The following is a 288,358-nucleotide window of genomic DNA, read 5'->3' as shown; positions in this document are numbered from 1 at the left end:
CTGCCGGGTCCTTCTTCTTAGTCTGTCTTAGTCTGGAAGCTCAGCTGAAACCTGTCCACTGTGGGTGACCCTGCTGGTATTTGAATATCGGTGGCATAGTTGGGTACAAACCTGGCATGGACAGACATGAGGCTATTTATAGTCTTTGTTTTTTCACATTTAATATTCCTATATTTTGCAGCAGGATTATTAATGAATTTGATAATGGGGCACTGCCCCAGATTCCATTATGGGGTACCTCATATTGTAAGGTATATGTACCCACAAAGAATTGGTCCATGTTCAGTCATTTCAGGAGGTAGCATATGATCAAGAACCGATGGTACTGAAGGAAGAAGTCTGAGCTGCACTGAAGGCATTAGTGAAAAACAAGGATCCGGGAATTGATGGAATACCAATTGAGATGTTTCAACAGATGGATGCAGCACTGGAATTTTCACTTATCTGTGCCAAGACATTTGGAAGACAGTTACCTGGCCAACCAACTGGAAGAGTTCCGTATTTATGCCTATTCCAAAGAAAGGTGATCCAATTGAATGTGGAAATTATTAAACAATATCATTAATATCATATGCAAGTAAAATTTTGCTAAAGATCATTCAAAAGTGGTTGGAGCAGTACATCGACAGGGAACTGCCAGAAATTCAAGCCAGATTCATGCAACAAGGGGTATCATTGCTGATGTGAGATGTATCCTGGCTGAAAGCAGAGAATGCCAGAAAGATGTTTACCTGTGTTTTATTGCCTATGCAAAGGCATTTGATGCTATGGATCATAACGAATTATGGCTAACATTGTGAAGAATGGGAATTCCAGAACACTTAATTGTACTCATGAGGAAACTGTACATAGATCAAGAGGCAGTCGTTCAAACAGAACAAGGGATACTTGGTGGTTTAAAGCGGGAAAGATGTTTGTCAGGATTGTATCCCTTCACCATACTTGTTCAATCCATATGCTGAGCAAATAATCCGAGAAGCTGAACTATATGAAGAAGAACATGGCATCAGATTTGGAGGAAGACTCCTTAACAACCTGTGTTAGGCAGATGACACAATCTTGCTTTCTGAAAATGAAGAGGACTTGAAGCATTTACTGATGAAGATTGAAAACCATAGCCTTCAGTATGGATTACACCTCAACATGAAGAAAACAGAAATCTTCACAACTGGAACAATAAACAACAGCATGATAAACGAAGAAAAGATTGAAGGGTTGTTAAGGATTCATGTTACTTGGATCCACAATCAATGCTCATGGAAGCAGCAGTCAAGAAATCAAAAGGCACATTGCATTGGACAAATCTGCTGCAAAAGACCCCTTTAAAGCGTTAACAAGCAAAGATGTCACTTTAAAGACTAAGGTGTGCCTGATCCAAGCCACAGTGTTTTCAGTCACCTCATATGCACGTGAAAGCTGGACAATGAATATGGAAGACTGAAGAAGAATTAATGCCTTTCAGTTATGGTGCCGGCAAAGAATATTGCATCTACCATGGAGTGCCAAAAGAACAAAGAAATCTGTCATGGAAGAAGTACAGCCAAAGTTCTCCTTAGAAACAAGGATGACAAGACTTTGGCTTACATACTTTGGACATGTTGTCAGGAGGGACCAGATCCTGGAGAAGTAGAGGGTCAGTGAAAATGAGGAAGACCCTCAATGAGACGGATTGACACAGTGACTGCAACAATGGGCTTAAGCATATCAATTGTGGGGATGTTGCAGGACCAAGCAGGCTTCGTTCTGTTGTATGTAGGGTTGTTGTGAATTGTAACTGACTAGATGGCACCTAACAACAATTCTCTGAAGTCCAAAAAATTCTGAATTCGCAATTATCCCATGAATTGGGATTGGGAGGTATGGATAAATGGGAGAAGCTTTCCTAGAAGCCCATTAAATCATAGCCTAGAGGCCAGTGCTTGACTTGCCTGTGTTTGAGGAGAGCCCTGCTGGTAGGTACACCCCTTCTCTCTTATTAATTGGACAAGTGTTCTTTCTCTCCTTTCTTTCCTAGCTTTCATTTTGTCCCTTCTTCATTATTTGTTGTCTCCTTCCTTGATATCTGTAAGGTTGTATATAGCTCCTCACATAAAATTCTTGCATTATTGGGTAGTAGGGAGAAAGTCTTGAGTTAACGGCTGTTGTTAATAAGTTCAACTAAAATTTCTTAGAATAGAAGAGGTTTGACTCAGGTCAAGTACATTTGATAGAGTGTATTAGTTGAAGAAGTCAAAACATAGTATATGTGTGCTGAAAGCTAAGTATCAGCCACTATTTTATTTATAGTCTAGTGATTCTAATCTTATCAGAGGAGTAAGCTGTTTATGTAGTATGCTACTCAGGTGTACTATTTCTACATCTAGAGGATCTTTCATGCTGAAGCAGTTAATACCACTGTAAAACCCATTGCCGTTGAGTCAATTCTGACTCATAGCGACCCTACCAAAAACTCAAAACCCAACCCACTGCTGTCGAGTCGATTCTGACTCATAGTGACCCAATAGGACAGAGTAGAACTGCCTGATAGAGTTTCCAAGGAGTGCCTGGCGGACTCGAGCAGCCGACCTCTTGGTTAGCAGCAGTAGTACTTAACCACTATGCCACCAGGGTTTCCATAGCGACCCTATAAGGGGCTAATTTCCACTTAGAGAATAACTTACTTGGCCAGAAAGAAAAATGTATATATATATTTTTGTGTATTCAGAGGCATAAAAAATGGTCTGACATTTTGTGTCTCTCTTAATATAATGTCTGAAGCAAACATGAAAAATGAATGTCAATAACCATAGAAAGGATTTTTTTTTTCCCTCTCAAGTAGAGGGCTGCATGACCAAAGGTCATTGTTCCCTGTAAATCTCACCCACATATTTTTTCTGTTTATCTCACTGTGCCAAATATCTTTCAAGAATTATATCTCTGCTGTATGTGATATTCATTTGAAAATACTTCTCTTTCTATGGAGCTATGACAGAATAATGTGTTCCTTTGCTGAACAGAATGTAGAGTAATTTCTGATGCAATAAAAATGAAAAAATGAAGCTGTTCAAAAGAAAATTCCAAATTGCCCTGCAAAGGAAACTCTAGAGAGACACTCCAGCAAGCTTGGAGACCAAAGAGTGACATTCAAGACTCATCCACCGTGCATTTATCTTTCATTTGGGCAGTGGGCAACGTGCCAGGTGTTGGATTTTTGCTGTTTCTAAGATAGCAAACAAATACTACAATTACTGGAGAAAAGACGACCTGCAGCTTTGTAGTAGACAAAAGAAAACTCAAAAGTAAGTCTAAAGTTCACAGTCATCCATTGTGATTGGTTCTCAGTTGGGGGCCATATAGAACAGCCAGTATTCCCCTTGATTGACTCATGGATCAAGACTGAAGAGAAAGGACCCTTTTCCCATAAAGAAGCATGCCTGTACTACACTTTTATATAATTTAAGGAAGTGTATGGATTCTCTGTTCTCCAGCATAAGTCTAGAAAGAGAAAGGCATAGAAAGCAAGAGTAGATTTATTTTTATTTTTTGCTTAAAAAGCTGTTCTTGAAAATTATACTTTATTTTGTGTCTGTATTTTAAAGAAATTACTAAAGGTATAAGGGACAAAATAGTGTTCAATTATATAATTCTGGAATTTTCCATGGCTAAAATCATAAAATAGAATCATAGATAATAGGAATCACAACATGTTTTACTTCAAAATTCCAGTGAGAGAGGGTAGGCCAAAACAAACCATTGTGAGATTACTCTAAAGTCTAAAATATCAGTTTATCTGGAGACATTAAAAGTAGCAGAATTCTATCAAAAAATATCTGTGGGAATAGGGCTATCTTATTCATATTTGAAATAGCATTGCTTTTCCAAAGTGTGGAATTGTACCTTTAGCTATTTGCTGTCTCCTCTCAATGGACATCTTACAGATTGTAAATGCTTCAGAGAGAGGGACTGATGGGAATGGGAATGGGAATAGTTAACTAGAATGGAGCTTCTACTTACAAGACAATTTAAAATTACCAGTACCTAAAGAACATCATGACTTCCATTCCTTAGAGAGTCCATAGTATTATCTAAGCACTCATTAATCTAGTACTCTGGAGTTTATTTTACAGGTACTTTTCACAGACATTATTTAATTCTCTTTGCAAACATGTGTGGGAATTATTATTACCATTCTTATTTTCCAGGCAAGGAAATTAAGGTCAAATGACTTGCCCCCCAAATTCAAGTTGTGACTGATAAGGAGCTTAAATCCAAGTTTCTAATTTCCTTCCTTTTTACTCAAACCAAGAACAGTACATTCCATGTCAGTCACCTGATACTGCAGTCTTGGTCTAGTTACCATGATCTTAAAGAGAATTTGTGAAATTAGACTGATATCCTCTAGAGCAGGAAGGAATACAGCCACTGAGCGTCCTAGGCTCCTTGTCGGAGAGGAGCACTGAAAAGTGGAGTGGTAATGAGTAGTGGCTCTTGGGGGTTGGGAATATAGTAGCAAAGAACATAGAAAACAGATTTTCTTGCTTTTCGGTTGTGTTGGAATGTAGTCCAAAGTAGCACAGTTTGATGATAAGTTGAAAAGGCCTTCAGGAATGAGAACAAGAACCAGAGGCCCAATCACTTTTGTTCTTCATTCTTCACTAATGAAGATGCTAAGATTTTCCCTCCCAAATTCCAGCTCGAAGCTGAAAGGCCAGAGGTACTAGATCAAGTAGTGACAAAGGCACAGCATGTTCTAAACCTAATGACAAAATAAATGCCAATAAATAACTGGAACTGGAGGGCATTTTATCCAAGAGCTCTGAAGGAACTCAATAGTAAAATAGTCTGTAGGTCTAAGGCAATTTATAGTTGCTGATGAACCCTGGACTATTCCTAGAGTTTGAGGGCAGGTAACAAACCCGAACCCTCTTTTATAAAAATTCAAACCTTGTGATCAATGTATTTTTACTTCTATTAAAAAATTTTAATCTACAGATGTTCATTGAGCATCCTGGTATAAGACACTATGAGGTGCTTATGTTTTTGACCTTTAAAATTATGTTTCTACTAGATTTTCACAAAGCTCAACCAACACTGAGAACTTCTATAGGAACTTCATAGACTTAGCAGCCTACCTCTTCAGGACTTTGGTGTATTACAAATGAACACCATTAGTTTAAGGAAATAAAATCAACGGCCAATACCCAAGGCCCATAACACAGTTGATAAACAGCACCACTTAGGAAAATTTGTCTATACTTGTTAACAAAAATGCAGAAACATGCCCCAGGTTACTAGCACAATTGAACCTGCAACAAAGGGGGATCTATCCTAAGGTGGTGCTATCAGAGAGCAAAGTAGTAGTTTCTGCTGTTTATTGTCTAAATCAATCTAGTATCTTCCTTCAGGTAATTTAAGAGATGTTATTTTATTGACCATCATTCTAAACAGGAATCTGTTGTTAAATGAAGGTTTCGGGAAAGCATAAATTCAATTCTTTTCTGTTTTGCTAAAGTAAAAATACAAAAAACAAAACAAAAAAAAACCCAAACCAAACCCATTGCTGTCGAGTTGATTTTGCTAGCGACCCTGTAAAAACAGAGTAGAACTGCCCCCATAGGGTTTCCAAGGAGCGGCTGGTGAATTTGAACTGCCACCATTTTGGTTAGCAGCCAGTCTCTTAACCGCTACACCATGAGGGTTTCCAAAGTAGGAATAGTTTCCTAGGATCTCTATAAAAGGGTAGAATGCCTTGTTTTTTAAAAATAATGTTTTTTGAGTTTTTGGTGGAAGCTTACACAGCAAGTTAGATTTTCATTTGACAATTTCCACAACAACTGTTCAGTGACATTAGTTACATTCATCACAATATGTCAATATTCTCTTTGTGTTCTGTTTGTTTGCTTTCCAGTACTCTAGTTTCCCTGTTTCCTTATCTTCTCCTTTTGTTTTTGAGTAATTGTTGACCTTTTGAGCCTTGGTGGTGCAGTGGTTGTGTCTTAGATGGCTGTGACCTCGGATGATACTCACTTCACTAGGATGCAGGTCAAGATTTTTGTGAACTGTATTATGTCAGTTGAATAAGTTGTCCCATGAGACTATGGTCCTAAGCCTTCAAACCCAGAAAACCAATGTTGAAAGGTGTTTGGTTATGACTGAGCAGTATCTGTATTTGTATCTTCAGTGAATATATATGCCTGCAGCCACATATTTGTATTACACATACCTATAGATATCTATAAAAAAAAATTTTTTTCTAGATACTTTGGAATCCTGGTGGCGTAGTGGTTAAGAGCTACAGCTGCTAGCCAAAAGGTTGGCAGTTCAAATCTACCAGGTGATCCTTGGAAACTCTATGGGGCACTTCTGTCCTGTAGGGTGGCTATAGGGTTGCTATGAGTGGGCATCGACTCGACAGCAATGGGTTTGGTTTTACTTGGTGACATAGTGGTTAAGAGCTATGGCAGCTAACCAAAAGGTCAGCAGTTTGAATCTACCAGCTGCTCCTTGGAAACCTTTTGGGGACAGTTCTACTCTGTCCTTATAGGGCAACCTTTTTTTTTTTGGTTTATAGATATTTCTATTTGTTCTTGTTTATTTATTTATATACCTGTACCTACCCATATACCAATTTGCCTGTACCCATGCATATGTGTTCAAACAATTGTTTTTACTTTGGTTGTGTTGTGTTCACTATATCCACATTCGGTGCCACTTTTCCCATCACCTAAAATAACAAGTCTCCATGGTCTAAAGTGTATTTTCCCCTCCCCCTTTCTCCATGATAACCACCAAAGAACATTGGTCTCTTTATATTTTTCTATTCTTCTTATAAAAGAAAGATCATACAATATTTATCCTTATATTCTTGACTTATTTCACATAGCATGTGCCCTTCAGATCCATCCATATTACGTTTTGTGGACTCAACATTGTTCTTTACAGTTGCTTAGTATTCCATTATATGTATGTACCACAATTTATCAGTTCATCTGTTCATGGGCACTTGGATTGTTTCCATTTATTTGCTTTTGCGAATAAAGCAGCAGTGAACATAGGTGCGTATATGTCTGTTCGTGTCATTATTGTTAGGTCTTTAGGGTATTGTCTTAGGCTTCTCGTGCTGCTATAACAGAAATACCACAAGTGGATGCCTTTACCAAAGATAAATTTATTCCCTCACTGTCTAGTACGCTACAAGTCCAAATTCAGGGCGTCAGCTCCAGGGGAAGCCTTTCTCTCTCTGTTGGTTCCGGAGGGAGGTCCTTGTGATGCATCGGTTTTCCCTTGGTCTAGGAGCATCTCAGTGCAGGAACCTCAGGTCCAAAAGAACGTGCTCTGCTCTCGGTGCTGCCTTCTTGGTGGTATGAGGTCCCCAATCTCTGCTTGCTTCCTTTTCCTTTTATCTCTTGTAAGATAAAAGATGGTGCAGGCCACACCCCAGGGAAACTCCCTTTACACTGGATCAGGGATGTGACCTGGTAAGGGTGTTACATCCCACCCTAATCCTCTTTAACATAAAATTGCAATCATAAAATGGAGGACAACCACAGAATATTGGGAATTATGGCCTAACCAAGTTGATGCACACATTTTTGGGGGGACATAATTCAATCCATGTCAGGTATGTACCTAGGATTGCTGGATCTTAGGGTAGTTCTATTTCTAGTTTTTTTGAGAAGGTGCCATACTGTCTTCTATAGTGATTTTACCATTTTACAGTCCCACCAGCAATGGATAAAGGTTCCAGTCTTTCCACATCCTTGCCAACATTTGTTTTTATCTGTTTTGGTTTTTTTTCAGTGCCATTTTAGCCAGAGTAAGATGGTATCACATTGCAGTTTTGATTTGCATCTCTGTAATGGCTAATGATCAAGAACATCTTTTCCTATATTTGTAGGCTGCTTCAATGTCCTCTTTGGTGAAGGTTCTGTTCATGTCCTTTGCCTATTTTGTGATTTGGCTGTTTGTCTTTTTGTTGAGTTACTTATTACATATTTTAGAGATTAGACCCTTATTGGGTAAGTCATTTCCAAAGATTTTTTCCAGTTCATAGGTTGTACTTTTACTCTTTTAATAAAGTCTTTTGATAAACATAAGTTTTTTAATTTTATGAGGTCCCATTTATCTGTTTTGTCATCTTCTATTCATGCATTTGTTGTAATGTTTGTTATGTATTTTTACAAAAGAGTAGGTTCCATAGTTTTCTCCCTGTGTTTTCTAACCAGAATTTTATGGTTTTAGAATTAACGTTTAGGTCTTTGGTCCATTTTGAGTTGGTTTTTGTGTTTGGTGCGAGGTATGGGTCCTCTTTCATTCTTCTGCAAGTAGATATCCAGTTTTGCCAGAACCGTTGATTTATTAAAGAGACTGTTTCTGCCCCACTGAATGGACTTTGACACCTTGTTGAAAATTAGAACCAATACTGGGCTGTTTTGACTACAGTGCTATATAGTATATTTTGATACTGGGGAGTATCTAGGATTTTGTTACTTTATTCTTTGTATTCAATATTGCTTTCCTTTCCGTATGAAGTTGTTTATTAGTTTTTCCATTTCAGTAAAGAGTGTTGTTGGGATTTGTGTTGAGATTGCATTGTATGTGTAGATCACTTTAGGTAGAATTGACATTTTCAGTATATTAAGTCTTTCAATCCACGTGCACAGGATGTCTTTCTATTTTTGTAGGATCCCTAGTGGTGCAGTGGTTAAGAGCTCAGCTGCTAACCCAAAAGTTGGCAGTTTGAATCTACCAGCTGCTCCTTGGAAACCCTATGGGCCAGTTCTACTCTAACCTATAGGGTCACTATGAGTTGGAATTGACTTGATGGCAATGACTCTTTAGATGAAAAGTAGTGTTTTATAATTTTTATTGTATAAGTCTTTTATGTCCTGGTTAGGTTTATTCCTACCTATTTTATCTATTTGGGGCTATTGTAAGTGGCATTGTTTTCTTGATTTCTATTTTGGAGTAGTCCTTGTTATTGTAGAGGAATCCAACTGATTTTTAGTGTTGTTATTGTACCCTGCATTGCTAAATTCTTTTATTAGTTCCAGCAGTTTTCTTGTAGAATCGTGTGTGTGGGTGTGTTAGATGAAAGTTTACAGTGCAAATTAGAATCTCATTCAGAAATTTCTACACAAATTGTTTTGAGACATTGGTTGCAATCCCCACAATGTAGCAGGACTGTCTCCATTTCCCCTTCCACCCCAAGTTCTCTATGTCCATTTGTCCAGTTTTCATATCCCTTCCTGCCTCCTCATCTTTGCTTTTGGGCAGTTGTTGCTCATTTGGTTTCATATACTCGATTGAACTAAGAAGCATATTCCTCAAGTGTGTTATTGTTTGTTTTATAGGCCTATCTATCTAAAAGTGGACTTCGGGAGTGGCTTCAGTTCTGAGTTAGAGTGTCTGGAGGCCAGTCCCAGGGGTTCCTCTAGCCTATGTCAGACCAGTAAGTCTGGTCTTTTTTTGTAAATTTGAATTTCGTTCTGTACTTTTTCCTGCTCTGTCCGGTACCCTCTATTGTGATCCCTGTCAGAACAGTCAGTGGTGGTAACTGGGCACCGTTTAGTTCTTCTGGGCTCAGTGTGGTGGAGGCTGTGGTTCATGTCGTCCATTAGTCCTTTGGACAAATACTTTTCCTTGTGTCTTTGGTTTTCTTCATTCTCCATTGCTCAATAGCTGTATCTTACGTGGCTGCAGGAAAGCTTCTAAGACCCAGATGCTACTCACCAAAGTTGGATATAGAACATTTTCTTCATGAACTATGTTATGCCAATTGATCTAGATGTCCCCTGCCCTCAGCCCCAGTACTCGTTCCCTCAAGGTGTTTTCGATGTGTCTAGGAAGCTTCTATGATTTTGCTTTGGTCAAGTTGTGCTGACTTCCCCTATACTGTGTGTTGATTTTCCCTTCTCCAGAGTTAACTTGTCTACCATCTAGTTAGAGATTTCCCCTCCCTAGCCCTCCTCTCCCTCGTGTAACCATCAAGGATTTTTTTTTCTGTGTGTAAACCTTTTCTTAGGTTTTTATGATAGTCTCATACAATGTTTGTCCTTTTGTGATTGGTTTATTTCACTCAGCATAATGCCCTCCAGATTCATCCATGTAGTGTGATGTTTCATGGATTCATCATTGTTCTTTATCATTGTGTAGTATTCCATTGTGTGTATGTACCATAATTTGTTTATCCATTCATCTGTGAATGGGCACTTAGGTAGGTTGTTTCCATCTTTTTGCTAGTGTGAATAATGCTGCAGTGAACATGGGTGTCATATGTCAATTCATGGGATGGCTCTTATTTCTCTAGGATATATTTGCAGGAGTGGGATTGCTGGATTGTATCGTATTACTATTTCTAGCTTTTTAAGGAGGCGCCGTATCGTTTTCCATAGTGGCTGTACTATTTTACATTCCTACCAGCAGTGCATAAGAGTTCCAATCTCCCAGAACCCTCTCCAACATTTGTTATTTTCTGTTTTTTTTTTTTTTTTGCGCCAGTAATGTTGGGGTGAGATGCTATCTCATTGTGGTTTTGATATTTGCATCTCTCTGAAGGCTAATGATCAAGCATTTCCTCATGTGTCTGTTAGCCACCTGCATGTCTTCTTTGGTAAGTGTCTGTTCATATCCTTTGCCCATTTTTTAATTTGGATTATTTGTCTTTTTGTTGTTGAGGTGTTTAAGTATTGTGTAGATTTTAGAAATTAGACCCTTGTCAGATATGTTGTAGCCAAAATTTTTTTTCCCAGCCTGTAGGTTCTCTTTTTACTCTTTTGGTGAAGTGTTTCGATGAGCCTAAGTGTTTAATTTTTAGGAGGTTCAGTTTATCTAGTTCATCTTTTGCTGTGTGTGCATATTTAGTTATGTTTGGTACTCTATTTATGCCATATATTTGGGCTCTTAGCATTGTCCCTAATTTTTCTTCATGATCTTTGTTGTTTTAGGTTTTATATTTAGGTCTTTGATCCATTTTGAATTAGTTTTTGTGTATGGTGTGAGGTATGGGTCCTGTTTCATTTTTTTGCAGATGAACATCCAGTTTTGCCAGCACCATTTGTTAAAAAGACTGTCTTTTCTGCATTTAGTGGACTTTGGTCCTTTGTCAAAGATCGGTTGACCGTAGGTGTATGGATTTACATCTGGGTTCTCAATTCTGTTCCATTGGTCTTTGTGTCTGTCATTGTACCAGTACCAGGCTGTTTTTACTACCATGCTTGTATTGTAGGTTCTGAGATCAGGTAGTATGAGGTCTCCTACTTTCTTCTTTTTCTTCAATAATGCTTTGCTTATCTGGGGTCTCTTTCCTTTCCGCATAAAGTTGGTGATTAGTTTTTCCATCTCATTAAAGAATGCTGTTGGTATTTGGATCAGGTTTGCATTGTATCTGTAGATTACTTCGGGTGGAATTGACATTTTCACAATATTGAGTCTTCCTATCTACGAGCATGGTATGTTTTTCCATTTATATAGTTCTCTTGTAATAGTGTTTTGTAGTTTTCTTTGTATAGGTCTTTTATGGTCCTTGTTAGATTTATTCCTAAGTATTTTATCTTTTTAGGGACTATTATGAATGGTATTGTTTTCTTGATTTCCTTTTTGAAATTCTCTTTGTTGTTGTATAGGAATCCAACTGATTTTTGTATGTTGCTTTTGCATGCTACTACTCTGCTGAATCTTTCTGTTAGTTCCAGTAGTTTTCTTGTGGAATCTTTGGGATTCTCAGCGTATAGTATAGTATCATCTGCGAATAGGGATAGCTTTACTTCTTCCTTTCCAATTTGTATGTCCTTTATTTCTTTTTCTTACTTTATTGCTTTAGCTAGGACTTCCAGCACAGTATTAAGTGGAGTGGTGATAAAGAGCATCCTTGTCTTATTCCCCTTCTCAGGCAGATTGTTTTCAGCCTCTCTCCATTGAGAGTGATGTTGGCTGTTTGTTTTGTATAGATGCCCTTTATTATATTGAGGAATTTCCCTTCTATTCCAATTCTTTTGAGAGTTTTTATTAGGAATGGGTGTTGGACTTTATGAAATGCCTTTTCTGCATTGATCGAGATGAGCATGTGATTCTTTTTTTTTGTTCTTGTGGAATCTTTAGGGTCTTCTCTGTATAGGATAGGAGCCCTGGTGGTGTAGTAATTAAAAGCTATGGCTGCTAACCAAAAAGCTTGGCTGCTAAGGAAGGTCAGCAGTTCTAATCCACCAACGGCTCCTTGGAAACCCTGTGAGTTTTATATATAGGGTTATGCCATCCACAAATTGGGATGGTTTTACTTCATTTCCAATTTGGATACCTTTTATTTCTCTTTCTTGTCTTATTGCTCTGGCCAGGACTTCAGTAAAGTGTTGAATAAGAGAGCGGTGTTAATGAGCGTCCTTGTCTCATTCCCATTCTCAAAGGAAGGCTCTCAGTCTTTCTCCGTTGAGTATAATGTTGTCTGTCGGTTTTGCATACGTGCTTTAATTATGTGGAGAAATTTCCCTTCTATTCCTATTTTGCTGAGAGTTTTTATCAGGAAAGGGCATTGAATTTTATCAAATGCCTTTTCTGCATCAATTGACATGATCTTATGGTTCTTTGCCTTTGTTTTATTTATGTGATGGATTGCTAATATTGAACTACCCTTGTAATGCTGAAATGAATCCTACCTGATCACGGTGTGTGGTTTTTTTTGATATGTTGCTGAAGTCTTTTGGCGAGAATTTTGTTGAAAAAATTTGCATCTATATTCATAAGGGTATTGGTTTCTAATTTTCATTTTCTGTGATGTCCTTTCCTGGTTTAAGCCTGAAGGTTATGCTGCCTTCATATAAAAATTTGATAGTGTTCCTTCGTCTTTTGTGTTTTTGAGGAGATTGAGTAGGATTAGTGTCAACTCTTCTCTCAATGTTTGGTAGGATTCTCCAGTGTCACCATCTACTCCTGGGCTTTTTTATATTGGCAGTTTTTTGATGACATCTTCAGTCTCTTCGTTTGTAATGGGTCAGTTTAAACTTTCCACCTCAGTGTTAGTTTGGGTAGGTAGTGCGTTTCTAGGAATTTGTCCATATCATCTAGGTTTTCTAATTTGTTGGAGTACAATTTTTCATAGTAATCAGTTATGACCTTCTTTAACTCTGTTGGATTGGTTGTAATGTCACTTATTTTATTTCTTAATTTGGTTATTTGCCTCTTATGTATGTATTTTTTCTTTTTGTCAGTCTAGCCAGTGGTTTGTTCATTTTATTGATATTTTCAAAGAACTAACTTCTGGTTTTGCTGATTCTTTCTATTGTTTTTATATTTTCTATTTTGTTTATTTCTGCCCCAATCTTTATTATTTGCTTTTTTCCTGGTATTTTTTGGCTTCTTTTTCTGTCTGTTCAAGTTGTTGGTTTAGATTAATGATTTCTGATCTTTTTTAATATAGGCATTTATTGCTATAAATTTCCCTCTGAATACTGCTTTTGCTGTGTCCCAAAGGTTTTGATATGTTGTATTTTCATTTTTGTTTCAATCTAGAAATTTTTTAATTTCACTTTTGATTTCTTTTATGACTCAGTGCTTCATACTTTCCATGTTCCTATTATTAATGGATGTTTGCAGCTGTTTCTTCTGATTATGACTTGTGCCACATTAGCAAATGAAGGTCCTGAAAGCTTGACTCCATCCATGTCATTAAAGTCGACTCCACTTTGAGGAGGCAGCTCTTCCCCAGTTGCATTTTGAGTGCTTTTCAACCTGAAGGGCTCATCTTCCAGCACTATATCAGACAATGTTTCACTGCTATTCATAAGGTATTCTCTGGCTAAGTTTTTCAGAAGTGTACTGCCAGGTCCTTCTTCCTTGTATGTCTTAGTCTGGAAGCTCAGCTGAAACCTGTCCACCATGGATGACCCTGCTGTTGTTCGAAACACTGTTGGCATAGCTTCCAGCATCACAACATGCAAGCCGCCATAGTTCGACAAAGTGACAGACGTGTTTCATTCCGTTGTACATAGGGTCAGTATGAGTTGGAACTAACTTGATGGCACCTAACAACATGACCCAATAGTTTTTTTTTGTATTGTATTATTTAGTTTCCATGTATTTTTTTTTTTTCTGTTGTCAAGAGAAGATGCTTTGTATGATTTCAATCTTTTTAAATTTGTTGAGACTTGTTTTGTGTCCTAGCATATGTTCTATTCTGGAAAATGATCCATGTGTGCTGGGCAAGAATGTATACTGTTCTGATGCTGGAGTGTTCTATATATGTCCATTAAGTCAAGTTGGCTTTAGTTTTATGTAAGTTCTCAGCATCATTAGTGATCTTATTTTTAGATGTTTTGTCTATAATTGAAAGTGGTGAGTTGAAATCCGCTACTGTTACTGTGGTGATGTCTAGTTCTCCTTTTGTATTAGACAGTGTTTGTTTCATGTGTTTTGGTACATTGTTATTAGGTGGATATATAATTGTTATGTCTTCTCGCATAATTGACTCTTATATTATTATGTACTTGTCCTTTTTTATCTCTTGTAATAGGTTTTGATTTAAAGTCTATTTTGTCTGCTATCAGTATGGCCACCCATGCTCTTTTTTATTTACTGGTTGCATGGAATATCTTTTTCCATTCTTTTATTTTCAGTCTGTTTTGTCATTATGTCTAAGGTGTGTTTCTTGTAGACAGCAAAAGGATCAATCTTTTTTTTTTTTTAATCCATTCTGCCACTGTTTGCCTTTTGCATAGGGCGTTAAGAGCCTTTACATTTAAGGTTATTACAGAGAACAAAATGTCTACCTTACTCATTTTCTATGTTTTTTGAATGTTCTGTATCTTCTCTGCTTTTTTTATTCTGATTTTTCTGTTTTTGTCTGTATTTGGCTGCTATCTTGTGATGAGCCTTTTTGCTGTCGTCCGTCTTTTCTTTCAAATATTTCTTCTAGGTGATTTCTTAGTGGTTACCTCATAGGTTACATTACACAACTTACAACTGCAACAAAATTTAGCATATGAAGAACAGTTAACATACAACCTTAACATAATAAATCTATTTCTGATATGCTCCTCCTTCCCCCATTTCTGTTGATTTGTCTGCATTAACATCAATATGCAATGTATATTCAATAAGTATACTTTGTACTTATTTCTTACAAACTTGATGTTGTAGTGTTTGTGGGATTTAATTATTGAGTTTATTACCTGAAAATATCATATACTTGGTCCATATGATTGCTCATTTCATTACATTTTTTAGAGATCTCTCTCTCTCTCTCTCGTTTTGTCTAATTATTTATTTTTTCATGTATATAGACATGAAAGTTAATGCTCTTGCCTTTCCATTTGGAGTACTCCCTTGAGTAATACTTGCAAAGCTGGCCTGGTAGTGGCAAATTCTCAGACCTTCTGTTTGTTTGGGAGTGTCTTAATTTCTCTTTCATTTTTGGATGGCAACTTTGCTGGGTAAAGAATTCTTTGTTGGCAATTGTTTTCATTCAGTATTTTATATATTTGGCTCCACCGTCTTCTGCTTTCTCGAGTTTCTGGGGAGAAGTCTGCACTGATTGTTATGGAAGACCCTTGGTATGTTATGTCATGTTTTGCTCTTGCTGCTTTCAGAATTCTGTCCTTGTCTTTGGTTTTCAAGGATTTCATTAGGATATGGCATGGAGCTGATATTTTTGTGTCTCTTCTAATGGGGTTTTTGTAGCTTCCTGTATTTGCAGACTTAGTTCTTTATTCAGATCTGGAAAATTCTCTCTGATTATCACTTGGAAAATTATTTCTATGTCTTTACTGTTGTCATGGTGCTCCAGGATTTCAATAATTCTAATGTTAGATTGCTTAATTGAATCTCATTTTTCCTCTTCAGTTTTTTTTTTTTTGCTTTTCTTTGTTTCTTTCTCTTGAGACTTGATAAGGTCAGTTATTTTGTCTTCTAGTTCATTTATTCTGTCTTCTGACTGTTTCACTCTATTTTTGAATATTTCTCTTGCTTTTTCTAATTCAGTGCTTTATTCTTCAGCTGCAGTTCAATTCTCTTCAGTTTTTTCCTGATGTTTTCAATTTTCCTGTTGAATTTCTTACTTTATTCTGCCATTTGTGTTTTGATCTCTGTTAGTTTTCTGTGTGCTATTTGCTTTCTTTAAACATATTTAGCATCACAGTCTGAAAATTATCAATTCTTTGCATTACTCTGGCCTTGATGGCAGAAATGTCCTTTTCTTCATGTTTTACTTTTGACTGGTCCTTCTTCTCTTGTGACTTTATGTGTTTTATTGTTTTTTTGTTGACCTTGAGTCATTTTGTTACCTGTTTTTTACTTTAAATTTTGTATTTTGCTTTTTGTGGGAAAATTTTCTGATTGGGCTTGCTACTGGTGCAGCAGCCAAGCACCTGGCTACCAACCAAAAGGCAGGGGTCAGTACCTACCAGCCACTGCATGGGAGAAAGATGTGGGAGCCCACCTCTGCAAAGACTCATAGCCCTGGGAACCCCACAGGGCAGCTCCACTCTGCCTCACAGGTTTGCTTCAAGTCAGAATTGACCCAGGAGCAGTGGGCTTAATATTTTTTCCTGAGAACCGTTAGAGAGCATTCTTATCCTTAGGTTTTTTTCAGTGCTGATTCAGTCCTGGATGCTTGATCTCTGGAATTCAATATGCATGAGTTGCAAGGGGTGTTTAGGGGGCCACAGATTCTGATGTAAGTGGTGGGGCTCAACTTTAGTGAGGTGAGGTTAGGGGGCTGTCTATGTCTTTCCCTCATGGGCTCCCCTTCACAGGCTCTTCTACAATGTCTCATTGTGGGAGGGAGCTAGCCATTTCCCTCTGTGTCAGTGTTTGTTGAAAGTATTCATCTAGCCCTGCTGCCCTTGCAATTCCTCCTGATTCTATTGCCCCTCCATCCCAGGCCTCAAAGAAATTCAACAGCACTCTCTTGAAGCATCACAACCTCCCTTTACTCTCTCCCAGTTGAGTGACCTGTAAATTCCCATGGCCAATCTATTTAGCTTTAAAAAATTGGGTTATGGCTTCCTCAGATTAGCTCCCTTTCTGTGTTCTTGTTTGGCTGTGGTTAAGTGAGTGCTTGCGATGTTAGTGAGTAGGTTCTACCATCATCTGTGCCATTCCCACTTCTCCTTTCCCTGCTTCTGGACGCACCCTGACTCTCCAATACCTCAGCTGCTGTCTGGCATTCTGAGATCTAAGTCTGTGCTTGTTTTTATTCATTGCTCAGTGGGTTAGTTGCTTGGATGAGTAAATGGGAGCATCCAGTCACTTAGCCATTTTGTTCCACTTCCTAGAATGCCTTTGAGTAGAAACTTTCATGTCCTTAGATTTAAATTCTTTATTTCATACTTTTCTGTTAATCTATAAAATTATCAGAATTATGAAGGAATTTTGATTGAATATTTAATGATAGAGATATTCCCTAAAGGGAAGCAATATGTAAGTGAAAATCCATATTTGTTGATAGTTGTAAAAATGCCACAATTTTATCAATTTTTTTGGAACTATAGAAGTTTTAAATATTAAAAAAAATTTTTTTTTTCTCTTTGTATCACAGCAGTTTGTAGAGGGAGCTGGATTTCTGCTACCTGCTCTACCTTTCTGTGGCACTTAAACATCTGGGGAAGACTAAGAATCCATGGGGAAGAAGATGGGAGAAAAGACAAAATCACACCCAGGTATTTTTTTTTTTTAATAATTTTTATTGAGCTTTAAGTGAAGGTTTACAAATCAAGTCAGTCTGTCACATATAAGCTTGTATACACCTTACTCCATACTCCCACTTATTCTCCCCCTAATGAGTCAGCCCTTCCAGTCTCTCCTTTCGTGACAATTTTACCAGTTTCTAACCCTCTCCACCCTCCTATCTCCCCTCCAGACCGGAGATGCCAACACAGTCTCAAGTGTCCACCTGATACAAGTAGCTCACTCTTCATCAGCATCTCTCTCCAACCCATTGTCCAGTCCCTTCCATGTCTGATGAGTTGTCTTCGGGAATGGTTCCTGTCCTGGGCCAACAGAAGGTCTGGGGACCCTGACCGCCGGGATTCCTCTGGTCTCAGTCAGACCATTAAGTCTGGTCTTCTTATGAGAATTTGGGGTCTGCATCCCACTGATCTCCTGCTCCCTCAGGGGTTCTCTGTTGTGCTCCCTGTCAGGGCAGTCATCGGTTTTGGCCGGGCACCATCTAGTTCTTCTGGTCTCAGGATGATGTAAGTTTCTGGTTCATGTGGCCCTTTCTGTCTCTTGGGCTCATAGTTATCGTGTAACCTTGGTGTTCTTCATTCTCCTTTGATCCAGGTGGATTGAGACCAATTGATGCATCTTAGATGGCCGCTTGTTAGCATTTAAGACCCCAGACGCCACATTTCAAAGTGGGATGCAGGATGTTTTCATAATAGAGTTATTTTGCCAATTGACTTAGAAGTCCCCTTAAGCCATGGTCCCCAAACCCCTGCCCTTGCTCTGCTGACCTTTGAAGCATTCAGTTTATCCCGGAAACTTCTTTGCTTTTGGTCCAGTCCGGTTGAGCTGACCTTCCATGTATTGAGTATTGTCCTTTCCTTCACCTAAAGTAGTTCTTATCTACTAACTAATCCGTACATAACCCTCTCCCACCCTCCTTCCCTCCCCCTTCTCGTAACCACAAAAGTATGTGTTCTTCTCAGTTTATACTATTTCTCAAGATCTTATAATAGTGGTCTTATACAATATTTGTCCTTTTGCCTCTGACTAATTTACACCCAGATATTTTAATATTAGTCGAATTGGGGATCTTTTTACAAAACCTATTGGGTTAAGACAACAACAACCAGATAGATTAACAATGCCATAACAGGCTTTCAACATATTTAAATTTCTCCTAACTTTAGGACCACATGCTACAATTGTACATTCTGGACAACTCACCATAATGTTGGGCCATGCAGTAATAAACTCCCATCCTATTTTATCTTTTGAATTACAAATATTATCTTTCTCAAGTGAGTTTGCCAGTTTTTCTCTCAGTTCTTTTCCTCATTGGCATTCTTTCTTCCCAATTTTTATTGTAAGGAGGAGGAAATCAGAATTGAAGGAGTACAGGAAACCTTGCTTGATCTTCCTAGGAACAATTCAGTAGGAGTCTCAAAGACTTGCATTTTCTAGGTAGTAAATTAAGTAAAGTTTTTTTTTTTAAATATTACACGTTAATCAGTTTTGGCCTTTGAGTAAAAAATTAATATTTTCCTTAGCAACTGCGGCTATTTATCTGGCAATTTTCTTTATATGGAATAAAGAGTTGAGCATTATGTCCAAATATAGCATGAACACTGAGTTTATGAATGTTCTATTAATAAGAACTGCTGTCAAAATTGTGAAAGGTCAACAGTTATTTTTTTTCTATAGCTGTAATATTAATTGAGTTGCCCAGTATTCTAACTTTAGTCTTTGTTCATCTTTGTATCTCCAGAATCAACCTAGGAAATATTGAATAAATATTTTAAGCATCTACTAAGTTCCAGGATATTGTGATGTTTAAGAATGTAGGTTTTGTATATAGAACTGTGTTGTGACGTTGTGACTCCATAGCTGACTAGCTGGGCAAGTTCTTAACCTCTTTCAATCTCTTGATTTGTAAAACATAAGAGTGCATTTCTTATAGAGTTGTCAGAATTTGAAAACATAATATATTCAGCTGGTTTCAGGATTGTTTGTGTTTAGATCCATTCTTTGTCCTTCCTCAGCTCTACTTTGTATCACAGAGGGGCTTACCCCTTCAGGCTGCATTGCCCAGGTTCTGGTGTAATAAAACTTCTAGCCACTAGAAGATCGACGGGGTGGAAAGAAGGAAGAAGCCAGAGCGTATTTCTTCCTCCCTTTCTGCTTCAAGGATATTCTCAGGGAGTAGCTCCATGGTTCTAGCTCCTGCTGGACAGACACACCTTGCTTCTAGTTTCCATCAGGTGTCCCTAGCCCCTGGGCTCCTGTAGCATCATCTCCTGCTTTTGCCTGTCCATCCTAGAAGTGGTAGTGGCTTCATCCTATTGCTGATATCTGATGCACTTCACTCTTCCCTGTTGAGTCCTCATTCATTTGCATAACCAGTTTACTGAATTAATTTCTTGGTTACAGATTCAAGAAGTGGTTTCTGTTTTCCTGGTAGGTCCCTAATTGGTGCATGTATATAAAATATTTAGGGCAGTACTTGACCAACAATAAGTTCTCCTTATAAGATATGTATTAACAAATATAAACCAAGTAGCGGTTGGTAAATCTATAAGCCTTTTAAGTATCACAATACCTTATCCACAATTTCAATATTTATAAAATTTTGAAAACTCTGGTTTTTAATTTGTTAGTTTTTGGCAAATTCATTAAGCTACCCATTCTGACCTGGAGTGAAGTTGTTTATAGTATTTATTTATCCCACTTAGTGTGGTTTTGTTTGTAAGTTTTACTGCGGGAGAAATCATATATTTGATTTCAGGGGACTGACTAGACCCCACTGGGGATATTATATACTAAATGGAAAAGGCACAAATTATCTTTAAAAATCTAAAAGATTCTGAATTCAGCATGTCATTTGAACCCAAGGGAATGGGATAGGGGATTGTGTGACTGTATCAGGTTTCAGAGAAAAAAAGTTACCTTGGAAATGGCCCTTGAAAAATTGATAGTATGGCAGAGATAGGAGGTAAAAGCATTCTGAGTAGAAGAAAAGTATGGAGAAAGAGAAACTTACAGTGCATGAGAAAAATGCTAAGTAGGAGTAGGAGGAGATAAAGAAGGGAAAATAAGTAGGATACAAATCATAAAGAATCTTCAAGTTTTTATTTTATTGTTACTAAATGGAGAATCTTTAAAGGACTTTGTGCAGAAGAATAACTTAAAAAAACATTATGCTAAAAGAACATTAAATTAGACTGGCTTAAAGAGGAAAACTTTTGGAGATGGGAATCCTTTGAATGGGTTGCTTTAATTATATGGGTAAGAGTTAATAAAAGTTAATATGGGTCTGAACTACCGTGGTGATAGTGAAATTGAAACGAGGTGATGACATACCAAAGAAAACACAAAAAAGATTATAGGACTTCATAATGGGGAAAGAGAAGGCTATCTGGAATAAATATGTTCTAACCTAGGCAACTGAAAGAATAGTGGTACCATTATCAGAAATGTCCAAGGCTGGAGGCAAGCAGGTTTTGGGGAAAGAAAAGAATTGGTAGACGTTCAACCATTTCAGGAGGTAGCATATGATCCAGAACTGATGGTACTGAAAGAAGTCCAAGCTTGCACTGAAGGCATTGGTGAAAAACAAGTCTCCAGGAATTGACTGTAATACCAACTGAGATGTTTCAACAAATGGAGGCAGTGTTGGAAGTGCAAACTCTTCTATACCAACAAACTTGAAAGACAGCCAAGTGACTGGAACAAATCCATATTTGTACTCATTCCAAAGAAAGGTGATCCAACCGAATATGGAAGTTATTGAACAATATCATTAATAGCACACACAAGTAAAATTTTGTTGAAGATTTTTCAAAAGTGGTTGCAGGAACTGCCAGGAATTCAAGCCGAATTCAGAAGAGGACATGGAACAAGGGATATCATTGCTGATGTCAGATGGATCTTGGCTGAAAGCAGAGAATGCCAGAAAGATGTTTACCTGTGGTTTATTGACTATGCAAAGACATTCAATTGTGTGGATCATAGCAAATTATGGATAACATTGGGAAGAAAGGGAATTCCAAAACACTTAATATGCTTGTGAGGAATGTGTACTTAGACCAAGAAACAGTTGTTCGGACAGAACGAGGTTATACTGCATGGTTTAGAGTCAGGAAAGGTGTGCGTCAGGTTTGTATCCTTTCACTGTACTTATATTATCTGTATGCTGAACAAATAATCCCGAGAAGCTGGACTATATGAAGAAGAACAGGGCATCAGGATTGGAGGAAGACTCAATAACATCCTGCATTATGCAGATGACACAACCTTGTTTGCTGAAAGAGGACTTGAAGCACTTACTGATAAAGATCAAAGACCACAGCCTTCAGTAGGAATTACACCTCAACATAAAGAAAACAAAAATCCTCACAACTGGACCAATAAGCAACATCATGATAAATGGAGAAAAGATTGAAGTTGTCAAGGATTTCATTTTACTTGGATCCACAATCAACACCCGTGAAAGCAGCAGTCAAGAAATCAGATGAATGTATTGCGTTGGGCAACTCTGCTGCAAAAGACCTCTTTAAAGTGTTAAAAAGCAAAGATGTCACTTTAAAGACTAAAGTGTGCCTGACCTAAGCCATGGTGTTTTCATTTGCCTCATATGCATGTGAAAGCTGCACAGTGAAAAAGGAAGAGCGAGGAAGAATTGATGCCTTTGAATTATGGTGTTGGTGAAGAATATCGATTATACCATGGATTGCCAGAATAACAAACAAATCTGCTTTGGAAGAAGTACAGCCAGAATGCTCATTAAAAGTAAGGATGGCCAGACTTCGTCCCAAGTACTTTGGACATGTTATTAGGAGGGACCAGTCCCTGGAGAAAGACATCATGCTTGGTAAAGTAGAGGGTCAGTGAAAAAAAGGAAGACCCTCAACAAGATCGATTGACACAGCTGCTGCAACAGTGGGCTCAAGCATAATGATGATTATGAGGGTGGCGCAGGACCAGGCAGTATTTCATTCTGTTGTAGATAGTGTTGCTATGAGTCAGAAAGGACTTGATGGCACCCAACAATAACAAAAACAAAGTAGGCAATTGAAAAAATAGTGGTACCATTAGCAGTCAAGGCAGGAGGTAAGCAAGTTTTGGGGAAAGATGGTAAGTTTAAGTTAGGACATGCTGAATGACTCAAATATTGAAGCCATCTGGAAATGATGGAATGTTTATGAAAATGGCAAGTGAAAACCAGCTTTCCTACAGTCATTTAAAGATTCAAGAAATTGTGAGGAAAACATTTTCAAGTATATTCTTGACTTGAAATTAGCTTATGGAAATTAGACAGAACTGATGGATTTGCTTTGCTAAAGCTCTTCAAAACAAAAGCCTTGCCAATGCTAGAATTTAAGTAAATTCCTATAACTAAAACCAGAAATTCCTATATTCATATAAGCAGTTCACTTCCTTATCACATATGCCACAGTTCTAGAATTACAAGTTCAATGAATATAAAATTCTGGCGATTTTATGGCTTTGACTTTTTATGAGTCTGGAATTACCCTTCTTAGCTAACATGAAATTTCTATTCTTCAAAAGTAGTTTATTAAATCGACAGTTATTCCCTTCTTTCGTGAAATGTCAGTCACAAAACCACAGTCTTATTTTTATCATTGCTTAAGCGCCACTGAAACTGCAGTGTCACGGAAGCAGATGCACTCCTCTAATTATAGAGAAAATGCCTTGCTTAAAGGCAAACACAGCTTTCAAATTCACAACTAGCTCCTTTTTATTAAGCGGGTCTTCTTGTGGCTTGATTGGGATTAGCCATGGTAAGTATGTACAAGGACATACTCATCCTAAAATGTGTCCCTATGACTCATGCATCTACCACATGTGTCTCATGCATCCCCTACAACATGGAGAAGGCTATGAACTGTCTCTTGGGAAGTAAACAGAGAGCTAGGTGCAAAGCAGATCTAATGGACTCTGGCTGGTAGGGTGACATAGAAAGGTCTTTCAAGGAGGAAAAATGATAATCAATTAAAAGATGACTATTTGTTCACAGAGTCATCTTTACTATTAAAGATATTTACTCAAAAAAAAAAAAAAGAAGGGGGCCTGGAATACATCATAAATTTCTACCTGTGTGTAAAAGAAAAAATAACTTTGTTACGAAAAATCTTTCAATGACATCTCATGAGTTTACATTTTACATGTTTTTATTTTATTCAGGTATTTGTAACAATTAACTTTCATTTACTTAATTATAAGTTTCTGATGACAGAAATTTGTCCTAGTCATCTTTATAGCCAACATATAGTAAATATGTTAAATAAATGAATGAACTACTGAACAAAGAGTATAAGGTGTTCTGTCGTATACCATTGCATTATCATTTCGAGGAGAATAAGGAAGAGAAAATAGATAATGAAATGATAGAATACTCTCTAAATAAAATAAAAATAAAATCATATATAGAATGTTAGAACTTGGAGACTTTGGAGACCATTGTAGGAAAAGCTCCTCCTCTTACAATGGAGAATTGAGGTCCTAAGAGTAATATAGTATAGTACAACAGCAGGAATTTAAAATCAATTTTTGTTGTTGCTGTTTTTAAAACAGCTATCATTTATTGTCCAGATATGCAGGTTGGCTGATCTCAGCTGGGCTTGGTTGGATGACTCTACTGGGTTCACTCGTATGTCAGGGAGTCAGCTGATCTTGGCTGGGCTTGGTGGGGGTGATTTGTGTCTGTATCTTGTGTCCGCATCTCTTATTCTTCTCCTGGACCCATGGACCAATTAGGGCATGTTCTTCAGACAATGAGAGAAGAGCAGGAGAGCACACTAAGTTGTGCAAGTACTTTCCAAACTTTTGGTTATGCCGTGCTGCTAGTATTCCTTAGGTGAAGCCAAAGAACTAAGTCCAAGGTCAAGGGGCAGAGAGCTATACTCCCCACCCTCCCCTCCCACAATGAGAGGAAGTGCAAAGTCACGAATAAAGGACATGGATGGGCGGAAGGGGGTTATGAAGAATTGGGGCCATTAATTCAATCAAGCTACCACAAATGATGAATGATGGGAAGTGAGAAACAGAGAAAAGGTGGGAGTTTGTGAACTTTTTATTTTTGTTTTTTGCAATATAGTATATGAAACTTGGTTTTGAATCTTGGCCCACTATATAGTTCTGAGGAAATTAGCTGTGCTGACTTTCTTCATCTAGAATAGAGATTAACAATATGTATATTGGTGGATAATTGTGAAGAATAAAGAGAGGGCATATGTAAAGCAGTTGGCATGTAGTATATTTTAATTTTATGTTAGATCCCTTCCCTCTTCTCTTTCAGGGTACTATTTTAAGGTGTTTGTTGTTCTGACTCATCGCGACCCTGTGTACAACAGAATAAAACACTGCCTGGTCCTGCGCCATCCTCACAATTGTTGCTATGCTTGAGCCCATTGTTGCAGCCACTGTGTCAATCAGTCTCATTAAGGGTCTTTCTCTTTTTCCCTCTCCTTTACCAAGCGTGATGTCCTTCTCCAGGGAATTATTCCTCCTGATAACATGTCCAAATATGTGAGACGTAGTATCACCATCCTTGCTTCCAAGGAGCATTCTGGTTGTACTTCTTCCAAGACAGATTTGTTCCTTTTTTTGTCAGTCCATGGTATATCCAATATTCTTCTCCAGCACCACAATTCAAAGGCATCAATTCTTCTTTGTTCTTCCTTATGCATTGTCCCGCTTTCACATGCATATGAGGTGACTGAAAACACCATGGCTTGGGTCAGGTGCACCTTAGTCCTCAAGGTGCCATCTTTGCTTTTCAACACTTTAAAGATGTCTTTCGCAGCCGATTTGCCCAATGCAATGCGTCTTTTGATTTCTTGACTGCTGCTTCTATGGGTATTGATTGTGGATCCAGGTAAAATGAAATCCTTGACAACTTCAATCTTTTTTCCATTTATCGTGATATTGCTTACTGGTGCACACCTTTTCTGACTTTAAACCATGTGGTATACCCTCATTCTGTTTGAATGACTGCCTCTTGATCCATGTACAGATTTCTCATGAGCACAATTAAGTGTTCTGGAACTCCCATTCTCTGTAATGTTATCCAAAATTTTTTATGATCCAGACAGTCAAATACCTTTACATAGTTATTAAAACACTGGTAAACATCTTTCTGGTATCCTCTGCTTTCAGCCAGGATCCATCTGACATCAGCAATGTCAGGGTATACACACCTAAAAAGCAAGAAGTCCTTTACAGAGAAAAAGGTAAATACGTACATAACGATATTGTGTGTTAATGTAGAGAAGGAACAAAATAAGGGAAAAACAAGCACACTTCTTGGCATGCAGAGGATACTCAATGAAGACTGGTGGAGAGGAATGGAGAGGGTATTTCCAGGGAAGAAGGGAACTGGCATGAAATAAAATGTGGAGATGATTTTGAAGTGAGTACGTTTAGAAAACCATCTAAAAATGTGAAAAATATCTCTTCTCTCCCTTCCATCTGGTACCTTCTCTTCTCCTGTGATTCATTAGAGATTTGTAGAAGTGGAAAGAGGACCCAAGGAAGCTGAGCTTCGATGTGATTTGCTTTTCTTCTTTTGGTTCTTTCTTACTGCTTATTCTAATCCTTGCTAAGAACATCTGTACCATTGTTTTTTATTCATTAAGAATTTATTAAAGGCCATCTGTGTGCAAAGCATTCTATTTGAGTAGAGGCGATGAGGTAACAGTGGTGGAATGTGTGTACAGAGAGTTGTGAAAAAGACTTTCTGGTATCAGTGAGCTGAATATTCTCTATTTGCCATTTTGTATTAATCTCCACTTTTTCCACCCTGCTCTGTGTCTCAGGCTGGCCTATATGAAGTATCAACTGACTTCTGTTGCCTTCTTGCATCCTTTTGGATTGAGCCAATGGGATGCACCAGCATGAGGTCAGAGGCTGGGAAGAGAGAGTTTAGTTCCTGCCCTCCTGGCCTGAGGATAGGGAGTGGCTACATTCCTAAAAGTCACAGCTCCTGACAGACAGCCGTTGTCTAGAGTTAGAGCTAATGTGCCCCTGAGTTCTGCAACTGCCCCCCTGCATCCTTGCCCCATTATGCTTAGAGATGCCAGTAGCTTCCCACTGTTGCTTGTCCTGGGGTGCATCATCAGTATTTGCTGGTTTCCCTTTACCCCACTCATATCTTTGTAGCTAGTTCCTTCATTAATGCTTTCTACAACTTGGCATGTTATCATGACATATTACTTCTGATTATGCCACCTGTGCCTTGCCGGGACCATGACTGGTAACATTCCTATTATAATGCCAATATGTGTGGTAATAATGCACTTTCTTTCTAAATGTAAGCCTTGATGGATTCCGATATCCTATTTCTTTTCATATATTTTCATACATCTGAGTTTTTGTTTGGCAGATTATTTTAGCAGGGCTATTTGTCTTTTCTGAGATACTATTTCCCAAGCTAAAAACAGCATATACCGAGTAGTGTAGTGACTTTCATTTCTTTCCTCCCTTCCTTCCTTCTTTCCTGTCTGTCTGCCTACCTGCCTGCTTAATTGTTGATGTGCAGGAAGACAACATAAGAGATTTAAGCAATGTTGAGACAAAACTACGGAACTGATATTTTGAGAAAAGAGACTAGCACTGATGTCGGATACTTTGGTACCCATTTTACATTAGGCAAATTCTAAGTGCTAGTCTTTCTATTCATGCGTTGCTTTTCCTCGTGCCTTATACTTCCACCATAAATGCCTCACTTTCAATAATCTTCCTTGCCACTTTCAGCCTGTTGTTATATCTTATATATTCTACTTCCTTAATATCTCAAGAATTGCTTTCTTTCCTTCTATCTCCACTCTAACTTCCTTTTAAAATTCTATTCTATGGTGCATTTGACGTAGACAATATTTGAGAAGTTTTAAAGTAAAATGGCTTAATTTTTCTATTCTCTGTAGCAATACTCAAGGTAGCTCAAGAATCCCATTTAAAATTCTGTCAGAAAAACCATTCTTGCTAATTCAAGGTTAACTCAGTTATGCCATATATTTTTAGATGGAGTTTAAACTCCTTAGATGGAATATCAGTCAAGGCCTGGCTCTGTCTGCTTTGTTTCCTGCCTCATCCTCTGTTGCTCCATCACTGTTTATATGAAGCCATGCTGAATCACTTGCAGTTTCTCAATGTCCTTGTTGCTTTTTCTCTTTCTGTTTTCAATCATGCAGTTCCTTTTGTTGGATAAATCATATTCCCCTCTCTATCGCTCTAGCTTCTTCATTCCAAATGAATGAGTAAATGTCTATTCTCTTTATTTGCCCTCTCTTCCAAAAAATTTTAAGTGTCTAGCTTATAAAAGCCCTGTGGAAGTAAGGTTATCCTTATTCCAAAGTTAGGGAAACTGAGGTTCAGAGATTTACTCAATGCCATAAAGTTGATAAATATATGAGTTGTGGAGCTGGATTTTGAATTCCTGTTTTTCACTCCGAGATCTGTGTCTCCCTCTCTACTTATTTTAACCTATCTTTTTATTCACACAGCAGGTCTTTGTGGAGCTCCTAATATATGTTAATTACTGGGATGCAGAGATAGTTTAAAAGTTCTCACAGTTTGGTGGAGAAGGCTGTATGTGGAGAGATGAGTACAATGTGATTGGAGAAGAGTTAAGTGGTGTTAGAGTTAGAACACATACACAAATATTTATGTGAAATAGAACACATCAACATTGATATCCTGTGCATTAGTGAGCTGAAATGGACTGGTATTGGCCATTTTGAATCAGACAATCATGTGGTCTACCATGCCGGGAACAACAACCTGAAGAGGAATGGCATTGCATTCACTGTCAAAAAGAACATTTCAACATCTATCCTGAAGTATAATGCTGTCAGTAATAGGATAATACCCATATGCCTAAAAGAAAGACCAGTTAATGTGACTATTACTCAAATTTACATACCAACCACTAGGGCCAAAGATGGAGAAATTGAAGAGTTTTACCAACTTCTGCAGTCTGAAATTGATCGAACATGCAATCAGGATGCATTGATAATTACTGGAGATTGGAATGCAAAAGTTGGAAACAAAGAGGACTGGTAGTTGGAAAATACAGCCTTGAGGATAGAAATGACGCCAGAGATTGCATGATGGAATTTTGCAAGACCAGTGACTTCATTGCAAGTACCTTTTTTTCACCAACATAAATGACAGCTATACACATGGACCTTGCCAGATGGAATACACATGAATCAAATTGACTACTTCTGTGGAAAGAGATGATGGAAAAGCTCAATATCATCAGTAAGAACAAGGGCTGGTGCTGTCTGTGGATCAGACCATCAACTACTTATAGGCAAGTTCAATTGAAACCGAAGAAAATTAGAATAAGTCCATGAGAGCCAAAGTATGACCTGGAGTATATCCCAACCTGAATGTAGAGACAATATCAAGAAGAGATTTGACACACTGAAAACTAATGACCGAAGATCAGACGAGCTGTGGAATGACATCAAGGGCATCATACATGAAGAAAGTAAGAGATCATTAACAGGACAGGAAAGAAAGGAAAGACCAAAATGGATGTCAGAAGAGACTCTGAAACTTGCTGTTTATCGTCTAGTGGCTAAAACAAAATGAAGAAATGATGAAGTAAAAGAGTTGAACAGAAGGTTTCAAAGGGTGGCTTGAGAAGACAAAGGAAAGTATTATAATAACATGTGCAAAGAGCTGGAGATAGAAAACCAAAAGGGAAGAACATGCTCTGCATTTCTCAAGCTGAAAGAAATGAAGAAGAAATTCAGGCCTCGAGTTGCAATATTGAAGGATTTTATGGGGAAAATATTAAATGATGCAGGAAGCATCAAAAGAAGATGGAAGGAATACACAGAGTCACTATACCAAAAAGAATTGGTCGATGTTCAACCATATCAGAAGATAGCATATGATCAGGAACCAATGGTACTGAGGAAGAAGTCCAAGCTGCTCTGAAGGCATTGGTGAAGAACAAGGCTCCAGGAATTGACAGAATACCAATTGAGATGTTTCAACAAATGGATGCAACGTTGAAAGTACTCACTTGGCTATGTCAAGAAATTTGGAAGACAGCTATCTGGCCAACTAACTGGATGAGACTATATTTATGCCTATTCCCAAGAAAGGTGATCCAAAAAATGTGAAAATTATCGAACAATATCATTAATATCACATGCAATTAAAATTATGCTGAAGATCATTCAAAACCAGCTGCAGAAGCATATAGACAGGGAACCGCCAGAAATTCAAGCCAGATTCAGGAGAGGATGTGGAACCAGGGTTATCATTGGCGATGTCAGATGGATCCTGGCTGAAAGCAGAGAATTCCAGAAAGGTGTTTACCTGTGTTTTATTGACTATGCAAAGGCATTCACCTCTGTGGATCATAATAAATTATGGATAACGTGAAGAATGGTAATTCCAGAACACTTAATTGCGCTTATGTGGAACCTGTACATAGATTAAGAGGCAGTCATACAAACAGAACAAGGGTATACTGCTTGGCTTAAAGTCAGAAAATGTGTGCATCAGGGTTGTATGCTTTCACCATACTTATTCAGTCTGTATGCTGAGCAAATAATACGAGAAGCTGGACTATATGAAGAAGAATGGGGCATCAGGATTGGAGGAAGACTCATTAACAACCTGCATTATGCAGATGACACAACCTTGCTTGCTGAAAGTGAAGAGGACTTGAAGCGCTTACCAATGAAGATCAAAGACCACAGCCTTCGGTATGGATTACACCTCAACATAAAGAAAACAAAAATCCTCACAACTGGACCAATAAGCAACATCATGATAAATGAGGAAAAGATTAAAGTTATCAAAGATTCCATTTTACTTGGATCCACAGTCAACACCCTTGGAAGCAGCAGTCAAGAAATCAAAAGATGTGTTACATTAGGCAAATCTTCTGCAAAAAACCTCTTTAAAGTATTGAAAACCAAAGCTGTCACCTTGAAGACTAAGGTGTGCCTGACGCAAGCCATGGGTTTTCAGTCACCTCCTGTGCATGTGAAAGCTGGACGATGAATAAAGAAGACCATAGAAGAATTGACACCTTCAAATTGTGGCGTTGGAGAAGAATATTGAATAATACCACGGACTGCCGAAAGAAGGAACAAGTCTGTCTTGGAAGAAGTACAATTAGAATGCTCCTTAGAAGCAAGGATGGTGCGACTTTGTCGCACATACACTGGACATTTTGTCAGGAGGGATCAGTCCCTGGAGAAGGATATCATGCTTGGTGAAGTAGAGGGTCAGCGAAAAAGAGAAAGACCCTCAGTGTGATGGATCGACACAGTGGCTGCAACAGTGGGCTTAAGCATAATAACTATTTTGAGTATAGCACAGGACCAGGCAGTTTTTAGTTCTGTTGTACATAGGGTCGCTATGAGTTGGAACTGACTGGATGGCACCCAACAACAACAACAAAGTTAGAGGGCAGAGGAAGTGCCCTCCCTTCCCAAGAGGTAGGAGACTTCCCTCAGTGAGGTGACATTTAAGTTAGTCTTTAAATATGATAAGACTTTCCTAAGCAGAGAAATGGTAAGGCAGGTGTGTGTGCGTGGGATGGATTTTAGGCAGGGGTAACTGATACTGTCTTTATTTAAAATTTTGATACCTCATTCATCATGGATTTTTTACATTGACTTTGATTTTTTAAAATATTGTATCAAAATATTTATCTTGATTACTGAGTTTTTGGTGCCCCTTTAAACTTTGTGTCTGAAGCGAGTGCCTCACTCTTCTCACTTTATCCTTTGCCCTGGTAAAAATCATGGAGCTGGAAAAGGTATGACTTTTCCAGTCAATGGTAAGCAATTTAGTTTTGTTAGAGTGAAAGGTGTGAGTTTATGAGGCTAGCGGGGAGGGGGACACTGTGGAAAGATAGGAGTTCTGAGGTATACCGCAGTTGGATTGTGAACTGCCTTCCGTGCCAGGCTACAGATTTTGGTTTTGATTTTTTTCAAATTAATTGAAAGTTTTTGTTAAGTCAGAGAATGGCATCTGAGTTGATTTTTGAAAGATCCTATCAGTGGCATTTAGAGGACTGAATGGAGGGGACAAGTCTTGAATGAGGGTGATAAACAAGAGTCTGTTTTATCTAACAAGATAAGAAATGGTGAGAACCTAAACAAAAGCAGAAAAGATAGGTATTGTATTTGGAGTAATACAGTGTTATAATTAAATTTTAGATAAAATATTTTCTTGTTAATTAAGGAATTAATTTTTTTCTCAAGGAATGCTCATCTGGCCAGGAATGTTTTCGAAAATGTCATCATCTAATCTTCTAATTTTTAATACTTTACTTTTCTCTGGTTAAGCTGTAAAATGACTCTGAAGTGAGACTTCACACCTTTACCACATAATGCCTTATCTGTCAAACATTGCTTTCCTTCTTTTCAAAACATCAACATCAAGAAGGCTCCAAGTTGATGGGTTTTTTTTAGAATCTCACCACCTAGTGAAAAAAAACAAAAATAAGTGCAAAAAGTTGAGCAATTGAAAGTAGGCTCCGTCTCTGAAGTATTGCCTCTCATAATCCTTTACAAATGCTTTTCAACCCTAATAAGGTGAAAACTCCTCCACTACTTAAATGTTCAACTCATTATACTGTAGTTTCTTCCTTTGTTGACTTAGCAACAGCCTTTGACTCTAAGAGATTAAAAAAAATTATAGCCTATAAGCAGTAGAGTTTGATTTATATAATGACATAAGTATCCTTGGAAGACAATTTGTCCAACTATAGGTCAAGCACGGTCATGTCGTGTCTCTTATTTTAGATCATGCTAGTCTTTTTGAGGGGTTCTCAGTGTAACTATACTGGGGAGTTAAAATATGAAAATGATGAAGGTCAGCTGCTGATGGCATTTAATGTTTGCACTGTGTCATCAATAAGAGTCATAGCCATGAAAGTATGAAGCTAAAAAAAAAAAAAATGGAACAAAGGCTATACTAAGCTTGTGCTAGAAAAATATGAGTTACTTTGAGTGGTAATTAGTAATTTTATTTTGGCACTGACTCCTGGCTAGAGGAGGAGAGTATCGTTTACTAAATACGTCTGAGTGTGTTCCTAGTAGGGCATTTTCGTTATGAACCTCAGTGCCAAGTCCCTTCTCTTGGAAGTTATTAATGGTATCTTCTTTCAAAGAACAGAGAATGAAGAGTTGAGAAGCCCCTCTGTAGGTTGGTGAAAAAATAAATGTAATTGTCTGTATGAAATTAGGAAATGAATATGTATTTATACCCACTGCCACACCAAACCCATTGCCACCAAGTCGATTCTGACTCAGTGACCCTATAGGACAGGGTAGGACTGCCCTGTAGGGTTTCCAAGACTATAATCTTTACAGAAGCAGACTGCTACGTCTTTCTTCTGCAGCTGGTGGTTTCAAGCTGCCAACCTTTTGGTTAGCAGTGAGCACTTAACTATTGGACTACCAAAAAAAGCAAACAACTCATTGCTGTGGAGTCGATTCCGACTCACAGCAACCCTATAAGACAGAGTAGAACTACCCCATAGGGTTCCCAAGGAGTGGCTGGTGGATTTGAACTACTGACCTTTTGGTCAAGTCAGTTTCTCATACAAAAACTTATATACAAATTGTTATGTGACGCTAGTTGCTCTCCCTACAATGTGACAGCACACTCCTCTCCAACCTGCATTTCCCGTGTCCAGTCAACCAGCTTCTGTCTCTCTCTGCCTTCTAATCTCAGGAGCTGGCCACATAGTCTCATGTGTCCACTTGAGTTAAGAAGCACACTCCTCACCAGCATCATTTTATGTCTCATAGTCCAATCTAATCTTTGGAGAGTTGGCTTCGGGAATGGTTTTAGTTATGGGCTAACAGACAGTCCGGGGGCCAGTTCCTCTGGGGTCCACAAGTCTCAGTTAGACCATCAAGTCTGGTCTTTTTACTAGAATTTGAGGCCTGCATCCCACTTTTCTCCTGCTCCATCAGGGATTCTCTGTTGTGTTTCCTGTCCAGGCAGTCATTGGTGGAAGCTGGGCACCATCTAGTTCTTCTTAGGCTGATGGAGTCTCTGGTTTATATGGCCTGTTCTGTCTCTTGGGCTCATATTTTCCTTGTGTCTTTGGCGTTCTTCATTCTCCTTTGCTGCAGATGGGTTGAGACCAATTGATGCATCTTAGATGGCCACTTGCTAGCTTTTAAGACCCCAGATGTCACTCACCAAAGTGGGATGCAGAACGTTTTCTTAATACAGTTTGCTATGCCAGTTGACCTAGATGTCCCCTGAAACCATGGTTCCCAGATCCCCACCCCTGCTGCTCTGTCCCTTGAAGTGTTTGGTTGTATTCAGAAAACTTCTTAGATTTTGATTTAGTCCAATTGTGCCACTTCCTCTGTATTGTGCGTTGTCCTTCCCTTTACCTAAAATGATTTTTTTCTACTTTCTAGTTGGAAATGGGTGGCGTGGTGGTTAAGTGCTACGGCTGCTAACCAAGAGGTTGGCAGTTCGAATCCACTAGATGCTCCTTGGAAGCTCTGTCGGGCAGTTCTACTCTGTCCTATAGGGCACTGTGAGTTGGAATCGACTCAGCGGCAGCAGGTTTGGTTTGGGTTTGTACTATCTAGTTAGTGAATACCCCTCTCCCTCCCTCCCCACCCTTGTAACCATCAAAGAATGTTTTCTTCTGTGGTTAAACCTTTTCTTGAGTTCTTATAATAGTGGTCTCATACAATATTTGCCATTTTGTGACTGACTGATTTCACTCAGCATAATGCCTTCCACATTCCTCTATGTTATGAGATGTTTCACAGATGCATAGTTGTTCTTTATCACTGCATAGCATTCCATTGTGTGAAATTCCATAATTTGTTTATCCATTTGCCCGTTGATGGGCACCTTGGTTGTTTCCATCTTTTTCCTATTGTAACTGGTTCCGCAGCAAACATGGGTGTGCATATATCTATTCATGTGAAGGCTCTTGTTTCTCTAGGATATATTTCAAGGAGTGGGATTGCTAGATTGTATGGTAGTTTATTTCTAGCTGGCTAGGGAAGCACCAAATCAGTTTCCAAAGTGGTTGTACCATTTTACACTCCCACCAGCAGTGTATAAGTGTTCTGGTCTCTCCACAACCTCTCCAACATTTACTATTTTGTGTTTTTTGGATTAGTGCCAGCCTTTGTTGGGGTGAGAAGGTATCTCATTGTAGTTTTGATTTGCATTTCTCTAATAGCTAACGATCATAAGCATTTTCTCACGTATCTGTTAGCCACCTGAATGTCTTCTTTGGTGAGTTCCTGTTCATATCCTGTGCTCATTTTTTAATGGGGTTGTTTTTCGTTTGGATTTTGCAGTATGTTGTAGATTTTAGAGATTAGATGCTGATCAAATTTGTTGCAGCCAAAAGTTTTTTCCCAATCTGTAGGTTGCCTTTTTACTCTTTTGATGAAGTCTTTGGATGAGCATAAATGTTTGATTTTTTAGGAGCTCCCACTTAATCTCATTTCTCTTCTGGTGTTTGTGCATTGTTAGTAATGTTTTGTAGACTGTTTAAGCCATGTATTAGGGTTCCTAATGTTGTCCCTATTTTTTCTTTCATGATCTTTATCGTTTAGATTTTATACTTAGGTCTTTGATCCATTTTGAACTTGTTTTTGTTTGGTGTGAGGTACGATCTTGTTTCATTTTTTTGCAGGTGGATATATTCAGTTATGCCAGCACCATTTGTTAAAGAGACTGTCTTATCCCCATTTAAGAGACTTTGGGCCTTTGTCAAATATCATCTGCTCATAAGTGGATGAATTTACAACTGGATTCTCAATTCTGTTCCATTGGTGTATGTATCTGTTGTTGTACCAGTACCAGGTTGTTTTGACTACCATGGCAATATAATGGGTTCTAAAATCAGGTAGTGTGACGCCTCCTACTTTGTTCTTCTTTTTCAGTAATACTTTACTTATCTGGGGCCTCTTCCCTTTCCACATCAAGTTGGTGATTTGTTTCTCCATCTCATTAAAAAATGCTGTTGGAATTGTGATTGGGATTGCATTGTATGTATAGATCGCTTTGGGTAGAATAGACATTTTCACAATGTTGAGTCTTCCTATTCATGAGCAAGGTATGTTTTTCCACTTATGTAGGTCTCTTGGTTTCTTGCAGTAGTGTCTTGTAGTTTTCTTTGTATAGGTCTTTTATGTCTCTGGTTAGATTTATTCCTAAGTATTTTATTGTCTTGGGGGCTATTGTAAATGGTATTGATTTGGTGATTTCCTCTTTGACGTTCTCTTTGTTGCTGTAGAGGAATCCAACTGATTTTTGTATGTTTATCTTGTATCCTGATACTTTGTTGAATTCTTCTATTAGTTTCAGTAGTTTTCTTACGGATTCTTTAGGCTTTTCTGTGTATAAGATCATATCATCTGCAAATAGAAATACTTTTGCATCTTCCTTACCAATTTGTTGTTGTTGTTAGCTGTCATCTAGTCAGTTTCGACTCATAGCCACCCTATGCACAACAAAATGAAACTGCTGCCCAGTCCTGCACCATCCTTACAATCATTGTTATGCTTGAGCCCATTGTTGCAGCCACTGTGTCAGTCCGCCTCATTGGGGGTCTTCCTCTTTTCCGCTGACTCTGTACTTTACCAAGCACGATGTCCTTCTCCAGAGACTGATCCTTCTTGACAACATGTCCAAAGTATGTAAGACGCAGTCTCAGCATCCTTGCTTCTAAAGAGCATTCTGGCCATACTTCTTGCAAGACAGATTTGTTTGTTCCTTTGGCAGTCCATGGTATATATTCAGTATTCTTTGCCAATACTGCAATTCAGTGGCGTCAGTTCTTCGTAGGTCCTCCTTATTCATTGTCCAGCTTTCACATGCATATAATGTGATTGAAAACACCATGGCTTGGGTTAGGCACACCTAAGTCTTTGAGGTGACATCTTTGGCTTTCGACACTTTAAAGAGGTCCTTTGCAGCAGATTTGCCCAATGCAATGCGTCTTTTGATTTCTTGACTGATGCTTCCATGGGTGTTCATTGTGAATCCAAGTAAAATGAAATCTTCAACAACTTCTATCTCTTCCCCGTTTAACATGATGTTCCTTACTGGTCCAGTTGTGAGGATTTTTGTTTTCTTTATGTTCATGTGTAATCCATACTGAAGGCTGTGGTCTTTGATCTTCGTTAGTAAGTGTTTCAAGTCCTCTTCACTTTTAGCAAGCAAGATTGTGTCAATTTGCATGCCCTTTATTTCTTTTTCTAGCCTAATTGCTCTGGCTAGGACCTCCAGCAAAATGTTGAATAAGAGAGGTGATAAAGGGCATGCTTGTCTGGTTCCCGTTCTCAATGTTCTCAAGGGGAATGCTTTTAGACTTTTGACTAGAATTTTGTTGAGGATTTTTGCGTCTAAGTTCATGAGGGATATTCATCTGTAATTTTCTTTTTTTGTGGTGTCTTTGCCTGGTTTTGGTGTCAGGGTTATGCTGGCTTCATAGAATAAGTTTGGGAATATTCCACCCTTTTCTATGCTCTGAAATACCTTAAGTAGTAGTGGTGTTAACTCTTCTCCGAAAGTTTGGTAGAATTCTCCAGTGACGCCATCAGGGCCAGTACTTTTTTGGGGGGGGGGGAGTTTTTAAATTACCTGTCAATCTCTTCTTTCGTTATAGGTTTATTTAGTTGTTCTCCCTCTCTTTGTGTTAGTTTCAGTAGGTAGTGCATTTGTAGAAGTTTGTCCATTTCCTCTAGTTTTTCAAATTTGTTAAAAGTATAATTTTTCGTAGTATTCTGTTATGATTCTTTTTAATTTCATTTGGGTCTGTTGTGATATCACCCATCTAATTTTTTATTTGGGTTATTTGCTTCCTGTCCGGTTTTTCTTTTGTCAGTCTGGCCAATTGTTTATCGATTTTGTTAATCTTTTCAAAGAACCAACTTTTGGTCTTGTTAACTCTTTCGATTGTCTTTCTATTCTCTATTTCATTTACTTCTGCTCTAATTTTTATTATTTGTTTTCTTCTGGTGCCCGAGCGCTTCTTTTGCTGCTCACTTTCTATTCGAGTTGTAGGGATAATTCTTTGATTTTGGCCTCCTCTTCTTTTTGTGTGTGTGCTTTTTTTGCTCTAAATTGACCTGTGAGCACTGCTTTTGTTGTGTTCCAAAGGTTCTGTTAGGAAGTGTTTTCATTCTTATTGGAGTCTATGAATTTCTTTTTTCTGTCCTTAATTTCCTCTATAACCCAGTAGTTTTTGAGCAAGGTTTTGTTCAGTTTCCATGTGTTTGATTTTTTTTTCTTGCTCTTTCTGTTATTGATTTCTTTTATGGCTTTATGGGAAAAAAAATGCTTTGTAATATTTCAGTGATTTGGATTCTGTTAAGGCTTGCTTTATGGTCTAATATGTGGTCTATTCTGGAGAATGTTCCACGTGCGTTGGAAAAGAAAGTATATTTGGTTGCTTTGGGTGGAGTGTTCTTTATACGTCTATGAGGCCAAGTTGTTCGATTGTGGCATTTAGATCTTCCGTGTCTTTACTGAGCTTCTTTCCAGATGTTCTGTCCTTCACCGAAAGTGCCATGTTAAAGTCTCCTACTATTACTGTGGAGCTGTCTGTCTCTGTTTTCAATGCTGTTAGAGTTTGTTTTATGTATTTTGGGGCCCTGTCATTGGGAGCGTAAATATTTATGATGGCTGTATTCTCCTGTCATATTGACGCTTTAATTGTTTAAATGTCTTTCCTTATCCTTTGTGGTGGATTTTACTTTAAAGCCTATTTGGTCAGAAATTAATATTGCCACTCCTGCCCCTTTTTGGTTGTTGTTTGCTTGATACATTTTTAGCGTTCTTTGAGTTTTAGTTTGTGTCTTTAAATCTAAGGTGTTTGTCTTGTAGGCAGCATATAGATGGATTTTGTTTGTTTTTTTTTAATCCATTCTCTCACTCTCTGTCTCTTTATTGGTGGATTTAGTCCATTTACATTCAGTGTAATTATTGATAGTTATGAGTTTAGTGCTGTCATTTTGATGTCGTTTTTTGTGTGTGTGTTGTTGACCGTTCCTTTTTCACTTATTTTTTGTCCTGAGTCGTTTTCTTTACATATTTTCTTTTTCTCTTCTTTGTTGTTGGTGCTTTTGTATTTGCTGAGTCTTTATGTTTTTCTTGTTTTTATTTTGATGTGTAGGATTGTTAGTTTCTTTTGTGGTTACCTTTATATTTACCCTCATTTTTCTAGGTTTTAACCAGTCTTTTCTTTCTTTATATTACCTTTACTTCCTCTCCATGTGAAAGATCTATGACTACATTTTTTTTTTAATCCCTCTTTTTTGGTTTAATGTTGTCCTCTGTTACATAATGACATCCCTGTTTCCCTATTTTGAGCATTTAACTTTGATTTTTTTTTTTTTATTTCCCTATCTGGGTTGATACCTGGTTGCTGTGTCATGTGTTCTAGTCTTGGATTGTTATATGATGTTATGATTTTCTAACCAGGGGACTCCCTTTAGTATTTCTTGTAATTTTGGTTTGGTTTTTGAAAATTCACTAAACATCTGTTTTTCTGGAAATGTCTGAATTTCACCTTCATATTTGAGAGACAGTTTTGCTGGATATATGATTCTTGGCTGGCAGTTTTTTTCCTTCAAGTCTTTATATATGTCATCCCATTGTCTTCTTGCCTACATGGTTTCTGCTGAGTAGTCCAAACTTAGTCTTCTTGACTCTCCTTTATGGTGACTTTTTGTTTATCCCTAGCAGCTCTTAAAAGTCTCTCTTTATGTTTGGTTTTGGCAAGTTTGACTATAATATGTCCTGGTGACTTTCTTTTGGGGTCTACCTTGTATGAGATTCAATGAACATCTTGGATAGATATCTTCTCATCTTTCACGATGTCAGGGAAGTTTTCTGCCAACAGGTCTTCAACAGTTCTCTCTGTATTTTCTGTTCCCCCGCCCCCCTCATCCTGGCACTCCAATCACTCATAGGCTTTTCCTCTTGATAGAGTCCCAGATAATTCCTAGGGTTTCTTCAATATTTTAAAAATTCTTTTATCTGATTTTTTCTCAAATATGTTGGTGTCAAGCGCTTTATCTTCAATCTCACTAATTCTGACTTCCATTTCCTGAATTCTGCTCCTCTGACTTTCTATTGAGTTGTCTAATTCTGAAATTTTATTCTTGATCTTCTGGATTTCTGTCTGCTGTCTCTGTGGATTCTTGCAGCCTATTAAATTTGTCATTATCCTCTGCTCTAATCTTCTTAAGTTCCTCTGATGCTTTTTCTGTGTGTTCATTGGCTTGTTCTGTATTTTGCCTGATCTCCTTCTTGAGCTCTTGAAGAGTTCTGTATATTAATCCTTTGTATTCTACCTCTGGTAATTCCAAGAAGTTCTCTTCATCCAGAAGATTTCTTGATTCTTTGTTTTGGGAGCTGAAGTAATCAAGGTCTGTCTCTTTGTGTGATTTGATATTGACTCTTGTCTCTGAGCCATCAATAAGTTATTGTATTTATTTTATGTTTGCTTCCTGTTTCCTAGTTTCTTGCTTTGTTTTGATATTCCCAAAGAGGCTGCTCGAGTGAGCTAGTTTGATTATTGGTGCCTTTTTTTTGAAGCCCTAACATCCTGTCACCAGGTGGTGAGAGCTGTTACTGGGTATATGAGCCCAGGAGTTCATTAAATTTTCTTGTATGGATTCAGCTCAGGTGTCCAGGTAGTTGATTACCAAGTGTGTGGTATAGGCTCTCACCTACAGTCTTAGATGAGCAGGGGTGATTGGTGTAGGCACAGGTATCTGGCTGTAGTAGGGGGGTCACAAGCTGAGCAAGATAGGAGGCTGAAAACTGCCCCTGTCTCTGAGGAATGAGTGTCCCTGTTCCCTAGAGCACATAGGTAGGTAGGTTTTGCACCTGGCGCTGTTGGCTTTTAGGACTGCGAGGCCACACTTATACTTGGACCCCTGTTGCAGGTGGCTAGACGGCATGTGGAGCCACCAGTCCTCAATCCCCGGATGTGGGTAGGTGAGGACCCTGCTTAATAGGCACAGCATCACAAACCTTCCTCTCCAGCAAATAGTTGAAACAGTTGAAGTTATACTTTAGTTATATACCCTGTTATACTGTGCTAATGGAGTCCTATGCTGTTGAAATGGGCCCACATGTCTCTGCAAGGTGAAAGGCATTCAAAGTCCATGGACCTCTTATGCCTGTGCCTAAGCAAAGGAGCTGTTTCTGCCCTGAGTTCCTGGCTTAGGGGAACCGATATATTATTTGTTTTCCTGTTTGTTAATTTGTTCCCTCTCCATGGCTCGGAGAATGGCTAAGGGTACATGACAGGTCCTACTTCTGGCCCAGGGAAAGCAGCCATCACAGAAGCTGGCTTGTGATGCAGTGCCAAGCAGGGAGGGGTCAGGTAAATGGGAGAGAGTTTTTTCCCAAAAGGGTGTTTTTGGATCCATGTGGTAGATTAGACATACGTACTTATCTTTTCCCGATTGAGTACCGCCTTTCGCTGATCCTGGAGGTATGAGTGGGCTCTCTGCCGCTTGGTCTCTCCTGATGTGGAAAACACATCCCTAATGCCAGCGCTTACTTCACTGTGCTCGTGCCAGCGGATCCAGTCAGTGGTGCACTGGTCTCCATCAGATCAGGTCTGGCAACTCCTTGCTGCTTCTGAACCGTCTCTCTGACCTCCTGCCGCTCAGTCCAACTCCTCAGCTTCCCTTGATGTTCAGGGATCCCAGACTGTCATATATAATCAGTTCACTTGTTTTTCCAGGTCTTCATTGTAAGAGGGAATACAGGTAGCATCTGACTACACTGCCATCATGGCCCCACCTCTTGAGTGTCTTCCTCTTTTTTGCTGACCCTCTACTTTACTAAGCATGATGTCCTTTTCCAAGGACTGACCTCTCCTGATAAGATATCCAAAGTATGTGAGATGAAGTCTCACCATTCTTGCATCTAAGGAGCATTCTACTTGTACTTCTTCCAAGACAGAAATGTTCGTTCTTTTGGTAGTCCATGATATATTCAATATTCTTCACCAACACCACAGTTCAAAGGCATCAGTTCTTTGATCTTCCTTATTCGTTGCCCAGCTTTCGCATACATATGAGATGATTTAAAATCCCATGGCTTGGGTCAGGCGCACCTTAGTCCTCAAGGTGGCATCTTTGCTCCTCAGCATTTTGAAGAGGTCTTTTGCAGCAGATTTGCCCAACGCAATGCGTCTTTTCATTTCTTGATTCGTGCTTTCATGTCTACACTATTGTAGTAACCTTTCCAGTTTCTCTTCTGTTAGTTCTATATTCTCCTGCCTCTCTCTACTCCTCCATTATTTAATTTATCCTGTATTCGCCTTTCATGGGAACTTTCTTGAAATATAAAATTGGTTTTGTCATTCTCTTGCTCAGAAATCATTGTTTGCTCCCTCTTGTTTACTAAGCACAAGTATTCCATATCTTAGTCCTAACATATTTTTATTTTATTGGATTTAATTTTGTTTTATTTATAAATTTACATAGTATGAAATTTAGTTTCTTTTCCAATATGCAGTCCTATAAGTTGTGATAATTGCATAGTCAGGTAACCATCAGTATAGCCAGGATATATAGATTTCATCACCTCAAATCTATCCTTATAATGTCCCTTTGTATTTCAACTTTCCTTCCACCCCTAATCCTTGGCAAGGATCTTTTTTCTCCCTATAGTTTTGCCTTTTACAGAATTTGATGTCAATGGAATCATACATTATGAAATATTTTGAATCTGGATTCTTTCAGTCATCATAATCCATTTGGGATTCAGCCATGTTGTTGCATATAACAATAGTTCATTCATTTTTATTGCTGACTAGTATTCCATTGTATAGATACACTACAGTTTTCTGATCCATTTATTCATTGAGGGAGACTTGGGTACTTTACAGTTTTTGGCAATTATGAATAATGGTACTTGTTATGGATTGAAATATGTCCCCTAAAAATATGTGTTGTAAATCCTAACCTCTATGCCTGTGGTTATAATCCCATTTGGGAAAGAGTTGTCTTTGTTACATTAATGTGACGGGATTAGTGTAGGATGTATCTTAAATCAGTCTCTTTTGAGATATAAAAGAGATTATATAAGCAAGAGAAGCAGAGACAGGGGAATAGAGATGCCAAGCAACATGAAGATTGCCCAGGAGCAGAAGCTTAGAAGAGACAAGGACCTTCCTACAGAGGCCAAAACAGAGAGAAAGCCTTTTCTAGAGCCAGCACCCCTGAATTCAGACTTCTAGCCTCCTATACTTTGAGAAAATAAATTTCTGTTTGATAAAACCACCCACTTGTGGTATTTCTTTTATAGCAGCACCAGCTAACTAAGACAGAATTTGGTACTGGAAGAGTGCAGTGCCGGCTCTAACAGATACCTAAAATGTGGAAGCAGTTTTGGAATTTGGTAATGGGTAGAGGCTAGAAGAGTTTTAAAGTGCTTAATAGTAAAAGCCTAGATTTCCTTGGGGAGACTGTTGTTAGAATGATGGACATCAAAGATGATTTTGATGAGGTCTCAGAAGGAAGTGAAGAGAGCTATAAATAAAGTCTCTGTCATCTTTGAGGATACATATGGCACCAGCAACAGAATGTTGCTAGAAATGCGGACATTAAATGTGCTTCTGGTGAGGCTTTAAAAGAAAATAATGAACATATGATTGGACAATGGAGGAAGGGTGATACTTTTTATGCAGTGGCAAAGAACCTGTCTGAATTATTTCCAAATGTTATGTGGAAGGTAGAACTCGTAAATGATGAACTTGAATATGTGGCTGATGAGATCTCTAAGCAAGATCTTAAAGGAGCCATGTGATTTCTTCTTTCCGCTTATAGTAAAATATGAGAGGAAAGAGATGGACTTAAAAATGGATGGTACAAAATGGAAGCATAACTTAAATATATGGAAAATTTTGTTGTACGAACTAAAGACACGTGTCCTAGAATGTTCACCAAGGATGTGAATATACAATCTTTTGTTAAAGAGATCAAACCTGTGACTGATGGCTTTAAACAACCACCATGGCAGAAAACCCATTAGCTTAGAAGAAGGGGACAGAAAAAGAATGAAAGGAAAGAATACTTTCTGCCTCTTGGAATTCTATAGGTAGGAAACAGGCTGAAGGAGCTACATCTATTGTCCTTCAAAAAAAAATGTACAATATCATCCCTGGAGCAGCCTGAAGATCAGCAGAACTATTGAAGGAGTATGGAAAGCAGAGCCTTTTCAGTTTCAAATGATGGGGACAGGATCTCTTGTATCTCAAAGAATGGGGCCGAAGCCTCCTAGTTTTCAGTTGGATCTTTGCTAACTTGGTTTCGGAGTGTGGGGCTTCCATTAAGGTGTGCATTGGAGGTGGAGTTGTTGCCCAAAGCTGAGGGGGCTGGGCTTCCATGCTCAAGGGACAGAAGAATGTGGCATGCTGGGGCCAAGGGCTTGGGGTTGCCACTCTGACTAGGAGAATGGGGCTACCCAAAACCGAGGGAGCAGATTGCCATCCCAGTGAGGGTGGAGAGCAAAGCTGAAGTCCAGGGCCAAGGGGCCTCCACCCAGAGTTCAGAGGGCATGGCCAACACCTAGAATCTAAATAGTGAGGCCATTGCACAGATAGTTCCATAGAACAGAGGATTATTTTCAAGCTTTGAGAGCTAATGTAAATCGTTCTGCTGGGTTTTGGACATGTTTGGTGCCTGTTAGCCCTTCTTTCTCTCCCGTTTCTCCCATTTGTAATAGAAATGTCTACCTTGTGCCTGTTCTACTATTGTATTTTGGAAACAGATAACTTGTGTTCTAGATTTCACAGGTTCACAGATGAAGAGCGGTTTTGCCCCAGGATGGAATGCACCTAATGTCTCACCCATATTTGATTTAAATGATTCAGAAATGAGATTTTGGATTTGGAGTTGATTTAAGACTTTTGGGATGGTGCAATGGACTTTTGGGATGGTGAATATGTTTTGGCTGTGGCAAGGACATGAGTTTTGGGGAGCTGAAGGGTGGAATGTTTTGGATTGAATTATGTGCCCTCCCAAATAAGTGTTGTCAATCCTAACTTCTATGCCTATGGTTATAATCCCATTTGGGAATGGATTGTCTTTGTTATGTTAATGCAACAGGATTAGTGTAGGGTGTGTCTTAAGTCAATCTATTTTGAGATATAGAAGAGATTAAACAAGCAAGCAACAGAAGCAGAGATAGGGGATTAGAGATGCCAAGCCACAAAGATTGCCCAGGAGCAGAAGCTCAGAAGAGACAAGGACCTTCCTCCACAGCCAACAGAGAGAAAGCCTTTTCCTAGAGCCAGCACCTTGAATTCAGACTTGTGCCCTCCTGAACTGTGAGAAAATAAGTTTCTTTTTGTTAAAATTACCTGCTTGTAGTATTTCTGTTATAACAACACTAAATAACTAAGACAGTACTATAAACATTCATATATGAGTTTTTGTATGAACATAAGTTCTCACTTTTTGAGGGTAAATACCTAAATGTGGAATAGCTAGGTTAAATAAAAGTGTATGTTTAATTTTATAAGAAACTGCCAAACTGTTTTATAAAGTGGCTGTCCCATTTTATATTGCCAACATCAATGTATGAGAATTCCAGTTATTCTGCACACTTGTCAGCACTTGGCATTGTAAGCTTTTTTTTTTTCCAGGTATTTTAGTATGTATCTGATTATGATTTTAATTTACATTTCTCTGGTGATTAATGATGTTGATCATATTTCCATTTGATTATTTGTCATAAGTGTATCTGTTTTGATGAAGTATCTGTTCAAATCTTTTGCTCATGTTTTTATTGCCTCGTTTTCTTACTGTTGAGTTTTGAGAGTTTCTATATATTCTGTACACAAGTCTCTTGTCAGATGCATGCTTTTTCCCTCATTCTATAATTTGTCCTTTCATTCCGTGAACAGTGTCTTTCATAAAGCAAAAGTTTTTAATTTTGATGAAGTCTAATTTATCAGTGTTTTAAATAGATTTTTCATTTGGAGGCATATCTAAGGTTTCTTTGCCTAATCCAAGTGCAGGAAGAATGCCTCCTTTGTTTTCTTCTACAGCTTTTTTAGTTTTACGTTTTACATTTATGTCTATGATCTATTTTGAGTTATTTTTGTGTAAGGTGTGAGGAAAAGATCAAGTTTTTTGCATATGGACGTCCAATGGTTTCAGCACCATTTGCTGAGAAGGCTATATTTCCAGTGGTTTCAGCATCATTTGTTGAGACCATTGCTAAGTATCTATTGACTATATATTTTTGTGGATACTCCTCTGTATTTTCTATCCTTTTCCACTGATCTTTGTCTTTCATCAATATCATAAAAACCCAAAACCAAACCCACTGCTGTTGAGTCAATTCTGATTCATAGTGACCATACAGGACAGAGTAGAAGTGCCCCATTGGTTTTCCAAGGCTGAAAATCTTTACAGAAGGAGACTTCCACATCTTTCTCCTGTGGAGCGGCTGGTGGGTTCAAACCTCTGACCTTTTGGTAACAGCTGAGCACTTTAACCACTGCTCTGTCAGGGCTCCTGACCCATATCATACTATTTTTTTTTTTAAGTTGTGGTTAGTGTTTATGTAATAAAAATTTGCCATTTCAACATTCTTCATATGTGCAATTTAATGACACTAGTTGTATAAACAAGCTGATTCTTAAATTTATATGGAAAAGGAAAATAACCAAAATAGCCAAAATAATTTAAAGCCAAAAGAAGATCAGAACTGCAGGACTCACAGTACCTGATTTTTCAAGCTAGAGTGATCAAAACAGTATGGCATTATAATACAGCAATTATCATACAATACATACTGTTTTGACACTGTGTCTCTTTTATTCTTGGTCAGTTTGGCTAGTGGCTTATCAGTTATATCGATTTTTTTGAAAGGACCAGGTTTTTGTTCTGTGAATATTCTCTGTCGTTTTTCTCTTTTCAGTTTTATAGCTTTCTGTTCTTACCTTTTACTATTTCCTTCTTTTTGCTTTGAATTTAGTATACTCTTTTTCTAGTTCTTTTAAGGTGGAAATTAGATTATTACTCTGAGGCATTTAGTGCTATAGATTTCTCCTTTGGTTGCATTTCAAAAATTTTAGTATGTCTTATTTTCATTTTTATTCGATTCAAAATATTTTCTAATCTAACCTCCCTTTGCACAAAGCCTTATTTTCTGAGACTTCCTAGGTGTACCCAATATTCTAGTTATTCTTGTATGATTTCCTGCTTTTGCTCCTTTGCTTTTGCTTCCCTTTACTTGCAACGTCTTCTCTTCCTAGTCCAATCTGTCAGTCCTATCCTCCTCAATCGTTATGCTTTCTGTAAAGCATTCCCTGATCACCGTAAGTAGTGATAGCTCCTCCTTTGAGCCACCAAAATATGCTATGCTTCTCTAATGTCATGTAATAACTATTGCCTTACACTTATTTCCAAATACCAGGTTCTTTCTCTTTCACCCCAAAGGAACATTGGTAGCTTTACTCTGGGGAGGGAGAAAAAAACACCAATGGTCAAAGGAGACCACTTTCTTGGTTCTCTGATTATGGTGTTTCTCTGAATGGTTTCCCTCTTCACTCCTTTGCTCCTACAGTTGTCTGATATACCCAGGTCAGTGGTGGTGGCGGAGGAGCATCTATTAGCCATTTTCTTGCCAGGCAAACACACATAAAGAATCCTGAAGAATGTTCAAACAGTTCTTTGCTTAGTTCTTTCAGTGGTAAAACTCACAGTGTACATATTGAGCATGTTAATGAAAAGTTACGCATTGCATCCTCCAGTTTAACTTATCCCCATATTCAAAATAAGAATCCATTTCCTTTCTCAATTCTCCTTTTTTTTTCCACCTCAACCAATCCCCTTGTCTGTAGCACACAGTGGTTCTGTATTCTAAATTCCTTTTCTTCTCCCCTCTCCAAGTCTTTGCTTTCCCTCTTTCCCAGAGCCACAGGTCATTTCCCAGAAGCGATCAAAGCCTTTACCATATTTTATAACTTTGAAATCATGTGGGTGAAGTTTTGGCATGTATTGTGATTAATTGCTCTTTCTTATGGTCTGGCTCTTGACAAGTGGTTGCTGCAAGGGGAAGGAGGGGAGAAAGGACATTTGGATCAGCTCTTACGTTGACTTACTTTCCTTTTCCTATCTTGTTTTATCTGCCCTTCCCTGAGCATTTTTTTTTAAACCAATTTCCTTAAACTATCCAGGTTAAGCTCTTATCAATACCTACTTTATAAGATTCATATGCTCTCTTTTATGAATTTCCCAACTGTATTAATCTTGGAAGGTACCATGACTGATCATCTTTTCCAAATTTCTGTATTTCTTTCCTGCACCACATTAACTACAGTGAGCAGAAGGAAAGGCATCTCAGCAAAAATGATACTATTTGTATAAATCTACTATTCACTGAGGATTTGAATTAATCTTTTTGATCCATTTGTCACCATTTATCGTTACTCACCATGGTTCTGAACATTTAGTTTATCCTTAAAAAGGCCGAGAATGAACCAAATTAAGACATTGGGGAAAACAGTAAGTAGAATACCTGGAACATTTTCTAAATCAAGAAAATTTAATCAACATTTGCCAATCTGTTGATGCAAAGAATACAGAAGGACATCTTATTAAAAATAGAAATTTGGCTGAAAATGCATAGAACACAAATAAGAATGACAGTACAGTTTTCCATAAAGTTGGCTTATTTTCAATTCCAAAAAATTTAATCTCAATGGGAATAAAACCCAAAAAAGAATCTGAGTCACCCATATAAATCTTTGTGGCAGAATTAAGTGATGAAATGCTTATTTTAATATGTATTTATGAGAATTAAGAAATTTGAAAGGCACCTTTCATCAACAAGTGACATGCAAATTTCTGATTTCCTTAGATGAGAAGGTCTCAGATGAATACAAGTTGAAAATTGTATTGGCATATTAAAATGACTCAGAAAATTATAAATTATAAAGCAAAAGCTCCTCATTCAGGAAAATGTGCTGAGCTATGTTTCTAAGGGTGAATCAGTGTCAGTTCAGGAGGCCATATTGAAGTCATCTGTAGCATTGCCTTGTTCTATGGGAAGTTCCTGAGATTAAGACTCTTTAGAGAGACTACAAGGCTAAAAGAAACAAGCATGACTCATGTTTGTATGCAAGGGAACTCATGTGCCTTCATCTAGGAAAGCAAATTCTTCTTTCCATGTATTCTCAGGTTCTGCCTCCAAATATTTTTCAAAACTGAGGTCTCATTTTGTAAATTGTGTTCGACTCGGTGGCTTGGCAATCTCATATTAGGTATGGTCTTTGTCTAGGGGCAAGCGGTGGGACCAGTATCAGGATGATTGGCATCCAGGCATATTTAATCAGGAATAGCCCTTGTCTATACCAAAATGACCCCCAGGAGTCTGTCAGTTTGTTGTACTGTGGGGGCTTGCATGTTTCTGTGGTAATGGAAATTATGCCACCAGTATTCAAATACCAGCAGGGTCACCCAGACTAAGACACACAAGGAAGAAGGACCCGTCAGCCTACTTCTGAAAAGATTTAACCAGTGAAAACCTTATGAATAACAGCAGAACATTGTCTGATACAGTGCTAGAAGATGAGCCCCTCAAGTTGGAAGGCATTCAAAAGACGACTGGGGAAGAGTTGTCTCCTTTAAAATAGAGTCTACCTTAATGAAGTGTATGGAGTCAGGCTTTCTGGATCTTCGTTCCCTAATGTGGCATGACTCAAAATGAGAAGAAACAGCTTCAAACATTGATTAATAATTAGAACATGGAATGCACAAAGTATGAATCTAGGAAAATTGAAAGTCATCAAAAATGAAATGGAATGCATAAACATCGATACCCTAGGAATTAGTGAGCTGAAATGGGCTGGTATTGGCCATTTTGAACCTGACAATCATACAGCCTACTATGCTGGGATCGACAACTTGAAGAGGAATGGCATTGCATTCGTCATCAAAAAGAACATTTCAAGATCTATTCTGAAGTATAACACTGTCAGTGATAGGATAATGCGTACAAGTAAGACCAGTTAATACAACTATTATTCAAATATATGCACTGACCCCTAAGGCCTAAGATGAGGAAATAGACGATTTTTACCAGCTTCTGCAGTCTGATATTGATTGAACATGCAATCAGGGTGCATCGATAATTACTGGAGATAGTAGTGTAGAAGTTGGAAACAAAGAAGGATTGGTAGTTGGAAAATATGAACTTGGTGATAGAAACGATGCTGGAGATCACATGATAGAATTTTGCAAGACCAACAACTTCTTCATTGCAGATAGCTTTTTTGACCAACATAAATGGTGACTATTTTTTTTTTTATACACATGGAATTAGCCAGATGGAATACACAGGAATCAAATAGACTACATCTTTGGAAAGAGACTATGGAAAACTCAATGTTATCAGTCAGAACAAGACCAGAGGCCGACTGAAGATTGGACTATCAATTACTCATAGGCAAGTTCAAGTTGAAACTGAAGAAAATTAGAAAAAGTCAATGAGAGCCAAAGTACAACCTTGAGTGTATCCCACCTGAATTTAGAGACCATCTCAAGAATAGATTTGATGTGTTGAACACTAATGACCAGAGACCAGCTGAGTTGTGAAATGACACCAAGGACATCATACATGAAGAGAGCAAGAGATAATTAAAAAGACAGGAAAGAAAGAAGAGACCAAAATAGATGTCAGAAGAGACTCTGAAACTTGCTTTTGAATGTCAAGTAGCTAAAGTGAAAGGAAGAAATGATGAAATAAAAGATTCGAACAGAACATTTCAAAGGTCGGCTTGAGAAGACAGAGTAAAATATTATAATGACATGTGTACGGAGCTGAAAATAGAAAATCAAAAGAGAAGAACACACTTGGCATTTCCCAAGTTGAAGGAATTGAAGAAAAAATTCAAGCCTCGAGGTGCAATATTGAAGGATTCTACATTCCTTGGAAACTCTATGGGGCAGTTCTACTCTATCCTGTAGGGTCGCTATAAGTCAGAATCGACTTCATGGCACTGGGTTTTTTTTTTTTTTTAATGGGGAAAATGTTAAATGACACAGGAAGCATCAAAAGAAGATGGAAGGAATACGCACAGTCACTATACCAAAAAGAATTGGTTGATGTTCAGCCATTTCAGGAGGTAGCATATGATCAGGAACCAATGGTACTGAAGAAAGAAGTCCAAGCTGCACTGAAGGCATTGGTGAAAAACAAGACTCCGAGACTTGATGGAATATGAACTGAGATGTTTCCACAAATGGAGGCAGCACTGGAAGTATTTGTCTATGCCAAGAAATTTGGAAGACAGCTACCTGGCCAACTAACTGGATAAGATCTATATTTATGCCTATTTCCAAGAAAGATGATCCCACTGAATAAGGGAATTATCAAACAATATCATTAATATAACATGCAAGTAAAATTTTGGTGAAGATCATTCAAAAGTGACTGCAGCAGTATATAGACAGGGAACAGCCAGAAATTCAAGCCAGAATCAGAAGAGGACGTGGAACCAGGGATATCATTGCTGATATCTGACAGATCCTGGCTGAAAGCAGAGAATACCAGAAAGATTTTTACCTGTGTTTTATTGACTATGCTAAGGCATTCGATTGTGTGGATCATAACAAATTATAGATAACATTTCGAAGAATGGGAGTTCCAGAACATTTAATTGTGCTTGTGAGGAACCTGTACATAGATCAAGAGGCAGTGGTTTGAACAGAACAAGGGGACACTGTGTGGTTTAAAGTCAGGAAAGCTGTGCGTCAGGGTTGCATCCTTTCACCATACTTATTCAATCTGTATGTTGTGCAACTAATCTGAGAAGCTGAACTATATGAAGAAGAATGGGGCATCAGTGTTGGAGGAAGACTCGTTAACAACCTGCGTTATGCAGATGACACAGCCTTGCTTGCTGAAAGTGAAGAGGACTTGAAGCACTTACTGATGAATATTAAAGACCAGTATGGATTATACCTCAACATAAAACAAAAATCCTCACAACTGGACCAATAAGCAATATTGTGATAAATGAGGAAAAGATTGAAGTTGTTAAGGATTTTATTTTACTTGGATTCACACTCAACACCCAAGGATGCAGCAGTCAAGAGAGCAAAAGACGCATTGCATTGGGCAAATCTGCTGCAAAAGACCTCTTTAAAGTGTTGAAAAGCAAAGGTGTCGCCTTGAAGACTAAGGTGTGCCTGACCCAAGCCATGGTGTTTTCAATAGTCTCCAATGCATGTGAAAGCTGGGTAATGAATAAAGAAGACCATGGAAGAATTGACGCCTTTGAATTGTATTGGAGAAAAATACTGAATATACCATGGACTGCCAAAAGAATGAACAAATCTGTCTTGGAAGAAGTACAACCAGAATGCTCCTTAGAAGGAAGGATGGCCAGACTACGCCTAACATACTTTGTACATGTTGTCAGGAGGGATCAGTCTCTGGAGAAGGATATCATACTTGGTAAATTAGAGGGTCAGCAAAAAAGACGAAGATCCTTTATGAGATGGATTGACACAATGGCTACAACAATGGGCTTAAGCATAACAACGATTGTGAGGATAGTGCAGGACCGGACAATGTTTCGTTCTCTTGTAAACACGGTTGCTGTGAGTTGGAATCAGCTTGACGGCACCTAACAAGAACAGCATACCAAAATGAAGACTGAGGTTTCATTGCAGCTGCTTAGGTTAGGATTTCTATTTTAATGTTGGCTGAATGGAATTTTTTAAAATGAGACTTTGGAAGAATTGAGATTGATTTTGAAGACACAAAATAAAGCTAGCGATGATTTGTAGATAGGTTTTTAGACAGTAAGTGATGAATATAATATGTATAACAATTTTCTAATCTCTCTTTATTAAGCCGTGGACAGCAGTAAAAGAAGTAGCAGTTCCAATTTTCTACTCAGTTATGTCTTTTGCTTAAAGTTGAACAGCTAGTGTTCATCTCCTAATAGGAATATTCAGAGTTTTAATTGTAGAAGTTTTCAGACTTCACTACATTTGCTGAAGTCCAGTTTTACATATATGAGACTTTCTGTCAAACTTTGGTATTATTTTTTAATAGTTTTGTTGAGATATAAATGACATACAAGAAACTATGCATTTTCAAAGTGTTCAATTTGCTGTTGTTTTTAGGTGCTCTAGAGTCAATTCCAATTCATCATTGACCCTATGTACAATGTCTGAAGCACTACCTGGTGTTGCGCCATCCTCACAATCTCAATTTGATATATATATGTGTATGTGTATATATGTAATATATATACACATACATGTATATATATATATGTATAAAAAAACCCATATATATACCAAAACCCCATTGCCGTTGAGTCAATTCTGACTCATAGCAACCCTATAGGACAGAGTAGAACTGCCCCATGTGGTTTCCAGGGAGCATCTAGTGGATTCGAACTGCTGACCTTTGGGTTAGCAGCCATAGATAGCTCTTAACCGCTATGCCACCAGGGTTTCCATACATATATGTATGTATGTATGTATATATATATGTATATGTATATATATAAAGCCATCACCACAAACAAGATAATGAACATCTCCATCATAAACAAATATTTTATTGCACTTCTTTGTAACCTCTGCCTCCCTCCCCCTTTAAAGCTCCAATCCCTAGGCAACTACCTAGCCACATTCTGTCATTATAGTTTGCATTTTCTAGAAATTTATAAAAATGGAACCTCTCACGTCAAAGAGGAAATCAGATCATTGCTATTTGCAATAGCCCCTAAGAAGATAAAATACTTAGAAATAAATCTAACTAGAGACATAAGAGACCTATACAAAGAAAACTATAAGACACTACTGCAAGAAACCAAGAGACCTACATAAGTGGAAAAACATACCTTGCTCATGAATAGGAAGACTCAACATTGTGAAAATGTCTATTCTACCCAAAGCCATCTATACATACAATGCAATCCCAATCCCAATTCCAATGGCATTTTTTAATGAGATGGAGAAACAAATCACCAACTTGATATGGAAAGAGAAGAGGCCCTGGATAAGTAAAGTATTACTGAAAAAGAAGAACAAAGTAGGAGGCCTCACACTACCTGATTTTAGAATCCATTATACCACCATGGTAGTCAAAACAACCTGGTACTGGTACAACAACAGATACATAGACCAGTGGAACAGAAATGAGAATCCAAACATAAATCCATCCACATATGAGCAGTTGATACTTGACAAAGGCCCAAAGTCTCTTAAATGGGGATAAGACAGTCTCTTTAACAAATGGTGCTGGCATAACTGGATAGCCAACACAAAAAAATTAAACAAGACCCATATTTCACACTGTGCACAAAAACCAACTCAAAATGGATCAAAGATCTAAATATAAAATCTAAAACGATAAAGATCATGGAAAAAAAATAAGGAGAACATTAGGATCCCTAATATAAAACATAACTAACAATGTACAAACATCAGAAGAAATATTAGATAACTGGGAGGTCCTAAAAGTCAAACACCTATGCTCCTCAAAAGACTTCACCAAAAGAGTAAAAACATTACCTACAGATTAGGAAAAAGGTTTTAGCTATAATATTTCTGATCAGCAGCTGATCTCTGAAATCTGCTTGATACTGCAAAAACTCAACAACAAAAAGACAAATAACCCAGTTAAAAAATGGGCAAAGGATATGAACAGGCGTTTGACCAAAGACTTTCAGGCTGCTAACAGATAAATGAGGAAGTACTCATGATCATTAGCTGTTAGAGAAATGCAAACAAAACTAAAATGAGATTTCATCTCACCCCAACAAGGCTGGCATTAATCCAAAAAACACAAAATAATAAACGTTGGAGAGGTTGTGGAGAGACTGGAACACTTATATACTGCTGGTGGGAAACATTTGATGAATCCGGGAAACATTTCATAACACGGAGGAATCTGGAAGACATTATGCTGAGTGAAATTATTCAATTGCAAAAGGACAAATATTGTATAAGACCACTATTATAAGAACTCTAGGTAAAGTTTAAACACAGAAGAAAATATTCTTTGATGGTTACGAGGGTGGGGAGGGAGGGAGAGGGATCTTCACTAACTAGATAGTAGACAAAAATTTTATTAGGTGAAGGGAAGGGCAACACGTAATACAGGGATAGTCAGTACAATTGGACTAAACCAAAAGCAGTTTCCTGCATATAACAAAAATCTTTGAAGGCCAGGGTAGTAGGGACAGGAGTCTGGAGACCATGGTTTCAGGGGATATCTAGGTCAATTGGCGTAATATAATGTATTAAGAAAACGGTCTGCATTACACTTTGGTGAGAGGTGTCTGGGGTCTTAAACGCTAGCAAGCGGCCATCTAAGATGCATAAATTGGTCTCAACCTACCCGGAGCAAAGGAGAATGAAGAACACCAAAGATACAAGGTAAATATGAGCCCAAGAAACAGAAAGGGCCACATAAACCAGAAACTCCATCAGCCTGAGACCGGAAGAACTAAATCACTGCCCTGACATGGGACACAATACAGAGAATCCCTGATAGAGCAGGAGAACAGTGGGATGCAGATCTTAAATTTTTGTAAAAAGACCAGTCTTAATGCTCTGACTGAGACTGGAGGGACGCTGATGGTCACGGTCCCCGACCCTTCAGTAATCCAAGATTGGAACCATTCCTGAAACCAACTCTACAGACAGGGATTGGTCCGGACCGTAAGATAGACAATGATGCTGGTAAGGAGCAAACTTCATGGCTCAAGTAGACACGAGAGTATGTGGGTGACTCCTGTCAGGTGGTGAGATGAGAAGGAACAGGGGGACAGGAGCTAATTGAATGGACACGGGGAATACAGGGTGGAGAGGAGGAATGTGCTGTCTCATTAGGGGGAGAGCAGCTGGGAGTATACAGTGGGGTGTGTATGACTTTTTGTATGAGAGACTGACTTGATTTGTAAACTTTCACCTTAAAGCACAATAAATAAATTTTGAAAAAAAGACACCAAGGACACAAAGTGATTACGAGCCCAAGAAACAGAAAGGTCCACATGAACCAGAGACTACATCATCCTGAGACCAGAAGAACTAGATGGTGCCCGGCTACAACCGATGACTGCCCTGCAGGGAACACAACAGAGAACCTCTGAGGGAGCAGGAGAGCAGTGGGATGCAGACCCCAAATTCTCATAAGGCCAGACTTAATGGTCTGACTAAGACTAGAAGGACCCTGGTGGTCATGGCCCCCAGACCTTCTGTTGGCCCAGGATAGGAACCATTCCCGAAGCCAACTCTTCAGATGTGGATTGGACTGGATAATGGGTTGGAGAGGGATGCTAGTGAGGAGTGAGCTTCTTGGATCAGGTAGACACTTGAGACTATGTTGGCATCTCCTCCCTGGAGGGGAGATGAGAGGGTGGAGAGGGTTAGAAGCTGGTGAAATGGACATGAAAAGAGAGAGTGGAGGGAGAGAGTGTGCTGTCTCATTAGGGGGAGAGTAATTGGGAGTGCATAGCAAGGTGTAAGTGGGTTTATGTGTGAGAGACTTACTTGATTTGTAAACTTTCGCTTAAAGCACAATAAAAATTGTGAAAAAAAAGAAAGGAATCTGCCTCTCTCTAGCTATGTAGTATGTTTTCTTTTTTGTCTGACGTCTTTCAGCATAATTTATATGAGATCTATCTATGTTCTTTTTTTTTATTGTGCCTTAAGTGAAAGTTTTCAAGTCAGTTTCTCGTACAAAAACTTACATGCACACCCTTATACAACCCTAGTTCTCTCCCTACAATGTGACAGCACGCTGTTCCTCTCCACTCTATTTCACCTGTTCATTCAACCAGCTCCTGTCCCCTTCTGCCTTCTCATCTCACCTCCAGACAGGAACTGCCTACATAGTCTCATGTCTGCTTGAGCTAAGAAGTTTTCAGTAGTTTCCTTGTGGATTCTTTAGAATTTTCTGTGATCATGCCACCTGCAAATAGAGATACTTTTACTTCTTCCTTGCCCATTTGAATATCCCCTATTTATTTATCTAGCCTGAGCGCTCAGGTTAGGGCCTCTAGCACAACGTTGAGTAAGAGTGATGATAAAGGGCATTCTTGTCTGGTTCCTGTTCTCAGGGGGAATGCTTTCAGACTCTCTCCATTCAGGATGATGTTGGCTGTTGGCTTTGTATAAATGCCCTTTATTCTGTTGAGGAATTGCCCTTCTATTCCTATTTTGCTGAGAGTTTTTGTCATGAATGGGTGTTGGACTTTGTCAAATGCCTTTTCTGCATCAATTGATAAGATCATGTGGCTCTTGTCTTTTGTTTTATTTATATGATGGATTACATTGATTGTTTTTCTAATGTTAAACCATCCCTGCATACCTGCTATGAATCCCAGGTGATCAATGGTGAATTATTTTTTTAATACATTGGTGAATTTCATTGTCTAGAATTTTGTTGAGGATTTTTGTGTTTAAGTTCATGAGGGGTATGGGCCTGTAATTTTCTTTTTTTTGTGATGTCTTTACCTGGTTTTGGCATCAAGGTTATGCTGGCTTCATAAAATAAGTTTGGGAGTATCCCATCCTTTTCTATGCTCTGAAATACCTTTAGCAGTAGTAGTGTTAATTCTTCTCTGGAGGTTTGGTAGAATTCTCCAGTGAAGCCATCCATGCCAGGGCTTTTTTTTTTTTTTTTTTACTGGAAGTTTTTAGAATTACATTTTCAGTCTCTTCTTTTGTTACAGGTTTATTTTGCACTTCTCCCTCTGTTTATGTTAGCTTATGTAGGTAGTGTGTTTCTAGAAGTTTGTCTGTTTCATCTAGGTTTTCAAATTTGTTACAGTGCAGTTTTCCATAGTATTCTGTTATGATTCTTTTAAATTCAGTTGGGTCTGTTATGATATTGCCCATCTTATTTCTTTTTTTTTAAATTTATTGTGCTTTAAGTGAAAGTTTACAAATCAAGTCAGTCTCTCATGCAAAAACTTATATACACCTTGCTATGTACTCCTACCTGCTCTCCCTTTAATGAGACAGCACACTTCTTCACCCTGTGTTCCCTGGGTCCATCTCATTTCTTTTTGGGGGTTTTTGTTTCCTCTCCTGTTTCTCTCTTGTCAGTTGGTCAATTTTGTTGATTTTTTCAAAGAACCAGCTTTTGGTCTTGTAACGGTTTCAATTATCTATCTGTTCTCTATTTCATTTAATTCTGCTCTAATTTTTATTATTTGTTTTCTTCTGGTGCCCGAGGGCTTCTTTTGCTGCTCTACTTCTGTTTGTTGGAGTTGGATGTATGCATTTCTCCTTTTTGGATGTGTGCATTTATTGCTATAAATTGACCTGTGAGCACTGTGTTTGCTGTGTCCCAAAGCTTCTGGTAGGATGTGTTTTCATTCTTACTAGATTCTATGAATTTCTTTATTCTGTCCTTAATTTCTTCTATAACCTGGTAGTTTTTGAACAAGATGTTGTTCAGTTCCCATGTGTTTGATTTTTTTTTCCTTGTTCTTTCTGGTATTGATTCCTATTTGTTTGGCTTTATGGTCAGAAAAGATGCTTTGTAATATCTCAATGATTTGGATTCTGTTAAGTCTTGCTTTATGGCCTAATATGTGGTCTATTCTGTAGAATGTTCCATGTGCGCTGGAAAAGAAAGTATGCTTGGCTGCTGTTGGGTGGAGTGTTCTGTAAATGTCTATGAGGTCAAGTTGTTTGACTGTGGTGTTTAGCTCTTCTGTGTCTTTATTGAGCTTCTTTCTGGATGTTCTGTCCTTCACTGAAAGTGGCATGTTGAAGTCTCCTACTATTATTTTGGAGCTGTCTATCTCTCTTTTCAATGCTGTTAGAGTTTGTTTTATGTATTTTGGAGCCCTGTTGTTGGATGTGTAAATATCTATTATGTGTATATCCTTGCGGTATGTTGACCCTTTAATTTTTTATATAATGTCCTTCCTTATCCTTTGTGGTGGATTTTAAAGTCTATTTTGTCAGAGATTAATATTGCCACTCCTACTCTTTTTTGATTGTTGTTTGCTTGATATATGTCTCAGTCATCTAGTGCTGCTATAACAGAAATACCACAAGTGAATAGCTTTAACAAAGAGAAATTTATTTCCTCACAGTAAAGCAGGCTAAAGTTCCAAATTCAGGGTGTCAGCTCCAGGGACGGCTTTCTCTCTCTGTTGGCTCTGGAGGAAGAGTCCTTGTCATCAATCCTCCCCTGGTTGAGGAGCTTCTCAGGTTCAGGGACCCTAGGTCCAAAGGATGCACTCTGCTCCCGGTGCCCTTTTCTCGGTGATATGAGGTCCCCCTGTCTCTCTGCTTGCTTCTCTGTTTTATATCTCAAGAGATTGCCTCAAGACACAATTCACTCTTGTAGGTTGAGTCCTGCCTCACTAACATAACTACTCCCCATCCTCCCTCTTAACATCATGGAGGCAGGATTTACAACATATAGGAAAATCACGCAATACTGGGAATCATGGTCCAGCACAATTGATGCATTTCTGGGGGGACATAATTCAATCCATGACAATATATTTTTTCCCATCCTTTGAATTTTAGTTTGTGTCTTTAAGTCTACGGTGTGTCTCTTGTAGGCAGCATATAGAAGGATCATGTTTTTTTTTAATCCGTTCTGCCACTCCCTATGTCTTTATTGGTGCATTTAGTCCATTTACTTTCAGTGTAATTATTGATAGGTATGAGTTTAGTGCTGTAATTTAGATGTCTTTTTTTGGTGTGTGTGTTCTTGACAGTTTCTTTTTTCCACTTAATTTTCTGTGCTGACTTGTTTCTCTTTATATATTTTCTTTTCCTTTTTCGTTGTTAGTGCTTTTGTATCTGCTGAGTTTTTACATTTTTCTTTCTTTAGATGTGTAGGATTGTTAGTTTCCTTTATGGTTACCTTAATATTTACCCCTATTTTTCTAAGTTCAAACCAATCTGTTATTTCTTTATATCATCTTGACTTCCTCTCCATATGAAATATGATGAGTACATTTTTTTAGTTCTTTTTTTTTTTGGTTTAATGTTGTCATCTTTTACATAATGACATACGTGTTTCCCTGTTTTGAACATTTTAGCTTTGATTTATTTTTGTGATTTCCCTATCTGTGTCGATACCTGGTTGATCTGTCCTGTGTTCTAGTCTTGGGTTGTCATCTGACGTTACTGATTTTCTAACCAGAGGAGTCCCTTTAGTTTTCTTGTAATTTTGCTTTGGTAGTTGCAAATTCACCAAACTTCTGTTTATCTGGAAATGTCTTAATTTCACCTTCATATTTGAGAGACAGTTTTGCTGGGTAGATAATTCTTGGCTGGCGATTTTTTTCCTTCAAGTCTTTATATATATCATCCCATTGCCTTCTTGCCTGCATGGTTTCTGCTGAGTAGTCCAAGTATAGTCTTATTGTCTCTGCTTTGTAGGTGACTTTTCATTTATCCCTAGCAACTCTTTGAAATTCTCTCATGTTTGGTTTTAGCAAGTTTGATTATAATATGTCTTGGTGGCATTCTTTTGGGATCTACCTTGTGTGGGGTTCGATGAGTATCTTGGATAGATATCTTTTCATCTTTTGCAGTATCAGGGAAGTTTTTTGCCAACAAATCTTTAGCAATTCTCTCTGCATTTTTCTCTTATCCCCCACCCCCTCGTTCTGATACTCCTATCACTCATAGGCTTTCCTTCTTAGGGTTTCTTCATTTTTTAAAATTCTTTTACCTGATTTTTCTTCAAATATGTTTGTGTCAAGTGCCTTATCTTCATTCTCACTAATTCTGACTTCCATTTCCTGAATTCTGCTCCTCTGACTTTCTATTGAGTTGTCTTATTCTTAATCTTTTGGATTTCTGTCTGCTGTCTCTCTATGAGACAGTGTAGGCTATTGAATTTGCCTGTTAATAGGGTATTGCAGCCTATTAAATTTGTCATTATCCTCTGCTCTAATCTTCTTAAGTTCCTCTGATGCTTTTTCTGTGTGTTCATTGGCTTGTTCTGTATTTTGCCTGATCTCCTTCTTGAGCTCTTGAAGAGTTCTGTATATTAATCTTCTGTATTCTACCTCTGGTAATTCCAGGAAGTTCTGTTCATCCAGAAGATTTCTTGATTCTTTGTTTTGGGAACTTGCTGAAGCCATCATGGTCTGCCTCTTTGTGCAAATTGTTATTGACTGTTGTCTCTGAGCCATCAATAAGTTATTGTATTTATTTATTTATGTTTGCTTCCCATGTCCTAGCTTCTTATTTTGTTTTGTTTTGATATTCCTAATGAGGCTGCTCAAGTGAGCTAGTTTGATTATTGGTGCTTTTGAAGCTCTAACATCCTGTCACGAGGTGGTGAGAGCTGTTACTAGGTATGTGAGCCCGGGAGTCCATTAAATTTTCTTGTATGTGTTCAGCTCAGGTGTCCAGGTAGTTGATTACCAAGTGTGTGGTACAGACTTTAACCTACAGTCTTAAACGGGCAGGGGTGATTGGTGTAGGCACAGGTATCTGGCTCCAATAGGGGACATGCACTGAGCAAGTCAGGGGGCTGAAAACCGCTTCTGAGATTGTGTGAGGAATATGTGTCCCTGTTCCCTAGAGCATGTAGGTAGGTGGATTTTGCAGCCAGACTATGGCCATCCAAAGCTGTTGGCTGTAAGGACTGGGAGGCACCACTTATCCTTAGACCTCTGTCATGGGTGCGTTGGTGGCTTGGGTGGAGCCACCAGTCCTCAGGCCCCGGATGTGAGTAGGTGAGGACCCCTCTTAATAGGCAGAGCAGCATCAGATGTCACGAACCTGCCTCTCCACCACATAGCTGAAACAGTTGAAATTAGACTTCAGGTATACAGCCTGTTGTATTGTCCTAATGTTAGCCTATACTGTTGAAATGCCCCCACACAGGTCTATGCAAGGGTGAAGGCATTCAAGAGCCCCCTTATGCCTGTGCCTAGGCAAAGAAGCTGTTTCTGCCCTGGGTTCCTGGCTTAGGGGTGGTGGCAGGTTATTTTTTCCCTGTTTCTTATTTTTTCCTTCTCCAAGGCTGGGAGACTGCTTCGGTGCATTACAGGTCCTACTTCCAGCCCAGGGAAAATGGCTATCACTGAAGCCAACTCAGGATCTGGTGCAGAACGGGGAGGAGTCAGGTAAATGGGAGAGAATTTTTTCCCAGATGGGTATTTTTTGCTCCATGCAGTAGATTAGATGGAAGTACTTCTCTTCTGGCAATTGAGTGCCACCTTTTTGCTGATTCTGGAGGCACGTGTAGACTCTCCACTCCTCGGTCTCTCCTGATTTGGAAGACGTGTCCCAAACGCCTCTACTTGCCCTACTGCCCTCACACCAGTGGCTCCAGCCTGTGGGACACTGGTTCCTGCCAGGTCAGGTATGACAACTCCTTGCTGCTTCTGAACTGCCTCTCCCTCCCCCACCACTCAGTCTGACTTCTAAACTTTGCCTTTGATGTTCAGGGCACCTAGGCTGTCATGTATAATTGGTCGACTTATTTTTTCAGGCCTTATTGTAGGAGGGACCACAGTAAGCATCTGAGTACTTTGCCATCTTGGCCTCACCTTTATCTATGTTCTTAATGTATCAATTGCTTCTTTTATTGCCTAGTAGTAGTATTCCATTGTATGGGTATATCATAATTTGTTTATACATTCAGCAATTGATAGATGTTTGAGTGGCTACTAGTGTTTGTCTCTAACAAAAAAGAGTTGCAATAAATAGTTTGTGCAATTCTTTGTGTGGACATATGCTTTAATTTCTTTGGGTAAAAAAAAAAACCTGGGAATGGGATGGTTTATTCATATGATAAGTGTACATTTAATTTTTAAATAACTGTCAAACTGTTTTCCAAAATGGTGGTACTATTTTAGTATTTTCCCATCAGCAATGTATGAGAATTCTAGTTGCTCTCCATCATTTTCAACACTTAGCATGGTCAGTCATTTTGATTTTAATCTGCATTTCCCTAATGATTAGTGATGTTCAGTATCTTTTTTGCCATCCATAAATCTTCCTTGATGAAGTCTCTTTCAATTATCCTATTGGCTTTTCCCCTATTGGGTGTTTTTCTTTTTATTGAGTTACAAGAATTTTTTATATAATCTAGATCAAAGTCCTTTTTCAGAACTATGTCTTGCAATTATTTTCTCTCAGTTTTTTTCTCTTCTTTTCCCAGTATTTTTTTTCAAGAGCAGAAGTTTTAAATTTTGATTAAGTACAAATCAGTGATTTTATGGTACATGCCATTCGTGTTGTAGTTAAGAAATCTTTCCCAAACTGAAGCTCAGAAAGATTTTCTTCTAGAAATTCTTAGCTCTTAAAGTCTGTGGTCTATTTCAAGTTAATTTTGTATATGTTGTGAGGTAAGAGTTGAAGTGCATTTCTTAATCATACAGCTGTCCAGTTGTCCTGAAAACATTTGTTAAGAAGATTCTGGCAGAATTAGGAAAGTCCCAAAAACCATCCTCTCTTATGACACCAGTTGCAAGGTTAAGGTCCCCAAGACCACCCTCAGGTTTGATAATTCACTAGAGGGACTTACAGAACTCACTGAAAGCTCCTACATTCATGGTTATGGTTTATTACAGTGGAAGAATACAGATTAAAATCAGTCACGGGAAGAACTGCATAAGACAGAGTTCAGGAGAGTTATATGTGTGGAACTTCCAGTTGTCATCTCCTAGTGGAGTCATGGACTACACTAACTTCTTTCAAAATTGGTGTGACAATATGCACAGAGTATTGACAATCAGGGAAGCTCACCTGAACCTTGTTGTCCACAGTTTTTAATTGGGGGTTAGTCACGTGGATATGGTTCACCACATGCCTAGCTGACCTTTAGTCTCTAGCCCTTCTGGCAGGTGAGCCAATACTGTGTGGTCCAAAACCCTAATTATAAATCACATTGTTAGACTGTCTGGTATGGCCCAAGGTAAACAAAGATACTCTTATTAGGCAGTACATTCCAAGGACTTAGAGATATCTTTCCAGGAGTTGAAGGCAAAGGCCAGACTTCTTTTTGGGTAAGGTTAATTTTTTACTGAGGTGATGCAAATGATTAATGTGCTTGGCTGCTTATCAAAAGGTTGGAGGTTTGAGTCCACCCAGAGTTATCTTGGAAAAAAGTCCCGGGGATTGACTTCGAAAAAATCATCCATTGAAAACCCTGTAGAGCAGAGTTCTGCTCTGACACACATGAGGTTGCCATGAGTCAGAGGCAACAACTTTTTTTTTTTTAATTCTTTACTACAGAACTATCCTTTCCCTATTGAATTGCCTTGACATCATTGCTGAAAACCAACTGACAAGTCTAATTCTAGATTCTGTATTTCATTTCATTTATCTCATTGACTATCCTTACACCAGTACTACACCGTCTTAATTATTGTAAGTTTATAATAAGTGTTGAAATCGGAAGGGTAAATCCTCAAACTTTGTTCTTTTTTTCAAAGGTCATTTTAGTGATTCTATGTCATTTGAATTTTTGTGTCAGTTTGTTAAAAAAAAAAAAAAACCTATTGGGATTTTGTTTGTGATTGTATTTAATGTGTAGATTAACTTGGGGAAAAAAATGGCATCTTAATAATATTGAGCCTTCTGATTCATGAATTTTTTTCTTTAATTTCTCTCAGCAATGTACGGATCTTGCATATATTTTATTAAATTTATCCTTGTGAGGTCGCTTTTAAGCTTTGTTAGGATAGACCAGAACAACCTGCAGTCTAGGGCTAATTTTGCTCCACTACTGAGGCAATAAATACCCTTCTGAGTGCCCTACCCAAAGACTTGTGAAATAAAATTTTCCACTGTGTCTTATAGGAACATGGACTATTTCTGGCCCTCTGTAAGTTTTGGAGATTGCTCCTTCTGCTTCTTCCTGTAGTATTTTTGCAAGCTTCGGGTAGTTTACTCATACACGTGCACTGATCAGTACTGAACTAAATACTCAAGGGGGGCCCTCTGCAAATCCCTGAAGCTTTTTTTGTGCAGTTCTCCATTTTTTAGTATTCCCAAACAGGTTAAAAAATGGCTTGAGGGAACCTGGGAAAGTAGACTGACGAGGCTTTTGTTTTGATAAGGGGATGGGGCTGGGTTAAGGCATGGTTTGAACTTCCTGCCACTGCCAAAGGACGGAGAACCCTGGCTTTTTTATCAGCTTGCCTAGATGTGGGACAGAAGAAGGGGAGTAGTGAGGCTTGAAAGGTTTCAGCAGTCAAACATCAAAAATGGAGTCAGATTCTTTATTACAATTCACTGCTGATGTTTGACTGGTGACTGACATGGGCCATGTTTTATTTAACTGAATTTCAAATTGTTTAAGCCAATCATTATGGTGCTTGGTAAAGCCTGTATGTAGGCTGAGGCTGGACAGGACGTAAAAGCTCCATTAAATGTCCTTTTTAAAAGCCTACCATTGTTGATTTTGAGAAGTGAAATGACTGTCTTGGCTCATTATCCATACTGTTTGGAACTCCAAAGGGAATAAGGAGCATCTTGGTATTGTGACTTTAACTGTACAGAGGTATGTGAGTCCATGATGTATAGTTTGAGTATTGGTGAGGTAAGAGATTCCAAGAATTCTTATCCCAAAGAGGACAATGTTGAATCAGGAATTTTTGTTGCTGCCATTGACTGGATTAGATGGCTGAACCATTGCCAATGGCTCAAGAGTATTTAAAAATGTGTAGATGGGACTGACTGTTGGCCAGGGCATCCAGTGATAAGATGAAGTTTGGCCAGTTGTGTTGACCCTTAAGTTCCATCCTTGATCAGTGATATCCCAGTTAAGATTATGCAATGGTTGTGCTACCATCCATAAAGTATACAGACTCTCTTTGCTGTTCTTTCAGTTGATCCCAGGGGACTCCACAGGTAGGTAGGGAGTCTGTGAGAGGGGTGACCTCCTCAAGCACTGAGGCATCTGGCAAAGGAATGAGGGCAGGGGAGGCCACCTCTTTCTGCAGTTGGGATATGCCAGAGGGGCCAGATTTAGCTTTACTCTGTATTAGAGCAGAACATTTCTGTTTTAGTAAGGAGGACTTGGTGACTGTGCTGTCTTGCAGGTGCTGCTTTCATTACCCAAGACATAATAGATAGCTGGGCATGGAGGGTCACAGGGTCATGGCCTCTAAGAGCCCCTTTTTCCAGAGTAGCCTAGTATGCAACCAGCAATTGCCCCTCTAATGGTGTATAGTGTGGGGCTGATTGGGGCAGTTTCTTACATTGGGAGTCCACGGGCAACTTAGGGTCATTGTTGTGGATTGAATTGTGTCCCCCCAAAATATGTTTCAACTTGGCTGGGCCATGATTCTTGTATTGTGTGATTGTCCACCATTTTATCATCTGATATGTTTTCTTGTGTATTGTAAATCCTATTTCTATGATGTTGATGAGATGGAATCAGCAGCAGTTATGTTAATGAGGCAGGACTCAATCTACTAGATTGGGTTGTGTCTTAAGTCAGTCTCTTTTGAGATATAAAAGAGAGAAGGGAGCAGAGATACATGGGAACTCATACTACCAAGAAACAATAGTCAGGAGAATAGTGCGTCCTTTGGACCCAGGGTCCTTGTGCTGAGAATCTCCTCGACCAGAGGAAGATGATTACAAGGACCTTCCTCAAGAGTGACAGAGAGAGAAAGCTTTGCCCTGTAGCTGGCACCCTGAATTCAGACTTCTAGCCTACTAGACTGTGAGAGAATAAACTTCTGTTTGTCAAAGCCATCCACTTGTGGTATTTCTGTTACAGCAGCATTAGATAACTAAGACAGTTATCATGAGTGGTAAAGAGACTTCAGCAGGCATGAGAGGAAGAGGCTGCTAAAGCCTCTATGGTGAAGGAGTCTCTGGGAACACTAATGGGTGTGCCTGTAGTACTGCAATTTGGAAAGATTCTAGAGCCTTTTGTTATAGGGAGCATCATTCAAAATGGGCCAATTTGTAAGTGGCAAAATAATAAAGCATCTCAATATTTTTCTTTCGAGGTAATGTAATGCAGTTGAATGAATAAGGTTTTATGTCCCAGAGAACTAGGGTTCCCCCAGCCTCATTGACAATTTAATTGAAAATCTTAATTTGTTGTCTAAAGCCTGGGCTAGATTTTCTAAGAAAAGGGAAGTCCTCAAAGATAGGAGGAGGGAGAAATTGCCCTATTTAGGGGAGAGAGGAATGAGAGTTTCTGAAATGGAGATAATCTGAGTTGACCCTCCTGCTCATGGTGCCAGAGTGTATGATTGCCGTGTGCCCAGGAAGTCTGGGCACTAAGTACCATGGCTCTGAATCAGTATCTAGGACCTCATTAACTGATTTGATGATCAGAGGAAAGAATAACACTGAGGGATCTTTGTGAGCCTGCTCAGTTACAGCTGAATTGGATAGCTTAGGAGTCAATAGTAAATAGGGTTGCCAGACTTTTCCCTCCCATTTTTCTGGTACCGAGTAAGGCCAGGATTCTTATATGACCTCATGGAGAGAGAAACTGAGTCTCCCAAATGGCTGGCATTAGACTGTCACTCATCTACGTTGACATGTGGAAACTCAGAGACAGATTTAATTTGATTTTGGAAAAATGAAGTAAGTGCCATTTATTAAACCTGATTATCTTGGAGCTAATTCATACTCTTGATGTCATTTCACAACTTGTCTGGTCTTCATTTACTAGTGTTCAACATGTCAAATCTATTCTTGAGATGGTCTCTAAATTCAGGTAGGATATACTCAAGGTCATACTTCGGCTCTCGTGAATTTGTTCTAATTTTCTTCAATTTCAACTTGAACTTGCATGTGAGCAATTGACAGTCTGTTCTGCAGTCAGCCCCTGGCCTTGTTCTGACTGATGATATTAAGCTTTTCCATTGTCACTTTCCAAAGATGTAGTTGATCTGATTCCTGTGTTTTTCATCTGGTGAGGTCCATGTATATAGTCACCATTTATGTTGTTGAAAAGGTATTTGTAATGGAGAAGTTGTTGGTCTTGGAAAATTCTATCATGTGATCTCTGGCATCGTTTCTATCACTAAGGCTGTATTTTCCAACTACCTATTCTTTGTTTCCAACTTTCGCATTCCAGTCACCAGTAATTATCAGTGCATCCTAATTGCATGTTCAGTCAATTTTAGACTGCAGAAGTTAGTAAAAATCTTCAGTTGCTTCGTCTTTGGCATTAGTGGTTGGTGTGTAAATTTGAATAATAGTTGTATTAACTGATCTTCCTTGTAGGCATTGTCCTATCACTGACAGCACTGTACTTCAGAATTGCATTGCGCAAATCTGCCGTAAAAGACCTCTTTAGAGTGTTCAAAAGCAAAGATGTCACCTTGAAGACTAAGGTGCGCCTGACCCAAGCCATGGTGTTTTCAGTTGTCTCAATGAATAAGGAAGACCAAAGAAGAATTGATGCTTTTGAATTGTGATGTTGGTGAAGAATATTGAATATACCATGGACTGCCAAAAGAATGAACAAATCTGTCTTGGAAGAAGTACAACCAGAATGCTCCTTAGAAGCAAGGATGGGGAGATTGCATTTTACATACTTTGGACATGTTATCAGGAGGGTTCATCTCTGGGAAGGACATCATGCTTGGTAAAATAGAGGGTAGTGAAAAAGAGGAAGACCCTTAATGAGATGGATTGACACAGTGGCTGCAACAATGGGCTCAAGCATAACCTGATGATGGTGCAGGATCAGGCGGTGTTTCGTTCTGTTGTACGCAGGGTTGCTATGAGTCGGAACTGGCTCAAAGGCACCTAACAACAACAACAACAACAATACGTACTCATAGTGATGACAAAGCTTCGTGGCTTAAGAGACTGGCTATGGAGGACAATGTTCTTACAACATGAAATGTGGATCCTAAAATGAAACATGGGACATGTAGATAAGGACGAGCCTGGACAGAGGCAATAGGCATGGTGGTTTAGGGACATTGATTCTGGACATCAGGCTGCCTGTGTTGTAATGGAAATTCCTCTACTCGCTATGTTACAATTATGCCTCAGTTTCCTCATCTGTAAAATGGGATAATGGAATGACCTTATAAGGTTGTTTTATTAATCATAAAAAATATAAAATGATGTCTATAACACTTTTAGTTTAGTGCCTATCACATTGGTTTTCAGTAAATGTTAATGACGTACACTTTACCTGAGGAGCCTATGTGCTTGCTGCAAGTGGCTGTGTCTTTAAAGTCTGTGTGGAAAAATGCAATTATTGGGATTAATTGATGCTTATCCCAATTTATTTTCAAAGGGATTTGAAGTGGTTTACATTAATGCATGAAATACCATAGGATACATATATAGAGAAATTAGAATAAATGGACAAATAGGGAGAGTCAGATGAAGCCAAGAGGACATAAAAATACAGGCCATAAGGTCCAACACCATTATCAGGAAGTGGGCTATGTATTTAGCACTGGACTTCCAGGTGAACAAAGGAAAGAAGGCAGAGTATACATTGTTACTTCTTTCCAAGATTATCACTGGGATCATGCTCTTGCTCCATTTCCACCCTGTACCCTTTTCATCTGGGCAACAGAGTAATATTTAACTCTTCTTAAAGGGAAAATGTTTTCAAAACCAAAATTATTATCTTTTCTTCCCAGTCAGATCTTTCCCCCTGTTTTCTCAATTTCCATTAAAGATTCTACCATATTCTTAGTTCTCAGATATAAAACATAGGGTTTATTTTGACTCTTTGTCCCTTGCTCCCAATAGCTACTCCTATCAAGACATTTTTCTTACTTTACGTTGCCCTTCCCTTCATTCCTTGCCTTTCCATTCTCACCATGCTGTCCTTCTGGTTTAACTCTTCGTTACATCTTGATGTTCTTTGTTTTAATTAGTTTGCTCTCTTCTTTCTGTGCTTTGGTCTCATCCTATTTCCATTTCTCCAGTACATCCCTATCAGGTGTATCTTCCTCCAAAAGAGTTCTAATCATAGAACTCACTTGCTCAAATACTTTGAGTGACTCATCATTGCCTTCCAAATAAAATATTGTTGTCGTTAGGTATCCTTAATTCAGTTCCCATTCATAGCAACCCTATGGAGAACAGAATGAAACGCTGCCTGGTCCTGTACCTTCCTCACAATCATTGCTATGTTTGATCCCATTGTTGTACCCACTGTTTCAGTCCATTTCATTGAGGGTCTTTCTCTTTTCTGCTGACCTTGTACTTTACCAAGCATGATGTCCTTCTCCAGGGACTAGTCCATCCTGATAGAATGTCCGAAGTATGTGAGATGAAGTCTCGCCATTCTTGCTTTTAAGGAGTGTTTTGACTGTACTTCTTCCAAAACAGATTTCTTCCTTCCTCTGGCAGTCCATATTCTTGGCCAGCACCATAATTCAAAAGAATCAATTTTTCTTCGGTCTTCCTTATTCATTGTCCAGCTTTCAAGTGCATATGAGGTGATTGAAAATACCATGGCTCAGGTGCACCTTAGTCTTCAAGGTGACATCTTTGCTTTTTAACACTTCAAAGAGGTCTTTTGTAGCAGATTTGCCCAGTGCACTATGTCATTTGATTTCTTGACTGCTGCTCCGTGAGCATTGATTGTGGATCCAAGTAAAATGGAATGCTTGACAGCTTCAGTATTTTCTCCATTTATGATGTTGCTTACTGGTCCAATTGTGAGGATTTTTGTTTTCTGTATGTTGAGATGTAATCCATGCTGCAGGCTGTGATCTTTGATCTGCATCAATAAGTGCTTCAAGCCCTCTTCACTTTCAGCAAGCAAGGTTGTGTAATTTGCATGTTGCAGTTTGTTAATGAGTATTCCTTTTGCAGTTTGTTAATGAGTATTCCTTCGATCCTGATGCCATGTTCTTCTTCATATGGTCCAGCTTCTCGGATTATTTTCTCAGCATACAGATTGAATAAATACAGAGAAAGGATATAAGCTCGATACACATCTTTCCTGACTTTAAACGATGTCGTATCCCCTTGTTCTGTTGGAATGACTGCCTCGTCGTCTAAGTACAGGTTTTGCGTGGGCACAATTCAGTATTCTGGAATTCCCATTCTCTGCAATGTTATCCATAATTTGTTATGATCCACACAGTCAAATTACTTCACATAGTCAATAAAACATAAATGCCTGCTATTCACAATCTATCCCAGTCTTTATTTTTGGGTTTATTTTTCACCACTTCCCAACAGGCAGCTAGCTGTCTTCCAACACTCTTTTCTTTCCTGGTTCCTGAATTTTTAGGGTTGAGTTTTACTTATGTCTGCATCACGTGCAACCCAGACTGTAATGCCTTACTTACTGTAAGTGTTCATTTAAAAACTCCAGGGAGTTTTGCTTGCTCTGAATTCAAAATCCATGGAGTACTGCCCTCTTTTGGTTACAATAGCCCAGAGTCCATCCAAACTACTGAATAGGGAATGATGTTGAATGACTCATCTTTTCCTTTTGGTTAGAACCCACATGGAAACAAACAAGGCAGGGTGAAATAATTCCATCCTCTTATTTATCTAGCTCCAAAGATTGTTTGTTTAAGGAGATAGAAAGAAGATAAAATCCTGTATAGAAAACTTGGAACTTTATTGCTTCAAATCATGTATTATGTGTGTAAACTCAGAGTTGGGGTAAAGCCAATAACTACCCTAGTACATCCAGAACTCCAAGCATTTTCAGACCTCAACACAAACTTTTATGTAAAAGCTAGTGTGTGAGCAAAAGCCAAGTATTCCCTACAGGCCCCTTTAGGTTAAGAATAGCTTTCTGACTTGAGGGACTACTGAGGCAAGTGACAAGGTCATTTTTTTCATGCTAACACTTAGTGTTTGGTCAAGTAAGAAATAACAGTGTCAGGCCTAGGTGGTCAAGTGTTTGTCTGTAGACCTTGCTGAGTTCCCAGAGTTTGTGAGTCTGCCTGACTCAGCCTCAAAAATCCAGCAGAAGTAGAAAGGAAGGACGACTCAGGGCCCAACGAAAGTAATAGATTTTCAAGAAGGGATAACAGGATGAGAGATGCACAGGAAAAGTGTCCCAAAGAAATATCTCTCAACTGTGAGTGTTTAGGGTTGTTAATTTTAGTACTTCCTAACAATGACTTTGTTATAAATCACACTGAACCTCAGTAGATATAAGGACAACGAAAAGTAAATAGGTGTGCACTATAAATAACAGGAAAGCTCAATTAAGATAGGCCTTGAACTTCTCAAGTATCAATAAAACCAAACTTCCTTGCATCTAAAAGGAAAAGGTATTCCAAAACTGAAACTCAGTGGGTGACAGGATGCTGCACACCTCTTGGAGGAGGATGGAAAGGTTTGTGGGCTGGTGTCTAATGCAGTCTTGGCACCATCTCTGATTAGGAGCTAAGGTTAACCGGAAGATCATATGTCAGTTGTGGCCAGTGTTGTTCTCTACTATCGAGAAGGTTACCAGATTGCTGCTCCTTCTTTTGAAATCTGATCTCGGGATCACAAACAGCCACAATGAGTTGGATCACTGCCATGTGCTCTAAATTGGGCTGAGAAGGCTGACTCAGTGCCAGGAGTTTACACAGGATGCAGCTTGAAATATTCAGATGGGGAGAAGTTTGAAGTTTCTTTCTCATTTTCAATACTACTACTCGAGGAGATAGGCTTGTACGTGCATGTCAAAGAAAGATTGATCCTGCACTTGGGTAGGGGAGATCCATAAAAGTCTGAAATTTTCCTGTGTTAAATTTTAGGTTCTGGGGATTACTTTGCTCTAAAGGAAGGCTACTGTTCCTTTTAGAAATGGTGGGCCTCCTCTTTAACATTGTAAATATAAAATTTCTACAAAGATCCACAAGAAACAACAGAAAATCCCTCTTGTGAGCATGGATGTGTACACATCTGTAAATATAGTTTCTTTTATTTGCGTGTGAATTTGCAAGCAGCACCTCACTAAAGCTGAACTTTTGCTATGTAAATAAAACCATCTGGTGTATCCAAAGAAGTTCAGTCTCTGGAGAACAGGATCATAAACAATCGATCCTCCACAGACCTTTCAGTATTTTAGTTTGAGTAAAATTTTCTCACAGCACTCTTTTTAGTGTTTTTAATCTTCTAAGGATTTTATAATTTGGTCTCTAATGCAACGTCTTTATGTAAAACCCTAGGGGAAAATTCTACCCCACCACTTTTGACAGTCTGGAAAACAATGGACCGTTTAAGGTACTTTGATTAATGGATCGTAAATAGACCTTCAGACATATTAATAGAAAGTTGGAAGGAAAGAAGTATATCATTCCATTTTTGTGATGGGAATAATGAGACGTAGGGTGGTTAAGTTCAAGGTCCCACGTCCTATATTATTAACTGCTAAACCTGCTCCAGGTTTTGTGAATCCCAGTTGAATAATCTTTCTACTCAACACTGTCTTTTTTTCCTCTAAATTTTATTCATTTCTTTGTTGTTGTTGGGAATATACGCAGTAAAACATACACCAATTCAACAGTTTCTACATGTCCAATTTAATGACATTGATTACATTCTTTGAGATGTGCAAAGATTCTCAGCCTCCTTTTCTGAGTTGTTCCTCTCTCACTAACATAAATTAACTGCCCCCTAAAGTTCCTGTCTAATCTTTTGAGTTGCTGTTGTCAATTTGATCCCATATAGTTATTAAAAGAGCATAATGCTCAAGGCAGACCTTTTTTACTAGTTAAGCTAACCTATTGTTCAGTTTTAAGATGACTTCAGGGGACATTTTTGGTTCAAGGTTTAAAGATTATCTCAGGGCAATAGTTTCAGGGGTTCATCCACCCTCCATGGCTCGGGAAAGTCTAGAGTCTATGAGAATTTGAAATTCCTTTCTGAATTTTCCTTCTTCTGATCAAGATTCTGTGGAATCTTTGATCAAAATGTTCAGTAATGGTAGCCAGGCACCATCCAGTTCTTCTGGTCTTATGGCAAAGGAAGCAGTTGTTCATGGAAGCAACTAGCCACACATTCCATAACCTCCTCCAATTCCTCAGTCTCCTTCTTCCTCTGTTGCTCCAGGTAAATAGAGACCAATTGTTGTGTCTTGGATGGCTACTTGAAGCTTTTAAGACCCTAAACCCTATGCAATGAACTAGGAGGTAGAACAGAAGCACTAAACATGTTATTAGTCCAATTAATTGGGATGTCCCATGACACCATAACCCTAATCATTCAAACCAAGGAACCTAATACCATGAGATGTTTAGTTGTACATACGCAGCCTGAAAAGTTACTGTTTTTTTTTTTTTTGTCATCATTGTAAATATATCTATCACACAACTTTTGCCAATTAAACTTTTTACGGGTATATAACTGACTGACAACAATTGCAATAATCAGCTGTGCAAACATACCCTTAACCAGTGCAGTTTTTCTGGCACTGATAACCCCTCTTTTCCCCCTTCCTCCTGCCCCTGCTAACCACTAATAAAACTTTGGTCTCTATACATTTGCCTTTTCTTATATTTTTTATATACGTATGGTCATATAGTATTTGTCTTTTTGTGATTGGTTTATTTTGTTCAGCATGATGTTTTCAAGTTCCATCCATACTGTAGTATGTATCAAGACTTCAGTTTTCTTACTGTTTGAGTAGTATTCCATTGTATGTATGTACCCCATTTTGTTTATCCATTCATCTGTTGATGGGCATTTAGGTTGTGTCCACCTTTTGGCTATTGTGAATATAGCTGCAACGAACATTGATGTACGAGTCTCTTTTTAGGTCCCTTATTTCAGGTCTTTTTGGGTATATACCTAGGAGTGGAATTTCTGGGTCACAAGATAGTCTATTTCCAGTTTTTTGAGGAACCAACACAATGTTTTCCACAACGGCTCTACTGTTTTGCATTCCCACCAGCAATGGATAAGTTTTCCAGTTTCCCCACACCCTTGCCAACATTTCTTATTTTCTGTTTCTTTTTTTTAATCTTGGCCATCCTAGCGGGAGTGAATGGTATCTCATTTTGGTTTTGATTTGCGTCTCTCTGATGGCTAAAGATGCTAAGCATCTTTTCATGTGTTTGGTGGTCATTTGAATGTCTTCTTTGGTGAAATGTCTATTCCAGTCCTTTGTCTATTTTATGATTGTATAATTTTTTTTTTTTATTATATTGTCAATGTTTATATATATATTTTGGTCAGTAGATTCTTATCAGATATATGGTTTCCAAAGATATTCTCTCAGTTGGTAGCTTGTCTTTCCACTTTTTGGTAAAGTCTTTTGATGAACAAAAGTTTTTAATTTTTATGAGGTGCCATTTATTTATTTTGTATTTTGCTGTTGTGCTTTTCTTATTAGATAATCCATTATCGAAAACTAGGCCTGACACCGTTGCCCCTGCTTGTTCTTTTAAGAATTTTATGGTTTTAATTTGCACAATTAGGTTCAACACTGTCTTTAACTGACTGTTTATTTTCTTTTAAGTGTGGATAGTAAGTGTGCTGCTGAGCAAAACAAGGAGAATCCAGTCTTTGACCAATTGACCAAACAAGACCCAGCAGCTGGGAAGGTGATTAAGTCCCATAAGAATGAGATTGGCTTTCTCTGACTTTTCTTTTTTTCTTTAGCCTCTCTTGCCCCCTTCAGCAAAAATTGTTGTTGTTGTTGTTACGTGCTGTGGAATCAGTTCTGACTCATTGTAACCGTACATACAACAAAATGAAACACTGGTCCTACACCATTCTCACAATGAAAATTGTTTAGTGTCACTTAATTTCTTGGAAGAAGCTAATTTCTAGAAGGCTTCTAAAACTAGAGTATATTTGCCTGGAAGACCAAAAGGGATTGATTGCAAAAATCATATCACTGATTGTTAGCTAAAGAATGTCTCTACTTGCAAATCTGCATTGGAATCACCTGGGGAGCTTAAAAAAAAAAAAAAACAAAATATAATGCTTGGGTTCCACACCCAGATGTTAGGATTTTATAGGCTTGGATGAGTCTCTCCAAGATGCTTCTAAATAGGCAGGCTGGGTTTGAGAATCAGTACTTGCAGCACCTGGATCACATTTTTCTACAGGGGCAGCAGGACTACGAATTCCCATCCTTCTCCTAGGGTGGTCTACTTTGCTCAGGAATAATTTAATGTAAAATATTTTAATGACTTCTTGTTATTGTTAGGTGCTGTCAAGTAAATTCTAGCTCATAGCGACCATATGTATAACAGAACAAAACACTGCTCCATCCTTAAAATCATTGCTATGTTTAAGTCCATTGTTTCAGCCACTGTACCAATCCATCTTGTTGAGGATCTTCCTCTTTTTCACATATCCTCTGTTTTCCTAAGCATGATGTCCTTCTCCAGGAACTGATAACATGTCTAAAATACATGAGACAAGGACTTGCAATCCTTGCTTCTAAGGAGCATTCTGGCTATACCTCTTCAAAAACAGATTTGTTTGTTCTTTTTGCAGTTCATGATATATTCAGTATTCTTCACTGTCTTAGTTATCTAGTACTACTATAACAGGAATACCACAAGTGAATGGCTTTAACAAACAGAAGTTTATTCTCTCACAGTCTAAAAAAAAAAAAAAAATTTTTTTTTAGTAGGCTAGAAATCCAAATTGAGGGTGTCAGCTCCAAGGGAAGGCATTCTCTCTCTGTTGGCTCTGGAGGAAGGTCCTTGTCTTCAGTCTTCCCCTGGTTAAGGAGCTTCTCTGTGCAGGAAGCCCAGGTCCAAAAGATGAGCTCTGCTCTGGACACTGCTTTCTTGCTGGTATGATGTCCTCCTTGTCTCTCTGCTCACTTCTCTCTTTTATATCCCAAAAGAGATTGACATAAGACACAACCTAATCCTGTAGATTGAGTCCTGCCTCGTTAACATAACTGCCTCTAATTCTGCCTCATTAGCATCATAGAGGTAGGATTTATAACACATAGGAAAATCACATCAGATTGCAAAATGGCAGATAATCACAGAATACTGGGAATCATGGCCCAGTCAAGTTGATACACATTTTGGGGGGACACAACTCAATCCATAACATTCCACCCTTTGATCCCCCAAAATTCATGTCCTTGCCACACGTAAAACACATTCACCTCCATCGTATCATTAAAAAACGCCCAGTAAGTCTTAAATCAACACCAAGTCCAAAATCTTATCCTCTGCAAAATTCCTCTTCATCTGTGAAATCTAGAATACAAGTTATATGCTTCCAAAGTACAATGGTGGAACAGGCATGGAGTAGACATTTCTGTTACAAATGGGAGAAATTGGAGGGAAAGAAGGAATAATAGGCACCAAGCAAGTCAGCAGAACACATTACATTAGCTCTTGAGGCTTGAAAATAATCTCCTGTTCTCTGAGACCATTTAGGCAATGGCCCTGCTCTCCAGACTCTGGGTGTTGGCCACACTCTGATTCTGGGTGGAGGCCTCACAGCCCTGGGCTTCAGCTCTGCCTTCCAGGCCTACTGGGATAGCAACTCTGCTGCCTTGGCTTTAGGCTGTCCTGTTGTTCTTCTCCATCTGAGTGGTGACTCTACCCTTTGAGACCACAGAGGTCGTGGCCCTACCCTTTGAGACTGAAGAAGGTCTGCTTCCTCTGTTTCTTGTCTCTTCAGCTACTGCTTCCTGGTTTCTTGGACTCTTGGCCCCTTGGACCTTGCTGTCCCCGCCTGCCCTGCTGAGGCAGGTGTTCCAAAACTCTTTAGCTACACCAATCCGTGCCTGGGGGCACGCCGCTGCACCAGTAAACTTTGGCTAGAAGGTACTCAGCTCTCTTGCTCCATGGTCGGCAAGCCTAGTTCCACTGATTAGTGCTCAGAGGCACCCCACTCTGCTAGGAAGCCTCCTGCCAAAGGCACTCGGCTCTCTCAATCCATGGGTCGCACTGATTTCCTGGTTCTGCTACTGCCATTTCTGTGCCGCTGCTTCTTGTCATTTGCGCTGTCTTCCAGTGTAATAGCTCTCCTCATTTCCTTCTGAGTCCTCACCAGAATTGTCTTTGATGTGCATAATTCCACCAACAGTCTCTTCAAGGCAGTAGTTTAGGAGTCTAGAAGTCCAGATTCAGGGTGTTAGCTCCAGGAAAATGTTTTCTCTCTCTGTCAGCTCTGGAGGAAGGTCCTTGTCGTGAATCTTCCTGTGGTCTAGGAGTTTCTCTGCACAGGAACCAGATGGGTCCAAAGGGCTGAGCTCTGTTCCCAGTGATGATTTTTTTGTGATATGAGGTCCCTCTGACTCTCTGCTCGCTTCTCCCTTTTATATTTCGAAAGAGATTAATTTAAGACACAAACTAATCCTGTAGATTGAATCCTACCTCATTAACATAACTGCCTCTAATCTTGCCTCATTAACATCATAGAGGTAGGATTTACAACACATAGGAAAATCACATCAGATGACAAAATGGTGGACAGTCACACAATACCGGGAATCATGGCATAGCCAAGTTGACACACATTTTTAGGGGACACAATTCAATTTATAACATTCACCAACACCATAATTCAAAGGTATCAATTCTTCAGTGTTCCTTATTCATTGTCCAGCTTTTGCGTGCATATGAGGTGATCGAAAATACCATGGCTTGGGTCAGGCTTTTTAACACTTTAAAGAGGTCTTTTGAAGCAGATTTGCCCAATGCAATACATTGTTGATTGTGGAGTCAAGTAAAATGAAATCCTTGACAACTTCAATATTTTCTCTGTTTATCATGAATTTGCTTATTAGTCCAGTTGTGAGGATTTTTTTTATGTTGAGGTGTAATCCACACTGATGAGTGCAATCTTTGGTCTACATCAGTAGGTGTTTCAAGTCCTCTTTCAGCAAGGAAGATTGTGTCATCTGCATATCATTGATTGTTAATGAGTATAAATTTTTTTTTTTTTTTATACCTCCGTAGCTCCAATCCTGATGCCATGTTTTTCTTCATATAGTCCAGCTCCTTGGATTATTTGCTCAGAATACAGATTGAATAAATACGGTGAAAGGATGCAGACCTGATGCACATCTTTCCTAATTCTAAGCTATGTGCAGTGTTCCCTTGTTCTGTTCGAACGACTGCCTTTTGGTCTTTGTACAGGTTCCACATGAGCACAATTAAGGGTTCTGCAATTCCCATTCTTTGCCATGTTATCCATAATTTGTTATGATCCACACAGTCAAATGCCTTTGCATAGTCAATAAAACACAGGTAAACATCTTTTTGGTATTTTCTGCTTTCAGCCAAGATCTGTCTGACATCAGCAGTGATACTCTCTTCTGAATCCAGCTTGAATTTATAGCAGTTCCCTGTTGATGTATTGCTGCAGCCATTTAGTATTCTTAGTGGTTCTGTTTTTTAAAAATACCTCTTCCTTTACTTTGTAGTTCATGCTTTTCCCAGGCTAGTGCACAGGAGCCATGTTAAGGCTGCAGCTAATGGGGACAGGGTAACTTCCCCACTGCAGGCATGCCAGTTCTCACGAGATTGTTTAATCTACTGTCCTTAAGCTGCTATTTCCTTACCTTCTAGGATAAATCAATCCTGACCATAAGACATCCTTTAAGTTTGTTTTATATTTTGGCTTTAAAATGATTGCATATGCATCAGATACTGTTTTTGGAACAAGGTAGGGAAGAGCTAAGTGAATTTTTAAGAACATTCAATATGTTTCTTAATATATGAAAATTTTCTAAAAATAACCAAATATAGCTACAATTTCTAAAGTTTTCTTTTGTTTGTGATTTGTCCTTTAAAATAATAATGCAACATTCAAACAGTTGACCTCTTACTGAGACAGGATGTCAAGATTTTATTGACAGCTGGTTCTGTGAAGGCTTTGGTGTTAAACTAGTTTTATAAGGTTACGTTGTAATAGAAACGGTGACAGGTTGGGAATCAGCAAGTGTGAGTGAGCTTTGGTCCCAGCTTAGCTACTCACTGGCTCTGAGACCTTGGGCAAAGTATCCTGGTCTCTTCATATAGCAAGAGAGGACTTAGGGACTGTTGTACCAGCTTTAAATATTAGAAGGCAGTTAAACAAGACAAAGTAATGGAGAAATTCTAACTGAAACTTCATTCAGTTTTGTTTTCAACACACGCATATCCCTGTGCAAGTCATTGCATGCTAGCCATCCCTTAGGAAACCCACAGTTTCTTCGCAAGAGTATGTGGCAAATTGTAAAAGTGTGAAGATTGACCCATGGCTGCTTTCTTCCTCCTCTTGCTCTTTCATTTTATGGGAAAATCTTCTCTGGCCTATGCCTCTTGGAAGATTGCATACATTATTTTGTAACCACTGGATATTGTCAGGGCACGTGGTAAACTTTTTGATGTGACTAGTGTGACAAGCCAGACCCCAGAGCAAAAATTTCTGCTCAGCAATTGCTTCTGTTCTCATAGACCTTGATGTGGAGTTGGTTTTTCACCTCCAGCAAAGCCAGTGCAGAGGCCTTTAGCCTTCTTGTCCGGCCATGGTCTGCACCACTGCCCTGATTGAGACTGTCATAGGCCAAGATCAGCCAGTGAACCTCCACACAGTCTTCTGTCCCAGACCCTTATTCCACATCCTGCCTTCTCTGCTCACACCATATGACCCTACTTTCTCACAGAATTTTGTGGGAAAATACAGAGTACGTGTCCCATTTGATCAAAAGTGTATTTCCATGCTGGAAACTTTGCCTTCACTAAAATAAGGTCCTGGATTTTACATAAAAAGGAAGTTTTTCCAAGATGCTGCACAGCATTACCTAACCAAAACTCTGGTCACTAAAAATAAAAATAGCATGCTGTCTTACCAGGCAGGCCTTTTTGAAGGAAAATGCTGAGTAATTTTAAGTGAAAAAGAACATGTACACTTTTGTTCAGTGTTTATATTTCAAATTAGGGAAAATAAGATCTGTCAAAATAAAAATTGAAGCTTTGATAACTATAAAAATGATTAAAAACTAGAAAATAGTTGTTACAAATCATATATATATATATTTACCATGAAACCCTCACAAGTTAACACAGTGAACACATACTATGTCCCCAGACATTTCACAAATTAAAACAAAAAAAAATATTATTACTTAATCAGCATCTGAAATTGGGAAACAGGAAATATTCTCTTTACTCTTACATATTTTGAGCATCTTCAAAAGGTCTTTAGAGACATAGATCATTTGAGTTTTAGAAATTTTTGCGTAGAATTATTATAGCACAATTTGGAGGGTTGGAAAACTCTAATAGGGCTTAGAGCGCTATGCCTTGCCTCTCCAATTGGAAAACACAAAATGTCCTCTAGATGGAGCACCAGATCTTTCCTTTGTTAAGGTAAATAATTCTCATTTTTGTGAAAGGAACTTTAGAACTTCGTTTTAAATAGATAAGAATTTAAAGAAACTTATTCTTAACATTGGCATGCTATTACAGGAATCATCTCAACTTTGATGAAGGCAATATTATGTTTCAGTCAAGGTAACCTACCCTTATATATGCTACAGTAAAATGTGTTTGATTTTCAGATTCTTCAGGTGAGATCCACTGAGTTCTGGAAGCTTGTTGTGGCATGTGCAAAAGGCAGAAAAGCTCACAAATGTTTTCTAAAGATCAGAGTATAACTGAGAAGGAGGGATGGTGAGAACTTAGAAGGACAAGGGTTTAGGAAAGGTCAGTTTGTGTAGATGGAAGTCTTTTCCAAATGTAGCTTAAGTATCTGCCTAAGAACATTGAACATACCATGGACTGCCAAAAGAATGAACAAATCTGTCTTGGAAGAAGTACAGTCAGAATGCTCCTTAGAAACAAGGATGGTGAGACTGTGTCTCACATACTTTCGACATGTTATCAGGAGGGATCTGTCCCTGGAGAAGAACATCATGCTTGGTAGAGTAGAGCGTCAGTGAAAAAGAGGGAGACCCTCAACGAGACGGATTGACACAGTGGCTGCAACAATGAGCTCAAGCATAAAAATGATTGTGAGGATGGTGCAGGACCAGGCAATGTTTCATTCTGTTGTGTGTAGGGTTGCTATGAGTTGGAACCGACTTGATGGCAACTAACAACAAAAAACAAAGGCATAATTGCCAATGTGAAAGATGGAAAGGTACTTTGATGTCATCTAATCCAATTCCCTCATTTTACAGTGGAAGAAGTAATTGTCTTTCTTACGTTGACAGAGTTAGTGATGGTGCAGAACAAAATTAAATAAGCAATGTGGGGAACTTTGCTCTTTTTAGCTGTCTAGCATGCGTTCCTTCCTAGCAACATGGATTTTCTTTTGGGGATTATATTCCCTCAACTGTGTGGAGTCTTGGAAAGCTAGTAAGGGAAGCTGAGGGGTCCTTAGAAACTAATTCTGTACGGTTAAAGGTTAAGTGTGTGATCCCAGACCAGCCAGTCACTTGAGGGATGTGCAATCTTAAAGCAGAGATTTGTAAGGAAATATGAAACAGTTGAAATTAGTTTATCTTAGGTGATAACTTGATATTCATTTTACTAAAAATGATTCTTCAACTTTCCTATTAGTTCTGTGAGATCTCCAATAACCTTCTGATGACTCCTTGTTTGTTTAAGTTGGCCAGAGTTGGTTAGTGACTCTAGCAGCTACTTAAGTAATTCCAGCAACTACTGTTCACCCCAACAGTGAAACTAGATCTTCATATTGCAAATTTAAATTACCCAGCAGAGTTACCCTATGTCAGCAAGAGGTACTTGAGACTGATTCATATAGAAAAAAAAAAAACCACTTTTTTCTCATTGCCCTAACCATAATCAGAGTACTATGTTCTAGGTCTTTTGAGCTATGACAAACTTTAAATTCCAGTAAGAATAGCTGGATACCAGTGTTGTAATATTTTTGACTAAAGGCGAAAAGTTTTCCTTGTATAACATTTTACTAGAATACTCTAAAATTATATTGTAATATAGCATTTGTTTTTTTTTCTAATTACAAAAGTACCAACTTATTTTACTCAGTTTTTCCCTAAATATTAAAAATTATACAAAATGCATAAGCTTTTGCTTGGTTTCCTATTAGAAATGAAAAAACAAACTCCCAACTGGTAAAGTGATATCATCAATGAGCCATAGAAATAGATGATGTTTGAGTCATTCTAAAACAACAGTGAAATAATAAGGCCTTTAAAATATTTTTCCCCTTCAAATACCTTCTCAGAAACATGTGGCTTAACCCTGCTATTTAGAAAATGTGTTACAGAAACCTCATTTTTCTTTTTTAATGTAATTCCTTTAAGTGTACCCAGCAAGTAGACACACACTGCCCCCTTTTTTCATATCTCAGAATACAATTTTTGAAAAGGAGCTTGATGTTTATAGAAGTTTCTTTAGGCTATTATAACTAATCTTTGGAGTAATGCTGTATTACATGATTTATAAACTGACAAGTCTCATGTACTAACAATGAAATCTACTAGAAACAGTTAGGCCATTCTTATCTTAATGGCATTTTAAGGCAGCATTTGCAGTTCAGCTCAGTTTGGCAAGGCAGGGGAAGAAAATGCTCAAAAGCCTGAGAGTATGCTCATTGCCTTTCTAAAGCCAGCCAGCAGAGGGCTTTTCTGTACTCAGAACCCATGCCTTGTTAATGGCAAATTAATAGCCCAATTGCAGAAAAATTGCCTTATAAGATATAAACTCAAGTTAAAGGAAAATTTCTTAGACATCATCTAGCTTATTAAAAAACAAAACAAAACCGAAATTCAAAACCCAGAATAGTCGTATAGTAGAATGAAATTTATATGATTTAATTCAACCCAAGACTTGACTTATTGTTGAAGATCATGATTTGTACCTCACCAGTTTGGGGGTGGGATGATCCCCTCAAATTGGAATTTGATATAGACAGTGCCCTGCCATGGCTCTTTAACTGGGTCACAATAGTACACTGGAGTCAGCTGTCAATGACTCCTCAAAGCTGATTGTTAAATTTGGAGGAATTAAATCACATTGGTAGCTTGAGATTGGCCATGGTGGGAATATTTATATCCTGGAAATCTGCAAATGCTACAAATCATGTTCCCCCTTCAAGATGCCAGAACTGGTTGTTAAATATTTACCAGCACATGATGGGATATAACAAAAAAGGGGATTTCCTTGAGAATCATGTGGTCTCCCACCCTGGATACATTTTCATGTCTGTTCATGCCTGCTTTGTCTAGCCGAGCTGATTATATGAAAGGTCAACCCTGAAGGTTTGGTTACAGGCCCTCAAACATTGGGAATTCAGTCTGGGCCTTTCTCCACTAACAAGTGAGATGGAGTCTGGAGGTGGAATGGGTACTTGGTGCGAAGGTACTTGGTGCGAAGGGGGAGGAGTGGGTATGAGAAGGTAGAGCCCTTGGAGCATCTGTGAGCATTGAGCCACAGCCTCTTACTCCTTTCCCATTGCTTCCTTTCTCCCTTCTGGTCCTCCACAAGATGTTAGTAAATGCTCTTCTCCTGCAGATGGTTAACTCGTGTGTCAGTTTTGTTTTCTAAAATTCTAAAGCCTTTCAGCTGTACACCTCACATGGCATCCATACCTTTCAATGTAGTATCATTATTATTTATAAATGTAGTGGGGCCTCAGATTTACTACCACCACACTCAGATGTGCAATTAACAATTTAGGTTCTCTCTCTCTTTTTTTTTTTTTTTTGGTAGCTGTCCTTATGACCGCCTCCCATTGCTCTGTTAGGTGACTTAGGTAAATATGAATGCCTTTCAGAATTCTAGTTTTCCCCTGACTGCCACCTTTGTGGATTGGTGGCAGACAGAATGTTAAGTCTTGACAGTTTTCTCTATGTACACACACACACACACACACACACACATTCATACATATAGGTAGTCCCTGACTTATGACATATTCGAGTTACAATGAACCACACTTATAACCGTCTGTTTTTTTTTGGTACATCTTGTCATTAGTAATATCTACTATATACAATGTTGCAATGAGTAATTTGCTAATGTTGTCATTCTCAGATGTAATGTTTCCAACCTCAAAGACAAATAAAAATTGGATTTATAAAGATACTGATAATGACAGTCAATAATAATGAAAACTAAAAAAAGAATGAGGTATTCAACTTTCGACAGAACTGACTTAAGATGGAGTCATCAGAATGGAACCCCGTTTTAAGTCATGGACTGTATTGTGTATACATATACAGCCAGAATGCTCCTTAGAAACGAGGATGGAGAGACTTCGTGTCACATACTTTAGACATGTTTTCGGGAAAGAACAGTCCCTGGAGAAGGACATCATGCTTGATAAAGTAGAAGGTCAATGAAAAAGAGGAAGACCCTCAATGAGATAGACTGACACAGTGGCTGCAACAGTGGGCTCAAACATAGCAAGGATTATAAGGATGGCGCAGGGCCAGGCAGTTTTCCATTCTGGTGTACGTAGGGTTGCTCTGAGTTGGAACCAACTCCTCAATGGCCCCTAATAGCAACAACAACATATATATGTAACTACTCGTGTGCGTGTGTGCGTGCACTTTCACACACACACGCACACACACACAGAGTTTTTCTTGGGACAAAGCCCAAAATTCTTACTATGGCCCACAGTGACTGAATGACCTCACCTTACCTACACCTGCGTCCCAGCCTGCACTATTCTTTCCCTGGCTCCCTCTCCTGCAGTCGCAATGGGTCTTTTATTTCCTGAAACCTGCCAATCTCATTCCTCCTAAGGCCTTTGCATAAGTTTTTTACTGTCCTTGGTAAAGTCTTGGTTCCCTCTGGTTAGCTGCAGTTCTTAGTGTAAAAGTTACATTTTTCTAGAACCACTTCCTGACCCTCCTCTTCCATGCAAGACTCTCTCACGGCACCTTACACTTCCTTTAATAACATATACCATGATTGCAACTAATTATCTTTGTAATTATTCCTAGTGCTTATTTCCCTCACTGGATTGTGGTTTTTTTAAAAAAAAATTTTATTGTGCTTTAGGTGAAAGTTTATGGCACAAATTTATTTCTCATTCATAAATTTATACACAAATTATTTTGCAACTGTCATGGATTGAATTGTGTCCCCCTAAAATATGTGTCAACTTGGTTAGGCCATGATTCTCCATATCGTGCAGTTGTCCTCCATTTTGTGATTGTAATTTTATGTTAAAGAGGATAAGAGTGGGATTATAATACCCTTACCCAAGTCACATCCCTGATCCAATGTAAAGGGAGTTTCCGTGGGGTATGGCCTGCACTACCTTTTATTTCTCAAGATAAAAAGGAAAGAGAAGTGAGGGGGGACCTCATACCACCAAGAAAGCAGTGCTGGGAGCAGAGGTGTCCTTTGGACCCGGGGTCCCTCCGAGGAGAAGCCTGTAGTCCAGGGGAAGATTGATGAGAAGGCTGACAGTGAGAGAAAGCCTTCTCCTGGAACTGACACCCTCAATTCAGACTTCTAGCCTACTGGACTGTGAGAGAATAAACTTCTCTTTGTTAAAGCCATCCACTTGTGGTACTTCTGTTACAGCAGCACTAGATGACTAAGACCGCCATGTTGGTTGCAGTTCCTGCAGTGTGATAGCACTTCCCCCTTTTCCTTTATACCCAAGTTCCCCATGTCCATTCGTCCAGTTTTCTTGTCCCTTCCTGCCTTCTAAGTCTTTGCTTTTGAGCAAGTGTTGTCCATTTGATCTCATATGCTTGACTGAACTAAGAAGCATGTTTCTCTGTGTGTTATTGTTTGTTTTATAGGCCTGTCTAATCTTTGGCTGAAAGTTGGACTTCAGGAGTGGTTTCAGTTCTGAGTTAGCAAGGTGTCCGGGACCACGGTCTCAGGGGTTGGATTGTAATTTTTGAGGAGAAAAGCTGTCTTATTCGTTTCTCTATCTCCTTTGCCTAGAATTATCATGCCCATTAAATTAGTTTAATAGATGATTTGTATATGTTTCATTTTTATAAGCCTCATAGCACCTAACATGGATAAGTATCCTATAAATTATACTAATAAATATTTATAACTTTCATTATCTCTTGGCTTTTTACCCTCTGCCTGCTTCTCAGAGTTTATGTCCTCCCTTGGTTATGTGAAAAGAAGAATTCTTTGTGAGCTATCTGTATGAAGATGAAAGTAATCAAACTCAAATCAGGAAATAAGCCAGATGTTGGATTCTGAAATGTAAATCCAACTTCATGTAGCACATTGCTATGAGAGAGCTGTTTAAAAAATGAACACTGGAGCATCTAATGTTTCTCAACTGCCTACAGGATCAAGTCCATGCTATTTAGCATGGGACATAAGGCTTTTCATGATCTGAGCTTTGCCTTCCTTTCTAGACTCATCTCCCGTCACACTCTACCCCATCTTCTTATACTGTATCAGAAAAGGCAGATGATCATCAGCATAATTATTATTATCAGTATTAATTAAGCATTAGTCTATGTCAAACACAGTGTGAGGGCCTGTAGGGACATACAAAGATGTGTAAGTCGTAATTGCTGCTTTCAATCACCTATAAATCCAGAAGAGGCAGACATACATATAAAATATAAATATAAATTAGTTAAATAGTAAGTGCCAAATAGTAGTTGAGAGCAGAAAGTGCAATTTCCTGACATGTGAAATAGTGCTCTACTTTAGATTTATGTTTCTACAAATAAATGTGACTCTTGGGAAACAAGGAAAGGTAGAGAGGAGATATTAAATGTTCTGCCTTTCTCTTAGTAAACAAGTTCTGTGATTTATCCATTGTTTTGTGTAGTCTTCCACCTTCGTCATCTTTGAAAGTGTCGTATTTGTAGCCTGAATTCAGAAAGGAAATGAACAGATATTTGTCAATGACTTAGAGCCCTCGGGCAAGTCTCCTTGAGCCCTTGGCTCACTAACTTGAGGCATGATATTTTACAAACTCAAATATATATTAACTTGGCCTGTGGAGAGCAATGCTCACATTTGTTTGCATGGAGGAATCAGCCTGGCCTGTTGGATGGGGCCATGTACTAGAACACCAAATAAGAAGAGGCTTTCAAAATTCTACCTTTCCAAGGGCCTTATAGGGGAAAACCAAAAAACCAAACCCACCACCATCGAGTCGATTCCAACTCACAGCGACCCTATAGGACAGAGTAGAACTGCCCCGTAGAGTTTCCAAGGAGTGCCTGGTGGATTTGAATTGCCAACCTTTTGGTTAGCAGCCGTAGCTCTTAACCACTATGCCACCAGGGTTTCCTTATAGGGGAAGCATACATTTATTTACTCAATCAACATTAAAAAAATTATCGTGGTAGCAATCTCTTCCTACTTAAAGGAACCCTGGTGGCACAGTGGTTAAGTGCTTTGCTGCTAACCAAAAGATTGGCAGTTCAAACTCACCCAGTGGCTCTGCAGGAGAAAGACCTGGCTATCTGCTCCTGTAAAGATTACAGCCTAGAAAACCCTATGGGGCAGTTCTGGGGTCTCTATAAGTTGAAAATCAACTCAATAGCACCTAATAACAACAATAAGGGTGGTTCTGCCTACTCCTGTCCGCATACCACCACATGATTCTTAAATGAAAGCCCTCAATCCCAAGGCATTCAGTGCCAAAAAGAGTCTGCATCTCTCCAATCTTGTCATAACTGCCCTGTGTTGTTGCAATTGTACCTGATTTTCAAGGGAGCACTATAATATAGGTCTAATTACAGGGTTATCATGGTTGTAACTCTGTTATAGTAGAGGAGTGAGTTGGACTCAGCAGAATATTTGGTGGGCTGATGCTATTTCACAGTGCCTCAATTCACTTTCTCTTGGGGTTCTCACTCACTACTTCTATCTCTCCTATTATATAATACCTTTCAAGAATGTTTTTCAGGGAATGAAAAATACATACTGTTTTTCCAGTTTTGTCTATGTATTTACTAATAAATTGTGTCTCCCAAAAATATATGTGGAGGTCCTAAACCTTGATACCTGTGAACGTGGCTGTGTTTGGAAGTAGGATCTTTGAAGATCTATCTACAAGCCAAGGAATGCCAAGGATTGCTAGGAACCACCAGAAACAAGGAGAGAGGCATGGAATAGTTTCTCTTTCAGAGCCCTCAGAAAGAATCATCATGGCTGACACCTTGATTTGGACTTGTAGCCTCCAGAACAGTGAGGCACCCACTTTATGATATTCTTATAAGCCACCTACTTTGTAATATTTTGTTGTGATAGTCCTCAAAAACAAAAGCAACTCCTATCTAACTCATAAAAAAACCCGTTAATTAATAGAAGGATACTCTCCTCGGTTTCTTTGTCTCAGTCATGGATCATTGCATGGCAAGGAATAAAACCTTAATCAAGTTAACTCATGTAAAAAGAAAGTTACTGGATAGATACAGCCACGGGAACTGGAATATGGTGAAGCATCTACTCTGTTTGTTTTTGAACATCTGCTTCATTCTTCTACTTCTCTCTGCAGAGAAGCTTTCTTTGCTTATTTAATAGCATGTACATGACTGAAAATAGCTGCCAGCTCTGAATCTACCTAACCACGTAGCTCCAGGGCCCACAACCATATGGCCATGTGGTTGCTATGATTCATATTTCAATACCTGAAGAAGGTAATTAGATCAATTCTGGGACCATGAATATATTATTTTGCTTTGAGTTTCTATTCCTGGTGGCCAGAGGTGTGAATGTATTAGTTTCCTATTGTTGCTGTAATAAATTATCCCAATCTTAATGGCTTAAGACAACATAAATTTGTTTTCCTACAGTTCTGCAGCTCAGAAGTCTAACATGGGTTTCACTGGTCTAAAATTAAGGCATTGGCAGGGCTGCATGCCTTCTGGAAGCTCTAAGGGGGAATCCATTCGCTCGCTTTTCTAGTTTCTAGAGACCACCTGCATTCCTTGGTTCATGCCGCTTCTTTGATCTTCAAAGCCAACAGTGTATCTTCAAATCTCTCTCTGACTCTGAACTTCCTGTTTCCCTCATTCACTTATAAGGAACCCATGGTTACATTATGCCCACACAGGCAATCTAGGATAATCTCCCCATCTCAGGATCTTTTACTTAATCACATCTACAAAGTCCCTTTTCCAGATTCCAGAGCTTAGGACATGGACTACTTTGGGGATCCATTATTTTGCCTACCACAGCAAGGGTCATAAAATGTGTTGCCAATCCAGCAGAGCCTATGAGCAGGAGTTTCTCTGCAAAAGGATTGTGGAAAGAGTAGGCAAATTAAATAATATATCTACTTCATCTTCCCAAACAAGAAACTGCCCAGAAGCAGGGGATGAGGCTAGCCTTTAACCGCCACTTAATTTTTCCATTTCCTGTGTTTCTTACCTCCAGTGGGATTTGCCAGTGAACCCATGTTTTTAATTTTCCTCTGCTCCTTTTTTCTAATAGAAGGAACTAGCTTGGTATTTCATACCTCAAAACTATAAATCAGAAAATACTGGATGTGACAGAGGTAGGTTTGGGAATCTGCATTTTTAGTATGTGTCCTAGGTAATTCTTGTACACAACAAAGTTTGAGAACTACCACTGTATTCTAAGGTAAAGCTGATAAACTTATCTTGTTAGAAGAGAAGACTGAAGGAAAGTCTCCAAGGGAACAAGTGTGTTTTCACTGCAGCTTTTGGGAGATACTGATAACAATTTTGCATGTAACTCAGTGAAACTCTAATTCAGACTGGGAGCTGGAAAAGAGGTCATTGCAAGATAAGGTGGGGGAACATTTTTTGGGCTGATCCGAACTTTTTTTGACCCTCAGATCACAATGAAGCACTTAGTTCCTTCTAAGTTATGTTTTTATACTGATTTGTGCTCTGTCAAATGGCACAATGATGCCGTGTCTCCAGTGGCAGTTTTTCTATACCAGCCTTGCCAATTTATGGAAGCAGAAGGTGATAAGCTCATGTTTGATGCTCTGGAGTGGTTGTATTGGCTATTGTCATAGATCAGGTTGTTAGGGGTCTTAGTTGGAATCTTGATGTTATATGAAGCCATTCAATCACGATATTTGAGAATTTGACAGGCTTTTTATTTAATTTAAACAATTTGATCCGAGTATGAAATATTTTGATATTCTTTATACATTTTCAAGTGTTTGCTTTGAATAACTTGCATACAAGTAGTAGAATAGTTAGATAGGGTAATTACTTATCTAACTATTGATAACTATCATTTATTGAATGATAGATGGCCTCATATCACAAGTTTGTAATAAGCTGAGAAAACAGGTTGCAAAAACATAAAGGTAGTAATCTAGAAAACTGAAGGATATAATTTTGGATGGTTGGTGGTTCTGCTTTTGGCAGTATGGCAGGTTAGGTTATCTGAAAATTGACCAGCTGTAAAACACTTGGAACTGCCGAACAAAATAGCCATACATTGAAATGTTTGGGAGAGTTCACAAGTACCTAAGGGATATCACGGGAGGCTAAAAACAAAGTGGAAACTGAATGTGGACTGCCTTCACTCTGGGTTTGGGATGTGAATTTATACTTTGTGGTCTGGGAACCCTCAAACTGAGAAGTTAACATGAAATTCCCCGCAGCGATTGTCAGAAGGAGATGCGAATCTTCTTTTGAGAGACACATCCTAAACTCAAGTGGAAAAAGATTCTCATATAAAGTCCCACCAGACGTGGACCCAAAATTCACAATTTCAAATCCCATGCGGTAATCCATTCTAAATGCCAATAGCAAACATGACAAACAGCAGGGTTAGAATCACTTCTGCCTCCCTTCACCGCTGAAACTCAACTTTATCCCTCAGCAACTCTAAAATGGGTACATCAAAAAAACAGTTGAAACTATCTAAAAAATGGAATAGAAAACACAAACAACCATATCCATTTATTAAGAGATTTAACAAATTCGTGGTCCAATGGTTAAGCAAGCTTGGCTGCTAACTGAAAGGTTGGGGGTTTGAACCTACCCAGAAGATCCAAGGGAAAAAAGACCTGGTAACCTGCTCCCGTAAAGATTACAGCCTAGAAAACACTATGAGGCAGTTCTGCTCTGTCACACAGGGTCGCTATGAATTGGATTAACTCGACGACACCTAACAGCAACAATTTTATAAAGTGCAAATGCAAAGTGGTAGGTAGTTTGTAGAATGACGAGAACTGCAGAAAAAACTGGCATTTTTTCTTGAACTTGATGGTACAATGTTAACAAGAGGAAACTTTAGTTGGAGGGACATTACTTCTTTCAAGCTACCAGTTAATTATCGTAAATCAGTGGCACCACAGCAACTTGAAAAATGAATGTACCTATGAAATACAGCACGTTCACTTCTGGGGATGAGCTGCAAATTGAAAACATGAGCAACACAGACCTCAGTTGTGAAACATAAGTCTTTATCCAGAAAAGCTAAGATAGATGCCACTTCTAAATTAAATTACATGCAACCTCCCAGAAATTGCCAAGCAACACACCTCCTGAAAGCATGAATAGAATATTGCAAACTATTTTTTTTTTTTTGTCTTATAATAAGGCAGTTAAATTCAGCGTGGTTAAAATCATCTTAAGAAATAGGATTCCTCTTGCTTGTTGAATGACCACTTATAAATTTGGAATAAAACCAGTGGGCCTGAAATGTGTTTAGTAAAGCAAGTGAAGAATAGTTGCATTTCACCAGGAGAATGTGATATGATGGGAGTCAAATGTTATCTACTTTAGATTCAATCTCAGTTCATGAAAACTGAGTGTCCTGTAACTCACCAAAGAAACTAATTTTTTCTGAAGTTAATGAACTTGATTAAAATCTTTTCATTACCTTTCACATATAAACTATAAAGCCGAAAATTTCCAGTTCTTGCCACTTGTTTTCAGTGTGGTATGTTGGGGCCAACAGGCTGTCATGTTTCAGCTTTTTTTAAGATCATATTCCATGTGGGAAAATGTGCAGTGCTTTTAGAGCAGAAAGGGAATGGTTTATTCCTTGCATTATGTAGCTGCCTCAGACTTCTTATGAACTTAATGTCTCTTCACAAGCTGGTGGTGGACTCACTTTTTGCCAAAGTTCCCTTGTCAGGGTAGAATGAAATATAAAAGCTGTCAACTGAATTTTGACAGTAATAATTATACATAGCAACAGTCATAAATTCTTCTTGTGTGGCTGTGGGTCTTATCTTTCATGTAAACTCTCTGTTCTATTGTAGCTATTCAGGGAATTCTATTTTGCCTATTTTCATGCAGCCTACTATTTCATGACAAGAGTTCATAATGTAGTTTGTTGAAAAAAGAACTTGAGATTTTTCTTACTTTTTTTTTTTTTTGCCGTTATTCATTCTCCTCTTTTGACCTCTTACCCTACTATAAGCCTGGATAAAGGAGGAACAAAGAGAAGGCATATACCAGATCTTTTATGATTTCTACTATTTTCTTTACTCGATAAACTTTATAGTTTCTGAATGAATAATATTTGAAAACAGGAAAATAGTAATAAAAATATCAAGTGATATAGTCTTAAAATTTCCAATTTTATCAAGTGAAAATGACTGTCATGCTTTTTTTATACCTAGATTTTTTTTCTTTCTTTTTTTTTTTTTTATTGTGCTTTAAGTGAAAGTTTACAAATCAGCCTCTCGTACAAAAATTTTCTAAAGAGTACCTTGCAACGTACTTCTAGTTGCTCTCACCCTAATGAGACAGCACGCTCCTCCTCTCCGCTCGGTATTCCCCATGTCCATTCAGCCAGCTCCTGTCCCCCTCTGCCTTCTCATCTCCCCTCCAGGAAGGAACTGCCCACATAGTCTCATGTGTCTACTTGAGCCAAGAAGCTCACTCCTCACCAGTTATCACTTTCTATCTTGTAGTCCAGTCCAATCCCTGTCTGAAGAGTTGGCTTTGGGAATGGCTCCAGTCTTAGGACGGTCATGCCTTTGAATCAAAAATTTAAAGTTACTGTATGAAATTTGGGATGAAAAAGTTAAGAAGGTATGTTATGGGTTAAATTTTGTCCCCCCAAAATGTCTGTCAACTTGGCTAGGCCATGATTGCCAGTATTGTGTAACTGTCTACGGTTTTGTCATCTGATGTGATTTTCCTATGTGTTTTAAATCCAGCCGACTCCACAGCAACAGGTTTTCTTTTTGTTGTTGTTGTTATGCTGCTAATGAGGCAGGATTCGAGGCAGTTATGTTAATAAGGCAGGACTCAATGTACAGGATTAGGTTCAATCTCTTTTGAGACATAAAAGAGAGAAGTGAGCACAGAGACAGGGGACGTCATACCACCAAGAAAGGAGCACCAGGAGCATAGCATGTCCTTTGGCCCTGAGATCCCTGTGCTGAGAAGCTCCTAGACCATGGGAAAGTTGATAACAAGGATCTTCCCGCCAGAGCTGACAGAGGGAGAAAGCCTTCCGCTGGAGCTGGCACCCTGAATTTGGACTTCTAGCCTTCTAGACTGTGAGAGAATAAATTTCTCTTTGTTAAAGTCACCTGCTTGTGGTATTTCTGTTATAGCAGCATTTGATAACTAAGGCAAGGTTGTTACATTTTAATTAAGTACATAAAATGTCAAAGCTTATGTCAAAAAATAAGGACTTTTCACATGTCTTTATATTACTAAGTTTACTAACTTTTTCTCACTGAGTTCTAGGAGTATTTAGAAAAAAACTACGAGTACTTTCAAAACATTTATTTTATTGAACCAAGAAATTTAACTTTGAGTTCCCCTTGGGATTTTTTTTCTGATGTGTGTCATTTATAGGAATTTGGAAACTCAAAGAAAAATCCAAGCAGTTACTAGATTGGGAAAAAAATAATCCCTGAAGTGTGATTTATAAATTCTTCGTATTAGAGGCTGACTTATATGGGAAACTATGAAGCCAAGAGAAACTATTGTAAATTATTATTTATGTACATTTATACCCTTTTCGGAAAGAGTCAATAAACATTCTGAATAATCAAAATTACTGCCCTCAATTTTAAAATTTATCTGGAAGAAAACTCTTTTTTTTTTTAAGTATATTTTATCCTTAAATTTTTAAAATTCTGTATTCACATCTTCTTAATCTAGAATGTTTTATAGTTTTGATTGTGTTTGGGTATATACATAATGATGGATCACAGTGAGGCTGTAACTGTAAATACCTAAGCCAATTATCTGTTTAGAATGATATCTTGTCTAATTAGTTAAGTCCTCACAACTGGACCAATAAACAACATTATAATACATGGAGAAAAAATTCAAGTTGTTGACGATTTTGTCTACTTGGATCAACAGTCAATGTCTATGGAAGCAGTAGTCAAGAAATTAAACAATGTATTGCATTGAGCAAATCTGCTGCAAAAGATATTTTTAAAGTTTTTAAAAGGAAGTATGCCACTTCGATATTTAAGGTGCCTCTGACCCAAGCCATAGTCTTTCAATTGCCTCATACACATGTGAAAGCTGAATAATGAAAAAAGAAGGCAGAAAAAGAATTGATGCATTTGAATTGTGGTGTTCGAGAAGAATATTGAATATACCACGGACTGCCAGAAGAATGAACAAATCAATCTTAGAAGATATACAACCTGAATGCTCCATAGGAACAAAATGGCTAGACTTGGCTTACTTACTTTGGATTTGTCATCAGGAGAGATCAGTTGCTGGAGAAGGACATCATGTTTGGTAAAGTAGAGGGTCAGTGAAAATGAGGGGGAGCTCTCAGTGGGCTGGATTGACACAATAATCAGAGCAATGGACTCAAATACACCAAAAATCGTGAAGATGGCACAGGACGGGGCAGTGTTTTGTTCCGTAATACATAAGGTTGCCATGAGTTGGAGTTGATTTGAGGGCAGCTAACAACCTTGGTGGCGCAGTGCTTGAGAACTTGGCTGTTAACCAAAAGGTTGGAAGTTTGAATCCACCAGCCACTCCTTGGAAACCCTGTGGGGCAGTTCTGCTCTGTCCTATAGGGTGTCACTGGATTGGTATCAACTCGACAGCAACAGTTCAAGTAGGGTAACAACAACAATTAATTCAAGGGCAATAGACTAGTAACTTATCAACTGATATTTATTAAGCACATATTATGTTTAAATCAGTCAAAATTTTAAAATGAGCATGTGCTTGTGTGTGTCTGTATAGATATGGGCACATAGTTATTTTATATTTTTAGTGAAGTGTGTACATGGGTGTTTATGCTTAAGGGTTTATTTCCTTATAAGCAAACTCTTCTCTGGGCTCATGGTCCCATGTAGGCAATGGAAAGGAATTAAGATCATGTAGAGCAAGAGTAAATGATCATTGAATTTGGGAACTGTCAAGGAAGTGTTTATTTGTAGATAATGGATATTGAGGCTTGTAACATGTTAGGATGTCAAGGACACTTCCCAGAAAAGAAGCTGGAAGCTATTGCAGAAGAGGTGTCTGAATACAGCAGTATGTTAAGAACTGCTGTGCTTGTATTGTCTCTTGGTAGTTCCTGTGTAGTTAGACATTTCTTTCTACTGTGCTCCCACTTGTTAAACACGAAGCTGATAGTAGTGCAGGTAACTCATGTATCTGCTACAAAAAAATGTGCACTCATTATGTAAACATGGCTTTTACTCATTTGTGGGGCTTAGATCATCTCTTTGGAGTTCATTATGAAATATTAGAGCTATTTTCTGATGCCAATCTAGTCAGTCAGTCGTATTCAGAGAAGAATGGTCCTACTGCTGGGATAAGAAATTTTCATTTGTTGTCTAATAGAGGATGGAAAAATGGGGTGTGAAGGGAAGGCTTTCAGGGCTAGATGAGTTACTGCACTTTCTTTTTAAAGGCAAATATTAGAATCACATCTTATATGTGCTATTTTGTACTTTTGTTGCAGAATGTTTAACAGAAAGATCTGTGGGCAAGCAAACATGTCAGCTTAAACTACACTTTAATGAGACGAGTTGAAAATATATGTGCATCAATTTAGCTTGCTTTTTAATCTTCAAAGGAAAAATTTATTAGAACATCTAGGCATTCTAGGAAAGGTTGATAAAATTTTACTGTACCCCCTCTCCCACCCCCAAAGGACAGTGCTTATTTTATGAATAAAATTCTAAAGCACAGAGAATAGATCAGCAATTAGAAATAATGGTTATTTCTAATGGCATCAGAAGCTAGCACTGGGTTTTTTTTTGATAGTCCTGTCTTTAGAAGTCACAAAACGTTCATACAGACTGAAAAAGGCATATGATGTGCAGGTGCAGGGTAAGGTGTAACCAATACGGGCTCAGGTAAGAAGCCGCCATGCATTACTAACGAGAGACACACAGCCAGAGTTGCCTGCAAATTCTGAAGCTTCAGATGCTGTATGTAGTCAGAAAGCCAGGAATTCCTTTTTGAACTTCTTTATTACATAGCTGTATTTATAAGAATTTGAACACTCTACAAACCCACACACTTTTAAGATGCTATCATAGTAAAGACCAACAATTTGGTTACATTTCAGGGAGAAAGGCTACACTGAAATGAACATTGTGAGAAAACTCAATTCAATGATACCTTGGAGTATATTCTTGCTTCATATACTGCTGTTTTCGTTACAAGGTAAGAATTTCCATTAATTTTTTACTTTAATCTGTTTGCTTTAGTCTCTCTTACAATTGATATACACATTTTCCCCTTATAGTATAAAGCACTTTGAAGCCATTAGAATGGATATATATATATTAAATGACATCCAGATTGTCTTTTTGAAGATTCTCAATCGTGTAAATAATTTGTAACATCTAGTGTTTTTTTTTTGTTTGTTTTTTGCCTTTTTTAATGGCTAGCCAAAACCATTCTTTTATTATGGCACACAGCTGTACTGTTAGAAGCTCTGATTCTTTTTCTCTTCTAAAACCTGAGTTAAAAGAATTATCTTTCTATATGTAATTTAAACATTTGAAATTTTACAAAATAAATAAGGAGAAATTAAGTTTTCTTCATGTGATCAAATCAAGGAGTGATAAAAAGATATTTTAAGAATGACTCTAGCAGTTGAGGCTAAGAATTTACTTTCAGTTATTTTTTTATAGCTATTTTACTTAGAAATTAATTTTTATAAAATATTTTTTTGTGGGGGAAAGCATTTATTTACATTCATTTGTTTTTACTTTTACTCCCTGAAAATGGCTGTATATTTTGGATTCTACAGGGGAAATGGGAGAAATTACTAAGTGTAAAATACTGGACAGGTCAAAGAAGCTATCTTCCAATCCTAGGAATGACTAAAATTCTAAGGAGAAAGATGTCTTAGTGAACTGAGATCTAGGGGGGCTCTGGAGATGAACTTGTCCAATACCATCATTTTGTAGTGTGTTTGGTAACTTGCTTAAGCTTGGCATATCCTAAGTGGTAGGACTGGGACTAAATGTAGATCTCTGTCCCCAAGTCCAGTGCCTGTTCCATTGTATCATGTCTGCATGTACATTTGTGTACACTGCTTATTCTCCCTGAATTATTAGTCACTTAAATGTCTCACAGGGAATTTGCTGGTCAAAATCCTGGAGAAAACGCAAAACAACCAACAGAAAAATTCAAAGTTTAGAATTTAGGTTATAATGATCTGTTAAATAACCAGAGCATCTGATCAAAATATTTGGATAATTTTTTTTCATTCATATATGTATATATTTACTTTTTATACTCTAGCAGGATATAGTTGTGCATCATCCATCCCAAAGAGAACGTCAAAGTGAGTATTTTTTGTTCTATCTGTCCTCTAAAACAGAAAGTTAATGGAAATGAGCAAAGTTCAGCAGAAAACTATATTTAAGTTTATACTTTTGAAAAAATAAATAGAATATTTGACAAAAAGTGCCTGAATTGTTGTTCTTAAAAACATTTCCAAGAGTTAAAAATTATCGGGTATTCCTTTCCTTATTTATGAAACAAAAAATATTTCCTTTCATTTTAATTACAAGAGGAGTTCTTGGTGGTGTCCAATGACTGTAGATACTAAGAAGATACTACTTTTATTGCAAAGGTTTGTAATTTCCCCTTTCATATTGTTATTTTATCAGTATACATTTATTGACTACAAAGGTGCTGTATTGTTAGAGAAAAGCTTTTTTAATGATTAAAAAGAATAAATTGGTTCTAGCAGTAAATAATGAAAATCATATATGGACTAAACTGATCTGCTTAATGAAAAGCAGGATTCTATTCAACATTTGATTTTTTTTATTGTGATAAGATATATATATATAAAACAATACATTTGCTATTTCAACCATTTTTACTTTTATAATTCAGTGACAGTTATTATAATACCATTTGATTTTGATAAATCACAATTTGATTTCCTTACATTAATGTTAATCTGCTCTTGATGCCATGGGAAAGGAGAGAATTAAGATTATGTTTGATACAAGTGATTATGCTCTTGGGGAATACTTACCTCATCAGTTTTATGAAGTCAGGTGAAGAAAATACTATGCCTGTTGGTGCTACAGTGTTACACTATTTTGTTTATTTCTCTATCTCAAAGTTCCTTCCTAAAATTCAGTTTACATCAGAAATAGGAGAGATTTGGGGACACTCCTGAATTCTGTAAAACGAGACGGCCAGCGCCCAAATCTAACCCGTCCGAAAAGGGGAGGGGGAACTTTTAAAATGTTAAACCAAGAAAGACCTCTTTGATAAAGTGATGGAAATCAGGAGGAAAACACCAGCTCTCTCTTGGGAAAGCCTTGTTCAGGTTGCCTAGGGGCCTTTGACTATACAAGTTCTTTTTGTTTTCTTCCAGAAACGGCTTTAATGAAAATCAACAGAAAAGAGCTCTTTTAGCAGCACAGGTAGGTTATGCCTCAAACGGAGAGAGAGGCAGAGAAATAATTCATTCGGCTGTGGGACTTTGCTGTCACTTCAACAATGAGACCTTTGTGGAAGGGAATAAAATGCTAAAAACAAGACAGGAAGGAGGAAGAAGAAGCAAGTCACTTTGTTACTGCTTTTCTGCGACCCTCAAATTCATCCGCAGCTCCTGTTTACTTGTTTGCAATGAAACGCTTTTTGCTATTTATCTCAGTTATCTACTGATAGGCTGACACTGTTTATAGGGGATTTCATCTCATCTTCTTGTCAGAAAATTTGAATCAGTTTGAAAATTAAGGACAATATGAGTCAGGACAATGAAAACAGAACAAATACAAGTAAAAAAAGGCCGAAAACTCCTTGTTGTTGAATCGATTCCAACTTCTGGTGATCCCATTGAATCGATTCCAACTTCTGGTGATCCCATGTATTACAGAGTAGAACTTCTCTATAGGATTTCCTTGGCTGTAATCTTTATGGAAGCAGATCACCAGGCCTTTCTTCCATGGCATCACGGAGTAGGTTGGAACAACCAACCTTGAGGTTACGTCTTAGCCATCTAGTGCTGCCATAACAGAAATACCGCAAGTGAATGGCTTTAACAAAGAGAAATTTATTTCCTCATAGTAAAGTAGGCTAAAAGTCCAAATTCAAGGCGTCAGCTCCAGGGGAAGGCTCTTTCTGTCTGTTGGCCCCGGAGGAAGGTCCTTGTCCTCAATCTTCCCGTGGTAGAGGAGCTTCTCAGGCACAGGGATCCCGGGTCCAAAGGACACGCTCTGCTCCCTGTGCTGCCTTCTTGGTGGGATGAGGTCCCCAACTCTCTGCTTGCTTCTCTTTCCTTTTATCTCTTAGGAGATAAAAGGTGGTGCAGGCCACACCCTAGGGAAACTCCCTTTACATTGGATCAGGGACCTGACCTGGGTAAGGGTGGCGTTAGAATCCCACCCTAACAATCCTTTTAACGTAAAATTACAATCACAAAATGGAGGACAACCACACAATACTGGGAGTCACGACCTAACCAAGTTGACACATATTTTTGGGGGGACACAGTTCAATCCATGAAAGGTTAGTAGTTGAGTGTGAATGACAGAAAAGAGTGTAAATGACATGTGTTAAATACTGAAAGGAGTTTCTGGGTGATTCAAACAGTTAATGCTCTTGGCTGCTCTCTGAAAAGTTGGTGGTTGGGGTCCACCAAGAGGTGCCTCAGAAGAAAGGCCTGGTGATCTACTTTTGAAAATCCTATGGGGCACAGTTGTACTCTGGCACACATGGGTCACCACAAGTCAGAATCAACTTGATGGCAATTTTTTTTTTTTTTTTTAATACTGCAGAAGGGCATCAGAGGTGCCCTGGTATCCTGACAGAGAGCTTTCATATGTCCTGATAACTCTAAATTACGGAGATTTCTGAAGAAATAAGCTTTTTAAAAATTTTTTGGCAGAGAAGGAGGGCACTGAATTTGAGGAGAACTTTTTACCTGGGCCCCTTTCTATAAAGAATATTGGATAATATAATAATTATATTTTTAACTTTGGTTTAAATGTTCAAATGACTGTTTAAAATGTTTCAAACTATTTCTCTATAAAAGGTGGATTGTAAATAGAGAGTTTAACTTAGTAAAGGAATTTCTTTGCGAAGTAATATGATTTGAGCATTTATAGATTAAACAGATTAAATATTCAAATAGGTGTTTGCCAGATGCTGGAATGCAATCAGTTTCTACTGGCATTTTTTTGATGGTTGCCTGAATTTGTGTATTTTATGGTATTAATTGGAGACAATTAGTAGATGAATAGAAGATTAGATAAGCTATGTGAGAGTTTAGAAGACAGAAGTAATTTATTCTATCAAGAGTGGAGGCCTTTTTTGGGGGTACTAGAATGGCAAAGGATTGTCTATAGAGTGGGAACAACATTTTCCTTAAAAAGAGTGCCTTGTATACTCAACTACTTTTATATCACGGGAAATGGTTAAAATGATTTTTGTCTGGGAAATTTTAAGTACAGATTTGCCAATAGACCACATTAGCCACAAAAAAGAGCATCAGCATGATCAGCAGAAAATCTGATATTGAGGAAAACTGTGTTCTGGTGAACCCACTAGATCGAGGGACCTGTGCCATGTACTGCAAAGTTGTGACATAAAGTGACATATACTATTGCCTGTCTACATGGTTTTAGAATTTGCATAATGACTATCCCTTCTGTAAATAAATGACTAACACACTCCCTTTGTCTTGATGACCCTTTAGAGAGCATGAAGAGCAGGACACTTGTTTATTTCCTTTAATGAGAGAACGTGCATCAAAATCTGTTAATATTTACACAAGTTTTAGTGCAGAAGTGTTAAAAAGGGGAAGGAGGTCATAATCATGTGTTACACTGTTTAGGATTGGGATTTGGTCTGTTATAAGGCCATTCTTGCCCACAGATTCACTTCCCTGCTCTGGGAAAACACACTGCTGAATGGATATCTGTGCAAGTAAAGAATCAGAAATATGTCAGTAATGAAGTGAACAATGTGCAAGGAAAGAAGACGTAGACTTCTGTAAATGGTGTATTTGTGTGCTCTAGTGATTTTCTACCTAAAGAAAATATTTCTCTGTGATTCTCACCCTCCTGTGGAGATGTAGTTAGGATGGAGGAAGAATGGGCTCTCCTCTTTACCAGCTATGTGAATATATGCTCTTATTGCCTGGGCTGTTTCACATTTGTATTAAATTTATGCCAAATGTTCTTCTTCTGAAAGCAGGCCTGAGATGTAGACTTAGGTGCAGGATTTTTAATTGAGTGATTTCCCGAAAGCGCAAGTGGTGAAGGGAGAAAAGTGAGACAAGGAAGGGAGTTGTTGTTAGGTGTGCAGCCACTGTGTCAATACATCTCCTTGAGGGTCTTCCTCTTTTTCACTGACCCTCTACTTTCCTAAGCATGATGTCCTTCTCCAGGGACTGCTCCCTTCTGATAACGTGTCCAAAGTATGTGAGACATAGTCTCGCCATCCTTGCTTCTAAGGAGCATTCTGGTTGTATTTCTTCCTAGACAGATTTGTTTGTTCTTTTGGCAGTCCATGGTATATTTAATGTTCTTTGCCAATACCATAATTGAAAGGCACCAATTCTTTTTGAGTGGCCCTTATTCACTGCTCAGCTTTCCCATGTATACGAGGCAACTGAAAAAACCATGACTTGGGTCAGGCACACCTTAGTCTTCAAGGTGACATCTTTGGTTTTTAACACTTTAAAGGTCTTTTACAGCTGATTTGCCCAATGCAATGCATCTTTTGATTTTCTGACTGCTGCTTCCATGAGTGTTGATTGTGGATCCAAGTAAAATGGAATCCTTGACAACTTCAATCTTTTCTCCATTTATCATGATGTTGCTTATTGGTCCAGTTGTGAGAATTTTTGTTGTCTTTATGTTGATGTGTAATCCATACTGAAGGCTGTAGTCTTTGGTTTTCATCAGTAAGTACTTCAAGACCTCTTCACTTTCGGCAAGCAAGGCTGTGTCATCTGCATAATACAGGTTGTTAATGAGTCTTCCTCCAATCCTGGTGCTCTGTTCTTCTTCATATAGTCCAGCTTCTTAGATTTTTTGCTCAGCATACAGATCGAATAGGTATAGTGAAAGGATACAGGCAGGACACACAACTTTCCTGACTTTAAACCACACAGTATCCCTTTGTTCTGTTTGAATGACTGCCTCTTAATCTGTGTACGGGTTCCTCATGAGCACAATTAAGTGTTCTGGAATTCCTATTCTTTGCAAATGTAGGCTTTTTAATGGGTTGTTTTCCAAAAGCATAAGTGGGGAAGGGAGAAAGTGAGACAAGGAAGGGAGGAAAACTAATATAGGGTGTATTAATCAAAATAAGGTACTGTAGGTACTTGGGGCTTGGTCCTATTGGGAACCCTCTGAAGAACTGCATAGAATGTGTCTTTAGAATTGTTTCTCCAAGGGATGGGCAAGCTAGGGTATTTATCTATGAATTCCTGTCTCTTATTGGTTGAGGGTGACCTCTGGAGGGCTTAAATCTTCTGGAAGGTACTTCCTGTGATTTGAAATACTTGAGCTCTGCTCTCAGGCAGAGACAAAGAGGAGCTGGTTCTTGAAGTTGGAGGCTCTCAATGTGTACAGAAACCAAGATGCAGGTGAATTCCAAGGTGAGCTGAGGGAATGTGGGAAAGGGCATCAACAGCATCTACTATAGTCATAGTTCCAATTAGCCTTGGGAGATAGACAGTTCCATTTGAATGATGTCTTTTTTCAGTTCAGGCAGTATGTGTTGACAAAATAATAGGGGTTGTGCTAGAGATATAAGCATGAATTGTAATGCTTGTTATCTAGAAACTCAGTGTCGAGTGGTGGCAGGCATGTAGAGATTTAAATGCTGTGTAACTGGTTCGTTGAATCTCAGACACCATCAATTATTTGCTATTATTTATGTAACATAAAAAATAAAAGTACTCTCACAATTATAAATGTAAGATGCCATGCTGAGTTCAGAGATGTTAAAAAGTTAAAGCTGTGTGTTGTGTCTTAGCATTGGGGAAATGTTGTATTATAATACATGAGATGCTGTGATAATTAGGAAGAAGGACCCCTTATCTAGGCTGATGGCTAGGAAGTCATCAAAATTTCCATGGAAGGGATGTGGCCTAAATTGGGTGAGAGGATACTAAGAAAAAAAACACATTGTGTTTTTTTTTTTCTTTGTCTAGTGTTGTCCAATATATTGTTTTTTCCTAATAATAAAATATATAGCATATTTGTGTTTATATTTGTACCCTTTATTATGTTACAGACACTGTTCTTGTTTTTTCAATTACCACATTTCATTTAATCCTCACAACTGTGAGGTAGATACTATATCATTCCATGTTCTAGATTGAGAAATTGATGCTGAGCAGGTTAAATAATTATAAACAAACAATTGTAAACCTGTATGAAGCAGAGTTGATTTTGAGGTCACTATACATTATTGGGGAAACCCTCGTGGCTTAGTCGTTAAGTGCTATGGCTGCTACCCAAGAGGTTGGCAGTTTGAACGCCAGGCGCTCCTTGGAAACTCTTTGGGGCAGTTCTACTCTGTCCTGTAGGGTTGCTATGAGTTGGAATCGACTCGACGGCAATGGGTTTGGTTTTTGGTTTTTTAATACGTTTTTGTTGAGCATCGTGGATGGCTGATTTGTTTCCACTAGAGGGATTGGCATAAGCCATTTTGGAGCCAAAGTTGCAGGATTTTGGTGTTTAGTAATGTTTATAACCCTTAGTTGTCAAGCTGATTCTGACTTGTAGTGACTCTATAGGATAGAGTAGAACTGCCCCACATGGTTTCCGCGGAGTGGCTGGTGGATTTGAATTGCCGATCGTTTGGCTAGCAGCTGAACTCTTTAATCACTGCGCCACCAGGATGCCAGTAATACTAGCTGTGTTAAATATAGACAACTGGAAACGATATGGCTGAAGAGAGAATAAGAGTTGCTACCTTAAGGGAACAATGGCTGTTGAAAATCTAATCTACTTTGAAGAAAGACACAAGGGCAAAAAGGTGAGATTGAGCAGTGAAGATAAAACCTGGGAGGATTAAAAGCAGGAAACAATGAACTTGAAACTATGGTGTGAGGCAGGGAACTTAGAAATGAGTCTTCAGTTGATGAGAAAGTGTGGGAGTCTTTTTATCTAGTATGGGGCAGGTTTGCCTGTTAAAAGGAAAAAAAAACTTTGCATTTGGAGGGAGACCAGAATATGCTGAGAAAGAACTTTTGTACCTGAAGTCACATTCTCTATTCCCCTACCTTCTTATCCTTCATGGTTCTCCAGTTTTTCTAACCTCATTTTGTATCCAGTTTGACATTTATAGGGCAAATTTTGGGTGTATGTGTGTTTTCTCTGATCCACAACAGAAATGCTGTCAGAGAGGATATTGCCTCAGATCATTCACCAAGTTAGCATTGAGTTGGAATAATATTCATTTATTAATTTTAACAGTCTACAATTATTTGCTACTGAGGCATACCTGTTGCCTTTGAGTCTATTCAGACTCACAGCAACCCTAAAGGACAGGGTAGAACTGTCCTATAGGTTTTCCAAGGAGTGGCTGGTGGGTTCATACTGCCATCCTTTGGTTAGTAGCTGAGCTCTTAACCACTGTGCCACCGGGACTCCTACTAAGGCATACTGACCTTTAAAACTTTCAAGGTTTTATCTGCATTGCTTAGATTAGTATAAATCTCTTTATGATTTTCTGTGTGTGAAACACTGTGCTAAAAGCTTTATGTATGTTATTTTAATTCATTGTCATAACTACACATCGAAGTAGGCACCATTATCATCCCAATTTACAAATGAGTAAATGGAGGCCCTAAGAGGTTAGGGAATTTACCTAAGAGAAGTAAGGGCAGAAGCAAAACTTTAATCCAGGTCTGATTCTGTAATATATGCTCTTGATTCAGGGCCCTGAACTGCCTTAGAATCTTTAAGAAGATATATTTAAATGATGTATGAACTTTAAAGTGTCAGCTCTCTCGGGGACTGAGTGCCACACTGACCCTGTGGCAGCACATGCCTCTGTGGATGCTGTCTTCTTGGATGGGGCTGCAGGCAGGAGGGCCTCCACTGCCTGCTGGTCCACCGGCCCCTGCATTTTCTCAAGATCCATCTGCATTTGGAAATGTTAGAAAACTGCTATTTCTGCAGGCAAAGCAATTGGGTAATCCTAAGATTATATCCAGTCAGGCTCCTTGCACAAAGGTGGGATGAGGGAGAAGAACTGAGGTCAGAGAGGGTAAATGACTTGTCAAAGTCATGCAAGAGAGAAAATCAAGGCTTGAAATCTGATTTCCTGATCACAACCCTGAGGCCCTTTCTGCCTTACTGAGATTGCTTCAATAACCCAGGGAAATATAAAGTTAATACATTGGGCTATAATTTCGGTGTTTGTAGCTAATTTTCAGATTTTTAATTTGCATATTTGGCCTTGAATTAAATAAGTTAACCATTTTAAATTCTCATTTCTTTCTTTCAAAGTTTGAAGCAACTTCTCCAAGATATTTTTTCCACCAAGCTATTAATTGGGGTGAGAGCAAAATAAAAGGTCAGTGCTACACCTATGTTTTTGTATCTGCTTTCTCAAAAGACCCCTTTTGGGGATAATTGAATCAACTCTTTATTGTTTCCATATAATACGTGGGTGAAATTGAGCCAGGGTAGTAACAATACTCAGTAACAAAGTTCTGTTCAAATAGAAGTCCGTATTATTTTTTGAAATAACCAAGACTAAATGCTTAGATGAAGCTGATAACTCCACGACAAGGGAAAGCAGTACTGGGTATCAGAAATTTTTTTCTCAATCAATTACTTGATTCTTATTTCCTTGGCATCCCTATTTTTGCTTACCAATTTCCATTTCCATTAAGCAGAATACTGATGGCAATTTGAAATTTCATTTGAGTGGTAACTATGAAATGGAAATTCTTATCACTGCATTTAAAATAACGGTCCTTACCAGTTTTAGCTTATTTGTTTTCAGGAGAATAAACACAGTAGTAAATAATTTTTTGAAGGAGATATATTTGTTAATCTAAATGTTTAGACATTTATTCTTAGGGAGATGTAAGATTGTGATCTAAGATAAAATTTAAATATAGATGTATCCCTAAAGATAAAGACCCTGCATTTAAGTGTATAAAAACCCTGCATTTAAGTGTATAAAAACCCTGCATTTAAGTGTATGAAAATCATCATTTTTCGACCTAGATTTATGAGCAAAGTTAAAACAATTAATTTTTCCTCAATTAAGATACACTTAGAGATTTATATGTTTTTAAATGTAAAGAAACATTTGAGTTCAATGGATCTTAAGGTGGAAAGGAATTACATGGTTTTCTAATTCTTGTTTTTGGCAGGACTGTAGTTAAATTATCCCATTTAGATAACTGTCTTCCATGACCTTAACATATTCCCGAGAGGCCCAACTTCTTTAATAATCCTTGATGGTGACTCGAAGATGTTCTCTAATTCTCCTGATGTGTTGCTTGAATCCCTCTTGCTTGAGTTTTGCCAGTTGCCTCGCGTTCTGTCCTTAACAGAGGAAAAGTTTTCACTGATTCATTTGCATTTTTTAAGCTCACCCAGGAGAGGACAGCAAAATTAGGATTAGAGCTCATAGTTATTTACTTCCTTTTTTTAACATAATCCTTTAGAGTGATTTTTTTTACACATGGAAGAGAATACTTTTGGTGATAGCCAGCAGTGACTTTGGCTTCTGCCTCATCAAAATTAAACATGCATCATTGGTAATTGAGCCCGAGGATTAATACACAAACTTCAAATGAAATGCTTCATCCTTCTCAAAAGCTGACGTTCCTTTTGATTTTTCTGCTCTGCTTGACCCCTTGAGCTAATGATGGAAGCTGTTCTGTTAGTGCAGTGCTTGCTTCTGGAGAAGGAGGTGGACGGGTGTGCAGCCAGAGCCAGGCTCCTGCAGCAGAATCGTCCGCAGCTTGTGTATTTCTGGTTCTCATCATCTGGGACAGGGCTTCCTTACATGGGAACTTGACCTTTCAATTGCTTGAAAGAGGCTAACCTTTTCTCTCGTAGTATTTTGAGATGTGAAAGCCTATCTTTTTTGCTTCACAGCACACATAATGAAATGATCTAGAGACTTGACGGGTTTAATTCTTTTGCTTGTCAAGGCAAGCAGCCCAGGTTTCTGTTTGCGTTAACAGTGGTTACGGTTAGTCCAAGCTAAATCCTGATGTATTATGTTTATGAGAGCTGGTGCATGCCAGGAAATAACTTATTTTTTTTTTTTTTTTTGCCCCACAGGTTCTTGTCCTCATGAATGCCTTAACGGAGCTTTCTGTTCTAAGACTGGTACATGCGACTGTCAAATATTCCAGGCGCTTGGGACTAGGTGCCAGATTAGTAAGTTTCAGGGATATTCATAAGAAAATTATGTGATATGGAGAACATTATGGCATCATTTGCTTTGATAGTGCACATCCATTAAGAGTTGGGGCAATCATATAGCATATTAACTAGAATGTATACAATTCATTCTCAGTAGTTTAGAAACAATGTAAGAGAAAATAGATATGCCTATTTCCTTATCTCACAGGTCTCTAATTTTCTGTTGCCTCAATTACTTTTTCCACTTTAGTGTTTTTTTTTTTTTTTTAATGATTTTGACTTGTAGCAACCCAAGTATGTCAGAGCAGAACTGTGCTCCACAGGGTTTTCAATGGCTGATTTATCAAAAGGAGGTTGACAGGACTTTCTTTCGAGACACTGCTGGATGAACTTAAACCTCCAAAGTTTTGGTTAGCAACTGAGAACATTAACCGTTTGCACCATCCAGGAACTCCTAAAACCAGATTCTCATTCATCTCTCCTTTGCTTTATAAATTAGATTTGTTATTTGGAGCCATTCATTCTTTTTTAATTTGAATTAATTGGCATTCTGTCCATAAATGGAAATAGTATTGAGAGCTCCTCAAGGACATAGGATCTTTTTTTATCTTTAGATCTTTTTATTCCCAGTGTCTAGCATAGAATTCTACATCAATAAATGTTCATTTGTTTAATGAGTATTTATTGAGCACCTACTAGATCTCAGGCTAAGCACTGGGGAAACAATGGAACAAGAAAGACATGTTCTTGCCCTTGTGGAGCTTACAGTCTAGAGGGGGGACTTACCACGCAACAGATACACAAATAATTATACTAGTGAAGTGCACTATAAAGGAAAGTGCAAGATGCTGTGAAAATATGCAATAGAGGTGGGGTGCTGTCAGGCAAGACTGTCCTAGAGAATGAATCTCTCTGTGCTTTTTCCTGAAAAGGCCAAAGTTGGCCAAGGCCAACTAATTTAGGTAAAAGCTACAAAGAGAAAGATTGTATCTTAGTTATTATTATGCTCCTTCAGAGAGCATATCAGAAATATTTTGCACATATTGAGTGCTCAGTAAATGTTATTGATTTTCATATTATTCAAAAGGGAAGCGTTTAACAAATAAAAATAGAACAGAGGGCTGTTCACAAGGGTAAGAAGAGGCGTAGCATGATGGCAATAGGATATGAAGTTGTTTGATTTAAGGTGAACATTGCTTGAAATTTGGCCAAGGTTTGAAGGCATGAATTTTTAAATTTCTGCGTACTTTGGATGACTGATGCTCCCAATTCCCAGATCCCAGACTTACATACCTGAGTTTTTGTCAGTGACTATTTTTGTCTTTTCACTGCTATTCATAAGGTTTCCACTGGCTAATTGTTTTCAGAAGTAGTCCTAGTCTGTCTTAGTCTGGAAGCTCAGCTGAAACCTGCCTGCCATGGGTGACCCTGCTGGTACCTGAATACTGGGGACATAGCGTCCAGCATCACAGCAACATGCAAGCCCCCTCAGTACGACAAACTGACAGACACTGTGTCTTACAAACTTTGGACATGTTGTCAGGAAGGATCAGTTCCTGGAGAAGGACATCATGCTTGGTAAAGCAGAGGGTCAGAGAAAAGAGGAAGACCCTCAATGAGATGGATTGACACAGTGGCTGCAACAATGGGTTCAAGGATAAGGATTGTGAGTGTGGTGCAGGACCGGGTAGTGTTTTGTTCTGTTCTGTTGTACATAGGGTCACTATGAGTCAGAGCCGACTTGACGGCACCTAACAACAACAACAACAACAACAACGTTTTTCTCTATGAATACCATAAAATAATTTTGAAAAAATTGCGGAGGATGGAACACTCAAATGCTGTCTGTGCTAATTTTTAGGACATTTCTTTTTTTCTGACCCACTATATTTGTTTTATCTCTATCATCTTTTGTTGTATCATTTCCTCCATTCTTCCTTTCTTCCAGAGTCTTCTTTTTGGAAGCAAAAATTAAGGAGCTTGCTAACATAGTTCCTGTCTTCATAATGAGTTGAGACCCTGTTTTTCTTCAAGGAAATTTTGAGAGAAACTGGTCATTTTATCTGTTAGTTATTTCTTCCTTTATGTAGATCACCAAAGAATGACAATACTTACTTTAATGGGGATTGGAGTCACCTACCATGCCTGAAGCTTGCCAGAAACGTGTGTAATTGATTTTATTCTACTAAATATTATCCTGTTTCTTTTCAGTCCCAAATATGGGCAATGGCAGAGCTGGGATTTGCAAAACTTGGGGACAGTACCACTTTGAAACATTTGATGGAATCTACTATTACCTCCCAGGAAACTGTTCATACATTTTTGCAAAGGATTGTGATCATTTGGAGCCTCAGTATACTGTGTGGGTAGGTGATCCTAGGGCACAATTACTTCACTTTTTTCGGAAAAGTGTATGTTTTTAAATTATTGGACAAATGATGGAAAATATACAATCATCATGGTATGAATACTCAGGGCCCTGACAGGGGAGGGGAGGTGATTGGTACTTAGTGGGATGGAGCAACCTTTGTGGCTGAATTGAGTATAGTTCCATCAAGATGAGGTCTAGAGCTGGGAGAGGTAGGATTTGGAAATGGCAAGGACTTACGGGTAATGCAGAAATGTCTATATCACTGATGTCAAAAGAAGGCTGTCATTCGTGAAAATGGAGTATATGAATGACGTAAGTACAGGCTATAGGATATGGAGATAGGGAGCTAATTGCTAGATAGGTTGATATTATATGACTGAACTTGGACAATTAGTGTTCAGTTGCAGATGCCTTGATTCAAAACAACTCTTAGGAGATACCTCAAAATGCAAGCTGTGGAGCTGCTTTAGTTGAAGTAATGGAGTTAGGACATCTTTTCTTGATCACCATATTCCCTTGAATTTCTAGCTATCTCAACACACAAGCGGGAAACTGCTGTGCTGTCCTGTTCAAAAGCTAACACTCTCCATAGCTGTAATTTGTTTGACTCTCTTTTCTTTTCCGTTCTAATCTATGTTGGAGTTGCCTAGATTCTCCTCCTCTTCTGGGTGATGCAAATGTTAAAGCAGGCCCTGAAGTTCTTTAAGGGAAATAAATTGTTGTGCGACCCAGAAAAAACATGAAGTATATCAAAAGTTAATTTATGGAGCATAAGAATACAAAATGAGAGGCCCTTCTAGATAGGGAAGTTAAAAATTTTTTTTTTTTTTTTTTCGGTGCTTACAGGGATCCCATTCTCAGTTGCCTCATTGCTTTAACTCCCTTACCCTCTTGCTGGTTTTATCACTCCAGCACCCTCTGACTCCCTCATTGAAATGGTCCTGTCCAGTGTCTCTCCCTTTTGAGAAGTAAGGTGTCAACTAGATAATCCATCCTTTGATAGTCAGACAGTGTTGAGCTTTGCTTCCAGGATTATTAGACATTGTTTCTACTTGGTCTTGTTTGGTTTGGTGGAATTTGCTTCCAAATCAACAAATCAGCTTATTTCAAATGTCATCATTCCCTGATTATAAAAGTAAGTATACTTTTTTTTTTGTAGAAAATTTGGAAAACTTAGGGAAGTATAAAAATAATATCAGAATTATCAATCAGGTTACAGTTATTAATGGCTTCATGTATTTCCTTCTAGACTTTTTCGTCTGGATTTTATACTTACCTATGACATTGAAATCATACCATGTATAATTTTCTGTTCTGCATTTTCACTTAATATTATACAAAGAACATTCTTCTATGTCACATAATTTTGGTAAACACAGAAATCATACCACGTATAATTTTCTGTTTTGCTTTTTCACTTAATATTATACAAAGAACATTCTTCCATGTCACATAATTTTGGTAAACACAGATTTTATTAGCTGTATTTGTTCAAATTTATGCAATACTCAAAAAATTTTAACTATGTCCTCTTTTGGAAATTTATATTTTTACATATTTTCAATATTTGAAGAGATGTATTGATAAACATCACTATGCATATATCCTTTTTATACTCCTGATTATTTTCTTTTTCTTCTTCAAATTCAATTTTATTTTTTGGAGAATAGTACATCTACATAGTTTAAAAGATTTCAGCAAAGCATATGAAGAAAAAAACCTTTGTCTCCCTTCACTCGTCACTCCCAGATGGGCTCCCTGGGGTGATTCCTTCAACTTTTTAGCTATTTCTTCTGGCTTTGTCTTCATGTGTCAAAATAATATGGTATTATCACTTCACTTTTTCAAATTTAGGTATTATTCATTCATTCTTACCATGAGAAATGAGGAATCATGTCAATGACGTCAGTCTTCCTGCGCCTAACAGGCACAAAAACACAGACACACGCACACCCTCTGTACCTTCTCTTTCCATCTTCCCAGCAGAGTTATATCACCACTTTAGGTTAAATCAGTATGTCATTTTACATTATTAACACTAGGTAAATATTGTTTAGAGATGACCCTGATGGGTTGTTATGCTTTTATTTCTCTTGTAAATTTTTATTGAGTTAACAGTTTTTTTTTTTTTTTTTTTTGCTTGTTTACTTTATTTTCTATACTCTAATCACTAATTTTTTCTCCAAACTTTCTATCTCAATAAGACTCTTGACAATATGGTCAGAGGCATTTAACAATCTTATCTTTTCCCTTCCTGGAGACATCTCTTCCTCAGTCCTTTGTTCTTCTGCTCCAATGGGGACTGGTTGCTTTGGAGGACTTCTAGACAGCTAGCATTCGAGACTTCTTTTTACTGTCCTCCTGAAGAATTTTCATCATCTTTCTCCTGTATTGATTTCCTTGTTTCTTGAATCTCATCAAATGTCTAAGAATCCTGAAAGATTCATTCATATTTGGGAGGTAGGCTATAAAAAGCTGATTGGACACTCTGAATATATGGACAGGACTTGTTTATAGTGATGATTGAGCAGGAATCCATGTTTTCCTTCTTGGTTTAATTTTTTGTTTTCACTGACTGTGCTTTCAAGTTGCTTCTTGGAAGAGGAAGATAAATTCCTGGAAAGGGTCCAAATGAAAGAAGACTTTGAAACCTTGATTCTAATTTGAAAATCACGTTTTCTCAGAATTTTCCAGGCAAATCCATTTTGATTTCTGATCCTTTTGCATACAAGCATTTACCTCTCCCTGTCTCTGGAAGCTTTTAGATTTTTTCTTTGTTCTTAGAGCTCTGAGACTTCATGATTGTGTGAGTAGTTCCCACGCCCATTTAATGTGCTGGACACTTGATGAACCCATTCAAGATTTATAATTCTTTAATTTCTGTAATAATATATTATCTCTTTCTTAATTACCTCTCTCCTCTCTTTCAGAGATTCCATAATTCAGATATTAGAACCCCAGCATTGAATGACGTACCTTTTAATTTTCTGCTGATTCTTTGTTTTCCATTTTTTTCTTCTTGCCCTACATTTTGGGAGATTTCATTCCAATTCTCATATATTTATCTCTCAACCTTTCTGTTTCTCCTATCATATTGCCAGTGTTAAAGAATTTATTTTTATTCCTTGAATTCTGTTTTTAACAGCATTTTATTTTATTTTCAGAAATACCATATACTCACTTTTCTCTTTGAAGATATTATGGACTTTCAGAAGTTTCTTCAGCTTCCTATGTTTTTTCGACTCCTTTGATTTCCTTTCTTTTGTTAGTTTGCTTGGTGTTTGCCTTTTGTTACAGACTTTCCTCAAATGACTGATGATTCTTGAATGTTTGCTCACATTTGAGGTTTAGGCTCTAAAATCTGATTAAATTAAAAAAAAATCTGATTGGAAGCCCTAAATATATGATTGAGGCTTGTTAGTCTAATGGAAAATTAAGGAGGGAGCCACTGGCTTTATTAGTAAAGTCCCAAATATTTATATCTGTATTTTTTTTCTGTGGAGCCCTTTTGTTTCTCCAGAGAAGAATCTTTCGTTATCCTGTCTGTGGTCAGATGCTGCATACAGCAAACATTTTAGATATGCTCCTACCTCAAGATTTCAGACCTGCTATTCCCTTTATCTGGAAACTCTGGTGGTGTAGTGGTTAAGTGCTACGGTTGCTAACCAAAAGGCTGGCAGTTTGAATCCAGCAGGCGCTCCTTGGAAGCTCTATGAGGCAGTTCTACTCTGTCCTATAGGGTCTCTATGAGTAGGAATCAACTCGTTGGCTGTGGATTTGGTTTTTTTTTTTTTCTTTGGTTTATTCCATTTATCTGGAATGGTCTTCTCCCAGATATCTGTATGGCATGCTCTCTCATCTCCTTCATCTTTACTAAAATGTCATCTTCTGAGTGAGGTCTTTCTTAGCCATTCAGTCTAAAATTCTGTCCAACCTTTGACACATTCTGTATCCTTTTTACCTCCTAATGTTTCTTCATGGCTTTTATTATCATACAACATAGTGTATATTTTAGTTATATTAACTGTCTTTCTCTAATAGACTCTAAATTCAATAAGGGCAAGGATTTTTTGTTTCATTGATTTTAAATTTTTAGAATTTGGAGCAGTGTTTGATACATAAAAAGTGTCCAATAAATATTTGTTGATTAGACATTAAATGAATATACATTAAATTCTTGCAATATTAAAACTTGTTCTATAATTGGTGATTTTTCTTATCACTTTTATGCTTAGAAAATTCTTTCCCAGATAGTCATCTGTATCTTCTTTTAGTTATTTTATGGTTTCACAATTACATTTTACTTTTTGGTCCATCTGAAATTAAATTTGGTTTGTTATTGTTGTTGTTAGTTGCTGTCAAGTCAATCCCGACTCATGGCAACTCCCTGTGTACAGAGTAGAACAGCTCCGTAGGGTTTCCAAGGCTGTGTGACCTTTCTTCTGAGGTGCCTCTGGGTAGGTTCAAAATGCTAGCCTTTTGGCTAGTGGTCCAGCACTTAACCACCACCCAGGGACACCTAAATTTGGTTTAGGGTTTCAGAATCTAACATGCATTTTCTCTTTCTTTCTCTTCTCTCTTTCTGTTTTCTTTCTTTCTCTCTCTTTTTTAAAATTTTTTTTTTTTACCAGTAAACAAAGTTTTCCTTCAACTTTTTTTTTTTTTTAATTGAACTTTAGATGAAGGTTTACAGGACAAACTAATTTCTCATCAAACAGTACACACATTGTTGTATGACATTGGATAACAATCCCATGACATGTGAAGACTCTCCCTCCTCAACCCTGGGTTTTCTATTACCAGCTGTCCTGTTCCCTCCTAACTTCTAGTTCCTGCCCCAGGGCTGGTGTGCCCCTTTAGTCTTGTTCTATTCCATGGGACTGTTCAGTCTTTGGCTGAAGGGTGGACCTCAGGAGTGGCCTCATTACTGAGCTGAAAGCATGTCTGGGGGTCCATATTCTCAGGGTTTCTTCAGTCTCTGTCAGGCCAGCAAGTCTGGTTTTTCTTCTTGAGTTAGAATTTTGTTCTACATTTTCTCCAGCTTTGTCTGGGACCCTCTACTGTGATCCCTGTTAGAGCAGTCAGTGGTGGTAGCTGGGCACCATCTAATTTTACTGGGCTCAGTCTGGTGGAGGCCATGGTAGATGTGGACCATTAGTCCTTTGGACCAATCTTTCCCTTATGTCTTTAGTTTTATTCATTCTACCTCGCTCCCGAAGGGGTGAGACCAGTGAAGTATCCTAGATGGCCGCTCACAGGCTTTTAAGACCCCAAATGCCACTTACCAAAGTAGAATGTAGAACATATTGTTTATGAACACTGTTAAGCCAATTGAGCTATATGTTCCCTGAGACCGTGGTCCCCACAGCCCTCAGCCCAACAATTCGATCCCTCAGGGAGTTTGGATGTGTCTATGGAGCTACCATGGCCTTGCCTTGTACAGGTTGTGGTGGCTTCCCCAGTATTGTGTACTGTCTTACCCTTCACCGAAATTACCAATTATCTATTGTCTATTAAAGTGTTTTTCCATCCCCACCCCTCTCATCCCTCATAAACATCAAATATTGTTTCTTTTTGTGTGTAAACCTTTTCATGAGTTTTTACAGTAGTGGTCTCATACAATATTTGTCTTTTTGTGACTGACATATTTCATTCAGCATAATGTCCTTGAGATGCATCCATGTTATGAGATGCTTCATAGATTCATCGCTGTTCTTAGCATTGTGTAATACTCCATTGTGTGTATGTACCACAGTTTGTTTATCCATTCATCTGTTGATGGGCATCTAGGCTGTTTGCATCTTTTTGCTATTGTGAGCAATGCTGCACTGAACATGGTTGTACATGTATCTATTCGTGTGACTACTCTTATTTTTCTAGGATATATTCCTAGGAGTGGGATTGCTGGATCATATTGGTATTTCTATTTCTAGCTTTCTAAGGACGTGCCATATCGTTTTCAAAAAAAATTGTATCATTTTGCACTTCCACCAGCAGTGCATAAGAGTCCTGATCTCCCTGCAGCCTCTCCAACATTTGTTATTTTCTGTTTTATTGATTTGTGCCAGTAATGCTGGGGTGAGATGGTATCTCATTGTGATTTTGATTTGTATTTTTCTGATGACTAGAGATTATGAGCATTTCCTCATGTGTCTGTTGGCTGCTTGAATGTCTTCTTTGGTGAAGTGTCTGCTCATTTCTTGTGCTCATTTTTAATTGGATTATTTGTCTTTTTGTTGTAGAGGTGTTGGATTTTCTTGTAGATTTTAGAGGTTAGACATTTGTCTGATTTGTAATAGCCAATTTTTTTTTTTTTTTCCCCAGTCTGTGGGTTCTCTTTTTACTCTTTTGGTGAAGTCTTTTGATGAGCATAAGTGTTTAATTTGTAAAAGATCCCAGTTATCTAGCTTATCCTCTGGACCTTGTGTGTTGTTGGTTGTGATTTGTATCCCATTAGTGCTGTGTATTAGGGCCTCTAGTATTGATCCTATTTTTTCTTCTGTGAGCTTCATGGTTTTTGGCTTTATATTTAGGTCTTTGATTCACTTTGAGTTTGTTTTTGTATATCGTGTGAGGTGTGGGTCCTGTTTCATTTTTTTGCAGATGGACATCCAGTTTTGCCGGCACCATTTGTTAAAAAGATTGTTTTTCCCCATTTGATGGACTTTGGGCCCTTGTCAAAAATCAGGTGACCATAGGTGGATGGATTTCCATCTGGGTTCTCAATTCTGTTCTATTGGTCAATTTATCTGTCATTGTATCAGTACCAGGGTGTTTTTACTACTGTAGCTGTATAGTAGGTTCTGAGGTCAGATAGTGTGAGCATTCCTACTTTATTCTTCTTCTTCAATAGTGCTTTACTTATCCGGGGCTTCTTCCCTTTCCGTATAAAGTTAATGATTTTTTTTTTCCATCTATTTAAAGAATGTTGTTGGTATTTGGATCGGTATTGCATTGTATTTGTGAATCGGTTTGGGTAGAATTGTTATTTTCACAATGTGGAGTCTACCTATCCATAAGCATGGTATGTTTTTCTGTTTATGTAGAGCTCTTTTGGTTTCTTGCAGTAGTGTTTTATAGTTTTCTTTGTATCAGTCTTTTACATCCCTGGTTAGATTTATTCCCAAGTATTTTATTTTTTTAGGGGCTATTTTACATGGTATTGTTTTCTGGATTTCTTTTTTCATCATTCTCTTTATTGGTGTGTAGGAATCCAGCTTATTTTTGTATGTTTATCTTGTATCATGCAACTCTGCTGAATCTTATTAGTTCCAGTAGTTTTCTCATGGAAAACTACTGGATTTTCTAAGTATAGTATCATATCATTTACAAATAGGGAGAGTTTAACTTCTTTATTACCAATTTGGATGCCCTTTATTTCTGTTTCTTGCATTATTGCTCTAGCTAAGACTTCTAACACAAAGTTGAATAGGAGTGATGATAAAGGACATCCTTGTCTTGTTCCTGTTCTCAAGGGGAATATTTTCGGTGTCTCTCCGTGAGAATGATGTTGGCCATTGGTTTTGCATAGATGCCGTTTATTATCTTGAGAAATTTCCCTTCTATACCTATTTTATTGACGGTTTTTATGATGAATGGGTGTTGGACTTTGTCTTATGCCTTTCTACGTCGATTGAGATGATCGTTTGATTCTTTTCTTTCCTTTTATTTGTGCGGTGGATTACGTTGATTGGTTTTATAATGTAGAACCATCCTTGCATACTACTTGGTCATGGTGTATTATTTTTTTATATGATGCTGAAGTCTATTGGCTAGAATTTTGTTGAGAATTTTTGCATCTATATTCATAAGAGATATTGGTCTGTAATTTTCTTTTTTTGTGGTGTCTTTGCCTGGTTTTGGTATGAGGGTTATACTGGCTTCATAGAATGAATTCAGAAGTATCACTTCCTTTTCTGTGTTCTGAAATAGTTTGAGTAGTACTGGCATAAGCTCTTCTCTGAATGTTTGGTAGAATTTTCCAGTAAAGCCACCTGTGCCAGAGCTTTTTTTCATTGGGAGTTTTTTTTATTACGTTGTCAGTCTCTTCTCTTGTTATAGGTCTGTTCAGATTTTCAACATCATTTTGTATTAGTTTGGGTAGGTCATGTGTTTCTGGAAATTTGTCCATTTCCTCTAGGTTTTCAAATTTGTTGGAGTATAGTTTTTCATAATACTCTGTTATGATCCTTTTTATTTCAGTTGGGTCTGTTGTAATGTCGCCCATTTCATTCCTTATTTGGGTTATTTGGATTCTCTCCCATTTTTCTTTTGTCAATCTGGCCAGTGGTTTGTCGATTCTGTTGATCCTTTCAAAGAACCAACTTTTGGTTTTGTTGATTCTTTCTATGGTTTTTCTATTCTCTCTTTCATTTATTTCTGCTCTGATCCTTATTATTTCCTTTCTTCTGGTGACTGTGGGCTTCTTTTGCTGTTCTCTTTCTGTTTGTTCAAGTTGTGTAACTAATGTTTTGATTTTGTCCCTTTCTTTTTTTGCTGTGTGCATGTAGTGCTTTAAATTGACCTCTGAGGACTGCCTTTGCTGTGTCCCAAAGTGTTTTGGTGTGATGTGTTTTCATTCTCATTTGATTCTATGAACTTTTTGATTCCATCTTTGATTTCTTCTATTACTCAGTGGTTTTTAAGCAGGGTGTTATTCAGTTTCCATGTAACTGTTTTTTTTTTTTTTTTCCTTTTTCTTCCTGTTGTTAGTTTCCACTTTGATGGCATTGTGTTCAGAGAAGATAGTTTGTATTATCTCAGTGTTTTGGATTTTGTTGAGGGTTACTTTGCAGCCTAAGATGTGGTCTATTCTGGAGAACATGCCATGTTTGTTGTAAAAGAATGTATACTTTGTAGCTGTTGACTGGCGTGTTCTATATATGTCTATAAGATCAAGTTGGCTGATTGTGCTCCTTCGCTCTTCTGTATCTTTGTGGAGTTTCTTTCTAGATGTTCTGTCCTTTACTGAGAGTGGTGTGTTGAAGTCTTCTACTATTATTGTAGAACCGTCAGTTTCTGTTTTCAGTGCTATTAGAGTTTGTTTTATGTATTTTGGAACCCTATCATTGGGTGCGTCGATGTTTATCATGGTTAAGTCTTCATGGTGGATCACCTGTTTAATCATTATATAGTGCCCTTGTTTGTCTTTTATGGTGGATATTTTAAAAAAGTCTATCTTATCTGAGATTAGTATTGCCACTCCTGCCCTTTTTTGGTAGTGATTTGCTGGATATAGTTATTCTGCCCTTTGATTTTTAATATGTTTACATCTTTATTTCTAAGGTGTGTCTCTTGTAGACAGCATATTGATGGATCCTGTTTTTTAATCCATTCTGTCACTCTTTGTCTCTTTATGGGTGCATTTAGGCCATTTACATTGAGTGTAATTATTTATAGGTGTGTTTATTGCTGTCATTTCGTAGTGCTTTTTTCTGTGGTGCTAACATTTTCATTGTTTCTTTTACTCTCGTGTGCTGAGTTCCTTTTGTTTGTGGATTACTTTTTCATTTCTGTTGTTTTTATTGAGACTTTATGTTTTTCTTCTTTATTTCAATGAGTAGATTTGTTAACTTTCTTTGTGGTTACCTTGAAATTTACCCTTATCTTCCTAGGTTTGAACCAGTCTATTATTACTTGGTATCGCCTTGCCTTCCTCTCCATTAGAAAGTCCTATACCTATACTGTTTATTCCCTCTTTTATTGCTCTGACATTGTTGTCATTTACAGATTAACCTCTCTGATTCCCTGTTGCAGTCGTTTTGGTTTTGGATGTTCCTTGAGAGTTCATTTCCTAGGTTGGCATCTGGCTGGTACAGTCTTGCATCCTAGATTCAGGTTGTGGTCTGATGTTTGGTCTCACACTGAAGGACTTCCTTTAATAATTCTTATAAGTTTGGTTTGCTTTTTTCATATTCTCTTAATTTCTGTTTATCTGGAAATGTCCTAATTTCACTATCATATTTGAATGAAAGTTTTACAGGATATATTATTCTTGGTTGGCAATTTTTTTCTTTCAAGGTTTTATATATGTCATCCCATTGCCTTCTCGCCTGCATGGTTTCTGCCAGATAATCAGAGATTAGTTTTATTAACCCTTCTCTGTATGTGACTTTTTGTTTTTTTCGAGCTGTTCTCAGAATTTTTTCTTTGTCTTTGCTTTTAGTGAGTGTGATTATGCTATGCCTTGGTGTTTTTCTTTTGGGACCTATCCTACATGGAGTTCATTGAGCTCCTTGGCTGGTTAGCTTTTCATCATTCATGATATTAGGGAAGTTTTCTATCAGCAGTTCTTCAGTGATCATCTCTGTGTTTTTCGTTTTCTTTCTCTGTTCTGGAACTACAATCACTCACAAATTTTTGCTTTTGATTGTATCCCACATAATTCTCAGGGTTCTTTCATTTTTCCTCATTCTTTTTTTCTAATTTTTCCTTAAACAGAGTTGTATCCAAGTTTTTGTCTTCAATTTCACTGATTCTGTCTTCCAGTGTTTCAAACCTGCTCCTCAGCCCTTTTATGACACTGTTCATTTCTGCAATTTTCTTGGTTATCTTTTGTATTTCTAATTATCATTTTTGAATGATTTCTAGTTGTGAATTAATTTTGGCATTTTGTTCCTGTATTATTTTCCTGAATTGCTGGATTTTTTGTCTGTATTTTCCATGAATTTGTGTGCCTTTTCCATAAATCTGTCTATTGTCCCTCATTTTTGTCTGATTTTTGCTTCAACCTTTGGATTGCTCTGAAATTAGAGATTTGAATTCCCTATCAGGTAGTTCTAGTGCCTTTTCTTCTACTAGAAAGTCATCTGCTGTCTTATTTTGGATGCCTACTGGACCCATCCTGTCCTGTTTTTTAAATATGTTTTGATATTGTCTGCTGTCTTCGAGACATTCAGTAGTTATTTTCTTCATTTCTTGATTGTAGATTTGTTTGTTTTGTCCTGCTTTTTTGTTTTATTTAATTATGTCTGAGCAGGCAGGCTGTGCATTCTTTGTTGTTTGCTCATCTGTAGTCACAATACTTTTCACGTCCTTGTCCAATGGGCAAGGCCAGTCATTCAACTATGGTGCAGTAGGGAAGATCCAGCTGAAGGGAAGGAGCTGGAATGGGTTGTTTGTGGCACATACTAAGGCCAACAGGGAGGGCCAGGAATCAGTTCTGGGCAGGTGCCAGTAGGCTGTGCCTGTGCTGTTTGGGGTGTGATGCTCAGTGCATGGTGCAGGTAGGCAGGAAAGGGGGGAGGGAGTGTGATGTGTGGAGCTAATAGGGGTATGGGAAAGAAGAGAGAGAGGAGAGAGAAACAGAAGCCAAAAACATACAAGCAAATAAAGAAAACTAAAAGAGTGCTAAGGGAGCTTGCCATTGGAATGGATAGATGAGAAACTGAGAAATGGAGAAAAGCAAAAAGGAAAAAGAAAGAAAGAAGAAGAGAAAAGGAAAGAAAAAATAACTAGATAAAAAATTGGAAAAGAAAAGAAAAGCCCCCAGGAGTCCCAGAGTTCTACTGGTGGGGCTGCTAAGAGTGGGGAAGTGGGTCCCAGGCTGTGCAGTATAGCCTGGCCAGAGGGGGTATAGATGTCACACAGCACCAGGTATTCAGGAGAAAGGAAAAGAAGATAAGTGTAAAGAGGCAAGAACTGAGAAATGGTGAAAGACAAAAAGGGAAAAGAAGAAAAGAAAGAAAGGTGGGGGGAAAGAAATGCCCCCAGGGTTCCCACCTATGTGGCTGTGCAGATTGGGGGAGTGGCTCCTAAGCCGTGCAGTGCAGCCTGGCTAGAAGGGGCTCCTGAGCTGTGGAAAAAAAAAAGACAAATGAAGCAAAACAAGGGAAAAAGAGTCCCAGGGATCCCACCAGCATGGTGTCGTGGGCCAGGGTAATGGTTCTCCAGCTGAGTGTGGCTTCACAGCCTTTCAAGAAGAAGCAAAGATGGCACACGGAACCAGGTGTTCCAGAGAGAGGAGGAGGAGGTGGTAGGAGGCACAGAAGAAAACAAAAGAGACAGAAAGAACAAACAGCAGCTCAGGGGCCCGGTCAGTGTGGGCAGGGCAAATCCAAGCAGCTTGAGGCCAAAGAAGTTGCCTTCTAGCCAAGAGATTGCAGCTGGGGGATGGCAGAGGAGGCCGAAGAGGGAGAGGGAAGAAGGGGAGGAGATTAGGAAAGCACATATTGCTCATTACTGGGTGCTCTGTCCCCTGTTGGGAACTTTGTGAAGCTGCTTTCTCACACTCCTTGTCCGTGGATCTCAGACATGGATGGGGTAAATCCAAGTGTCACGGACAGTGTACTTCCAGGCCATCCAAGCCACTGCACCCAGCCAGGAAGCTCAGAGGTAGAGCAGCGGGGCAAGAATGCAGGGCGGGATAGCATGTATCGCTGGTTACTGGGTGCTCTGTCTCCTGCTGGCAGTTGCACGAAGCTGCTTTCCCGTACTCCCTGTCTGCCAATCCCTGACAGGAATCCAAAATGGCAGATCCGTGCTGTGTTAGCTGATGGGGCCTTCAGCATGTATCTCTCTCCTTGTTGTCTGTCCTCTGTCAGTTTCTTATTCCATTCGGTGCTTGGCCGAGTTCTTTATCTTTTCATTTGACACTTCAGGTTCCAGGAATGATGTTTGTCTCTGTTTTACTTAGTTTTTCGGGTCTTTGATGTGGAGGGATGGTGTGGTGCTTCTGTCTATGGTGCCATGTTGGCTGGAAGTCCCCCTTCAACTTTTAAGGAATAATCTCTCTTTCCCAACATGTCTGGACTATTTCATTGTTAGTAAGTTACAGTCACTTTTGCAACTTCCAAATATTGCTCTGTGCAGATCTCCATTTTAAGCTCTATTTCATGATTCTCTAACAGGTGAAAGATATGAATATTGAAATTACAAATATGTCTCTTTGTGGTCCTCCACAGTTTTATTATTAGATCTAATTATTTCAACTATATACCATATAGCTTTAATGTTAACATACAACATGTAGAGATATCAGTTAAAAAAAATGCTACATTAATTTGTGCTTTATGAAATCAATTCTGTTGTCCCATTTATGACCTAAGTATTTATTTTCTCTCAATCAGACTTACCATCTTTATCAGAGGATGTATTTATTCCTTTGGTTTTAAACGTTCCGTTGGTAATGTTAGTAAATCCTAAATGTAATTAGAGGTAATCTTGTAAAGCGTCATGGAACTAGTTACGTTATAGAACTGTGAGCATACATTGTAGTTTTATTAACTCAGATGAAGATATATATGCTTTTTTCCCCTCCCTTTAAGGTTCACAATAGCCCTAAATGCCTTGGTTCAGTGTATTCTTGTTATCGGTCAATCAGCTTATTCTTTTCAAACCAAGAGGAAATTCGAATTTATGGTCATGAAATAAAGAAGAATGGAATCAGGTAAGATCTGAAAATGATATAATGAAAAAAAAATTACAGGTTAATAGAATTTTCAAACATCTCACACTGGAAGTGAAATGTCAAGACTAGGAAGAAAGGATTTATTCTTCAACGTTAACCTTGAAGCTGTATCATATAGGGATCAGAATTTCAGTAGGCTCAGAGACCTACTAGGTGGCCAAATATCTAACCAGTTTAACCTCCCTAATGCTTATGTAGGATTAAATATGTTTACATAAGTAGAGATTGGCTTATCACATTTTTTTTCTAAGAGAAATTTGGGAGAAATTTTCATACTTAACCTCTTTGATTATTTTTGTTCTCTTCTCCCCTTCTCTTTCCTGTTCTCCCCTCCCTCCCACCTTTCCTCCCTCTGTTTCTTTTTCTTTCCTTAAACAGGAATGTAAAAGAAAACTAAATCTCTGGAAGTCCTTTCCAAATCTGTGCAAATGAGGTATGGGTGTCAGTTGAGATTTTTCATTATTGTTCTGAGAAGGACTCAAAGCCAATAAACATCTGGCCTTCTGAGCAGGATCAGAGAAAAGCCTGCTTTCCAGCTTCCTATCTCCCAAGAATATGACCTGAGAGTTTTGGGGTAGGGAATGCCTGCTTATTTGACAGAAGGCTTTGTATATGATAAACTAGGAATACTGTAGATCAGTTCACCTATCAGTCTAAGTATCTGTAGAGAGATACTCAATTTTAAATATTACCTGGCTGAGTTATGTTGGAAAAAGAAAATTCATTCAGAATTCACTTTCAAGTGTTTGAACCATAGGTATTCTTTCCAGTGAAAAGGGCTTAGCAAGATGGCCTTTTTTTTTTTTTTTATTAACTTTTATTGAGCTTCAAGTGAACGTTTACAAATCAAGTCAGACTGTCACATATAAGTTTATATACACTTTACTCCGTACTCCCACTTGCTGTCCCCCTAATGAGTCAGCCCTTCCAGTCTCTCCTTTCTTGACAATTTTGCCAGCTTCCAACTCTCTCTATCCTCCCATCTCCCCTCCAGACAGGAGATGCCAACACAGTCTCAAGTGTCCACCTGATATAAATAGCTCACTCTTCGTCAACATCTCTCCCCTACACACTGTCCAGTCCCTTTCATGTCTGATGAGTTGTCTCCTGGATGGTTCCTGTCCTGTGCCAACAGAAGGTTTGGGGACCATGACCGCCGGGATTCCTCTAGTCTCAGTCAGACCACTAAGTCTGGTCTTTTTACGCGAATTTGGGGTCTGCATCCCACTGATCTCCTGCTCCCTCAGGGGTTCTCTGTTGTGCTCCCTGTGAGGGCAGTCATCGGTTGTGGCCGGGCACCAACTAGTTCTTCTGGTCTCAGGATGATGTAGGTCTCTGGTTCATGTGGCCCTTTCTGTCTCTTGAAGATGGCCTTTTTTTTTTTTTTTCAACAAAGAGAAATTTATTTTCTTATAGTCTAGTAAGTTACAAGTCCAAACTCAGGGCGTCGGCTCCAGGGGAAGGCTTTCTCTCTCTGTCGGCTCTGGAGGAAGGTCCTTGTTCTCAATCTTCCCCTGGTCGAGGGGCTTCTCAGGCTCAGGGACCCCATGTCCAAAGGACATGCTCTGGTCCTGGTACTGCTTTCTTGGTGGTATGAGGTCCCCAACTCCGAAGATGGCCTTTTTTTTTTATCTCGGAGTGTATATTCCTCAGAGGCAGCAATTGGTAGTAGAAAGGGTTTTGGGTAAACACCAACAGAGCCAGGCACTTATCCAGGTTTTGTCATAGTCAGGAAACCAGAGCAATCCTTCTGCCTCTTGGGGACTTATTTTCTCAATCGACTGGACTCTACACTTACCATTTTCTTCTAAAAGAAAGCTTACCCATTTAAATAGGAAGATATGTATTTTAACATGTATTTCCTGGAGCTGAATTTAAATAGTAATTTAAGGGTCCTTAAAAAAAATTATTGTATTTTGTAAAACAGAAATGCCTTTCAAGTGTTTTTTTTTTTTTTTTTTTTAAGACTATTAACCCTTTGTAAAGTCAAGGCCATAATAATTTTTAACTCAGAGAAAGCATTTCTTTGAGGATTTCCAGATTTATGATGGAAAGAGGATGATTATTATTCAGCTGAGTTGCTTATACTAATTCTGTACCTGGCCTAGGGCCTAACTCATAGCAAGTGCTTAGAGAAATGTTTGCCAAAATGAAATCAAATGTGTGAGGCTCTGAACATCATGCTTTACCTCTCTGAACTTCAGTTCTTACCTGGTAAATGAGGGGTTTCTGGACATATAAACCCCCAGATACTTTTCAGCATTAATCTATGCTTTGATTTTTTCTTGTATTTTTAATATTTCATGCCTAGGTTACATGGAGTTTTTCTTAGACATATTAGAGATTACCCAGTTTTAAATATTATCATTCATCTCCACTAGCATCCTTCTATATCATAAACTTCAGGGTAATCACAGTTATTTACATTAAAAAAAATTATATGTTTAATCAAATTTACTGTGAAAGAGGCCAAATAACCAAACAAAAATCTACAACAGAAAAACTACACTTTTATACAATTAACATCCTATTACTATGAAATACCTTTATAAAACATGACTTCCTTTTTCTCTGCTAAAATCAAATATAGTTTTTATAAACTTTGAAACTCAAAACAAGTGATGTTTCTTTAATATTATTTCATATTGACTTTTACTATGAATTTCTCATATTTACGTTTTTTAATCACATTATGGCACTATTAAGCTAGAGTGTTCTTATTTATTCTCCAATTTAAACTTTTAACTTCTTTTCTATTTTTATAAATAATTTGCTACAAATAATTACCTATAAACATTTTTGTGCAGATACTTACAGGTATGTTGAGTTGTTTCTTTGGAGACTATCCCTCTATCTTAGTCATCTAGTGCTGCTATAGCAGAAACACTGCAAGTGGATGGTTTTAACAAAGAGAAGTTTATTCTCTCACCGTCCAGTAGGCTAGAAACCCAAATTCAGGGCGTCAGCTCCAGGGGAAGGCTTTCTCTGTTGGCTCTGAGGAAGGTCCTTGTGATGCATCAGTCTCCCCTTGGCCTGGGAGCATCTCAGTGCAGGAACCTCAGGTCTAAAGGATGCGCTGTGCTCCCGGCGCTGCTTTCTTTGTCGTATGAGGTTCCCTGCCTCTCTGCTTGCTTCTCTCTTTTATATCTCAAAAGAGATTGGCTTAAGACACTACCTAATCTTATAAACCTCATCAATATAGTTGCTGCTACTCCATCTTATTACATGATAGTGATAGGATTTACAACATATAGGAAAATCACATAAAATGGTGAATGATCACATAACACCGAGAATCATGGCCCAGCTAAGTTGACAGATATTTTGGGGGGACAGAATTTAATCCATGACAGCCTCTGTTGGAGAGTATGTTTAGTTTTATAGTTTTTGTTTCCTGTAGCTGTTTGCTTCCTGGAAAGGAATCTTCTGACTTGCAATTTTGAGAGCAGTGTATGAATATGCCTATTAACTTCCTAACTCACATTATAGTTTATAATTTTCATTTAGTGTGGCTGTTGTGTTAGGTGCCAAAGAGTCAGTTCTGACTCATAGTGACCCTATGTACAACAGAAGGAAACACTGCCCAGTCCTGCGCCATCATCACAATCTTTGCTGTGTTTGAGCCCGTTGTCGCAGCCACTGTGTCAGTTAAGGGCTAGCTTAAGAAAAATGAGTTTTTCACAGTTCGTGAATTATTATCACTTTCTCTCTCTCTCTCTCTCTTTTTGTTGTACTTTAGATGAAGGCTTACAGAGCAAATTAGTTTCTCGTTGAACAATTAATATACATATTGTTTTATGACATTCGTTGCCAACCCCACGAGATGTCAACACTGTCTGCTTCTTGACCTTGGGTTCCCCATTTCCAGCTTTCCTGTCCCCTCCTGCCTTCTCATCCTTGAGCCTGGGCTGGTGTGCCCATTTAGTCTCATTTTGTTTTATGGGCCTGTCTAATCATTGGCCAAAATTTTAACCTCAGGAGTGACTTCATTACTGAGCTAATAGGGTGTCTAGGGGCCATACTCTCACAGTTTCTCCAGTTTCTGTCAGTCCAGTAAGTCTGATCTTTTTTTTTTTTTTTTTTATAACTTTTATTAAGCTTCAAGTGAACGTTTACAAATCCAATCAGTCTGTCACATATAAGTTTACATACATCTCACTCCCTACTCCCACTTGCTCTCCTCCTCTTGAGTCAGCCCTTTCAGTCTCTCCTTTCTTGACAATTTTGCCGGCTTCCCTCTCTCTCTATCCTCCCATCCCCCCTCCAGACAAGAGTTGCCAACACAATCTCAAGTGTCCACCTGATATAATTAGCTCACTCTTCATCAGCGTCTCTCTCCCACCCGCTGACCAGTCCCTTTCATGTCTGATGAGTTGTCTTCAGGGATGGTTCCTGTCCTGTGCCAACAGAAGGTCTGGGGAGCATGGCCGCCGGGATTCCTCTAGTCTCAGTCAGACCATTAAGTTTGGTCTTTTTATGAGAATTTGGGGTCTGTATCCCACTGATCTCCTGCTCCCTCAGGGGTCCTCTGCTGTGCTCCCTGTCAGGGCAGTCATCGATTGTGGCCGGGCACCAACTAGTTCTTCTGGTCTCAGGATGATGTAGGTCTCTGGTTCATGTGGCCCTTTCTGTCTCTTGGGCTCTTAGTTGTCGTGTGGCCTTGGTGTTCTTCATTTTCCTTTGCTCCAGGTGGGTTGAGACCAATTGATGCATCTTAGATGGCCGCTTGTTAGCATTTAAGACCCCAGACGCCACATTTCAAAGTGGGATGCAGAATGATTTCATAATAGAATTATTTTGCCAATTAACTTAGAAGTCCCCACAAACCATGTTCCCCAGACCCCCGCGCTTGCTCCGCTGACCTTTGAAGCATTCATTTTATCCCGGAAACTTCTTTGCTTTTGGTCCAGTCCAATTGAGCTGACCTTCCATGTATTGAGTGTTGTCTTTCCCTTCACCTAAAGCAGTTCTTATCTACTGATTAATCAATAAAAAACCCTCTCCCACCCTCCCTCCCTCCCCGCCTGGTAACCACAAAAGTATGTGTTCTTCTCAGGTTTACTATTTCTCAAGATTTTATAAAAGTGGTCTTATACAATATTTGTCCTTTTGCCTCTGACTAATTTCGCTCAACATAATGCCTTCCAGGTTCCTCCATGTTATGAAATGTTTCAGAGATTCGTCACTGTTCTTTATCGATGCGTAGTATTCCATTGTGTGATATACCACAATTTATTTAACCATTCATCCGTTGATGGACACCTTGGTTGCTTCCAACTTTTTGCTATTGTAAACAGAGCTGCAATAAACATGGGTGTGCATATATCTGTTTGTATGAAGGCTCTTGTATCTCTAGGGTATATTCCCAGGAGTGGGATTTCTGGGTTGTATGGTAGTTCTATTTCTAACTGTTTAAGATAACGCCAGATAGATTTCCAAAGTGGTTGTACCATTTGACATTCCCACCAGCAGTGTATAAGAGTTCCAATCTCTCCGCAGCCTCTCCAACATTTATTATTTTGTGTTTTTTCGATTAATGCCAGCCTTGCTGGTGTGAGATGAAAGCTCATCGTAGTTTTAATTTGCATTTCTCTAATGGCTAATGATCGAGAGCATTTTCTCATGTATCTGTTAGCTGCCTGAATATCTTCTTTAGTGAAATGTGTGTTCATATCCTTTGCCCACTTCTTGATTGGGTTGTTTGTCTTTTTGTGGTTGAGTTTTGACAGAATCATGTAGATTTTTAGAGATCAGGCGCTGGTCTGAGATGTCATAGCTGAAAATTCTTTCCCAATCTGTAGGTGGTCTTTTTACTCTTTTGGTGAAGTCTTTAGATGAGCATAGGTGTTTGATTTTTAGGAGCTCCCAGTTATCGGGTTTCTCTTCATCATTTTTGGTAATGTTTTGTATTCTGTTTATACCTTGTATTAGGGCTCCTAGGGTTGTCCCAATTTTTTCTTCCATGATCTTTATCGTTTTAGTCTTTATGTTTAGGTCTTTGATCCACTTGGAGTTAGTTTTTGTGCATGGTGTGAGGTATGGGTCCTGTTTCATTTTTTTGCAAATGGATATCCAGTTATGCCAGCACCATTTGTTAAAAAGGCTATCTTTTCCCCAATTAATTGACACTGGTCCTTTGTCAAATATCAGCTGCTCATACGTGGATGGATCTATGTCTGGGTTCTCAATTCTGTTCCATTGGTCTATGTGCCTGTTGTTGTACCAGTAGCAGGCTGTTTTGACTACTGTGGCTGTATAATAGGTTCTGAAGTCAGGTAAAGTGAGGCCTCCCACTTTCTTCTTCTTTTTCAGTAGTGCTTTGCTTATCTGGGGCTTCTTTCCCTTCCATATGAAATTGGTGATTTGTTTCTCTATCCCCTTAAAATATGACATTGGAATTTGGATCGGAAGTGCGTTAAATGTATAGATGGCTTTTGGTAGAATAGACATTTTTACTATGTTAAGTCTTCCTATCCATGAGCAGGGTATGTTTTTCCACTTAAGTATGTCCTTTTGAATTTCTTGTAGTAGAGCTTTGTAGTTTTCTTTGTATAGGTCTTTTACATCCTTGGTAAGATTTATTCCTAAGTATCTTATCTTCTTGGGGGCTACTGTGAATGGTATTGATTTGGTTATTTCCTCTTCGGTGTTCTTTTTGTTGATGTAGAGGAATCCAAGTGATTTTTGTATGTTTATTTTAGAACCTTAGACTCTGCCAAACTCTTCTATTAGTTTCAGTAGTTTTCTGCAGGATTCCTTAGGGTTTTCTGTGTATATAATCATGTCATCTGCAAATAGTGATAACTTTACTTCTTCCTTGCCAATCCGGATACCTTTTATTTCTTTGTCTAGCCTAATTGCCCTGGCTAGGACTTCCAGCACGATGTTGAATAAGAGTGGTGATAAAGGGCATCCTTGTCTGGTTCCCGTTCTCAAGGGAAATGCTTTCAGGTTCTCTCCATTTAGAGTGATATTGGCTGTTGGCTTTGCATAGATGCCCTTTATTATGTTGAGGAATTTTCCTTCAATTCCTATTTTGGTAAGAGTTTTTATCATAAATGGGTGTTGGACTTTGTCAAATGCCTTTTCTGCATCAATTGATAAGATCATGTGGTTTTTGTCTTTTGTTTTATTTTTTTTTTCTTTTTGTGAGTTAGAATTTTGTTCTACGTCTTTTTCCAGCTCTGCCCGAGGCCCTCTATTGTGATCCCTGTCAGAGCAGTCAGTGGTGGTAACCAGGCACCATCTAGTTGTGCTGGACACAGCCTGGTGGAAGCTGTGGCCCATTAGTTGTGGCCCATTAGTCCTTTGGACTAATCTTTCTCTTGTGTCATTGGTTTTCTTCATTCTCCCTTGCTCCAGATGGGGTGAGACCAGTGGAGTATATTAGATGGCCACTCACATATTACTTTCTCTTTTCTATAATATTCATGAATGGAAGGAGAGCAGTATTGTTTCAAAAGTATTCTAGGTGATTTATTTGCTTTTAAAATGTCTAATTGTTTAGTTTTCTTCAGTATCCTTATGTCCCCCACTTCCTTTGTATATGCACATGCTTGGAAAGGATGGGAAGACTAGAGGCTGAATCAGGAGTTTGAATATTCTGTGACCCTTGTTTAAATAGGCCAACTGTATCCAATTTAAAAATTATGAATATAGCCGCTATTGGATATTGTATGACAAAGTACATTATATTCTTAATAATGTCCATTATACTTTACAACATTGAATAAATGTAAATTATAATGAATAATTCCTGAACATTTTCTTTTGGGAAACAATGATTTACAGTATACTAATTTAAAAAAAAAAAAAAAAAAGGTAACATTTTGGAGATACAGAAGTTGCTCTTTCCTTACAGCCAAGTTTAAAATAAGATTAAATAAAGTCAGATCTTGAGCAGTGTAGCAGTGTACTTACACATTCTGACCATTGTTTGTCCTTATTTGAAAATTGTTGAGCAGTGCTTTTGGATTTTAACTCTCTAGATAAAGAATTGCCACTCAGTATGAGTCAGAATCGACTCGATGGCAATGGATTTGGTTTTTGGTTTAGATATAGGGTAATACTTTTCAGTCCTCATTATTCTAAAAAAAAAAAAATTTTTTTTTTTTTTTTAGACAGGGTTATTTTCCAGGTTTCAACAATCACTGATATTTAGCTGCTGTGCATATTTGGTTAGTTGTAAGAAGCATCCAGTTTTAACTGTAAAACCTAAATCAGGCATCATATTTGTTGTCTTTTTTTTTTTTACTTCAGTGTTGAAGTTTTCAAAAGCATCGTCATTTCCTATAGATTTGTTGCTTAGGAAATCCATGAATTTGAGGAATAATTCTCCTTTATTCAATGATCTCAATTGTTTTTGAAAAAAATTGATCCTTCATCATAATTCTTAGATTTCCTTTGTTCCATTCTTCAAGGCTAACATTACCTCAGACAATTGGACAGGCGTTCATAGAGAAACTAGCAGACTACATTCTGGTGAAAACAACATTTGGTTTTTCCTTGGCTTGGGATGGAATATCTGGAATTTACCTCAAACTGTCTGAGGAGCATAAAGGGAAATCATGTGGCCTATGTGGAAACTACAATGGCATTCCATCTGACGATTTCATAATTCAGCAAGGTAAGTAAGTGGAGCAGAAGTGTGTTGGCACTTTTTAAGTCTTCTTTCATGGCTCAAGCTCTTTGCACCCAGAAGACTTGTCCTCAGTTGGGTAAACTTAGTGGCCATCACTTGCCTGCTTTAGTGATTTTAAGCCTAGTATAAACAGGAAAACATTTTTATGTCATTTTTGAGAACCACAAGTGTAAAAATGTCATGAGGGCAGTATCTGACCTCCTCTAACTTCACAAGGGGGAAGGAGAATCAAGATCAACAGCCCAAGGCTATGAGGCAGAGTCAGACGTGCCTCCTTTCTCTGCCGTATTTACCAAATTCTGACACCAACCATCTCTCCTGCCGCACTTTGTACTTCTCTGCTGGGTTCGATGATTCATTGCAACGGCTACACAGAACTCACAGACCATACTCACAATTATGAGGCTTATTAGGGAAGTAGCAGGTTACAATTCAGGCTCAGGAACACTCAAGTATGCAGTTCTTCCATTAGGACAGCCTCTTTCCAGCCATGCTTGCAGGAACACCTCTCTCTGGCCCTAGGCCGCTGCCCAAAGGCACTTAGCTGTCTCTCTCTGTGGGCCAGGAAACCCACTGCACCATCTCTTGTGGGTCTCTCCTGATGGTCTCTACTTCCCTGGTGGTTGTGGGCTCTTCTCTCTCCTACCTCTGGGATGGCTCACCTCAAGCCTATCAAGATGGCAAAAACTGACTAATCCCTTTGGTGGGCCACAATTATCCTGTTGCGTAACCACTGCTGTCAAGTCGGTTCCAACTCATAGCGACACTATACAACAGAGTAGAGCTACTCCCATAGAGTTTCTAAGGACTGCCTGGCAGATTCGAACTGCTAAATGTTAGCAGCCGTAGCATTTAACCACTACACTACCAGAGTTTCCACCCTGTTGCATAGCTTCGCCCAATCACTTGGGTGGGAGTGACAAGACTATGGCTAGGAAGGCTACACAAAAGTGATCTGTCACACCTCAACAAGCTAGTTTACATTTATTAAATTAAGATAGAGGATTCACTTAAAAACAAATATTAATTGAGCATTTACTACATGCCAGGCACTGTTGTAAGAACATGGGATACATCAGTATACAAAATAAAGACCCCTGCCCTCAAGGAGCTTACCTTCTAGTTATTCAAACCCATTTGGAGGCAAATGTGTCTCCTGTAGGATGAAAGTTGTTTTGCATCTAGTCTTAATAAGTATAAATTAAATGACTGGAAAAGAAAAGTTTTATAAATTAATGAAATGTGAGCAAGATTATACAAATAGAATATTAACTTGGGAATTTTTTTATGGTGTGTAACCTTGATAAAATACAGGGTCAGCTAAAAAGAAGTGGACCTCCGTGAGATGCATTGACACAGTGGCTGCAAGAACAGGCTCAAGCATAACAATGATCATGAGGATGGTGCAGGACCTGGTTGTGCTTCATTCTGTTGTACATGGGGTCACTATGAGTCAGAAGTGACTTGATGGTACCTAACAACATTGATGACTCTAGCTATTCGTTTTAAGTCATGAATAGTTAACGGATTATAAGTGGGGGACACTGGCAGGAGGCAAGTGAGTAAGGCAAGAAGTATGTGACAGGAGTCTAAAGAGAGATTTCAGCTTCTTCAAAATCTTATTGGGTACACAAGGCTAGATGGAATAGTAAATAATCCTAATTTACAACAACTTCTACAGATGTGACCAGAAACTGCCCTCGATGTTCTCCCATACTGCAGTCATGCAAGAAAACATCTACAGAAAAGCTGTATTACCTTTAAGACGCCTAGTATTTTCTTGAAACTTATCCTGTATTATGCAGATTAGATAGATCTTGGAGGCAGTTAGACAGTTTGATTGAATGCCATTGGATGCATCATTTCTTACTAGTGATTACAATTGCGTTTCTCTGTGCAACTTTCTCATTCTTTAGGGATGACTTCACAAAGAAATGAGGCTTTTCAGAATTTCTGTGAATATAGGAAGATTTTAATTTGTGTTCTGGTTGAGAATTCCAGTTCCATAATTCATATTGACACCTAGCTGCACACCAACGTACGAGTCCTGGTTTACTCTTGTTCTCCCAGCATAATTATTAGTACTACTTCCCTTTTACTCTGAAAAGTGTCCCAATATGGACAATGAATTACTGCACTTACAGCATGTTTTATAAAACAAAGCTGTTGTTATCAAGTCCATTCTGACTCATAGTGACCCTATATGATAGAGTAAAACTGCTCCATAGGGTTTCCAAGGAGTGGCTGGTGGACTCGAACGGCTCACTTCGTAGTTAGCAGCTGAGCTCTTACATTCTAATTTTAGTTTAGTAGAATCCAGATAGCTAATTGATATGGAGTTAAGTTCTTGTAATTAACAACTTTTGTCACTCTTATTCATACAACATAGTAAAAAATAGCTAAATATGTGGTTCAAAAGCTGCAGTTAATATGAACTCCAAGGGATTGCCACTGTTGTTTAGTAACACTAAAATTTGGGCAAAAATACTGAAATAAGTGGACCTTTAGGAAGTATTATTGGTTCTACAGGCATTTAAAAAATGACAATTTTTAAAATAGAATGCGATTAGTAAATTTACTCTAAAAGTACTTTTAAATAAGTATATTAGACCCAGGACTGGTTCACTGTGTAACATTTTCAGTCTTGTCTGAGATGATGAAATAAGTGGGCCAAACATGTTCGAAAGCTATAGGATGCTAATAGTCTGTTTGATGAATATTGTGAACTTTTCTGTACTTATTCATTCACTTATTTAACAAATGCATTTTGAGCACCAGCTAGATGCCAGGCTCTAAACTAGGGATCGAGCAATAGAAGAACTTAGACAAGCTCCCTCCTTCTATATAGTATATATTATAGTGAAGGACAAAATAAAGAGGCAAACAAACTGAAATAAAATTTTAGTGGGCAATAACAGCCATTAAAAAAGCAAAGTGCGGAAAGAGTGATAAAGCAGCGTGTGGTCAGTGGTAGTTTAGATTCTGCGGCAGAGAAGGCCCCTCTAAGGAGGTCACACTGAACAGAGGCCTAAATGGAATGAGGAAAGGAGCTGTGGGAAGATTTGAGGGGTGTTTTTGAAGTAGGAGGAGCAAGTGCAAATGCCCTGAGGTAGGAATGAGCTTGGAATCCTTGGGTGGTGCAAACCATGAACTCAGATGCAAAATGAAAGTTTGGAAGTTTGAGTCCACCCAGAGTTGCCTCAGAAGAAAGACCTGGCATTCTGTTTCCAAAAAATTGGCCATTGAAAACCCTATGGAGCACAATTCTATTCTGACACACGTGGACTGACCATGAATTGGGGATGAGTTGACAGCAGCTGATTTAAGAATGAACTTGGGTATTTGAAGAACAGCATAAAGCCAGGATGACTGGAGCAGACTGAACAAGAACAGGAGTAAAAGATGGTGGGGGTGTACAGGGGCCAGAATCTTTCCAACTATAGTAAGGTTTGGGATTTTACACTAAGAGAGAAAAGCACAATCTTCCCAGTGATTGGTGGTAGTATTCAGATGTTATCTTCCCATGTTAAAGACGCCGAGAGAGTATGGTGAAACCTTTGGCGTGAGAAGAGAGCCAGGCCATACATAGGTGGAGTGAAGACATTTGATTCTAGTGGTGCCATAGGTTATCATCACTGATAGACTTTATGGTTATGTAAATCTGGGTGGTGGAGAATCTGAAGCGCAAATCAGAAGACTAACTGACTTAGAATTTTGAGATGTCATCTTGTTTGGTTCCGCCAAGTCATTGAGATTTGAGATTCAGCCTTTGTTTTAATCTGGGGCAGGATTAATTTCCATGTCAGACCCTGAACTCGTTCTGAGAGGCCAGCTGCTAGACAATTTAAACTTGGTATGGGGCCAAGAGTCCAGAGAGCTCACTGCCAACTGCCTGTTGTTGCCCACACATTAGCACTGAATAATCCTGGGATAAGCTTCATGATTCTTAATACTGAGCTCTATCCTCAGCATATTTTGAAAAACCATTCATCATATTGTGATGAAATGGATTGACTTCTTAGTTTTCTCTTCTCTAGGTATCTTTTCCAGTTTTTAATCATCTGTGTGACTGTCCTTTGAAATCTCTTCAAGGGCTCAACAAAGATAGCTTTTATTGTGGAAAAAAACAAACCAAGCCCGTTGCCATCGAGTCGGTTCTGACTCATAATGACCTTATAGGACACAGTAGAACTGCCCCATAGGGTTTCCAAGGAGCAGCCGGTGGATTCGAACTGCCATCCTTTTAGTTAGCAGCTGAACGCTTAACCACTTTGCCACCAGGGCTCCTTTTATTATAGAAAAAAACATAAAATTTTTTTTTTATTGTTGTTACAGAGGACCCCAAAAATGGAGCTGGGATTTTAGTAAATTTCTGGCTAATGTCCAGTATAATGAGAGGGCTGCTTCAGAAATCTCACACCAAATTTTTACTTATGTCTCTTGGTTTTATGTTTATTTTTCCTCCTCTCTCCAACACAAGTTCTGTGTTGGCTAACTTGGACTTTACCTGCGTGTATGTTGTATCTCGACTCAACGGCAGTGGGTTTTTTGGGTATGTTGTATCTGCTCACTTTCAGTCCTTCCCCATCTTGTTTCATTGCAGTTTACTTTTTCTCTCCAATTGTGTGAATTTTATTTGGTACTTACACTTTGTTCAATTTATTTTTTTATATCGAAGGAATGTTATAGTCTATTTTTTTATTGGTTAATTATAAAGTTACTCAGGTTCTCTTACAGAAGGTTTATGCTAAAGACCTGTGTCTATGTTTGTAGAAATTATACTCTTACACTTATTATTATTTTTGTGTGTGTGTGTTTGTGTGAAATAGAGGACTATACAGAAGACGTTGCTATGTTTGCAAATAGTTGGATGGTGCAAACTCCAGAAGACGTCAAATGTGTACCCACACCTTCAGATTTTCCAAGTCCATGCTCAAGTGGAATGCCAGCATTTGAGGTAAATTTGGTGTAAAAAAAATTGGGCATATTGAGCATAACACAAACATATATACTATTTGTGTAGTTATCATTAAGCATTTTTAGTGCAAGCTCAACATAATTCCAAACTATTACATCAAAGAAATGTAATTGCAGCAGAGTCTAACCTTATGATTATTACAGAAATAGTAAATGTAATGAGTTCATAAATGTAGTACTCATTATGAAAATATATAGTTGGAAAGTGTTAGTTAAAATTTATAAGAGTAAATTGCCCTGTCTTTTGTGGTAAGAACTAAGTGGATTGCAAATAAACCAGTAAGGAAAATGAAAGTACACACATATCATTAAATATGCTCTGGTGACTGGCGTCTTTTTCTGCACAGGCCATCTTCTTCAAGTGTCAGATACTGTTGCAGTTTCCTTTTCTCAGCTGCCATGAATATATTGATCCCTATTTATATATTGCCAGCTGTGTTAATGACCTTTGCAAGTAAGTGAAATGATTAGCATTTGCAGTAAAGTTTTTTTTATCCAAAAAAAGAAGGACAAAAGACACTTCCATAACTTAGGCATGTTCTGACAGGTCACAGAATATAATGGGAAATGAAAACAGAAGATATAGTACCAGCTCTTGAAAGCTTACTTACTATATAAAAGGCACTGTGCTAGGTGTGTGGAAGAAGGATGCAGCAGTCTAATTCCGTAAATATTTCAATCTTGGAAAATCTTGGAAACCCTATGGGGCAGTTCTACTCTGTCCTGTATGGTCACTACGAGTGGACATTGACTCAATGGCTATGGGTTTTTGATTTGGGTACTAGGTGTTTTACATAAGTAGTATGGTGTTTACGTAAGTAGTATGAACAGAATCCCTCAGATCTTAACCATTTTTGTGCCTCTGACACCTCTGGGAGCCTAGAGATGTCTATAGACCCTTTTCTCAGAATAAGCCTTTGAAATGCACAAGAGGAAATGCATAAAATTACAAAAGAAACCAGCTATATTAAGAGATTTATAAAAATAGTAATAGAAACGAATTTTTGATATATGTACATTTTTATATGTATTTAAATTATAGTAACTACTGCAATTTGACATTGTTAAGCATAAACAATATTTTGGGATATTTGGAGGTATTTGCAACAATTGCAATGAGATACGAAAATTATGATTTCTCTTGATGACAAAGTCATAAATACTGCTAATAAAACTCATGTGTTCCTTATGGACATAACTGAAGGAAATGGTAAATTTCAGTTGGAGATTAGTGAAAATAAAGATGTAATATTTTGCTCATCCGATATCACAGATAGCTGTTTTCTATCAACAGCTCTCTTAGGCATCTGTGGACACCAGGTCAACAGTACCTAGAATAGGTGGTTGTCTAGGGAAAAAAAATTCAATGAGACTCTGCATAACCAAAGTGAAATTCATTTTAGTATTTTATTTTTATTTTAAATCTACCAAATCAATGTGATTAGCCATCTTAGATGTTCAAGAATACCTAAAGAATTTTAACATATCTGCATTTTTCAAGAATCCCGAGAAGTACTAATGATATATGGAAACTATTTTACGAAAGACCAGACTAGGTTTTGGTTGAGTAAAACCACTTAAATGGTGCCTCGGGTACCTGTTAAGAGGTTTAAGCTTATCAAATGTAGGCCCCTGGGTGGCACAAATGGTTTCCTTTCAACTACTAACCTAAAGGTTGGCAATTCAAACCCACTCAGTAGTCCAGTGGAAAAAAGTCCTGATGATCCGCTTCCATGAAGATTAGAGCCAAGAAAACCCTATGCAGCAGTTTTTTGTTTTTAATAACATTTGGGGTCACCATGAATCAGAATCTACTGGGTGGTGAAAGGTTTGGTTTGGTTTTAGTAGTAGGGTAGACCATGGTCCTTATTTAATAATGAATATGGAATTAAAAATTGTGCTTACTCCACAGTGGCTCCTAGTTGGACCATTTTCCAGTAGTTTTATTTCTTGTCTTATTATCAACTTTAGCACCTATTTCCCCCGTAGGCTGAGATGAAGTATCATTTGATATGCTCAGGCAAGTCATCCTCTGTTCATTAGAACATTGTTTGGCTGCTTTAACAGCCAAAGCAACAGTGGCTTAAATGAAACTGAACATTTATATTTCTCTCATGTAAAGTCCAAACTGGCAGGTGGTCTTGGGTTGGTACCCTGCCTCTGTTTCATAAATTTTGCAATGACTCATCTATCTTGTTGCTACACCATACCCAGGACCTATGATATTATTCTCAATTTCATAGTCAGAACAGGCTGTTCACTACCCTGTCCTCATTTCAGCCCTTATCAAGGGAAAAAAAGGAAGTTGTGGGCTGACACCTCTTTTTAAAGAAGTGACTTATAAGTTTCATGTACCGCAGTCACTTTTAACCTTTTGGCCAGAACTTAGAAATAGGGCTACACCTAGATACAAAGAAGGCTGGAAAACGTTGTCTTTGACTGGGCAGCTGTATGCCCAGTGAGAACTTGGGGATTCTAATACTGAAAAGAAGAAAGGAGATTGGATGGATATATTAGCGGACAAAAAGTAGTTTCTACCACACCCACTTATTTGAAATGTCATCGTTAGGGAATTAACATCTTTAAAAATTTTGATGTATTTAGCCTTTGGATTTTGAAACTAATGCTTTACCCAAAACAAAAATAGGGAAAGAGAAGCCACTTTTATTAGCTGAAGTCAGCTGACATAAGAGAAATGTGTGATGTGGAGAGGCAGGGTTCAGGGGGCAGAGCAGGCATGTATAAGTAGACATTGATAAAAGGGAAGCGAGAAGCTGCCTCAGGACCTCACCTAGGACTAGACCCACCTACATTCGTTCTCCTCTGGAGGAGATGCTCTTCATTTCTTGAATTCGGGGACTGCATCACAAGGATACTGTAGCGTGAGAATGAAAAGGTGATTCAGTTGAATGTGTATTAATTTCCTGCTTGGCTTCAATAATATCTTGAATGAAATTGGACACACATGGAGTCTTTGGGTGGTAAAAGCAGTTAATGTGCTCGGTGGCTATCCGGAAGGTTGGAGGTCGAGTCCGCCCAAAGGCGGCTCAGAAAAAAGGCCTGATGATCTGCTTCCGAAAACTCACCCTTTGAACATCGTAGGGGGCACAGTTCTACTCTGACACATAGGGGCCTGTCGTGAGTTAGAATCACTCCACAGCGCCTATTCACTTTATTTATTTATTTTTCCTTTTTTAAATTTTTATTATGCTTTAAGTGAAAGTTTATAGATCAAGTCAGTCTCTCACACAAAAACTTATATATACCTTGCTACATACTCCCAATTGCTCTCCCCCTAATGAGACAGCCCACTCCCTCCCTCCACTCTCTTTTTGTCCTTTTCACCAGCTTCTAACCCCCTCTACCCTCTCATCTCCCCTCCAGGCAGGAGATGCCAACATAGTCTCAAGTGTCCACCTGATCCAAGAAGCCCACTCCTCACCAGCATCCCTCTCCATCCCCTTGTCCAGTCCAATCCCTGTCTGAAGAGCTGGCTTTGGGAATGGTTCCTGTCCTGGGCCAACAGAAGGTCTGGGGGCCATGACCACCGGGGTCCTTCTAGTCTCGGTCAGACCGTTAAGTCTGGTCTTTTTACAAGAATTTGGGGTCTGCATCCCACTGCTCTCCTGCTCCCTCAGGGGTTCTCTGTTCTGTTCCCTGTCAGGGCAGTCATCGGTTGTAGCCAGACACCATCTAGTTCTTCTGGTCTCAGGCTGATGTAGCCTTTGGTTTATGTGGCCCTTTCTGTCTCTTGGGCTTGTAATTACCTTGTGTCCTTGGTGTTCTTTATTCTCCTTTGATCCAGGTGGGTTGAGACCAACTGATGCATCTTAGATGGCCGCTTGGTAGCGTTTAAGACCCCAGACACCATTCTCCAAAGTGGGATGCAGAATGTTTTCTTAATAGATTGCATTATGCCGATTGACTTAGATGTCCCCTGAGACGATGGTGCCCAAACCCCCACCCTGCTACTATAAAAAAAAGCACCTGTTTATTATTTTTTTCCTGAAGCTTTATTTTGAACTGGGTATTGGAAAAACGGAAACAATTAAGACATGTCCCTGTCCCAAGAACTTGTATTCTAATGGAGGAGAGAAACTTTACCAGGAAGTGCCTACGAAGTCTCCACAGAGGAGATTGCATTTAAGTTGGAACTTGAAGGATAATACAGTACCAGGCCTGAAATTAAGCCCTCCTGTTTCTGCTTCTAAGAATGCTAAGCCTAATTTTGCCATGCTGAAGTTCATTGATTTAAAAACAACTATTTGTCAGTGCTCATTTTCTCTATTAAATATAACATCCAAAATAGAAAAATAAGTTCACTTTCCTCCCAGTAAATTGGGATAATAATGTTTTTCTTGCCCAATTGTTGTGAATATTTATGAGATCCTCCCTGTAATGTGCCTAGCACAGTACCTAGAGTAACACAGACAATGTTGTGTTGTTGTTAGGTGCTGTTGAGTCGGTTCTGCCTCATAGCAACCCTATGTACAACAGAATGAAATACTGCCTGGAAAAGAGAGCTATAATATTAATAATTGCATTGGGTTGGAAAACCAATATTCACTTACTTTGCTAACTTTCTGAGCTGTTGAAGCTTATATGCTCAGTCCTTTTTTACTCCTAAAGCTCAGTTAATTAGATTCGATAATCTGTATGACTAATAATGCTGAGTGTGGCGAATACACCAAAATTAACTGATGTCCTTATGTACGTCTCTCATATCCTACTAAGCACAGTAATGTAGAAAACACATGAAGAACACCAAGGACACATTATTAGCGACCAGGAGTTAGAGGCATACTTTCTATCAATATTTCCTGTGTGATTCTGGCTCTATTTTTTTTTACTTTCCAGAACTGATGATGAAGATACCTATTGTCGAGCAGCCACAGAGTATGCAAGAGCCTGTTCTCATGCTGGCTACCCTATTCAAGACTGGAGAGATGACTTTCCAGCTTGCAGTATGTCTCCTTATTTTCCAAGCCCTGTGTCGTGGTGTTATGTGCCATCAAGTTGGTCCTGAGTCATAGTGACCCTATATACATCAGAACAAAACACTGCCCAGCCCTGTGCCATCCTCACAGCTGTTGCTATGTTTGAACCCATCGTTGCAGACACTGTGTCAATCCATCTCGTTGAGGGTCTTCCTATTTTTTGCTGATCCTGTACTTTACCAAGCATGATGTCCTTCTCCAGGGATGGGTCCCTCCTGATAACATGTTCAAAGTACAGGAGACAAAGCCTTGCCATCTTTGTTTCTAAGTCACATTCTGGCTGTACTTCTTCCAAGACAGATTTGTTCATTCTTCTAGCAGTCCATGGTATACTCAGTATTCTTCACTAACTCCATAATTCAAATGCATCAGTTCTTCGAGTTCTTCTTTATTCATTGTCCAGCTTTTGTGTGTATATGAGGGGATTGAAAATACCATGGCTTGGGTCAAGCACCATAATCCTCAAAGTGACATTGAGAATTGATGGTATTGAAGGAAGAAGTCCAAGCTGCACTGAAGGGATTGGTGAAAAAACAAGGCTCCAGGTATTGATGGAACACTAGTTGAGATGTTTCAACAAACGGATGCAATGCTGGAAGCACTCGCTGGTCTATGCCAAGAAATTTGGAAGGCAGCTACCTGACAAACCAACTGGAAGAGATCCATGTTTGTGCCCATTCCAAAGAAAGGTGATCAAACAGAATGAGGAAATTATCATTAATATCACATGCGAGTAATATTTTGCTGAAGATAGTTAAAAAACGGTTGAAGCAGTACATCAACAGGGAACTGCCAAAAATTCAAGCTGAATTCAGAAGAGGATGTGGAATAGGGGATATCATTGCTGATGTCAGATGGACCTTGGCTGAAAGCAGAAAATATCTCTGTTTTTATTGACTGTGGAAAGCCATTTGACTGTGTAAATCAAACAAATTGTGGATAACACTGTGCTCATGCAGAACCTATACATAGAGTAAGAGGCAGTGATTCAAACAGAACAAGAGGATACTGCATGGTTTAAAGTCAGGAAAACTGTGAGTCAGGGTTGTATCCTTTCACCATACTTATTCAATCTGTATGCTGAGCAGATAATCTGAGAAGCTTGACTATATGAAGAAGGGGGTATCAGGATTGGAGGAAGACTCATTAACAACCTGTGTTATACAGATGACACAACCTTGCTTGCTGAAAGTGAAGAGGACTTGAAGCACTTACTGATGAAGATCAAAGACAACAGCCTTCAGTATGGATTACACCTCAACATAAAGAAAATAAAAATTCTCACAACTGGACCAATCAACAACATCATGATAAACAGTGAAAATATTGAAGTTGTCAAGGATTTCATTTTACTTGGATCCACAATCGATGCCCATGAAAACACCAGTCAGGAACTCAAACGACATCTTGCATTGGGCAAATCTGCTGCAATAGACCTCTTTTTTTTTTAATTGTGCTTTAAGCAAAAGTTTACAAATCAATTCAATCTCTCATACAAAAATTCATATGCACCTTGCTCTGTGCTCCTAGTTGCTCTCCCTCTAATGAGGGAGCACATTCCTCCTCTCCACCCTGTATTTCCTGTGTCCATTCAGCCAGCTCTTGTCCCCCTATCCCCTCTTATTTCCCCTCCAGACAGGGGCTGCCCACATAGTCTCACATGTCTACTTGAGCCAAGAAGCTCACTCCTCACCAGTATCATTTTCTGTCATATGGGGCTGCCCACATAGTCTCACATGTCTACTTGAGCCAAGAAGCTCACTCCTCACCAGTATCATTTTCTGTCATATAGTCCAGCCTAATTCCTGTCTGAAGAGTTGTGTTTGGGAAAGGTTCCAGTCTTGGGGTAACAGAAGGTCCAGGGTCCTTCTAGTATCAGTCAGACCATTAAGTCTGGTCTTTTTACAAGAATTTGAGGTGTGCATCCCACTGCTCTCCTGCTCCCTCAGGGATTCTCTGTTGTATTCCCTGTCAGGGCAGTCATTGGTGGTAGCCTGGCACCATCTAGTTCTTCTGGTCTCAGGCTGAGGTAATCTCTCATTTATTTGGCCCTTTCTGTCTCTTGGGCTCATAATTATGTTGTGTCTTTGGTGTTCTTCATTCTCCTTTGCTGTAGGTGGGTTGAGACCAATTGGTGCATCTTGGATGGCCACTTGTTAGCATTTAAGACCCCAGGCACCACTCTCCAGAGTGGGATACAGAATGTTTTCTGAATACATTCTGTTATGCCAATTGACCTAGATGTCGCCTGAAACCATGGTCCCCAGACCCCTGCCCCTGCTACTCTGGCCTTCAAAGCATTCAGTTGTATTCAGGAAACTTCTTTGCTGTTGGTTTAGTCCAGTTGTGCTGACCTCTTCTGTACTGTGTGTTGTCTTTCCCTTCCCCACCCTGTAACCCTCAAAGAATATTTTCTTCGGTGTTTAAACTATTTCTTGAGTTCTTATAATAGTGGTCTTATATAATATTTGTGCTTTTGCAACTGGCTTATTTCACTCAGCATAATGCCTTCCAGATTCCTCCATGTTATGAAATGTTTCACAGATTCATCATTGTTCTTTATTGTGCATACTATTCCATTGTGTGAATATACCATAATTTATCCATTCATCTGTTGATGGGCACCTTGGTTGCTTCCATTTTTTTGCTATTTTTAATAGTGCTGCAGCGAACATGGGTGTGCATATATCTGTTCATGTGAAGGCTCTTATTTCTCTAGGATATATTCTGAGAAGTGGAATTGCTGGATCTTATGGTAGTTCCGTATCTAGCTTTTTAAGGAAGCATCAAATTGATTTCCAAAGTGGTTGTACCATTTTACATTCCCACCAGCAGTGTATATGTGTTCCAGCCTCTCCACAACCTCTCCAACATTTGTTATTTTGTGTTTTTGGATTAATGCCAGCCTTGTTGGAGTGAGATGGAATCTCATTGTAGTTTAGATTTGCATTTCTCTAATGGCTAATGACTATGAGCATTTCCTCATGTACCTGTTAGCTGCCTGAATGTCTTCTTTGGTCAAGCGCCTGTTCATATCCTTTGCCCGTTTTTTAATACAGTTATTTGCCTTTTTGTTGTCGGGTTTTTGCGGTATCATGTAGATTTTAGAGATCAGGCACTGATCAGAAATGTCACATAGCTGAAACTTTTTCCCAGTCTGTAGATAATCTTTTTACTCTTTTGGTAAAGTCTTTGGATGAGCATAGGTTTTTGATTTTTAGGAGCTCCCAGTTATGTAGTTATCTGGTGTTCGTGCATTGTTTGTAATGTTTTGTGTACTGTTTATGCCATGTATTAGGGCTCTTAGCATTGTCCCTATTTCTTCTTCCATGATCTTTATCATTTTAGATTCTATATTTAGGTCTTTGACCCATTTTGAGTTCGTATTTGTGCATAGTGTGAGGTACAGGTCGTGTTTCATTCTTTTGCAGATGGATATCCAGTTATGCCAGCACAGTTTGTTAAAGAGGCTGTCTTTCTCCCATTTAGCAGACTTTGGGCCTTTGTCAAATATCGAGCACTGCTTTCTGGGTTCATATGTGGATGGATTTATGTCTGGATTCTCAATCTGTTTAATTGGTCTATGTATCTGTTGTTATACCAGTGGCAGGCTGTTTTGTCTACCCTGGCAGTATAGCACATGGTGTGAGGTATGGGTCTTGTTTCATTGTTTTGCAGGTGGATATCCAGTTATGCCAGCACCATTCGTTAAAGATACTGTCTTTCCCTCATTGAGCAGACTTTGGGCCTTTGTCAAATACCGGCTGCTCATATGTGGATGGATTTATGTCTGTATTCTCAATTCTGTTCAGTTGGTCTATGTATCTGTTGTTATACCAGTACCAGCCTGTTTTGTCTACCCTGGCAGTATAATAGGTTCTAAATACAGGTAGTGTGAGGCATCCCACTTTGTTCTTCTTTTTCAGGAATGTTTTACTTATCTGGGGCCTCTTTCTCTTCCATATGAAGTCAGTGATTTGTTTCTCCATCTCATTAAAAAATGTCTTCGGAATTTGGATCAGAATTGCATTGTATCTATAGATCACTTTGGGTAGAATAGAGATTTTCACAATGTTGAGTCTTCCTACCCATGAGCAAGGTGTGTTTTTCCACTTATGCAGGTCTCTTTTGGTTTCTTGCAGTAGTATCTTGTAGTTTTCTTTGTATAGGCCCTTTATGTCTCTGGTTAGATTTATTCCTAAGTATTTTATCTTCTTGGGGTATAGTAAATGGTATTGATTTGGTGATTTCCTCTTCAACCTTCTCTTTGATGGTGTAGAGGAATCCAACTGATTTTTGTATGTTTATCTTGTATCCTGATACTCTGTTGAAATCTTCTCTTAGTTTCAGTAGTTTTCTGGAGGATTCCTTAGGGTTTTCTGTGTATAAGATCATGTCATCTGCAAATACAGATACTTTTACTTCTTCCTTACCAATCTGGATGCTATTTATTTCTTTATCTAGCCTAATTGCTCTGGCTAGGACCTCCAGCACAATGTTGAATAAGAGTGGTGATAAAAGGCATCCTTGTCTGGTTCCTATTCTGAAGGGGAATGCTTTCAGACTCTCTATTTAGGGTATTGTTTGCTGTTGGCTTCATATAAATGCCCTTTATTCTGTTGAGGAATTTTTCTTCTATTCCTATTTTGCTGAGAGTTTTTATCATGAATGGGTGTTGGACTTTGTCAAATGCCTTGTTTGTATCAATTGATAAGACCATGTGGTTTTTGTCTTTTGTTTTATTTATATGATTGATTACATTGATTGTTTTTCTAATGTTGAGCCATCCCTACATACCTGATATGAATTCTACTTGGTCATAGTGAATTATTTTTTTGATATGTTGTTGAATTCTGTAGGGCTGAGGCTTTTTTGTTGTTGTTGGGAGTTTTTTAATAACCTTTTGAATTTCTTCTTTTGTTGTGGGTTTATTTAGTTGCTCTACCTCTGTTTGTGTTGGTTTAGGTAGGTAGTGTGTTTCTAGAAATTCATCCATTTCTTCTAGGTTTTCAATTTTTCATGGTAATCTGATATGATTCTTTTAATTTCAGTTGGGTCTGTGGTGATCTTAACCATCTCATTTCTTATTTGGGTTATTTGCTTCCTCTCCTGTTTTTGTTTTTTCAGTTTGGCCAATGGTTTATTATTTTTTTAAAATTTTTTCGGAGAACCAGCCTTTGGTCTTGTTAACTCTTTCAGTTGTTTTTCTGTTCTCTGTTTCATTTAATTCTGCTCTAATTTTTATTGTTTGTTTTCTTCTGGTGCTGGAGGGCTTCTTTTGTTGCGCTCTGTTTTTTCAAGTTGTAGGGATAATTCTTTATTTTGACCTCTTCTTCTTTTTGGATGTGTGCATTTATTGCTATAAATTGACCTCTGAGCACTGCTTTAGCTGTGTCCCAAAGGTCCTTATAGGAAGTGATTTCATTCTCATTGGATTCTATGAATTTCTTTATTCCGTCCTTAATTTCTCCTATAACCCAGTCATTTTTGAGCAAGGTGTTGTTTGGTTTCCAAGTGTTTGATTTCTTTTCCCTGCTGTATCTGTTATTGATCTCTACTTTTATGGCTTTATGGCCAGAGAAGATGCTTTGTAATATTTCGATGTTTTGGATTCTGTTAAGGCTTGTTTTGTGACCTAATGTGTGGTCTATTCTAGAGAATGTTCCATGTGCACTGGAAAAGAAATTATACTTGGGTCCTGTTGGGCGGACTGTTGTGTATATGTCTATGAGGTCAAGTTGGTTGATTGTGGAATTTAGATCTTCCGTGCCTTCATTGAGCTTCTTTCTGGATGTTCTGTCCTTCACTGAAAGTGGTGTGTTGAAGTCTCCTACTATTATTGTGGAGCTGTCTGTCTCACTTTTCAATGCAGTTGGAGTTTGTTTTATGTGCCTTGAAGTCCTGTCCTTGGGTGCGTAAATATTTAATATGGTTTTACCCTCCAGGCATACTGTCCCTTTAATGTTTATATAGCGTCCTTCCTTATCATTTGTGTTGGATTTTACTTTAAAGTCTATTTTGTCAGAGATTAATATTGCCATTCCTGCTCTTTTTTGTTTGTTGTTTGCTTGATATATATTTTTCCATCCTTTGAGTTTGCATTTTTTTTTTTTGTCTCTAAGTCTAAGGTGCGTTTCTTGTAGGCATCATATAGATGGATCGTGTTTTTTTATACATTCTGCCACTCTATGCTGTTTGTTGGTGCATTTAGTCCATTTACATTCAGTGTAATTCTGGATAGGTATGAGTTTAGTGCTGTCACTACAATGTCTTTTTTTGTGTGTGTGTGTTGTCGACAGTTTCTTTTTTCCGCTCAATTTTTGGTGCTGAGTAGTTTTTCTTTATATATTATCTTTTCCTCTGTTATGTTGTCATTCATTTTGTTTTTGCTGAGTCTGTGTTTATCTTGTACTTTATTCTGATGTGTAGGATTGTTAGTCTCCTTTGTGGTTGCCTTAATATTTACCCCTATTTTTCTAAGTTTAAACCAAACTTTTATTTCTTTATGTCGCCTTGACTTCTTCTCCATATGAAAGATCTATGACTACATTTTTTAGTCCATCTTTATTGATTTAATAAAACAACATCACTGTTTCCCTGTCTTGAGCTTTTTTAATCTTGATTTATTTTTGTGATTTACCTATCTGGGTTGATATCTGGTTGCCCTGTCCTGTGTTCTAGTCCTGGGTTGATATCTGATGTTACTGATTTTCTAAACAGAGGACTCCCTTTAGTATTTCTGGTAGTTTTGGTTTGCATTTTGCAAATTCCCTAAACTTCTGTTTATCTGGAAATGTCCTAATTTCACCTTCATATTTGAAAGACAGTTTTGTTGGCTATATGATTCTTGGCTGACAATTTTTTTTTTCCTTCAATGCTTTATATATTTCATCTCATTGCCCTCTTGCCTGCGTGGTTTCATGGTTTTTGTTAATCCCTAGCCATTTTTTTTTAATTGTACTTTAAGTGAAAGTTTACAAATAAGTCAGTCTCTCGTATAAAACCTTATATACACCTTGCTATATACTCCTAGTTTTACTGTCCTTAATGAGACAGCACATTCCTTCTCTCCACCCTGTGTTTTCGTGTCCATTCAGCCAGCATCTGTCCCCCTTGGCCTTCACATTTCCTCTCCAGATAGGAGCTGCTCACATAGTTTCATGTGTCTACTTGATCCAAGAAGCCCACTCCTCACCAGTATCATTTTTTGTCTTATAAAAAAATTCATTTTTTGTCTTATAGTCCAGTCCAATTCCTGTCTGAAGAGTAGGCTTCGAGAATGGCTCCTGTCTTGGACTAATAGAATCTCTAGCCATTCTTAAAATTCTCTTTTTATCTTCGGTTTTGGCAAGTTTGATTATAATATGTCTTGGTGACTTTCTTTTGGGATCTACCTTATGTGGGGTTTGATGAGCATCTTGGATAGATATCTTCTCATCTTTCAAGATACCAGAGAAGTTTTCTGCCAGCAAATCTTCAGCAATTCTCTCTGTATTTTCTGTTCTTCCTTCCTGTTTTGGCACTCCAATCACTCATAGGTTATTTCTCTTCATAAATTTTTTCTTCAAATATATTGGTGCCATGAGTTTTATCTTCAGTCTCACTAATTCTGACTTCCATTTCCTCAACTCTGCTCCTTTGATGTTGTATTCAGTTGTCTAATTCTGAAATTTTATTGTTAATCCTCTGAATTTCTGATTGCTGTCTTTCCGTGGATTTTTGCAGCCTATTAAATTTTTCATTATGTTCTTGATAACCTTCTTAACTTCCTCCACTGCTTTATCTATGTGTTCCTTGGCGTTTTCTGCGTTTTGCCTGATTTCCTTACTGATCTCTTGAAGAGTTCTTTAAATTAATCTTTTGTATTCTGCCTCTGGTAATTCTAGCAATACCTCTTTATCTGAAAGAGTCCTTGATTCTTTGTTTTGAGAGCTGGTTGAAGTGATCTTGGCCTGCTTCTTTATGTGATTTGATATTGACTGTTGTCTCTGAGCCATCTATAAGTTATTGTGTTAATTTATGTTTGCTTACCGTATCCTAGCTTCTTGCTTTGTTCTGTTTTGATATGCCCAAATAGCCTGCTTGAGTGAGCTAACTTGATTATTTGTGCTTTTGAACCTCTAACATCGTCTCACCAGATGGGTAGAGTCATTATGTGTATGAGCCTAGGACTCAATTCACTTTTCTTGTATGGATTCAGCTCAGGTGTTCAGGTAGTCAGTCACTAAGTGTGTGGGGCAGGCTTTGTCCTACAGTGTTAGAGGGGCAGGGGTGATTGGTGTAGGCACAGGTATCTGGTGGCAGCAGGGGGTCACAGTCGGAGCACAGCAGAGGCTGACAGCCGTTCCCCAAGTTTCTATGAGGAAAGCATGTCCCTGTTCCCAGAGGACACAGGTGGGTGGGTTATGCAGTGGACCATGGGCACCCAGTGCTTTTGGTTGTAAGGACCAGGAAGCACTGCTTATCCTTGGACCCCTGTTGTGGATGGCTGGGAGGCGTGGGTGTAGCCCCCAGTCCTTAGGCCCCTGGTATGGGGACCCTTAGGACCCTGTTTAATAGGCAGAGCGGTGTCAAATATCAAAAATCCACCTCTCACCAAACAGATGAAACAAAGCCAGGTCTCAAGCATATATACCATTGCAGTCTGCCTACAAGGGTCTAATCTCCTGAAATGGGCCCACACAGGTCCATGCAGGGGTGAAAGGCATTCAGAGCCCATGGACCATCTGTGCCTTGACAGAAGCCGCTTCTGCCCTGAGTTCCTAGCTTAGAGTAGCCGGCAGATTATCTTTTCCCTCAATTGTTAATTTATTCCTTCTCCAAGGGTGGGAGAATGGCTCACGGCATGCAGCAGGACCTATCTCAGGGCCAGGGAAATTGACCACCACTGAAGCTGGCTTGGAGGCTGGGGCGTGATAAAATAGATGCAAGTACTTAACTTTTGCTGAGAGTGCTGTTCACTGATTCTGAAGGTGTGAGTAGACTGTGTGGCTCAGTGTCTTTCCCTGAGGAAACTGCATCCCGAATGCTGCTAGCCCCGCTGCGGTTGCACTGAGGGATTGTGCCTGAGGGGCTGTGGTTCCCACTAAGTCAGGTCTGGCAACTCCTTGCTGCTTCCGAACTGTCCGTCCCTCCCCCTGTTGCTCAGTCCAATTTCCTAACTTTGCCTTTGATACTCAGGGCTCCTAACCTGTCATATGTATAATTGCTTCACTTGTTTTTTCGGGTCTTTGTTGTAAGAGGGATCACCGGAATTGTCTGACTACTCCACCATCTCCCTGAAGACCTCTTTAAAGTGTTAAAGAGCAAGGATGTCACTTTATGAACTAGTGCCACTAAGTCCTGTGTACTTTTGTTAATTTTAGGCTTGTCCTGGTCTCGAAATTAATGATTTGTGAATATTTGTTATTGATGCCATTATAAGTAATTTGTAAACTTGCATACTTTTTGAAACATAGTAATTGTTTTTGAAAGAGAAGTAAGTAAAATTGCCTTACAGTTCCTTTGTTTGCTCATTTTAGCTGATAAATGTGATGATAGCTTTGTCCATCGGGATTGTATTAGTTGTTGCCCACCAACCTGCACATTTGAGAAGGAATGTCTTGGGAGCAATCTCCATTGTCTTGATGGATGTTACTGTCCAGATGGTAAGTGCCTTGTTTTTGCCTCATGGCAGCTGGTACTCATGGCGAATTAGCATTGCTGTAATTTTCTGCTTTTGTTGAATTCGGTCCTTGAAATGAATAGGAGCAATGGTAGCTTGTCTGTAATGTAAGGATCATTTCTTTGTAAATTTGCCCAGGACATTTGGAATCTAGAGCCCTGAAAGTACATATGGCAAATATTTGCTTCCCTTAAATATTTAAAGATATTTCATAATTTCTTTTTTTTTTTTTAAGATGAAAGCAAGTTCGGAGAAAAAGCCTTCATATTTTGGCAGCACAAGATTTTTAGTTTTGAATATAGTTTTGATATGTAAAAATCTTGCATGTATTTTTTTTTCCTTTTTCAATTATTTCATGCACTGATTGCCAAACCCCTCAGACTGTTTTATCTCCTCTCTGCTCTTACCCAAAATCTATCCATCCTCCAAGACTCAAATAAAGTTCTTCTTCTATGCTAAGACTTTACCTAGGTACTCTGATTCTCTGAATTTCTCTGCTATACATTTTCTGTACCATATCAATTAACTCCCATTAAATGTTATTTAAAATTTATCTTTAATTTTTCATATTAACATAACAAATGTTTATTGACCAACTTTTAAGGGCTACTTTTTATGCTAGATCTAGGATACGCAAAGATGAACAATCTCTGTATTCTGTGAGTGAAGGGCACCTTTCTTTTTATTGTGCTTTATGTGAAAGTTTACAGTTCAAATTAATTTCTCATACAAAAATTTATACACATATTGTTATGTGACCCTAGTTGCTCTCCCTGTAATATGTCAGCACATTCCTTTCCACCCAAGATTTCCCATGTCCATTCAACCAGCTCCCATCCCTTTTTGCCTTCTCATCTTGCCTCTGGACAGGAGCTGCCCATTTGGTCTCATGTATCTACTTGAGCTAAGAAGCACTGTCTTCACGAGTATCATTTTATGTCTTATAGTACAGTCTACTCTTTGTCTGAAGAGTTGACTTTGGGAATGGTTTCAGTTCTGGCCTAAGAGAGTCCAGGGGCCATGTCTTCCAGGGTCCCTCCAGTCTCAATCAGACCATTAAGTCAGGTCTTTTTACTAGAATTTGAATTTTGCACCTCACTTTTCTCCTGCTTCCTCAGGGACTCTCTGTTGTGCTCCCTATCAGGGCAGTCATTGGTGGTAGCTGGGCACCATCTAGTTGTTCTGGTGAGGGCATATTTCTTGAGTTCAAGTGATAATATTATGCATTGGATCTAAAGTCATGCTGAACATTTAAGTCATTGTTTACTAAGGCCAAAGTCTGAGAGGCAGAGTCCTGGAATCATGAAATTTGTGTTCCATATCTCTATAATTTCTATTTATTTTCTGTATGATTATGAATCATATGATATTCTATGCCTTACATTTTTCTCCATAAGGTTAAAAGTACATTATTGTAATCATTTATGATTTATGAAATACTTGATTTTTCTCTAGAAAAATAATATTTAAAATAAAATATTCAAGTGGATGATAACACTGTTTTAGCATATCTATTTTTATATTGGTATTTATAGCAGCTTCAGATTAGCATCACTGAAGAATAAAACCAAGAACTGGTGCCAGTTGTGTTTCAGGCACTCAGTGCTCCCCAAAGTTATCTAATCTTCCACTTACTATAAAACTGAGACTCAAATAGATTAAAAGTACCACAGTAAGTGATAGTGGTGGGATTTAAATTTTGGACTGACTCTGCCACAGCGATGGGCATTTATATAGCTCACTGAGGATTTACTCCAGTGCTTTTATTTTTACAGACTGAAAAAGTAAAATACCAGATATGTTAGGTGATTTTTTTCCAAAGTCATGTAGTTGGAACTAGTTGGAACCCAGATCTATTGACCTCAGTCCATTGTTCTGTCAGTACTACTTGAAGTATGGTCTGTGGACCAGTGCCAGTTTTTAACTTTCCATTACCAGTTAACAAGGAGATAAGAAGTTTGCACCAGAATATAAATCCATATTCCAAAATATAAACCAATGCTTCCTTCCTTTGGAGCCCTGGTGGCATAGTAGTTAAGAGCTTGGCTGCTAACCAAAAGGCTGGCAGTTCGAATCCCAAGCCGCTCCTTGGAAACCCTATGGGGGCACTTCTACTCTACTATACGGTCGCTATGAGCTGGAATAGGCTCTCTGGCAACGGCTTTTTTTTTTTTTTTTGCCTAGGTCTTTATTATGTCTCTGACCATAGTATAAGCCTGTCTCATTCTAGGATAAACAGAGACTAAAACAATAAAATACCCTCTCCTTTTCCTTCCTTTCCCTCAAAAGCAAGAAAACACTGAATGGTCAACTTTTAGTTTTCGATGGCATGTTGTGGAATAAGAAAGTTGAAATAGAGCATTATAAGGTGCCTACTGATTGAGATGGAGCCAGATCCTGAGAGTAAAGAGTTTGTATCCCTATCACCTAGTGTAAGCATGTGTTCAACGAAAGCTGAGTGAATTACTAAATTCAAAGAATTTAGTCTTTATTATTTCTTTTGAGAATGATTTATACTTTTCTTAAATAGGCCTCATAATGGACAATGGAACTTGCATCTCCTTGGAAAATTGCCCGTGTATTTTTCATGGATTAGCTTATTCAGTTGGTTCAAAAATTGAACAAGAATGTACTGAATGGTATGTGATCAATGTACAGCCAATTATTTCTGGGTACCTGACTAGCTGACAACTTTAATATGACAGATGCTCAAAGGAATATACTCGTTACTGTTTTTCTTCCAAAAATTTCAAGACACAATTGACATTTAAACTCCATGGAGGAGGGGAATCTGTATTTTCTTTGATGATGTAAGTCTCATTACTTCCTTTGGTATTTCCATAAAATCTTATACCCATGTGATGTGTCTGCCACATTTTCTTATTATTTGTAATCACTAATTTGCAGATACTTTTACTGTTAGAATTTGCTGGTGCTCCTAGGCTTCTCTATTGAATACTTTAAAAAGTGACTTTCCATATTCCCAGTTTTTGGCCATGATTAGAAACACTTAGAATTTCGTATTAAATTAGCTAAATTAAGACTATAGGCAAATCTGATATCCCTCTAGAACAGTCGTAAAAAAGAAGCCAAGGTCTAAATGCCATCAGGCCCTTTTCCCATTAGTGTTTTTATAACTCAGAGTCAGAGTATATAACTGAAGTGCAATTGGATAACTAAATGTGTTCTTGATCCTGATTTGAGTTCCTGTCTTGCAGGCACTCTGCTCCTGTCTTCCAGATCTCATATCTAATTTGTAAGAGTGGAAGGTAGAATGTATCTTACATGAGAGGTTATATATCTCTTCTCTCTCTTTATGTCTGATGAGCCTCAAAATAATTTTCTTCATTTTGACTTTAGTACGAGTGCTAACTTATTAATCTTGACTCTTTATGTGTATTCCTCTAATGATATAGGTAAACAGTTTTTGTGTATGTGTGACATTTTTAATAGTTTATTTTTGTTGTTGAGAATATACACAGCAGAACAGACACCAGTTCAACAATGCCTACATGTACAATTCAGTGACGTTGATTACATTGAGTTGTGCAACCATTCTTACCTTCTTTTTCCAAGTTGTTTCTCCCTCATTAACATAAACTCACTAAGCTTCCTATCTAATCTTTTGAGTTGTTGTCATTTTAATCCCATATAAATCTATCTTAAAAGAGCACAATCAAGGCAGACATTCTTTACTGGTTAAGCTAAACTATTGTTTGGTTTTAAGAAAACTTCAGGGGATATTTTTGATTTAAGGTTTAAATGTTATCTCAGGGCAATAGTTTGAGGGGTTCATCCAGCCTCCATGGCTTCAGAATGTCTGGATTCCATTAGAATTTGAAAATCTGTTCTACGTTTTCCCACTTTTGAACAGGATTGTGTGTGACTTTTTTTAGTCTAATCACTGAAAGGACATAAAACAGAAGTTCTCTGCTTACCAGTAATTTTTTCTTGACTATTTTGTTTTTCCCCTTGTATCGCCTTCAGTGATTTTTAAATATGATTTGCAATAAATAATAATTTAGGTGATAGCCAACCAAAGTTATCAGTCAACCGAGCTTTTGCAGAGGTATTTTTCAGGTCAAGACAAATCCTTACCAGCCCTAACCAACTAACCTGTGAGGATGATATATTTTGATACATTAATCAATACATTGATGTAAATGTTGACACAGTTTCTCTATACCAACAGATTAATATTTTTAAAAATTTCATTTAGTGTCTGTGTTGGCGGAATTTGGAACTGTACTGAACATGACTGTCCAGGTAATCTTTAAAAAAATTTTTTTGAGGTGTATTCTTTAAGTGGAAGAGAAGATAGCACTAATTTTAATGAAGATATATGTATACCAAGAGATGTAGTGATGTATCAATGCAGGTATTTAGAGAATAAATGGAAAATTAAACAAACGATAACTTTGAGCAGGCAACTTTGGTAAAAACTTATTTAAAAACTTCAAATACTACCTAACTTAAAAAGTACTGTAGAAGAGCTATCATTTAACAAATTATAAATTAATTTGAATAATATAATTTAATCTAGTAATTTTTCCAAAAAAATTTTCAGATCAGTAAGCCTTATAATTTTTTTCTGATGTATGATTATTCTAAGTTGACGTCCCACTTTTTAAGGAAGTAGGAGTATAATTTCCTCTTCGTTCTCCTTCTCTATCGCCTCTCTATCTTCTCCTGATTTTTTTCCTTTTTTTTTTTTTGTAGTTCAGTGCTCTGTTGTGGGTGATTCTCATTTTACAACTTTTGATGGTCGACATTATTCTTTCATTGGCATGTGCCAGTACATCCTTCTGAAAGGCACTGGAAAAGACAGATTCACAATTACTTTACAGAAAGCTCCCTGTGAGCAGGTAAGAATAACGTCTTTCTTTAATCTCAAAGTGATCAGAGGCATCCACATTTTTTCAGGGGGGCGGTGGCTTAAACTTCATATCTGGATTGATAATAACATAAATGGATGTAGTTATTTTCTTCATAACTAAGACACCATTGGTTGTTAAGATGTACCATTATTTTATGTACTACAAAGAAAAAAAATGATGATTAATCTATGACATATTGTTGACTATATGGTGCATCCTGATTTCTGAGATGTTAAAATGTGAGAACAAATATGTGTTATAGACTAGGTGAACTACTGTATGTTTAATTGAAGGTTTCTTTTTTAAATAGTGATTTTTTTATGTATAGTTTATAGATATTTTTGCATGATTACATAGTGGATCTAAAATTTAAAGAGATGATTTTTGACAGAATTGAACAGATTTCATATCATTCCAAACACATATGTTGGATTTCTTATCACACTGGAAAACTTATTTTAGTTCTTTTTCTTGAAATAGTAAACATATTGACAGTTTGTAAATAAGAAACTAAGATCTTTCTTTCAATCATTTCTCAAAAATTTGCCTAAATCTTTAATTTTTTCGTTTTATTCTAAGATGGTTTATTTCCACTAAAAGTTCTGAAATATTTTCTTTTTCTTTTTTTTTTCTGTTTGATATTTTCTTCTTTGCAATATATCAGAGTCTAAATTTGCTTTCTACATAGAATCCTAATTCTCTTAGTTATCTTTATTTATTTTTGGATGTTTAATATACCAATTGAATATACCAATGAAATGAATTTTGAAAGGTACTTTGCGTGCTGTGGGAAACATAATTATTGGCATTTTATTGAAAAATTTTATTTATTGATTATTTGATTTTTATGCAGAACCTTGGCTTAGTATGCCTTCATTCAATAACTCTAGTCCTGGAGGATGATTTTAGCAAACAAGTGACCCTTAGTAGGGGAGGACAAATCCTGACTAGTCCTAATCACGGCTTCAATTTAAATGGTAAGAAACAATGCTAATGGTATACTTTCTTAAACAAACAAACAAAAAATGAGTAGAGTCTTTTCCCATTGGCTGACTAACCTAACCTTTATTGAGTTCCTTTTGGTCATCAGATCCTCAGTTAGAGATAGTGGAGACACCATATTTATGGGACCTAATATTTACCATAAATGGCCAGAGTTTGGAAGAGAAGAAAGAAAAGCATATAGCCACTTTCAATAACATGTGATGTACTCAAAGCTATTCATAGGGACTTTGGGGAGTCTAAATGGGGAGCAGCTCACCCAGCCCAGGGGAGGGGTGTGCATCAGGAGTTTTCTGAAGGAGGTGATCTCTCACTGGGCATTTAAAACTGAGGAATTACTGAGTTGAAGAAGGTGGGGAAAGTGTTCCCTGTAGAGCAAGGAAGTATGAAAATGTGCAGTATGTTTAGGGGGAAACTATAACTTGTTTGGCACTATTTAGCTTTAAGGTGATAAGTGGAGAATGTCAGGAGATGAGATGAAAGAAGAAGGCGGTGATGAGACCCTAGTCTTTATGCATAGACCATCATACATCTTGATTTTCCCAGAACAGGCCTGTTTATGCCTGTGTTCCAGAATAATTATAATCATCCTCTTACTCTCAGAAAGATCCCAGTTTATATTACAAATTACATGGTCACACTACTCTGGTGTCATGCTAAGGTATTTGAACTTGATCATATATTGGGTTGAACTGTATGAAATTGCCATTATTTGGCTATTTTGACTTATAAGTATGGAGTTTGAAGAAGAGTGATAACGTATTTTTTTTAATACCACTATGACAACAGTGTAACAGTGTGGAAGTAGATTTGCAAGATGATAGGAGATGTGGAGAACAGTTAGGATATTATTAAATGGACATGCAAGGAATGACGCGGAACTGACCTAGGCCAGTGACAGTAGAGATGGACAAAAGAAGACAGTTTGAAAAAATGTTTAGGAAAAAAAAGTCACCTGAACTTGGTGATTGTTTGGATTCGGGTTGCTTGCAGTGGTGGTAGCAAGGGCGATGGAGTGATCAAAGAATGATTCTTAGGTTACTGGCTTTGGTGACCAGGTTGATGGCAGAGATTGTGACAAAGACACAGGAGAGATGAAGAGCAACACTTCTGATGGCAAAAGTCAGCAGTTCAGTTTTGAACACAAGCTTCTTGTTCCTCAAGGTGTCTCATAAAATGGTGCTTATCAAGTGCTGCAGCCTCCCTTTTGGCTGACAGTCTCAAGGGAATGAGGGATTATCAGGGAAAGTGCCACTTCGTTTGGGAATTAAGACTAGTTTTGGGGAAAATTGCGCACACACACACACACACACACACACACGGGTTTAAAAAAAAGATCAGATTTTAAATTGTCTGCGGACTGCCCACCTCATGAGATACTTGTCAGCTGAAATTGTATGTTGACCTGATAATCTATTAAAAATACCTGTTGAAGACCAGAAATGGAGGGAAAGAAGAAGGGAAATGGATAAAAGAAAGCAGGTGCAACGTGGCAAAAATGGGTCCTGGAGCCCAGAGACAGGAACAATGGATGGCAAGCCTGGCTCCCCCACTTGTTGGGAGAAGAGTCTTGAGGTCGTATATACTATAGCGTTTTGGGACACCACTTATGAATCTCAAAACTGATTTATGTATGTTCTTTTCCTGCAGGGATTGTTGAAATTCAGACTCTGTCATCCTTATTTATTCTCCTAAAAACCACATTTGGTTTAAAGATCCTGTTTGCTATAGATGGGGAAAGAATTTATATTCAGCTCACTAGTTCATGGAAGAGAAGAACATTAGGTCTGTGTGGCACTTTCAATGGGAACATAAGGGATGATTTTCTGTAAGTATTGATTTCTATATTAAAAAAACAAAACAACACAAAAACACCAAACCGGTTGCCGTCGAGTCGATTCGACTCAGCACTCTATAGGACAGAGTAGAAGTACCCCATAGGGTTTCCAAAGAGACTGGTGGATTCGGACTGCCGAACTTTTGGTTAGTAGCCAAATGCTTAGCCACTGCACCACCAAGCCTCCTTAGCTAACGTAGCTTAAAAAAAAAACCCAGTGTCCTCAAACGTAACTTAAAGAGTAGTAATTCAGGGGATATAATTTTTTTTTTCATTTAAAAATGTTTAATAATAGCTTAGCAGTCACTGTTCCAAAAACTTTACATGACTCGCCATGTTTAAACTTTCTAACAATCACCTGACTAGTATCTCTGCTTTACAGATAAGGAAACTAAGGTCTCAAAGTGACAAATAAATCACCCAAGGTCATGTAGCTAACAGATTGTGGAGCCTGGTATTCAGTCTAGGCAGTGTGACTTGGGGCTTGTGGGCTAACCATGACCCCACATTTACTCCCTTGACACCATCAAGCTTAATGTCATTTTATTTTTGGAAAGCCACTGCTTTAAAAAAACTGGATATTATTTGGTATTAATGGTAGTAAATTATATTTTTAAAAATATTGATATCATTTGGTATTAATGATACCTCTAAAGCAACATTTTGGCCTCTAAGTTAATTGGGGTATGTGATCATTTGTATGTCATTGAAAGAAATGCAATAATGCAAGAATCATATTCTTGTACTGCTTGTATTAACAAAGCACTTTTCACATACACGTAAAAAAGAAGCAGTGTATATTTAATGTAAATACTTTGAGCACCTGTTATCGTGCTAAGCACTGTCAGGCACTTTAAGGAGGAACAGACATGGTTCACATCCTCAACAAGCTTAAATTGCAGATCAATTGATCAGGAGGGGGTAACAGCCTTTAAAAAGAATTAGTGCTAAGCAAAGTATTAATCAATGATATATGTAAAAATACTGAGGTAATTAAAAATGAAGCATTGATCTGTGAGTGTAAATACAGCAGGAATTTAGAGCTGGGGTAGACAGGGTACATACATGGAGAAGCCATTCTCCAAATACCATGCTTTCTTAAAAAATTTATTTATTTTTATTTTTTATCACATCAGCATGTTTTCTTCTTTCAGCCTGGGATTCTTTCCCCCTTCTAAACTTTCTTGTGAACTCCCATTTATTGTTAAATCCAACTCAGACATTGTTTGCTTTACAAAACTTGTTCATATCCCATCAAAGTTAATTCTGACTCTCCATTACCAATGGAAATTTGATTTTTAATTAGTCTAGTTTCTACACATAACTATGAGAGTGTTGCAGATAAGAATCATGTCTTTTTGGTCCTTGTATTCCTTTTTTTTGTTTCGTTTTTTTTATTCCTAGGGACTAGACTGGAACCTAGCAGGTAGTCTAACTGAACTATGGTAGAACATGTAACGGAGTATAGAGAAGAGAATTTGGATGAGCAAGAAGAACTGACATTTACAATTAAAAATGTCAAAAGAGAATTTTATTTGATTTTGTCTCCCATGTGATCAATTTGATTTTAGATTATTTCACCTTTTTATTTATTTATTATTCTTTTTTAGGTGAAAGCTTACAGAGCAAATTGATTTCTCATTAAGCAGTTAATACATAAATTGTTTGGTGACATTGATTGCCAACCCCACGATGTGTCAACATTCTCCCTTTCCCTGCCCTGGGTTCCCTGTTTCCATTTGTCTAGTTTTCCTGTTCCTTCCTGCTTTTTTGTCTTTGCTTTTGGCTGGTGTGCCCATTAGTCTCATATACATGATTGAACTACGAAGCGCATTCCTCTTGTGTGTTATTGTTTGCCCTATAGGCCTGTCTAATCTTTGATTAGAGGGTGAATCTCAGGAGTGACTTCAGTACTGAGTTAAAACGATGTCTGGGGGGGCCATACTCTTGGAGTTTCTCCAGTCTCTGTCAGACCAACAAGCCTGGTCTTTTTTTTTTTTTAGTGAATTTCAGTTTTGTTCTACATTTTTCTTTCACTCTGTCTGGGACCCTCTATTGTGATCTGTGCCGTCTTTGTATTTTATTTGTGGGTCAGAATATTGCTATCTTTATAACATTTGTGAAATTGAAAAACTATGGTAAGTGGCTTAGCTAAGATGTCCAGAAAAGACATTAAGCCTTCTTTCTCATCCTTGTTTGTCAGAATGGGTTAGCAGTCAGTATTTAACAGGTGGCAGATTGGTTTGCCTCTTTCTAAAGCACCAGTCTCCTCAGTGTGTAAACACTCAGGTGTGGTAACAGTGCTGGATAATATTCCAGAGTCAGAGATAACTTTCCAACATTGTTTAGCTTTCCAGCATAATTAGCTAAAATTCTTTACTTCACAAAGTTTACTTGGAATCTGCAAATATAGTGGGATGGAAAATATGAATTACTTGACAATTTATTTTATATGCCTTGCCATATGTCAACTATGGCGAACAGAAAGGTTGTTTTACAAAATGAAATGCGATAAATAAATTGGCCTAAAATTATGGTGTTTTTGAAAAGATGAACTACATAGGAGAAGCAAGCTCTAAGTCAGCCGCACCTGTGAACCCTGACAACACTCATTGTACTATTAATCTATTTTATTGATTTTCAGAGGGGTAGGACAGAAGGAGAGGGAAAGTGTAAGAGAAGAAATTGCAAGTGCCAGTGATGCAGTTCTCTGAGGTTCAGTGGTCTCATTTGTGAAATGAGGTTTTGGATTAGGTCTTCGTTATGATACATTATAGTTCTGGAAATTTTAGTGTTGGGAAAGAGGAAAAGGAAGGGAAGGGGAAAGGGGTGGGATTGAGAGAGGGACGTTGTGGGATGGTTTGTGTGGCTGTCAATGCTTCCTTTTTTGTCTTCTCTCATTCACTGTGGTGAGAAGCTCCATATGGTTTTTGGTCACTTAGTCAAATGGTAACAAAAATAGTTAATCTATTAGGACATTATAGAGAGCTGAGATAAAGCTTATTCTACTTACTTAGCTATGTTGTGGCAATTAATGTAATCAGGGATTGAGGTATGATCAAAAGCTTCCTATAGGAGACCTAATCCAATTTGATTCTCTAAGTAGTTTTGACAGTATATGGTATAATGTCCAGGAGGGATTGTCACTTAATAACTGTTGGCCGATGAATTAATAGAACTCGATGGCTGCTGGAGATGGAATTTCAGTGTTTTGGTTCCTAAACATTGTTGTGGTGGATAAACTTGACTTCCAAAGGGTAGATATTTCCCTTCCATTTTGGTTTGTGAGGAAACTCAGACAAAGGGTGCCTTTTATAACATTTTCTTCCATTTTTATTTCCTTGTTTGTTGACCTTCACCATGGAAGCTTGGCATTTCAGGCCTGGTAATGGAAATTGCAATATTGAACCAGAAATACAGACTATTTATTCTTTGGGCCATTTGTCTTTATCCTGAAAAGAATCATGTAAACTACCTAGCCCTGTCCTTCCTCTTGGCCCGAAACCACACACACACATTAAGATTTTGGTTGCTTGCGTGATTTTTTATTTAGTGAGTGCAAACTGGATTTGAATTCTGGCTCTGAAATTTACTGCATGAACTTTAATTTTTCTGCAAGCTTCTGTTTTCTCTGTAAAATGGGATAATGATGCCTTCCTTACAGGTCTGAAATTAGGATTAAATAAGGCATGTATGTCCACAGCTTAGCAGAGTATAAAGTCTCAATAACAGGAAGTTAATACCATTTGTATTTTCTGCATTAGTGGAAAATGTCAAGCTCTAAGATTTCTTTACAAATTAAAAAAATAGTACTCTTTTAATTTTTGGAGAAGAATACAAAAATTAGAGGAATGAGAGAGACTAAGATAAACATTATTTTTGCTTTCTAGTTCTCCATCAGGCATGATAGAAGGTACCCCACAACTTCATGCAAATGCGTGGAGAGTCTCCTCCACTTGTTTTGCACCTGTTCATGTCCCTGTGGTGGACCCCTGTAACATTAATCAACAAAACAGTAAGTCTTCTTTTCTACATGTAAAACTTAGGGAAAAGTTCCATTTGTTATTATACACACCCACTTTGTTATTATACTTCTGTTAAATAGTGAATTTAAATTCTGGGTTTCCATTTTATGAGAACATCAATGCCATTCCTTCTGTAATTTTGTTTAATATTACTCCTTTATGTATGCCTTTTTATGTAATCTAGGTTCTTTTAGGAGCCCTGGTGGCACAGTGGTTAAGAGCTTGGCTGCTAACCAAAAGGTTGGCAGTTCAGATCCACCAGCTGCTCCTTGGAAACCCTATGGAATAGTTCTACTCTATTCTGTAGGGTTGCTATGTAAAGAAAGTGACTATTTTATTTATCATTTTGCATTTGTAAATTTACTTTAGATATTCAGAAGTCTCATCATCCCAGATGTGGGCTACATTGTTTTAATCCTTTCAGATTATTTAAATGCTAAAGAAAAATCTCTGGAAATACTCTACTAATGTTATAGTTACGGGATGTTCAATTTCAGTTCTATAGTGTGACAGCCCATGTGAATTCTCATATTTATTACCTTCACATTATGAGCTCCTGGCCAAAGCACGCATTAGGGCTTCATAAAAGCAAGAAGCCAGTGATCCAAAGAAACTTTATAACCTCAAATGGGCAACAATTTGAGATGATCATGCTCCTGAGATCCAATTTGCAAGGACAGTGCAACTCACATGCCAGGGATTTTGCGGTGTTTTTTAACAAAAGTCTCAGCAAACTGACTGCTCAATAAAAGAAGACGTTGGTGTTTTTTATTCCCTTTTCTTTTTTAGAATCACTTTGTGAAAGAAAATTAAAGTGAATGTTTAAATGTATTTTATCATAATTTTGATGTGTTAAAAGATACGCTGCTTTAATTTAATAATGCTCTTTTCCTATTTTTATGTAGTTTTTTCCTACAGTACTAATATTGAATGAGAAGCCATTAGATGTCAGTACAAATTTTGGATTTAAAAGTGATTTGAGGGAGGCTTATGTTGATTGTCATATAATCTTTATTATTCACTTATATTTTTGATGTACTGGAAAGAACACACAATTGTTAACCTTCTTGGCCATTTTCCCTATCTACAATAAAAGGGCTAGACTAAATTTCTTCCTATGATTTATTAATACTTTTAATCTTACTAAGTCTACTCCTTCTCCATCAACTAGTCTTGTTCAGTTTGCTTCTAACTTTATCCTCCTTGATATTACAACAACTCTATTTTTTTTTAAATAACATACAGAAGTTGGAGTAGACTCCAGTTGATGAATTCATTTCCCCCCAATCTCTACCTTTATTATGTGCCCTTTTGCTGTATTTCTATCACTTTTCTTTCCATAACTCATAAAAAAAAAAACATATCTCCTGTGATATGTATTTCAGAATATTACATTCTTCACCAGTGCTATGAACTTTTTTTTTTTAATTTCAAGTGGGTAAATTCAGGAAGATCCACAAAGAATGGAAAGTAGATAAAAGTTAATAATGCTGACGTGGGTTTTGAGCAATACTTTTTCCACAGAGCTCTTCTTGAATTACTCTTTTGTTTAATGCTAGTAGGAATATTTTTTGGTCTACGAATTCCACAGTCTAAGTCATTTAGATTGGGATCCAGATTATTTTGTCAAACTTGGTTACTACCATAAAGGATCAGTGATTCTCAGGGGTAAAAACCAACAAATTTTAAGAGGTGATTATCCAAGCCCTACAAAATGGTTTGATAGTTATATCCCCTGGATTTTAATGTATGTTCCAGTCCCTAGATTCTATTCATTATTCATTCATGCATTTATAGGTTCATTTATCAAACATTTTTGAGCTCCCAGCATGTGCTAGACATTGTGCTATGGTTCAGTCACTACTTGGTAGCTGCCATATTATCTATATTCACCTCAGAGATTCTGTTGAAATGGAATTATCCCCACTCCTTCCTGAGTAATTTTGAATTCTAAGGAGTTGCTATAAGATCCATCATCTGGCACCACTTTTACTGATGTTCTGATGCCTGGGTATAGGCTTTCTAATACTCTTCAAGTCTTTACAGCAGGTTTCCTAAGATGATCCTCAGACAATGTAGTATTTGAGGTCACTGCTGCTCTCAGCCCTCTGCTACTCATATTACTCAGGTATAACACAATACACATTTTTTTTTCTTGCCACCAAACTCACCACTGTCAAGTTGATTCAAACTCATAATGGCCCCAGAGAGTTTCCAAGGCTATAAATCTTAATGGAAGCAGACTGCCACATTTTTCTCACGTGGAGTGGCTGGTGGGTTGAACTGGTGACCTTTTGGTTAGCAGCTGAGCACTTTAACCACTGCACCACCAGTGCTCCCTTTTTTTTGCTAAAGGACTGTCAAATATAGATGAAGTGCTGTTACCAATATGACAAAAACAAACAAACATGCAAACAAACAAGAAACCAAAACCCTGTATAACCTGAAAATAATTGGTCTCTAATTTTTTAATTTTAGGTAATGCATTACAGTGGAAATCAGGAGGCTCACATAGCTCCAGAACTTGATAAGAGGGGTGAGATCTGGACTAGAGCATGAGGTGCTAATGCGTTTCTTTGTCTATTAGTTGGGTATGCAGCACACTGTGATGTCATCCACCAGGAGCTCTTTGCTTCTTGCCACGTCTACATTAGCCCTGGGCTGTATTATCAGCTGTGCCGACACGATGCGTGCAAATGTGGAAGCGCCTGCCTATGCAATGCTCTTGCCCACTATGCCTACCTCTGTAGCCAGCGTGGTGTTACCATCGATTTTAGAACTCAAGTTTCATTCTGTGGTGAGTACCATGGCACAGATAAAGACTCTCAGGTAATACTTTAGAGAGCTTTGCTTTTGTAATTGTTGCCTTCCTTTTTTTAAATGAAAGGTCAATATTGCATGTAAGTTATTCTAAGTCTTCCCATAATGTATGAACATGCAAAGAAAATGAAATACTTAGTTTCTTGAAATTGGAGATATGTTGAATAAGACCAATACCTTGACAATTTTTGTTAATAGCAGAATTGGAGTGTAACTCTTATGTCTTGAAATATGCAACAGAGACAACTTGGAGTAAAAAATTCTTGTCATGAAAATGACATATTTAAATATTGAAAGTATAGAAAAATATTGTTCGATAGAATTTCACAGTCGATTTGTAGTTATACAAGTAAGTTATGCAAAGGACAGTTATTATCTCAAGTTCTTGGGGTGCTATTTTCATGGTTAGTAGTATGTCTGCTGAATCATTCATGGTGAATTATTTCCTCATGTGTTCTATAACTTCTTTTTTATGAAGTAATCTTTAGTAGGTCTTTTTATTTTTTGATGAGAAGAATCTTTTGTGGCCCTGATTTTGGGAGCATTCCTTTACATACCTTTTACCGGTCAGTGGTATAACGAAGCTTTTTCCAGGGATATCATTTGCCAGTTTTGCTATTAGTTTCTCGGCTTAAGTTTTTTAAGACAAGAATAACATAAATATAAAATATAAATTCAGATACCAAAACTGCAAGATGTAAGCCTGGGATTTTTATTTCTGAAAGGATACTTTATCTCACCACAGACCAGGCCGGGTTAGATAAGCTTTCCTGGAATCTTCCTGTACTATGAGCAGATTTCCTCTAGCCCAGGGGTTGGAAAACTACAACTCTTGGGCCACCGGTGTTTTTATGTATGTATTTATTTTTTTATTGTACTTCAGATGAAGGTTTACAGAACAGACTAGTTTCTCACCGAACAGCTAGTACACATATTTTTTTTATGACATGGGTTAACAACTCCCTCGACACGTCAACACTCTCCCTTCTCGACCTTGGGTTCCCTCTTATCAGCTTTCCTGTCCCCTCCTGTCTTCTAGTCCTTGCCCCTGGGCTGGTGTGCCCATTTACCCTCGTTTTGTTTTATGGGCCTGACTAATCTTAGGCTGAAGGGTGAGCCTCAAGAGTGACTTCATTACGGAGCTAAAAGGGTTATCTGGAGGCCATACTCTTGGGGTTTCTCCAGTCTCTGTTGGACCAGTAAGTCTGGTCTTTTTTTTGTGAGTTAGAATTTTGTTCTACATTTTTCTCCAGCTCTGTCCAGGACCCTCTATTGTGATCCCTGTCAGAGCAGTCAGGGCCACCTGTGTTTTTGTAAATAAACTTTTATTGGAACCCAGGCACCTCCATTTGTTTATGTATTGTCTGTGGCTGCTTTTGTGCTACAATGGCAGACTTGAGTGGTTGTGACAGGGACTGTGTGGCCTGCAAAGCCAAAATATTTACGTTTTGGCCCTTTACAGAAAAAGTTTACTGATCTCTGCTTTAGTTCATTCTTTCAATTGAGGCTGAAGCTCTTTGAGGATCCAAGCTAGGGCTTTCCCAGTTCCTTGTATTGTAAAGGACCAACTTTCATCTTCCATTTCTACATGAATTAAGTCCAAGATCTTACATTGCTGGGATCAATCCTTTCTTCCCCCACTCAAAGTTCTGGATTTTATTTCTGTCTTCACTTAGGCACCTGAGGATTCTCCCTCCACTCCCCTTTGTTTTTCTGACAAGGTCATTTGTACATTTAAAATATTTGTACTTTTTTTTTTATCCAGCATTTTCTAGGTGTCCATAGCAGTGTGCTTTTATATTATTTTAGTTTGCCTACTCTAATCAGTTGAGTTTTGTCTAAAAAGAAACTATGAGGCTTTAGAAAAAAAGTAGAAATATGATAGAGAAAGCAGAAAATAAGAGCTACGAGTATAGATAATAAAGTCAGGTTTTGTCTTATTTGGAGAAGATTAAAAGTTTCCTTAGTTTTAAATAATGCTATAAAGAAGATGATGATATTCTAGTAGTAAATAGACTTAAACTGTGAGGATAAGAAGTTTATTTAGACCAATACTTGCGTATCACAAAAAAAAAAATTATGGTACGAGCTATTAAAGGGTGTTACGGAATGTCACAGTTAATGTATTTTAACACATAGTTTTTATTTTTCTGCTGTAGTAGCTTGGTGGGACATTGTCTTTTTTCATATTTCCATTTTAGGATTCTGTAATGTTGTATGTTTACTGATGTAGGGTATCATTTTCTTCATGATTTGTGTCCATCATAGGCCTATGACCAAAGAAAAATGGTTTCTGCCCTCTGTGGGAGTCACTCACAAGTGTGCGCCTTTGTTTCTTAGCTGTAGTGTGCCAGAAAGGCATGCTGTACCATCACTGTTCCTCCTTTTGCCGCCGCTCCTGCGCTTCCCTGTCTTCTCCGGAGCAGTGTAATGACGATTGTGCCGAAGGCTGTAACTGTCCCGAAGGCAAATACTATGAAGACACACTTAGTTTTTGTGTGCCCATGTAAGTCACAGATGGGTTGACAACATTGAGTCTTTAATCTCTGTTTTCCTCCTATGAGTTAAATTGCTTTTCATACTTGTTTCTTTAATATTCCTTAATATCTTGTCTTTTTTAAAAAAGTTGTCCATGTTTACTAATAGCTACAGAAAGAACTAAGGCATCTGTTGGTTAATCCTGAAGTGTATCCCTACATGGTTTTGCCAAATCAGGATTAATAACAAGTTTTATGTTTCACTGTCATGTGGAAAATTTTAATAGCAGGATATAATATTTGTCTGCACTCAGAAATGTGTCAATTCTCATTTGAGAGAAAGATGTTTGCCTTATACATATAGTCATGTTTCTCTGGAGCGCACTCAGAAACTTTTCTTGTGACTCAAACAGCATGGTTTTCGAGTTGCATTTTAGAAAACAAAATCTGAAGCCACACAAGACTTCACATCTAAACACTTTCTGCTATCTGTGTACTATGATTACACTTGTTCCCCTAGAATACTGCCAAATTTAACATGCAGCTTAAAACAACCAATACAGAGCTCAGGATATGATGAATTTTTATGCTTTTTTTAAGTTTATACATTATTTTATTAATTTTACCTTTTCTTTTTTTTTCCCTTATAGATCTCACTGCCGCTGTCATTATAGGGGCAGTGTTTATCAACCTGGAGAGCTCATTCCAACACCCTCAGGCTTATGGTAGGTTTCAATGATAGTGATTATACTTGACAAATGACACATAATTTCTTAAGCAAAACTGTAAATTGAAATATGACTTCTGTAATTTAAAACTAAACATTACCCTAACATTATCTTTAAAGTCATATAAATATTATATTTCAACACGGAACACCCAAGTCTTATGCTCGTAACTGCACAAAAGAATTGTGAATTTAAGTGTCCCACGAGATGAAAAGGAAGCTCTTTGATCAGTCTTAGTTCTTATAAAAGTTAGGATGAGGCGGGTATTCAAACACTGTACATTTCTGAGGCAGCTTTAGTTTTGTGGTTCATCTGCTGGCTCAAAAAGCAACTCCAAAATTTACTTGAACAATATCATACACTGATGTGAGTGCACCTCCTCCCCAGGGACATCAGTACGTGGGTCCGGGTGAAACAACACTCATTCGTGAGATAACATTCACTTGAGTTGTAAGGTGTCTGTTAAAATTCAGGCTTATCCGTGTGGCAGTCCACACCTATCTATATCCATTTCCTAACTTCTCTCTTTCAATTGCTTCAGAGGTGCCCACAGATAATAATAGACAATGTATAATAGTAATAATAATAACAGTGTAATGATAATAATGGTATCTGACCTTACTGCATACCTGCTGTGATCCTGATGCCATTCCAAGTGCTCCGTATCTATTAAAATACTTACTCGTCACAATGACCCTAAGAGATAGGAACTATAGCTGCATACCCAGTGTATAGATGATGAGAGTGAGGCACAGAGCAGATAAGCAACTTGTTTAAGAACAGATCACATGGCTGGTTGGAAATAAAATTGGGATTCAATTCCAGGCAACCTGGCTCTGCAGTGCTTTGCTCTGCTGCTGATTTTGCTCTACAGCTTATTTTGTGTTCACAGCAGATTATTATTGATACTCAGTTTATATTTATCTTTATCTCCGTCTCACTCCCACCACCAGATCAAGGCAAAAAGGCAATCAGCTCTTGGCTGTTTCTCTAGTAAATTATAATAATCACAGTTTCCTAAGCTGGAAATCAAGGAGTGATTTTTGACTGCCTTTTATCCTATTCAACACCCCTAGCCAATAAATCCGTAAAGACTGTGAGTTTTATTTTCTGCATATAGTTCAAATCCATTCCCTCCTTTCCATAGCACTGCCTTAGCAATCCCGCTTACCTTCTGTCTCCTGGACTTTCCTAATTGGCCTTCTTGCCTTGAGTCTTGCTCCCTTCCATTCTACCAAGGTGTCACATCTCTCTTGAATGTAAATTAGTTGAATCTATTTATGTAAACTCGGCCAAAACAAAGTAAGCATTTAATGCTATGAGAAAAAGAAAAAATATTAGTAGGGGTGACCTCATCTGCCATTACACTCAGAAAGCCCATGTCTCAAAAATGAATATGATATGGGAGATCTGGATCTATCCCTTTTCCTCTCTGCCTCAGTTCTTCTGTGACACTTGCTGTATGCATGAGTGAATCGTATCTCCGAGTGTCATTCTAGTGTTAAATGCACACGCGTATTTTTTGCCTGACATGCCTCTTATATGTGAGTTACTTCTTCAAGAGGGCTCAAATATAGAACACATGATCTGGTCCAAAGCTGAAGGAAAACTGTCTATGTTGGTGCTATTGAGAGTTGGTGTGTTGCACCCTATGGTGATATCTTTCAAAGGCATATTCAAAATTAATTTTGGTTCTCTTTGGTTTTTGCCTTATGCTCAGCTTTAGAAATTAAATCATAAGGAAAATGGGACTCCACCCTACCTTCCATGCTGCTGACAGAAGAATTTTTCTCAAATTCAAATCCAACTATATCACTTCTTTGTTGAACGTCTTTAACGGCTCACCTAAGGGATAACGTCTTAGCTCCCTAATAGGAGCTGGCCATCTGCCTATTTTGCCATCTGCATCTCCTGTCACTTCTCTCATTGTACTTTATGTTACATGGAACAGTGTTTCCCCCTTCGTGGTTTGTATATGTCTCTACTGAATGGTATAACCTCTCTACCTTATTTGTGTCATAAGCTCCATGAATTCTTCAGACCTTTTCAGACTTCACTTCCTTTGACTGCGCTGATATGAGCTATCAACAGACTTTGAAATATCTTTCTTTGTTTTACTTTTGTATCTTAAACCTAGTTCTGTGTTGTATGTGTCAGACTGTACACTATGTATTTTTTCTCCTATTAGAATATAATCACTTCGACAAAGACTGTGAATTTTGGCTTTTGTATCTCCCACAACTATCACAGATAAAAGTGTCCACACAACTAGGTTTTGAATAAATATTTGTTTGACTGAAATAGACCTAAGCCCTTAACTTAGGTCTAAGTTAAAAATGAAACCTAAGCAAATAACTTATTTGTAAAATGTTCTGCGGGGAAAAAAATAACATGTGCATATGTACTCAATCAGTTATTGCATATTAGATTGTTTTTGATATACAGAAAAACAGGTTTGGGTTCATAAATTAACTGTGTTTACTTCTACTAGCCAGTGTTCAAATGGAACTGTGCAATGTGATGAAGCAGCAACGCCCTCTACTGGTAAGATGGGTTGACTCTAATACTGCCCAACTCTACTGGCAGACATCACTCATCCATTACAGTCTTCCTTGCCACTGTACATGAATATAGCCTTGGAAGTGCTTCTCAATATGGTCCAGTGCTTCCTAACTTGCCACACTGAGAATTATAGTATTTGTAGAACAACCTGGAGTCAATAGAGAAGTTGCTTAGCAGCAGAGCTGATCTGTCCAGGGGTGCTGCCTGTATGCTGCCCACCCCATGACCAATCCAGCTGCCCCAAGAGCTATAGGGTCTGTGTCCAGGTGCCAGTAGTAACCTACTTGTAGCACAGAAGTTGGGAAACCCTACTTTAGACCAGTACCACATAGAATTTAATGAGAATCACCTGGGATCTTGTTGAAATGCAGGTTATGATTCAGTAGGCAGGGGTGATACCTCAGATCCTGCATTTTTATCAATGGAAGAAAAAAAAGACCCCTTTGCATCATGTCAAATCCTATTCATGGCGACCCTATAGGTCAGAGTAGAACTGCCCCATAGGATTTCCAAGGAACAGGTGGTAGATTTGAACTGCTGACCTTTCGGTTAACAGCCTAGCTCTTAACTACTTTGCTACCAGGTGATGCAAATGCTGATGGTTTCTGGGCTACATGATTTGGAGCAAAGCTCTAGGGGCTGCTAGCAATTAATCAAAATGATGTGTGGAATGAATTACTGCCATCTTTCTTTAGACCATCATATTTCACTTAAACATCTTTCCTGAAGGTCCTGTGTATCAGGAGACTCTTCCTTGTTGTTGTTACTGTATGCTGTTGAGTCAATACCGATTCAGCAATCTTATAGTAGGAAACTCTATGTATTATTTATTTTCACCATATAAAAAGGCTCAAGTTCTGAGTGCTTGTTGAGAAATTCTAGGCAAATAACAAACAACAATGCTTCTATTGATTTTACTGGACAGGAATAGTATATACTGATAAAAGGAATTGTAAACTATTGCTTTGCTATTTATTTGAATGATCTTGTATATATTATTATAAACTAGCTTTGAATTTACACCCCTGGATTTACTTTATGAGGATTCAGGCCATCTTAGTGCTTCTTTCCAGGGCAATCTTACACGTTCAGGTTTTACAGACATATTCAGTAGCCCATAGGACCTTTCCTGCTTTGCCACGTTTGCTTCAAGGTAACTCAGAGTTAATAAAAGGGGAAGCCCAGGTGATCTGTTTCTCATGGAAGAATCCAAGAGGGTCTGCGCTAGCCTGATGTGATCCCTGAGAGCTGGAAAGCTTCCCAGAGGAGTAGGATAGCCCCTCTTCTGGCTATAATTATGTCTGCTTCTCAAAGGTGAAACAAGATCTAGCAGTATCATGGGCTCATTGTGGTTTTGTAAAAGTTTAAATTCTTAGTCTTCAAAAATTGATAATATATGTTTGGACGAATCAAAATACCCTGTTTCTTGACCTCAGAAAATTATATGCTAGTTGTTTAGTTACTGTCTTATGAATGACAGCTAAGGATTTTAGACTCAAAATAGGTTTTGGAGACTTAGGAGACTAAAGGAAATCCATCTAGGAAATGGGCGTAAGCTCACAGAGTCAGAGTTTCATCTAATAACAACTGATAAAAATACACTATTATGACTTTTGTTTTGATGACGAATGCATGTCAGTAAGAACGTTTGCCTATTGGGTGAATGAGAAGTTAAGAACATTTCATCTGTGTTTTTATCTCTGAAGTTCGAGCCTGCCCCGAAGGAAAACTGTTCTTTGACTGCAGATTTCCTGACCCTGAACTACCAGCTGGTGGTATAAATTGTGAGACTACATGTGCAAACCTGGCCATGAACTTCACTTGTGCCCCATCCTCACCCTGTATAAGTGGTTGTGTTTGTGCTCCAGGGTAAGCCTACTTTTCTTGATAATTCAGAACATTTAGGATTTGACAGAAAGGCACACAACCTCTTAAAAGCATCACTTATAGAAATAGCCAAAATTGCTGTTCTGACTGGTGGTTAAATTTGTGTTGGTAGTTAAAAGACTATTATAATTATTAAGCCTCAGTTAGGAATTGTGAGAAGTTTGTGTGTATGTATGCGCACAAACACATACACACACATAAAAAAAATACACATATATATTCATTAAATAAGTTGCTCTTATATAACAGAGTAATCTACTTTTATCTTCGTAAAGTTCCTTTAATAGCATAAATGCCTAATTCACGTGAAATACAGAATCTGGCGTCTGTTAGCTTCCTTGCAGGCATACATATAATTGGGCCTCACTGACCTTCCTTCATCTAGTAATGAATAGAGGCAGTGCACAGAGGGCGGGTCACCTAAGGCAATCAGGTCACCCATTCTTCCTCGATGAACATGTTCCCACAAAGGGATTCTTGGGGCCAGCTCTATAAACCCTGAGCAAAGAAGAGAGAGGTCTTGTGGGTCCCCCACCCCCAACCCTGAAGAGAGTCGCATTTGTCTCAATGGCCCCCATTTGGAATAGGTCAAAAAGCCAAGTAACTTGGGACAGTCTCTTCAGAAAGTAAAGACATAGAAGGCAGAGAAAGAGGGTCATGAAAGAACAAGTGCCTACACATGGGAAAATAAAGGCAGGTAGAAATCAGGCTGTAGAACAGAGGAGCATTTTACGTTTTAGTAAAAAGGACATAAAAGAGAAATAAAATCTTTATAAAATAATTGAACCTACAACATTGCTTGATTTGATTATGACTCTTAGGGATGCATTGCTCTTAGGGATACTGATTAAATAAAGCCATATCCTAATTTTGTTTCATATGCTTGTGCTTAATGTTATTATTTAAAAAATATATATGTATTTACTATCATCTTTGACTTTGACTTCAACAATGATTTTTTTATTTACAGGTCTAAGGAATTCTGTCCCACCTTCTTTTATTGCATTAAAAAAATATAGTTGGAGTTGACTAAAAGGCCATTGAGTGACCTGGAAATAATTTTGTTCCATAGGGCTTTTTTTAATAAAGTTATTTATGGTAATATGTTTACCATATTGCATGTGATTACCCTGGCTCCTTTTGGAACGATAAGCCTAGTATCACTTGTTTTCATAGGGCTTCTGATACTGCCAGCAGTTTATTGTCTATAAAAGAACACATACCCTAATTTAGAAATCACTTGGGATTGAACAAACTGAAAGTAGATAGTGGAAAGAGCCAGATAAAAATGGGTTCAAATACTGGCCCTTTTCCTTACTAGCTGAAGGACTTCAGGGCACGTTACTTAACCACTTGGAGTTTCAACTTCCTCTTTTTAAATGGGTATAATAATAGTATCTGCTTCATGGGATAATTGATTGTATGTCATACTCTAGGCAGATGGTAGGTGGTCATTAAATGTTTATTTTATTACTTACTCCATTGCCTAAATATGCTTAAAGCAGTTAACTTACAGTGATTTTTCGCTCATGTCTCTCTTTTTCCTTCTTCCAGTTTTGATTAGTCATGAAATACTCAGCAGCCATCAGCACAACAGTTTAAAACCACTACTTAGGCTGGCATATGGGGTTCATTTAGGTGAGGGGCGATCCTCACCTAATGTGTATAGAGCAGCTAATTTTGGGGGCATTGTGTTAAGTTGTGGGTGGAGGGTTGGATGCTAAAATACACATAGGAGATAACAGTAGAATCTACCTTATGGAATTGTCATTAGGATTAAATGAGTAACTGATATATTTAAAGTGATTAGAGCAGTGCCTGGGCCACAGTAAGCGTCTTATATTATCATTATAAGACATTTAACAAAGTACTTACAGTTTAGTATGATGTATCCCTCAGTAGAGGTTTGTATAAAGTGCTATGCATACGGATCCTGTGGGAGAGTTGGGAACATAAAGAATTGCTCTAAACTGAGTCTTAAATGATGAGAATGTTTTCCAGGCAGAGCAGGGAAGGAGAAGGGCACAAGGAGACTGGCTAGAAGTTTGGGAGGATTGAGGTGAGAGGTTATGGAATATAGGGCACTGCTGGTCTGAAAGAAGAAACTTGAATGAGATAACATGTCCTCTATATAGATAGGGAAGGAACCCTGGTGGTACAATGGTTAAGCACGTAGCTGCTAAGCAAAAGTTTTGTGGTTTGAACCTACCCAGTGGCTGCGTGAGAGAAAGACCTGGTGATCTGCTTTCATAAAGATTATAGCCTAGGAAACTGTATGGGGAGGCTCTACTCTGCCACATTGGGTTGCTATGAATCAAAAATCAACTTGATGGCACCCAACAACATATAGATAGCTGATGTCTTCACCTCTACCCAATAATTGAGCATTCACTATGTGCTAGGCACTGGGACACAACCATCAACAAGATATTCATGGTCCTCCCAAATGGAACTTAAAATCTATTTGACCACATACACATTAAATAAGGAATTTCAGCTCTGGGTTAGAAGAGCTGTAATAGGGAAAACAGAGCACTAAAAATATATGTGGTTATTTCTATTTGAGAAAAGAGGAAAGGCTTCTGTTTTGATTTTCATTGCATTGAATTACAATATTTTAAAGCAAGTTCAGGAAAAAAAAACTTTGTATATTTTATCTATGTTTTAGTACCTGTGAAAGCTATTTTGGAAAAGGATTTCAAGAATGTTGAAATATAAATATATATATTTATTTGTATTAATGGTATTGAAATATACATTATACATACGACCGTTTAACCTATAAATCAAAGTATTTTGATGACATGCAAAAATTAATTCTTCCTTGAGGTTATGAGTGATGATTTTGTTTTAATTTTATACTCATAGGTATTTTACGATTTTTTTTCCCCATGGAATTATCTTTCAAAAAGGAAATGGCACTTCAAGGGAAATGAACTCAAAACTTCAAATATTAATAATGAAGAATGCAAAGCATTGATATACTGACTTTTGATTCAAAATGTACCTAAACACTCTTGATTTTAACTTTTAGCATTTACAAAGGAGTTTCTGATTATTCCCTCTGTCCTACAACAGAAAATGTTATCTATTTCATAATTTACTACTATTTTGCCAAAAAATTGTCAGCTCCAGTACACTCTTTTCCTTTAGGTAGCACTTCCTCTCTAAAATTTTCTTTTTCAGAATAGCCCACTCTATGTGGAGACTTAGGCTTCCGTCTACATTTTATTGTACTAAGTAAAAAAAAAAAAAAAAAAAGATTAAAATTTCATTGCCAATCATTCCTTTGGTGATAGGCAGGGTAATTGTAACTGTGTGGATAGAAGGGTGAGAGTGACTGAATTCGACCCTTTTCAGTCAGCTAAAACACTCATATGATACCTATAATAAATATAGATGGTGTCGAATAAAACAAGATTACTAATATGTTTTTTAAAACCTGAAATTAGTAGTTTACACTAAATGGCATTTCCTCCTTCATTTGTAAGAATGGCAGAGCACAAGGGAAAGTGCTATGTTCCTGACAGCTGTCCCTGTATTTGGAAAGACTGGGAGTACCTCTCAGGAGAGGTGATTGCAACACCATGTTATACCTGGTAAGGAGATCTATTTATTTCACAAAATTTTTCTAAGCAATTGTAGTAGGTTCAGTCATCTTGTAGTACTAGTTTCAATCATCTTGAAGTCACTGACTTCCAAAAGGAATAAATCAAGGCTGAGTAAATCAGGTTGTAAAGACATCCAGAAGTGGGTGGAGAGCTTCTGTCCACAGGAAACCAAAACATGATTTTTATGCATATTTGTTCAGCCCAGAAGAAAAGGGTGAAGGACGACAATTTGAAAACTTAATTGGAAATAATATCTCAAGTTTGTAAGAAGCTGTAATAAATGTTTCCAAGATAAGATCACATTGAATGGAAGGCTTTCTGTCTGGAAATAAGGCAAAATAATACTGTGAAAAAAATTGAGTTAATGTTTCTTTCAAATATGTACAAAGATTGGAAACTCATGAGCAACATCATGCCTAATGTGTTTAAGTTGACTCAAATATAGGAGATGGCGTTGTGGTGTTTTGGCTACCAGCAGACCTGTGTTCAAGTTTTCATCTCATCACCTCTGCTGTCTGTGGGGCCGAGGCACAATTTCTTGCCTTGGTGTGTTAACTGATTGTTTAAGCAAAGTGGTAAATATCTGTCTAGTTTGTCAGTGTAGTAGATGTTATATAAATGAATCGGTGATTGTTTATAAAAGCTACTGACGCAGTGAGTACTCTTGAATACAAACCTTCCAATGTTTATACTGCTTGAAAAACAATAATTAGAGCAAAGTTTCTTAGAAATGAAACTGGTGTTATTTTCTGACAGTGTTTGCCGAAGAGGAATGTTCAATTGTACATATTATCCATGCCCAGCAGTGTGCACCATTTATGGGGACCGGCATTATCATTCTTTTGATGGGCTGGAATATGACTATGCCAGTGATTGCCAGGTTTTTTTGATAAAGGTAGGTCACAGTCTTAATTGCTCATGTTTATTTACGTTTGTTCAAAGGCTTAATTTTAAAAAGTATGCTCATCAATGGTATCTGAAGTTCACATGTTATAACCTACGAGACTTATAGTAATTTTAAACTAATTCATTTGACTGATTCTATTTCTTATTGTAGTAAATACATACACATGCATTGAAACATTTGCCAAGTCAACACTTTTTACACGTACAATTCAGTGACATTGATTACATTCATCATGTTGTATACCATCACTACTCTCCGTTTCCAAATTATTCTACCACCTTTAACGGAGCCCTTTTGGTACTGTTCTTATCCTCCTTTTTGAATGATTTCAAGTTTCTTAAAGAATTGAACCTTGGGGATATGAACTTGGCAGTCATATAATTATAGAAGATGGCAAGCTGGCTATAGGGTTTTTTTGTTTGGATTATTTTTGGAGCATAAGGAAGGCTCAGTGATGAATACGCCTTCTATGAGTATTTGTCCTCTCAGTACAAGCAATTTTATGTTAGCATTGTCTTGTCCTCAGAGGTTTAGGAAGTAAATTGAGAAGCTGGAAAAAAGTAAGTAACAATTTAGAGATTTGCACATATAAACAGATAATGTCTTTCTCAAAATGTATCAGACTAATTTTGTACTAAATCCTCATTTCCCTTGATATTTAGGTGCCTCTGTCATCTTAAATTCTCCCCTTTGCCTTTCTGGATATTATACTTTTTTTTAAAGTTCTCCCCTTTGATTTCTTGGATAGTATGCTCTTTGAGTCTTCCAGTGTCTCTTCTGGTTTCTCCTTTGTCTTTTTGTTGCCTTTTCTTCTTGCATAAACCCCTGACTGTAGATGACTGAGTTGGCTGCTTCAGGGCAGGGACTCAATCTTAGTCATCATTGTTCGGTCACTGACAAGCAGGAATATATCATGTAAGTGAGACTGTACAATATTTGTCCTTTTGTAATTGACATGTCATTGAAAGGACTTTGTTCATTAAATGTTCCTTGAACCAAATGTCTGTCCTTGGCTCTGTGCCCTTTTTCTCCTAATTTTTGGTGTGTTCATTCGCTCCTACCATCTTCAGCACATCTACAGGCTGATAAGCTTCAGATCGACATGTACAGCTCTGACCCTCAACTTCTAGACTGTCTTTCTGACTCATCTTCCCCTCTACAATAGTAAAATTTTTCATTCTAGATAATCTAAGATTCACACTGTCATTATGTCATTGCTTTCTAAAAACTACAGTGACTCTGAATTACCAGCCTCATAAAGCCACAATTCCTAGGCCAGTCTTTCAAGGGTCTCTCCATCAATTCTCTGTGTCTTTTCTCAGAATTTTTTTTTTCCTGTGTCTCATTTCCCCCTGCTCCTTCAAAGTGATTGATGTTTCCAGCTCACATTGATCTGTCCTCTTACATCCTATTGTATTTGTAGTCATCATGACAAAGTTAAGCAGCTCATAATATATTGTGATGACCTTATATGTGATCAACTCGATTGCATATCATTTTATGTCAGAACTACATGTTCTACTTGTTTTTTGTTCTTCGTAGGAGTGAGCACAATTATGCCTGCATTATAAGAGCTCAAAAATTACTTATTGATTGATTTTTTAGAATAGTCTGCTAGAGATTAGAAATCACGAGCATGAACTTAAATTTTTAGTTGTGGTAATCTAATAGCTGTGATAAATGCATATAAATGAATTCAACATGATGTTCGTAGAGCAGCACTTCTGAAACTTTAACGTACAAGATCACCTTGTCAAGGTGAGATCCAGATTAAGATCGCCTGGAGATCTTACTAAAATATGGATTCTGTTTCCATAGGCCTGGAGCAGGGTCTTAGATTTTGCATTTCTAATCAGCTACCCAGTGATGCTGGTAACTCCTTGTTCACTGACCACACTTTGAGTAGAGAGGATATACAGCCTTTTTCTTTCTGAAAAGAACTGATTTTTAATTATTTTTATAATTCTCTTATTCTTCCGAATAGCCAACTGTATGTCACATACAGAAAAAAGAAAGTATCTTTGGCAATATCATGCCAAACATGATAAATTTCATCTCTAACTGGATGTATCATTGTTAAAAATGCTTCTTTTTATGATATCCTTTTAAGTACTAAAATAAAAATTATGGAAAATTTTATTCTCATTGTTTTCTAAGGAAAAAAGTATGTAAAAGTGTCTACTAAAAGCATTTGCATCTTCCATATATTACTCTCTCTGCAAACATTTTCCAATGTCTGACAAAAATCCTTGCTTGTGAATTATTAGTCCATTCATTTAACAAATAAGTTTAGGGTCTGTTAAAGGTAAATTGTACTAATAAAAGTATATGTACTATATATTCTCTATATGAGGACAGATTTGAAAAAATAAAATAAAATTCTGAAGTTTTGAGGGTAGGGATCATACCTTACTCTCCCGCCCCCACCACCCTGCCCCACTTCCCCAAGTCATTTTGCAAAATGTTGGGTATTTGGTGAACTTTTAATTACTACTTGTTTGATTAGTGCTCTATGCCTGGCTTTTTCTTAACTCCTTACTTTTCTTTGAAGCAGAGAAAGGAAGCATAGTATTTATCATTGTGATAAATACATAAAGCATAGTATTTATCAAATAATGATTGTGCAGAGATTATTTCAGGTAGAGGGTTTGTCCCAAATCTAATTGCCAGCAAAATGAAAGCAAATTCTTGCATTTGTTGATGAATGGATTGTAGCAAGCTCTTTATTGATGCTGCAATGTAACAGTGCCAGTCCATTTAGCAGGCAACAGCCATTAAGGTTTGGCATTTAGCCTTTATAAACCTGATTTCCAATCTTCCCTTTAATTTGCCACTATATCCTTCTATTAAAATAAATGCATTATGTTTAGTTTCAGATCTTAATGAGATATATCTGCTTGTATAACAGAAACCATGTCACAGGAAACATTCTTTCAGTCTTCCAGTAAGCAATGAAATTTGGATCCCTAATTCAATATCTGGATTAAACTCTATCATCAGAGTTCACTTAGTAAGAAAAAAGACATGAGGATATTAAAAGACTAAAATTTCAAGTTGTAGGAATATATATAACTTTTTTTTCCCTGCCAAAGCGAAATGTTCTTTTATAACATTCTCTTAAAAGTTTGTTTACAACTAATAGAATCCAGAACTTATCTTTTACTATATTTAATTTGGTAACTTAAAAAAAGAAACCTACTATTAACAATTAATTAGAATTATGTTAATGAATTACTTATTGTATTGTAATGGGCATTTTTACTAAAAATAACACCGGAATGAAATTTTTTCAGGAAAAATTGACCAAGATGTTTTCAATAAGCGAATAAATAAATAAATTCTATTTGTCCATGAAGCAGATTTTTATTTCTTGTTAGTTGCCATTGAGTCGATTCTGACTCATGGCTACCCCATGTGTGTAGAGTAGAACTGTTCCATAGAGTTTTCAGTGCTCTGACCTTTTGGAAGCAGATTGCCAGGCACCTCTGGCTGGGTCTGAACCACCAACCTTTTGGCTGGTAGTCAAGTGCTTAAGCCTTTGTGTCACTCAGAGACTCTAGTGATTAACAAATGATATCTGATTTCATGGTTTTGAAATGTGATTATGCTGGATAGTAAATTTCTCCATCCTTGTATTTTTTTCCACTTTAACCCTTCTTCAGGAGTGCTTTCTTTCTTTTTTTTTTTTTTTGCTCCGTCTGCCCTGCTTTCCCATAACAGAGCCTTCCATTTTTCTGAAAGAATTCATATTTCCTTTGAGAAGGAGGAGGATAGCTGCCAACACCATTCATTTACTTGATGATTATTTAGTGATAAAAATCATTTCCGTGAATAACAGATTTAATTCTTTCTTGTCAACCAGCTCTCTTTCCTATGTCTTGGTAAGTTCCAGGTTTTCCCTTTGTTATTTCTAACATCATTTTATCTGGCAAAACTTTCTTTGATTTCTTTGGGCCGTGTTGAGGATCTAGTAATCTAATTCATAAAAATTTCCCTATTTCCTAGCTGAGATTTAAAAAAATTAATACCAAGCTTTATTTTTAAAAGATAATGTCACTTGACCCTACTTTTGAGGAGAAATTGAAGTTCATTTTTTCTCATCTCTGGATTGTTTAGTTTTAGATGTAACTCAGCTCTAGGTACATAGTAAATACTTAGTATATCTTTGTTGAATAAATGCTTGTTAAACTTTAAAGCTTTAAAGGTTCTATGGCATTTTATTCATTGCAGAGGCTCTTTACTTTTCCATAAATAGCACATGGCATATAGCACATTATTTTTCAAGTGTGTTGAAGTAAATTTAAGACAAAGCTCATAATTGTTACTTCCTGAGGTAAGACACCTGTTTTAAGAGAAAAAGAATTGAGAAACCAACCAGAAGCTTGACCTGTACTATAAACTCAAAGAAAAAGTGAGTACTGTATGTTGTTAACAAAAAAATGGGAAATATAATATTGAAACTCCCAGATTTCAGAGCCAAGTACCACTTCTATTAATCTATTATGAGCCACAATCACTACTAGGTCTTATAATTTACTCTTAAGTTTTTCAGTATTCTCTCCAGGCAATAGTTCAAATAATCACCGTTCTCCTTAAGCCTCTGAAAACGTTTCTAATTTCAATGGTCTTGAACTGCTATACCTGACATCATTTTTTCATGTCAATATTTCTTATGTGCTTTCTATGTGCCAGGCCATATGCTGAGAAATGGAGATACAATGATGAGCAAAGATAGGTTTAGACCTTATCTCCTTTGAACCTTGAGCAGGTAGGGGGAGAATTTTTAATCACCTAATCTAAAAATACATGTAAAATTAAAATTGCAAAGGTTTTTTATCTTCCTTTAACTTAAAGTCTCTTAACCCTTTTCCGATGTAATGTACTGGCTCTTGTCCTTTGTCTCTGATCTCTCCACAGTCTCCTTCGATGGCTCCTTTCTTCAAAAGGTTCTTAAAATATTGGGACTCACAAGGTTCTGTCTTTGCATGTCTGTCTCCTCCACAAAACTCTTAGTTGTTTGCGATCTCATAATACCTTGAAGTGCGGACTCTTTTATTTACTTTCTTATCCATAGGGAGGAGCCCTGGTGGCACAGTGGTTAAAAGCTGGAGGTGAGCTATGGCTGTCAACCAAAAGATCGGCAGTTCAAATCCGTCGGCCAGTCCTTGGAAACCCTATGGGGCAGTTCTACTCTGTCCTACAGGATCTCTGTGAGTTGGAATGAACTCTACTGCAACAGTTTATCCATAGGGAATGAAAACAGATATAGACAGAAGGAAGTCAAGGAAAATCCATTACATTCTATCTAGGCAAAGATAAAGATCTAGACAGAACTAGATAGAGGAATCTCCACAAGTGTAAAATGCAAATTAATGGCATGGTCATTTTACCACCCCCTTGTCAGTTTGTTATACTATGGTGACTTGGGTGTTGTTATGATGCTGGAAGCAATGCCACCGATATTTCAAATAGCAGCAGCAGCATGCCTGGTGGACAGGTTTCAGCAGACCTGATCACAACAGAACACAATCTGATTTGCTTTCTTTGGACATGTCATCAGAAGGGATCAATTGCTGGAGTAGGACATCATGTTTCGTGAAGTAGAGGGCCAGAGAGGTAAAGGAGACCCTTGATGAGATGGATTGGCACAATAGCTGCAATATTGGACTGAAACATGCCAATGAGGATGACACAGGAATGGACAGTGCTTTGTTCTGTTGTAAATAAGGTTGCTGTGAATTGAGGCCAACTCAATGGCAGCTATTTTTATTAATTTATGAAATATATAAGTCTACTGTCTATGCTTCTATGCTAAGAGCTGTTAAGAATGCAGTAATTGAGACACTAACTTTTACTTTCAATTATTTTACAATTTGAGGGAGACATTAATGAATAAGAAGCTATGAGACCAGGCAGAGTATAACTGATTTTGACGAGAGAAAAAGAGAAAGTTTCAAGGAAGGGGGGAGTCATTGGTGCTGGGTCCCTAAAGATGGACTATTTTACTCCATTATGATTTATTTCTCCTTTATCAGTGTATTTTCAGATAAACTTCCTTCATAGAGAAGCACTTCAGGTCCTTCTCAGTGACATTCTGGTTAAGCTCTTGCTATTTCAGGAAACAAACAGTAAGGGTATGTTGTGGTAAACTGCATGTAAAACCCCAAGGGAAATGACAAGAACAAACCAGTTGCGATTGAGTTGGTTCCAACTCATGGCGACCCCACGTGTGTCAGAGTAGAACTGTGCTTTGTAAGGTTTTTGATGACTGATTTTTCAGAAGTAGATCACCAGGCCTTTCTTCCAAGTTGTCTCTGTATGAACTCGAACCTCCAACCTTTCGGTTAGCAGGTGAGTGCATTAACCGTCTACACCACCCAGTGACATGAACAAGAACCAAGAAAATCTTAGAACAAGAACCATAGTTCACCTCACTGAAGGTGGGAACTGAAAGGTGGTTTTGCCAGGCAGTGAGATCTCATGGGTACTCTGGTGAAAGCCAGCAGATTGATCAATCTCTGAATGACTGCTGTGTTTTTCTGAGTCTGCTTGTGAAACTTGTGGTATCTTTACTTTTGCTTCTGTTCAGTCATTGTTTCTGCTTCCTTATAGGTTCATCTTGCCTTCATCTCTTTAGCCCCTACTTTACCATATAGCCTTTCTCTACTTACATTGTTTATTTACTTACTGAAAAAGAACTCCTTTTTTTCTTTTAACCCAGTATTTTCTGGTTCAAATATGAGAGAGAATCTAATTGGCTAGAGTTATCTTTTTCTGCCAGCATCTTGGCCCATCTGTGAATGTACTGCTCATGAGGCCAATCAGCTACAGGACATAAAACATGGCTTCTTGAGACAGCTACATCAGCAGGGGCTTGCATGGGATTTGTTTTTGTTTGGTGCCATCGAGTCAGTTCCAACTCATAACGACACTATGTACAACAGAACGAAACACTACCTGGTCCTGTGCCATCCTCACAAGGGGCTGGGGCTATGATAGGTGCTGAGGCTCACATGCCTAGTACATCGTTGACATACTATTGAGGGTTTTTGACAGTTTATGTTTTTTGGATCATTCTGGAAAATATTCTGTATAAGATTTTCAGTACCTAAGGACAGAGGGTTTTGAAAATACATGTGGCGCATTGATGCTGACCTTTTACCTCTGGTTTTGTAATGATTATTTACTATGTTGTTGTTTTTTTTTTTTTTAGCAAGTTCGTAGTATTATCTCCAAACCTAATATTAACTTGAAATACATTAGAAATAGAAATTTGTGTACTCCTTGGGGATTGCTATTGTTTCAATTTATTATCGGGGTAACATGATATTATAAGACAGACCATACAATATAGAATATTTCTTGGAATTTATGACTTAATATAAAGTATAAGGCTAACACTGAGGCACTTTAATTAATAGTAATAGAAATGTAATGGTAATAGAAAGGCTTTCAGCCAGCTTTTCAAATCCTTTAATCCAAATAACTCTCCCTGAGAGGAAGAGCTAAACAAAACCCTGAATTATTTTTTTCATTTTCTTCTTTGAAGATCTTTCATAAAGGCAGAAAAATGTGGCATTATTATTTTTTTCTGTTTTAAGCAGTACAATGCAACAATCATTTTAATGACTCTTAATATTTTCCCTTTCAAAATGTAGGCAATGCTTTGCAAAAGGTTTGTTTAAGAAGTGAAAGTTTCTATGGGGGAAAAATGAGTCACAGAGGAACACATTAATTATTCTGTCAACACTATTCATTGAAAACTTCCTCTAGGTACTATGCTAATAGTAATTGATAATGAGACAGGAAGGATTTGGCCAAACCCAGGAATATATTCAACCAGTGTTCGTATTGCTGCTGTTGTGAAAAACTAAAATGTGAATTTGCAACAAGACCTATATGATTTCCAAACATTCAATGACTTTTCTCACTATGAAAATAAACACCGACCCATATAGTTAAAAATGAAAAGGATTCAGGAAATGTATGTGGGCCTTTAAAAACTGGACAGTGAGTTCAAAGAGAAATGTCACATTTCTTCCTTTTCTGTTGATATAATCCCAACATCCTCTGTTAGTGGGAGGACTCATAGTGAAGTGGCTTCTATTTTCTGGGGTGATAAGAACTATTTTGAGAATTTGATGAAAGCCATGCACTCGCTCCCTAAAAAAAATATGCATACTCATGAACGATACTTAGCAATTAATTTTTGAGGTCTGCAGAGCTACAGAAGAGTATTCACGAATCCAGGATACCAAGTTAGAAACCCCCATTCTAAGAGAGAATAAAATCTAAGAACGTGCTTTTAACAGATGGAGTTGGCTGTGGCCAAGAATGGGGAGATAATTAGAGGTGAGGGTGTTAGGTTTAGAGTGTATGAGGTTAAATAATATTCTCAGAAACTAAAGATTCACCAGAACCTAAATCGGACTTTTCTACTCAAACATCTTTTATACTCTTACTGATTTCTTTACAAGGGGCATAAAAAGCAAGTAGGGTTTGAACTCTGTCTCTGCCCTTATTTAGCTAAATGGCTTTGGCAGTCAGTTAATTCTTCTTAACTTCAGTTTCCTGATCTGTAAAATGGAGATAATACCTAATTTAAAAAATAATCATAAGATTCAGTACGATCACATATATAAAGCCCCTCGTTCAAAGCAAGCACTCGAATGATATGTATTATTTTATTTACTAACAGATACCAATTTTTTGTATCTATTTGGATTTTAACTTTGTAAACAAATAATTATTTATCCAGAAAACTCCTTAAAATAAAATAAAGGACCTGATGTCTAAAATGGAAATATTATTTTAAAATTTCTGTAAGAGACTCACTGTCTTGTTAGGTATTTATTGAAAGAAGAAAATGTTAATGGTTGATAAATTTGAGCTGTATTAATACAATGGAAAAATGCTTTGTTGGAACAAAATTTTAATAGAACATAGTAGAGCTAAGTGTTTAAAGACTGAGCTATCTTGGTGTATTTATTTCTATAAAACTCTTCACATTATTAGATACAAAAATTTTTAATTTTGAAGGTAAGTTATATCTCAATATTAATGCAATTCATTATAAATCATGCTGTTTAAGATTTTTAAAAATAGAAATAAGTAAAATTGTATATATATTGTATATATTTGTAGTAATAAAATGTTTTTGATATTGCAGAGTACAGATGATTCAGATATATCTGTCATTGCCCAGAATAAGAAATGCTTTGACAATGATATTGTTTGTTCTAAAAGTGTTTTGATTTCTGTTGGGGACACTGAAATTTACATGAATGATACTCCCTACAAACAGGTTAGTAAAGTATTTCCTTTAGAATCATTTTAACTTGTCCTGATGATATTTAAAATAGGAACAATTTGTAGTACTTTTCTCTGTATGTGATTACAAGATCTATATTTTTTCTTATCCATTTTTTGCAGCTTTAGTAAATTATGCTTGACTTTTTTCTTTTGCTGCATACCAGTTCTCCATTTTCTCAATTCTTTCCTCTTTCCTGCATTGCCATGATCATGATCCTAGCCATAGCACCTGTCACCTCTCACCAGCATTTTTTTTAATAACCTTCAAATTGAGCTCCTGGCTTCTAGTCTTGGTTTCTCCCTTCTAATCCATCTTGCCACTCTGCAGCCAGGATGATTCTCTAAAACGGAAATACTAATCTCCTATAGCTTTGGTGCTTCAAAACTTTCAAATTGCTTCCCATTGCCCTTTCAAGTCCTTGCCAATCTGGCGATTATCCATTTCTCCTGCCTCACCACTCATCACTTTCTACTTTGAGTCCATGTCCCAGAAATTGGAGTTTTATCAGTTTCTAACTGCTCCTTCACTTCTGGTCCTTCATGAATGTCATTGCTTCTATCTTTTTACCTTCCCATTTAGCTTGTACTTAAATGATAGGCATCATCTTACTTCCTCTAGGGCGCTCCTCAGGCTCTCTAGCACTGTGTTGTAAGATGGGTCACACTTTAATGCAATCACTTGTGCAGTTGTCTGTCTTCCTCATTACTATTTGAGTTCCATGAAAATTGGGACCAAAGTGTCCTTTGTTCATTCTGTATCCTTTGAGCCTCCCCAATTTTAAAGGATGAAAAAAATTCATTTATCCATAATGCCTGTTGTGTTTGTGTGCCATTGAGTGAATTCTAGCTCATAGAGACCCTATAGGACAGATTAGAACTCTCCTATAGGGTTTCCTAGGCTGTAACCTTTAAGGATCCCATGTGTCTGTCAGTTTGTTTACTGTGGTGGCTTGCATGTTGCTGTGATGCTGGCAGCTATGCCACTGGTATTTCAAATACCAACAGGGTCACCCATAGTGGAAAGGTTTCAGTGGTGCTTCCAGACTAAGACAGACTGGGAAGAAGGACCTGGCAATCTACTTCTGAGAAAATTGGCCATTGAAAACCTTATGAATAGCAGCAGCACATTGTCGAATATTGTGCTGGGAGATGAACCCCTCAGGTTGGAAGGCACCCTAAAGATGACTGGGGAAGAGCTGCTTTCTCAAAGTAGAGCTGACCATAATGACATGGATGGAGTAAAACTTTTGGGACCTTCATTTGCTGAGGTAGCATGACTAAAAATGAGAAGAAACAGCTGCAAACATTCATGAATAATCAGAATGTGGAGTGTATCAAGTATGAATCTCGGAAAATTGAAAGTCATCAAAAATGAAATGGAATACATAATCATCGATACCCTAGGCATTAGTGAGCTGAAATGGACTGGTATTGGCCATTTTGAAATGGACAATCATATGATCTACCATGTTGGAAATGACAAATTAAAGAGGAATGGCATCACATTCATCATCAAAAGGAATATTTCAAGGCCTATCCTGAATTACAATGCTGTCAGTGATAGAAAAATATCCTTATGCCTACAAGGAAGATCCAGTTAATATGACTATTTTTCAAATTTATATACCAACCATTAATGCCAAAGATGAGGAAATTGAAAATTTTTACCAACTTTGCAGTCTGAAATTGATCAAACATGCAATCAAGATGCATTGAAAATTACTGGTGATTGGAAAGCGAAAGTTGGAAACAAAGAAGAAGGATTGGTTGTTGGAAAATATGGCCTTGATGATAGAAATGATGCTAGAGATAGCATGTCAGAATTTTGCAAGACCAACGACTTCTTCATTGAAAATACATTTTTTCAACAACACTAACAGTGACTATAGACGTGGACTTCGCCAGATGGAATACACAGGAATCAAATCAACTACATCTGTGGAGAGAGACGATGGAAAAGCTCAATATCATCAGTCAAAACAAGGCCAGGGACTGGCTAGAGAACAGACCATCAATTGTTCATATGCAAGTTCAAGATGAAGTTGCAGAAAATTAGAGCAAGTCCAACCAAAAAAACCAAACCTGCTGCCATCAAGTCGATTCCGACTCATAGCAAACCTATACGGCAGAGTAGAACTGCCCCATAGAGTTTCCAAGGAGCGCCTGGCAGATTCGAACTGCTGACCTTTTGATTAGCAGCTGTCTCACTTAACCACTATGCCACCAGGGTTTCCAGAGCAAGTCCACGAGAGCCAAAATACAACTTGAGTATATCCCACTTGAATTTAGAGACCATGTCAAGAATAGATTTGACACATTGAACACTAATGACCAAGGACCAGATGAGTTGTGGAATGACGTCAAGGACATCATACATGAAGAAGGCAAAATGTCATTAAAAAGACAGGAAAGAAAGAAAAGACCAAAATGGATGTCAGAAGAGACTCTGAAACTTGCTTTTGAATTTAGTATAGCTAAGGTGAACAGAAGAAATGATCAATTGAAAGAGCTGAACTGAAGATTTCAAAGGGCGGTTTGAGAAGGCAGAGTGAAATATTTAATAAAATGTGGGAAAGCCTATAGATAGAAAACAAAAAGGGAGGAACATGCTTGGCATTTCTCAAACTGAAAGAACTAGAGAAAAAATTCAAGCCTTGAGTTGCAATATTGAGGGATTCTATGGAGAAAATATTGACAGATGCAGGAAGCAACAATAAAAGAAGAAAGGAATACACAGAATCACTTATACCAAAAAGAATTGGCCAACATTCAGTCATTTCAGAAGATAGCATATGATCAAGAACCAATGGTACTGAAGGAAGAAGTCCAAGCTGCACTGAAAGGAATGGCAAAAAACAAGGCTTCAGGAATTGATGGAATACCGATTGAGATGTTTCAACAAACAGATACTGCATTGAAGGTACTCACTTGTCTATGTCAAGAATTTGGAAAACAGTTGACTGGCCAGCTAACTGGAAGAGATCCATATTTGTGACCATTCCAAAGAAAGGTGATCCAAGAGAATGTGGAAATTATTGAGCAATATCATTAATATCATACACTAGTAAAACTTTGCTGATCATTCATAAGTGATTGCAGCAGTACATCAGCAGGGAACTGCCAGAAATTCAAGCCAGATTCAGAAAAGGACATGGAATGAGGGTTATCGTTGCTGATGTCAGATGAATCTTGGCTGATAGCAGAGGGTACCAGCAAGATGTTTGCCTGTATTTTATTGACCATGCCAAGGCATTCAACTGTGTGGATCATAACAAATTATAGATAACATTGCAAAGAATGGGAATTCCAGAACACTTAATTTTGCTTATGAGGAACTTGGACATAGACCAAGAGACAGTCATTTGAACAGAACAAGAGGATACTGCATCGTTTAAAGTCAGAAAAGGTTTGCATCAGGGTTGTATCTTTTCACCGTACTTATTCAATCTGTATGCTGAGCAAATAATCTGAAAAGTTGGACTGTATGAACAAGAATGTGGCATCAGGATTGGAGGAAGGCTCATTAACAATCTGAAATATGCAGATGATACAACCTTGCTTGCTAAAAATGAAGAGATCTTGAAGCATTTATTATTGATGAAGATCCAAGACTTCAGCCTTCAGTATGGACTACACCTCAACATAAAGAAAACAAAAATCCTCACACCTGGACCAATAAGCAACATTGTGATAAATAGAGAAAAGATTGAAGTTGTCAAGGATTTCATTTTACTTGGATCCACGATCAATGCCCGTGGAAGCAGCAGCCAAGAAACCAGATGGACATGTTGTATTGGGCAACTCTGCTGCGAAAGACCTCTTTAAAGTATTAAAAAGCAAAGATGTCACTTTGGGGACTAAGGTGTGCTTGACCCAAGCCATGGTATTTCAAATAGCCTCCAATGCATGCAAAAGCTGGTCAATGAATAAAGAAGACCGAAGAAGAATTATGGCTTTGATTTATGGCATTGGTGAAGAATATTGAATATACATCAACTGCCAGAAGAATGAGCAAATTTGTCTTGGAAGAAGTACAGCCAGAATGCTTCTTAGAAGCAAGGAAGGCAAGACTTCATCTTACGCACTTTGGACATGTTATCAGGAAGGACCAGCCCCTGGAGAAGGACATCGTGCTTGGTAAAGTAGAGGGTCAGTGAAAAAGAAGAAGACCCTCAATGAGTGGGATTGACACAATGGCTGCAACAATGGGCTCAAACATAACAAAGATTGTGAGGATGGCACAGGACCACAGCACTTTTTCGTTCTGTTGTGCGTAGGGTTGCTACGCGTCGGAACTGACTTGATGGCACCTAATAACATCAACAATAACGATGTTTACAGGGGAAGATTGCTAACTGTTTTCTCCCCTGGGGTAGCTGTTGGGTTCAAACTGCCAGTGTTTGACTTAGCAGCCGAGCTCTTTAACCCTTGTGCCACCAGGGCTCCTTCCATAATGCCTACTATGAACCAAAAACTGTGCTAAGTATTGACTATAATGATGAAAAAAACACTGTGCTTACCTTTAAGGAACTTACACTTGGGTGAGCAACATATTCAAGTAAATAAGGATGTACAGTATAACATGCTGTGGCAGGGGTGAATATAGGGTAATATGAAAGACCCCTGGGAGGAATATCTAAAGCAGCCTTGTATGTTTAGGGTACTGGCTAAAAGCACAGACTTTTGGTCAGTACCAGCTTAGAACCCCTGGTAGCTGTGTTATCTGGGAAGTTGACTTTACCTCTCCAAACTGCAGATTTCCCACCTGTAAATTTGGGCTTATATGAGTATTAAATAAAATAATGAATTTCAAGCAATGACTCTTCTCTCCTTCTTGATCCTCATTTTTGAAAGCTCTGGTGATATGCTCTGGATTAAGTGATGTTCTGAGACTTAAGGTGTGAGTAGGTGTTAGTAATGTGAAGAGAGGAAGTAGGATGACAGTCAATACAGAGGAATGAACACATTCAAGGTGTATAACTCAAAGAGAAAAATGGCATGGTGAGAGAACTACAAGTGGTTTAGTTTCATTGAAACACAGTTTATGGGGATGACGGATGGAGGGTGTGGCAGAGAGGCTCAGAGGAGGAGTAACTGTAACATGGAGGCACAAGAGCAAGGGCAATAGGCAAGGGGACTGGGTCCTACCTGGAGGGCCTTGAATGGCGTGATAAGATATTTGAACTTTAGTTTACAGATAAGAAGTTTTGGGTTTGGGAGTGAGATGATCTGACAAATAACCTTTAAAAAATGGCCTGTTCTGTGAGATTTTAGAACAGTGTTTCTTAAAACTTGGTCTGGAAATCTTTTCCATGAAAATCATCTGGAGTATTTGCTATAAGTGCTGGTTTCTGGCAGGGCTTTGAACTGATTCATTCCAGTAGGAACCCCTGCTGAGAATTTGTATTTCTAACAAGTCCCCAGGTAATGTTAATGCAGCTGGTTAGGGACCAATTCTGAGAGCCACTAGCAGAGCAGTGGTTCTCAAAATGTATTATACGTAAGAATTACCTGGGAATCTTGTTAAAATGTTGATTCTGATTCAGTATACCTGGGGTGGAAATGTAAATTCTCAGCAGAGGTTTGAACTGGAATGAACTGTTTTGAAGTCCTGCTTTCTGGGATTTCACTGGAATCTCTTGGGTTGAAATGGAAATTGACAATTTTAATGAGACCTCAATTTTTCTGCACACAAAAGCGAAAGTTTCAGAACCACTGCCCTAGAACATTGACGCCCTGGTGACACAGCAGTTAAGTGGTCAGCTGCTAACCGAAAGTCAGCAGTTCGAATCCACCAGCCACTCCTTGGAAACCCTATGGGGCAGTTCTACTGTGTCCTATAGGGTCGCTATGAGTTGGAATCAACTGGACTGCAATGAGTGGTGGTGGTGCCCTAGAACATAGCTTATATATTAGCCAGAAACCTTGAGACAAACCAGGCAGCAATCAAGCTTTGGGCAAAACAGAGTTTCTGTAGGCTTTTTGACATGTTTTAGAAGTACTTACAGCTGTTTGGCATAGCCATCAGCTGGGAATTCATTTGTAAGTGAAGGTCTTCTCTAAGAACAAGGGTGTGTTAGAAAGAACTTACGAGAAAAAAAAAATAACAAATGGTCTTATAAAGACAGTTTGACACATTTTTGAAGTGGTAATTACAGTTCTGTGTAACATTCAACTTCCAATTTTCACCTGTTTGCAGGTGTTGATGAATCTTTCCTTTATATAGATTGCAAACTATGAAGTAAAATTCAGAAAAGTCCTAAGAATAGTTTGACCCAACAAATCCCCTGCTAATATTTCTTCTCGAACATCAAAAGTGTAAATAACTACTTATCCAGGAGAAGAAAAAAAAAAAAAAAACTCTTATTTTTTTTCCTATAAATGCACAATTCTAATTTTACCAAATATTTAAGATATGAACACTATTCATTTCTTAAACTTCAAAAGTTTCGTTCTCAAAAATTATAACTTAGAGAAACATAACTAGATTTTGTTTGAAGCGTTTTAGTCTGAAGTGGACGTCTCTCTTTTGAGCAATTCATGATGCCTCACTCTTCTAAGGAGAAGCATTCTTTCTTCCTAATCTGAAGAGTAAGGAGTATGGCATCTCCGTTTGACCAAAAACAGTTGTCTTTCTTGTAGTAAACAGACCTGTCTAAAGAAAAGGATAATATTACCTCTAAAGGCAAATAGAAAAGATGTGCTTTTACATCAGGATAACTGATGTAAACCAACTCCGGGCGGGGTGTGAGGGGGGGAACCAAGCTATCCCATATAGACATTTTCACTTAATTGTGAATTCCTGGAAGTCACTGTCTCCCACAGAACTTAGTTATAGCTTTCAATAAATATTTGAAAAAGTCAGGAGACTCCTTTTATGTTATCACTTATTACTCAAAAATATATATAAAAAAAAAAATAAACAGGGCCAAATTTTTCTCTTTTGCAGGGGAGGTCACCATCTTTAGTCTCCACTATTACTTATTTATCATGAATGTATAATCTCTGCGTAGGCAGGATTAGCCACTTGATGTCCTCTATATCCACAGTGTTGTTTATGCCTTTCTCCCTAACTGAAATGCCTTCTTTTCCTTTGTCCGTTCATCCACATTGAGCCCATCTACCAGGTTGTGATTGGTTCTCTAATTTTATGTAAAACCAAAAAACCAAACCCATTGCCGTGCAGTTGAGTCTGACTCACAGCAGCCCTATAGGATGGAATAGAACATGGGGTTTCCAAGACTGTAAATCTCTGCAGAAGCAGACTGTCACATCTTTCTCTTGCAGAGCAGCTGGTGGGTTCAAGCTGCCGACCTCTTGGTTAGCAGGCGAGTGCTTAACTACAGTGCCACCAGGGCTCCTCTAAGTTTATGTATTTCCTATTTTATATATTTGTTTTGTCTTATTCTACAAAATTCAGAAAAGACAATGCCTACCAAAATACTAGCACATAGATACCTCTTGATGGATAGCAACTTATTAATTTTATACATTTCGTTTCTAGAGAATGTGGAATTCATTTTCTCCTTTATTATGTTCTTTTAAAGAAGCGATCAGGATTTTTTCTGGAAAATAATCCTACATACCAACTTTGGAAGGCTGGCTACTACATAGTAGTATACTTTCCAGAGGAAGATATCACTATTCTTTGGGATAAAAAGACAACCATTCATATCAAAGTTGGACCACAGTGGAAGGTGGGTCAGCCTAAGCTCTACACGAGATGCAATAAATGAATTACATTTTGCCTTTTACATTGATATACTTAACGAAAGTCAGTTTTTCTGAAATTGATATTGAGACTCATGGATATAATCTGTGGCTAATTAGAGAAAAAACAACATAATAGCAACACATTTCATAAAACTATTGAAAAGATACTTCTATTTTTTGAAAAGATAAATCTTAAAAGCTGGTGCAAATGGTTAAGCACTTGTTACTAGGTTTGAGCCCATTGTTGCAGCCACTATGTCAGTCCATCTCATTGAAGATTTTCCTCTTTATCACTGACCCTCTACTTCACCAAGCATATAGATATAAAACACCACTGTCTCCATTTATTTTTTTAAATGGTCACTGTAGAAATTCTTAAAAAGCATATTTTATATCTTTGAGAAGTTCTAGTAAATATGACCCCTTAAATGTTAAAATAAATATAGACTATTCCATGGTAATTTTCTTTTACTTTAGAACAAACTATCAGGATTGTGTGGAAACTTTGACAGATGTACTTCAAATGACATGACCACGTCTAATAACTTGGAAGTGAGAAATGCCCAGGTATTTGGAGATAGCTGGGCATTAGGTCAGGTAAGTTAAATATAGTGTATATATTTTAGAAGTAAACAAATATTATTTAGCATATTTGTTCACTAGAACATTTTATTCTTACAGGATAGTTTATTAGGTAATAATTTTAAACTGATATTTGTACAGTAATTCAGTTGATAAACTACTTTCACATTTATCTTCTCATGTAATTCTTATGACAGTAATGACTATTATCTCTAGATTATAGATGAAGAAATTGAGACTCAGGGAGGTTAAGTGGCTTGTCTAATATTGTATAGCCAGGAAGTAGCAGAGGTACAGTCAAGCTTACATTCTCTTCCAATCTCATGCTTTCTTCAACATGACAAAATGCTTTATCAATGTATCTGTATTTCTAGGGATGATGTAACTTTTGCCATCTCAAAGCAATGAATAAATGAAGGCAGGATTTCCCAAAGTTTGTTCTTCAGAACTTTGCTATTTCATGCTATGTTATTAGCATTCATTACATGAAAATAAAGGTGTACGTGTGTGTACGTGTGTGTGTGTGTGTGTGTGTTGGGGAGAGGATTTATGATCAAGAACTTTTGGGAGAGATTTGAATAACCTAAGTTAGACAGAGATCTTTTCTGAGGATTTCTTGAGCCATTATAAGCCTCCAATGGAGGGATGTGTTTGAGGTATTTCTCAAACTTGCTGTCACAGAACCTATGTGTTTATTTATTATTTCTTAAGGAAGTAGTGTTCTCTGAAATACACTGAGAGATGGTAAACTAACTCAGAAAGAGAGTCAAACTGGTAATTGTTTCTACGCTTTTCTTCTACGGTTTTTAGCCTGTTTTGTTCTTTTTAGCTGAAAAGAGAGTCTGCAACCACAGTTTCTTGTTAGGCCATTGTATCAGTCAGGTTCTCCAGAGAAATATCAACAATCAGAGATTGTGTGTGTATGTGTGTATGTGTGTGTGTGTAAGGAGACTTATTTTAAGGAATTGGCTCACACGATAGTAGGGCCCGGAAAATCTGAGGGCAGGAGAAAGTCAAAAACCCATTGCTGTCTAGTCGATTCAGACTCATAGCAGCCCTATAGGACAGAGCAGAACTCCCCCATGGGGTTTCCAAGGAGCAGCTGGTAGACTTGAACTGCCAGTCTTTTGGTTAGCAGCCAACCTCTTAACCACTGTGCCACCAGGGCTCCTAAGGCAGGCTGGTAGGCTGGAAACTCAGCAAGAGTCGAAGCTGCAGTCTTGAGACAAAATTTCTTTTTTTCTCTGGGAAACCGGTTTTTGCTCTCAAGACCTTCCAGCTGAGTGAAGGGGCCCCACCCACCTTATTGAAGGTAATCTTTATTTTGAAGTAAACTGATTAGAAATGTTAACCATATCTATAAAATACCTTCACTGCAACACCTAGATTACCTGTAGCCATTGCTATTGAGTTGATTTCGACTCATAGTGACCCTTTAGGACAGAGTAGAACTGCCCCATAGAATTTCCAAGGAGTGCCTGGTGGATTTGAACTGCTGGACCTTTTTTGGTTAACAGCTGTAGCACTTAACCACTGCACCACCAGGATTTCCAACACCTAGATTAGTATTTATTAAATAACTGGCTAGCCAAATTGGCACACAAAACTAACAAACGCAGTTACCATTTGGTTAGTTACTTTATCACTTTACCAAATTTGCCTAATATGTCTAAGTCTTTTAAAAAATAAATAAATAAAGGAGCTGGAGTAAAATATTTGCCCCATTCAGTAAAATCTGGACAGTATATTTCAGTGTGGTCTAAGATTAAGAGTATAAAGATTTTATTCTTTTACTATATAAAGTATTTAGTATGTTGAAAGAGACAAAATTCTTTTAATTATGGCTTTCATATGGCTTGTTGACTTTAGAAGTTTTATTTTATATTTATCCTATTTGTAAATAAAGAGATAACTAATTTCTAGTAATACTCAGTATTAACTATCAAATAATTTTAAACCTCCCAAATTCAAGTCTTTTTCTTTTTAATTCACTACATTTTATTTAGCTCTTTATGTTTTCCTGGCTATATGAACACATAATGTAAATAAAACACAGCCTCTGCCCTTAAGGAATTAGGGTCTAGGTTAGTAGGTGAGGTAGAAAAATTAACAATGAAAATATAGTCAGGTAAATACTTTGTTAGAAAACCAAAAAGCCAAACCTGTTGCATCAATTTTGACTCATAGTGACCCTATAGGAAAGAGTAGAACTGCTTCAGGGTTTCAAAGGAGTGGCTGGTGGATTTGAACTGCCAAGCTTTTGATTAGCAGCCAAAGGTCTTAACCACTGTGCCAGCAGGGCTCAAAGTGCATACCAAATGGCAGTTGTGATTGTAAAGGGAGTTTCCTGGAGAAGGTGCCTCTGAGCTGAATCCTATAAAATTCATAGGAGCTGGGCAAGTGAAGATTATGAGAAAGATTATAACAGGGAAACGAGGGAGCAGCTATCTAAAGGTACCAGGAAGCTGGAGAGAATATGGTGCCTGAAAGGAAATTGAAGAAGTTCAGTATGATTGAAGTTAGGAATGGCTGGAATGCAAAGTATAGAGATGCAAGATACAAGGGCCAGGTTCTAGACTAAAAATCCAAAGACTAGTTGGGAGGCTCTACCTAGAAATGTTGAGTCAGCAAAGATTTCGGAAACTCTAAATTTGAGGGGCCTTAAAGATGAAAATCATCACTATCTGTTGAAAGGTTGTATTTGGAAGAATGAATATGGAGGATTCCAAGAAGTCTCCTACCTTCCTGGCTCACTAGGTAGATGCTGGTGCTCTTTCTTAAGGCAAGGCAAAGAGAAGAATAGGTTTGTGGGTGGTGGAAGGGAATGGGGACAAAAATCTTGGCTGGAGATACAGATTTGGCAGTTATTTCTATATTCAGGTTGTTGAAGCCCAGACAAGAATAAAGAATGAGAAAAGGAGAGGTTTGATAATAAGCACTGCAGAGGAGGAAGGTGGAAAGAGATTGGAGAGCAATAGCCAATGAGGTAGGAGAAAACCCAGCAGAAAATGGTGTCTCCAAAACCAAAAGAGGGCAAAGTATTAAACAGAGTTGAGGTGGGGAAAGGACAAGTGAGATGAAGACTGAAAAGTCACTTTATGTTTAGTAATTAAGAGGTCATTGGTGAACTTTTCCAGGGAAGTTTCAAGGAAGTGGAATAGAGGAGGTAGAGGCCAAACTGTTGACTGTATGGAAGGTGAGGCTGTAGGGACTCGAAGATGGGTTGTGACAAAAATGAGAAAAGTGAAAAATGAAAGAGCTTCATTTGCTTATGTAATTTTTTGTCAAGTAAATACCATATTTTAAGACAATTACAATTACCTATACACTATCTCCACTATCACCATGATTTTAGTATTATATTTTGTCGCCTTCGGAAACAATATATGCCATTAATATCGAGTTAGCTGGAGCAGATGCTTTAGATAAAGCCTTTCTAAATGGATGAGAATGTATAAAATGCAAATTGTAGCAGAGTCAGGTAAGTTTTTCTGGTTTCAGTTTCAGAAATCACCCTTTTAAGAGTTTCATTTTTTTCTCCCTTAATTTTTTCAACAGTGTGAAACCCCAAGTGAAACAATTAAACCCTGCGAGGCACAGCAAAACAAATTTCCATATGCCAAGAGAGAATGCTCCATTTTGTACAGTGATGTTTTTGCTCCATGTCGCAACGTGGTAAATGAATGCTTTACTAAACTCTCAAATTTAAAGAAGTACTGCTTCTATAATGTTGAGGTGAACTGGACAAATAATTGAGCTACCCCACTGGCTTTCAAGTATACTGCTTAACCATTTTTAGGAGGACAATTTTTTTAGTTTGCTTTTCTGTAGAAATAGTGCCTTAATTGATTTACTCATTCTGTTTGCTTCATCTCATTTAACACCATGTCTTTGTACATTGTATTTGTAGTAATTTGTTTTCGTTTATAAAGTATTTTTATAGACATCATTTATGATCAAGGCATAAATGTATAGTGGTTATTTGGAAATAATTGTGTAGTCTGTAGTTAGAGTTGAGGGGCAGAGCCTGCATTGGTGGACATAGAGAAATTGAAATTTGAGGTTATTAAACTTATTCACCCAGAACATTATTTAAATACAGTTTATTGGATAGTAATATTTGGTGCATTGCTTCACTTAGCATTCCTGAATTCTAACTTATGCCATGCTAGCTCATCATTACTATTCCCAAACTCGTTTCTTAACTCTTCATGAGTTACCTCCGAGAAAAATTAGCTATTCTATGCAAAATGAGCAGATTTCTGTAGATGAGTCTCTCAGTGATCATGTTTATTTGCGTTCAGAGAGCATTGCCAACTGGGCATTCTTCTCCTCATCTCAAGGTATAGTTTAAAAGTATCACTAGTGACGCTTTTCAAATGGGTTTAGAAGCATATCCCAAGATAGAACGTAGTTTATTTAGAAGCTTAACTTCCTAAATTCCTTTCCAGTATAATAATTCTAGGTCCCAGTAGTAATGTCAAAAAGCTTAAGATATTTGAAAAATCAAGAGAAAGCACAGTTGGAAGCAGAATATGCTCTTCTTTTAATGTCATGTGAATATGCCAATAATTAAACAGTGAATAATCTGCTATATTGCAGATATTGAAATGATATTTAGTCATTAACTTTATTTCTTTGATCTTTGATATTATATTTGCGTTATAAATTTGTTTCTCCTTTGGGCAATACAGAGATGTAAAGATATTGAGAACCCTCCAAATGGCATTGTTAAGCCAACAAATTTTGAAAATATACCAGTTAATTTTCTTTTAGAAGGTTAAGTTTAATGAATTATGGTCGGTAGTTATTGAAATGAAATCATCTTTCACTTCGTTTTTAGATCGATGTTACTTCTTTTGCCAAAAATTGCCATGAAGATACATGTAACTGTAATCTTGGCGGAGATTGCGAATGCTTATGTACAAGTATTGCAGCGTATGCATACAAATGTTGTCAGGAAGGGGTATCAGTTCACTGGAGATCGTCTACTACTTGTTGTGAGTACTGTCCTTAGAACATCACTAAATGGGAACCTTATAAGGAGATTCATATTAATTTTTCCTTTATCATAGAACTAATTCCATGAAAGACATGGAAATAGAATTTACTATTTAAGACAACTGATTTTTATATTCCTTTGACAAAGTAGACAAATGGTATTATAGCAAAAGGATTTATGAAAAGAAAAATTTAAGGTAATTTTTGCATTCTGTGTTTCACTGCTGTCATTGTAACATTTGAACTGTAAATTATTTATAAACCATTCTCAAAGAAATCATTTATAACTCTAATCCTCTTATGCCTGTGCAATTTCACTCTGTTCTGGTTTTAAGAAACCTCTATTTTTTACAAAATAAATAAATAACCTAATATTGGGTTTGCTTATAGATTGGACTCTTTAAACTTTTTAGTTTATCTGTGTAGGTAGGTAGTAAGTCACCTGAATAACACTTAATGATTTTAACACTTTAAGTTGACATTTCTAAATTGACAGATACATTTGCTGACCTCTAAAATAATCTTATTAAATTTAGTTGATGAAAACACATCATTCATAAAGAATACCCTTTGAACAGAGGAAGTTTCCAAATAATTATGTTACTCTATGTACTTTCACCTGGTCATTGCTGAATATATGGCCATATCTTGTGGTCAATTTCTTACATCGATTCATTTTTTTTTTCTTCCTTTTTAGCCCTTGATTGTGAATATTACAATGAAGGTACGTGACTTTTTAATAAAGAATATAACTATAGTATTCTGTTAAGTGTATTTTCATGTTAAAGTTTGTGAAAAACTTATGTTGGGGAAAAAAGTATAAATAGTTCAGAATTGGTTATATACTCTATGAAAGCCTCTACTTATTAAATTTATTAAAATTTCTTAAGTACGCTAGTTAAAATTTATACCTTGAATAATAAAAGGGTGTGTAACTCAGTTCCCAGCCCTTAGGAGGCAATTAACACATAGTTTTTGAATGATATGAATGAATGGATGAGTAACATCAGTTAATTTTTTAAAAGGATAAAATACATATACAAAGGGTATACATTTTACCACTATGGAAAAATATAGACATTGCCCAAATTTTATTATGCTGTGAAAATCAAAGAAACAAATTGTAAATGTGTTAAAAATAACAAAGAATATGTTTAGCCATAACTGTAGGCAAAAATCATTATTTACATATTAACAGAACGAGAACTTATTGATAAGGTAAAAATGAAAGTCTCTCAGACCTACCAAAGAAGAAAAGAAGACTTAATAATCATGTAAATGAGATTTTAAAGTATATCTGTGACTAATCTGAGGAGCTCTGGTGGTGCAGTGGTTAAGTGCTTGGCTGCTAACTGAAAGGTCAGCGGACCCTACCAGCCACCCTGTGGAAGGATGTGGCAATCTGCCTCCATAAAGATTGCAGCCTTGGAAACCATAGGGGGCACTTCTACTCTGTCCTGTAGGGTCCCTATGGGTCAGAATTGACTCGATGACAATGGAATTGGCTTTTTGTTTTAGTGACTAATATGAATCATTATAGGTAATCTTAAAAAGCATGTTTTTTCGTTATATTGGATCAGTAGTTCCAAGTTTTACCTGCCAACTCAGTGATATTCACTTAGTAACTTTTAGTGATTAAATCTATCTATCAGATTTCAGATGAATTTCTCTGTAATAACAAACAGGTTAGCAATATTTGAATGTTTCCAAGTGGTTTTTCTTCCCAGTCTCCTGTGTAGACAGCATCCCAACCAGCAGATCAGCAGCATGTGGATGTTTGCTCGGTTGTCTCATAACAGTCTAATAGTCGACTGCAGTGATGTCAATGCCTATGTTTTCTGTCTGTGTTGTCCTCAACCCTAATTTTGTATGGTGTCTCAGCCATTAGAAAGGACTTTGTCTTTCAGTACTATCTCATTATATGGAGTAGCTTGGGACGACTTGTACCCTACATCAAATGCTGGAGTGAATAACAGAGAAGGGGGAAATCTGGGGAATTAGTAGTAGTTTGGCAGGTGTGTAGTTTGAGAACGAGGAAGGATGTGGCTCATACCCTTCCCAGCGCCCAGAGCCATCATTAGTGCAGCATATTCAGACATGCGGGAGCTGGCAGAAAATGACAAACAGATCAGTAGTTTCAGGGAACAAAACACTAAATTGGATGAGAAAGTTATGCTTGTGCTTGATAACTAGCAGATCAAATTCATCCAATTAATAATACTACAGTTTATTAATTGCTTATTATGTTCAAAACACTGTAGTAAGCACATCACTCCTTTACTCTTATTTACTCTATCTCTGAGTTTAGAGGTGATTAATCTTATTTTATAGATGAGGAAGTTAACCCTGATCAAAGTTAAATAACTTACTCAAGGTAGTTAAGTGGTAGAACCAGGATCCAATTCCACTTCTAACAGACTTCAAAACCCAAACTGTTAATTTCTACTTTAGAGTACCTCAATAAACAAACACTTCTTGAAAATCTATCATACACCTGATACTGCTCATCTTTTTTGTGCATAGACAATAAGATATGGTTGGTAGATGAATGTGTGGGCTTAGAGAGTTTGGGATCATATATACCTGGGTTCTGGTCCCAGCATCTACAGTAGGGTGACTTCTGGGAGATGACATTTGAGTTGACTTGAATGGTGAGAAGGAAACTGCCATTTCATGATCCTGGAAGATAGTGTACAAAGAAGAAGGAACAGAAAATAATAAATTTCTGAAATGAGAAAAAAAATTGACAATTGTTTGGGACAAAAGAGAAGCCAGGAAGACTGTACCATGGTCAACAAGTGTGAAGTGAGATGAGGTCAGAGGGAGCAAGCACCAGATCATGTAGGGCCTTGCTCGAGGTAAGGGATTTTATTTTATTTTTGTTGCAATGAGAAGTCTTTGGGGGGAGCACTAAGGAGGCGAGAAGCATGATGTGATTTTAACTTTATAAAGATCACTCTGCTGCTGTGTGAAGGATGTACTGTAGGAGAGGAGAGTGGAGAGAATGAAAACTGGAGACTGTTGTAAGAGCTAAAGTGAGATATGATGGTGGCTTTGACAAGAGTGATAGCAGCAAAGATGACAAAAGAAGTTGATTTGGATATGAGCGGGGCAAGTGTTGTATGGTCTATAGGACTCAGTGGATTGGCTCATGGAGTGTGAGATAACACAAGGAGTCAAGGGTGACTCAAAGATTTTTCTCCTCAACAACTGATGAAAGAAGTTGCCATCTACTGAAATGAGCTAATCTGGGCCTGGGTTAGAGTTCACCTTTTGAGGTGGTAATTTTAATAGTTCTTTAGATATTCCAGTTGAATGAGCAGATGGATGTTTAAGTCAAGAGCTCATGGAAAAGACCCAGTTATCAGTTTGAAGATGATATTTGAAACCACAGAACTGGATGACATCGTTTAGGGAGAATTTCAAACAACGAAGAGATGAGGGCCAAAGTCAGAGACCTAAGACACAGTCACCTGGAAGATGAGGAGGAAATAAGACTGAGAAAGAGTGCTAATGCAGGGGCAGAAAAGCAAGAGAATGTGACAGAAGTCAAGAAATAAAGTGAAAGAGGAAAGTGGTCAACAATGCAAAATTATGCTAAGAGGGCTGTTGAGATGAAGACAAAAATGTAGGTAACTGATGACTTTAATAGCTGCCTAACTGGAGTAGTTGGGAGGTAGGTCAGCCTGGAGAGGGTTAAGGAGAGAATAGGAAGTAATAAAGTGAAAATACCCAAAGGTAGAGAAAAAGGGGAAAAGAGTAGAGAAATAAATTGATGAAGCGATAGAGGAAGGGAATAATTGCAGGGTCAGCATCTTTATGAAGTTGAGAGTGGATGTGATTCAGAGCTCAAGTGGAGGGGCTAACCTTAGTTAGGTGTGACTTTTTTTCTTTCCAACAGAACAGAAAGCAGGGTGTGTGGGTGCAAAAGCATTTAAATTGGTGAATATTGATGATGGAAAGATGATAGTTCTTAGGGCTTCTGTTTTCACTATAAGGTTAAGAGAATAGGTGATCAGCTGAAAGTGTGGTGTGGAGGGGTGATATTGAAGACTTGGGGAGAAAGAAGAAGCTCTGAAATCATCTTCTGGTGAGTGAAGAAATGAAATTACTAGGAAATTTCTAGCAAGGTTGAGTATCTATTTTATTTTTTGTTGTAATAATTTTGGACTTCTCCTAGTTGGCTCAGGCCTAGGTGACTGCCTGATTTTTCTGCAGTTAACTTCTGATACTCAGGTGCAAGTCTTAGATTTGTTGTGATTTTTCCATATGGGTATATGCATGCAGAAGCTGGATAGTGAAAAATGATGCATTTGAATTGCAGTGTTGGCAAAGAATGTTGAACATATTGCAGACTATAAAAAGAATGAACAAATCAGTATTTGAAGAAATAGAACTAGGATACTCCTTAGAAGGGAGGGTGGCAAGACTTCGGCTCGCTTACTTTGATATGTCCTCAGAAAAGGACATCATATTTGGTTAAGTAGAGGATCAGCAAAAATGAGGAAAACCCTCAATGAGATGGATTGACACAATAACTGTAACAACGGACTCAAACACATCAATGATTGTAAACATGGCACAGGACTGGGCAACATTTCATTCTGTTACATATGAGGTCGCTCTGAGTGGGAGCCAAATCGATGTCAACTAACAACAGAAACAATGCAACAAGGAGAGAGTAGGGCCAGCAAGGTAAGAATGTAAGTGTGTGATTATGGTGCCAGAACAAGAATTCTAATTTGGATAAGGAGGGAGATGAAGACATAAAGAGTGATAAAAAGTGAAAAATGATAGGGTTTTGCTGAGATTGAAGGATTACAGGAGTGAGTACCAGAGGAGTGAGGCAGAAGGACTGGCAGTGATGGTTAGTTAGACAGTGAGTGTTTGACAGAAGAATTTTGAGGATTCAGTTGTTGAAGATGACAAGGTCTAGTTTTTGACTGTGTGAGTCAGTGGTTCATGGGGCATGAAACTTAAGAAATCAAGGGGGAGTTAATGAGCCTCCAATTTATTGTCTCTGAAATTTCATCTGATCATAAATTTGATATTTTTGTTACTATAACAATCACAGCGTCACTCTTTTATGAGAAGCAAAGCTGAGTTCCAATATGAGACTTTTAGGAAATGAGATCAGCAATGAGAATTCTGAGGACACTGCTGCCTAAAACTAAGGCATGAATATAAGAAGAGACAGAAAATTACATCCTCAGGGAAAATGCCAGAAGATAACAGGAGTCTGCTTACTCTGAAATCTATTTGATGAGGAAGGTATAGCAGCTTAAACCAATTCAAACAATTAAGAGGTTTTAAGAAAGTGTCGGAAACCCTGGTGGTGTAGTGATTAAGTGCTACGGCTGCTAACCAAAGGGTCGGCAGTTTGAATCCGCCAGATGCTCCCTGGAAACTCTATGGGGCAGTTCTACTCTGTCCTATAGAGTTGCTATGAGTCGGACTCGACTAGATGGCACTGGGTTGGGTTTGGTTTTTTTAAGAAAGTGTCAGCTCTCTCAGTGACTGGACAAATACTGGATCCATGAAAGACAAGTTACAGTAATAGTTACAGAAAAGCTGGGCCATTAAAGAACTCTAATCAATCTATGCAAGGCAGTTTAGGTGCCTTACTGAGCCAAGGAAAATCTGACAGTTTAAGCTGTAAATGTCCAAACATGGCCGGATAGGTTTGGAGAACAGGAGAGATGTATTAAAAAGCAAATGTGTGCAATCTAGCTTTGGTTATTTACGTTAATATTTCCTCAACTTTTAGGAAACAATCTTTGTAAATTTGATGGAGGAAAAAAAAAAAACATTAAAAAAGCACTCTGGTTAATTATATAAAAATCTAGATCACAAATATTTCCCGTTCTTTGAAAATCTCCATCTGCATCTCTGTACTCTTTAGCATTCCTTCTGCAGTCCCTTGGGCCTAGAAGCAGAATTGCCTATGAATACTGAATATCTGCCTTTTGCTATAGATTAATTTATTGGTACATTTTGCTTTCTGTCAACAAGTCTGCTGCATTCTAGTGATTGTTCTTTTTTCTAATGCATTACAGGATTCTTTAAACCAGCTCTTTAAACCAGTTCTTCTAGTTTCATTTATAATATTGTGTTGGATTGCCAGAAGAATGAACACATCTGTCTTGGAAGAAGTAGAGCCAGAATGCTCCTTAGAAGGGAGGATGGTGAGACTTCATCTTATGTACTTTGGACATGTTATCAGGAGGAACCAGTCCCTGGGGAAGGATGTCATGTTTGGTAAAGTAGAGGGTCAGCGAAAAAGAGGAAGACCCTCAATGAGATGGATTGACACGACTCCAACAATGGGCTCGAACTCAGCAATGATCGTGAGGATGGCACAGGACTGGGCAATGTTTCATTCTGTTGTGCATGGGGTTGGAACCAATTTGACGGCACCTAACAACAACAACAATATTCATAGGGTGAATACAGGACATTCAACCTTCGTGATACACTGATACATTACATGGTGTGACGAAGGAATCTATTTCCTATGATTGTGGTAATAGGGAAAGTATCAACCTGGCAAAGGGAGTAAGAGTTTGATAAAGTACTGCAATAGAGATAGAAAATTGAAAACAAACAAAAAAAGGGGTTATGTAATTACAGAGATTTCTGATACTATTAATGAAAAGTAAATGATTTGAAATGATTATTCTTAATTTGTTTCATCCTAAATAAATTCACAGCTATTTGTTGAGTTCATTGCATACCACATGCTGGTTACTATGTTATTAAGATATACATGTTATTTAAAGCTAATACAGAAATGAACATTTGTGATTATGTAGGGGGGAAAGAAAAATTTCAATAACCCTCACTATAAAGTCTGTATATGATAACTTCATGCTCATTTTTATGGCATTTACTAAAAATGTAGAGGTATTGTTATTGCTGTAGGTGAGCAAGGAGTTCAATATTCTGCTAAAACTTGTGTAAGTTTTAAGTTCAGAGTGATTTTATTAGATCCCAAAACCAAACCCACCGTAGTAAGTCAGTTTGGACTCATAGCAACCCAAAAGGACAGAGTAGAGCTGCCTCACAGGATTTCCAAAGCCGTAAATCTTCTCCCAGGGAGTGGCTGGTAGATTCAAACTCCTGATCTTTCAGTTGGCAGCCAAGAGCTTTAACCACTGTTCCACCAGGGCTCCTTAGTTTTATTAGATACAGGTGCTGTTGAGTTGGTTCTGATTCATACTAAACCTATGTACCACAGAATGAAACACTGTCTGGTCCTGTGCTGTCATCACAATCACTGCTGTGTTTGAGGCTATTGTCAATCCATCTCATTGAGGGTCTTCCTCTTTTTCAATGACCCTCTACTTTACCAAGCATGATGTCCTTCTCCAGGGACTGGTCCTTCCTGCTAACATTTCCAAGGTATGTAAGATGAAGTCTCACCATCTTCCCTTCTAAGGAGCATTCTGGCTGTACTTCTTCCAAGACATTTGTTTGTTCTTCCAGCAGGCCATGGTATATTCAATATTCTTCATCAACACCGTAGTTCAAAGACATCAATTCTTCTTTGATCTTTTTATTCATTGTCCAGCTTTCACATGCATATGAAGCAATTGAAAATACCGTGGCTTGGGTCAGGTGCACCTTAGTCCTCAAAGTGACATCTTTGCTTTTTACAACTTTAAAGAGATATTTTATAGCAGAGTTACCCAATGTAATACATCATTTGATTTCTTGACTGTTGCTTCCATGGGTGTTGTTTGTGGATCCAAATAAAATTAAATCTTTGACAACTTCAGTACTTTCTCCATTTATCATAATGTTGCTTATGGTCCTGTTTTGAGGATTTTTATTTTCTTTATGCGAAAATTAATCCATACTGAAGGCTGTAGTCTTTGATCTTCATCAGTAAGCGCTTCAAGTCATATTCACTTTCAGCAAGCAAGGCTGTGTCATCTGCATAACCCAGGTTGTTTATGAGTCTTCCTCCATTTCTGATGCCCCGTTCTTCCTCATATAGTCCAGATTCTCAGATTATTTGCTTAGCATACAGATTGAATAAGTATGATAAAAGGATACAGCCCTGATACACACCTTTCCTGACATTAAACCATGCAGTATCCCCTTGTGCCTCTTGATCTATATACAGGTTCCATGTGAGCACAATGAACTGTTCTGGAATTCCCATTCTTCGGAATATTATCCATAATTTGTTTTGATCCACACAGTCGAATGCCTTTGCATAGTCAATAAAACACAGGTAAACATTTTTCTGGTATTCTCTGTTTTCAGCCAAGATCCATCTGACATCAGCAATGATATCCCTGGTTCCACGTCCACTTCTGAATCTGGCTTGAATTTCTGGCAGTTCCCTGTCAATATACTAGACAGAATGTGCTTGTTACTGTGTTTAAAGTATTACTGCAGGAAATGATTGCTTTTAGTAGACATTGAAATTATACTTCTCATTGCAAAAAATTATGGTAAGGTCAATGACTTGTCTCTCAACTGTTGGTGAAAATACATGAAAACAATTCAAAAGCAAGATATCAGTTAACTGAGAGTCATTTCAGAAGCTTTAGATTTTTGTACAAATGAATTTCTCAGATAAAAATTATCTCTTCAGGTTGCTGTACTAAAGGACATGTGCAGTAGGGGAGAGAAGCTTTTGTTTAATTGTCTATCTCCTTTCTTCTAACCTTATGTTGAATATCCATAAGGGTGTTTCAAGCTGTGAAGTTGTAGTTGTATATAAGTCTTACTCATTTTGAAATATATCTCCTTATAATCTACATTTTTATCAATAATTTGAAGTGTATCTGTAACTGTATCTGTGGCGTTCATGTTGCTCTTGTTCCTAGGAAATGAGCCATTGGTGGTAAAGTCTTTTGAAATAATTTTCTTTGATTGTTGTATAATTTTGGTTCATGGAGAAGCACAATGTGTAACATACATTTGTAACATTGGTGGGGGCCCACTACTGTACTGCCAGGCTCAGAAAAATTCTCCGTTGTTCCTGTTAGCTCCATCTTGGTGTGGGAGAAAATTCTGCTTTCACGTCTCCATTTCCATTCCAAATGCCGAAGTCCCTAATAAAGCTCTTTTCATTATGACTTACAAGTGTCCCCAGCTGCTCAGTGATGAGTTGTCCCACATGATGAGTCAGTAGTAAGGACTACACTTGAATATAATTTAATCATTTGAGTTTCTCCTCTCTTCACCTGGTCCTCAGGATGGAAAGTTTGGTTCTTGTTCTCTTTTCTACTTGGAAGACTTCTCATACCTCCAATCCAGTCATCCTCTCCCCTTCCCTTAGTGGTCTTCATTTCTGAAAGGGGAAAAACCTGGACCTCACATTTCTTTAGATCTTTTTCCTCCTTTTCAGGGTGGGCTGGGAAAGGAAAATTGCCTGTGAGATAAAAAGGAGAAAAAGAGGGCAAGCGAAATACACTGAGAACAACCAGATTAATCTTTTGTGATCTGACCTACAACACATGTTAACATTTTACTTAAACTACACTGCAAAATATGCATATACCTGTAAAAAGTATACAGCTGATAATTATGTAACTTAATTTCTGATGATTTGGGAGGAAATTGAAAGTGTTGTAATATCTCAGGTATTAAAAAATTAAGCGACACAGAGATTAGGTTGAAGGTAAATACAACTTTTGTCATAAAATCGAACTTCTAAAAAAATTTTTTTTGGACTATCAGCATACTTAATTATCATTTAGTTACTTCTCTTTATATGATGGAGTGGGCAGAAAAATTATTTTGGTCGAGTTGAGTTTCAGGTTTGGTTCTACTAGTTTTTTACAATAGGTACTTTTTTCTGTATAGAACCCATTAAGTCACTGAAATTGTAGTATAAGTAAAAAGGTCTTTGACTTCTCTCTTAAGATTCATCTTATTTATTTATTTTTGTATAGACATACCTCACTGATGAAATTCAATAATTTACAGAAAAAGGAAATATTGTGTATCATGTCTGTGAATTCTGTTTTTATGCTATGCAATCTACTAAGGGGAAATGATTCTTAGAAAACTATCAAAATGTGTTTCCATTGATAGAGTTAAATTTATTATGTTTATTGAATCTTGGAATATTAGAATATCAGAATCTTGGAATATTAGAGCTGGAAAGTAATCTAGGCAAACTTCTTCATATAGGTAAGAAACTTTGAGGTCCAGAAAGCTTAACTCAACCTTCCATGCAGTATATATATATATAAAACATATACATACATAATTGGAAATACGTATTCTGAATTATTAGTTTTTAAAAGAGTTCAGTTATGTTATTAGTGATACATTTTTAAAGGCTTTTTTTGGAGTATTTTTTAGTTATTAAAATCTGTTTTATTTAAGTGACAGATTGAAATTTAAAAATTCTATGCTAACTTTTAATCTTCTGATTTGCTTTTAACTAGGACTTGGAGAAGGACCATATATGCTGGCAAGTTATGGGCACAGTGGCCTTATTCTGGGGGCCAATATGAGCAGTAGAAGCATTTTCTCTTTTCCAAGAAATGGTATTCATGACAGTTTATTTTTTAATTTTATGATCACTCCAGGCCTTTTCAAAGAGAAAGCATCATGTAAGTATAATTTCCAATTGAAAATAAGAATTTAATTTTCCATTTACACTTCTCATATATTCAGTAAAAATTGATCTAATATGTTTTTGATATTTTCTAGGCCTTAAATTATATAAAACCAAATATACATTGACACATGAATTAGCTATCTCTTTTATGTATACAATCTTTTCTTTGTTTATCTGTTGGCATGTGTGTGCTAATTAGAGCTCCAATTGATTGAGTTCTTGGTCCTAAATAAAGCACAGCTTAAATTTTCATAGTATTAATAATCACAGAATTTAATTTGAAATTTTTGGAAAATTACCCACCGATCACTAAGATTTGAAAGATTTTAATGCCAGATTAAAGTAAAAGGAAATAGATTATACTTGAGTGTCAAAGAAGTTAGCAATTAAAAGCATAAATCAGAATCTAGGCAGTCATTGAGACTTCCCGGTATGCTTACCTGGCCTTGTCTGTCCTACTTCACTGACATGTCTTAAGTGACAAGAACCTGGGCCTGCATTTAGCTGGTTTGCACAGGCAGGTCTACACTGCTTGTATCCACTTGGCACCTGTTCTGTTGGTTAGTGCCCCCTTCTGATCCATTTATGCCCAGACTGCATTGTTGATATACCACACCTACCTAGAATAGTGCGCAGTATGTTTATATGCTTAATAAATATTTATTGAGTGGATGAATCTAACTTAGATTTCAGATTATAAGAAATACTCTGATTCTCTAGTTAAATTGTTTCTTTTCTGTGCTCTCTTAGGTCTTTTTTAACCTATGAAAACTTTTATAATCTGAAGTTTTAATTTATGTGTTGGTTACATTTTTTTTTTTTTTCTTCTTGTAAAAATTTCTTTTATTCTTTGGATCTCTCAGTGTTCAGCAGAGGAATTTTCAGGACACAGTAAATTTCGGGACACAGTAAATGTCTTTGGAATGAGACATTGGATTTTAGAGAACCCTTCGTTTTATGACTTTCAATAATAAATGCTTTTAGTAGAAAAGAATTAACGGTATTTATTAAAAAAAAAACTTAATCTTCAATTTCAAAACTTTTCTCTTATGAGTTTTACTGATCTAAGGAAAACTTTCAAAGCACATATCAAAGAAGGATGACCCTTCTCAAAATATTTGCAAAATGTAATTATTAGTTAGCCATTTGATTATCTTTTGGGAAGTGGACAATAATGTTGAGCAAATAGTTCTTAATGCAGTAAAGTCACTTGTAAGAACATTTGCTCATTTAGATCTCTGTGATACTGAAATGTAGTTGCACCCCTAAATTGGCCTTTTTTCTACCTTCTCTCGGTCTTTTATCATCCAGTTTAACTGTTTGTAGATTTTATGTATTTGAAGATATTAAAGTTTACAAACACAAATGCATAGTATTCAATTGATCATTCAGTTTCTTCTGCCTTGTACATTCTGGGGTCATAAGTTGATATATATATATATTTTTTTTTTTCCCCAAAACATGGGAAATTATTTAAAAAATAGAACTCTCTAAAGACTGATTTTTTGAGGGAGGAGGGAGCTGTTACTGTTATTCATTACATTTAAAATGCTCCTTTCACAATTCATTACTGAAATCTTTCTTGTTGGCATTAACTATGTATGATGATTATAAAGTACAGTTTTTTGACTTTATAAATACATTGTTTAATGCCAGCGTCCATGATCTACCTTCTCCTGAGAGCCCGGGGAGTGTCAAACACACTGCTTTATGTTTTACAGCATTGGCAGTTGTGTCCTTGGAATCTGCTGAAAGGCCAAACTACTTTCTCTATGTCCATGACAATGACACTCTTAGTCTGAAACTGTGGGAGGCGAATTCAGCCTTTCATCGGAGAGCCACATTTTTCCACCATCAGGGCCTCTGGATTCCTGGTTACAGCACATTTGAATTATACAGCAAGAAAGGCTTTTTCATCGTATTCACAGATTCTGGTGTCAAAGCATCTAAGTATGATGAGTCTGAAGAATTTAAACATTCAAGTAGCTTCAGCGTAGAAGGTACGTTTTCCAAGATCTCCAAAAAAAGAAAAAACAGAACAAATAAATACTTTACATAATGGCAGAAAATTTAGCAGGTTTTTGTATTTAAATCCATTCTTCTAAAAATTAATTTTTTACTTTGAAGTGGAAAAAAATTTCCTGTGGTGCTGTTGGAAAGACACATTAATAATTCCATTTTAACTGTAGTAACAATTATTTACTGAGCACTTCCAAAGTCCTTTTCAGACATATTTTATCATCCTCAAATTTGGTATATATAAAGATAACCTGGGGTCTTGTTTGTACGCATACTCCCAACCCTTTCCTCTATAATTTTCATTTAATCTGCCTGGCATGGGGCCAGACTGTGTTTTATCTCCATGAGCTCTAATCCTCTAAAATACTGTATGAAGTAGATGGTGTAGGTTCCCCATTTTATGGATCAGGAAACGGGCTCTGACTGGTTAAGGAGCTTGCCCAAGTACATAGCCAGGATGCAAACCTAGCAGGTCTGATTTGAAAACCATTGTTCCTTCTGTTACATTATGCTGCTTTTCACTGATTTGTTTATCATTGAAAATAAGTATGTGTATATGTAGATCCTTTATTGGAATTGGGATATAAAATAGTTCAATTGTATAGCATATACATTATGCTTTTGAATAGTATCAACATGGTTGTACACTGCGAAAGAAGTTTAATTTGCATGTAAGCCCTCCCAAAAAACCCCAACCTGTTGCCACTGAGTCGATTCTGACACATAGCAGAGTAGAACTGCCCCATAAGATTTCCGAGGAGTGGCTGGTGGATTTAAACGGCCAACCTTTTAATTAGCAATGAGGCTCTTAACCACTGCATCACCAGGGCTCCAATTTGTATGTAGTGTGTATTGTGTATTATATGTGTATGTCTGTGTATGTGTGTATGGTGTATATGTATGTATGTGTGTGTGCGTTTTATGTATTCAGGTTCTTTTCTATTAATTTTCAAATTTTAAACTTTGAAAACTTTGGCATATTTAAGGTTACTTAAATTGACATATATCATAGGAAACTCCTAAAGTTTAAATTTTATTTATTAAATTATTAAAATGCTTTATTAGCAGCAGCTGATCTTTGCTTAAATCATTGCAGCCTTTTTATATGCTTTTAAAATTATAATTTATATTTATATGTATCTTTTTTTTTTTTATCAGAGCCCTGGTGGCACAGTGGTTAAGCATTTGGCTGCTAACTAAAAGGTCAGAATTGACTCGATAGCGATGGATTCTCTTTTTTTTTTGTATAAATAAATAAACATATATGTGTGTGTATATATATATATATAGGGTCGCTATGAGTGAGAATCGACTCGACGGCAGTGGGTTGTTTTGGGGTGTATATATATATATATATATATATATATATATATATATATATATATATATATATATATATAATAACCAAACCCATTTCCACTGAGTTGATTCCTACTTGTAGTTAACCTACAGGACTGAGTGGAACTGCCCCATAGGGTTTCCAAGGAGTGGCTGGTAAATTGAAACTGCTGACCTTTTGGTTAGCAGCTGAGCTCTTAACCACTGCACTCTCTATATAAATTCAGTGCCCCATTTCATTAATTCCATCCTTTGGCCTAATATATGCAACTGGCAGGATCTGTTGGTCACGTAGTGATTTGAGTTCTATGGTCTCTCCAGGTCTGCCTGGTTTTGATTTGTGGGGTTGCCTTGAGTTTGGTTCCTTCTCAAGCAAGCTGCCTCAAACTAAATTCTCCCTAATGTTGATGTCCCTTATCTGTTGTACATGTAACTTAATAATTTTCTGTCCCTTTGTTGTATTAACTGCTACAACCTTGGTCTGTTCACAAGTCAATTTCTTTTACTTTTACTGTAAAAGTCCTTTTACAGGATTATCTAGTTCCGTACTATTTGTCTATTCAGTCTTTGATCTTTGGTTTAACCCATATGAATTTAGTTCTGTTTATCTTTGTCATTAGGCATATTACTAGGATGTTCCTAATAGAGACCCCTTCTAACTCTAGACCTTTGTTTCTACTTAGCTCCTGAGCTTTCAGGAATAATTTGGTTAACTCTCTTGCTGACACCCTTTCCTGTACTCCTGTCCCTTTCATTGTGTTCCTCATGCAACTCTTAACTCCATATTCAGACTCAACTTCCAGCTATGCTCCTGAAAGTATAGACTGATTAGGAAATATCATGCGTCCCATAGCAAATGGAATCACATCTTCTCACACTTTCAATTCCCCAGGAAAGCGGTAACTGGCCTGAAACCTATGTGGAACAAGGAATTGTCTGCCTCTCTGGTTAGCTCCCATCTTTTCTGGAAGTTTCTCTCTCTGAATTCATAAGCTGAACCTTGCTTGCATTACTAAAGCTTTGGAGTTCAGTTATTTTTAGGTCACCTAGCCTTTGGAGGATTACTGAAGCTGGAGAGATTAAATAATTTGGGCAATGTCATCAGCTAAGACGTGGCAGAGACAGGATTAAACCTGGTTTTGTCTAACTTTTAGAGCCCATATGATTTCAGGATATAAAACCGACTTCTTGAGCTTAGATTCCAGTTCTTTTATATAGTTGTGTATAAGTAGATAGAGTTGTATGATCTTGAATAAGTTTCTTAACATCTCTGTTCTTCAGTTTGCTCACTGGTAACATGAGAGAATGAATAGTACCTACTTCATAGGAATTAGTTATTATTATCCCAGTGGGATCTCTATCAATACTGTCTGGACTTTGGAAACAGAGTCTACCCATGTCTCCTGGTTTTCTAGTGCTTGTATCTATTTTTTCATTCCTAGAAAACAACTTCTGAATAATCTAATTCTTAGTGAAAAGGACAATGTATTTGTCTCTCTCCTTTGAATACTAAGAGTGTCTAGTTCCACTGATTTCTGGAAGATTTTCCTGATTCAGCAGAAATCTGCTCTTATTTCTAGAGAGTCTAGGAGGTCAATAACTATTGAATTTTCTGAATTTCAGAAAGCAACCTCCACTGCTTTATCCAATGTTTAAAAGCCATGCTTTATTTTCAAAACTCAAGAGTTTGATATCTGCCTTGGTTCTCACAAACAAAGCCTTCCATCCTAACCAAACCTCTTAAAGCAGTCTAAGAGAGCTAATCATTAGCCCTTTCCATTGAGAATAAATTTCTCTAAACCTTGCAAGTCTCTGGATTTTGGAAAATTCAAATTGAGCTTCAAATTTCTGCCCATTGAAAGGGATTCTTGTGATCTTAAGAAAGAGTCACTGACATGGCCTATAAAATATTCCATAAAAAAAAAAAGTGGTTGTAATATTTTTACTTGTATTTACTTATAGTTGAACTTCACATGACTCTGTTTCCCCCTCTACTCTAGAAATTAACTCCATTAGAACTAGACCTAACTACCCCATCGGAACTTTGGAGAACTGGCACCAATGACATCATCAAAATCTCAGAACTGATATTTGTGGGCTTCCTGAACCTAGAAAACTCTAGTAGTCCATCCTGAGTGTTAACCCATGAGCTCAGTAACCCAGGTCTAGCAGTTACGTTAATCTTTAGATGCATAGATGCCTTCTAAAAAGTCTTACATTCCTCCCCCACACTTTGGAGTTGGATTCACTATCTCGAGTCCAAGAAACATAACCTATTTCCTGAACTTCCTTCTTTGTGGAGCTTTCTTGTTCAGAGATACTTTTGGGCAGCTCTAGAAGACTGCTATGTGATGTGGTAGGGGGAGTATTAGCAGAGTTTGCATGAGGAAACACTTCATCAAGATAGGCTTTATAATTGTAAATATGTATTGTTCAAATTCCTTCATTTATTTTTTGGTCATCAAGTAATACCAAGTTCAAGTCAGCGTGCTGACTTCTGTGAGAAGAACAAACATGGAATGTTCTCTGGAGATTTGAAGTCAGGAAACAAGATTTGGTCCCACTATATTTCTAATTGTTTGAACTTGGCAAGTCACTTAGCTGCTCTGAGCCTCAATTTCTTCATTCATAAAATGGAAATAATACCTGCTTAATAGGATTATTATGAGGATAAAATAGAATAATGATGAAATATTACTTTGTACAATACAAAATTCCAAACAAGTATATGGTATTATTATTACATGCAGATCCATGAAACCCCACTAAACCTAGTGAAGAAGATTTTGAATTTTCTTTAGCCTCCCTCAGCCTCTTGCTTTTTTGGGATAGTCAAACTAGTATGAAATGCTTTCATCAACAATTAAGACACTTTTTTTTCCCTGTAGTCATAGTCGAAGAGGGGTCAAGCCATAGGAAGCTTCATATCATCGTTTTTCAATCTGTGCATTAACACTGTACGCAATCTAAACTGAATTTTTTTCCCCAGAAATTCAAGCAGCAGTTCCTTACAGAAGGATGTGTGAATGGAGATATGAACCTTGTGCCACTCCCTGTTTTAAAACATGTAGTGATCCTGAAGCACTAGCATGTAAATTTCTTCCACCGTAAGTAATGTTTACCATTAAATGAGTAAACCCAGTATTAGCAGATATTTTCCATGATTTTTTTTTTTTTTAGATTTAAAGCAACTACTCTCAATAGAAAATTGTACATGCTATATACTCATTGGTGGATTTATTTCATTCAAGAAATATTTATTGAGGGTTACTGTGTGCCAGGACTCTTTCTTTTTACCAGTTGCCATTGAGCCAGTTCCAACTCATGGCAACCCCATGAAGTATCAGATTGGAACTGGGCTCCATAGGATTTTCAATGGCCGATTTTTCAGAAGTAGGTCATTGTAGTTGCTAGAGGTACAGTCGTGAGCAAACAGACAAAATACCTGCCCTCATGTAGTTTCCATTTTGTTGGGTTGAGACTGAGAATAAGCAAACAAAGGAGCAAATATACAGTACATTGATATAATAAGCATTATGGAGAAAAAAAAGCGACAGGAAGTATGAAGCATGTGTGTATGTTTGTTACCTAATATATGGTGTTAGGGAAAGGCTGGCTGATAAGAGTTCTGAAGGAAGTGAGGGAACTGGCCATGAGGATATCTGAGACAAGAGCCATCCAATTTGAAACATTGCAAAGGTTGAGGATAAGTTTGGTGCGTTTGTTGATCAGCAAGGAGGACAGTTAGTTGGAGCACTGTGAACAAGACTGAGACAGGTAGAAAATGAGATCAAAGAACCATAGTAGTGGGCAAATCATGTAGGGCCATTAGCCTGTTGTAAAGACTTAGTTTTTTTTCTCTGAATAAGATAGGGAGCCGCTGGTGTATTTTGGGCAGAGGAGCAGTATGGTCTGATTTATGTTTTAAAAGGTTCATTCTGTCATATTGAGAATATATACTCTTGGGGAGGGGAAGGGCAAGGACAGAACTGGTCAGTAATATGCACAAAAGATAAAGATGAAGGTAATTTGACTAAGTTTGTATCAGTGAGAAGTGAACAGATTCTGAATATATTTCAAACTAAGGGCCTTAGGATATGGAATTAATATTACGAGAGAAAGAGGAGTTAAAAACTCAACTTTTTGGCCTCAGCAATTATTAGGTGGACGCTCGTGAAACTGATGTTTTTGTAACTGAAACTGGTTGAATATCGGCAATTTCAAATGATTCAATTTAATAGAAGAACTGGGTTGTTTTCCTGGGATAAGGAAGATGTTAGGAGGAGCAGCTTGGAGGCGAAACGAGGGACTTGGTTTTGAACATTTTAAATTTGAGACTGAGAATTGAACATAGGATTTAGCAACTAGAGATGACCAGTGACCTTAACGAGGGTGTTTTTGCAAAATTATGGGAGTGAAAGCCAATTGCAGTGGGTTTAAGAGAGAATTGGAAGGGCCAAAATGTAGACAGAGAGTATAAACAACTTTTTCCTTCTTTCTTTTTTTTAAGGAGCTTTATTGTGAATTAGAACAGAGAAATGGCTCAATAGTATTCTTTTACATTAAGCATTTAATGAACATCTATTCTGTAATGGGCACTGGTGCTATAAAAGGCTCTGGGCATGTGAATAAATCAGGCACAGCCCCAATCTTAAGGAGCTCAGAGCCTTTAGGAAGAAGCCAGAAACAAAAGCAGATAATGACAATACAGTAGAATGAGAGCTGGAAGAATAACAGCAAAAGCTAGCACATTTAAGTATTTACAGCAGGGCTCGCTCTGTAAAATGGGTAATCTCATTATTCTCATCTTCAGAAGAGAAAATGGGGGCACAGAGAAGTTAGACATTTTGTCCTTGTTCACACAATTTGTAAGCAGTGGAACCAGGATTTAAATGACTACACCTTGTTGTGTCTCAAGTGCTATGATATATGAGAGAAGGCAGTTTTATCTGTGCTTATTTTCTTAAAAATAAAAGCACCCTATTCTTTCTGAAAAGGAGAAATCTTCGCCATTCATTCAAACCCCTTACATTCACAAATTGCTGGCCATCAAGAGAAAGAGGAGCGACAGCGGGAGGCTAAGCAGTGGGGCATGCACTTGGGGAAAGAGGAATGAGAGAATGAGAACTGAGGTGATAGTCAGCTCAGGCTCTGTGGAGGAAGTAGAGCTATATTTTAAAGTGTCATTTGGCTAGTTTATTACTTCTTAAGGCATACGCAATCTCTGAGGTGGTTGAACCCAAATCCCCAACGGTTTCGATTTACTGGCCAGTCTTCTTCTTGTGTGCCATCGAGTCAATTCTGACTCATAACGACCCTATAGGACAGAATAGAACTGCCCCCATAGGGTTTCCAAGGAGTGGCTGGTGGATTTGAATTGACAACCTTTTGGTTGGCAGCTGAGTTCTTAACCACAGAGTCACCAGGGCTCCCATGGCACATAAAAACAAAACAAAACAAAAAAAACCAAACCCATTGCTGTCCAGTCGATTCCGACTCATAGCGACCCTACAGGACGGAGTAGAACTGCCCCATAGAGTTTGCAAGGAGCACCTGGTGGATTCAAACTGCCATCCTTTTGGTTAGCAGCCATAGATAGCTCTTAACCACTATGCTACCAGGGCTTCCGATGGCATAAAGCCATTGTTAAAAATATGAACATCTAGTGTTAAAAACAGAATCCCTGGTGGCAAAACAGTTAAGTGCTCCACTAGTAGCTGAAAGTTTGGTGGTTGAAATCCACCCAGAGGCACCTTGGAAAATAAACCTGGTGATTTGCTTCTGAAAGGTCACGGCCTTGAAAACCCCATGGAGCAATTCTGCTATGTACATACGGGTCCTTATGAGTTGGAATTGACTCAAGAACAACTAGCAACAACAACAATAAGTGTTAAAATTATAAACATCTAGTAGAAAATGAAAGTTTTTATGAGAAAAGGTATCAACTAGCATGCTGTAGAACATGTAAGTAAATAAAATTTTTCCTGTTATATAATGCACCTTTTGTAAGAACTGCTCTGCCTCTGAGACATTAAATTTGTCAGTTAGAAGTTGTATAGATTAGCAGTCATATGGCAAAATAAGAAGGAAGCCGCTATGGGCTACTATGAGAGAAGGCATTTAAGTCAGTGGTCTTTGGAAAATAATGTAGGAGGGATGGGTCTGGTTTTGACTTGAATAAAAAAGTGGCAAAATAATTGAGTTGCATAAAAATTAGTGTTAATTTCATGATAACTGACTTCCCCTAGTGTTTTCAGCAACCTAGAAACTAATTTTTCTTCTGTCCTCTGCTTGATAAAGTTTAGAGTAGAATAGTAATATCATCAAAAAGCAAACCAAACCCAGTGCCGTCGAGTCGATTCCGACTCATAGCGACCCTATAGGACAGAGTAGAACTGCCCCATAGAGTTTCCAAGGAGCACCTGGTGGATTCAAACTGCCGACCCTTTGGTTAGCAGCCATAGCGCTTAACCACTACACCACCAGGGTTTCTAGTAATACATAGATAGGTTAAACTTCTGTTATACAAATTCATCTCATGCAACAAACAACGGACCATGTAAGTTACACTGTTCATGTTAAAAAAAAAAAAAAATCATTGGTGAAGGAGACAAACAAGATATGGCTGTGTCTCATGTTAAGAGCAATTTAAGCCTTTCTTGGTTTTTAGTGTTGCCTGTATTTCCTATTGGGTTGTATTTCCTTCCGTGATTCGCGCGCCCTCTGGTGGCAGCACTTACACCTAGTGTCAAGGTCATTTCCATCCCCAATGAAAAAGGCCTTGGACAGTTTTGGTTCAAATTCTTTACTTTACTAATGAGACAATTGGAAATGTTTTAAATATATTAAATATATCATTACAACCTGCTAGGGTATCTGAGAGGCCGACAAGCAATCCTTTTCATGACAATATTTGCATTAATTCTCTGTAGAACGTATGAATCTAATAATTAGAGTTGGTTGTACATCAAGGAAGGAGACCTGGTGGTGCAGTAGTTAAGCATTTGGCTGCTGACTGAAAGGCCGGAGGTTTGAACCCACCAGCCGCTGCATGGGGAAAAGATGTGGCAATCTGCTTCTGTAAAGATTACAACCTTGGAAACCCTATGGGGCAGTTCTACTCTGTCCTACAGGATCACTATGAGTTGGAATCAATTCGATGGCAATGGGTTTGGTTTGGTATATAAAGGATTGCATTTATTTCCTTCAAACCAGACAAAATTGAACTCTGAGCCCCATTTGCACTTGAAAAAAAATTTAATCTCAGTCATTTTCCTGACTTCATTCTCTTAGAGGAAATGCATTCACAATGGTTCCTCCTATCTTTGGCCCACAATGCCCAAGCTCCTGTCATCTTGAAATTTGGCACTCTTGCTTAGCTTCTGTGTCACATACAAGGGCTGTACATCCTTACCAGGATCGGACTCCCTGGATCTTAACACCTGGTCTCCTCAGACTCATATGCAACCTTCTTCTCCCAGGTACTGCCAGAAATCTGGGCACAGTCTTTGCTGCTCTTGGGAGCTGTGTCCTCTGCCCCTCTTCTCTGTTTTCAAAGACCTGTAACCATCCCTCACTCCCATTTCTTCCACCCGGAGCCTCTAATATCTTTTCAATAACTTTAGAATTTTATAATAGCCATGGAGAGCCACCGAAGATGCTGTTTTTGTCCTATAAACGTCCTTTAATCAAGAATATTTAAAAAAACCTGCCTATCTGCTTGGAAGTGGGGGAGTGTAAGAGTGGACAGAAACAGTAGACCAAATATAGGCTAAAATCCCAATAAATTATTTTTTAGTATCTTCACTAATTTATATAAAATGGTGTTAGTGGACCCCAAGCATATCTTTTGAATATTCTGTGTTCAAATCTGCCTTAATCATTGATAATATGCTTTTATCATCAGTTATCTTGTGATTTCATAAGATAGTATGATGAAGTGGTAACAAATAGAGCAGTTGGTGCTCGAGAAGGGGGATACAAGAATTTCATAATATCTTAGTTGCGTAAGTTAAATGAAGGTTTTTTTTTTAATTTCAAACTTTTTTTGATTTTGTTTTCCTTCTTGTTTCATATAAAGGGTTGAAGGATGCTTGCCCTACTGCCCTAAGAATATGATCCTTGATGAGATCACTCTCAAATGTGTTTATCCAGGAGACTGTAAGTGTGAACTGTCTTCATTTGTTCTGAGAAGTGAAACACTTGAATATTATTTCTCTATGATGGCAAGAGATAGAGAACAGAATTTTTAGACAGACAATAAACTTATAAGATTCTTCTTCAATATTCCTTCCATAGTTATTTATTCCTAATTACTCTCCAAATCATTTTAATCTTGCCTCTAACATCCCTCCTGCTTTCTCTGTCCCAAAGCATTATTTCCCTTTAACCTAAAGATTCCTATATCAACTATGTGGGCTTTACTTTAAACAAATACAGTTTAAGGAAAAGAATCTTTGTTTCTTTGTAGGCATACCTCCCACAGAACCAGCATTAATGACACCTACTAGTCCACCACCAGGTAAGCCGTCTGTACAACCCATGTTTATAGGTATTGTTACAATTTTAAAGTTAGTATTATGTAGTTTAAGTCTTGGAACACTTGTAACAGCTACTGTTACTAGTATTATCTCATCGACTAGAAAATCCAGCACTTACTTTTTCTTCATTAAGGAGCTGTTCACTGGTTCAGCATGCCTCATTTTTTGAAAGGTTTCTGCATGTGGCCCACCCCTTTCTCTATTTGATGTAGTATGCATAAATAGGATTTCCCTCACATTTTTGCCTAGAATTTCGGGCAGTCACTGCCTGTCTGTCTATGTGTGTTGCTATGATGCCGAACGGATTTCAGTGGAGTTTTCAGACTAATACTGACTAGGAAGAAAGTACTAGCAATCTACTTCTTTGAAAATCAGACAAAGAAACCCTATGGATCACAACAGAACATTGTCAGATCAGCAGCCTATTGTATCAAGCAGTGTTTTGTTCCATTGTTCATGGAGTCACCATGTGTCAGGGTCCATTCAATGACAGCTAACAACAACAAAGTCTTCTTAAATTTTTGCAGCAGTTGAGTTGGCTGTAAATGAGATGTTGATGCAAATGAACTTTTTCTTTAGTGTCTCCATTCCCATTCCTGTGTTCTTTTCTGTCCCATGGTTGCGAGGAGACATTCTGGGCTCACATCCTCCCTTTTCTATCTCACTATAAAACTTGCTTTTAGGAAAGAATCTAATAAATCCATCCACAGTGACTGGACTTAATGCATTACTTTTCCATAGATTCAATTTAGATAAATTCTTTTGATTTATTTGACAAGCTAATTTATTTGTGTGCCAAATCTGCAAGGCACTGTCCTGGCACTAGGAGGGGGAGGAAGGAAGGAGTTTAAGGTAAATAATTCACAGCCTCTACCCTAAAACAGCTAGTAGTCCATAGGCTATTGTGATATTATAATAATAGTAAATATAAGCAGCACTCAGGAGGGGCATTATACTTATTTTAGAAGTAGGGTCTCAGAAGGGTCACAGAAGATAGGAGTTGGGTAGGGTAAGAAAGGGAGGAAGTATGATCCAGCTAAAAGGGATAGCATGCGTAAAGGCCTAGAAGTAAGGCAGTACATGTCACACGTTGGGACTTCGAGCAGGTTAGTATGTCTTGCGCATGCAATGGGAGGGAAATTGTGCCAAGAGATGAGATGGAGGAGATTATGGGGGCCAGATCACAGAAGGTCCATGGCAAGAAATTTGGATTTTTTTTCTGAAGACAATGGAGTACTCATCGAAAGGTTTTAATGAGTCCTTTGACATCTTCAGAAATAACAACCTCACTACAACCATCACTATTACCACTATTCTTATCGCTGTTATTGTTAGGTGTTGAGTCAGTTCCGACTCATAGTGACCCTGTGTACAACAGAATGAAACACTGCCCTCCTCACAGTCCTTGCTGTGTTTGAGCCAATTGTTGTAGCTGCTGTGTCAATCCATCTTGTTGCGGGTCTTCCTCTTTTTTGCTGACCTTCTACTAAGCGTGATGTCCCTCTTCAGGGACAGGTCCCTCCTGACAACATGTACAAAGTACGTGAGACAAAGTCTAGCCATCCTTGCTTCTAAGGAGCATTTTGGCAGTACTTCTTCCAAGGCAGATTTGCTTGTTCTTCTGGCAGTCCATGGTATATTCAATATTCTTCGCCAACAGGGTAGTTTTCATGCATCAGTTCTTCTTCTTTGGTGTTTCTTATTCATTGTCCAACTTTCTCATGCATATGAGATGATTAAAAATACCATGGCTTGGATCAAGTACACCTTAGTCCTCAAAGTGACATCTTTGCTTTTTAACACTTTAAAAAGGCCTTTTGCATCAGATTTGTCCAATACAATATATTGTTTGATACCTTGACCGCTGCTTCCGTGGGTGTTGATTGTGGATCCAAGTAAAATGAAATCCTTGACAACTTCAGTCTTTTCTTTTTTTTAATCATGATACTGCTTATTGGTCCAGTCGTGAGGATTTTTGCTTTTTTTATGTTGCAGTGTAATCTATACTGAAGGCTATAGTCTTTGATCTTCATCAGCAAGTGCTTCAAGTCTTTTTTACTTTCAGCAAGCAAAGTTGTGTCATGTGCATATTGCAGGTTGTTAATGAGTCTTCCTCCAATCTTGATGCTACGTTCTTCTATTGTTGAGTCCATTCTGACTTATAGCAACCCTAAAGGACAAAGTAGAACTGCCACATGGGGTTTCCAAGGAGTGGCTGGTGGACTCAAACTGCTGACCTTTTTGTTAGCTGCCAAGCTCTTAACCACTATTTATTGTTTTTTTTTTTTTTTTTTTGTATCTGCCAGGCATTGAACTAAGAACTTTCTATACTTTGTATCCTTCGGTACTCACAAGAATCCTATGAGAGAAGTATTATCATTATCCTTCTTATAGACTAAGTAATGTTTTTTGTCTTGTGGAATTTTAATCATCAGTGAGTTTACAATGGTTTAAGACATATTTTGGGGGAGGAGGGCTAAGGTACTTTTCCTACATCTTTTAATCTATGGAGGGAATAAGTCTGTGAACAGGACTGCACATCCTAACCCCCAGGGCATAGACTATTAATTTTTCTAAGTACTGCTATCTGTTTTCAGTTCCCTAACATCCCACAAATCAATATTCAACATATACCTTGACATCTAAAATTATTTGAACCACCACTTTACATAGGTAGAATACATGGACTATACTCTGTGACTCTTAGTGGTAAGAAAACTATTCTGAAAGTAAAACTATTTCTATTTTCAGATGACATGATCTTGTATATATAATATCCTAAGAAAGCTGGTAAAACCTATTATAACTAATAAATGAATTCAGCAAGGCAACAGAATACAAGATAAATATACAAAAATTAATTGTATTTCAATATTGAACAGTCCACAAAATGAAATTAAGAGAATGATTCTATTTACAGCAGCATAGAAAAGAATAAAATACTTAGGAATAAATTTATCAAAAGAAGAGTAAGACTTCTATGAAAACTGCAAGACATTATTGAAAGAATTAAGAAAATCAAAATAAATGGGAAAACATCACTTGCTAATGAACTGGAAGACTTAGTACTATTAAAATGGAAGTACTCCCAAAATTGATCGACTGATTCAATGCAATCTCTATCAAAATCCCAGCCAACTTCTTTGTAGAAATTGACAAGATGACCCTAAAATTCATATGAAAATGCAAGGGGCCCAGAATAGCCAAAACAATTTGAAAAACAAAACAAAAACAAACAAAAAACCCCCAAAACAAAGGTGAAGGACTCACACTTTCTAATCTCAAAACTTACAACAAATCTAAGGTAATCAAGACAGTGTGACAAAGACATAAGGATAAACATTAGATCAATGGGATAGTATTGAGAGTCCATAAATAAACCCATACATTTTGAATTGATTTTTGAAAAGAATGCCATGACAACTCAATGGTGAAAGAATAGTCTTTTCAACAAATGATATTGGGACAATTGGATATCTACATGCAAAAGAATGAAGCTGGACCCCTGTCTCAAACCATGTACAAAATTTATCTAAAAATGGATCAAAGACTGAAATTGAAGAGCTAAAGCTATAAAACTCTTTGTGGTGCTGAATTAGGCAATGGTTCTTAAATATAACACCTAAAGTACAAGAAACAACAACAAAAAAAATTGGACTTCACCAAAATTAAAAAAATTTGTGCTACAAAGGAGAACAATAAGCAAGTAAAAAGACAACCCACTGAATTGGGGGAAAAAAAATTGAAGTCACATACCTGATAAGAGACACATCCAGCATATATTAAGAACACTTACAATGCAATAGTCAAAAGATAAGTAACACAATTAAAAAATGGGTGAAGGATCTGAACAGATATTTCTCCAAGCAAGACATACAAAGCAAAAGAAAAATGCTGGACATCATTAATCATTAGAAAAATGCAAATTAAAACTACAATAAGATACCATTTCACACTCATTAGGATGGCACTAATAATGAAAATGAAACCTGGTGGTGTAGTGGTTAATAGCTACGGCTGCTAACCAAAAGGTTGACAGTTTGAATTCACCAGGTGCTCCTTGGAAGCTCTATGGGTAGTTCTTCTGTGTCCTATAGGGGAGATATGAGTCAGAATCCACTCTATGGCAACGGGTCAGTAATGAAAGACAGATAATAACAAGTGTTGGTGAGGATGTGGAGAAACTCGACTCCCTATTCATTGCTGGTGGGAATTTAAAATAGTGCAAACACTTTGGAAACAATTTGGCAGTTCCTCAAAATGTTTAACATAGCATAGAATTACCATATGGCTCATCAATTCCACTCATGGGTATATCGAAGAAAAATGAAAACATACATAAACACAAAATTCTGTACATGGATGCTCAAAGCATCATTATTCATTTTAGCCAAAAGTGAAAACAACCCAAATGCCCATCACCTGATGAATGAATAGAGAAAATATTGTATGGACATACAGTGGAACGTTATTTGGCCATGAAATGACATAGTGATACATGCTACAACATGGATGACCCTTGAAAATGTTATGTTAAAGGAAAGAAGTAAGTCACAAAAGAACTCATATTGTATGATTCCATTATATGAAATATCCAGAACAGTCAAATCATGGAGACAGAAAGTAGATTAGTGGTTTCCTAGCTTAGAGTTGTGGAATGACATCAAGGACATCATACATGAAGAAAGCAAGAAGTCATTAAAAAGACAGGAGAGAAAGAAAAGACCTAAGTGGATGTCAAAAGAGGCTCTGAAACTTGCTCTTGAATGTCCAGTAGCTAAAGCAAATGGAAAAAATGATGAAGTAAAAGAGCTAAACAGAAGATTTCAAAGGATGGCTCTCGAAGACAAAGTAAAGTATTATGATGACATGTGCAAAGACCTTGAGATAAAAAACCAAAAGCGAAGAACATGCTCAGAATTTCTTAAGCTGAAAGAACTGAAGAAAAAAGTCAAGCCTTGAGTTGCAATACTGAAGGATTCTACAGGGAAAATTTTAAACGACGCAGGAAACATCAAAACAAGATGTAAAGAATACATAGAGCCACTATACCAAAAAGAATTGGTCTATGTTCAACCATTTCAGGAGGTAACATATGATCAAGAACCAACGGCACTGAAGGAAGAAGTCCAAGCTTCACTTGAAGGCATTGGCAAAAAACAAGACTCTGGGAATTGACGGAGTACCAATTGAGATGTTTCAACAAATGGATGCAGGACTGGAAGTGCTCACTTATTTATGCCAGGAAATTTAGAAGACAGCTACCTGGCCAACTGACTAGAAGAGATCCATATTTATGCCTAATCCCAAGGAACGTGATCTAACCAAATGCAAAAATTATAGAACAATATCAGTAGTATCACATGCCAACAAAATTCTGATGATCATTCAAAAGTGGCTGCAGCAGTATATCGACAGGGAACTGCCAGAAATTCAAGCCAGGTTTTTTTTTTTAGAAGAGGATGTGGAGCCAGGGATGTCATTGCTGATGTCAGATGGATCCTGGCTGAAAGCAGAAAATACCAGAAAGATGTTTGCCTGTGTTTTATTGACTGTGCTAATGCTAAGGCATTTGACTGTGTGGATCATAACAAATTACAGATAACGTTGTGAAGAATGGGAATTCCAGAACACTTAATAATTGTGCTCGTGAGGAACCAGACACAGATCAAGAGGCAGTTGTTCGAACAGAACAAGGGGATACTGCGTGGTTTAAAGTCAGGAAAGGTGTGCGTCAGGGCTGTATCCTTTTACTGTACCTATTCAATCTGTACAATAATCTGAGAAGCTGGACTATGTGAAGAAGAATGGGGCATCAGGTTTGGAGGAAGATTCATTAACAACCTGCGATATGCAGATGACACAACTTTGCTTTTTGAAAGTGAAGAGGACTTGAAGCACTTACTGATGAAGATCAAAGACCACAGCCTTCAGTCTGGATTACACTTCAACATAAAGAAAACAAAAGTCCTCACAACTGGACCAATAAGCAACATCATGAGAAATGGAGAAAAGACTGAGGTTGTCAAGGATTTCATTTTGCTTGGATTCACAATCAACACCCACGGAAGTAGCAGTCAAGAAATCAAAAGACGCATTGCATTGGGCAAATTGGCTGCAAAAAACCTCTTTAAAGTGTTTTGTCACCTTGAGGACTAAGGTGCACCCGACCCAAGCCATGCTGTTTTCAATTGCCTCATATGCATGTGAAAGCTGGACAATGAATAAGGAAGTGTGAAGAAGAATTGATGCCTTTGAATTGTGGTGTTGGCAAAGAATATTGACCATATCATGGACTGCCAAAAGAAGGTACGAATCTGTCTTGGAAGAAGTACAACCAGAATGCTCCTTAGAAGCAAGGATGGTGAGACTATGTCTGACATACTTTGGACATGCCCTCAGGAGGGATCAGCCCCTGGAGAAGGACATCATGCTTGGTAAAGTCAGCGAAAAAGAGGAAGACCCTCAATGAGATGGACTGATACAGTGGTTGCAACAATGGGCTCAAGCATAGTAACAATTGTGAGGATGGCACAGGACTGGGCAGTGTTTCATTCTTTTGTACATAGAGTCGCTATGAGTCGGAATCCACTCGACGATACCTAACAACAACAACGACTAACAAGGTTAGATAGAAGTCAGGGGGAATGTGGAATGTGTGGTGACTGCTAACAGGTATAGGGTTGGGGGCGGGGAGGGTAATGAAAATGACCTACACTTAGGTTGTGGTGATGGTTACACAACCCTGTGAATGTACTAAAACTATTGAATTTTACAATTGAAATGGATGAATTTTATGGCATGTGACTTATATCTCAATAAAGATGTTAAAGAAAAGGAATTGCACTGAGCTCTCACCTACCGAGGTTTCAGCTTAGTAACTACAATTGGGCCAGGTAGCTGCTGGTCTTCTATAAAAAAGATGTTTCAGTTTCATTCCAGAAATAATATACTTATTTTCTAAACCCAAACTGCCCATGGTTTTTGTATTGACTTCCTGTTTCACATCTTCTCCTTACTTTACCATACAGCCAATCCTATCTGAGCCTCATTAAAAAAAAAAAAAAAAAAAAAAGGAAAGGGGGGGAAAAAAAAAAAAAAACCCAGGGATGAGATGGGGTTGCTGTCGTTGAATGACCATCAACTTTTCTGCAACAAAAATACCATTTATAAAAACCAGAGCCCAGGGATTATAACCATTCTCCTGAAATTAAATAAATCTATAGCACCAAGAACAAAACACAAATCAATGTATTAATGCACCATCCTTCCTCATAGACATACTACTGTGATATATTCTAATCAATCTACTTTCCTTAGAGAAAAGTAACACTTTTTCTTTTCCATTTAGCTCTGATTTTCCCAGTCAAGTTGTTGCAGAATGAATTCCTAAATATTGAGTTGGATTCTCCTATTGACTTATGAATGTTAGAGGAAAATAAATTGAACACTTTGGTGAGGAATACATAGGAGTAAAATTCTATACCAGATGTTGAGATAATTCTTGAGTATTATAATTCTACACCCAGACAGTGCTAATACATTTTGATGGTTTTGGAAAACAACGAGCTCCTTCACTGTTGAGACTACCCAGCCTCCCACCCTTTAGAATTTTCCATGACTCTGTATTTGTATTGGGTTAGTTCTTTGCCTCCTTTTCTTTTGCTTAAAAATTCATGGTGATGGAAATGAAACACTTAAGTCTGTGTTAAACATTAGATTCTCTAGAAGACGCAACATTTAATACATCAAGAACACTGTTCATATGATCATGGAATGGTTGTTTTTGTTCTTTATCTGTTCAGAAAGCTTGAATTTATAAAATAAGTAAAAAATCAATGTTATTTGTAGATTTGTTTAACTAAAAAAGTAAATATTCTTTTATGTCATTGTAGTAGGCTGAATAATGGTCCTGCAAAGATGTCCTCATCCTAATCCCTAGAACCTGCAAATATGTTACCTGACATGGCAAAAGGGATTTGGCAGATGTAATTAAGGATTTTTTTTTTAATATTTTTTTTTCTTCGTATTGATTGATTTGTAAACTTTAAGTGAAAGTTTACAAATCAAGTCAGTCTCTCACACAAAAACTTACATACACCTTGCTACATACTCCCAATTGCTCTCCCCCTAATGAGACAGCACGCTTCCTCCCTCCACTCTCTCTTTTTGTGTCCATTTCGCCAGCTTCTAACCCCCTCTACCCTCTCATCTCCCCTCCAGGGAGGAGATGCCAACATATTCTGAAGTGTCCACCTGATCCAAGCTCACTCCTCACCAGCATCCTTCTCCAACCCATTGTCCAGTCCAATCTGTGTCTGAAGAGTTGGCTTTGGGAATGGTTCCTGTCCTGGGCCAACAGAAGGTCTGGGGGCCATGACCACCGGGGTCCTTCTAGCCTCAGTCGACCATTAAGTCTGGTCTTTTTACGGGAATTTGGGGTCTGCATCCCACTGCTCTCCTGCTGCGTCAGAGGTTCTCTGTTTTGTTCCTTGTCAGGGCAGTCATTGGTTGTAGCCAGGTACCATCTAGCTCTTCTGGTCTCAGGCTGATGTAGTCTCTTGTTTATGTGGCCCTTTCTGTCTCTTGGGTTCGTAATTACCTTGTGTCCTTGGTGTTCTTCATTCTCCTTTGATCCAGGTGGGTTGAGACCAATTGATGCATCTTAGATGGCTACTTGCTAGCGTTAAAGACCCCAGACGCCACTCTCTAAAGTGGGATGCAGAATGTTTTCTGAATAGTTTTTATTATGCCAGTTGACTTAGATGTCCCCTGAAACCATGGTCCCCAAACCCCTGTCTCTGCTACGCTGGCCTCGAAGCATTCAGTTTATTCAGGAAACTTCATTGCTTTTGGTTTAGTCCAGTTGTGATGACCTCACCTGTATTGTGTGTTGTCTTTCCTGTCACCTAAAGTAGTTCTTATCTACTGTCTAACTAGTGAATACCTGTCTCCCACCCTCCCTCCCTCCCCCTTCTCATAACCATCAAAGAATATTTTCTTCTCTGTTTAACCTATTTCTTGAGTTCTTATAATAGTGGTCTTATACAGTATTTGTCCTTTTGCAACTGACTAATATCATTCAGCATAATGCCTTCCAGATTCCTCCATGTTATGAAATGTTTCACAGATTCATCACAAATTAAGGATTTTGATATGGGTCGATAATCTCGGATTATCCAAGTGGATCCAGTGTAATCTCAAGGGTCTATAATGACAGTAGGGTCAGAGTCACAGAAGGCAAAGTGATGATGGAAGCAGAGATGGGAGGGAGAAACGAAGAGAGCAAGAGAGAGGGAAGGAGGAAGATGCTATGCTCATATTTGAAGATGGCACCATGTGCCAAAGAATTCAGGTGGTCTCTAGATGCTAGAAAAGGCAAGGAAATGTATTCTGCCCGAGAGCCCCAAGAAGAAATGCCCTGCTTACTTCTTGACTTTTAGGACTTCTGACTTCCATAACTGCAAGATAATATATTAATATTGCCTTTAAGCCACTAAGTTTATAGTAATTTGGTACAGTAGCTATAGGAAACTAATACAGTAATTTTAAAACAGTATTAATTATGACACTGCATTACAGCTAGTGAAAATTTCAACCTAAAAGCTTTGGAAGTTGCCTTACAAATGTTTATCAAGCACATCTTTCCTTTCACATGGGATCCCCCCTTCACTACACCCACCAACTGGGGTCTCCATGTGGTCCGTGGCACCATCTAGTCTGCTTCTAAAGAACACATTCTAGAGATTCACTGAGGGAAAGAAAGCAGCCTCACTTCTTTTAAAAATGCAACAAAGCTAGCATTTTTAACTCCGGAGGAATTTGTAGTGATATCATTGATATTTTTACCAGTTCAGGCAATTGTATTGATACCAGAATAATGAAGGTGTTCATAGAATGGCGATTCAAAGCCAGGCCTGTGGGATCAGAATTTCTGAGTTCAAATTCTGCCTCTGCCACTTACCCACCTTACTTCTCAACACCTTAGTTTCCTTATCTATAAAATGACAATAGTGTAAGTATCTGCTTCATAAGATCCTTGTGAGCAACAATTGAAGTAATCTGTGTACAATTTCTTGGCACCGTTTCCATCACGTATGAATTCCATATATGATTGTTATCATATCACTAATGGAGATGACATCTTCATTTCTGACAGGTCCACCAGACTTTACTCCGTTGGATATGCTAACACCAACAACAGGTTTGGATTGTGAGGTATGACTGGGTAACTTCTTCCAGCTATTTGTCATTTCCTTTAGCTTCTGTATCACTATCCAAGCTTTACTGAGCTTCTTTTGGCGTGCTTGCTCGTCTATCTTTGCTGTGAGAAAAGTAATGTGCATTACGTTTTAGCAGTTATATTTTCTTAACTGATTCAGATGTTTCTTATAATTATATTCTTGCCACACTAAAAAAATAAATAAAATTCAAATGTGGTCTTAAGTGTGATTCTTTAATAAAGAGATATGTATTGTGGATTTGTCTGTAAGTCAAGCATTCAAAATAAAATTCATTAAACAGCTACTATATGCTGTGCAAGATGATAAAGATATATTGGAAAGCAAAAAAGGTAAGGTCTTTAGGCCTTTGAGCTAGTAATTGTCTTTCTTGGCTGACACTTGAGAATATATTTCCTTACTCCAAAGATGCTATTCTTTCTGATAAACCAAGTATTTATTCAACCAATATTCGTTTAGCATCTTTTCTGGCCAGGTACTATTCAGGCACCAGCAATAAAACAATGGAAAAAACAGGCAAAAAATCATGCTTTTGTGGCGTTTACATTCTGTTGGAAAATCTAGTGAGCAAAATAAATTATTACATTATATAAAATGTTAGATAGAAGGTGTTGTTATGAAAAACAAAACAAAACCATTTTCAATAAGATGGTTAGAAAGTCCTCAGTGATAAAGTGACTTTAGAGCAAAGACTTGAAAGAGTTTAGAGTGAACCATGGCAAGAGCTGGGGTAATAGTGTTGCAGGCAGAGGGAACAGCAAATGCAAAGGCCTTGAGGCAAGAATATACCAGACGTTGTTGTTATTAGGTGCCGTTGAGTCAGTTCCAACTCACAGAGACTCTATAGGACGGAGTAGAACTGTCCCATAGAGTTTCCAAGGAGTGGCTGGTGGATTTGAACTGCGAACCTTAGGGTTAGCAGCTGAGCTCTTAACTACTATGCCACCAGGGCTCCATATACCTGACATTGTAAAGGAATAATAAAGAGGCCAGTAAGTAAGTAAGAAGGAGCTGTGGTGGCACAGTGGTTAAGTGCTAGACTGCTAACCGAAAGGTTGGTTGCTTGAACCTACCAGCTGCTTTGTTGGGAGAAAGATGTGGCAGTCCGCTTCCATAAAGATTTACAGCCGTGGAAACCCTATGAAGCAGCTCTATTCTGTCCTATAGGGTCGCTATGAGTCAGAATTCGGCTCGACTACAATGGGTTAAGTAAGTGAGAAATAAAATAGTAGGAAATAAAGTACAGTATAAGGCCTTGTTGACCATTATAGATATGTGGCTTTGTTTTCCAAATGATACCAGAAGACACTTGATATTTTTGAGCAGGGGGGTTGCATGATCTGATTTATGTTTCAGAATCATTTCAACTGCTATATTGAGAATAGGATGTAAAGAGATAATAGAAACAGAAGGCTGTTGTTGGAAGCCAGGTATGCATATGTCTGTTCGTGACACTTCTATTAGACCCCTAGGGTACATACTGAGGAGTGGAATTGCTGGGTCATGTAGCAGCTCTAGTTTTTATGAGGAGCCACCAGACTGTTTTCCACAACTGCTGTACCATTTTGCATTCCCACCAACAATGGATAAGTGTTCCATTTTCTCTTTATCCCTTCCAATACTACTTATTTTCTGTTGTTGTTGTTATTTTTTTTTAATGTTTTATCTTAGCCATCCTAGTGGAAGTGAAATGGTATCTCGTTGTGGTTTTGATTTGCATTTCTCTGATGGCTAATGATGTTGAGCATATTTTCATGTATCTTTTGGCCATTTGAATATCCTCTTTCGTGAAGTGTCTGTTCATGTCATTTGTCCAGTTTTTGATTTGGTTATTTGTCTTGTTGTTAAGTTTTAGAAATTTTGTGTATATTTTAGATATTAGACCCTTATCAGGTGTATCATTCCCCAGTTTTTTTCACAGTCTTGTTAGTTGTCTCTTTACTCTTTTGATAAAGTCTTTTGATGAACATAAGTATTTAACTTTTATGAGGTTCTAGTTATCTATTTTGTTTTCTATTGCTCGTGCATTCATGGCCGTGCTTGATAATCTATCATTGAAAGAAGTTAGGTGCCAAAAATTTGCTCCTATATTTTATTCCAAGAACTTTATGGCTTTAGATTTAACATTTAGGTCCTTGATTCATTTTGAATTAGTTTTGGTATATGGCATGAGGTATGTGTCTTGTTTTATTTTTCTGCAAGTAATAATCCAGTTTTGCCAGCACCATTTGTTGAAGAGACTGCTCCTTTCCCATTGAATGTATTCGGCTCCGTTGTCAAAAATCAATTGACCATTGATGTTTGGATTTATTTCTGGATTTTCAATCAAAAGTCTTTTTGACCTTTCTATATAATTTTTTTTATATAATTAATTTGTAATGATGCTATCCAGATGCTATCAAACAGTAATTTCTCATATACATTTTTAATTAAATGTTTGGGTAGTATTATTTTACAGTTTTTTAAACTGGCATTAACAGAAGTTGTATTCATATACTAGCTGTATACAGCATAATATGAAATATTGGCTGCCACTATATAAGTTGGCTTGCAAAATGCAAATCTAGAGAATTTAGGACAAGACTTCATTTTGTTGACATGTTTACGTATATGGGAAATTCTGATATGAAATCACTGTTAAGGTAAAGCTTAAATTATGTCCATACTGAGTATTTTAGGGAGGTTACATCAACACAAAGTTGAAATGAGATTTTAATTCTTTATTTTAGAAAGGCTTTTGTAGTTAGGAAATGAACTATATGTAGTATGATTGTGAAGTTAAGAAATTAATTGAAAAATTAGTTGAAAATTGAAAATAAACTAATTTTTTTTTTTTTTTATTAACAGCCTCAACAATTTGATCCTGTTTATAATTGTAGCCAATATATTTGCCTTGATATGGAATGGAAATTGTACAACTGGTCACTTAATTGTCCAAAGGACATAGCAATGCCTGATTGTGGGTTCCGGGGAAGGCCTGTTCAAGTGAACAGTGATATCTGCTGTCCTGAGTGGGAATGTCCTTGTAAGTTTGTATTTCTTACTTTCATGGCAATGAGTTATTAATCAGCTATTTTTTTTTGGGGGGGGGACCTATCAGTTCATTAAGTTGCAATTCGTTGTTGAGCTTTCTTCTTTTGATTTATGATTTTGGCTCCAGTATGTATCTTTTAGAACTGCTTCTCTGTCAGACATAATGAGGCTAATTTAAAAGATTTTGTAAGAGAACAATTATTAAGAAAAAGACAAATAGTTAATAGACTAAATCTACTTTTTTTTTCTAGGTCGGTGTTCCATGTTGTCAGAACTGAGCATTATTACATTTGATGGAAACAATGCAGCATTATATAGTATGGCTTCTTATATCTTAGTAAGAATTCCTGGTGAAATTATAGTTGCTCATATTGAAAGATGTTCCATGAATCAGGTAGGTCATAATCCATTCCTTTTTTTTTTTTTTTTTATTGTTGTGATCCATAAGGTTTATTTATCTAATATTTCATTGTGTTTTAGGTGAAGCTTTACGTAGCAAATTAGGTTCCCATTTAACAATTTTTATACAAATTGTTCCATGACATTGGCTACATTTTTCACAATGTGTCAGCATTCTTATTATTTCCATTCTGCTTGTTTTGTTTCACTTAATTTAGTATTCTTAGCTTCTCGTCTTTGTTTTAGGGTAAATGTTGACCGTTTGACCTTATGTAGGTGATTATTTAAGGGAGCACAGTATTCACTGGTGATGCTGTTTATTTTATAAGCCAGTCTATTACTTGGCTGAAAGGTGACCATTGGGAATGGCTTCAGTTCCAAGTTCAAAGGGTATCTTAGAGTGGTAGTTTCAGAGGTTGCTTTAGTCTCTATCAGTTCAGTAAATCTGGCCTTCCTTAGGAATTTGAGTTTTATTTTACATTTTTGTCCCTTTCTGTCCGGGACCTTCTGTTGTGTCCCTGGTCAGAACAGTCGGTAGTGGTAACCCAGGCACCATTTAGTTCTTCTAGTCTCAGGTTAGATGAGGCTGTGGTTCATTTGGGCTATTAGTCCTGTAGACTAGTTTCTCCTTTTGAGTCTTTGGTCCTGTAGACTAGTTTCTTCTTTTGAGTCTTTGGTTTCCTTCATTATCTTTTGTTCCAGATAGGTAGATACCAATAATCTTATCTTAGATGGCCACTCACAAGCTTTTAAAACCTCAGACATTACTCACCAAACTAGGATGTAGAACATCATCATTATGAACTATATTATGCCAATTGACTGAGTTGTCCCATGAGACTATGGTCCCATGCCTTCAGACCCGGTAAACCAGTCCCTCAAGCTGTTTGATTATGTCTGGGAAGTATCTGTAACTCTGACCCCATGCAGTTTATTAAATATATGAATATATTTGCAGCACACATAAACATGTGCCTACACACATAAGTATGCCCACAGATACACCTGTATTTGCACACACTGGGTTTTTTGGGATACTCATATGTGCCTTCCTATACACATACATGCATACATACTTATCTATATAACCATACACATATTTTTTTGGTTGTTATTACCATTGTTGCAAAATTGTGTGTTATAGCATTTACCAACATTGTCTCTTATTTTTGGGTACTTCTTAGTGTCTTCATTTACCTTGGACAGGTTGTACAGACTTCACCCATATCGGGTATTGCCTTTCCCAGTATCAAAGATAACAAATGTCTACTATCTAGAAAGTGATTCCCCTCCCTTACCCTCCCATTCTTGGTAACCATCAAAGAATACTGCTTTCTGTGTGTATATGTATTTACTTTTTATAAAAGTGAGACCATACCATATTTGTCCTTTTGTGGTTGACTTATTTCACTCAGCATAATGTCCTCCAGATTCATCCATGTTATGTTTTGCAGACTCTTCATTGTTCTTTATAGTCGCTTAGTATTTCATTGTATGTATACACAATTTGCTTACCCATTCATCTGTTGACGGGCACTTAGGTTGTCTATCATCTTTTTGCAATTGTGAATAATGCTGTAATGAACATAGGTGTGCATGTGTCTATTTGTGTCACTGCTCTTATATCTCTAGAATATATACCTAAGAGTGGAATTGCTGGATCATAAGGTATTTATATTTCTAGCTTTTTGAGGAAGTGCCATACTGTTTTCCAAAGTGTTTGTACCATTTTACAATCCCACCAGCAATGTATAAGAGTTTGAATCCCTCCACAGCCTTGCCAGCATTTGTTGTTTTCTGGTTTTTTTGGTCAGTATCATTTTTGCAGGGATGAGATGGTATCTCATTGTGGTTTTAGTTTGATCTTTCTAATGGCTGTGAGTTAGAATTGACTAGATGGCAACAGAGTTTTTTTGGGGGGCAGAGGTTTAATGGCTGATGATTGCAAGCATCTTTTCATGTATTTGTTGGCTGCCTGAATGTCCTCTTTGGTGAAGTGTGTTTTTGTGTCTTTTGCTCATTTTTTGATTGGCTTGTTTGTCTTTTTGTTGTTGAAGTTTTCTGTATATTTCAGAGATGAGACCCTTGTCAGATACGTTGTTGCCAAAGATTTCTTCCTAGACTACAGACTCTCTTTTTACTCTCTTGGTAAAATGTCTTTTAATTTTTAGGAGGTCCCAGTTATCTAATCTATCTTCTTTCAGTCATGCATTTTTGGTTTTGTTTGGTAGACTATGTTTGCCAAAAAGTTAGGTCCCCTGGTTTAGATACTATGTTATCTTTCAGGAACTTTAAAGTTGTAGCTTTAACATTTAGGTCTTTGATCTATTTTGAGTTAATTTTTGCACATGGGATGAGAAATGGATCCAGCTTCATTTTTCTGCATATGGATATCCAGTCTTGCCAGTACCATTTGTTAAAGAGACTGTTTCTTCCCCATTGAATGGACTTTGACCCTTTGTCGAAGATCAGCTGCCCATAGATGGATGGATTTACTTATGGGTTCTCATTTCTATTCCATTGGTCTATATGTCTGTCATTGAATCAGTACCAGGCTGCTTTGATTGCTGTGGCTATACAGTCATGCATGGCATAATGTCTGTTTGGGCAACGTCCGATGGCATATATGTCCATAGTCCCATAAGGTAATAATAGAATCAAGAAATCCCAGTTGAGGAAGGAGATGCAGCAGACAGACTTTGTGAAGTATGGAGATCGGATCTGTCTCTCAGTAGCTCTCCAGGTCCTATGTCTGCCCCAGCCCTGGGGCAGCAGGAGGAGGGGCCCCCGCAATCATCTGCAGCTGTTTGTCCCACCACGCTTGCCTCAGGCAGGGACCACACAGATGCTGCTGGAGCTGCTGAGGGTGAAGTGTGTTTTCATGTTTTTTGCTCATTTTTCGATTGGATTGTTTGGGCATCCTGCATGTGGTGCCCAGGCCCAAGGTTGTGACTCCTCCTGTAGGGGTGGCCACCGAGTGGTCTGGGCTGTGGAGGTGGTGGGAAGAGGAACAGGAAAGGCATCCAGGGGAGGAGGTGGAGGAAGAAGCAGAGGAAGGGTGGATGAGGCTGGAAGAGCTTAAAGCCCATTGGAAGAGACAGGGAAAGCAGGCAGGGAGGAAGGAAAGGAAGGGAGCCAGTGGTGTGATGGGCTGGGAGGTGGCAAGCTGGATGGTAAGTATGAGGCAGCGGTAGGTAGGGGGCTGGGTGTGGCTCTCCAAGACTGAGTGGCAACCATGCAGGACTAGCAGCAACGGAGCCAAAGTTTTCACGCAGTTCCTTGTCATGGCGGCGGCGGTGCAGGTCCTGGGCCGCCTGGTGACCATCTTGCACACCTTTCTCCTGTATATAATATGGTGATCACGTAACATCCAAATCACATAATGTCCTATTTCACAGAATGTATCCTGGACATTAAGTGTATACCTGTATAGTATGTTTTGAGATCAGGAAATCTGCTACTTTGTTGTTCTTCAGTATTGCTTTAGCCATGTGATGCCTCTTTCCTTTCCATATATAGTTGGAGATTGGTTTCTCCATTTCATTGAAGAACGTTGTTTGGATTTGATCAGGATTGCATTATATCTATAGATTTCTTTAGATATTATTGACATTTTCAGTGTTAAGTCTTCCAATCCATGAACATGGAATGTTTTTCCACTTATGTAGATCTCTTTTAGTTTCTTACAGTAGTGTTTTATATTTTTCCATGTATAAGTCTCTTACATCCCTACCCAGAAACCCAGTGCCGTCATTCCTAGTTAGGTTTATTCCTAGGTATTTTATTCTTTTGTGGGCTATTGTAAATGTTCTTGATTTCATGATTTCCTTTTCAGAGTCCCCCTTGTTAGTTTAGGCGAACTCAACTGATTTTTGTGTATTGATCTCATACCCTGACACTTTGCTGAATCCTTCTATTAGTTCCAATAGCTTTCTGGTGGGTGCTCTGGAATTTTATATATATAGGATCATTTCATCAATAAGGATAGTTTTACTTCTTCCTTTCCAATTTGGGCACCATTTATTACCCATTCTTGCCTTTTTGCTTTAGCTAGAACTTCCAGTACAATATTGAATAAGAGTAGTAATAAAGGACATCCTTGTCTCATTCCTATCCTCAAGAGGAATGCTCTTAATCTTTCTCCATTGAGCCTAATGTTGGCTGTTGGTTTTGTGTATATGCCCTTAATTATACTGAGAAATTTCCCTTCTATTCCTGTTCACTGAGAGTTTTTATCAGGACAAGGTGTTGGATTTTGTCAAATGCCTTTTCTGTATCAATTGTGATGATCATGTGATTCTTTTCCTTTGTTTTATTTATGTGGTAAATATGTTGATTAATTTTCTAATGTTGAACCATCCTTGCATCCCTGGTGTGAATCTCACTTGATCATGATTTATTATTTTTTTGATATGCTGTTAAATTCTGTCGGCTAGAATTTTGTTGAGAATTTTTGCATCTGTATTCATGAGGGATATTTGTCTGTAATTTTCTTTGTTAGTGGTGTCTTTGACGGCACTGGGTTTTTTTGGGGTTGACTGGCTTTAGTATCAGAGTTATCCTAACTTCATACAATGAATTAGGGAGTATTCCTTCCTTTTAAATGTTCTGGAATAGTTTAAGTGAATTGCTGTCAGCTTTTCTCTGAATGTTTAGTAGAATTCCCCAGTAAAGCCATGTGGCTGGGCCTTTTTTATGTTGGGAGCTTTTTTTATGACATCTTTAATTTCTTCTTTTGTTATATGTCCATTCAAATTTTCTGCCTCTATTTGTGTTAGTTTAGGTAGGTGATATGTTTCTAGAAATTTGTCCATTTCTTCTAGGTTTTCAAATTTGTTGGAGTAAAAATTTTTTAATAATATTCTATTACGATTTTTTAAAATCTCAGTTGGTATCTTAGTCATCTAGTGCTGGTATAACAGATATACCACAAGTGGACAGCTTTAACAAAGAGAAGTTTATTCTCTCACAGTCCAATAGGCTAGAAGTCCGAATTCAGTGTGCCAACTCCAGGGGAAGGCTTTCTCTCTCTGTCAGCTGTGGAGGAAGGTCCTTGTCATCAGTCTTCCCTTGGTCTGGGAGCATCTCAGAGCAGGAGCCTCAGATCTAAAAGACACGCTTTGCTTCCAGTGCAGCTTTCTTGGTGGTATGGGGTTCCCACTCTCTGCTAGCTTCCCTTTCCTTTTATCTCTTAAGAGATAAAAGGTGGAGCAGGCCACACCCCAGGGAAACTCCCTTTATATTGAATCAGGGATATGACCTGGTAAGGGTGTTACAATCCCACCCTAATCCTCTTTAACATAAAATTATAATCACAAAATGGAGGACAACCACAGAATGTTAGGAATCATGGCCTAACCAAGTTGATACACACAGTTTTTGGGGGACAGAATTCAATCCATGACAGTTGGTTCTGTTATAATGTCACCCATTCCATTTCTTATTTTGGTTATTTGCATCCTCCTATTTTTTTCTTTGTCAATATATCAGGTGGTTTATCAATTTTATTGATCTTCTCAAAGAACCTATCTAGTCTTGCTGATTCTTTCTATTGTTTTTCTGTTTTCTATTTCATTTATTTCTGCTCTGGTCTTTATTAGGAAACCCTGGTGGTGTTGTGATTATGTGCTATGGCTGCTAACCAAAAGGTCTGCAGTTTGAATCTACCAGGTGCTCCTTGGAAACTCTATAGGGCAGTTCTACTCTGTCCTATAGGGTCGCTATGAGTCGGAATTGACTCAGTGGCAAAGGGTTTTGGATTTGGATCTTTATTATTTCCTTTTTTCTGGTGACTACAGACTTCTTTTGCTGCTTTTCCTACTTGTTCTGGTTAGAAGGTTAAGTTGTTTATTTTGGCCCTGCTTTTTTGATGTGTGCATGTATTGCTATAAATTCTCCACTGCTTTTGCTGTGTCCCAAAGGTTTTGGTATGTTGAGTTTTCATTCCCATTTGATTCTAAGATTTTTTTTTTTATTTCATTTTTAATTTCTTCTGTTACCCGATAGTTTTTAAGTAAGGTGTTATTCAGTTTCCGTGTGTTTACCTTTTTCCTTGTTCTTGATTTCTAGTTTTATAATGTTATGATCAGAGAAGATGTTTTGTATTATTTCAATGTTTTTGAATTTATTTAGGCTTGCTCTGTGACGTAATATACAGTCCATTCTGGAGAATGATCCATGTGCATTGGAGAAGAACGTGTACTAGTCTGTTGTTGGGTGCTGTGTTCTGTATATGTCTATGAGGTTGAATTGGTTAATTGTGCTATTTAGATCTTCTGTATCTTTGCTGAGTTTCTTTCTAGTTGTTCTGTCCATCATTGAAAGTAGTGTGTTAAAGTCTCCTGCTATTATTTTAGAACTGTGTATTTCTCTTTTCAATTGTGTTGGAGTTTGTTTTATGTATTTTGGAACTCTGTCATTGGGTATGTTAGTATTTATTATGATTATGTCCTCTTGGTGGATCAACCCTTTAATCATTATATAATGCCCTTCTTTGTCTCTTACGGTGGAGTTTGACTTAAAGTCTATTGTATTAGAGTCATGATCCATTCTTGTAGTCATTTCTTCATAAATCTTTACCTCAAGTATGTTGTAGCACCAGGAGTTCTTAGAATAGAAAAGGGCTCAGGAACTCACTGATATTGATCTGGTACTTAACCAAAAAATGTTTCATGTGAATGTACTTAGAGGTATATATTAACCAAAATAATGCTTTATAAAAGTCAAGTAATACATTTCTTTAATTTCTTTTTCCGTTTATATTGTTTTTCAGAATGGAAACTCATTGAAAAAGCTAGTGAATATTTGCAAAGTACTTATTAAACCCATTTTGTTTATTACTGAAATTATTTTTAAGTCCACAAAGTTTTAATTTTTATTTTTTTTAAACAAGGTCTCCTCTGGAAGGATCTCTGGACTTTGTTTTAAGAAGTTAAATCTGACAACATCTATATACAAAATACTTGTCAATCGTTTAGAAAGAAAGGTAAGAACACAAAGTTAAAAAAAAAGTTCAAGTCCTTGCATTAGATGAAAATAGTAAATTAAATTAACAATTATTTTCAATAAGAGGGAAAATTGGATATATCAATGGAATTCCACTGAGTCAGAATCGACTCAACGGCAATGGGTTTGGGTTTTGGACATCTAAGCATTGTTTTCATGGGCAGTCTAAAAATGTTTCTGAATATTGTATTTCTCCCTCTATAATGAGCCAATTGTTGCAAATGCTTCTTTGTGAGGTTAACTGTTATGTTAAGGCTATTTTGTTAGAGATGTTAAAGCCCTCTTGGATAATGTAAGTAGCCAAACTTCTTAGCCCCAGAGTTACCATTTGTGTTACAAATTAGGAAAAGTAGATATGATGTGAAAAAAGGGATCATAAAGCTGAAACAGGTAGTAGCTATGACTTTCAGGATAAAGGTCACTGAGAGAAGAACAGATTAAAGAAATAGTTTTAAAGTGTTAAAATACCATTAGTTTTTTGGTAAATAGTGGTAGCTAAAATAAGAAAAGAGGAAGAATATTTAACTTTATTGAGATAAATTGAAGAGGAGCAATGCATTATAAAAAATTTGAAAAGCAGCTATTTGGTTTTATAGGAAAAACTTGTATCCCCAGGAATATGTGCTTAATGAATAACAGTGAGTTAAGACCTGGATCCTTTACTCAGGTCTAAATGGTTCTTTCTAAAAGATAAGAAAAAAAAAAGGATAAATATTTTGCTCAAAATACGTGAGATATTATGTGATTTCTGAAAAGAATTCTGTTCGTTAGTACAGGTCCATGGATTTTAGACTGGAAGCAGTTTCACAGTGAGCCTAAAATATAATAAGGTATATAAGTAAAATTTGAAATATGTGAATAAGATACTTTTTTTGGATGATAGCATTAATATATACCCGTGATTCTAATGAGGTTGATACATTAGCAGGAAATAATATAGGTGGAAAATAAAAGGTTCAAACCTGATCAGTGCAATATTTTGAATGTTTGGGCTGCAGGGCTTATTGTATTCAGTTAATAACTAATTATTTAAATAATCATTTTTTTGATAGTTTACATGATAAAATGACACAGTTCCTGATCTCAGGTAACTTGTGGTTGTGTGAGAGGTTGCATAAATGTAAAGGAGGTGGAGTGATAGAGTTATGACCAAGATATCATGGAACCAGAGAGAAAGACCACTGGATGCACCTTATAGGAGGGTAGATAGGGCTTGTTGGAGGAGGTTGCACCTAAGATAAAGCTAAAAGAATGAGTAGAAATTAACCAGGCAGAGGAGAAGATAAAGGAGGCTTCAGGCTGAAGGCAGCAGTATAAGTGATATAAAGATAAGAAACTCAATGATTGGTAAAGAGTAACCTCGAAAAATTTACTGTTAGCTATAGCACATGGCTCCAATTCTTTGCCAGTATTTGAAGCATGGTTTTACCATGTATAGTCCTCAGACTTTCTATATTCGTATTACCAAGAGTACATGCTAAAACTGTAGAGCCCTAGACCCCAACCCAAACCTAGGAATCATAATTGCTGGGAATCTTAATCTTTAATAAGCTTGGCAGGTATTTATTATGAATATTATATTTAAACAAACACTGATTTAGAAGGTCAAAGAAAGAGAGAACCCAGATTAAAGAAAACATCCTGAAAAGAACTTTATTAAGTTCTTTTAGAGTAATGGTGTAACCAACCATATATGGAGGGAAACAGACATAAAAGCATACATAATATAAAACAAAGTTAAGTTTAGAAGAGAACAAAAGGCAAGTGGGTTAGAACAAATATGAAATATAGGAAGGAATAGCAATGGAATAATGAAAAGAGCTTAGAAGTAAAGAGAAGTTTTGGCAACAGCAAAGATATAAATTAAAATATCAAAATAGTTTCTATGAATTCAGAAAGAAATGGAAAAAATCTGGATTTTTAATTTTATGAGCATATACTTAAAAACAAATTTTTTCTAAAAGGTGTATTTGTGCTATTTTAGATAGAAGTGGATTCTGTTGTTGTGCCTCTGCCCTTTGCAAGTCATGAACTGTTCATAGAGGATTCTGGTACAATGTATGTGATTACTACTCCAGCTGGACTCATCATAAAGTGGGCTCATCTGACAGGAATCATAGACATTCATTTTGGCTCCCGGTTTAACTTGTCATCACACACAGAAGGGCTTTGCGGTGAGCACTGCTCTACAAATCTCAATTTCTTCTAACATTTCTTTCCCCTCTTGTATTACACCCTTTTGACTCCTGCGGTCCCACTTTTCAGATTTAAGATGTGATAGTAACTTTCAGTCCCTTATGTGAACATTGAGGAAAGGAGTAACTTTCAATAAACAGGTTTAAGAAGCAAACAATAGCATTTCAAATTGAATATTTTATGGCAATATACGCTTATATCTATTAATATGGAGATTGTTTGTATTCCCACTAGCTCATCTCCCCCCACTCCCCGTCAATTATTTATTTATTTTTTAAATTGTGCTTGAAATGCTGGTTTACAGATCAAATTAGTTTCTCATTATCCTACTAGTTCATCTTTATTAAGCATTAACAAAGTATCAGGCCATTATCTTTCATATTCTACCTCATTAATTTTAACAATAAGTCTAGTAAGTAGGTACTCATGTTATCTCAATTTACATGTGATAAAAATAAGATATAGAAAGGTTAAGGGCTTACAAAACTGTTTCTTCCTTTTTTTTTTAAGTTTGAAATCAGGGAAAATGTGTTTAAGTTTCCTTGAAGGTTAGATGCAGAAAGCACAATATTCTGAATCTATTTTCCCTTTTTATTGTGAACTGTAAAGCCTAGATGTACCTCTATATCTAGTTTCATATATTAATATTTTACATAGATATATAAAGATTTATAAGCCAAAAGTAACAAATTAGCAATATCTCTAGGTATATAACAAGACAAAAATACTGGCTCTAGTGTCTGCTAGAAAGCTGAACATGAGCTGTCCAATTTTACAGCTCTGTGCTCTTAAGTGAACATCATTTTCCTCATCTTAAAATGGGGACAGTTGTATCTACATTAAAATGGTTATTAGGATTAAATGAGAAAGTAAAACACTTAACATGTTGCTTAATATACAGAGTCAGGGTTAGTTCAGTACAATGTATCTATTTTAGCTCACTAAATATTAATTGGACATAAACCCATTGCTGTCAAGTCGATTCCAACTCATAGCAACCCAATAGGACAGAGTAGAGCTGCCCCATGGAGTGTTCAAGGAGCAGCAGGTAGATTCAAACTGCTGACCTTTTGGTTAGCAGCCAAGCTCTTAACCGCTGTGTTTCAACAAATGAAATTTGGAAGACAGCCACCTGGCTAACAGACTGGAAAGGATCCCTATTTGTGCCTATTTCAAAGAAAGGTGATCCAACTGAATGTGGAAATTATTGAACAATATCATTAATATCACACACAAGTAAAATCTTGCTGAAGATCATTCAAAATTGGTTGCAGCAGTAAATCGACAGGGAATTTTCAGAAATTCAAGCTGAATTCAGAAGAGGACGTGCAATGAGGGATATCATTGCTGATGTCAGATGGATCCTGGCCGAAAGCAGAGAATACCAGAAAGATGTTCACCTGTGTTTTATTGACTATGCAAAGACATTGCACTGTGTGGATCATAACATATCATGGACAACATTGTGTAGAATGGGAATTCCAGGACACTTAACTGTGCTCATGAGGAGCCTATACATAGATCAGGAGGCAGTCATTCAAAAAGAAAAAGGGGATACTGTGTGATTTAGAGTCAGGAAAGGTGTGAATCAGGGTTGTATCCTTTCACCATACATATTCAATCTGTATGCTAAGCAAATAATCTGAGAAGCTAGACTATCTGAAGAAGAATAGGGCATCGGGATTGGAGGAAGACTCGTTAACAACCTGCGTTATACAGATGACACGACATTACTTGCTGAAGTGATGAAGACTTGAAGCACTTACTGATGAAGATCAAAGACAACAGCCTTCGGTATGGATCATATCTCAACATAAAGAAAACCTAAATCCTCACAACTGGACCAATAAACAACATCATGTTAAATGGAGAAAAGATTAAAGTTGTCAAAGATTTCATTTTACATGCATCCACAATCGACACCCATGGAAGCAGCACCCATCAAGAAATCAAATGATGTATTGCACTGAGCAAATCTGCTGCAAAAGACCTCTTTAAAGTGTTGAAAAGCAAAGATGTCACTTTAAGGACTAAGGTGTGTGTCTTAGTTATCTAGTGCTGCTATAACAGAAATACCACAAGTGGTGGCTTTAACAAAGAGAAATTTATTTTCTCACAGCCTGGTAGGCTAGAAGTCCAAATTCAGGGCATTAGCTCCAGGGTAAGGCTTTCTCTGTTGGCTCTGGAGGAAAGTCCTTCTCATCAGTCTTCCCCTGGACTAGGAGGTTTTCCGCGCAGAAACCGCGGGCCTAAAGGACACGCTGTGCTCCCGCTGCTTCTTTCTTGGTGGTATGAGGTCCCTGCTCTCTGCTTGCTTCCCTTTCCTTTTATCTCTTATAAGATAAAAGGTAGTACAGGTCACACTCCAGGGAAACTCCTTTTACATTGGCTCAGGATGTGACCTTAGTAAGGGTATATTACAATCCCACCCTAATCCTCTTAACATAAAATTACAATCACAAAATGGAGGTCAACTGCACAGTATTGGGAATCATGGCCTAACTAAGTTTACACATATTTTTAGGGGGGACAATTCAATACATGACAGTGTGCCTGACTCAAGCCATGGCGTTTTCAAGTGCCTCATATACATGCAAAAGCTGGGCAATGAATAAGGAAGACCGAAGAATTGACACCTTTGAATTATGGTGTTGGCAAAGAATATTGAATATACCATGAACTGCCAAAAGAATGAGCAAACTGTCTTGGAAGAAGTACCTTCAGAATGCTCTTTAGAAGCGAGGATGGCGAGACTTCATCTCACATACTTTGGATAGGTAATCAGGAGGGGTCAGTCCCTGGAATAGGACATCGTGCTTGGAAAAGTAGAGGGTCATTGAAAAAGAGGAAGACACTCAATGAGATGGATTGACACAGTAGCTGCAACTATGGGCTCAGGCGTTGCAACAATCGCGAGGATGGGGCAGGACCAGGCAGTGTTTGGTTCTGTAGGGTCCTTTTGAGCTGGAACCAACTCAACGGTACCTAACAAAAACAACAAAAAAATATTGATTGAGTAAAAGTTTATGGATCACCTTCTGAGTGTTTGACACTGCACTAGGTGCTGACAGCTCTTAAAAGAATAAGGTCAAGTCCTTGCCCTCGGCAAATTACATGAAATACCCCAGTTTATTCTTTTAGGATGTAATTTATTCTTTAAGGAAAGTTTTGCTAAAATGGTTTACATATTTACTTGCTTATTTAGACTATGATAAACATAGCTCAGACATCTATGATGACATAAGGCTATTATTGTAGAAATAGTTATTATTAAGTATGTATATATTTGAATAATGTAATGACTTCATGGTAGTTGAGTAGTAACTCAGAGACTTTTGAAATGCATATTTTCTATGATTTATCGCTCCTGAGTGTTATGATTTCTGTCAGAGTTTCATGTTTTTTTTTCTTCCTCTTTTCTTGTAAGCTCTTGCTTTTATAAAGACAGATACTATGCTTACTGGATTTTTAACTAATCACTGTAGAAAGGGCCTAGTATTATTTTTTTTGCTAGCTGGGGGTTACTTTCTAAATTCCATGACCGACACGGCGTGGCAGGGGTAGCTGCTTAAAGGGAAATCCAGGCAATGCCAGGACTGCTTTGTTAACATGACACAAACTGAGCCTGGTCACCGGAATGGGGGCTGATATTACCACTCCATTCTTCCTAGCGGTGTGCAGTCTGTAGGGGTGGTGGCTGCAGTTGCAGTGCAAGTGTATTTTTCACTAGCCCTTATCTTTTCCAGAAAAGCTTAGCTTTAAAAAACTAGTAGTTGCTTTACAGTATAGTTCACTTAACTTGAATCCTTTTTATGTATACATACACACACACACATATAGGGTTGAGGCAACTACAGCAGCAGCAACTATTATTTATCTTGATACGATTCCTGGAGGATTAAAAAATTTAATATTTGCAAAAAAAGTTTGATTTATATCTTTTATAGCTTAGTACTGTAGAACTTTTTTTTAATTAAGTTTTTAGATAGGTAGGTTTGGGGTAAGGTGTTACTAAGGTTCTGGTCCCATTTCTCTGTACTTCCTTTGGCTCTGCACACCACTGGGTAAAGAGGAAGCTCCATCTTCAGTCTAGCTTTCCTCAAGGAAACTAAGGGCAGCATAGCCAGGCCATTAACAGGCCATGTCATCCAAGGAAAGGAGATTACCTGTGTCCTAGAATTTCCAGTTCAAGTTCTGAACTTGGTAATGGTTGCCCTAATGCTGAAAGAATCTAAGTGATTGCCACGACCTGATTGGTTTATGCCCGGATTACCTGTAACAGTTGCCAAAACAAGGGAGTAAGGATTACCTTTATGTCAGCTGGGGCCCTCCTGGGGCATATTGTCATGTGCTGTGTACATGATAGGACAGGGATAGTTCCCAAATGGGAAAAAAAAAGTGTTTTCAGGAAGGGTTTCCCAGGCAGTGGATACCTGGGAGGCAATCACCAAATGTCCATGACACTGGACAATATCTCTTTAGGCTTAAGAACTAGTTCTCAGTTGGAGATGATAGTAATAGAGAAGAAGTGTGAGAGTTGAATCAAAGTCCTCCTTCATCTTCGTGGTCTTTTCAAATGTTTTGACTTTTAGGATCATGAATTCTTTCTTATATGGTTCAGATAGTTCTATATTATTTTATCAAAAAATCAGACCCATAATAATAAAAAAAAAACTATCAATGTTAAAGCCAAAAGATAAATAAATTCAGTAAATAACTCATTATATTAAAATCGGTTATTAAGCTGCCCACTTCTGCTGCCCACATTTTGTTTAAGTCAGATATTTTTCCCATCTAAATGTCACATATTCTTTCTAGGAATTTGCAATGATGATCCAGATGATGATCTAAGGATGCAAAATGGCACAGTTATTACCAATATGGAAGACATAGAATTATTTATTGAGAGCTGGGAATTTGAGAAATCATTTAAAGTAACAACAAGGAGACCTGCTAGAAATTGTACTGAGCACGACTGCGGTCATTGCATTGAGTTGTTAAACAGAAGAGTTTTCACTCCATGCCATGCTAAAGTAAGTTGAAAGCAACCATAAATAAGAGCTGTCATGTTAGACATATTGAAAGTAAAAGCCAATATATTCCTGTTTTGGTGTTCTATTCTATAATATATTCCTGTTTTGGTGTTCTATTCTATAATATATTCCTGTTTTGGTGTTCTATTCCATAATATATTCCTGTTTTGGTGTTCTATAGAGGATAGTTTATCAACAAACCTCTGTCAGTATGCCTTGGAAGTCAGAACCATTTACTGCTTATAGGCTTACAGAGATCGGAAGAACGATTTTCTTTTTTCTCCCTCTGTTTTGTCAGAACTATATCTACAGCTTTCAAGAAAAATGAAATTCTGTCCTATGAAAAATTGCCTCTAGGAAAGGGAAATCAATGCCACTTGCTAACTAAGAATAGACAGCTGATGAATGTTTAATCAATTCCTTATGACCCTGACCACTTAGGTGTATAGAACAATCACATATTCAGTTTAATCAAGTCTTTATTAGTCTTTTACTTTCTGAGTTTGTGACTAGCACTTGTTTTAAATGATCTATATCCTTAGAAAAGAACTGGTTGTTGTAGACAAAGAATGAGTTAACATGGTATTTCATGAATTATTTAGCAAAATGTTATTGATCATCTACCACATGCTAGGCCCTGTGTTAGACTCCTGTGATCCAAAGGTGAAGAAGACTCCCTCTCTGCACTCAAAGGAGTTCACGGTTTAGTGGGAAGGCAAGCATGTGAATAGAAACGTTAAAATATACAGTATGGGGTGCATAGGAGCCGAGGTTTGGAGAAGATTTCATGGAGTTTTCAATGTTTGAGCTGTTTAGAAGGATGAGTTTATCAAGAGAGAAGTGGGAGAAAGGGAGACCTAGGCAGAGGAAACAATGTGTGCAGGAGGGGGTTCGGTCATGTTAGGAAAACATTGAAACAGTTGAGTACAAGGTATACAGAAGAGAAAAATTTTCTGGGGAGGAGAGTGAGGGAATTTTCAAAGCAAGAAGGAGCTCATGATGAAGGACCTTTTATGCTAGACCCAGACGGAGAAGTGTGGACTCCAAAGTTCTCAACCTGAGCTATGTGTAAAAGCCGTAAAAAGTTGAAGGATACGAAATTACAGGATTGAAAATGACATATATTCCTGGAGCTTCAGTTTTACATGAAGAGTTTCATGAAAATAAATTTCAAATGTTTACACTTTTAAAATGCATGTGTGTATAAAATGAAAAAAATAGCAAACCTTTTTCTTTTTTAACCTCATTTCAACGTCACTTTAATCTGTTTAAAACACAATGATTGTTTAAAATTGTATTTTCAACTGGGAACTTGGATGGTTGATTAAATCAGAAAAATTTTCAACTTGAATATTCAGGGCATAGTGATTTAACACAGGATACCATTTGATTTTGTGATAGACTCAGCATTTTCCTTAAGATCTTCACAGTGAATTCGAGGGCAAAAGAAAGGAAAGTTGAAGTCCAAATATAGAAGAGGAATTGGAAGATAGCCCAAATGGCTAATCTAACAAGTATAATGGGTACCTTAATGCTTACTTAAAACATGGACTTTATTTATTGTGGAAATGCAAATGAGCAATGAATCTTACTACATCTTATGTTGGAAAATCGAAATCAATGACTGCATAAAACTACCATTGAGGTAACATTTAAAAACTAGTCATGCAGAGTTTAAGAATAATTACAAACATTTTGTTTGTTTTATTTTTGTAAATAACAAAAGAGTGAATATGGATCAAGAGCTTTCTTTAAGACTGATTTTAGAATCTTTTGGAATATGAAGGTCATAAAATAATAGCACATTTATTAAATTCTATGTTGTAGATGCTTGGTAAACTACAGGGTCAACAAAAAAGAGGAAGACTCTCAATGAGATAGAGTGACACAGTGGCTGCATCAAAGGGCTCAAGCATAACAACGATTGTGGACATGGCACAGGAGCGGCCAGTGTTTCATTCTGTTGTACGTAGGGTCACTATGAGTCAGAACTGACTTGACGGCACCTAAAACAATGTGCTGTCGATATGGCCAAATTTGTCACCTGACAAATTTTAATGCTCTTAAAAGGCATTTTAAATAGTGGACTGAGAAATGAGGTTCACTTCATCATTGAATATTCAGTTGGATAAAAGCACAGACTTTGATGATTTGGTAATTTTACCGATTTTTTTCACTTTATATGGATGATGTCTCTAGAAACTTATTAGTATGCACATTGCGTCATGGTAAAATATGAAAGTACAAAACCTAAGAAAACCAGCCAAAAAATATAGTGAGGAATTTTTAAAGGAGAAATAAAAGTTTTCTGATGGACAGGGTGCACAGATGGGGCAGGCTTGTTTTGCATCAAGCTTCTCATACATCTCTTATTCTCTTCACCAGGAACTTCCAGCTTTTTATATTGTCTTAGGGTGTTCAAAGGTGTGACAAAAATGTTATAACTTTTAAAAATACTATAGTTTGAATATCTCCTTCAACAAATTTATAATCAAATACAAAGTTAATTTGACTGCTTTATCTGCTAAATAGATATAAACCAGTTTAATTGGTTAAAATGTTTTTATAGTCAGAGTTGAAATATAATATTTCCCCAAGCAAAGAGACGATAAATAAATCCTAAATAATGTGAATGGATTGTTTTCACCTTAATGATTAAAAAAATGTCCACAAATTTGGGTTATTAGGCAGTTTTTTTTTTTTTTTTTAAGACTTAGCACTTTTGATTAACAATTATAAGACAAATTATGAAATGCTACAATGAAAATAAAGTTCGACTCCGTGAGGGACCGAATTACTGGGCTGTGGGGACAATGGTCTCAGGGAATGTCTAGCTCATTTGGCATAACATAGTTTATAAAGAAAATGTTCTACATTCTACTTTGGCGAGTAGTCTCTGGGATCTTAAAAGCTTGTGAGCGGCCATCTGATACTCCACTGATGTCACCCCCTCTGGAGCAAGGGAGAATGAAGAAAACTAAAGACACAAGGGAAAGATTAGTCCAAAGGACTAAATGGACCACAAGTAGCACAGCCTCCACCAGACTGAGTCCAATACAACTAGATGGTACCCGGCTACCACCACCGACTGCTCTGACAAGGATCACACTAGAGGGTCCAGGACAGAGCTGGAGGAAATGTAGAACAAAATTCTAACTCCCCCCAACCCAAAAAAAAAAAAAAAAAAAACCAGACTTACTGGTCTGAGAGACTGGAGAAACCAGAAGAGTATGGCTTCCAGACACCCTTTGAGCTCAGTAATGAAATCACTCCTGAGGCTCACCCTCCAGCCAAAGATTACACAGGCCCATAAACCAAATGAGACTAAATGGGCACACCAATCCAGGGGTAAGGATGAGAAGGCAAGAGGGGACAGGGAAAGCTGGTAATGGGGAACCCAAGATTGAGAAAAGGAGAGTTTTGACCTGTCGTGGGGTTGGTAACCAATGTCACAAAATAATATGTGTACTAATTGTTTAATGAGAAGCTAATTCTGTAAACCTTCATCTAAAGTACAATTAACAAAGTAAAACACACACACACACAAAGAAGAAAATGAAGTTTGACAACAAGATTGGAGGAACTGAATGTGGGAACTACTATTAGTTTCAGACTCTCAAAATCCTTATATTAGTGTTTCCTTGAGATAGTAAAAAGAGACCCTTAGAAGCTTGTAAGGATTCTGTCCACAGTAGCCTGAAGATGTGTCATCAATTTACTTAGCTGCATTCTCATCATTATGGTTCAGTGATAACTCTAGCGTAGCTTGTACAATAGTAGAGCAGGTGTATTCTTTTTATCTGCATTTCATGAATGTCTAAGATCATGAGGTATTAAGAAACCAAGGTGGAGAAGAGATAGTATTGCCTGAATGATGAACTGGATATTTGATTCACTTCAGTTCACCCCAGATTTCTTAAATTGGTATTTTGAAATTGAATGCAATAGCAAGTTGCCCGTGTATCAATTATATAGGGAATATTTTTCTTTCAGAGCCTCAAATCTTAATGTTATTTTTATTTAAAAGATGACTATTAAGGAATAGAATATAAAATGTGCCTGAATTTTAAAAAATACTTCAAAATTAAAAAATAAATAAATTTTGAGTTTTAGTAACTTTTTTTGGAAACTAACTTATGTAGGGATAAATTTTCTCTTCCTCCACCTTTTGCTTTTAGGGCTTACTTTGTTGAAGGTCTTGTTGTAAGAAAAACAAAAATTTAAGCACTGAAATTGGGAGAGACATGACAAATTTGCTCAATAGATCAGTCTGAAGGAGGGAAGAATATGAAATAAACAGGGATGGCAGGGTGGCTAGTTAGAAGTCTATTGGGTAGTTAAAAAAAAAACTATTATGGTAATATTCACACACTCACAAAAGTAGTATGGTATAAGAACCTTTATAGCCATTATATAGCTTTTTTTTCACTTGGCTATAATCTTTTAAATTTAATTAAAAAAAATTTCTCATTCAAAAATTTATACATGTGTGACATTTGTTGCAATCCCCAAAATGTGACAGCACATTCCCCCTTTCCACCCTGGGTTCTGTGTGTCCATTTGACCAGTTTTTGTCCCTTCCTACCTTGGTCTCATATATCTGATTGAACTAAGAAGCACATTCCTCATGTGTATTATTTCTTGTTTTATAATCATATCTAATCTTTGTCTGCACAGTGGGATTTGGGAATGCTTTCAGTTTTGGGTTAACAGAGCATTCGGGGGTCGTAGTTTCAGTGGTTCTTCCAGTCTGTGTCAGACCATTAAGTCTGGTCTTTTTATGTGGATATGAATTCTGTTCTACATTTTTCTCCTGCTCTGTCTGGGACACTCTGTTGTGTTCCCTGACAGGATGGTCATTGGTGGTAGCCGGGCATCATCTAGTTCTTCTGGTCTCAGGCTGGTGGGGTCTCTGGTTCATCTGATCCTTTAGTCCATTGAGCTAGTATTTTCTTTGTGTCTTTGGTTTTCTTTATTCACCTTTGCTCTGAGTGGGATGGGACCAATAGGTGTATCTTAGATGAATACAAACTTTTTAAGGTCCCAGATACTACTCACTAAAGTGAGATGTAGACCATTTTCTTATAAACTATATTATGCCAGTTGACTGAGATCTTCCCTGAAACTATGGTCTCCAGGCCCCAGCCCCAGCTGTTCTGTCCCTCAAAGTGTTTGGATGCATCTAGGAAAGTTCTTTGCTTTTGCTTTGGTCCTGTTGAACCTTTTCTTGTGTTCTTATCATAGTGATCTTATACAATATTTGTCCTTTTGTGACTGATTTATTTTACTCAGAATAATGCCCTCCAGATTCATCCATGTTGTGAGGTGCTTTACTGATTCTTCATTGTTCGTTATTGTTGCATAGTATTCCATTGTGTGTATGTCCTATAATTTGTTTATCCACTCATCTGTTGATGGGCACTTAGGTTGTTTCCATCTTTTTGCTATTGTGAATTATGTTGCAGTGAACATAATAATGTGCCATTATTTAGATTTAACAATTATTAACAAATGGCTGGCCTATTTTTCATCTATCCTTCTCGCTTTTTCTGCCCACACCCTGTCCTTTATAAATGATTTTAAAGGAAAAGCTCTCTGAGAATATGGTGAGAGCCTGACTGGGGAGGGGATAGCTGTATATCTAAAAAGGATAGACACGATTTGGAAGACATTTGTGACTTACAATAGGTAGAACTTAAAGGCTTCAGATGTAAATATTAAGGAAGAAGGAACAATTGTGGATGATTTCAAATTTCTATCTTAGACTACTAAAAAAACAAAAAAATAATTTTTTTTTTTTTACTGGGTACATATTAATTAAGATCAAAACTTCTCAATACCTTCTTCTCAATCTGTTCCATCAAGCTATCCCCAAGTCGTGTTGACTCTACTTCGAAATATGTTTAAAATCAACACATTTTTTTTCCTATTGCTGATGCCAACATCTTAATGCGACTATCACCTTTTAAATGGTTTAATGAGCCTAACCTAAATACCCTCTTATTTTTAATTTCCTACTTCTAATCTTCACCTTCATTTGCTGATCTGTTTCTCACATAGCAGGCAGAATTGCCTCTTGAAAATGTAAACAAGATTGTGTCATTTCTTTACCTAAGTCTTTCACTTAGAGTCCAATTCATACTTTTTATCATGACTTACAAATTTGTCTATATCTGGCCCCACTTACTTCTCTAGAAGCCTCATCTGGTGCTATACTCTTTTTGCTTGTTAAGCTCCAGCCATTTCAGCCTTCTTTCAGCTCTTCGAATATTCCAAGGTTTTTCCTGCCAATGGGCCTTAGTACTTGCCATTTCCCTGGATGGAATGCTTCCCTCCCCCTCTAATTCTTTTTGGCATGGTGGCTTCATTTGATCCTACTCCAAGGCTTTTCTTTGTTTGTGAGATCTACAAGGCAGGGAACATGTCTGTTTTATTCACCTTTGTGTTCCTAATGCATAGCATGCTATGTAGTTATATGCTCAAAATTATAAACATAATTATGAGACATAAATGAATGGGTGAATCAGCTTTTGTGGATGAAGTAGAAAAGAGAGAAAATTTTCTATTTTGGACAGATTAAGTCATGTGGGATATCATAGTGAAAAATACCCAGAAGAAACTTAGAAACATAATTTTGGAGCTGAAAGGAGAAAAAGTTGAGGCCGGCTGTCAGGTTTTTTGAGTTATTTTATGGATTAAAAAAATAACAATAACTAATTTATGGTGTATCAGAATCTGTACAGTTTATTTACTCTTTATAGTAATCTTAAGTAGTATTATTGACTCTAGCATATGAAGAAACTGAGGCAAAGGGGATTTAAATGCCATGGGAGTGGTTGAGCCCAGGAAGAGCATTTGGAGTGAGAAGACATGACCACCAAAGATGGAATCTAGAGAAACACTCAGAATGAGAGGCAGTAAGAGGAAATGATAAAGACAAACAGACTGAAAGGAAACTGAATATGGTGTCCTCAAAGTCAAAGGAGAGGGTTTTAAGAAACAGGGAGTGCTAAGGCATCATAGGCTGTGAGAGATGGGGGTGGAGTTAGGATAACAAAGTGCTCACTGGATTTGACAAACAGGAGGCTGTTGATGACCGTAGCAAGAATTTTGTGTAAAGTGAAGTGGATGGATCTGAAGTGATTTAACAAATAAGACTAAAAAGGAAGTAAAGTCTTGATTATTAAAGACATGGTCCTTGAAGAAGAAATGATAAGATATGAAAAATAAGTATTTTTTTTCTGATCCTTTGGCGTGTTTCACAATTTAGCCTCCCAATGTGGATGCTCAGTATTGTTTGTTGAGTAAGTAGAAAGAAAAATTGGAATAAATGCTAAATTTCAAGATAAATTATTTAGATTTCAGGCGTCTTTAGATCAAAATGAAAAGTATTCTGTATATAAAAAACGATAATCTCTAATTAAATTGAGACATGCAAAATTATATAAATTATTCAACCTATATTCAATATTAATAGATTTTTTTTTTTTTAGGAGTATACACACCCACCTTTAATAAAAAATACTATGTATCACTAGGGACTATTTCAGGAGTTCCAATTTTATGTATGGTAGATCAAACCCTTACTCAGTAGGTAGAAAAGACAGTTGTAACCAAAAGTGTGATATCAGAAATGGGTTTTTGCTAGGTCCACATTCCCTTTATAGGGCAGCCAGTATTGTAGACAATATTTGTCTTATCTAAAATGTGTGCTTAAAAATATTGTAATTCATAGATGGCATCTAATGTCATAAGTTTTTGAAAATCTAAGGTCTAAGAGGAACCATAATGAATATTAACTTGTGACCCTTTCATTCTCCAAATACTCTTAGTCTAGCTTAGGGTCTTCAGAGGAATAAAGCCACATTACTCATCCCAAGCTAAAATGTATCTCTCTAGGTTTCACCGCAGGATTTCTGTGAAAAGATCTGGATCAATTTGAACTATGAATGTGATGCGCTTTCTGCTTACGTAGCTCTGTGTAACAAGTTCGACATCTGTATTCAATGGAGAACACCTGATTACTGCTGTAAGTAGCTATTAACTAAATAGTATTTTTCAACCATTAAATACCATTCCATTTTTTAGCATTAGCTTCATTCTTTCATTTTTTAATCACAAAATAATTCAGTAATAATAAAACGCATGGAGAAAGAATAATATATCACAAACGCCAGTTCTATTACACAGCTTCAGAAATGAAACAGTTAAAAATGAAGCTTCTTGTATGCCCTTCTATTCCTTTTCTTCTCTTTCCTTCCCCAGTGGTAATCACTATTCTAGATTGGAGCTGCTGATTCATAGAGAATGTGCGCCATCTCCAACTTAAGCATATACCAGAAAAAACCCCACTGCCATTGAATCAATTCCGACTCATGGAAACTCTGGTGGCGTAGTGGTTAAGTGCTAAGGCTGCTAACCAAAAGGTCGGCAATTTGAATCCGCCAGGCGCTCCTTGGACACTCTATGGGGCAGCTCTAATCTGTCCTATAGGGTCGCTATGAGTATGAGTCTTAAGCGTATATACACTGTCAAATCGTTCTCACCTGGGACTGTACCAGTTTATACCCCCACCAGTTGAGCATTCATTTCTTACCAGTATGGCTTTCCAAGATCACTGCCAATCAGCAAGAATTTTCTAAAACATCAATTAGAAACTGCTCAGCACTGGTAGTTACTTTTGAAAGTGAAGGATTAAACCTAAATATGCAGCATTTTTCTTTTTTATGACTTGTTTGAATTACATGAAAACATGCTATGCTGGGCACACTATTTTATCTCCTCTTATTGCATTTTTTTTTTTTTTTACAGCAGGAACTTAATAATAGTTGACTCTATATGCCAGAATTTGGCTGCCTCTTGGTCATATTTATTTCATATAAATTAAATGAACGTTTACCACTCTAACACCCAATGTTAGCTGAACACATGATAGATGCTCAGAAATAGTTATCCATGGTTTTGTTTCTGATTTATAGTTTCATCGAAAATGAAAAATGGACTTTAAAGAGATTAAAATGTACAAAGTTCATTTTCAGAAAGATATCTGATATTCCTTTTATTAGAATTCAAATAGATTATTTTATCATTAGTAAATTCTGTCATCTAAAACTCATAGCTCTGAGCTGCCCGGCGGGGAAGGAATATCAGCCTTGTGTGCAACCTTGTGAAGCACATACTTGTCTAAACAGATGGTTCTACGATCACTCCTCATGTTTGAATTTAAGAGAAGACTGTGTTTGCAAAAACGGAACCGTTCTCCACAGGCCAGATTCAACTGAGTGCATTCCAGAGAAAAAATGTGGTAAGCAGCAAAGTAAAAATGACTTTTTAGGATTCCAACAAACAAAACATTTTTAGACTTTAGAGAGATATGCTGAGGAAGATTGATCAAGTTAATCTTAGTGTTGGAAAGGTAACAAGTTTGTTTGTGGTTTCTACTTAATATGATTTCTTCTGAAGCTAACAAAGTAGGTGCTTCAGGGGTGATGTGGTTTAATGGGTACCTGTGCCTCTAATGAATGGGAGAGAGCGTGGCATATTAAGAATTAAGAGTGTAGTTTGTAGACTGAATACAAATCCCAGTTCTCCCATGTACCAATGGCTCACCTTTACTTCTCTGAGCATCAGGTTATGCATCTGTGAACCAGGAAAATAATAGCACCTATCCCATAAAGCTATTGTGGGGATAGATAAAATAATAAGCGTTTGACATGTAGCACAGTGCCTGAAGAAAAATAAACACTCAAGAAATGGAATATAGCATTATTACCTGAGGGAAACGTTGAACATTTCTTCTTTCATTTTCAAACCATTTTATTCTGACATACTGTCTCCACAGTGGTGGTAGACAAAAGAAAGTACAAAATTGAGAAAATCACAGCATGATGCTTCGCCAGCCTTAGGGCTCATCGTGAGCATCATCACGGTCAGAAGTAGAAGGAATTTGCTAATAATTAAAGGGAAAACTGATGGAAGTGAAACGCATAGATAGTTTCCGGAACAAGCTTGTGTTTGCCAGTGAAGAAAGCATCTGTGGAAGACTTTGAGAATCCACAGATGTGGTTGTGTTTGTTCTTTAAAACCTATGAAATCGGTTTGCTAATAAATGGGTAGTAGAAGAGAAGCTCATTAGAGACTGGGGGCATGGTTGGTCACATTTATCTCTGTATTTCCTAAAAAGAACTACCAGAGGGCCATTTTTACCATAAAAGTAACACTTTTACAATAAAACCAACAGAGACACTAAACAATATTTTTCTTAATTGCCTACTTTCCCCTTCTAGATTTTTATTAAAGTGGAAACATTTTGAATTTTCATGACACAAATGTTAATGATTGCCCAAAAAACCAAACCCCCTGCCTTCGAGTCGATTCCAACTCATAGTGACCCTATAGGACAGAGTAGAACTGCCCCATAGAGTTTCCAAGGAGTGCCTGGTGGATTCAAACTGCCGACCTTTTTGTTTAGCAGCCGTAGCACTTAACCACTATGCCACCAGGGTTTCCTGATGTGATGTAGGGGCTGCCTTATTTGCTAGTACCAATTATTTCAATGTTTAATATTTTAAATCTGATTTAAATTTATATTACTGAGTTAGTTCCAACTAATGGAAATCTTATTTAAAATTTTGTATCAGAAATAACACAGTGACTTATTTATAGAAGAAAACATACACATTTACAAATATAGAAGGGAGAAATACTTTCAGCAGACTAAATCAAAACTTTCATTAAAGAAAAATGTAATGTGTATCTGATGAAAAAAAGAATCTGAAAAGGAGAGCTATGTGACATAGCATCTATATCAGTGGGCTGTGTCACCATCTGAAATCAAAACATTACAGCTTGATTTATTTTAGTGTCCAGGTTTTGAGTGACATAACATTGTCAATCTTTCTAAGTGTGTACTGACATTGAAGACCAACCCCGTGCTGCTGGGGAAATTTGGAACGGGGGCATTGACGAATGCTCTCTGTACAAATGTTTGGAGAATGGAAGCATTGTTCCTATAGAGTCTGACTGTCATGAAGAGCCCTCACCAATTTGTGAACGAGAAGGTGAAGTCGTCATGGGCATTGTTGATAAATGGACCTGCTGTTCAGAGGAAATTTGTGGTAAGCAAACAGGCTGATGCCTTATAGTCCGTTAATGCCACAAAATATGTTGATAGTTTCTGTTAAAAAACAGGGCATAAATGATGTTTGCTATTAAAAAAAAAAATCAAGGTTGAGGTAACAATATAATTGCTGCCATAAATGTCATTTACACATTCTCAAAGGAAGTTTTGATTCATTATTGTTTTGCTGATTTTGCAAATATGCATGCAAAAATATGGCTATTGGCAAAGAGTAATATTTATTAATACATGACAATAAAAAAGACTTAGGAATCTAAGAATTATGACAATCAGGAATGAACCCAAACCCAGTGCCGTCGAGTCGAGAAAGATATGGCAAATAAACTTAAAGCTGCAGCCTTTTCATGTATGGTCCATTTTGTGAGCTGAATGGGCTTAACTGCAATGTAAAAACATGTATAGTAAGAACCATTGCCCTGCTTTGAGTTAGCAGTGTAAGACGCTAGATATGTTCATTAGTATTTTAATGTTTCTGTTTCTTATTTTCAGGATGTGACATGGCTTTGTGTGACGCTACCATTCCAATGTGTGCGAGTAGTCAAAAATTGGTCATTGGCCATAGCCCTCTTTCTTGCTGTCCACAGTACCAATGTGGTGAGTAATCACTTAGGAAAAATAAGAGTTAGGTTCATTGTCCATTCAGAATAATGACTAGAGTCTTATTCCTTGTAACTCCAAGAAAATGATTTATTATAAAAGTTTGTGGCATTGTCTTACAAATGTAGTTTTTTTTTTTTTTTTTAATTTGCCATCTCTCTCTCTCTCTCTCTCTGTATATATATTTAAACCCACTCCTCACCAACATGGTTAGGCCCCAAAGACCAGGTAGTTATGCAAAATGAGCATATGCCCCGAGCCCATCTTCAGTGCCAGCGCCCCCTACAAGTCACTCACCAACCCTTAGGCACCCCTGGTGCATTTCAGCATGCACATGGTGTAGTGGGCCCCCTTCCCCACCGCTGAAGAACCCATGGGGATTGGGGGTGGTAGTGTTGGTGGACGGGTGTTGCCCACTACCTCCTGCCTCCCACCCTGCACAGGGACTCTGCTCATCCTCCATCCGCTAACTCCTGCCCTGGGTGGGAGCCCACTTGTCCGCCATCTGCCCTTGCCTTATAGTCCCGTGCAACCTCCTTTCCTCTCCCTCCCTTCCTGCCTCCCCACATCTACCTCCCTGGTACCTTTGGGCCCTCACTCAGCTTCCTCCTGCCTGTCTGCAACCTCACATTGTCCCACCATTGCCCTGCCCCTCTGTGGCTGGATCTAGATGTCATGGATGAACAGGAGAAGGCGTCCTGCCGTCGACTGGCTACCGTTTCTCACGTGGTCCAGCTGTTGCTGGTACCTCCAGTATAATGTTTGGGGTGGCCCACAGAGGGTGTCCCGGGCCCAGCCATGGCTCTGGGTGGGGTCCAGACCATCAGAGGCACCACCTGAGAATTTTTTCAAAGTTGTCGTAAACGGAAACTGTCAGATAAGGAGATAGTTGATAAGTGAGGAGTAAGTGTGTATATATATAAAAATATTCTTCTGCCATTTCTTACATGTTTCTGCTAATATTAAGAGCTTTAAAATAAATTATCAGCAAATTCAAAGAGAAATAAGCATTATTTCATTTTATTCAACCACTTCACGCTATACAAATTTTCAAACATCTTTATGCTTCTGCAGAATGTGACCCAGTCCAATGCCCTGATATTCCAATACCAGAATGCAGAGAAGACCAATTCATGATTCAAGTTCAACAGGGAGAACCTTGTTGTTTCTCCCCTCTCTGTGGTGAGTGTTCTGAGAGATAATTTCTTGAAAGGAGAGAAGATCTGTTTTCCTTGTTCCCAATTTTATTAAATCCAGGGCTTCAAACTGGTTTGGTCCAGTTTAAACCCCAGCTGAGTATTTGCACTTCCACCCCAGATATACTGAATCAGAATCTACATTTTAGCAAGATCCTCAGGTGACTCTGATATATAATAAGTTTTGAGGCCCACTGCTCTAGTAGTGGTTCTCAGAATTGGCCCCTAATCAGCAGCATTAGCATTGCCTGGGAACTTGTTAGAAATATAAATTTTCAGCAGGGGTTCAAACTGAAATGAACTGGTTTGAAGCTCTGATTAAATGCAGTATTTTTTATTTAGATTTTATTTGTGTATGGTATTATGAACTAATAATTATTTTGTATTTAGCTCAACTGTGCTTTTTTGTTTTGCCTTTAGTTTGTGAACCTTGCACTGAACCTATTCCACTATGTACTGATGGGGAATTCCTCACTGTGGATCTTAATACTACACAATTCTGTTGTCCTCAGTATTACTGTGGTAAGTGTATTTTAACTAGCTGAAAATATTTAGACGTGTCCGATGTTTAAAAAGCCCATTGTATCTTAGTTGTACTGTTATACCAGATCTTAGCTGAAATCTTATGAAAATATGTATTAAACACATGTATTATTTTTATTTTTACACATCTAAGAGCTCATTTTTGTAAGAGCTCTTCTTGGATAATTGCCTCCCAAAAATAGATTAGCTATTGCTTTTCTTATCATTGTAGAATTTCTAGATGTTCAGATGATTCTACATCCTCTTGACTTCCTCTTTCGTCTTGCACCCCTGCCATTTCTCAAGACCTTTCACCTGATGTGCTATCTCAGCACTACTGCTGTTGTTGTACCTCCCTATGAGTCACTTGTTCTGCCCTCACCAACACTGGAAATTGGGTACTTGGAGAGGCAACACCAGGGAGAGATGAGGCAACGTACTACATCAGTAACGGCGGTGAACAAAACGCTAGATAATAAGACCTGGCTGTTACAACATGAAGTTAATCTTTACCCTTATAATCTTTCTATTTAGTTTGTGACCCAAATCTTTGCCCTACGCCACTATTCAACTGTGCAGAAGATACGAAACTTGTGAAAGAAAATGTATCTGGTCAATGTTGTCCGATATGGCATTGTGGTAATTAACTTCCATATTTTAAAGTTTTATTAAATTATATTAATGTTTTTTGATCAATCTAAATATGTTTATTTTTGCCTTTTAGAATGTAGCTGTGAAAATCTTATTATACCAACTTGTGAAGTGGTAAGAATATATATTTTGAATGGCTTGTCCTATTACTAAATTGGTTTATTATTCTTTTATAGCTTTCATTTCAGATTCTTCTCAGAACTGATAGAATCATCTTAATTAAACTGCACTGAAGCAGATTAAAATAATCTGTTCTGGTATTAGAGTACAATCAACCTTTTATATTTTATTTAAGATAGGAAAATACAATAACTTATTTTTTTCCACTGGAGACTTATATCAATTTAAGTTTACTGGTCTCAATGTGAAACAAAACACTGAAAAATGACCTTAATATTGAAAAGAGCCCTCAATGATTCTTCAAGGTAGTGCACTGATAATGTATCTTTTGTAGAGGAGGAGGAGGTATAAACATGCACTTTCACGTTAGTTATTCATGAACATGTAAACCTTATAGAAATTTCTAAGATTCAATTTTTAGAAATAATGGTTATGACTCTGGTGTCACTTGTTTAACCATTAGGTGTGATCCATGGTGCTTTATGTGTCTTTGTTATGTTTAAATATTTATGTTCATAATATGCCTAATAAGGCTTCAGAAAGATATTGGATTCCTGGCTCTGCTTATTAGAGAAGATGTATTTCCCTTCACAAAGTTGTTTTCTTTTCTTTTTTGCCTTCTCAAACAATGTGTATTCTTAGAGATATCATCCAAAATTTCCAGTTCAAAGCCGTTGTTGTTGTTGTAGTTAGGTGTTTTTGAGTTGGTTCCAACTCATCACAACTGAATGAAATGATGCTCGGTCCTGCACCATCCTGACAATTGTTGCTATGTTTGAGCCCATTGTTGCTGCCATTGTGTCAGTGCATCTTGTTGAGGGTCTTCCTCTTTTTTGTTGACCCTCTACCTAATCTATCTAATCAAGCATGATGTCCTTCTCCAGGGACTGGACCCTCCTGATAACATGTCCAAAGTACATGAGATGAAGTCTCCCTATCCTCGTTTCCAAGAAGCACTCTGGCAGTGCTTCTTCCAAGACAGACTTGTTCATTTTCTGGCAGTCCATGGTATATTCAATATTCTTTGCCAACACTACAATTCAAATGTATCAATTCTTCTTCAGTCTTCCTTATTCATTGTGCAGCTTTTGCATGTGTGTGACGTGATTGAAAACATCATGGCTTGGGTCAAGCAAACCTTAGTCTTCAAGGTGTCATCTTTGCTTTTCAACACTTTAAAGATGTCTTTTGCAGCAGATTTGCCCAATGCAATGCATCTTTTGATTTCTTGACTGCTGCTTCCATGGGTGTCGATTGTGGATACATGTTAAATGAAATCCTTGACAGCTTCAATATTTTCTCTGTTTATCATGATGTTGCTTATTGGTCCAGTTGTGAGGATTTTTGTTGTCTTTATGTTGAGGTGTAATCCAAACTGAAGGCTGTAATCTTTGATCTTCATCAGTAAGTGCTTCCAGTCCTCTTTACTTTCCGCAAGCGAGATTGTGTCATCTCCATATTATAGGTTGTTAATGAGTCTTTCTTCAATCCTGATGCCCCATTCTTCTTCATGTAGTTCAACTATTTGGATTATTTGCTCAGCATTCAGATTGAATAAGTCTGGTGAAAGGATATGACCCTGATGCACAACATTCCTGTTTTTTAAACCATGCAGTATCTCCTTGTTCTTTTAGAATGACCTCTTGGTCTGTATACAGGTTCCACAATGAGCACAATTCAAGTGTTCTGGAATCCCCATTCTTTGCAATGCTGTCCATAATTTGTTAAGATCCACACAATTGAATACCTTTGCATAGTTGATAAAACACAGGTAAACATCTTTCTGGTATTCTCTGCTTTCAGCCAGAATCCATCTAACATTAGTAGTGATATCCCTGGTTCCACGTCCTCTTCTGAATCCAGCTTGAATTTCTGGCAATTCCCTGTCTATGTACTGCTGCAACCACTTTTGAATGATCTTCAGCAAAATTTTACTTGTGTGTTTTCTTAATGATATTGCTCTATAATTTCCACATTCTGTTGGATCACCTTTCTTTGGTATGGGCACGAATACAGATCTCTTCCAGTCGGTTGCCAGGTAGCTGTCTTCCAAATTTCTTGGCATAGACAAGTGAACACCTCCAGCGCTGCATCTGTTTGTTGAAACATCTTGATTTGTATTCTGTCAATTCCTGGGGACTTGTTTTTCAGCAGTACCTTCAGTGCAACTTGGACTTCTTCCTTCAATACCTCCTGAAATGGTAGAACATCAACTAATTCTTTTTGGTACAGTGACTCTGTATTCTTTCCATCTTCTTTTGATGCTTCCTGCATCATTCAATATTTTGCCCATAGAATATTTCACTATTGCAATTCGAGGCTTGAATTTTTTCTTCAGTTCTTTCAGCATGAGAAATGCCAAGTGTGTTTTTCCCTTTTGGCTTTCTAACTCCAGGTCTTTGCACATGTCATCATAATACTTTACTTTGTCTTCCCTAGCTGCCTTTTGAAATCTTTTGTTCAGCGTTTTTTTTCTGCATCATTTCTTTTATTCACTTTAGCTGTTCTGCCTTCAAGAGCAAGTTTCAGAGTCTCTTCTGACATCGATTTTGGTCTTTTCTTTCTTTTCCATCTTTTTAATGACCTTTTCCTTTCTTCATGTATGATGTCCTTGATGTCATCCCACAACTCGGCTTGTATTCAGTCATTAGTGTTCAATGCATTGAATTTATTCTTGAAATGGTCTTTAAATTCTGGTGGGATGTACCTAAGGTCATACTTTGACTCTCATGGGCTTAATTAAAATAAGTAATTTTCTTCAGGTTGAACTTGCATACGAGCAATTGATGGTCTATTCCGCAGGAGGCCCTTAGCCTTCTTCTGACTGATGATACTGAGTTTTCCATCATCTCCTTCCACAGATATAGTCGATTTGGTTTCTGTGTTTTCCATTTGGTGAGGTCCATGTATATGTTGTTGTCGTTGTTTGATGCTGTCCAGTCAGTTCCTACTCATAGCGACCCTACGTACAACAGAACCAAACGCTGCCCAGTCCTGCACTATCGTCACAATTGTTGTTATGCTTGAGTGCATTGTTGCAGCCACTGTCTCAGTCTGTCTCATTGAGGGTCTTCCTCTTTTTCACTGTATATAGTCATCATTTATGTTGTTGAAAAAGGTATTTGCAATAAATAAGTCGTTGGCCTTGTAAAATTCTATCATGCAATCTCTGGCATCGTTTCTATCACCAAGGCCATATTTTCCAACTACCAATCCTCTTTGATTCTGACTTTTGCATTGCAATCACCAGTAATTATCAATGCATCTTGATTGCATGTTTGGTCAATTTCAGACTGCAGAAGTTGATAAAAAGCTTCAATTTCCTCATCTTTAGCATTAGTGGTTGGTGTGTAAATTTGAATAATAGTCATATTAACTGGTCTTCCTTGTAGGCCTGGGTTATTTTCCTATCACTGACAGTGTTGTACTTCAGGATAGATCTTGAAATATTCTTTTTGATGATGAATGGATGCCATTCCTCTTCAATTTGTCATTCCTGGTATAGCAGATTGCATGATTCAGAATGGCTGTTACCAGTCCATTTTAGCTCACTAATGCCTAGGATATTGATGTTTTTGTGTTCCATTTCATTTCTGATGACTTCCAATTTTCCTAGACTCATACTTTGTACATTCCATGTTCTGATTATTAATGGATGTTTAAAGCTGTTTTTTCTCATTTTGAATCATGCCACATCAGCAAATGAAAATCCCAAAAGGTTTACTTCATCCACACCATTAATGTTGACTCTACTTTGAGATGGCAGCACTTCCCAGCCACATTTTGAGTGCCTTCCAACCTGAGGGGCTCATTTTCCAGCACTATATCAGACAGTGTTCAGCTGCTATCCAGAATGTTTTCACTGGTCTATTTTTTTGAGAAGTAGATTGCCAGGTCCTTCTTCCTTGTCTATCTTAGTCTTGAAGTTCTGCTGAAACCTGTCTACCATGGGTGACCCTGCTGGTATTTGGAATAACAGTGGCATGACTTCCAGCATCAAGACAGTATGCAAGCCACCACAGTATGACAAACTGATAGACATATAGTGGGTGTAATAACTGAAAGGCATAAGAACATCAAATGAGTTAATGTTTAGGAAACTATTTTACAATTTGTAAAGAAGTATAAAATGTAAGATATTATTAGCTTATGGGAAAAGCCTCCCACACGTCTATCAGTTTGTCATACTATGGGGACTTGTGTGTTGCTGTGATGCCGGAAGCTATGCCACCAGTATTCAAATACCAGCAGGGTCACCCATGGTGGACAGGTTTCAGCTGAGCTTCCAGACTAAGACAGACCAGGAAGAAGGACCCGGCAGTCTACTTCTGAAAATAATTAGCCAGAGAAAACCTTTATGAATAGCAGCAGGACATTGCCTGATATAGTGCCGGAAGATGAGCCCCTGAGGTTGGAAGGCACTCAAAAGAGAACTGGGGAAGAAAGCTATCTCCTCAGAGTAGAGTCAACCTTAATAATATGGATGGAGTCAAGCTTTCAGGATCTCCATTTGCTGATGTGGCGTGACTCAAAATGAGAAGAAACAGCTGTAAACATCCATTAATAATCAGGACCTGGATTGTATGAAGTATGAATCTAGGAAAATTGGAAATCATCAGAAAATGAAAAGGAACGCATAAAGATTGATATCCTAGGCATTAGTGAGCTGAAATGGACTGGTATTGGCCATTTTGAATCAAACAATCATGTGGTCTACTATGTCAGGAATGACAAATTGAAGGGGAATGACATTGCATTCATTGTCCAAAAGAACATTTCAAGATCTATCCTGAGGTACAATGCTGTCAGTGATAGGATAATATTCATACGCCTGCAAGGAAGACCAATTAATACACCTATTATTCAAATGGCACCAGCCACTAAGGCCAAAGATAAAGAAATTGATTTTTACCAACTTCTGCAGTCTGAAATTGATTGAACATGCAATCAAGATGCACTGATAATTACATTGGAATGATTGGAATGGGAAAGTTGAAAACAAAGAAGGAGGATTGGTAGTTGGAAAATATAGCCTTGGTGATAGAGACGATTCCGTAGATCACGATTGAGTTTTCCAAGACTGACGGCTTCTTCATCGCACATACCTTTTTCCAACAAAATTAATGGTGACTATACACATAAAAAAAAAAAAAATTTTTTTTTTTTTATACACATGGAGCTCACCAGGTGGAATGCACAAGAATCAAATTGACTACATCTGTAGAAAGAGACAATGGAAAAGCTCAATATTATCAGTCAGACCAAGGACAGGGGCTGACTTAGAATCAGACTGTCAATTACTCATATGTAAGTTCATGTGGAAGCTAAAGAAAATTGGAAGAAGTCCCCAAGAGCCAAAGTACGATCTTGAATATATCTCATCTGAATTTAGAGACCATCTCAAGAATAGATTTGATGTGTTGAGCGCTAATGACTGAAGACCAGACAAGTTGTAGAGCGACATCAAGGACATCATACATGAAGAAAGCAAGAGGCATTAAAAACAGAAGAGAAAGAAAAGACCTAAATAGATGTCAGAAGAGACTCTGAAACTTGCTCTTGAACGTTGAGTAGCTAAAGCAAATGGAAAAAATGATGACGTGAAAGAGCTGAACAAAAGATTTCAAAGGATGGCTCGAGAAGACAAAGTATTATGATGACATGTGCAAAGACCTGGAGGTAGAAAACCAAAAGGGAAGAACATGCTCAGCATTTCTCAAGCTGAAAGAACTGAATAAAAAATTCAAGCCTCAAGTTGCAATAGTGAAGGATTCTATGGGGAAAATATTAAACGACACAGGAAGCACCAAAAGAAGGTGGAAGGAATACACAGAGTCAGTATACCAAAAAGAATTGGTTGATGTTCAGCCATTTCAGGAGATAACATATGATCAGCAACTGATGGTACTGAAGGAAGAAGTCTAAGCTGCACTGAAGGCATCGGCAAAAAACAAGGCTCCCGGAATTGATGGAATAGCAATTGACATGTTTCAACAATCGGATGCAGCACTGGAAGTGCTCACTCGTCTATGCCAGGAAATTTAGAAGACAGTTACGTGGCCAACTGACTGGAAGAGATCCATATTTATACCTATTGTCAAGAAAGGGGATCCAACTGAATGTCAAAATTATTAAACAATATTAATATCATATGCAAGTAAAATTTTGCTGAAGATCATTCAAAAGCAGCTGCAGCAGTATGTTGACAGGGAACTGCCACAAATTCAAGCCAGATTTAGAAGAGGACTTGGAACCAGGAATATCATTGCTGATGTCAGACGGATCCTGGCTGAAAGCAGAGAACACCAGAAAGATGTTTACCTGTGTTTTGCTGACATTTACTGGCATTCGACAGTGTGGATCATAACAAATTATGAATAACATTGCGAAGAATGGAAATTCCGGAACACTTTATTATGCTCACGAGGAACCTGTACGTAGATCAAGAGGCAGTTGTTTGAACAGAACAAAGGGATACCTCATGTTTTAAAGTCAGGAAATGTGTGCATAGGGGTTGTATCCTTTCACAATATTTATTCAATGTGTATGCTGAGCAAATACTCCGAGAAGCTGGACTACATGAAGAAGAATAGGGCATCAGGATTGGAAGAAGACTCATTAACAACCTGTAATATGCAGATGACAAAACCTCGCTTGCTGAAAGTGAAGAGGACTTGAAGCACTTACTGATGAGGACCATAGACCACAGCCTTCAGTATGGATTACACCTCAACATAAAGGAAATAAAAATCCTTACAACTGGACCAATAAGCAACATCACGATAAATGGAGGAAAGATTGACGCTGTCAAGTATTTCATTTTACTTGGATCCACAATCAACACTCATGGAAGCAGCAGTCAAGAAATCAAAAGACAAATTGCATTGAGCAAATCTGCTGCAAAAGATCTCTTTAAAGTGTTGAAAAGCAAAGATGTCACCTTGAGGACTAAGGTGTGCCTGACCCAATCCATGGTGTTTTCAGTTGCCTCATATGCATGCGAAAGCTGGGCAATGTGATAAGGAAGACTGAAGAAGAATTCACACCTTTGAATTATGGTGTTGGTGCAGAGTATTGAATATACCATGGGCTGCCATAAGAATGAACAGATATGTCTTGGGAGAAGTACAACCAGAATGCCCCTTACAAGCATGGATGGCAAGACTTCATCTCATATATTTTGGATATGTTATCGTGTGGATCAGTCCCTGGAGAAGGACATCATGCTTGGTAAGGTACAGGGTCGGCAAAAAAAGAAGATGACCTTCTATGAGATGGATTGACACAGTGGCTACAAAAATGGGCTCACACACAGCACCAATTGGGAGGTTGGCGCAGGACAGGGCAGTGTTTTGTTCTTTTGTGCATAGGGACTGACTCCATGGCACCTAACAACAACGTGCCTTTTATGTATCACTGAGTTTATTTGAATCAATTTTTGTGTCAAGAATCAAATTCATTTTATACTGATATATGAAAAGTAAAGCATCCAAGGAAATTTGATATTTAAATTATAATTCTGGAAACTTTAAGTCTGGCCCTAATTTTGCTTAGAGGAATCTATTGTTGTTAGTTGTCAAGTTGATTCCAAGTCGTGATGACTCCATGTGCGCAGAGTAGAGTTGCTCCTTAGGGTTTTCAAGGCTGTGAACTTTCATAAGTGGATCACCAGGCCTGACTTCTAAGGCACTTCCAGGTAGATTTGAACCACCAACCTTTTAGCTGGAAGTCAAATGCTTAACTATTTGTGCCACCCAGGCTTGCTTAGAGGAATCCATATTATATCCTATATGGAGGAGTTTGAGCATCTGTCATGACAACAGCTAAAGGTTATACAATACTTTCTGTGTGCCAGGCTCTCTTTTAAGCTCTTTACATATGTTGACCCATTCATTTCTCTCAACAATCCTAAGAGAGAGGCAGAATTATTACCCCCATTTTACAGATGAAGGAACTGAGACACATTGGTTAAATAGCTTGCCCTAGGTCAAATAACTAGTAAGTAACACAGCCAGGATCAGCACAAAGGCAGTCCCACCCCTGAGTCTGTGCTATTACTGTATCTTCTGCTCCTAATTTACATGCCATAGCAGCCTTGCTCAGATGCAGATATGTCAGCCTAGGACAACCTCTGTAGAGCAGATCAAGAACCTTTCCACCAAGAAAAGTTCCCAGGTGTTCTCTTTTCTCTAATCGTCTACTGTTGTTATTATGGTTAGGTGCCGTCAAGTCAATCCTGAGTCATAATGACCCTGTGTACAACAGAATGAAATATTCCCTTGTCCTGTACCATCCTCATAATCATTGTTATGCTTGAACCCATTGTTGCAGCCACCACTGTGTCAGTCCATCTTTCTGACAGTCTTCCTCTTTTTCACTGACCGTCAATTTACCAAGGGTGATGTCCTTCTCCAGGGACTGATCCCCCCTGATAATATGTCCAAAATATGTGAGATGATGTCTCACCATCCTTGCTTCTAAGGGGCATTCTGGTTGTACCTCTTTCAAGACAGATTTGTTCATTCTTTAGGCAGTCCATGGTATGTTCAATATTCTTTGCCAACAACACAATTCAAAGGCATCAGTTCTTCTTCGGTCTTCCTTATTTGTTGTCCATCTTTTGCACCCATATGAAGCGATTGAAAACACCATGGCTTGGGTGAGGTGTGTCTTGGTCCTTAAAGTGACATCTTTGCTTTTTAACACTTTAAAGAGGTCTTTTGCATCAGATTAGCCCAATATAATTTGTCATTTGATTTCTTGACTGCTGTTTCCATGGGTGTAGATTGTGGATCCAAGTAAAATGAAATTCTTGATATCAATCTTTTCTCTGGTTTTCATGATGTTGCTTATTGGTCCAGTTGTGAGGATTTTTGTTTTCTTTATGTTGAGGTGTAATCCATACTGAAGGCTGTGGTCTATGGTCTTCATCAGTAAGTGCTTCAAGTCCTCTTCACTTTCAGCAAGCAAGGTTTTTTCATCTGCATATTGCAGGTTATTAATGAGTCTTCTTCCAATCCTGATGCCCCATTCTTCATATAATACAGTTTCTTCGAGTATTTGCTCCCTGGTGGTCTACTTCTGAAAAGAATTAGCCAGTGAAGACCTTATTAATAGCAGTGGAAGATAAGCTGGAAGACAAGCCTCTTAGGTTGGGAGGCACTCAAAATATGACTGGGGAAGAAAGCTGTCTCCTCAGAGTGGAGTTAACCTTAATGATGTGGATGGAGTCAAGCTTTTGTTGTCAAGCTTTCATTTGCTGTTGTAGCAGGACTCAGAATGAGAAGAAACAGCTGCAAGGATCCATTAATAATTGTAAGGTGGAATGTATGAAGTATGAATTAGGAAAATTGGAAATTGTCAAAAACAAAATGGAAGCCATAAAAATGAATATCTCAGGCATTAGCTGAAATGGCTGGTATTGGCCATTTTGAATCAGATAATCATATGGTCTACTAAGGTGGGAATGACAACTTGAAGAGGAATGGTGTTACATTCATCATCATCAAGAACTTCATCGTCAAAAAGAACATTTCAAGATCTATCCTGAAGTACAGTGCTGTCAGTGATAGGATAATATCTGTACAATTGCTACTAGAAACTCAAAATTAAGCAGTATAATTTTAAAGCTAGGAGAGGCCATAAAGATCTTATCTATTTTCACTCATTTGGTTGTTGTTGTTGTTGTTAGGTGCCGTCGAGTCGGTTCTGACTCATAGCGACCCTATGCACAACAGAACGAAACACTGCCCAGTCCTGCACCATCCTTACAATCGTCGTTATGCTTGAGCTCATTGTTGCAGCCACTGTGTCAATCCACCTTGTTGAGGGTCTTCCTCTTTTCCACTGACCCTGTACTCTGCCAAGCATGATGTCCTTCTCCAGGTACTGATCCCTCCTGACAACATGTCCAAAATATGTAAGACGCAGTCTTGCCATCCTTGCCTCTAAGGAGCATTCTGGCCGCACTTCTTCCAAGACAGATTTGTTCCTTCTTTTGTCAGTCCGTGGTATGTATATTCAATATTCTTCGCCAACACCACAATTCAAAGGTGTCAACTCTTCTTCTGTCTTCCTTATTCATTGTCCAGCTTTCACATGCATATGATGCGATTGAAAATACCATGTCTTGGGTCAGGCACACCTTAGTCTTCAGGGTGACATCTTTGCTCTTCAACACTTTAAAGAGGTCCTTTGCAGCCAATTTCCCCAATGCAATGCATCTTTTGATTTCTTGACTGCTGCTTCCATGGCTGTTGATTGTGTATCCAAGTAAAATGAAATCCTTGGCAACTTCAATCTTTTCTCTGTTTATCATGATGTTGCTCATTGGTCCAGTTGTGAGGATTTTTGTTTTCTTTATGTTGAGGTGTAATCCATACTGAAGGCTGTGGTCTTTGATCTTCCTTAGTAAGTGCTTCAAGTCCTCTTCACTTTCAGCAAGGAAGGTTGTGTCATCTGCATAATGTAGGTTGTTAATGAGTCTTCCTCCAATCCTGATGCCCCGTTCTTCTTCATATAGTCCAATTCTCGTATTATCTGTTCAGCATACAGGTTAAATGGGTATGGAGAAAGAATACAACCCTGACGCACACCTTTCCTGACTCTAAACCAATCAGTGTCCCCTTGTTCTGTCTGAACAACTGCCTCTTGATCTATGTAAAGGTTCCTCATGAACACAATTAAGTGCTCTTTTAGTAGGTAAGGCAATTGAAGTTTAGAGTGACTGCATGATCCATCATCATGTTATTATTTTTTCTTATTTTTCTTGAACTTTAGATGAAGGTTTTCAGAACAAACTAGTTTCTCGTTAAACAGTACACATATTGTTTTATGACATTGGTTAACAACCCCATGACATGTCAACATTCTCCCTTCTCGACCTTGGGTTCCCTATTACCAGCTTTCTTATCCTCTCCTGCCTTCTAGTCCTTGACTTTGGACTGTTGTGCCCCTTTAGCCTTGTTTTGTTTTATGGGCCTGTCTAATCTTTGGCTGAACGGTGAACCTTGAGAGTGACTTCATTACTGAGCTATAAGTGTGTCTGGGGCTATACTTTTAGGGTTTCTCCAGTCTCTTTCAGGCCAGTAAGTCTGGCCTTTTTTTGTCAGTTAGGATTTTGTTCTACGTTTTTCTCCAGCTCTGTCTGGGACACTCTATTGTGATATGATTATGTTATTTATTGTGAGTGTATTCCAAGGGCTATTAATTAAAGGACCATTGGGTTAATTCAAGCCTGTTTACTATCAAGTATGTAATAAGTATCTGCTATGTGTGTGGCTGTGTGTGTGCTGGGGAACTTATTAGATGTTTTGTTGTATGTGTGTGGTTGTTTTTTTTTTTGCTGTTGTCATGTAATAAGCCATATCTTTCTAACAGGGAGAATTTACTACAATTGACCATAACTTTCAGAGTGGCTGTGGATGTGTACAGTATCTATGTGGTAACTATGTTTTTTGTTACTTTTGAATGAACATTGTTGGTATCTGTTGTTCACTATTAATAAATTACAAATGATTTTCTTTGAGATGTATAACACATTTTAAACCATTCACTAATTTCTGAATATAAAATATATATAAATAATAATATATTTATATATATATTATTATTATTATATAATATAAAATATATGATTATTTTTCAGTTTTCTATTTTGTATTATCTCTAAATGTTCTGGAAAATTTGATAACAGGACAGAAAATTGACTATATATTTCATAGTCTTCACAGGTTTTTTAAGTTGCTTCTATATTTTTTTTTATTCTTCTGTATTGAATTTTATAATGGCAACATCAGAAAGTAATAGGATTTTTTGCCATTGTTTTATTACTATTGGTATTAATATTGCAAAGCAAAAATAAAGTTGTTTTTTTCTATGAAACAAATCTTCATATTAAGCATAAATAAGCTAAAAGAAAATAGCCTTTTGTTCAATAGCTTAATATTTTTGTACTTTTAGATGAGGAAGGGCTTAAGTTCAGTGTTGGAGAGGCATAAAGAGCTTCTGAGTTTTTTGTTACTCCCCCAGCCTACCTTGATATACCATTTTAAAAGATATAATAGCACATTAAATCAGGAAATATGATTTACATGACTTTTTATTTTGCAACAGAATAAAATTGAAAATTTTCTCTAAAAATAGTAATTAAAATCCATGAAATATTATGCAGTCTCATTATGGAGAGGCCTGTTACTGTTGAATGAGATTTTGCTTTTGTCCATATCAACCTCCAAATATTGTCATGTTATGTCTCGGGAAGACAGAGTAGCAAGTAACATGCCCATCCCTAAAATTTTGTATTCTGGAACCTGCTGTAAAATATAGCTTTTTGAGGAAGTTCAAATACTGACCAGCAGTTGGTTTTACAGGTCAATTTCTTATTGTATGCTAAGGAATAAATGTGCTATATTAATTATTAAGTAACTCTTGGGTTGTTAACAATAATATTAAGGTAAAGATTTTGTGGGTTTTGAAAAATTGGCCTATCCCAATCAAAAGACAGACTTAAAACTCCATCGATTAATGAATAAAAAACTCTAGAATTTTCTGTTTGGCTAATTTTTTTTTTTCTTTTCTTAGAAAAGGATGATGTGTGTGTATTTCAAGATGGATCAGTATTGAATCCTGGCCAATCTATGATAAAGTATTTGGAAGGGGATTTTTGCTATACTATAGAGTGTCTGGAAGAAAAGGATAACTACACAGGCTATCACACTCTGAGTTTTACAATGGTGAATTGTTCAAAAGAATGTGACATTGTAAGTATTTTTTTTTTTTATCAGTGGTTCTGGTGAGAATTAGTGAATCCTAAAATGGCATCTCCAGAATTTGAAATAGTGAATACTATTCATGAGTTAAAAATAGATACTTGAGTAGGTCTTCAACAACATATCAATGTGTAATATGTCTGTATAGTTTAGATTATAACTTTTCCTTGAGCTTCAGGAGTCTTATTGTCTACAGCTTGCTTGACCTGAGGTTGTTACACTTGGTTGATAAATCTTGGCTGCTAGATGTAAAGGCCAACATTTATTTCACTTCTAATATAGCTATATAAAGTTAATTATTATTTGAAACTCTTCAGAATTCACCTTGGAAATGCTTAGAGGTGAGCAGTTATTTTTGGGAAGTGCCTTCAGAAGTAGCTCATTTAAAAATACTGGTATTGTGCACATGACTAGTTCAATGTATTATCATTACATGCAGCACCAGGTATACATTCCATCTCCAAGTGATTATGATTGCTGTGGTACCTGCAAAAATGTATCCTGCAAATTTTCTATGGAAAACGGAGCATCAGTTATATATGAGGTATGAATTCCTTATTTCTTAAAATGTGTTCCTTAGAGGCCAACTCTCAGTGCTATTTTCTGAATAAGATGTGCTTTAGTCAAATAAGCTTGAAAAATGTCTCTCACACACACCCCCTCCAATGCAATACAAGCGTGTAATATACTACATGCATACAATGCACAAAGTACAGTTACATTTGCTACATTTTAAAGTAACTGATAGTTTATGTTATAAAAAACATGTTTAACTTGTTTCTCAAACTTATTTTATTGTAAGTTTTTACTCCTTGCCCCCTCCCCTCCAGATGTGAGAAATGGGCTTTGGGAAATGCTGATTTCTAATCATTACAAAGGATAAGATCAATAATATTTTATTTACTCATTTGAAATGAAGCATTTTAATAGAAATCTGAAACTCACGATGTTAGAAATTTCGTATTTCAGACATTGAAAGTTTCAGTGGGCATAAAAGAAAAAATTTAGAATATTTGATAACTTTTTAAAAAGATGATCCTAAAGGTCAACGATACCAAGGAGCCAAAGGATCCCATTGCTGCACCACGTCTTTCCACCATAAACAATAAGAGAATTATTTGGAATTCTCCCATTATTCGTAGTAACCCTACACAGAAAAATGGAACTTTGTGATTCTCATGCAGTTGTTTAATGGTGTCATCAGATTTAGGAGGGTCACAAGTTCTGTTTATAATTTACATTATCTGAAGGTAGTTCCAGCTTTTTAAATTTATTTAAGGTGTTCCCTTAAAGACTATCTGGAGGACTTATTTCTGGTATTCTTACTTATATGGGATTAGTCAAAGACCCAAAAGAAAAGCAGATTTCCCTAAACCTCCACATTTATTAGGTATGATAGATGAAAACTATCCTCTGATTGTCTTACAGTTGTGTGTAAAATAATGTTGTTGATTTAATAGTGTTGATGTTGTTGGTAACGTTTTTCTGTTTTTATCCTAACAATATTTCTGTCTTATGATATATTTTTTAAAAGAAGTCTTGATAGAAGCTTATAAAGTGTCGAGAAGACATAGGTGTCAGAGAGAGGAAAAGGATCAGAGACTATTTGGAAAAATACAATAATTTGGGGACTTTTGTAAAAGGACAACATAAACTGTAAACATGTCAATAATTCAGGAAACATCAGTGTCCATAATCAATATTCATGATGATAATCCCGAGATTTCAATAAAATGTTAAATTGTGTTTATAATACTTTTTTTTAAAAACACAACATATAATGCCGTATAGGTAAATATACATTAAGATTTTTAATCTTTGGCTGTCTCAGGTAAGCTTTATTTATCCAGAAATTTAATTTCTATGAAGCAATTTTTTATTTCAGATAAATAATCTCCATTTACACTGAAAATGTAGATCTATTCCAGTTAAGGTTCAGAGAAAACATGAAGCTATTCATAAATTAGGATAGAAAGTAGAGAAGCAGAAGTGGTCAGGATCATCGAAAATTCTTCCCTGGTCTTCAGGGAATCTTCAGGCCAAAGTTTCACTAGGTTTTAACATGTGGGTTATTAAAATAAAAATACAGCCCAGAAAGTATAGCCCTGTAATTAATAGGTATTTTCAGCTGATTTTCTTTTTAAATAGAAATTCTGAAATCAAGAATGAGACTAACAGTCGTTATATTTAAGAAATTATTAAAAATAGGAATAGGTTTTTAAAATAACTGTAAGTTATACAAAATTAGAACCGTAAGTCAATATGCACTGTCATAGAAGGAGATTTTTAATTTTTTGGTGATAAGGGAGTGGAAGAAAGAATAAACAAGTCCTAAGAAAGGAGGTGTACAAGGAATATGATTTGTTGTTTTATAATTAGTGAGAAAATATTAGAGCAAGACCTTTGACACTCGGCCAAATTAGGTAATTAATTTTATAGTAGAAACAGATACCTATTTGCTTCTTTCTACTACAGAATTAATTATCTCATGTGGACAAGTGTCAAAGGCCTTCCTCTATTATTTTGTTGCTGATTATAAAACAACATATATATATATGTAATCATTTTAGATAAATTTGGGGACATTTTCAGATGGCATACCTTGTAACACAAGAAGCTCTATATCTTGATTTGATTTTTGATTCAGTGGGATAGGAAAATTTTTATTTAAGAAATCTAGTACATTTTAATAAGAAAAAATTATTTACTTTTTCCTTTTATTTTTAGGAGGGGAGTACCTGGAACTATAATTGCACCACATATGAATGTGTTAAGACTGGTGCAGGGGCAATGATTTTGAACTACAGTATGGTCTGTCCCCCTTTTAATGAAACTGAATGCAAAATGGTTTGTACTTTGTTATAAAATAAGAAAATCTAATGTAATTGAGAAAATACATATTGTGTTTTTCAAGGTCGTATTTATTTTGTGGCTTATTTATTTTGGTAAATGTTATCTTTTTACTTATAAATAAAAACACTATTTGATTGCCTCTGTTTGCCATTTTGAGTTATATAAAAAACAAAACCAAGCCCATTGCTGTTGAGTCAATTCTGACTCATAGTGACCCTACAGGATGGGGTAGAACTGCCCTACAGGGTTTCCAAGGAGCACCTGGTGGATTTGAACTGCTGACCTTTTGGTTAGCAGCCTAGCACTTAACCACTACGCCACCACGGTTTCCTTGAGTTATATAGGGTGTCCCAAATAATTTTGACTTTCTTGGAATGGACACTTTGCTATCTCTGGTTTTTTGTGAGTAGATCAAGGAATAATTGAAAAATCATTTGATCAGCTGATCTGATCTCTTTTTCAGTATGGGTCACTAAGCCAATTAATTAGAGCTTGGCCAATTATCTTCCTAAAACAAACAGATTCCTGTTGTCACTTACCTTTTAATACATGCTTGCCTAAGAGAAATTTGCCTTACTCTTTCTGATCACAGGCCATTGTAGAACTTAGGACAAGTCACAGCATTTCCGATCTTTTAAGTGCCGTGGCTGCTAATCAAAAGGGCGGCAGTTCAAATCCGCCAGGCGCTCCTTGGAAACGCTGTGGGGCAGTTCTACTCTGTCCCATAGGGTGGCTATGAGTCGGAATCGACTCAACGGCAGTGCATTTGGGTTTTTTGAGAAATTTGCTCTACCAATTCCTTACTCCCTCAGAGTCTATTGAGTGTGGTATTTTTTAAAGTTGTGCAATTTTTATTTTTAAGGATTCTTTCTAGTTTTACTAATTATTTAGGCAATAAGAATACCCAATGAAAGATGTATTATTGCTTTATTCTGCTGTATGGAAGAATATTCTTAAGTGTAGAAAAATAACAGTCTCGATTTTTTTCCCAAGATATACCCTTTTAATGATGATGGCTAGATAAATAAATAGATACATAATGTACTAAAGTCATAGGATTTTAGCTCTGGAGGAAAGCTTAGGCATCATCTTATTGCACAGGCGCATTTTTTTAGAGTGAGAAATTATTCTCTCATTTGAGGTTCAATGAGCAATTTACTATAAGCAATCAGCAGCTCACTACAAGAATTCCAAAGACAATCTGTAAAAAAATTTATTTATTTAGCCTTAGACAAGAGCCATTTAAAGCAGGGAAATATTTTCGTTAATATTGAAGAGAAAAGTATGTTATTTTAGCATTTGGTTATATTCAGAAGAGTAGCCTAGTCTGATAGTTTTTTTTGCAGAGTTGAAAAAAAAAAGAATAGCTTTTGTTTAGATTACTTATTATTGTTTTATTTTGGTCGGAAATATTTTATGGCATTTAAAATTTGTTCTTTTAATTAGGTTAATCTTTCTGCACTCTTGTTCATTACGCTAATTTAGAAGTAATTTAATCCTACAGAAAATATCTGTTCTTAACTTGAAGAACAAAGAAATTCTTATTAGAGATAAATCCCAATCATTTTCCTATGAATATATTGTGATTTATTTAATAAAAATATTGGGAAGGTTTTTTTCCCCCTAGTCTAATAGGAAATGGAAGAACATTGTTTTAACATTTTTTCCCTCTTCCTAGAATGAAGGCCTTGTAAAGCTTTATAATGAAGGCTGTTGCAAGATCTGTAAGTGAGAACATGTTACGTGAATTAACTTCATAGATTTGTTTTATGCTGATTTTGCTGTTTCTCTTAAACTTCAGTTTCTAAGATACAAGGAGGGAAACAAATTTCATAATGTATGATATTTAAAGTTTTTTGTGTCATGTAGTTGTTAACTTTGTAATTTAGTCTTTATCTTCTAGATATGAATAAAGCATTCTCAATTTAAAAAAGTTTTAATTTGAGTATTGTTTAATTGTCCAAAAGATATTTCATGAGATATTAGTAAGTTTTCTAGTAAAGTTTGTAAGTGCCCTGTAGTCACATTTACTGGGACTGAACTACATAAACATAAGTAGGTTATCATGAAAATGGCATTGTGATTCCTATAAGGACATATAGGGTGCGATACTTTCCAAATCTATTTGAACACACTGAAAGTCTGTGGTTCTGTACAGTTCATTTGGGAAATGCCATGTTAGTAAATTGAATTTAAAAGCTATATATGAATGCAAGTTCTGAGAATTACTTTGATGAAGTTATATGCGTGCAATATACTTTATATTAGTCTGAACTTTAAAATTTATTTCAAAGTGGTTTTGAATGATTTTTAGGACTGAAATAGAACAGAGGGATAATCATGCAACCATTTGTTTTTTCTTTTTCCAAGTGTCTGAATTAACATAAAGATAAAAATAGGAGTTTAGGAAAATTGATGTAGACAGTAATTTTAAAATTGTTTAGAAAAGCTTTCTGAAAAAGAGCTACAGCATAGTATAATGCCATGTTGTAGAGTTGGATTCACAAATTGTTGTGCTTTTGAAGGGCTTAATCCCACAAATATGTAAAGGTGGCCTTGTCTACTCAGAACTGTATATAATCAGGTTGCAATATTAAAATATTGGTATACCGTAGTTACAATATATATTATTGAACACAGAGATAGCTTATAAATCTGCTAAGTTTCCTGTACACTATTTTTTCTTCATGATAATCCTATGAAATAGGTTCTACAATTATCCTCATTTTTAGTTAGAGAGGTTAAGTTCTGTCTCTTCTAAGTGGTGATATATATGTATATTGGTGACTGATGTTTTTATATATATATATATATGTTTATGCACACACACACATATGCATTTATTTAGTTATACATACCATGGTACATTCCAAAATTATTTTAAAACACATATATACGACACTCTGGTTGATGTTAGCATTATTACACGTGTGGAATGTTTTCAAATTTGTGATTATGGTAATTATTCTAAGACAATAAGATAAAGAGTTAAATATAAATCTAGAACATATAAGGGAAAATCTATTTAGAATGTGAAACTATACATTTCACATAAAATATGTAAGAGTGAAAATTTTGAATATCTCTCATTACATGGATATATTTTATATAAATACATTTGTTTTTATTATATTTTTAAATTATAGACATATTTGTATATTTAATTAACTCAAGAAACAATTCGACATGGGCCTCTTGATGAATAGATACATTATATTTTTTACCAGGCAAACGAGAAGAAAGAATATGCCAGAGAGCGATTATCAAAACAATCATAAGGAAACAGGACTGTATAAGTCGAAGCTCTGTAAGTCAAAAAAATATCATTTTTTATATAAAGTGTATGTGTTTCCAGAAGTATATATGTCACAGCACAAATAAGTGTTTTAAGCCAACAAAATGCCAACACTTATTTAACATTGAGACTATTTTTATACTCTAATATTAAAATAATTTATTTGTGAAGAAGTATGAATTATTCTTAGCATAAATAATAAATAGTTGTGAATGATACATCCAATCCAGACAGATGGAAATTAAATAAGTATATTTGACTATATATTGTCTTAATTATACAGTTTGACTCAGCAAAAATAGCCCTACTTCTAAGCGTCATCCCCTTTAATATGACCTGTTTGATTCTATATTCTACTTGACTCATGACATAATGAAGCTTACAGTAGGATCATTAGATTGTGCTTAATATATTCCATGTTGTTGTTGTTAGTTACCGTTGAGCCATTGACAATTTATGGCTTCCCTATGTGTGCAGAGTAGAACTACTCTGTAGGGTTTTCAAGGCTGTGACCTTTCAGAAGTGGATTGCCAGGCTTGTCTTCCAGGGCATCTTTTGTTGGTGTCGAACCACCAACCTTTTGGCTAGTAGTCGAGTGCTTAACTGTTTGCACCACTTAGGGATTCCTAATATATTGCATATTCCTGCTTAATTGTGAGTATACATTTCTTTCTTTGAGTTATGTCAGCACTGCTCTGTTGGGCGTGACCATTGACCATCTCTTTCACTTACCTATTTTTAAACTTAGTATTTTCTGACATCTGCTAATAGGCAGAAGCTTGAGGTTTTCAGTGATGAGGAAAAAGACCTTGATTTCATTGTGAAAACAAACAACTAGCATTTTTAAGACTTTTTTTTTCTTATTGTCTCTTCTTACAGGTAAATGTTGCATCTTGTGATGGAAAGTGCCCATCAGCTACTATATATAACATCAATATTGAGAGCCACCTAAGATTCTGCAAGTGTTGTCGTGAAAACGGAGTGCGAAATTTAACCGTGCCACTGTATTGCTCAGGAAATGGCACTGAAATCATGTACACTCTCCAAGAACCCATAGACTGCACATGCCAGTGGCATTGAAGTCTTGGATTCCAGGAACTGTACACAGCATCATAATGTCAAATGGAGTTAACTTTTATCATTTATTATTTAGGCACTAGATAGATTTTTACTTTTTAACAATAATGTGTTTTTCAGACTATTGGGATATGGTAATTTAACAGTTGGTACGAAACCTATACAATTTCAATGGCAAAATTAGATTTCTTGATTTACTCTCAGATAATTATATGATTTTAAGACATTCTGCTGAAATGCTGTTATGTATATAATTGCACATACTGCAGACCTGGAATATTCATTAGTTCAACCCAGTGCCGTCGAGTCATTAGTTAGTAGGGGTTATTTTACAGAATTCCTTCTATTACATTCAGCAGTTACTGTTTTATTTTCAGAGTCTCCCATTGCTATCCAAATTAAGACACCTTTGAATCTGTACTGTTTAGTCTGATAAATGTAACTGGTTAAAATTGGCATCTAGATAGCCGTGAAGGCAGGTCATAGAACTATAGGATTTTTGATTATTTAAAGCCTGAGTGGATATTAATGATGTTATCGCACATTCTTCCCATTTTTCAGGCTTAAGAGGTGACCAGAGAAGCTGTGTGACATGTAGAAATTCATTGAGTGTAACAATATCGTGAGTTTATGTTGGGTGAGAGTTTAGGAATTTTATTTCCAGTCCCCTGTTCTTTTCTTCCAAACCAAATGCCTTTCATAGAATACTCTTCTAAAAGAATTTTCATTGGATGGGATTAAAAATTTTAAATTAAAGGCCTTTAAGAAAACAAACAAAAAATGCTACACAGGCAAACATACACACACGTTCATACATTTAATAGCTTTCCCAGTAATAAGGAGTGGGGAAATGTAGTATCACTTACTGACTAGAGGATGGAGATTTTGAGTTTTTATTTGTTATACCATTCAGACTGTTATTAAATATGCTGTTACTATTTAACATTTAGTTACACTTGCTATCTCATTGACTCTGATTTTTGGGATGCATTAGCAGACTATGAAAATTGCGTGCTATTTTGATGTTAATGCTGCTGCCTAGCCAATGAAGAATGAAATAAAATTATTTTAATATATTAATAATTCTGCAATGGAATACTGCATTTTTAAAATACAGTAGATGACCTGCATTGGCAAGGAGTATATCTTTTGAGATATTGGCAGATTCCCAAAATATTTGCCACTTATGGTATATAATTATTTGAGTTTCCTTGTCTGTAAAAAAGGGAGAATGTTCTATTTAGTAAGGTTGTTGTAGGGATCAAATGAGGTCAGTAATCAACCAAAAAACCAAACCCACTGCCATCCAGTCAATTCCGACTCATAGTGACCCTATACGACAGAGTAGAACTGCACCATAGAGTTTCCAAGGAGCACCTGGCAGATTTGAACTGCCAACCTCTTGGTTAGCAGCCGTAGCACTTAGCCACTACGCCACCAGGGTTTCCCTGTAATCAACAGAATAGTAAATTTACATTGAAAGACAGATGCTGGGGCCTGATGGCCTAGGCTCAGATTCAGGCTAGGTAACTTGCTTTCACATACTAGTATTTCCATTTCAAATGAAGCTTCCGGAAAAACTACAATGTTTTATGTATTTTGGACTTTCTAGGTAACTCATAAATAGATGGAAGAATGACTATGACATCTGCAAAGTCCCAGTGTCTACTGTATATAAAAATTGATTTTATCTTGTTTGTGCTTAACATAAATACTTGCTCCAGATGTTAATATTTCAATATTCTTTGATTCTTATTAATATATAGATTTAATCAAATATTTTTGGCTAAAATAAATTTTTATTTTGCTCAAAAGAAAACGTTATGTACAGGCACATAATCCCATGTATTGTTTACCACTTCTTTTTTTTGTTTTCAATTCCTGTAAAATATTTGTTATTAAATTTAAAAAATTAACTCATTTTTAAACTTATTTGTGGGAAAAGGGGAAACATTTCCCTAGAGCTCTATAAGCGTTCATAAGTTGATACGTAATCAAAGTGAGTCATAGTGAAGTGAGTTGAAAGGTGATGTGATAAGTTGGACTGATACGTGTACCCCTCCTTATGTGCTGATGCCCAGATTTGCTGAGACACACGCTCATGTTGCTGCAGCTGGTGGTGCTGGTCCTGCTCCAGTCTTTGGAGCACCTTCTCCACCCAGGCAGCCCGAGGCAGCTGAGCAGTACAGCACAGAGT

At 37.6% G+C, this 288,358-nt stretch overlaps 1 protein-coding gene across 1 annotated transcript; it reads left to right on the top strand.

Annotated features, from left to right (window-relative positions):
• Nucleotides 1-96,899: 96,899 nt before the first annotated feature.
• On the top strand, nt 96,900-287,997 carry OTOGL (otogelin like). The gene is made up of 58 exons (XM_064285124.1): nt 96,900-96,978; nt 98,071-98,110; nt 99,164-99,212; nt 106,266-106,332; nt 108,066-108,164; nt 110,361-110,515; nt 123,786-123,907; nt 132,349-132,554; nt 137,399-137,526; nt 137,894-138,000; nt 142,404-142,510; nt 152,065-152,190; nt 154,738-154,846; nt 156,427-156,473; nt 156,927-157,072; nt 157,938-158,061; nt 159,737-159,914; nt 163,814-163,938; nt 166,536-166,745; nt 169,109-169,274; nt 169,896-169,970; nt 172,465-172,517; nt 174,242-174,404; nt 177,914-178,021; nt 178,790-178,928; nt 188,110-188,244; nt 195,800-195,949; nt 196,443-196,562; nt 200,106-200,222; nt 201,391-201,547; nt 202,246-202,272; nt 211,961-212,128; nt 213,858-214,136; nt 218,483-218,600; nt 223,574-223,653; nt 223,964-224,044; nt 234,193-234,251; nt 237,122-237,299; nt 237,559-237,701; nt 244,479-244,502; nt 244,599-244,691; nt 246,696-246,885; nt 251,726-251,940; nt 259,840-259,969; nt 261,059-261,244; nt 262,845-263,057; nt 263,570-263,674; nt 264,752-264,859; nt 265,294-265,395; nt 265,930-266,034; nt 266,120-266,160; nt 277,546-277,609; nt 278,749-278,927; nt 279,376-279,480; nt 281,664-281,783; nt 283,468-283,513; nt 285,017-285,096; nt 285,964-287,997. The coding sequence occupies exons 1-58, from the start codon at nt 96,900-96,902 to the stop codon at nt 286,162-286,164; spliced, it is 7,047 nt and encodes a 2,348-aa protein (XP_064141194.1). The 3' UTR covers nt 286,165-287,997.
• The last annotated feature ends 361 nt before the right edge of the window (nt 287,998-288,358 follow it).

The sequence above is a fragment of the Loxodonta africana genome, chromosome 4 (assembly GCF_030014295.1).
Source record: "Loxodonta africana isolate mLoxAfr1 chromosome 4, mLoxAfr1.hap2, whole genome shotgun sequence".
Lineage (NCBI taxonomy): Eukaryota > Metazoa > Chordata > Mammalia > Proboscidea > Elephantidae > Loxodonta > Loxodonta africana.
This window is presented reverse-complemented; position numbering and strand designations above follow the sequence as displayed.

What these genes read in the sequence shown, in the direction of transcription:
- OTOGL (XM_064285124.1), top strand. Translation starts at nt 96,900, where the DNA reads ATGAACATTGTGAGAAAACTCAATTCAATGATACCTTGGAGTATATTC. An exon ending in AGCAGCAACGCCCTCTACTG is followed by an intron (nt 172,518 to 174,241) that starts GTAAGATGGGTT and finishes TTATCTCTGAAG; the next exon opens with TTCGAGCCTGCCCCGAAGGA. An exon ending in TCAATCGTTTAGAAAGAAAG is followed by an intron (nt 244,692 to 246,695) that starts GTAAGAACACAA and finishes GTGCTATTTTAG; the next exon opens with ATAGAAGTGGATTCTGTTGT.